Source organism: Columba livia, chromosome 12 (assembly GCF_036013475.1).
Source record: "Columba livia isolate bColLiv1 breed racing homer chromosome 12, bColLiv1.pat.W.v2, whole genome shotgun sequence".
Lineage (NCBI taxonomy): Eukaryota > Metazoa > Chordata > Aves > Columbiformes > Columbidae > Columba > Columba livia.
In genome coordinates this window covers 17,171,397-17,459,754 of record NC_088613.1, presented here as the reverse complement: position 1 = coordinate 17,459,754, position 288,358 = coordinate 17,171,397, and the positions used below count along the sequence as shown (strand labels likewise).

Genomic DNA, 288,358 nt, shown 5'->3' with positions numbered 1-288,358 from the left:
TTAGCTTACTGTATTTTGAGTGAGACATTGGGAGCCCCCAGGTTTAAGTAGGTTGCAGATATCACCAAAGATGACATGATACAAAGTTTCAATGAATCCAATACAAAATTCTCTGCCTATTTTAGGAAGAGAATTTAATGATGTGGCAGCATGTATTCACTTATTTAGACTTAAAGCAACTAATTACTAAAGTTAAGTCTTTAGAAGTCTTGATGACAAGTGTCAACAATCATTCTGAATATAAATATCTTTACAATTTGAACTTCTCTCATCTAAGACTATTTTATATTGTTTTTCTAACTGCGTTACAGTTCACTGAGTCCTGTGAGCACTATCCCATAGTGCTCTAATTGCATGGCTTCTGCAGATACTGTATCAGCCCATCAGTATTAATGCAGCAGAAAGCAAGTACCCTTGTGTCTCTATAAAGCCAATTTTAAATATTTCTAGAATATACTTTTGAATTACTTACTTCATCTTATTTTAGATAACACTTCCATTTAAATAAAACTGCCTGTGGGGCATTGTAGATTGGTCAAAAAGTGCTGTATTGTTCTATTAGTTAAAATTCTTGGTGCTGCAATAAATTGTTTTCTGCCTCCATTTGCATTTTTCAAACTCTTGGTTTAGTTACAGCATGGGATTGTCTCAACTAGAGGAAGAAAAGCTGTGAGCTAAAGTGTGGAGGAGCAACCTTTATTGAAAAGGTACATATAGCAGGAAGGATTTGGGCTGAAATATGGAAAAAGAAGCTTTTTAGAAACAAAGCAAAGGATTTCAGTTTTCTTCTAGTCTATATGAATTGACAGAAAGGTAAAGTGGGGGCTGGAGTCTGGGCAAGAAGGAAGATCACAGGCCGCACAGTGTATCAGGCGCATGTTTATTAGTAAGAATTTGACCTGTAATACTGGGATGAAAGCACCCGTTTCTCTGTGTGAGTAACTTCAGATCAATGTTAATCTTTAGCCCATGCCCTTGAAAGGACTCACAGGGAAGCTTTCTTCCGGGGTTTTACTGCTTTTCATGTAGCTTTGTCTTTGAAATTAGGTACAAAATTTTTCTTTGGTTGTAATTATAGAAAGGAGTTGACTGCTTTTCTTCAGTAAAACAGAAGAATGATATTCTTTAAATAGGTACATTTATTGAAGAACTAATATATTAAGAAATCTGAAGATTTACCTCTTCTGCCCTCTGATAGATAGGTAGATCTGTAGAAATTTACAATCCTGTAATTATGGCTTCTCATTTTTGGTATGCAAATTGTTGGCATTTGGTTTCATGTTGTTCTTTTGTGCTGAAATGTGAATCCTGGGATGTTGTCTTCCTGTGTGCATACAGCGCGGTTTGATTTCTGGGCATCTTTACTCCTCGTCTGACCTGTCGTGTCTATAAAATTATAGAACAACTGAAAATTTTTTCCTTAAGAAATGGATGAAAGATTTCTTAATTTGGGCCTGTTAATTTTTTTTCAACACATTTTTTTGAAGATTTTTTTTTTATAAAAGCAACCCAGAGTTATTCCTGGGAAGATGTTTTCTGGATGTAGCTTCTAATCAGTTACACACAGATGTATCGTCATAAATCTGGATCAACTTGCAGATAGTTGTCTGATTGGACTTGTGAATTGCTGCCAAAATCTAACCTAGAATTCAAGGAAACCAGACACCAAAAGAAACCTGATGAGAGCCTAATGTTTCTTTTCTTGTGAAGGCCCCAAAAACATTCAGTAGATGTCATGCAGCATAGTGTCCAGATGAAACAGTAGAAACAGGTATGAAGTTTGTGGAATCTACTTGGCAGACTAATATTTAAACACATATTATTCATTAGTTGGCTAATTATTAGTTGGCTAGTTGTATTATTCATTATTTGGCTTCATTAGCAGGAAGCCAAAGGTCTTCTTTAATTGATGTTTAAGCAAATAAAGATTTTAATGGGGTTGGGAGGCAGAAGGCACTATTTACAGATCAGAGTTGCAGTGCTCTGGCAATAGCATGAAGCTTCTAGCTACCGAATTTAATGTTGTGAACTATCAAAAGCCTTCAGTTTTGATGAGAATGACAAACCCAGCACCTGCTGCCAAATTCATGTCAATGCAAGACTTCAGAATGTAAGCAGACAAGGACTAATTTTAGCCATGGAAGGACTGATGTGCAGAAAGCAATTGTACCAATTATTATTAGATTTTTATACTAGAAAAAACTGACCCATTGCATGAATGGAAAAGAATTCATAATTTTATTATATAGTTTGGCAATGTATAGCTCGCAGCCTATAATTTCAAAAGGGCCTGCTGTCTTTGTGTGATGGTTCATAGGTTTTGGCTATGAAATGTGAGATCCCAGAGGTCTAGATTTTTTAAAGCATGTGAAACAGCCATAATTAAATTGCTGGTAGCTGTATTGCTTAGATCTGCTGGAAAATAAAAATGTATCTCATATTGAAGTGTTCTAAAGTGGACATAGTTCATTAATTCTACCATTCCCCACAAATGTAATATCTAAATTTTAGATATTTTCAGTGCCCAAACTAATGGGGAGCTAAAAAATGCAGATTCAATTTTAGAAAATGATGAGAAATGTGTATTTTGCTACATGTCATAGGTCAATTTAGATAGTTTTAGTTCTTAGTTGAGACATATTGATTTTCATGCTTTTCCCATTAGTTAGAATGGCATATACAGGATACCAAATGTGAATAGTAGCCGAGGTTCATATATCACAGTCCCAATGCCAGCAAAGACCTTTTTAACTCTCAGAAATAATGGAAACAAAATGCAATAAAGGCCAATATTCAAATACCAGTGTAATTGAGAAGAACAATTTCTGTAATTTTTAATATTTCTATATTGAAGATGTGCCTTGAGTACAATTGCTTCCATAGTTTGAGTAGCTTGGATCCATTACAATTCTGTTGTCTGTAAATCATGTATAAGGCACAGTAATTTTGTCTTTTTCCTTTGGGCGCTGCAAACAAATCATCTTAGACTTATTCTGTTTTAAGGGAATTCTTCTGCAGCTGATCACGCAGATGGAAGTTTGTCCAATGAGTCTGATGAGCCTCTCTTGCCTTTTAACTCAACCTATCTCAGCAAGAAATTGCTTCGGACTTTGGATAAGAGAGGGCGCAAGATTGGGTTGTTTTGGATGAGCTTTTCAACACAACTGGAAAAATCTAGGAAATACCATTTTTTTTAGGCCAAGATATACCTGAGGGGCCAGTATGGATAAGAGGAACTGCTGTTATTCAGCAGCTTCCTTTGTTAACGTATATGCTTTGATTTTGCTTAAAAAATACATGGGAAAAAAGGCACATATTTAAGGGCAAATGCAAAATTTTCACAACAGATCCATTGAAATATAGGCTGTATTCCATTATTTTATTTACTAATTTTTGGGGGGGGACATTTATATGTATATATGTATGAAAAATACACACAGACATACATATGATTCTGTGTATGGTTCTGCTTTTTAAAACTCTTGCTGATTATCTCTCACTCATCTGTTTGCTTTTCTGTATCTTGTTATTCAACACTGTGACTCCAAGAGGTGTGAGAACAAACCATTTGAGAGATTGGCCACGACAGGAATGTGCAATGTGGAGCAGCCAGCTCACCGCAGCTTTAAAAGAGTGAGAATTCTTTTACTCTTGGCAAAACAAAGGCAGTGAAACCCCTATAGTTCCAAGAGGGCATTGTTCTGACCACACCGGTTTCAAAGGACAGACAAAGAAATGCGGAGGCTGCTTGTAGGGATGAGAAGGAGCAGACAGTGGCTCTGTGTGGCGGTCCTGCCGGCGCTGGTGTGAAGGAGCGGGCGGGCAGGTGCTGTGTGGGCGCTGTGATTTACAGGAACAAAGCCGCGGTCCCTGGTGAGACCACATCAGAGATCTGCGAGCCTGGTCCCTCTTTTCTTGGTGTCTGTAGTTGTTAATAGCCTTTGGATCACATACTCGGTCATTTTATTTTATTTTTTAGAAGGTAAGAGTTTTCTGAAGATGGCAGCCTCTTGCTTATATAAGTATGCTATGCCGAATCCTGACCCTAAAGTAAAAGCTGCAAATGCAGACTGCTGGCAGAAGGCTGCGTTTTCATCGGGCTTTTGTTCCTTCCTGTATCTGCAGTCGTACCCTGAAGGGTGAGGATTACTTGAAGTCAGGTCACGGTTAGGAAAAGGAGCTGCCGAGCTTGACTGCCTGCAAACGTCCGCATGTTTCAGAGCAGGATGCTGAAGGCCAGCAGCATTGGACGTGAGGATGAGTTGAGTTGGGGCCCTTTGCGAAGGGTTTGCTGTGATTGAGGGCCAGGGTCAGTGCTGGGAAAGGCAAAGGCAGAGCCTGCCGAGGCTGGTGGCCCATGGGAGCCCCTGCCTTCCGGAGACATGTGCTGCGGTTTGGCACCGAGCCTCCCATCCCTCACTTCTGACTGACGTGTACCAGTGGGGCCCTGAGCACGTGTATGGGTTCCTTTAGCAACATGGGTGTAGGCGTCAAGGCTGGGGATAATTTGGAGCGAGACTCCACTTTTACCAACATCTGCAACACTTTGCCATTTCCAGAAGGTGTGCTAATGTGGTGTAGCATTGGCTGTGCTGCATCGCTCCTCTATCTGCGTCGCACACATTTTCTGCACTCATGTATGATTTACCTGGAGGTCTGAGATACAGTTATACTTCGAGTTTATTACAATTGCAAACTGAATATCTTGGTACTTGCTGGAGCTTTCTCAACTGAGAGAAGTTAATAGCTGCTTCTTTCTACTCTTGTTTTTTACCTAGGTTACTTTAATTTGCCTGTTTACTAGCTTACATTTTGAAAGTTGTGGGCTTTCCTCTACAACAGTCTTATTTTATTTATCTTTTTTTAAAAATTTTTACATTTGTCTGGAGGTTTATTTTTTCAACAGGGATGGAAGGGTCTCAGTCTCGGGACCTGCTGCCATCTTCCTTCTTGCTAGAGGCAGCGGAAGCAGAGTGTTAGCACATTATACTCTTGTTATTCCAAACTTTAATATGTTATTGCATTGCTGTGGCTATTTATCTTATGTTCTGGGTTTGTTAGGTTTAATGTTTGGAAAAGTACAGCACTTGTGATCTGAACTTTTAGAATGGGAAGATGATGTCTGCTTTTGGATTCTCATTCATCTGTAGTTTTCATAAAAAGGCAACAAGCCCGGGAAATTTTCTACTTGCTTTGGGAGTAGAAGAGACAGTGAAATGCCCTGAGTGGGCTGTTTGTTGGGAATTACATGCTCTGGAATAAAGCGGACTGAGAAGACACGAGCAATTCATAAGAAAAATTGATCTGTCCAGCCAGAGAAAATTGACACTAAAATTTCAAACTTAACCCAAACAAATCCATCCATTTTTCTTTATTTTTCCTCTGGAATTTCAGTGCTTGTGGAGATTAGAAAATGCTGGGTATCGATTGATTGGGTGGCTCCATGTTGTACAGGGAGTTTTTTCTTACAGTGTTCCTATCTGAGATGCAGTAATGCCTTTTAAGAACATAGACTAGCAAAAGCATAAGCTAGTGCTAAGAAAAACTGAACCTAGCCATAACTCCTTAAAAACAGGGGTGCTTGTCCAGAATTGGCAAATTGATGCAGGCAGGTATGCGGTAACAAATCAATCCCAACATACAAATGCTCCTTAAGGAAGCTGTAAAACACAGCATTTATGTTTCAGGGGGAAATTTAAAAAAAACACAATAATAATTTTAAAACTAATTTTAAAATCTATTTAACAAAGCTTAAATACCTTTTATATTTTAAAAAAGGTTAAGTATTTATTTGTAAAATTGTGATCAATTCTAAAGATCTATTGGAAAAAATAAAAGACTCAGTTTACATGAAGAAATGGCCTGGAAGAACCTGTCCAGAAATGTATCATTTTTTCTTTTAAAAGAAGCAGCCATTTCTCTCTTTTCAGAGAGCAGACTCCAATTATAGACTTTGTACATGTTATACTCAATATGCAGAAATGCCATCAGATCAAATGCCTACTCACAGGGCACACTACTTCAGAATTACTTTGGAACAACAGCTTGCAATCTTTATGTAAATTCAAATGTGTCTCTCTATCTTGTTCTTCCAGTGTTTGGTGTAGCATGAAAAACCACATACATCATCTTTTTTGAAAGGAAATGACACATACAATTTTAATAAAGGTTGCTAAGAGTGTGGTGAATCAGTTTCTATGAAGTAGCAAGGGCTAGATTGCAAAGAATTCTATCCTGCAACACTGCAAATTCTTCTGGCAGAGGAGGAAAATCCCACCTGCAGAATGGAACCTCTCTTCGGAAGGCATTAAAATGCTTGTGATTCAAAATTTTAAGATGTTTGTTCTCATTAATTTTGAATACCAAGTGAAAGAAAATACTTTAAAACATATCTGTTACGTTTTGAAGGCTGTGATTGAAACCTGCACCTTCCTTTTGGTCCCTCTGGCCTGAACATTGCACAGGGCTCGTGGGGATGCAGGGAAAATGTGCTGGTCTGAACAGGGGCATTCAGTTTGCCTCGGAGGGGCTGAGGGTTCGGGAAGGTCTGCCATGAAATCACCCAGGGGTATGTCCCTGTCCCACAGTCAGATCAGATTAATGTAAAGGCAAAACTCCACTGAATTACATGTACTCTAATTTTCAGTTACTACAAAAAGAGAAGAATGGTCCAACATGCCTATAAAAGCCCAGGAGAACATGGAAATGATAGAAAGAAACACTAATAATGGAACAGAAGGGAATAAAAAAGTAAAGCTGATGGACTGCAATGTTTCTTTCATTAACTTGCTATGTTTTGGTGATGCTATAAAACTGTTAATTTTACAGCTTCCAGAATGGTTGTGCTATACTGAATGGGCTCAGTCAAAAGTATTTATTCCATGCTAGGGGTGCAGTGCAATGCACAGCCCGTGCACCATGGAGCTGAAGGTACAGTTGCCAGTGAAGCAAAAAGTTGCTGTGAGACAGGGGAGGATCATCTGTGTGACCTGGGGAGCAGTAAAATAAATTGCTTTGAAATTTGTTTTCACTCTAGAAATTCAGCAGGAAGGAGAAGAAATATTAGATGGGTTTTTTACCTCCTTGGGATTTAGAACAGTACTCAGAGGCCCTACGTTTGAGAGGGCGGTTTTATTGATACCACAGATATATTCCACAAAAACCAATATGACATTTCCTATTGTGATCAATGAGATTTGCGTATCTTGCGGGCAGTGCATTTTCAGAACTTGCATTGACCAGGCTGCAAAACGTGGCCCGTCTCTAGCAGAAGGCTGGGAGCTGCTGGGCTGGCAGCACCGCACTGCTGGGAAAGCCATAGCAGGGTCAGGCAAATGCCATCGCACTCCCTCTGCAGCCTCACCTGCCTGGTGAGTTTGTGACTATACCAAGTATCTTCACATTCAACTGCAGGTCTCTCTGTGACTGTCACAATGGTACCCACAACCCTGATGAAAATAAGGTTCCAGTCGTACAGAGTAGAAATAGGATTGTTGGCATCCTTCCAGGTTACTGACCAATTTAGAGGGAGAAGTTTGCGATTCATTATTTAAATCCTAAATTGCAAAGGGCCTAAATTGCAACAAACTTGATTCTTTGATGCGACATGTTTTTATCCAACTGTATAGATCACAGTATCACAGTATGTTTGGGATTGGAACAGACTTCAAAAGATCATCTAGTCCAATCCCCCTGCTGGAGCAGGAACGCCCAGGTGAGGTCGCACAGGAACATGTCCAGGTGGGTTTGAATGTCTCCAGAGAAGGAGACTCCACAACCCCCCTGGGCAGCCTGGGCCAGGCTCTGTCACCCTCACTGAGAAGAAGTTTTTTCTCAAATTTAAGTGGAACCTCTTGTGTTCCAGCTTGATCCCATTACCCCTGGCTCCATCCTCGTGGCACTCACCCTTTATATATATATAAACATTAATATATATAAATTATATATATATGAACACTAATATATTATAAACACTAATAACCCCTCAGTCTCCTCCAAGCTAAAGAGACCCAGCTCCCTCAGCCTTTGTTCATAAGGGAGATGCTCCACTCCCTTAATCATCTTTGTTGCCCTACGCTGGACCCTCTCCAGCAGTTTCCTGTCCTTCTGGAACTGAGGGGCCCAGAACTGGATACAATATTTTAGATGGGGTCTCACCAGGGTGGAGTAGAGGGGCAGGAGGACCTCTCTCGATCTACTAACCACCCCCCTTCTAATACACCCCAGGATGCCATTGGCCTTCCTGGCCACAAGCGAACAGTGCTGGCTCATGCTCATCCTGCTGTCCACCAGGACCCCAAGGTCCCTTTCCCCTACACTGCTCTCTAATATGTAATTTCCCAACCTATACTGGAACCTGGGGTTGTTCCTGCCCAGATGCAGGACTCTACACTTTCCCTTGTTAAATTTCATTAGGTTATTCCCCACCCAACTCTCCAGCCTGTCCAGGTCTCTGGATGGCAGCACAGCCTTCTGGCATGTCAGCCACTCCTCCCAGCTTGGTGTCATCAGCAAACTTGCTGATAGTACACTCTATTCCCTCGTCTAAATCGTTAATGAATATATTGAATAATATTGGCCCCAGTACTGACCCCTGAGGCACTCCACTAGATACTGGCCTCCAACTAGACTCCGCACCACTGACTACCACTCTCTGGCTTCTCTCCTTAAGCCAGTTTGCAATCCACCTCACTACTCAATTGTCCAGACCACACCTCCTCAACTTAGCTGTGAGGATGCTGTGGGAGACTGTGTCAAAGGCTTTACTGAAGTCAAGGCAGACCACATCCACTGCTCTGCCATCATCCATCCACCTTGTTACATTCTCATAAAAGGCTATGAGGTTGGTCAAGCATGACTTACCCTTGGTGAAGCCATGCTGACTGCCCCTAATAACCCTCTTATCTTTGATATGCCTTGAGATGGCACCAAGGATAAGCTGTTCCATTACTTTCCCAGGGACAGAGGTGAGGTTGACCGGTCTATAATTACCCGGGTCCTCCTTCTTGCCCTTTTTGAAGACTGGAGTGACATTTGCTTTCCTCCAATCCTTGGGCACCTCTCCCTTTTCCCAAGATTTGGCAAAGATGATGGAGAGCGGTCCAGCAATGACTTCAGCCAGCTCCCTCAGCACCCACGGATGCATCGCATCTGGACCCATGGATTTATGGATGTCCAGACTATTTCATTGCTCCCTAACCCAGTCCTCATCGACTAAAGCAAACTCCTCCATTGACCTGGCTTCATCCATGGTCTCAGGGGTACAGGGCTCCCCAGGACAGCCTCCGGCAGAGTAGACAAAGACAGAGACAAAGAAGGCATTCAGTAATTCTGTCTTCTCTGTATCTTCTGCCACCAGGGCACCCACCCCATTCATCAGTGAGCCTACATTGCCTCTGGTGTTAGTTTTATCTGCTATGTATTTGAAAAAGTTCTTTTTGCTGCCCTTGACCCCTCTCGCCAGCTCTAATTCTAAGGCCTTGGCTATCCTAGCTGCCTTTCTACATCCTCTAACAGCAGCCTTATATTCTTCCCAAGTGGCCAGCCCCTGCTTCCATGACCTGTAAACTCTCCTCTTCTGCTTGAGCATACCCAACAGATCCCTATTCAACCACGCAGGCCTCCTGGCTCCCTTCCTTGACTTCCTGCGTGTGGGGATGCTCTGATCCTGAGCATGGAAGAAGCAATCTCTGAATGCAATCCAGCTATCTTGGGCCCCTTTTCCTTCAAGCAGTCTTGCCCATGGGATTTCCCCCAGCAATTGCTTGAAAAGGCCAAAGTTAGCCCTGCTAAAGTCCAGGGTTGCAATTCTACTTGCTATTCTGTTCCTGCCACACAAGATGCTGAACTCCATCATCTCGTGGTCACTGCAACCCAGGCAGCCCTCAACCTTTACTGCTTCGACCAGACCCTCCTTGTTAGTGAGGATGAGATCCAGCAGTGCGCCTCTCCTAGTCGGCTCCTCCACCATCTGCATGAGGAAGTTATCATCAATGCGCTGGAGGAACCTCCTGGACTGTGGCTGGCTGGCTGAATGGTCCTTCCAGCAAACATCAGGGAAGTTAAAATCACCCACAACAACCAGGGCCTGTGACTGTGAGGCCATTCTCAACTGCCCATAGAAGGCCTCATCAACTTCCTCAGCCTGATCTGGTGGCCTGTAATAGACACCTACAACAGTATCATCCCTGCCAGCCTGCCCCTTAGTTCTGATCCATATACTCTCAACTCGCTCCTCATCCACTCCTGGGCAGAATTTAGTACATTGTAGTTGCTCTCTCACATAGAGAGCAACTCCACCACCACACCTGGCTGGCCTGTCTTTCTTGAAAAGGGCATAGCCATCCATGACCACATTCCAGTCATGTGAACTGTCCCACCGTGTTTCCGTAATTGCCACCAGATCATAATCTCCCGACCGAACGTAGGATTCTAACTCCTCCTGCTTATTCCCCATGCTGCGCGCATTGGTGTACAGGCATTTCAGGGAGCGAGCAGAGCACACCAGTTTCTCCCTAGGGGCACAGGAGGCCACCCAGTCCTCATCAGTTTTAGAATGCTGCCCCACCGGGACAAGCCCAGCTACAACCCCATCCCCCTTCGAGCCTAGTTTAAAGCTCTCCAAATGAGCCCAGCCTATTCCTGCCCCAGTATCCTTTTCCACTTGCAAGATAAACCTTTCCTGCGTAACACTGTCCAGACTGGAGTCTTATAAAACCAACCATTATCAAAAAATCCAAAGCCCTGCCTGTAGCACCAGTCTTGGGGTCAACCATTTAGAGACTGAATTTTCCTATTCCATCCCACATCATCACTTGAAGATGGAAGGAGTGAAGAGAAGATCACTTGAGCCCCTGAGCCCCTTGAGCCACCATCCTTCCCAAGACCTTGAAATCATTCTTCATTCCCCTCAGACTGCGGGAAGCAGCTTCCTCCCCATCTGTCTGGAAGACCAGCAGCAGGTAGTAGTTTGTCGGGCGCACCAGTTTGGGGAGCTCTCTAGCAATATCCTTGATCCGGGCTCCAGGTAGACTGCAAACTTCCCTAAGATGAGGGTCAGCTCTGCATATTGGGTCCTCTGTTCCTTTCAGAAGGGAATTTCCTATTACAGTCACCCTTCTTTCTTTCTTATCAGAGGCAGTCTTAAGTTGTGAAGTCAACCGCCTCCTCCTATGTGATCTTGTAGGCAGGCTTGGCACCACCTCCTCACCTACCTCTTCTTCAAGATCCAGGGCCTCAAACCTATTATGGAGGGGCACCTGGGGAGGCAAAGCAGGCAAGGAGGGGGGCTGCCCATGACGCCGAACTGGAATACACTTCCAACCCTCATCGTCTTTTAGGTCCCCTACCTCTGCCCGACAGCGACAAGGGTGGGGCTGTCTCAGGACTTCCGCCTCTGTCCGAGAGGGCAGGAGGTCCATCTCCTTTTCGGGGGTACCTCCCTGGGACCTTTCCGACTGGCACGTCAGGGTGTTACTCCACCAGTCGATCTCCCTTTCGCACTCCCTGATGGTCCTCAGCGTCTCAACCTCCTCTTTAAGTTTCACAACCATGTTGAGCAGGTCTTGCACCTGCTCACACCTCACACAGGTGGAGTGCTGGCCTCCCTCCCCCGGCAGCAGCAGGCTCTGGCACTCCCTGCAGCCGGAGACCTGAACAGCCACCGTTCGGGACAGAACCTCAGTCTGCGTTGCCACAGTCATTTTGAGACAAGCTCTCCTCCTGGAGGTGACCATGGTCATCAGCAGTCTGGGATGCTGGCAATAAATTAGAGGGACTGACAAGCAACAAGTGCTCTCTGCACCCTGCTGCACAAGCTACCATACCCGCTGCTGCAGCACAGTGCGGGTGGGACTCACCCGCTACACAAGCTGGTTGCTCCTCCATGCACCTGGTGGGCAGCGACTAGTCCCAAAGGCTTTTTCAAGGCAAGAGGAGGGGGTGTGGTCGTCGTCACTGTGGGAACACCCCCCCGCCACGTCAGCCGCTCTCTCGCGATGGCTGCCGGGGCTTTGGGGATCGGGACACGCCGGGAATCATGCTGTCCCTGTACGTTTCCCTCTGAGCTTCCTAATCTCTACTGAACCTCGTCGTTGGCTGAACCCCGCTGGCTCCGGCTCTCGCTGGGCTGGCTCCGATCAGCTGACTGAAATAGATACCTGGGACAAATGTAGAGGTCTTAATTAGTGTAATACATTGTATACTTTTAGTCATTAGATTTATAATCTCCTATATTGTCTTGCATTCTCTGGTCTTTAGTAGGTTTGTAAGGAGGCTTTGCATTTCTTTCAATTGTAGTTGTGTTCTCAATCCACTGTAAACTGTATATTGCTTGAAATATGCTCCTCTCCTGCTTTGTCTCTGAATCATCAACTTATGTTTTCATTTTAATGTGGTTTTGACCATTGATGCAGTGCTTCAGTAATTCAGAACTGGAGCTGAGAAAACATACACTTGCCATGTAAGGGTGAAACAAATCAGTGTTGCTACTTCAGGCTTTTTGTTCCTCCTGAAGGCTCTGATTCCTGTGCCGTGATGCTGCTGATAGGAGTGGGAAGTGGCATAATCGATGAGAAATCAGGTCTCTGAAGCAGTCAGGTAGGAATGAGTCACAAACAATAGCTATCATTGCAGCAACCTGCTGTGTAGAGCTTCAGAGGTACCCAACAAAGAAAAGAAAACCTGATGTGTAGCTCTTAAGTGTTGACCCTTTCCTTGTTTGCAGGTAATTCTAGCCAATGTGTTGGTGACCAACTATCCTGATGCTTCTGGACTTGAAGCATCCTTTGCCAGCCTCTTCATTATCATCTCTGGGGCTGTCAGAAAGCCAAACATTGTCTAAAGCATTAATTACTTTTCCTCTTTCTCTCTCTTCCCTTTTACTTGTTTTTTGCCTGCATTGTCGAGAGAGATTCTCCTTCCCCTCTACTCCGCCCTGGTGAGACCACATCTGGAATATTGTGTCCAGTTCTGGGCCCCTCAGTTCCAGAAGGACGGGGAACTGCTGGAGAGGGTCCAGCGTAGGGCAACCAAGATGATTAAGGGAGTGGAGCATCTCCCTTATGAACAAAGGCTGAGGGAGCTGGGGCTCTTTAGTTTGGAGAAGAGGAGACTAAGGGGGGACCTCATTAATGTTTATAAATATATAAAGGGTGAGTGCCATGAGGATGGAGCCAGGCTCTTCTCGGTGGCCAACAATGATAGGACAAGGGGTAATGGGATCAAGCTGGAACACAAGAGGTTCCGCTTAAATTTGAGAAAAAACTTCTTCTCAGTGAGGGTAACAGAGCACTGGAACAGGCTGCCCAGGGAGGTTGTGGAGTCTCCTTCTCTGGAGACATTCAAAACCCATCTGGACATGTTCCTGTGCGACCTCACCTAGGCGTTCCTGCTCCAGCAGGGGGATTGGACTAGATGATCTTTTGAGGTCCCTTCCAATCCCAAACATACTGTGATACTGTGATACTGTGATTGTTTGCAAATGAAGAAAAAGTAGCAATGTATTTGCTTCTGCAAACACTATTGCAGACAGCAGGGCAAACAGGAGCTGGCTGGTAAATGATAAACCTTCATGAGGAGCTATTTCGGTACAAGCATGCTTCATAAATATCTTGTGTTCTTTATGCTACAGAAGCATTTGTGTATTCTTCTTCGTTTCCCATTGCAAAGCTGCGTAATGTTCGCGCTAATAGCCGGTCTGGTGCTGGGCACGGCTGAGCTGTGAGAGAAGCGGCGTGAGCAGTCTCAGTGGCAGCAGGAATTCTCAGCATAAGTGAACTGCTTGCAGTGTAAATTGCACTCAGCTGCAAAAACTTCTCTTTGGAAAGATAATAAAAATCAATAATGGGCCTACTAATGCAGGAAGGACAGCAAGAGGCAGACATTTAATTTAGTTAAAAAGTAATCAGAAAGGAAAGAGCCGGACTAAATAAACTGTGTAATTAAAGAGTTTAGAGGAAGTTACAACTGGATTGTGCAGCTTTTATGTGTGTGGGAAGTAGAGAAAAAAAATGTATATATACTGAGCTAAATTTAAAGTTTTTCTGGCAGTGCCACCGCCTTCATCAAAGGAGCTTCTGCTTTTGATGGTGATGTGACTATGAAAACAATTTAAAGATTAATATATAATATAGAAAAATCAGTGACTCCCTTAAATGGCTTAAAGACTCAAAGGAAAAGAAAAGCTCGTACATAGGAAAGACAGGGAATAGGTGGTGAATAAGACGTTTGCTGCTAATTGATAGACAGAGGAAGAGGAAAAACTGGCAAACAGATTGTGACTTTCTCAAATGTCATTTTGCTTAAACACGCTTCCCATTCTTCTAAATAGCTCACTGTGAAGCAGTTTTGGACTTGTATGCACCCATGCTTGCAAATAGGAATGAGTAAGAGTCTGGCTCACATCCCCTCCCACGGCAGCCTCACCACGAGTCCGGGTTCTTAGGAATCCGCGCAGCATTCACCAGTTTGCACAGTTCTCCCGGTGCATGGGGGACGCTGGCCCTCCAGCCCCTGCGCTGGGCCTGGGACCTGCGGCTGAGTGGGCACCCAGCTTTGGTTGTACCTTTCCAGTTTAGAAAGGTTGGGTTGGATGGCCAGAGGAATTTTGCATTTTTCCTAGCCGCTGTTCATTTGCAGCACTTTGATTAAACTTGTTAAAGGACTGTTCATTCAGAACTCTGCAAAATTTTCTTGCTGTGGGCTCAGCTGTGGCTCCTGAACCTGCAGCAGGGGCCTCACAACCTGCACCCAAGAGTTCAGTGAGTTGTTTCCTGACAGAGCCAGCATTTTTGCTAGAATCACAGAATCCCAGAATGTCAGGGGTTGAAGGGCCCTGGAAAGCTCATCCAGTGCAATCCCCCCATGGAGCAGGAACACCCAGATGAGGTTACACAGGAAGGTGTCCAGGCGGGTTGGAATGTCTGCACAGAAGGAGACTCCACAACCTCCCTGGGCAGCCTGGGCCAGGCTCTGCCACCCTCACCAGGAACAAGTTTCTTCTCATATTTAAGTGGAACCTCCTGTGTTCCAGTTTGTACCCATTGCCCCTTGTCCTGTCACTGGTTGTCACCGAGAAGAGCCTGGCTCCATCCTCCTGACACTCCCCCTTGATTAACTTTGAAAGTGGGGGAGGCTAGAAAAACCTTTCCCAGGAAGATCTTTTAATTTTTCTGTAGTTTCAGCTTTCATCATTAGCACGTAAAACCGGTTTAAAAAAAAACAAAAGTCTGTCTCATACACGAAGCAGAAAGATGAAGAAATCTTGAAGGAAGCACCAAATTATAAAGTGCAAAAACATCAGAATGCAAAACTTGGCTGCTGCTCAGTGCTTTGGTGACTTGATGGGAATGGGAGATTTCTCATAAATATGACTATTTTAATTAACATTTTGCAAGATTTTTCTAGTTTCTTCAAGGAGCAGAGCAGTATTTGTGTTAGAGGATCTCTCACAGCAGCAGCATTCTATTAAAATATTGGTCTTATATTTAATAAATCAAAATCAAGACTGAGTGCAAGGTTCTGATCATCCCAGGATCATTCCCATGATCCCTCTGATCACTGATGAGCCAGATGAAGTTGAGGAATCGCAACAGTTTCTCCCAGCTTGTCATATTTTTTGTCAGTTTCTCAGGTACTTTTTTTGAGCCATTTACAGTGTTTTCTCACTCAATCTGTTCTCACTCAATCTTCATGTTCTTTCTGGAATAATTACAAGCTGTTTATGACAAATTACAGTGCAAAGTAACAATTTTTCGATGTTTACCACCACCAGTTAGCTCACTGCAATGACTGTTTGGTGTTTGGAGGGGAAAAAGAAAAGTTGAATGAGTGTAGACAATACCAAACCTGGCTTTGCAGTGACAGCAGATGCTACTGATGCCTTTCTGTTTGCCTTATGACCTGTAAGCTGAACCGCTGATTTGCAGAGTCTCCCTCCATCTGCAAGGGTGAAGACAAAATATATGTTTATGGTGCAGACTGGTGAGCTGGGGAATGGGCAGGTGTTCAGTTTGAGCTGGGAGAAGGAATAGAACTACTTGCATTGAGGGGACTGGGAAAATCCAGAAAATCTGCAGCGTTGGGTAATCAGTGAGAGCTGCTGCAGCAGGGACTGGAGCTGATTTGCTCAGTGAATTAGAAGAGAGCTGGGAGAAATGCAGTCAGGAAAGTCAGGGGGAGAAGTGGAGAGGGAAAGTATGGAACAGATGCATCTCTTTTCCATAGGAAAAGATGGTGTAGGTGGGGAATGAAGCTGCCTGAAACTGGCTTGGTGATTCTTGTGTTTTGTTGCCAGTTTAATAATTTTAGAAAGAAACAGGAGTTGGAGGAGAAATTTGACTTATAGGGTTCTTCTAGGTTTGGGTATTTCTTTTGTTTTGTTTATACACTGGGTTTGGTAAACTTGGTGAAGTTCAACAAAGGCAAGTGCAGGGTCCTGCAGCTGGAGAGGAATGGCCCCAGGCACTGGCAGGGGTTGACCTGCTGAAAGCAGCTCTGCAGAGAAGGACCTGGGAGTCCTGGAGGACAACAAGGTGACCACGAGCCAGCAATGTGACCTCATGGCCAAGAAGGCCAGTGGCACCTGGAGTGCATTAGGAAGAATGTGACCAGCAGGTCAAGCCAGGTTGTCCTCCCCTTCTGCTCTGCCCTGGTGAGGCCACATGTGGAGTTCTGTGTCCAGTTTTGGGCTTCCCAGCTCAAGAAAGACAAAGAACTACTGGAGCGAGTCCAGCAGAGGCTACAAAGATGATTTGGGGTCTGGAACATCTTTCTGATGAGGAAAGGCTGAGGGAGCTGGGTCTTTTCAGCCTGGAGAAGTGAAGGCTCAGAGGGGATCTTATCAATGTTTATAAATATCTCAAGGGCAGGTGTCAAGAGGATGGGACCAGATTCCTTTCAGTGGTGCTCAGCGACAGGACGAGGGGCAATGGGCACAGACTGAAACACGGGAGGTTCCATTTGAATCTGAGGAAGAACAGCTTTTCTTTGAGGTGCCAGAGCCTGGCCCAGGCTGCCCAGGGAGGTTGTGGAGTCTCCTTCTCTGCAGACATTCCAACCCGCCTGGACACCTTCCTGTGTGATCTGCTCTGGTGACCCTGCTTCAGCAGCAGGTGGGACTGGATGATCTCCAGGGGTCCCTCCCAGCCCCAACCATCCTGTGATTCTGTGAATCGTTGCTGCAGTTCTGGAAACTAGACCTATCATTAATGTTTTTAAAAAGAGCTCCTGTAATTTCTGTCATTACTTTGGTAGATAACTGGTACTTGGATTGTTAGTTCTAAAAGATGCTCTCTAAAATGCAGATCTGTTATTAGCTGTCATTCCAGTGCATGGATCTAAGCCAGCAAGTAATAAAGTTTGTATACACTTGAGGACTTCAGAGTGAGTTACAACTTTATGCAGACAGCTGTCGTGACTGAGATGACTCAGATATGAAAGAATAGTGGTATCAAAAATAGATTGGTTTTTGTACAAATAATATTTTGATATGGTTTAGGCTGATAGCTATTTTATAACAAAGTTAAAATAAATGCAGAGTTACCTAAATGTGAATTGGGTTCTTAAAACTTACCTTAAGGCAGAGAGAAAGAAAGTACATTTTTAGCAGTAATTTACATATTGTGTATTTTTATTATATTATAAAGTGAAATTATGTAAAAACACCTGCAACCTTGGACTTCATTGACTTCTTATGAACTGCACTAAATAGGCAGAATATTTTTATTGGAAATACTTCCTTTAAAAGGGACCTAAAGGTGAGAGTGGAAGCTGGATATCTTCATTTTAATGGTAGCATCTCATTTCTAAGGAAGATTTTGCTCCCTTTATGCTCACAGCAAGCAATTAATTTCTCAGAGTCAATAGTCCTGGGATAATGCAGTGTGCACAAAGGGGGCAGAAAATAATTCTTAGCATATCTTGGCAAAGGCTCATTCTTTTTTTTTTAATCTTTAATTTTAAAGCAGCCATTTTTTAAAAACAATGGGAAATAATCCATATTGTGGGGGCTGCAGCATATTTATAAATGTAACTGCTTTTGTTACCAGGGAACCTGTCTGAGTCAGCTAAACTTAGCATTTCAGCAGCTTGTTCTTTCCTCACATTCCTGTTGTTCTCCATCTGATTTTAGGCACCTAATGACCTAATGTACTTTGTCAAAACAGGAATAGTTTCTCACAGTTTTCTTTAGTTTTGATAGCTGTACTAAATCTCTGCATCTCATGTATACTCCAGGGTGGCAAAAGGAGGCACTTTGTTCTTTACTAAAATGAGCATTACCCAGCAGCAGTATCTGGCCACACATCAAGGGTATAATCAAACATGTTAGGAGAATAGATGGGGCAAACAGGACCTTTGCAGAACTTGGCACATTCGGAATATGTTTAATTTTAGATACCACCATCTTTATTGCATCTTATCACCAGTCTAAATCAGAGATACCACTCTGGGTTTTTTTGACTCAATTTGCCATGAGCCATTGTTCAGTGCTGATCATCATCACCAGTGTTCTTTTCCAAAACACAAATATCCAGTAGCTGAACAGAAAAATACTATCTGCTGCTTAGAATAATACAGCCAGTGTCAATTTTCTGCTTCTTTCCCTAGCAAATATGCTTTGCGTGTGTCTTTGTTGACCAAACGGCAGAGCCTGGCTGCAGGTCCATCAGTTCTGCTGCTCTCCATTCCAATTCTGCGTTCTTCAGGCGGTGGTGTCCATGCTGAACTGCAGGACATGGCTGCATGGTTCTTTAAGGATGTCTTCCCTTTCAGATCTCTCCTATAGCTTTCATCCCGGCTTTCTCCAAAACGTAATGGAATTGGTCTCATATTCCTTTCAGTTTTGCCCGTCTCTGGCACATTCCTACAGCTTCTTCAACTTAAGCTATACAATTAACCCACTACAGTAAAGCTCCAGTTCAACAGCACTGTAAGTGTGGAGGAGATTTTCAGAAATTTCTAGTAAGACCTTTACCTCTAAACTTTATAACCTTGTCAAAAAAATTGTCCTGCTGCTGTGTTTCTAGGCCCAACACTTTGCTTGGCAATACTGAGCTTTTAGCAGGGGTTCCTATAACCGAGGAGCCATTGCTGTTGATACAACCAGTAAAGCCTTTGCAGAGCTGTCTTCCTCTCGTATTGTTTCTTTACTGAGCTAGCAAGTACAAAAGCAGTGATTTGGGTTAATTTCAGGTTTTGGAAGTCAAAGCCCACTTGCTTGATTATTTTAGGTATGCAATTCAATGCAGTCTTTAACAATGCAACAATAGAGGCTTTTTGAATTTACTACTTTTTGAACTTTTCTGTTGCTTCAAAAGACTGGGTTACTTCAAGCTGAATTCTATACTGAAAATAGCAAAGTTTAATGAACACTTGTACTGCTTTTTGTTGCTCTGCACAAGTTTGATTGATTGACTCAACCTCTTGCAACAAAAAGAGAGGAAAGAATGGTGGTCACCTGAAGGAGCAAATGAAGTGAATGAGCATCGTCCCTTCATCAGCTGTTTGCTCAAGAGAGATGCAGGAGGGAAGGAGCTAGAAAATGTGCATGTGTGAGGACTGCCCTGAGGGGTGGGCTGAGAAACGGCTTCAGCTCTGGCCCTGATATTCAGCAGATTCTCTGGGCTGAGGCTGAATGTTTCTGGGGCCAGTATAGAGGACTTTTAACAATGGCAAAGATAATGTCTGAATTCAGCTTTGGGGTCTAGAAGTGCAATGGGACTGCAGTGTGCCCGTTTAGCACTACTTCTTGCTCTAGTCCCACCACTAGTGCATCTGGACCGAATTGTTGGTCCTTCCTTAATTCACTTGTGTGAATCTGGTTTCTGCAGAGTGCTGCTTGTCATAGTCCCAGCATCACGCAGTTTCTCGGATGAAGCATGGTGTTAAATTCACTCATCAGAATTTCTGTAGTTAAAACCAGCAGCACACATGTAGCACTTGCCAAGAGACCTCTAGGAAGGCCTTGTTGGTACTACCCAAGTTAAGCCACACTAAACCTGAAAGCAATAATAGTGACTTGGTGCTGTGCTGAAATGGCACAGGCTGAAGAAATGCTTTGGTACATTTGCCCCTTATTTCATATGGGAAACAAATATTGCAGTGTTTAAAACCTTGAAACTTTGCGTGGGATTATATTAAATTATTAAGATGATTCTGAAGTTTAAAGCATGGAGATACAGGAAATAAGTTGGATGTGCTGTCAGCATGGATCTGAACATTGCTGTCAGTCGTGGGCAATTCTTTAATTTAATGTAGAAATTTCAGCTCATAAACAGTATAACCTGCAGTAATGGCTTTGCTATTGGAAGATGTTTTTCTGAAATTGGAGGTTAGCCTTCAAAATTATAGTTTCGCAGAATGACATTTTTCCACTGACGTTCACTATATTGCACCCTGTTGGCATTGGCGGCTCACGTCAATCTTCCCAGCAATTGTCACATTAAGTAGGGCACGATGCACAGGAAGACATGTTAAAAATGAAATAATGAATGCTGTTGTCTTCAAGTTATGATTCCTTTACCAGAGGCTGGTGAGGAATGTGAGGTTCCTGTAGCCCACAAACTCCACAAGCCATTAGCAATTAGCAGGGTGAGGTCCAAACTAGTGGTAAAAATTACTTTACTGGTAAAAATTTATACCAAATATGGTAAAAATGAATGAGACTGGAACATCTTGGTGAGATTTATATGCAACTGGTCTATATGAGGTAAAAGGTGTTCATTCTTTACCGCATGCATATTTGTAAAATATTATGTGTAGTAATGAAACTAAAAGCTCAGGTGCCTTCCCCTTGCCTTGCACTGCATTGAAGCTCATCGAAATCCGTCACCTTCTTGTATGGGGAGGGAGACATCTTAGTTACTGGAAGTTGATTTAAATCCCCATGTAACCCCAGAAAGGGAGAAATAATTTTGAAGGATCAAGTATGCACATCCTGAACTATGAAGCTGCTGACAGGTTGTACTGTATGAAGTTACCAGTTTTGGCTACTCTTTTTCCTTTAATTTTCTATACTTACAAACTTGACTTTTAAAAGACAAATTCATTAGAATAATTTACCTACCATGTTCGTCATTTTCAGTTGACAGAAGCATCACTGCAATTTATCTTCAGTACGTGTTTCCTCACCAGAGTTGTTCTAATACTGATAGGGAAAATTAAGTTGTATCCAAACTCTTTTTAAACTGTTCACTCATTATCAAACCTTTACATATAATTAATAGTCATTGTACCGTAAGAAACCTTCAAAACTCAGCTTGTGAGTCATGGACTGTAGCCGTGCTTAGGAATGCTGAAAAGTAAATAACTCCAATAAACGTTTAATTTAGATTTAGTAATTGATACAGAAATGTTTAGGGATGTTAAACTGTACACTGCAGGAAGGAAAAGCTATTAACTGAAGAAATGCAGTTAGGTTAGCAGAAATTAAGGACCTGATAATGTGAATATTAATTGAAGTTCTGATTTCCAAATCCATGCTAAACTAATTAGGTTGCTATTTAAGAAATAATTCTACCAAGTTATACAATTTAAGTTTTGAAAATTTGTGGAATAAATGTAGTTTTTAAAGAAAGAAATTTACTATAATAAAGTGCTGGTTTGCTAATACGTAAGAGGCTGGTGTGTGCAGTAAAATTCCTTTCTATATATTCTGTTGATTTCTCAAATCCAGAAATAGAGCTGATTGTATCTTGGGGCATGAACTCCACCTTCAGTAAGAAAATACCTGAGCCAAGGTTTGCATTTTCAAAGGAACCTAAGAGTTTGGGATTCTTTACAATTTCAGCTACACAGCACTATTTGTCTGAGACAACAGAGGAGAGAAATTTTCCTGTTTCAGGACCAGTTGATAAAGTGAAATAAAGAGTTATGGAATGAGTTTTTCAGGTAGCAGGATGCTAAGAGATACAGTAAACAAGTGAAATGTTCATCATCCCGCGCCATAGGAAAATGGAGAAGCAAGAAGCTCAGTAGATATTATCCAAGTTGCTTCTGATTTTCTACCATCTTCACTGAGTGGAAAGTCAGGTGAGAGATCAGGGGAATAGTTGAGGGGGTGTAAATTTTAAGGTCTTTTAAAGCAAGAAGGCAAATTCAGAATGGGATCCCGACCCAGATTTCAGACCATGAAATGTGTTTGTGGTTGCTGAGACTCTTTCTGCTAATGCATCTCCCCCAGCTAATGCTGCTCACTTAAACAGCCTCTGTGCTCATGCAAGATGGAGTTGACGGACACAGAAATTAATAACAAGCAACTTACTTTTCTCCTCTCAGGAAGCGAAATACTAACGTCTTGCTCACTCGTCTGATCACCTGTGCTGTACTCCAGATCTACCCCCTCCTTTTTTATTGGATCCAGGCTTGCAGTTCTGCAAACCCATAACACACAATTTCATTTAGTCATGAGCTGTTCATTCAGAGAACTCCTGTTGATTCCTTGATTTCTGAGCACAAAGACGTGCTACTTTTTAGCTCTAGCCACATTTGGGAATAAAAATAAAAATACTTGCCCTGAAATGTAAAAAATTAAAGGGGGTTGTGGGGAGCTGCACAAAACCAGACCTATAGAAAGGCATTTTCTTTTAGACTGAAGCAATGTTAAGCCAAGGGCTTCTCCAGTAGTTGGTGGAGGATCTACACGGATTTACTCAAGCTGAGTCTGTCCATGCATATTTGCTTCTAGAGGTGTGTCAGTTTTGGGGAGGTCTTACAACTCTTGGTACTTAAAACTGAAATTAATAAATGATACTATAGTTCTCAACCATTATTCTAACAACAGAGTGTTAAAAGTTGCAGATAAATGAGAAACTACTATTCCTTTTAGTTGTTTGCATCTTGTAGAGTTAGTATCCTGCAGAACACTAGAAACTATTTTTAATTTCTAGACATTCAGAAAGGCATTAAAAACTACTTCTTCTAGAATTTACACGGATGGGCAGCATTCCAGTCCTACTATCAGTCAAATACTAACGATTCCTGATGTTAATACACCAGAACTGGAGGAACTGCATTGATTTCAGTGGAGTAGTTTAGCTAAAGATGACCTATGTACACTAAAATAACAGAAAATTCCACAGTAGATCTTTTTCCTTTCCTTGCCTGCAGCTGCTTTGTTCCTGCAAGGCAGTTCATGCCACAGAACTGCGATCCAGACCCTCAACAGCTCATCGCTCAGTGGTCTTCTGAATCTTGACTCTTACTTCAAGCTATTTAAAATGCACCTGGTGAAATCTAGTTCCCAACTGAAGTTTGCATTTCAAACATCTGCAGAGTTTGCATGCATGTTTTAATGTCTTTTAATAAATTAATATCAGTGCCTTTATACATCATGCACTAATGCCAACAAAGAGCAGCTGTTGATATTCCTTAACAATGCTCAGAAAACATGAAGGGGGGTGACTCGCAGTTTGTACGTAGATATTTAAATGGACCAAGAGCTCTATGTGAATAACAGAGTGCTGGAGGGGAAGAAAAGAATTTGGAGCTGGAAACAGCATCTTTTCTCTTTTGCTCTTCTGTTGCTACCATTTATAAGTGCATGTATTATATTTGCAGATAGATTAAGAACTAGTGTAAAAGTGTTAGTTCAGGAGACTATATGAATTTCTGCATTTGCAGATCTTGAATTATCTTCTTCACCCCAGGGTATGTGTGCCTGGATGTGTAAAGAGAAAAGAGGATTTGGTACAGATATGCAGTGGAGATAGTTGTGAATCGGTCTCCATATTTGGATCTTTTTATTTTTATGTAAAATATTCAGATGTGCGTTGATCTAGTTTCTACAGGGACAAAGGGTTTCCCTGTTGTGCGAGCTGTTCAGACAAGGCACGCATTGCTGGCTCTCAGACCAGGCTGGCAGAAATGGCCAAGCTCCTGCCACCCAATCCTTTCAGCCCCCTCTTTTCCAAACAGCTGGGAATCTTAGCTAACCCAAATAATAATATATTGATGGTGCCCAGTGAAAGCTTTTCACTGTCTCGTTGGGCCATTCTTGCATATGTTTCACTCTTCTAGCTCTTCTCTACCTCTTCATATGGATTCCCTTAGTGTATGCTAAGGTGTAAAAGCACTGAAAGAACACTGATGAGAGGAGCCTGCTTATTTAAATTTAGTTTTATTATATTTGTGCAAAGCAGTAACCGCAAGAATGTAAGAAGGGCCTTCTGAAAAGGTGGGTAAACCACACTGCAGTGTTAGTTGATGCAAACAGTGAGCAGTTTGAGAATATGTTAAGTAAAACACTTCTGGCCTGAAATACACGTGTTCGCCTGTTGGCAGGACTGGAAGCAGGTGTCTGCAGCAGATCTCATTGCCTTCTTGAGCTAGGTGCTGGGCCCAGGTTCTAGGTGAAAGTGCAGATTTTGGCAGTTACAGTATCCATACCCAGTGAAAACAGAGCAAGTGGTTCTCTACCAGAGGGTGGAATGATTTCCTGACTCAACCTTTCTAGATGAAAAGAATGTTTCCTGGAAAATGTCAAATACTGTTTTAAATTGTGTTTTGTATGAAGGACACATCATTTTCTCAGGGAACAATAAACTGTTTCACTAAGCAGTTGGAAGATCAGGAGCAACGATATGCTGTATTTAATGGTGCATCTGCCTTAATGTAAAGAACCTGAATGTGCACATTTTATGCAGGATAAATCCTGTGCTGGTTCATCGACCAGAACACGCTCTTTTTCTGTGAAGCAAAGGTTGTTTTAAGGCATTTTTAGTGCAGTATTCCTCAAGGCAAGCTATTGTAGGTCTAGGACTGCTAATAGGAATGTATTCCTGCATCACCCAAATACCCTTCTGCTTGAGTTAATCTGCTTCCTACACTCTGAGGGAATTCAAAGCAATTTTAAATCCTCTCTGTACTCCTGGAGCAGCCCAAAGGGGACCTGATTAGGTTTCTAACATCTGCTGAAATATAACTCCTGCAGCTGTGTCTTACCAGCCTGTTGAGTCGTTGCTTCTGGCCGGTGTGCTGCCAGGTGCCCTGTCTGCTCACCTGGCCCGTGAGTGTTCCAGTGAGGGTCACTGGTACCAGCGTGGGGTCTGCAGCTCCTCGTCATACCGGGGCACTGGTCACTGCCTCGGTCTTCTGAGAACTGAGGATTTCCTCTTCCTGCTGTCTGTGGAAATGTGTATTCTGCCCACGGACACCCCAGACCTCTAAATTGCCATTTGAAATTTCCCATGGACTCTTCCTGCAGCAGTAATCTCCAAACTTTATAGCTGCTGCACAGTAGATAATTTCCCAAGCTGTGAGGCTTGTAGGTCTTGTACTGGGAGGCAGAAACATATAGCTAATCCCCTCCTTTTCTAAACACGATAGACCTAGTTATTAATTCTTTTCTTGATGTATGGGGTAGTGATGGACATAAATCCCATTAGCATTAATAGAAGTTAAATGTCTAAATCCCCTCTATGCCAGTGGGAGCATTGATTTCTCAGTTTCTCTAGCCTTTCTGGTTCACTAAAATCCCAAAGTTCCTGTTCAGGTTACCTGCAGCTATACTGCAGCATTTCTGTGATGTCCTTTCTTGAGATGTGATTACTACTGTGAATTATTCTTCTTTCCTTTTGCAGACCCTTGTATTCTCAGACTTTCATATTGTTCAAACAAACTTTAACTTTTACTTTCTACCTCCTTTTTTTACTTACGTAGGCATCATTTGTGCAACTTTATGATTCAATGACACAGTGAAGACACCATCTGTCTGCTCAGACATGGGTAGTCCCATTCTGAGCCATCACTCAGTGGTGCCCCTGCTGCATCTGCTATTCAGGGCTCTGTCATCTGGGCTTAATCCCTGTCTCTTACTTGCTGTAGTTCCTCATGTTTTCTGTCAGCCACATGTAGGTTTGTTTTTCACAAGTCTGCTCCCTAGCTTCCTTATCAACCTATCACTTCATACTTCTAGGTTACTGATGTTTCAGTGAATAAAACCTGTCCTCGGGCTAGTGAGAGCTGGGTGAAATACCTATTTTCCCATCAGACTATGATATGTATCACAATTTTTTGCTTTGAAAACTTTTATTGTTACTCTCATCTGTAGAAATATCCATGGTATGGGGTCTGTGACTACCTAATTGCTAGTGGCTGGTAGCAAGCTATGGGAGACGTGCCGCTCCACTCCAAAGGACAGGCTCAATCACTTCAGAAGGAACCATCTTTATTTCCTCACTACTCATCTTCATGTCCTTCTACTTCACCACTACTTACCTTTGCTACTTTGAGTGAGAAAGAAGTCTCACTTTTTGGTCTTACTGTCTTAATTGTCACAGAAATGTCTGAAGTTTCTTGCTTCATAACCCCCAGCACATAATAAGCCAGGTTATGCATTAAGTATCAGCAAAAATGCCACAATGTAAAAACTTAATCATCCTTCCTCTTCTTGAATCAACCGTACAGTTCCAGTGTATCTTGTTGCATGACTGTTTAGACAGCCATCAGTAGCTGAGAAAAAAGTATCACTAATGAATAGGTTTTTGAGTTGGAAAGCATCATATACAACTGTCCTTGTTAACAGTGATTATTATTGTCATTTTAGGTGCTAAACTGAGTTCAAGCGGTTCAGTATCTCAAATTGCTTGAACTCTAAGGATTTCACTTCTAGTCATGGACTGTTTCACATTCACATTTGCTTAAGTTCTGTGTTTGCTAGAGGAGCTGGCTGCCAATTTGCTAGTCATGGTAGTCTTAAAATCGTATTTGCACTATTTGCAGTACTTTGAAAGGATGAGCTATCTAAAAGTTGTAATTTTTCCTTTTTTTTCACAAATAGGGTGTCCAAGACATTAAGAGTTGAAAGACAGACTGAATAAAATTGTGGTACAGGAAGCCATGGCCAAAAAGTATTGCAAGTAACAACTGTGGAAATGAGGAGGAAGAAGCACTTTAAGTTATTATAAGTCAGTGAGGGCTGGTGCCCCTATGTAGTGTGGGCTTGGAAAATCTGGATCACGCTGACGTCTGGATTTGTGGAGGCTAAAAACACCAATGGAAATATTGCACAGGTGCCCTTTGGTCCTAAGAAAGAAGTTTCTGAACCAGGGGTCCATTTCAATGCAAGGGCAGAGGACAACCTGGCTGGATTTAGCCTTCATGCCTAGATAAAGGAAAGTTCTGAGAAAAGTAGGGAAAAGCAGCTTCAGCATTTGGATTTTTAGGTTGAGTATATTGCTGTTAATGGCCATTATGATATAAATGACATAAATATTTAAATGGCCATTGCTTAGCTCACCAAGTCCTTTAGACAATGGGAAAAATGATAGTAATATAAAACCATTTTTAGTTTTCCTGGTGTTTATTTTTTGGAAGAAGAGAAACAAAAGTTCTGTTTTCGTTTAGTCTGCAATGCAGTCTCATTCTACAAGAAGGAACAGTATTTATGGTGCTGTGTTATGATGATACAGCTTCACATGGTTGCTTCTCTGGAAAACCATCAAAAAAAATGTGAAAAATCAAGTTAACCTTCCAATATGATATGTCCAAAGGAAGTCTTCAAAAAATCTTCAGAGCCACATTTTGCATATTTTAATGCCTTGTATCTCTGAATTTCTGTTATATTTACATTTTATACAATGCCTCTTAATTTGCTTTCACCTTATCATAATGTTCTTACACGCAGTTACTCCATGGTTAGATGAAAGGCTGGAACAAATTTCCCATTGCTGTTTCTCATCAGTGTCTGTAGTTTGGAGTCAGCAAAACCTTCCTCATTCCAGCAGCGTTGACAGATGCAATTTCCATGCCTCTTTTTTCCATGTCTGAACTGTATCACCACTGTGCAGAAGGTCAGCTCACTAAAGCAAAGAATATTAACAGTGAGTTTCAATTCTTTATCTGCATTTTGCATCCAAATGGCAAAATTGCTGTTGATGCATCACTTTACAGTCACATCAAATGTTTTTTTTCTGAATTATATCTAACCTGAAGGCAACTCTGTTAGCAAGTATTAATCAGTGATAGCTTGGTCTGCTCACCTTTCCTTCTCCAACTGAAAGTTCATGTTAAAAGCATCCTTATTAAAATCTCCACATAAAAACCTACATGAGTACCTCAACAGCATTTCTTGCTGATTACTGACTGATACTCACATCAAGTTTGTGAACAAGAGGCAACAAATCCAAATGGAACCTCTGTGCCATGCAGAAACCACTCATGTTTGAAGAAGGAAACTTCTCTTAATGGAAGCCATGGATTGTCAGAGAGCAGAGAGAGCGCTTAACACTTTTCTGTGAGCCGAGCAGCAGCCCTTCTCTTGAAAAAGAGAACTCAGAGTGGTGCAGTGCAGTTGAGATGCTGTGAACAAGTTCCAATGGAGAGTTTTCAGTGGCATTCTACAGCTCTTTGTAAATCAATTAGAAGAAAAGTAGAAAGCAGTCTGATCTGTCCCTTCTGAAATATCTTGAAATAGTTTTGCCACATCTTTTCCCTGACTGTTCTATAGAAAACTGGATACGAAGGTACCACACTAACCAAAAATAGTGCCCACGAGTTTCCTCTGGGGTATTTCAAAGAGCTAATCCTAATATCAGATCCAAAAAGCTCTGCTCTACAATTTTAATGTTTTGAAATGTAAATTGAGTCATTGAATCATTTAACTGTATCTGATTATTATTAATATTATAATAAGGGATTTAAGAAAATTGAGAATTAAACTTCTTTATACCTCTCTTTCAGAATAGCTGTTACTCTCTTAGAATAACTATGTATTCATTTAAATATCATTAATTATCAACAGTAAAAAGTGGACTTCCCTGAGCAATACAGACTTCCTTAATTTAAGTTGTGAAATAAATGGCAGCTATTGGATTGTTTTGCAGTGAAAAAGCCGTTTGTATTTGTATTGCAAGTAGTTAATTTAAAGAGAAAACACTTGTATTACCAGAATTCCTGTTATTTTGTCTTTTGTCTCTATAGATTTTTTTATCTCTCCAGCCCTTTCAATTTACTTCTTTAGCAAAAATACATGTCCCAGTGGCTTAGAACGTATTTTTTGTTCTTCACTTCCTGCATTGTAGCTTCTGTCCTTTCATTTTTATTATTTCATTTTTCTTGTATCTCACATATTATTTTACACTGAAAAAGAACAGATATTTGTAATGAGTTATATCTTCTTTCACTAGCAACTAATGTCACCCTGTGCTCACTCCAGCCTCCACATCTAAAGACAATGAATCTGCTTCACTTTTGTTCTATAAATAGAAACGCTAAATCTTAATTATCCTTTCAAGTTGCTCTGTCTGTATCTAGCCATGCATATGAATGCTACTGATCAGCACATATGTACTATTGAATTTATTTTAATTCCAAATGGCATCATTCAGGATACGCAACAGTGTCTGAAATAGTTAACTTGTATTTAGATGGACACATGTCAAATGCGGAGACCTGTTTTACTGCCCTTGGTTTTCTTCGTTCCAGAGTTTCTGAAATACAATACCACACTGGAGCTAGGCAAGCTTATATTTTCCTTTTATGCCTGTCCTGTTCAGGCTGGATTCCCAAAGATAACATGCAAGTGTCAGGCATGACATTTTACAATCCTGCTGTATTCCTTTCTTCATGAATTTGTAGCATGCTATGAAAGCTGAGCTGCTTAAAAGGATTTTATATTTTAGCCAAGCTTTTGCCTCCTAAATGTGTAAGCCTCTACAAATATGTCTTTAAATTTTTAGTTGAAACACTTTATAATAAGAAAGTGAGCTGTGTTCTTTTACTCCACAGCAACACTACTACTTCCTTTAAGAAAAAGAAATCCTTTGAGGAATTTTGGAAAACAAAGCCTAGAAGAAATGGTGCTACATCAAGAGGAATGAATCAGTCTAAAGATACCTAAATCAGTCTGATACTACGTTAGAGGTTCTGGTTTAACTCTAAACAAGAACAGCTAGTGTTTCAACAAAAAGAAATCTTCCAGAATGCCTCTGCAGCAAAGAGAATACATACTCAAAAGATCCTTTGAAGTTTTGATTGATATGGCAAAGAGGGATGTTGGGTCAGGCAAATTCACCTGAATGCAGCATGGTGTTATCCTGGGTAGCAGCGTTATCTGTATGTAGGAGCTGATATACCCTGTTAAGAAAGGGGCTTTGGAGAACCAGTAGCTGATTTTAGATCTTTCTAGCCAGTGGAATTTGTGCAAACAGCCACAGTCAAAACATATTAATTTGACTAGTCAAGAAAATACATCAGCAACATTTCTCTGAAGAATAAAGGGTGTTGTTGGGCCTTTTCCCCCACATTTCAAAACGCTGTTGTTGTTTCTGAAGTGGGCCAAGTCCCGCCGTGCCATTGGGCTCGTGTAGTAGAGCGCACACTGTGCCCCCCGGGAGCCACCTCCGTGCCCTCGGTGCTGCAAAGGGACACGTGTTGCACAGAGGATGAGGAAACCTCCGGCTGCTGCCTCAGCTGCAGACACAGGCTTAGGCCCAGAGGTTTAAAATGTCACGCTTTGGTGAACTTCATTTGTACTGTGGTTTTTACTTTTACAGATTTAATGATATGCCTGTTTATATTAGCTATAGATGAGAACTTTCCTGTAGAAATTCTGATCTTCCCTACTTAATCCTTCACCAGCTTCTGATTTCAAGGCTTTTTTTATTTTTCTCCTGGAAAAGAAGTACTTGCTACTTCATACTTCCCATTCTGTCCAGTAAACATTCTTTTTTCGGTCTTCCCTGCAGTAGTTTCCTTGCCAATGAGTACTGCACACCCACCTTTGCCTGAACTGGCGCTCCGTTTTTATCCTGCTGGCACCAGCTTCTGCAGAACTTGAGGACAGATGGTATATTTTATCTGGTGTTTTTGGGTGTTCTCAGAAACATTTATGGGACTCTGTCAAGTTAGCAAAATGGTGATTATTAATATTACATCATTTTTGCCTCCTGTCCAGACAGAATACTGCAAAAGCTGCCTTTCTTGTTTTGGTGCCATTGCAATTATGGGATTACAGAAAAATCAAAATGGTTTTTTGAAAGTTATTTAGGTTTTCACCTTTCTTATCATTTCCTTCATTTCTTGGCTTTTGTCCCTCCTCCAGGCAGATTTCTCATTTTAATCGGATTGCTCTACCCATCCCAATTATGGGGTTTGTATTTTGCATTGTGTCTATTGACAGCACCTCGTTCCAGGAGGGGAGAACTGGGAACCAGATTTCTGAAAATGAAAAAGCTGAACAATAAGCACCTAATGCGTTTGGCCTGGGGGCTTCCCACAAGCTCCAGGGAAACTGGCTGCTGAACGTGTCCAGCACAAGTGGAACAGATCATTTTATGTCCCAGGATAGAGTCCCCAGGAAAGCTCAAGTCATTCTTGGAACATGTATGCCTTTTATCTTGCGAGAGAGGGGATTATTTTTGCACACACCTCTTTCGACTTGTGTGGAAGGAGGGAAAACTGCCTACTGTGGTCAGAACACTATTCTGCTACTTAATAGAAGACAAGCAATTTACTTTTTCTCGCATTATTACCTTTCCCTTTGAGGAACTGGCATTTTATAGAGACAGCAGTGATCAGGGGAGCTGTGCTGCCCTCCAGTTTGCTACCAGTAACAAAATCAAGGGCAGAGATGGTTCAGAGCCCCTGGACAGGCAGCTCTTCACTCTTGGAGGCCAGATGAATTGTGAAAGCAAAGTCTAGGTTGGTCTCCACAGAGAGGGATGGTAAATTGTGTTCTTCCTGCACAGCATATGTTTAGGGATTATTGTTTCCATTTTCTGTCAGGCTTTTTCCTTCTGTCTGTGACCTCAAGTGGGCTGCTCCTTTGTCTCAAACCACCTTTTGGCTACATTCTGGCTCTCTGTCCTTCTACACACCCGCTTTGATCTCCCGCAGTGGAGCGCCAGCAGCGCTGACGAAGGCAGAGCTTTACCTTTTCATCTGCTCGCTAGATTGTTTGTCAGAGCAGCTGAGAAACATTGTGCAACCTGTCAATGCAATTTAAAAAGCCGTATTCTAAACTGCCACCGAGGGTTTGTTCACGGGAGCCGAAATTCTCCAAGAACCAGCTCTCTGGGGCTGTTCCTCTATGTCAGAGCAAGATACTGCTAAGGCTTCCCCAACAAATGTTGCCGAGTTTGAAATTAGCTTGCTGATCTTAGGAGAGCAGCTCAAAATAAAGCAGTTCCTGCCAGCTTGATGAAGTTCCACTCCATTTAACTTATCATAAAAATATCAGGGCTTGTATTTGACCATCTTTGTTTGTAAGGAGATTTGACATACTGTTGGTCACCTCGTGCTCTTGCAGTCCACGCTCCTTTGGGCATCTCCTGCCAAAGCAAACAGGGCAGTGAGTCAGCCACCCCTGCCTGTTAATATTTTCTAACATAACATCTGCCCCTCTTGGTTTGCAGTCTGTGATCAAATTCCCTCAATTCTGAGTAAAAGTTGAGTAAGGACCTTGGGGTATAGCCCGTGGGTGCTCGGAGACTCTGCCGGCATCAGGCGCGGAATGAGTTGCTCTAAGATTAGCTCGTTCCCTGGTATTCCCTCCTGTCAGAGCCACAGATGTGCTTCATTCCATTAGGTGCAGCTGTGGGCATACTGCCATCCAGCTCTGCTGCTGACTTTATCCCGCTGCTGCTGAAGGCCAAATAATCATCATAATTTCAAGTTGGTAGCACAGTATATTTCCCCAGGGAATGCTATTCAAATTAAATCAGTCATACCAACAATGATTTTATAATTATATAAAGGGAGCCCTCTACTCCAGTTATTTTTTTTTTAAATTATGCATTCTATCAAACAGTTATTTCTCTTTCCAAAGTATTTGCTTCCCACAAATCTTGATACTCTTCGCCTTCTTTTATGGGGGGAAAAAAGAAAAAAATCGTTATTCTGATAATTAGCACGCTTAAGTGCAATCAGTGTCAAAATAAAAACAAATGTAAATTTCAGTATTGCTGCCATAAGATGATTTTCTGTTGGCGATGGCAATAACTCAGAGCATCGACCAGCCTAATTTTGAACGCACTGTGCATTTCTGAAGGCTGGATTAGTTATTCCAGTCATACTCAATAGAGAATGAAATTCTCCTGTGAAACTACGAGGATTAATGTTTATTGGTCAGCCTCCAACTCTCCAGGTCCAAGCTGCCTGGGAGGCCCTGAGGAACCTCCTGGCATTACCTGGGTGCTCCAATAAAGCAGGAGGAGGAGTCAGCACAGCCGATCTCTCTGCAAGTGGGTTATTCCACCATAATGCAGCTCCTGCCTTTTTCCGTCGACATTCCCATTTTCCACGGCAGAGCAATAATTCAAGTAACAAAAACCCCACTTATTTCTCTCAGTGGAAACAAATTGCTGAACGCTTGTGATGTGCTGACTTAGATAAGGAGAGCCAGCTTAGGAGCAGGATGAGGCCTCTTTTTTAGGCTAGATCAAATTGATTGCAAAAGAACTAGAGCTAAAATTGCTCCACCTTTTTAAAATGGGATGATTTATATCTCCTTTATGAACAGGAGATAAAATGTTCTGCTTCTTACACTCTCCACAGAAATAAAACAGAACTAAAAATACGTCCTAATGCAGACAAGTTTAAAATAGAGCTCAGAGCAGACAAGTATTCATGAGCAAATGAGTTAATGATTTCTGACTAGTTGGGCATATACCGAAATATTAAACATAACCTTTCTTAAGTGTGTGTGGTTTTACTCCATTGCTAGGCAATGAGTAGCACTGAGTGGCAGGAATTGTGAAATCTTTCCCTGGATGAGGTTGAATCATTGTTTGAGGTAGCAGGTGAACTTTGTGAATATGTCCCCTCGTCACTCATTTTCCTGTGCTCTCAACTACTTAAATGTATGATACCACTACCAATTCCTTCAAGGTGGTCATAAAAGCTTTCCCAAGGCCATGATGGTTAAGAGAAGGGAACTCTAAGTGGTTAAAATGTAGGTCCGAATCTGATTTTCGATCAGATGAGACTTATGAATTTTATGCTTCTGTTAGTTTATGTCAAGTGTTCCCTTTCTTCTGTCACATTATCATCAAGGACTAGTGAAAAGATCAAGTTCAGGAAATTTCTGGTGTGTAGGAAAATAATGACATTTTTGTTCTAACTGTGACTGTAGCTTTTGCTATTGTAGTTGTTTTTCATCTGTCTTTAGAAAATCATTTAAATCTCAAATGAACACTTGTCCTGTCAGAGACAGAAAAAACTGATTTAAAGTTTTTAGCATGATAATATCCTGTTCTCAGTTTTGCAGTTCCTGAGAAACAAAGGACAGGATTATATTGCAGTCAGTCATTGATTTATAGAATGTTTTTGGGGACAAAGTCTTGCAATCAAAATTCCAGAACTGAATTTGCCTGTTTCAGCTGATCTTCTGGCAAGAGATGCTTCAGCTCATTTCAACTTTGCTGGTCAGTAATGTACATCCTTTGCTCTTAACCAAAGGAGAAAAAGGTCTTTGTTTTTCCACTATTAATCTCCAGATCCTCTCAAAATTAAATAAAATTGCTCCGACGCTGAAATTCCCAGCAACTGATTCCTCAAAGTGCACATCGCTACTTCTCATCTGTTAGTCTGCTTCCGTCATATTACCATCAAATAAACCATATTAATGTAGCATATTGATGTAATTAGTCTTTTAACACTTACAGCAACCTATGTAACGCCCTGTGCCTCATCAGTGTAACAAAGGTTAGCGGAGAGTTGTTTCAGAAGACAATGCTTGTGCCGTGTATACGTGATCTTGTATTCCACTTTGCGTGCTACAGGTTGGCCCTTGAATTTACATCTGGCCGCAGCCCGTTGCTACCCGTTAGCAGTCCCGCATGGCTAGAGGGAAGGGCACTGCTTGACTTGCATTTTGTTCTGAGTTTTGGATAACATATTTTGCATATAACCTGTTGCATATATTGCAGTGTGATCTTGCTCCACAACAGGGTTGCTGAGGTGCCGCTGACCGACAAATAATGTTGGGAGAGAAGCTATTGCCCACCTAAGTTGTTTCTATGGGCTTTTCCCCATGTAGCATGTGGCCACCCTCATGTGAGGAGTTATCTTTTGCCTTAGGCTGTCATTGCAAACATGCCTTCTTATTCATGAAATGCACTAATTAAACATTCACTTAATTATAGTGATTACAGTTTCCTCAGCTTAGTGATTTTCCTATGATTCAACTGACTGTGGCATCACTTCATTGCTTTCTTCTTACAAAGCATTTTAAATACTTTCTTTTAAATTTCAAATGTCAGTCTAGAAATCTGGGTTTCACAGTGTCTCCTCTCTCCAGGACAATACTTTAACCTCTGCGTTGAGGCTAGGAGCCTTTGTTGTCGTCATAGAGATATTGTTTCCTTTTCTGACCACGTCTGACCAACTTCTGATTGACCAAAACTTCAGAGTCACTAGAAATAGTGACCTCACTCAGTCATGATTCTCTTGCACTCCAGTCTTCCCTCGGAGGAAACTCATCGCTTCTTTCTCCCCAGGGCACACTACCATCATTTGTTGTGCCTCCCTTTGTCCTTTGCTAAACCGATTTATATTTACTACCATAACTTATTCCTTTTCATTCTCTTTTCAACTCCTCGTTGGCCCACCTCTACATGGTGAAGTATTTTTTTTTTCCTTTATTTCTACTTATTTTGTCTTATTTTTATCATACAAATGATGGGAACTAAGGAAGTCAAGCAATAGTGCTTCTACTGATTAAATTAGAACTACAGTTTCTACTGCTTAGGGCAACCTTTAACAGCTTGATAATGTGATAACTGGAAACAGACAGACCAGTAAAACTTCTTTCTTTGCATGAATTCTGTTTTCCATATACATTATACATGTACTACATCATTAATATCCTCTATGCTGGCAGCTGGTGGGCTGGGCTGCTCTCAGCAGTGACCTGCTAGAGCACCAAGACTTGGTCCTACCATCACCTCCTCAAAAAACTAGAATCAGTCAAAGGTTATTCCTGTGAGTAGGAAGGAGAGTAAGTTTATGAGTCAATAACTTTGTTGAGGAGAATATTACTGTGCAGTTTGGAATATTATTATTTGGTCAGACTCTCACTGGCTCTGCTGAAGTTGTGGAAGGTCTTTGGCTCATGCTGGTCAGTAACAGGGACTGTTCTTCGCAGCCGTTGAAACCTTCACTATATTTTGTGATAAATGTGTTGTTATTATCGTAGCACTATTCTTTATTTGAATGGGCAGAGTAATTAATTTAATACAAATAGGGAAATAAATATATGGCTGAATTTAGCACATTGTGTACTGATCCACTTGTGTTTCACTGATCAGTGACAGATGAATAAGAAGCTTCCTTACTTTTTCTTCCTTCACTGTATTTCCTGTACTCCCTGAGCAAAGTAAAACAAACTTTAAACCTAAAAACCAATTTGTTTAGCTGGGCACACTGTATCCATGTTAAAAGAAACTCAATTAATGCTGATGCAGCCCCAAAATGTGCTTATGAGCAATAAAATACAAAAGCTTGAGATCTGTCAGTGTGTTAAAACAACAGTAAGTCACACTGATGCAGGAATCCGTGCCATAACGTCAGAAGACCGCGACCTTTACATGTATAATAAAACAGCCCTGTGTGCCGTGCGGTAGCACAGCCCAAGTCCCATGTTGGTTCAGTGCTAGACGATGCTTCAGTCATGGAGATGTCACTTTATATAAAAATCATAGTGCATTTTCACTATTAGTTATCCTAATATTTTAATAATAAAAGTATGTCTTCCATTCTTCTATCTCAAAATATTTGTGAAGTGCTGTAGATGGGTATTGGGAGAGTGATTTGCAGAGTTTTGCATGCCTACTACTTTTATTTTATTTGCTCAGCTTCAGACATCAGTCTGCATCTTTATAATAAGAGTGATAAAAATGTATTGTGTATTTCATCTCCGTACCTGTAAATCCAACTGATATGAATGAGAAGTGGAGTTGCACAGTTACTCTGAAAATAAGGCTGCTTAGGTGACTAAATGTCAGTTTGGTCTTGTGACATCAGGGGGACATTTTACATATTTAATTCTAGCATATTGACATCGTGTCATTAACAACTATTATGATTCCTTTTAAAATCACCGAAGCTACAATATTTTCAAGCATATGTATCCTTATTCCCCCACCCACCCATATTTCACTTTCCCCCCTGCAATCTTAGCATTAGCTTTCTGATTTTTCTGGTGTGCTTCCTAAAGGAGCTGGATAAGTCTCAAGACCAAACAGTTCTTGTTTAGTTCCTCTGTGGAGCCTGGACCAGATGGCACAAAAGAACACGCATCCCCAAGGAGTTGCATAAAAAGTCTTTGGAGTCCTGGTACACAGAGGAGCTAAACTGCCTGCAGTGTTTGCATAAATCTCCCTGTAGTTTGACTAAACCTTGTCTTTGGCTGGGAGGAAATACTAGTATTGAGATGCTTCTAGTTGGTGGTTTCTGTCAACCAGGGCCAATCTAGAAATGAAAGCTGATGAACTTCTTCTAGAAAGAATGTTGTTCAACTCAAATAATTTACGTAACATCTTTTAGTTCCAGAGAAAATTGATTTGTCCCTTATTGAAAATAAAAATTAGTCCATTAGTGTTGAATCTATTATTTTAAGTTTATTAGAATTACAGTACTTATAGGACTATAAAGTTCTGCCAAATTGTAAGCACGTTTAATGTGTTTAAATTAACAAAGCCTTGCAACACCTGCCCAGAGACCCAGTCATTTTAAACTTGCTCAAAATTATCTACAAAGTCAGCAGCTGAGTTAGAAATAGACCCCAAGAGTCCTGATTAACTAGACAACGCTTAAGATAAATGAGTCACCTGAACACCTTCCTAGTTACCTGTGGCTTGTTTGATTCAGTAGCAGAAATATTCTTTAGAGAAGGAGTTGATTTTCCCATGATCTAAGAATAATGACCTCAATTGTAAAGTTTCACGTCAAATAATACTAGATGTGTTTGGAAGGGTGAGTAAAGGCGAGTAGAGAAAGGCCTGAAGAAAGAAGGTTTTGGAATATAAAGTCATATGGATTGGCCTTGGGAGAAAACTCTTAATTTCCCTCTTAGCAAGACTGCAGAAGACAGATGTCTTATTCCTATAATTGTGGAATTCTTTTATGAATCATCAGGTGCTGTTTGTCCAGTGTTGTGTGACAGGTAGGCTAATTGCAGGCTTGTCTTAGGAAAGACTGAGACTTGTTACCTTTAATTTCATCAGTTTTCCTCTCTAAGTAGAAAACACAGAGGTGATGTTGACTAATAAGTAAGAGTATCCTTAAGGAGTGTTTTCTAACTTCTCTTGAAAAGACATCAAAGTATTTGGGGAATTTGTTTAGATACAAAACTGAGATAAAGTTCTGTGAGAATTCAGCCCATCTTTCACAACCACAAGGAACCAAATCTTTTTCTTACAAAAGCTGAAATTCTCTGATATAGCCAGAATTTCTGGGACCTTAAAAGTGTCCTGTGTTTTTGGTGGTTTGTTTTTGCTTTGTGTGTTTGGTCTTATTTTTTGCTCTGACACAGGAACAAGTGAAAACAATATGTGTGGAAAATATTATGTAGAACCTCCGAACCCTCAGTTAAAGGTCTGGTTTGATTTAATTAGGTTTAGGATGGAGGTAATCAGTCAAAGCAAATGCATTTGTCTGGCGTGCAACCTGCTTCCACTTCCCATTAGCTCCTGCTAGATAGACCTGCCTGTCAAGCATCATTTTGGAGTATTTTTTAGAAACAAGAACTCCCCCAAACAGATTTTACTGTAGTTGCCACCCCAATGATTTCAGCACAGGTAAAGGACTGTGAATCACTTGCCTATTCAGCACTTTTCCATTTCTCGTTTCCAGGAGTACTAACAACGATAACACAACATTAGCTCTTTGTCCCAACTCCAGGTTTATCTACCAGGAGTTACTATTGCTCTGTCTATTAAAGCTTTCTGAGTTATAAAAAGAAAATCGATATTCATTTGACGTTTGCAACTGGAACCTCCACTGGGTAGAAATGTAAAGATTTTGCTGTTGTCAGCACAAAACCGGAACGGAGCTGACAAACAGAAATTTAGAGGAATGGCAGAAAAAACTTGTTAGTATTCCTCTTGTTAACCCAAGGAAGAAGTGGGCATTCGAACATTATCAGAAATGGTTTTTGATCACAAGCTTTGGTTACACAGCTCTTCATTCAAGTGCATTTTTAAAAAGTAGGGTTTATATATTAAATAATTTATTAAATGTAATAGTTGTAAGGAGGACCTTAAACATGCAGAATAATGCTTTCAACCATTTTTTTTTTTCCTGTTTTCTTCATTAAAGTATTACCACTTTTCTTCCTAAAGGTAGAGAACCAGGGACTCCTCTGGGTTCTGTCTTTGATCAAGACTTCTTGTTCTCCTTCTGAAAGGACAATTCTGGGCCCCCAAGGCAAAATTTTTCAGGCTTTGTTGTCTTTTAAATAGGAATATTTCTAACTGAGGAGTCCTTTTTCAAAAAAAGCTTAATACTCTTTGGAAGAAGGTTTTAGCCCATTTTTAGGTGGGGTTTGGTCTCTTCTCAGGTTGAAAAAATTTTACTTCCCTATAAAACAGGAACAGTGTTTCTGTGTTTAATATAAGCACCGAGTCATGATAAATTAATTCATTGATAATAAGGAAACAGTTAAAAGTCATTGGACAGAAGCTCTTATAAGTTGCATGGGAGAGACTGACTGTAACTCCATTATTAGTGTCCAGAGCCGAACTACTGGTTCATTTTGCTACCAAAACTGGATTGCTTGGGCAGTTATTCTGGCTCTAACACTTATCTGTTCTTTATATATTGAAGACTGCATGAAACAGAGGTAGCACAGATAAAAATATAGTTAAAATAAATATACAATGTTGAAAATAATAGTGACAAGAATGGAAATCCTTCCAGGTAAAGCGACGCACTTGGTCCTGGAAAGATGCTGTGCTGTGTGTGAACTGGGCAGCAGTGGCGCTACCTGCCTGCTAGAGACCAAACTACAGCTCTCATAGCAAAGACAAAATTTACTTTGTGTTGTTTTTAATTCTCTAGTTTTAATGTTGTTCAGATCAATGCTTACAATATATTTAGAAAAAAAATGTTCTTACAGATGTTTAAAAATATGAATGTTCTTCAAACAAACCTTATGCAAAGTTGTCAGAAACTCACGCTACTGGTTAAATTGTCAGGTAACTTTATTTCCTGTGAGGAGAGAGGCACATATAGATTGTAGTTGTAAGGAGTTTCATATGTTTCTTGCTCATTTCCCAACTAATTCCCTCCTACAGAAAATACAAGACACAGTATTTCCTACAGATATCTGTGCAAGTCAGTCTCACACACATTTTTTCCTGTAGACAGATAGGTGAATAATCCAGATATCTACAAATTAAAATAGTTTGACAAGGAATGAAGTTCATAGTATTTTAATCGATCCAGTAAATCTTTTATATTTCTACTCAGTTAAACCAAAAAACTCAAACAACATCCTTGAGATGGTTTTATTCACATATTCAAAAACAGATAGCGTTGTGCCACATTTTGAGGATTAGTATCTGTCAATCTCTGAAGTGTAAGCAGAATGTCTTTTTCTTTCAAGGGAGTGTAAGTATTTTTCAAATACCAGAGAGCGCTGGATTGATTTTCAATGATTAGAAATGCTGTTCCTATAGCCTGCTTTTCAGCAATGTACTGGAGTGGTATCTGTTGTGTAAACGCTGCATACTGAGCACAGAGCGTCCGTTTCTGTTCCATTCAGATGATCCCATTAAGTAAAATTCTCATGCAGGATTTAGACTTTGCTACACTACACATAAATATTTTCTCAATCTAAGAATTAACGAGTAGACTCTTCTTTATGTATGGAAAAGAAGGGAGAATTAGAAAAAGAGATCTTGGTTCTTTTTATCATAGAAACACAGGTTTTCAATGCTTATGTCATTTAGTAGTGTGCCCATCAAAATACGAAGTATAACAATTTTGTAAAAACAAGCCCCAAAATAATATTTCAATATTCATTAATGAAATGCAGTGACACTGAGGTGCATTTATCCTATAAATTGGCCTGCACTGAAATTGGGAATAATGTAATATAATGATAAAAAGCTCTTCCAAAGGATAAAGTGAGTCAGCTGACAAACTGGCAATAACTCCTACAGACTTTTCAAGTCTGTCTTTAAATAAAACATTTGTTAAAACATTCTGCTATGTGCCGTGTGTCACCTGCACCAAGATAAATGCTGCATTATATTCTATCAGTTACTTTCAATTAACGTATTTCAAAGCATGTTGATGTAGCTGGAAATGCACAGGTTTTAGATTTTTGGAAGGCTGAGATTTCCTTTTTGGTGATGACTAGCGAGAACTAATGAAATGGATGCATTAGTTATTTCAATGGCTACGGATTTTTATTCATTCATAAGACATCTATATTCTATTTATACTTCATAATCACCATTGATCATAATGACTATTATTACAGAGTCAAATAAAGCCAGATTGGATTGCCTTTGCTTGCACAGTTGTTTTCTGCCCTGTGTACTGGTTCTATATTTACAGCAGTTGAGTAGTAGATCTACAACATTGTAATTCTTTGCAGTTTTCAGAACACAGGCTTCAGGATAACAAGGCATCATGGCCAATTAATATTACCAGAAGACATTAATCCAGTTAGTTTAGCCTAATTTGTTAGGCAGCACACAATCCAGTAATCTGTCCATGTGTTAAATATTTTGGCGTTACAGAAATCACGTTTTCAAAGCTGAGCACAACTTGCAAAGCAGGGTTTGTTGGGAGAAGGCCATGTATGTAACTTCGCTGACTGTTATAGTTAGAAATAAGGCTTGCACAAGGCTTCTTGGAATCAGTGTCTCTGAATGAGAGACCTAAAGGACACTTTATGTACCTGAAAGCTTATTGTTTTTTTTCCTCAGTTGTATCACCTGGGCTAATAACAGTAATTGCCTCTCGCTTTGAACCTTGCCTTGTGTGTGTCTTAGGCAGATGTAGCTACATCAGGAATATTGCTAAACCCGTGTGTGCATCCAGGTTGTATATCAACGTCCCATGGAAACGTAAGGTTTGTCACGGTATCGATAGCAAACACCTCATCATCTGCTAAAATCAATGGATTGCATGCTGCTAAATCATTATGGTCTTTTAAAATCTGGCTGTGAATGCCTTGCTCACCAAGCACAGTCTCCTAGAAACTGGCCAAAATTATATCTGAATTTGAAAGCTTTTATAGTAAGAAAAATGCATCTTAGTCACCATGAAAGAAATCGATATGGATTTCTAACCTCTCCAAGGAAATCTGGGCACAATCCTGTGAGCAACAGCTGGATTTTTTCGTGTATTTTGAATCTTAAGACACTATGAGTGGAAAGTCATTCTTAGGATTCAACAGCTTCTGCCACTATTTATTGTGACACGCGCTGTTTTTCAACGTATATGTGATATAAGTCCCACTGAACTCAGTTCTCATGTTTGCCTTTGTGTGTGTAGAGCTACATCAAAATCAAAGCTCTTTGCTTGTGCTCTTGCTAATAGTTTTACTTCGTGCTCACCTCAGCTGCAGAATGGGGAGCCAGTTGCAAACCAGGGCTGTCTGTGGTGGGGGCAGGAGGAGGGGGCGCAGGGACTGTCATTCTCACTCCCACCTGCCAGTACAACCCCAAACCCGTAATGAAAAGGTCACAATTTCTGCTTTCTAACTGCAACTTTCTCAATAGACTTCAATGGGAGAATCTCTTATTTTGATTGCTTGATTACTCCCCTAACAAGGAATCAGCATATTCAACACTTGAGACAAAGTGAAAACTGTAGCAAACCTCAGCTTGTGGAATTGCTGAGGAAGCAGCAGCTGAATAGTCTGGGCTTCCTCGAGCCCAAGAAACCAATCTCTTGTTTTTAGAGGTCCAAAAGATACGGGTAATGGAGTGGGTTTTATATAGTTGTGGCCACTTACAAAAAAGCTGAATGATTAGAGAAACAAAACTAGGGCTGCAGAGAAGTAATTCTCTCTGAAATCTTCTGGATATTTATTTTTTATATAAAACCACATGCTAGTACTCAGCAAAGATGGGATAAGATGGTGACATTAGAGACTGTGTCTTCTCCTAGTGTTTTACAGATGTTGTCAGACATCTAAATTACCTGTTCAGAACTTTTGAATTTCAACTTTCTTCATGGTTATTAATTTACAACCACTTTAGATCACCTACATGAGGTAATTTAGTATTCTTGGAATTTTTAATGTCATTTTATGATTGATATTTTTTATGTGTTTTTAACATTATATTTGAATGCCATTAAGCAGTGTGGTAAGAAAATAATGTAGTATTTCTACTATGGCATGTTCAATAATGTATATGATTGTTTCTCTGAGGAAGAAAGAAACCTTGGGTGTTCATGAGAGTCTCTGAGCAACAGGCTGTGCTGACAGAAGGGCATTTGGGATGGCAGGGTTCCTGGAAAGCCCTCCAGAACAACTCCAGAATTGATTTGTACCAAGTTCACTATAAATTAAGTTAGTAATTGCTTCAGGATAGCATGACTCTCATCCAAAAAAAGAGAAAAATTCCCAAGAACAGTACACAGAAACTCATGAGCAAAATTAATTGATTTGGGAGCTGAGGTGGAAAAGAAAACCCAAGCCTTCAAAGGTGATATGTATTCAAATTAAGTCTTAAGAAAACACCTTGTTTATATACATGAAACTGCTCTCCCTTCCCTCCTACCTCCCTTCTTTCTGTCTTTTTTTGCTGCTGACTCGAATGCTTACACATACATTGTATTATGTATGGGACTCTGTATAGGTAGTAATAAATACAAATATCTCCAACTGATGTTCCTAGAAATGACAGCTTCTGAAATACAGTCAGTCATCTGACATATAAATCTTCCTTCTGAGTCTTAGCAAATTCTACTTCTTTTCTAGGTTTGTCAGCTGCCTTTCAGATTCATGATCTCTGTGCTTTGGTTGCTACATCTTTGAAACAGCATGGGATAATCAAAGCTGTTCTTGTAGGATCCCATTAACATCTTTTTAAGGAGCCCCAGAGGCCTTTACAAGGCAACAGACTGTGTGTCCCCAGAGCTCGGTGCTCTTGGGTTTCTCACAACTCTTGCCCTGGTTTCGATAAGTGACTCTGCAGTTCTCTCACAGAGGGACCACTGCTAATCCACATGAAAATCCTGCATACAATGTGGCCAGAGTTTAAATAAAATATTATATAAATAATACTGACCCTTGCAACAAATTTTTCATAGTTTCTTGTTGTTGTTAAATTATTGTGACAGATTTGAGTGGTTGTTCATTTTATACTACTGGTTGCTAATTTAAAGCATATTGCTCCAATAGCCCGCCTAGGATACTGTCTTATCTAAAATATTAAGGACGCTAAAAAAAATAAAGTTGAAGTAGGTAAGTCCAACATGTGAATGTTTGTCCATTTTTCCTTGTATAGGAGTTCAGGATTGTTCAGTGGTGCTGATGTGGGATTCTGAGGTTCCGAGACAGGACAACCAAGCACAGAGGCACCTGGCATTCGTATGCTGTTCTCTTAATCCCAGACAAAATATCCTTCGAGGCTTCCAGGCAATCATTAACATTAAATAGAACAATCAGGCTAAATTCTGATAGTTTATCAGTCAGATGACTCAGAAGATTTTTATGAGACTTAGAGAATACACTTTTCATTTTGTAGCAGGAACTAGATCTTCATTTACGGTACGTCAGCATACTTGCATCTGCTGAGGCTCTTGTTCTACATCCCTAGTGAATTCAAGAGTTCATAATTTGCTGGATACAGACTCACACAAAAGTGAATGGTCTTCTGTGCTTTTCTGCAACAGGGAAGATGTGCTCTGGTGTTTGGATGATCAGAAAACATTCCATTTGATCTCATTGTTTTGGTGAGGGCGGGGCTTTGGAAAATAAGCTGCTTTGGCATTGTGAGAAATGGTTTCCCAGGTCATGCTGTAGGCTGATGTACAGGTAGCATAAAGATTCTTTCACCTTATTGATCTTAATCAGAAACCCTCCTTATTAAAAAAAAAAAAATATATATATATATATATATATACATACACACACATATATGCCATAGTGATACAAATAGTGTTCTCCTCTGGTTCCTTATCTTTGGTTCCTTATCTTCGGTCTCTTATCTGAACATGCATTTGGTTTTCCCCTCTGAAATGCCCAGTAATTTTAAAGATGAAATCAAATCATTCCAACTAAAAAGTTTTAGCCCCAGTAAATGCAGAATTATAGAGTGAAATACTAAGGAATGCCAGTGAAAAATACATGAAGCTTTGGAGTGTTGGTTCTCAAGGCAAAATATACAAGAGTGTCAAAGATGCAAGGTGGAGGGACAGCATTCAGAAAAACCTTTGTCACCTGCTGTGGCTCTTGGAGAATTTTGGAATGGTTTTGTGTACTTTTATTGCCAAAGGGACAAGGGACCATGTCTTGTTGCAGTTCTTTGGATATACTGTTTTGTTTCAGAGTTTTATTAATGTGATTTCAAATAATCTGGGAGGAACAAAAGGGCAGCCTGTTCACAGGAAAAGGGCTTGTGCAGCAATGGTCATAGGGTGGCACCAGCACACAGGGTGGACAGTGTGGGGACAAGTGTAACCTCTAGACATTTTAAAGAAAATATCAGGCCACATGAATTAAATTTGAAAGGGAAATGACACCAAACCTGCAAATAACATACTCAAACACTGTGGGAAATAACTTATTAAGACTTTTCTGGGAAAACCTGCTTCTGCTAGAATGGGACAAAGGCAGAAGAGCCAGGATGGAGGCTCCTGAGTGGTATTCTGAATCATGTGCTATAAAAGATGGGATTGCTCTATGTGATTCTCACTGTTCATAATGGACTGAGCAGGCATTAAATTAAGAAATCTGTGGGCTTGTAGCACATCAAGCTGAAAGGTTATGTATGTATCCTGCAATAACCAGGTAAGAATACAGTTACTCATAGATGTATTATAAATACATGCTAATTGCTATCAGTGGTTGTGTTCTGAAGATCATGCATTCTTTATGCACGGCAAGCTGCTGAAATATCCTTACTACTTATTTCTGCATCATCGCATCCTCATTGAAAAATTGTTAGCAGAAAGGTCTTCCATTTTGGTATTTTCACCGAGATGTTGAAAACTCCCAGTGAAGGTGCAAGAGGGATGTGACAGACACTGCATTAACATACAGCTCAGAATATTTATCTGCTGCTGCTTCCCAGGGAAGCAGTCACTCAGCTTCCTGTAAAGGCAAAAAGCATAAAGAGGCTGGGATCTGTTATCAGCCCTTTTGGGCAGGACTGCAATACAGAGTGCTCTGCTTAATATTGCTTATCGCTAATTTTGTGCATGATAACTGAAGCATGAACAACATCCGAGTGGGAAGCAAACTAGATCTATAGCTGCATAGTCAAGCCTATCAAGATATATTGCCGAGCTCCCGTAGCCAAGCGGTTCTGCAGAATATCAGCGGAAACAGGACGTTCCAGCTCGCTGGGCCTCCACTCACCATATGCTTGTGCAGCCTCCCCTGTAATAGCAAATAGTTATGCTGAAGGGTAGGGTGCATTAAAAATTAGGAAGGGTTGCTGGAGTGAACCTGCAGGATATTGAAAATTGATGAGTTTTGTTACTTGCTATGTCTTACTGAGTTGTCAGGCAATGACAATGAAGTGAGCCTAGCTGAAATCACATGAGTGAGGAGCGTATATTGCTCTTAAAAATGTGTATATGCAAAGTGGAGATTACCCCAAAGAAAATACACTCTTGTCTGACTATTTTCTGTTAGAGAAAGAAAGAAAAAGAAAGAGAAAGAAAGAGAAAGAAAGGTGGTGTTACTATACGGCTTGCCTGTTTAAACAAGAAACGTTCTGCCTTCTAAGCTCATCCTATGCAGGAGGAATCATCTGTGTATTTTGAGGGTGACCCAACTATGGGCAAATATTGTTTCTGAGGGTGTAGGATGCAGGGTGGGATTTCATGCCAGTTCCTGCATCGTTCATGCATCTGTGTTAGCTGTAGGTTATGAACCTTACACTGGTGAAGAGTTTGAGGATGCTCTCTGGTTTTAATGCAGACCATCAGGATCATCCTGAATTTTGTTTGTTTCCTAATGGAAAGAAACACCAATCAAAATGAGCAAAATGTCAAAAGGAAAATATTAATGTCTTGTTTTATAATAATGTGTCCACATTTAACTGCAAATTCTTTTTCTGGTAATTAAAGCAAAAACACTACAATTGAACTATTGTGGGGAGAAATATATGGAGTTTACATTTTCCTGTTCTTTTAACAGCCAAAAAAAACCCATTTGCACTAAGACCACACTTAGAAGAAGTAACTTTAAAAGTTTAGCTAGATCAAATTTCAATTAATGTAATATTTTTCCTATTTATAATGCCAAGAAATCTTCAAAAGGTTTGAAGGCATCAGGAGTGCAGCACAGACAAGCCCAGCACCACTTGAGGGTTTTAACATTTCAAGTAGGACTTTTTCTTGGGAAAGGGAGGATGTTCCGTTTTAATTCAAACAGAAAAGCTTAAAGCAAAGAGAATATTGCTGAGTGTTTGCCTCACTTTCCTTTTTGCTTGCTCCTGTTACTGCAATTGTATCTGAGCAGATGGCCCCAGGCGCTTCATCAAAGCCTTGGTGAGTTAGTGGAGCCTCTTCCAAGCAAGGTCAGAACTGGGCTACCATTTAAGCGTTAAGAATTAAAAGCACAAACTTCCAAGGTGAAGGGATGAGAGTTGTCGTTCTTTGGTGTCTGCTCCAGCTGGTGCACTGTAGTGTCCGAATGCCTTGCTGTGAGTTAAACATCATCTTGCTGCTGATAGATAATCGCTACAAAAGACACTTCCCTGCTGGCCGGCGCCTTGGGAACCCAGCTGTGGAGAGAGCCGGGGCAGGATTATCGTGAGCTCCCCATGGAATCCAGTGTTGATTTGGATAAACATGAGCTCAGGCTGTTCAAACGTAGTGTTAGATAATGCATTTTCCGCCAAAAATGTTTTTCTCTGTTTATTCTAAAAATCAATGTTCTTATGATTAATTTTGATCCTAATGACATCTTTTTGCTTTTTAAATGTGACCTCCTGGTAACAATGAGGGCAATAATAAGCTGGAGCCAAGTGCAAATCAAATAAATGGGCAATTTCTAAGGGAAAATATTAGGAACTGCGATAAGATAATATGCCATTAAGTGTTTTATTTTAACCATAAATGGCAGTAATTATTCTTTCATGAATATTTCAGAAGACCAGGACAGGTTATTGGGATAGGATGAGATAGGAAATTGTTCCATTTAACTGTACTTTATTCACATTAGAAACTCCGGCGATGCTGTTTTCCATTTTAAAGCTCAACTTGTCATTTCTGTCCAGATAATTAATTTGAGAACTATGTGTATGCTCCTGTGATACCAGTTACAAGTTTATCTTTCTAAAAAGTGTCTGTATAAAGCAGTCCAAATGCATGAAAATAAACATGTAGAGTAAGTTGTGGTGCAAAAAAGCATCCAAAGTAAGTTTCTAACAGAGCTCTGTAGGCCATGGCACCAATTTCATGGTTGATGAAAATCCTGTGTTCCTTAAACCATCTTGATAACAAGAATGAAATGATGAATTTGTTCATATTAATTAAACATATTACCTAAATGATGCATTATGAATGCTATTATATCTTTACTGGTTTTAATTTCTGTGTTATAAAAAGGCTTGGAGAACAAGAGATGTGTTGTGAAGGGGAAAGCATTTGAAAATACTTTGAAGATTTAAAATAAAACATTCTGTATAGTTCATTTTTCCTTAGAGCACAGTTACAACACACTTAAGAGAAAGTGAAATGTCAATCAAAATAACAAAAACAATATTATTAGTGACCTCTAAAGAACTCACAAAGAGGCAGGTTAATCAAGTCTTTTCTTTTTTCAGTACACCTAACTGAACTTCAGCGCAAAGTAATTAATTTCAGGTTCCAGTACAGAAATGCATCAAATATTATCTTTGGATGTGTGCTTTTCATAACATACTAATTAGTCCTTTTTACACTGTGACTTTGTTAAAATGCGGGGGGTGGTAGCACAATGCTGACATTTAAAAGGTCTAGCCTTACATTGTCTGATAATCCACTATAGTCATAAAACCTGCTTTTCTTAATTAGCAGACAAAAGCAACATGTTTTCCAAGCTGCTTTGCTGTGTAGATGTCTAAGTAAGCCCTGGGTTATTTAACTGGTGTGTGTTTCGTCTCTGAGCAGCTTGGGGATTGTCCCCCGTTCCGTCCCCAAGGGCTGCGCAGGTCCCAGGTGAAGTCACCCCTGAATTCGGCCTCTATCCGGTACCCCCTTGCTCTCCTGCTCTGCTGCACTGTGGGTGGGTTCAGCCCAGTCCCTCCAGGATTACAACCTGAATTAACACAGTCTGGAGACTGCCAGCTCCCAGTCCCCGCCTTCTCTGGCTCCACCTGTGCCGTTGCACGTGAAGATTTTCACTGAAAAAAATGAGCAATTTAACATTTGAAGTGGAGAAGTTGCTATTAAAAGGAATGAAAGAGAATGTGTAATTTCCTTCTTTTGAGTGCCTCCACTCCTGAATGCTAAAGAACATATGTTAACTGTGGAAATCTGTCTGAGAGCACTTTATCAAAAAGTAGGATTCAGACAACAGATAAGTCTGTTTCCCTATACAGTGTTTCCATAGGCAGTGTTTTTATTTTTCGTATAATTTTCTGAAGATGCTGGGACCTGTGTTTCACAACTTCAATGAGCTCCTATCTACCTGGAGTTACAGGTGTCTTCTAGGAAGGACAGGACTTCTATGAGAGTTTAGTTGATGATAAGGTTTTATCTACACAGGATGTGAAAATTCACCTGTGTCAGATCTGATGGTGCAGCTAGAGCTGTGTACATTGGGTAAATACAGGACATAGCTAAGCATGTTTTCACTACTAAAATAAAAATTTTAAAAAGTGAAACAGCAATCCAAAAGTGATATGAAATCTATGATGCCATTATGTGTGTACAACTGTATATTAGGTTTATTGTTAAAGTATAAAGGTTACTTTGCTTTTATGAGAGGTCTGTACCTGCTAGATATATAGACAGCTTTGAGAAATCCCTTATAAAATAGCTTTTGTTATGGCCTGAAGGTGCAGCTTATCACAGGTAAGTAGAATATTGCATTGATCTCTGCTGTAGATAATGAGCTTGCCTGGGAGCAGCAGTCTTGTCACACGAAACAAATTGCTGGTCATGAGTCAAACATGCTGGGGAGTTGTGTGTTTATTTTGAACTGAACTGTAATGAAAAGGGCAGAACCCTGTGTTAGCAAGTACACAGGCAAGAGGAACCTGCTGGGGGGAGAGGAGGAAGTCTGGAAACAGTGGTTGGGGGCTGAGCAGACATCACAATCAGGTATTAAATGAGGAGGGAAAGCGCCTGCTGCATTGATAACCCACCAAAGGTTCTGGCCTTTCGTTCCTCAGCGTGTACCACAATGGCAGAGAAGGTTTTTTGGCTTCTGCCGCCCACCCCTCAGCGGTGCTGGTGCAGTGAGCGGGGTGCTGTGCGCAGCGCTGAGCAGGTAGCACTGCTCTGCCTGCCGAGGATGCTTGTTGCTAGGAATGCTATTTAAACAGTATCTAGGGACTGAGTGAGTACACTTGTCTTATTGTATTAGGTGAAGGGCTATTACCAAAAATAAAGTACGTTGGCACATTGCAAAATGGTAGCACTTAAAAGATGAGCAGGTTTTTTGTTCTAGAGAGCACCTCATCAGGTACAAGTGCATGCACGTGGCATGCCCGAGTGGCTGCTTGGTTATTCAGGAGGAAAGTGGATGAGACGGAGTTATCGATAGCGAACAAAGCCAACACCCAGCCTGTGTTTTTGCTGGGAGGGGCTGCAGCCCTTGGAGAGACCCCAGTCCTGCCTGGCAGGATGGTTGGCATCACACATTCCCAGCACCCACGGAGTAACTGGGTTGGGGGACAGTGTACACCCTATGCCTGGGAGCAGACAGAGCAAATTATTAAAGATGAATCAGTGTGTTCTGTGATTTCATTTGTGTTTGAACTCTGCGGTACCCGTAGTATAATATATCCTGAAAACTTCCTTCTTCTTTCTCTGTTCATTTTTTCCTCTCAGCAAGCTGTTCCTCCCCTAGCACTCTCTGCCATTTAATTAAGGTGTAAGGTATCCTCTGCATGCTTCTTGGTACTCTTGTTGGTTTGCCTGTAAAATACATCCGTATGAATAGATAAATGGTACGTAAGACCTTGGCCAACAGCAAAATGTGACATGTGATTTTTCATTTAAAACTTCCAACTCCTGTGTGTTCCCAGCCCTGCTGTTGTGGTACTTTCATCATCACTGTGTGTGAGCCAAAATAAGGAGACTGTTATGCAAATTTTCACTGTTGAAGTGAATGGATGACTTGTTGTGCTTATTTACATAAACTTGTTTCAGTAAATCTTGTCTGTGCAATGCAAGCTTCAGGGCGAACAGCCGGGCTCTGATCCCGCTGTGTGTGAGAAGTTCATGTCTGCAATAGCGACGTGAGCCCAAATCACAGGTGAGCTCTGTGCCGGGCTCCGCTGGAGCAAAGCGTCCTGTAAAGCTGCCTCTGGTCAGCAAACCACGCCGCCGGAAGAATGTATTAAAAAAGCTTTGGTTTTTTAAATCCCTCTGCATTTTGTTTGGCATCTGAAGATGCTGGGCAAGAGAGAAATTTAGTCTGAGCAAATGTGGCCAGTTTTGAGGGAGAGCGCAGCCTTAAGAATGTGTGTGTGGTTTTACATGACTGATCTGTGCTTTGGAATTAAAACTAGACGTGTGGAAATGCAGCATTGTCAACATGTCAGCGCAGCCGACACCTTTCAGCTGGCAATGAATACTGATTACCTTCTCCACAGCAGATAATTCTTCTGTCTAATAAAATTTCATTAAAACACAGCTGAAATGAAAGTCTGTTTGGTTCTAATTTAAAAGGAATTTCTTGGGTAGATCAGGACAGAAATATGCGTGTTCCTTTAAAAAAAAAAAAAAGTGAGAAAATAATAGAAGAAAATATTTCATTTGAATATTAATGTTTTTCACAAACTAAAGCAAGTCTTGGAAAGGAATTATTTCCTGGCCGAAGATGGTGTTTGCTATGCCAGCTTTTTCGGGCAACACCTGTCGGGTGTTACCTCTCCTGTATGTTTTCTGCTTTTACGTTGTGTTGCTCTAATCTGCTATCTTTTTGATGCTAGTACTTTTATAGTAATAGGGATTTCCTGATAGTTTAAATGTAAGAGACCTGAGTTGTTACGCTGGCACAGCTCAGTTCACGTGAAAATTTCCATTTCATTGGAAGGTCGAGCACTTTGAAATGTTTGATCTGGAATCATAACTGTTATCCTTTTTCAATGTTTTCATGATCAAAGCAGAGTAGCCAGCTCCCTGGCCCCCGGGGCCTCCTCGCAGGACCTGAGTTATTGCCTGCCCAGCCAGCTGTGTGGCAGCTGGAACTGAGGTTTTTATTCTGGGAAGGTCTGTGTGCATGGGCTGTCCCCAGCAGTTGGCCTCCAAAGGCCACTTTTGCCAAAGGGCATCAAGTAAGCTGCCAGGGAACTGGTGGGTTTCTGATGGAAAACTTTGGCAGAAGTTTGCTAAAGCTGAACTGTTTCTATAAAACACCTGTTCTCGGGGAACTAGCGGAGAATTTTTTCTTGCCTCCCTGAAATTTTCTAGCACTGTCTCCCTGAAGTTCTGTGTGTTTCTGGTAGACAAGATGTAAGAAAGTCTGGTGTTTCTGAGAGCTGCCTTTAGACACCTACTTATGTCATCTCATGAATTAAGACATTTAAAACCATTTTTTGTCTTTGGAGAGAGGAGTCTTTTTACCATTCTATGAAATGCATCTCCTAATTGTCCTTTTCTGTAGGAACTTTGTCTAAAGTAAGAGTCAGAGTTTGAGCCTTTGGTCCTTAGCATAACTTAATAAAAGCCAGCCAGTTGTTCATTGGCTCCCTTGTCAGAGAGGTGATGGACACCTCATATATTTCTACCTGCCAGTTTGATCTAACCTCATGCTTGTATCTGAAAAACAGGCTGCATCCGATGTGATCTAGAGGACCACCTGTAGAGGACCACCGTCATGATAATGGTATGGGAATCAGCTTACTTAACCATATTGCTCTTTTGAGGGGGATTATTAGTGTATACACCATATGGAGGAGCAGGTTCTTATTCTGCAACCCTATTTCCAGGTCAAAAAGCATGGGTAGGCAGCAGCAATGTTCTCTGAGTTGTTATCTCTGAAATACTTGGAAGAAGAAGCAGCATTAAAACTTCCTTTCTCAACATCCTGGATATCAGATAAGATTCCAAACTCACATGAGGAATGTATAATTGATCAAGCATTTGTTGGGATTTCTTAAAATCATTTTGTTAGTCTCAATAACATGTGGGGAGACACACTTCACATGTTTATTGTTATAATCCGGTAACCCTTCAAGACACGACCTGCCCCCAGGAGCCCCTTTGTACTAGGTGCTGTACAAATGTGGGTGAAGCACTATTTCCATATAACAGATCTTATAATCCTTATAACATAAGGTAACCATAGGGTAAAAGAAAGTAGATATGGCTCTTTTCACTCAGGAAGAGAAGTGGAGGTCAAAATTGGAACTGGGTTAAGGTCATGTGGGTGACAGTAGGAGAATAAGAAATGATCTTTAATTTTCTTTATTGTAGCATGGACACAGCAGTCTTCCTCCTAGAAATTATTAAAGAATGCCCAGCAGTGTCAGAGCTAATGCAGTGTTTGTTACTCTGACCCTTCAGTGAAGGCATCACCCAGGAAGGCTTCCAGACTGACAGATCTAGAACAAGCCACATCCTGGCGAACAGGCAGCTTCAATACACATGCCCTATGCTGCACATCTAGGAAGCTTTTCTAAGCTCATGCTGTCTTTTCAGGGCTCCAGGGTGGACGGCAATCCCGCTGTGCTTTACTGGCAGTTCCTTTCATTGCAAAGGAAATGGTGGCTCACGGGAGTCACAACGCCCCGCTTCTTTCATATCTCACATAATACAGGGCTCACATACATGTATTTGGAAGAGGCAAGGAGACCATGATCACTATCTTCTAGAAGGGGCTGCAAAGCCATAATTCTGTATACAAGGTACTTTTCTTAGCACAGACTGAGTAGTTTCATTACCTTGGAGTTCACAGCTTTCCAGAACCTGACATTGTAGGGAACAGAGCATAGAGATGACAAATAGCTTGTAAGCTCTTAACAAGACAAGTAATCTTTTATATCAGAATTGCTGTAGTATCTACTCAAAATGTACCTTTCCAGTAAATCGCTCTTATCGCCCATTTTAAACAGAACTGAATTCAGCCCTCCTTCTCTAGGGGACTTCAGATCTAGATTCCGCAGCTTGTTTAAAGTATTGAGGTTCAATCCCGTAAGATGCTGCCCCCCCTCAAATCCCAGCGTAAAGTCATCGTCACCAGGCAGTTCTCAGTGTGTCCCACAGCCTGGCACCTGTCACACCGCAGTGGTCTCAAACGTCTTTCTGCAATTTCCAATGTGAACACGATCTCTCGGATTTCCCCGTCCCCTCTCTGATGTTCCTGCTTCTCCAGGTTCCCTTTTGATGTAATCACATCAGAAAGGGTGTAACCCAGGGACACACTTAGCATGATGCTTGCAAGCCAAGACCTGCTTCTATGAACTGCTGCCCTCCTCTGCCAAATAAATCATTGTAATACCAAATGCCAAGGCACATCCTTCTCCCGGTCATCCGTAGGCGGTATCAATCTTTGGTTGCTGAGAAATTTTTCTGCAGAGGCAGCAGGCAGGTTAGGGGCATATTTCTCTCTTTATTCCTGAAGAACCATCCTGTTTGGGAGCTGCCGAGTAAAATTTCAAATCCAAGCTTTTAAATTCATTAGTTCTTACATATTTTAGATTTTCGTGTGCAGAAGACTGTATTGGAAAGGGAGAAAAGAAAGCCAGCCTGAGACATTTCTCAAGATTTTTTTTTCCCTTTTTTCTTTTTTAATATCTCTTTTTATTGTGGAGGTGTGGGGTGCAGGGAGAAATTCTCCAGGTCCATCTAAATGATACAAGGTCACCTAGACTGACATGAAGATACATTCTCTCTGGCCACTGTGGGAGATGTAATCTGTTCATTTTAATGGGCGGTGAGCAAGGGCCGCCAGGGCTGCCTCAGTGCTTCTGTGGCTGCTGTTCTGCTCCAGCACGTGCCCTGGGGCGTGGGTCACACTTCCAAGCAATGAAAAAATGTTAATGTTTTAAGCAAGACTAAATGGTGAAAGCTTTCATAACTGTAAAACTCAGTAAATGTTACAAGAAAAATAGTCACCAATTTTTCTCTTTGCATGAGCAGATGCAAATGACATTGTAAACTACATAACTGGGCTACCGAAATCTTGATGTAATTCCTGACACGGCTGGAAGCTTTTCATGTGATTTTGGGGCCTCTGGCTTCATATGCCCTGTGCCTCTGCTCCTACTTTGAAATGGGATAATGATATTCCCTTTCTCTACACTTTGACCACTACAATTATGGGGTTGCAGGCCAGTGGCACATTAAGTGTTTCTACAGCACTTAACAGATCCTTGGTGCTGCATAAAATATCAAGCTACTTTAAATCAGTAGTTTACATAGAAGATGAGGGAGCAAGCCATCATGTGTTTTTGGAATATCTGGTAGAAAATATGTGAAATTAATTTGAAATGCTTTTAGAAGCGTAGTTTCTAAACTTCACTTCTAATGACAAATGAGATTTTTATAGAATGTCATTTCTGTGAAGTGTTTGTATGGGATTTAAAAAAAAAAATCTGTTTATGGTAATGGAAGTACTTTAATCCATGTCACAACCTCATAAAACACATCATCTGAAGTTGCTCTATTAACTGAGTTTTTGCATTGCAATCTTTTTCTTTAAGAAAACACTTTACATCGTGTTGTCATGACAACAGAATATGCTCTTAGGTTGTAATGCTGACATTTCTCCCAGGGTTCATAATGCACCCTCTGCTCACCCCTCCCTTTTGGGCCAGTTCTGAGGGTCTCGGCACATTAGTGTAAATCTACAGCAGAGAGATGAATTTGAGGGCTAGAAAAGGCTGACTTCCATATTTTTCTTTGTCTGTGTAGGTGGGTAATCATTTTAAAGCTTGGGGATACTTTTGTGCCAACATCTGTAACGTAATTCAAAGGTGCACATATACAAGGGCATTTTCTGTATCACCAAAACACATCTAAATTGCCTCTCAACCAAATGCGTGTACCAGAACTCACGTTCAAGCAGTCGTGGGTCTGTTCCGGGTGATGTAAAAAAAAATAATAATAAAATAATCCTGTACAGGCTGTAAAAATAAGTAAATTCTATTTTGCCTTATTATCCTCTGGAGATCTTCATAAAATTGAACATATGAATATATGAGTCCTACAGTCCTCAGGGTATTCAGATATAATCCACATATTTCCTCCCTCCCCAAAGAGAGTTGGTGATGTTGCATTATAATTGTAACAATTCCTAGAGAATTATTTCACATCCACAGTGAGTGGAGGCCATAGAAAGTGAAACATGGAATGACCATAAACAGTAACATTTATGAAAATACATGTTTCATGCAGCTTCCCCAATGCACCCAGAAGAGTAAGACCCGAGGACGGCCCGTTAGTCCAAGATCACAGGCATTGCTTCTCCGTAATAATGAAAGCAATCACACCAGTTTGTCTTTACCTTGCTTTACTCAATAACACAGCAACTTCAATTTTGGTTAATCTCTTACTGTTGCTAAAGGTTTGTGTAGGGTTAAACAGAACATTTTGAAGCTTCTTAAACCTGTTTTGGTACTTGCATATTCTTCTGAGTACCTGGAAAGATGTTTGTGGACAAAGTAAGGTCCTGAGGTAGGCATTAGAAATGGCTGGAGGAAAGGGAAAGAACAGAAAGACATACAGGATATGACTGGTGAGGCTGCATATGAATAAGTGCTGATGCTGGAAATATGCCTCTTTCTTTCAAGCTCTGGGAATATAGATGAACTTTGTGGACTGGATATAGTTCTGCATATGAGTTAGGCAGAGCAGCTTGTCTCACGTCTGCTTCCTGTAGGGTCTTTTATAATCTTCTGAAACATCTGGTAACAGCAACTGTTAGGATATTGGATGATAACATACTGTGAATATGGTCCACCTTGGCAGCTTCTGGTTACTCTGCAGAATATTGTAAATAGATGAGCCCAACAAGGACAGCACAAGCAGAACATAATTGCTGTGGCGTGGGGAAGAAGCTGAATTGTGAAGTAGAAGAGTAAACAAGGGACTGGTACAATCCATGGATGCAGCAGCTTGTGAAGTGGTTAATTGGTATCGATCGTGTTGTTAGTTAAACTAGAATACTTGTTTTCATATGCAGGACACAGAAGAGGTTAGAACTTCCTTGCTAAACTTTATGGCCTACTCAAACATTGAAACATCACTTAAAATCCGTGAGCAGGAGATGTCAGAAAAGAATAATAGTAAGAATTTTATCTACTCTCTCATGTAGTCCTCCATAAAAATATAACTGTGGGAGAAAATGGAGAGAGAGCTCAGAAAAAGATTCTAGCTCCATGGAAAAAATCAGAGATTTGAAATTTGTGCGCTAGCACTGAATGAAATCTGGACTATCTAATGACAAGATCACTTGAGCAGCTTCATGGTGAGGCACTTGTGATGCTGGTGTTTCTGGCTTCAGAGCAGTTCTTATAATGACATGCAGCGTGTTCAGTACCTCCTCTCTTCTAGATGAGGTTTGACCTCGTAAGTTTGATTTGTATTAGCTAGTGATTATTCTCTACTTTTGACCAGAGAAAAATTCAGATTAAAATTTTATTAAACAGGATGTAAGTCTCTGAAAACTTTCAATCCCAACTAATTGACTTTTTTTGATAGGAAAAACTTAATTAAAAAAGTCCCCAATGAGCTGCAGTTATAAGCCCTTTTATTTCATTACATATGTGAGTCTTTGCTTCTCTGCATGAAAGTTCCCACGCCAACACCACATTGGAATGAAGACTGGTGTGTGTGTGCTTAGAAGTGAAGATAGATTAGCTAAACTAATGAGTAGATGGGCTTAATTAAAATTAATAGTGAATTTAGAAATGAGAAAATAATTATAGCATTGAGTAAAACAGCGAGATGAAGAAAGCAACTGTAACAGATTATAAATCTGCTGTGGGAAGCTGCCAGAAGACCATTTATTTGCCTTTGGCTTGCTAAATGGAATAATCAAAGCAACCACCTAGCCCATCTCTGACATCAACCATAAAAGAGTTTGGCCACTTAAGATCTAGTGTTAGTGAGAGTGAATGAAATCCCAGAGCATTACCGTCTCTTCTACCCTCTTGTTTAGCCAGAAGCAAAGTGGTACTAACGTCAGGGCTCCTACCTTGCAGTCATTTCAGTTGGCGTTTTTATGTTAGGTCTGAATCTAATCATAGCGGTCTGGTCATAGTAACCCCAACACAAAGTGTGAAACAGTAAGTTTTCTCATTGAAATGCTTTCCACAATAAAACTAAAGGAACTCCCAGGAAGCCAGCTTGGGAGATATCCCAATGGAAAGCTTCAGACTGCTGCCTTGGTGTGCTCAGATTCCCACTTCAGTTAGGACAACATTCAGAGCTCCCACATATTTCAGTCTTTGGCTGATAATATACCAACAGCATGTCAATGAAGAGCACTTCTCTAAAAGCAAGTTTTATCTTCCTTTCTCTCCAATTCTGGTCATTAGTCTTGTTATGACAGGTCACTCCTTTGAAGCATCGTGAGCGACAAGCATTTAGCGTGAGGTGCTTGTGTCAAGCTTCAAGCTGTTAAAAGTCACTGTCAATCACCGAAAGGTGAGTCTTGCTCCTTCTGCTTATCTCTCTTTACAATTGATTTCTTCAGGATCATCATTCTGTCCCCATAGTTTGTTCCACCGCATTCTTCCTGAATGAGGATGTTTGTGCGTGTGACTGTGTGAAGCATTTTCAAAGCTTCAGCTAAGGCATTTTAAGACAGCAGAGCTATTTCAAATTGTCTCTGTTCTGGTTTTTGGTTCAGAGAATCCTCCTTGATAATTTGTAAATGAAATCAAAATTCTTCAGAAAGCTGAGGCATGCCAGGCTGATGGGGCTGGAAGAAGCCCTTGTGTCCTGCAGCATGTGCGCAGCCCGGGAATCTGCGAATTCGCTGTAATCTTTTCAATAACCTTTCTTCTCTAAACTCTGAGAAGGTTGGGGTTTTTCTTGTCCCATGAAATTATCTAACAGAAGGGCTGTAGCATTTCCTGAAAGAAAGCGGAATGAAAAGCTTTTAATTCTCTGCCACGCGTTCCTGGTTTGTTCACCCCGAGGGGATTTATGTGGGCTGTTTCAGTGTGTCTCCATTCCTGATAGTTAAGAGTAACCTTAATGGTATTTCTAGTGAGCCAACTTGCTCTCATGCTCACCTTCTCTGTCAGTCAGCTCATTTATTTTAATTCCCATCTTTTGAACAAAACCAAGGTCTGAATTAAGTGAGCCCATATATCTAACTAATGCCTTATTGGAATACAATACGCAGTGGCTGCAGATCTTTCTTTGCAGAAAATTATGTAGTAGCAGAGTGTGGAGTGTGTCTGCCCCTTCCAGAAATGGTATCTGGGGAGTTGATACTGGTGATCTGACATTGCACTAAAGCTGAAAATTAAGTTATGAAAACAAAAAGGGAATTCCTTTTGCATAGGACCAATTGTAAGTGATGGACAAGCCCCCAGCCCATTTAAAATGACCACCTCAGGTAACATCAGACAAACCACAGTTCTTCACCAGAGGCATCACAGAAGTAATTAATTTTATGCTATAGCCTTCTTCTCATTTTAATTTGATATTTAATTTCATTATCCAGTAGTTTAGATGAGCACTTTATTATGTTTTCATTGGTGGCTAGCTGTAGGTATCTGGCTCAATTTCAGCTTGTTTAAAGGGGCATTTGGAAACTTGATAAGATCTTCATACACACACCACTACAAAGCTGGAGCTTATTTCATTCCTTTTAAGATTTCACAGTGGTACAGATTTCCTGATTACAATATTTATTCCTCATTGAAAGATGGCGATGTTGATGATCTCCTGCTGGGCTATGGCATTCTTAATCAGGTAGCGTAGGAGTCACTCTGTAGATCAAAAAACCCTACATTTTCACCTGTTTCGGTACTACAGCCAAGCGAGCAGAATGAGGAGAGTGAAAAGAAAACCCTCAGTCACTACAGCCTCACTTAGAGAAGTGTGTATCAAAATCAGAAATGGGAAGCCGAGTTTTCTGTAGCATCCTGCAGTGACCACATCGTACCCTCTGTGTGCTGGTTCGTATCCTCAGCGGCGAAACTCCACAGGCTTCTGCAGCCCTTACGCTGGCACCACGGGGCAGGGACACGGCCACAGGGGTTGTGCTCCTGCAGTTAGCCAAGCTTTGGGAAAATCTGCTCTAACGCAATGGAGAACATCACTTCTGCAGCAGTGCTCAGCAGCAGATAGATCAGCATCCAAACCAAGCTCAAACTCCAAAGCTTTTGAAGTTTGCCCGTTGTAATTTTTAGTTGAGCTCCCCACTACTTGGGAATAAAAGGTAATACTGACTAACAGAAAATTGCTGAAATGTAAATTGCTTGTACACCCACAGAAATGCAGTGGGCTTGGAGTTTGACTGATGCAGAGAAGGAAAGAATTCGCAGCACTTTCAAATAAACATTTTAAATGCCTAAGTTAACTCATAGTTTGTGATAAGGAATGAATTTAATATTTTGTGACCCAGGCAGGAGATGATAGGAAATTTTGCTATTTGCTAAGAGGCATATTTATCTAAAGAGAAGCATAAATAAGGACTCTGAGAGCAGATTTAAAGAACCTCAAGAAAGAAACCTGGCATCTGAATCGAGTCAGGATTTTACAAAAAATGGTACATTTTGTTGATCAGAACACATTTGTAAAACTTGCTCTGGGCTTAAAAGAAAATGGAGGCCAATGCAGAAAGCACAAAAATATGTGTTACTAGTCTGGGGTAATGAACAATTTGAAGATGCTAATTTTCATTTCCATTCACTTTGCTGCTGATTGATCTTTTTTGTTAATTACAAGCAAAATTTTAACATACCAGAATTATTCTGATTTCAGTTCATTGCATACATTTTAAAAAGCTGAAATACTGTTTGGGTTTTGTGTTTGTGCACGTGCTTTTAAACAAAATTTATTTAACTGAAAAGAGAATTTTGTCTTTCCAGAAATTAAAATACGATGAGATTAGAAATCTTGCACCCAGACTCCCCCTTCTTCAAGTCCTATTTGAGCCTTTGTGTAAACAGACATTTTCTTTGAAATAACAGATGTGTATGATGCATGGCGAGCAAAACAGCAAAATAACATGATTGCTATTTAATCAAAGCATGAGGGTGTGAAGCTGCCGTCCCATTGTTAGCCAGTGCTGCTGCGTCTCTTGTGAAATTGAGGACAGTTGCAACAACTGGTAAAGTGTTTGTGTATCAGATCCAACAGTATCATTACAAGAAATGTGATTCTGTATTCCATCTATTGAAAACAAATATTTATGACCAGGACTAGACAAGAACCCAAATTATCTGTACGAGATCATAATCATAAGTAAATTTGGTCCTGGAACTCTCTTTTGCCTTTGAAGCAAGTGCTGCACAGTGGTTAATGTGCTTCTCCCTATGGTTCACTGAGGAACAGGCTTCCGACAAGTGTGTGGTTTTCCTGCCAAGTTTCTTCTTATAATCCAAATCTTAACTTCTATTAATGCAGCATCTTTCACAGACCCATAAGCGAGTGACAATTTGAACACTTATTCCTATTGTATTGTGGCTTTCTAGTTCTGAAGGGCCTGGGAGGTACAGCCCGTTTTTTGGGTTTTGCTTTGGTGTACACATCATCATTAAGAACATCTGATAGGTTAGATGAGTGAAGCTGAATTGTTTTTCTGCTTATTTTTAGCAATGGCTTTTTTTAATAGCACTTAGAGTCCCTTTTCATGAATGTCACTTGTGTAGAACAGGAATCTGGTGATATTATCGCTGGTTTTCTCACCTTTACTTCCCTGTGCTACATCTACTAATAAGCTTTAATGCTGTCCTGCGCAACTTTTTCCTAAAAAGTATGTCTAGATCATGGATGTTTTCAACTGATTGACTAGCTGGCAAAACAAGTTGTTGGTAATGTGCTCCATCTGCTTTATGTTCTCCAGGATCCAGCAGCAGTTGGTAGCGAGACTACCAAGGCGGCAGTCCAGATTTGCATTGTGTCTCGTGTGTAGGCTTTAAAGGAAAGAAACGGAGGGAGGAGTGTTAGATTTCCTCTCAGCCTTTCTACAAGCAAGTAGGGCACCCTAAAAGAACAGTAAAAAGCATTTCACTTTTGTGTGACTGAAAATAGATGAGAGATATTTTTCTAGAAAATTGTTCAAGTGGTCCTCTATTGTGTATCTCCAGTATTAAAAAACTAAATAAGTCTCATGCAGTTTATCTCTCTAGCAAAATTATCTGAACAGCAAATGAAAATGCATTTCAGTCATTCCCACAGCAATATCTCCATCTTTTAAAGACACTGGTATGTTCCAGCTACCTGAGCTGTGCTACCTGTAAGCCTGGCTTTAGGCCAGACGGCATAGCGGGGAATTGTAACCTGAACAAACTAATCTAGGAAAATTCCCAAATTTAGGAATAAATTAGAATAAGTTTCAGACCTTATTTCTCTTCTGTAATTTGTTAACTTCAGCCTTTCTCCATTTAGCAAACACAGTGTATGCTTTTCTTTAGTTTTTAATTCGGTGGTCGTGAAGCATAACTGGAAGGTCTGGAGACTGAAATCTTGATACTTACAGGCATTAACAGCAAAACAAACTTCTCAAGTCCCAACCTTGTTGTTGTAAAAGGAGCGAGAAAACGCCGCCTCCCCAGTCAGGTTTTCAGACCTTCTGCTGAGCCTTCTATCTCAGGTATTTGCATGGTGGGGATGTCTCCTGGCTAGGTACTGACTCTTGAAGATGAACTGAAACTGTGAAACCATTTTACATAAACTGTTATTAGTATAATCTTTTAATTACCCCTAGCTTGGGCAAAATTTGAACTGATATCTCCTCCAAATGTAAAAGGCTCCATGTGTTACTGCCACTCCTCTGACTTATCCAGGTGTTAAAATACTAAAAATCCAACTGTTTCCATAGTGACTGTTCTTATTTAATAGTTTCCTTCTCCTGTCCTCTATCTGCCTTTAGAATTGTTATCATTCTATTGTTTATTTTCTTCCAGCAATTGCACTATATGACTGACGGTTAAAATAGCAAACTCTGGAGACCAATTCTCCTCTCAGTATATGCCCATGGCTGCTTTAATGTTAATAGAAATTACAGTTGTGGAGAAGCTTCATCCGTTTGTGATTTACCCCCTTCATGCTAGAAATCAGAATCTAGTTTATTAGCATTATAAACATAGCCTTTGGCTAACCGCAGTCCTGCCCAGCCCTCAGAGTTGCTTGCCTCAAAGCCTCACACTTTTCCTAGGGCTTGACTTAACTGTTACAAAAACAGGTCCTAAGACAACATAAATTTAACCCCATACTTTCTGTGGCTGTTTGTACAGATACTACCCCAAGAGCACCCACCTTGTGTACTGTCAGCTTTGCTTACCTGGGGTCTGGGGAGAAACTCTGGGCTTCTGCAAAAAGTTATTAGGATTTGCTGATTTACCCCTGCTTAGTAGGGTGCATGCAGGAAAGCACCACCAATTTGATACAATTAACTATGTGATTAATTTCCACCCCCTATCTTGGATAATGTGTTCAGTACACAATTCAGAGTACTGCCATTAGAATAGATAAAAATCTTGACATTACACTGCTTTAAATTGTTAAAAAGGGCAGCTCCCTTTGCTTGCTTGCAATAGAACTCTCTTAAAAGGAGACTTACAGCAAGACCCAGAAAAGTGTGAGGCTTAAAAGAACAGAGGAGAACTTTTCTTCACTGTATGATATTGATGGAGCCTGAGCCATCCGTCGTCCTTGGGAAGTGGCACTTTTCAGACTGGAGCCAAATGCTTGCTTGGAACTTTTCTCCTGTGTAGTACTGAAAAGAATTGATTTGCTTAAATTAGGGCATCTGAAGCAGAAGTTAATCATCAAACAAAAAAACAAACAAATGAGAAAAACCCAAACTCTCTTAAATTAAGGTACAGTCCTTGGGGTTTTGGTAAAAATAGTTTACTATTTTTAGGCTGTTCGGGACTTGAATTCGGCTTGAATTCTGTAGGACAAATGTGCCACCTTCAAGGTACAGCTCAGCTACACTGAAAGAAGAGGCCAAAATCTGCTCATTTAAGCCCAGCAGAGACACAGGTGATCACAGAAAACAGGTCTGTCACATTGATCCCTTAGTCAGATATAACCTTAGAAGATCAGTTGAAACCAAAGATTCTCCTACCAGCACTATTTATGCCGTACCCTTAGTAGTATGCCCATAGTATTCTTTGGCAGCAAGTCCTGTGGCTTTAATAGAGAGAAGGAAGGACAGATGAGGATCCCAGTCCAGGTACAAATTTCTAAGCATAAATAATGCCAGCAAATAAAGGTTTTGACTAAGGCATCCCATAGCACAGCAGTACCAAAAGCTCCCTCTCCTTCCTCATGGCCTTTTGTTTGACAGATACATGTGTACTGCCCTGTGTGAATATACACTTCTCCCTCTCAATCTGTTCCATCAGCCCTCTCTTTCATACATACCCACTTGTATGAGGCGTGAATTGATATATTTTTAACTTTGCATCTGTGTGGGTGCATGTGACTGGCAGGTTGCCAGCGTCTGTTGTTTCTGAAGTCTTGTTTTCAATCATTTTGGAAGTAAGCCTTGTATGGAGATGCTAAGCAGGGATGAAAAAGGATTTCAGCCTACCTGCTATGTGTGGTAGTAACTAATCACTTAAAAGCAAAAATGTAGAGATAAAGTTCAGCACAAAATGAAATAGAGCAGAAAAATTCTATTCATTCTTTTAAATCTCAGTTGTAAAGCCCTTCAAATAAATGTTTCTGTAGTCAAAAACTAAAAACTATAGCCAGATGTTCTACATGGTCAGATGATATCCTGGCACCCCTCTGGCTCCCTTTCTGTCCCCTAGAAAGAGTGCAGAAACAAAGCAGCTAATCTCTCTGTGTCAAATGACAGCTCTACTTGGCGAGTGAGTTACGTTTAAGTCATGTTGTGCTTTTTTGGTGTGGTTATTTAGCCCAGGTGGGGCAAATTATTACCTAATCCCCTGAACTTGCTTCCTACCTAGTAAGGTGTTCTGTGCCCCTTTGTGAAGCAGGACTCTGTTTACAGAATATACAGAATATAGAGTGAGAACAGTCGATTCACAAGTCACTGAAGGATGTATTCTAGTCCCAGGCGGGTTTGTTATCTAATGGAAATACGATATGAAACAAACAGACAATCCAATGAAAGGCATTATGGTATGATATCTACCACGTAGGTGGAAAGGAAAGTGTTCTCTTGTTGCTGAAGATTTAAGTAAATTGAAATGTACTCTAACATGAAGGGGATACTCAACAGAAATCTCTACCTAGCAAACCTTTCTTCCCATAGGGACACTTCATCATAGTAGTTGCAAACACCACATCCAGTAGACTTGCTGTAGGATCTGTGGCCTAGCTTAGAGAACATGCGAGCTTCCTCTGTTTATATATGTTTAAATGAACTTTCAATGGTCACTGTTGATGCAGTGATCTTTTTGTCCCTCTTCCTGCATCTGGAATAACAGTAATACCTTGCTATTTCATACAACATGAATCTAAAAGCTCTTAAAAGACAATAGTGAGGTATTTCACCTGTTCAACCATGCAGAATGTCCAGTAGACACAGAATGGTCACTTTTGTCTCGGTTGAAATAATAGCACAGGGCTGTTGGAAGGGTTAATAGTGTGTGTACAACATTCTGAAGCTATAATCTGCTAATTTTTCAAGGCTGTGTAGAGTTTCTTTGTAGTATTTCACTTCAAATGCTTAATTATGTCCTATTTTTGTCTTGAATGTGTTTTAAGTTATTCTATACGGAGAGGAATTTAGCAGTTCTTTTGTATTTTTTCTGTGCTAAGCTTTCTATGCTGAGCATACTTCTATGCTGCGCTCTAATGCTCTCCTTTATCTTCAGGGTATTAGGCATATTTGTAGTAAAACCAAATAGCATCTTGTAGAATAAAGTTTCTCTTCCTTTTAAACCATGGAAAAAATGTATTGAATGTAATATTTGGTTTTGCAAACCTCTTATCTTCAGTATGTGTTGCCTTTTGCAATCAAGTCACAGATGCATTATGCTGTATTTAAAAATCAAGACCACTGTGTATCACAATATAGCTTTGCTTACTTTTAATACCAGAGACATTTTGTTTCACATCACTTAGTTAAATGTTTTTGCTGTTTAGCTTAGTTCCGCTTCCCTGTGTGATACAAGTAACTGAATATTTTCAACCTGTGGAGGCTATTGGGTACTTCTCTAAAATAGTAAAACCAATCTTCATAATTAGAATGGAAAAACAACAGAGAATTTATTTTGCTAGTTTACTGTAACAGAATGCCGATATAGATGCCGAAAGCTCTTCCTCATGCTAAACGCCATGTGTGGCCAGTGGACTGGCCTCATAAGTCAGCTGAAATCATTTCACTGAATTTGGATTAGGCTCAACGTTATTTGTCTATCTCAAGACTGCAAGATTTAGTGTAATAGTGGTTTTTGTGCTGAATCAGCAGGTAGTGTCCAATTTATTACACTGGGAATGTGAAGTCTTTGAGCACAGATTATTTGTCCACTCCCACCACTGCCTGTCTTAGCGTTGATAAGGAGTCCGTACATTGTTACAGTTCTTCTAAACACGCTCTAAAGATGGGAAAGTTTGAGGAAAGTGGACAGTGCAGTAAGGAGATGAGCTTTTTAATAACCTGTTGAAATTGAAGCAAGATGAATGCAGAATTTTACACTATATAAAGCAAATCCAAGTATATTATTTTGTGCATGTAGCCTTTTAATTTAGGTACGTAGAAGAGTCGTGCACCAGATGGAAGTGTCTATGGGAAGCCTGAGGGGAGGGCAGTGACCTGTGCGGCCACCACGTGCCCGTGCCGGGAGCAGCTCTTGTTCTGGACACCCTGCTGCACTAGAGGCTTTTCCCCACCATGTGCTCTGCCCTGTCCTATATCCTGGGGTTCTCACACAAAGCACTGTTGGCTGTGAAAACTGTAATGTAATGTAGCACAGCCGACTTCATGGGGAAAATTTGTAAAAAGGGTCACCCAAGACAAGTTCCATTAAACACATAGACCTTGAAAGACAAATAAAATAAAATAGATTAGTATAGTGCAAAACAACATGCCAGAACCCGAACATTGTTTCAGTTCATTGAGGTTTTATATATTAGTTGTTGAATTGGTCACTGGGATGACAGAAAGTAGATTGAAAAATACAGAGAAAATAAAGGGTCAAAGGAAGAAGCACTGAGCTTTGTCCTTGTAAAGTAGCAAGCTGCTAGTCCTACTGCCAGCTGTCACTTCTTGATTCAGGAGTCCATGCCAATACAGATGTTTAAGGCAAGTCTTTCTTACCTTTCAAGAACCACGTTTCCCTTGAAAGGATGCTAAATTCCTTCTGGAAACACATGTTAAGTTTACCAGTGAGTTGTTCCCTTCATTGACAGAGTCTAGTGTCAGGAAATATTTAAGAAAGAACAGTTAAATCCAAGATCATAAAAAGTAATTCTCTAGTATTTTTTCTACTTAGCCTAATTTAGAGTAGTTCAGAAGACCTTCTTTAATCATCTGATATCATAACACAGAAATGTGTTTAGCCTTAGAAAAAAAAAATCTCAGAGATGAATCATTGAAATAATTGATCTATTTAAGTTCTGCTTGAGACACATTTCAAGGGCATATGTTATTTCTACATGTCATTAAAAAGACTTGGTGCATTGCTACAATTAATTATTTCAGTAATATGAAAGTGGGATGAGATTTTTAGCCTCTCAACTCAATTGTATGTGGGTTTTCTTAATGTATCATTCAATTCTGTGAGGAGTTTTTAGCTATATCTGTTATCTGATAGTTTGAAACTGAATCCAGAACCCCTGGCTATGAATGTATTGGAATTTGGGGAGATTATTTGGAACTGAAGTTTTTGAGTGGATAAAAAGGGAATTGAAAGAGCATACAAAAGTACAAACCACATGGCTTGCAAGTTAAAACACTTGTTTTCCTTAGGTACGCAGGGATTGCCATACTCAGGGACATGAGTAATTTTCAACCATAAAACATTTTTGGAAGTGGTCAGGACCATATCCTGTCTTGGAAGATACAACACCACCTCCCACATTTCACAAGGAAATCTCAGGGCACCTTTTTGCAGAGATCAGTATTTTTGCCTGTAGTTGTAGATGGGAAAAACACAGGAGAGGGAGTTGAAGTGACATTTGGGACATCAGCCAGCAGCCAAGAGCACTAAACAGAGAATCCAGACCTTTGGAGGCATGTCAGTGCTGGTAGGACACCTCACAAGGCTTTCTAGCACGTGCTCACTGAAGGATTCGCTGTAAGGGAAGTTTCTTCCTGGCCTGAAGCAGTTTGTGGCAGCAATGAGAGAGACACTTCACTCTTAATTAAACTTATACCTGTTCAGGCACATTTCTAACTAGCTTTGGAGCCTGGCATCTCCAAATCAGGAAGCCGTGTGTTACCTCTGTTTCTCCCTCAGTTGCCGAGTTCACCTTAGATGGAGAAGAGAACTGGGCCACGTTTATCTAATCTTTTTGTGCATACTAAGTGCTGGGTCTCAGTGACTTATTGTGGTTATGACTTGAGAGGTTAATTATAAAGGATGTGGGGGGAAAAAAACATTAGCTTTAAACTTCATTGCATTAAACCTTACTTGCTTTTTCCCTTTTTCTTGTTTTAGTAAAAGGTAGTTAGGAACCCCACATTTATCTTACTGTTTTCTACTACCATGTCCACTCTTCATGAATAGAGTTCTGCACATTTTATATTTCTCCTCTCTTACACAACGAAATATTTTGAATTCTTGTTAGGGGAAGAAAAGGCCTTGCTCTCATTAGACAGATGGCATTTGAAAGGGCCAAGACTATGTTTCAACATTGTCAATCTGCAACTGCAGAAATGCTCAAATTCTCTGTCTTTCCATGATTATACCGCTGAGGCAAAGGCTGAGTAGGAAGCAGTCGTGTCTGTAGAGAAAACAAATGACACTTTGTCCTATCATTCGCAGCCTGTGAAATCTCTTTAGTCCAAACTGAGAACAAAATGCTATCCTGAGAGCAAGAAACCCAGTGAGACAACCATTTAAAATCGCTTATAAACCAGCCGTGCATCTGCCCTCTCGGTTACAGTATTCAAATTATGTTTCCCCTTGCCACAGCAGCAGAGTTGCCATCCCTTCTAATTGCTTTGCCGCAGAGATCACTGAGCTGTGGCTGCGCAGAGCCGTGCCTGGGAACCAGGCTCAGCCTCCTATCCATAAGCTGGATCCAGCCCAGGCTGCATTGGGGAGTCGAGGACAAGGTGGCCTTTTGTCACCAAGTGTGAGCGATTTGCCTGAAGAGCAGGCGCAAAGCTCCGCAGCGCTCAGGAAGGTGAGGTGTCTGCTGCAGGGCTGGGGCTCTCAGCTGCCTATCGGATAGGCCTGACCTGTTCTTTCTGGAGGGTTTAATGGTCTTCATCTCCTTTGGCACTGGCACTTCCAACATTTTCATCAGTGCTTTAATGTCCTATTTCACCCACGCTATTGCAGCACGAATTTCTGCCTCTGTTTCTCTGCTGTTTCTCTCTTTCACCAACGGTGCCTCCAGCTTTGTTGGTCCAGCCCTTGCCACTTAGTCCCCCTCAGGTATGGTTAGTACTTACATTTGCTCAAATGCCTTCTGAATTCCACCGGCAATGAGCATTTACGCTTATGGTATATTACATCCCCTTATTTCTCTATTCAGCAAGGAACACTAAGTCAGCTTGTGAAAGGCAATGCTGCATGTTTCATGCTGCTGTGAGAGAAGCTGTATTTGTTACAATTCATGAAGTACCAAAAAGCTGTCTCAGATTCTCCTGAGTCAGATAACCTGCTAGAGAATCAGTTGTATGTAGCATTTGCAGGTGCAGCAGATCCTTTATTGTGATTAACAGTGTCTCCTTAAAAAGTAATATATTCATCAGTACTAATAGAACACATCCAGTGGAATGTGATATTTTCCCTGTCATCCTTCATGAAAATGCTCATGTGTGGAATATTTAAGCTTAATAAAACTGCATCCTCTGGCATTAATAAATAAATTTCCTAGATCATATCATAGCTCAGATCAGTTTGGTATTTTTTCTGCCACAGAATTTCATAAACCCAGCACGTACGAAGTAACATCTAGATGCATTTGAATAAACTAGCTGTAGTCTCTCACAGGCGGACATTGCTGTTCTTTGACCTCTGTCATGAAGCCAAAGCTGGGAGAAATTCTGCAAAAAGGAGGAAGAGAGAGAGAAGGATGGAAAAAGATGGCATTATTCAGAGTGCAAGGGAAAAGTGGGACAGGTACCTGTCAGCTGAGTCTGCCGGGTTCTAGAGTTCATGCGATTGCTGGTAGCTGTGATGCAGCATTGCACATTGCTTTGTATTTCTGGGTACCACAGAACTCCAGACTAATCTTCTGGACACTTTGAAATTTCCTTTCATTTGAAATAGCCCTTAATCACGAGCAATGATCTTTTGAAGAATAAAATGTATTTTCCATTTACTCTTATCCTCATTTCCCAATCCTTAATCATTGTCTCTGTTATATCAGAAAACATTTTTACTTTCTTCTAAAAAATACCAATTTTGACTATACTGTTACAGTTTTATAACTTGCCATTATTTTATTGGTTATTTGTGCTGTATTGAAAATTTTCTTGAAAAATGGGATGCTGCTTGTAGGACACGATGGTTTTGCCTCTAACAGCTGTTGTTTCAATAGTGAATTATTCCTCAAAGTCTTAATTCACAACTCTTCGCATTTTGTGAAATAGCAAATCCCTGAATCTACTTGTACTTCCTATATTTCTCTGATGTCTCGTGTTCTCCTGCTGCAGGTGTAGAGAGCCTTCCCACTCAGAAAACAAACTAACAGTAATAAATACAGTGCAAATCACATAGGTTCTTTTCTGCTAGGATGAACAAGAAAATATGGGTACAAACCCAGTTTTTCCTTGTAGGTCACCTTTGGGGAACAAAATTATATATATTGGGTGCATGAAATGACAGGCTTGTCTGACATAAGACTCAGCAGCTGTCAAGATTGTTCTAAAGGCCTGGAGGGTATGGCCTGACATATGGGGTTTCCAAAGCTCTGGCTGTACCTATTTCACTGTAGCAGCAACAATAAATAAAATGCTGATGGGAAGAGTCAATACTAATAACTCGAGTTCTGAACTTCACTCCGTTATAGCCAAAAGTTTACTTTCCATTTCCAGTAAACACTCATCATTCAATGAACTTTCCTAAAGTTTTTCAGATAAAACAAGCCTTTATTGTGTTTAAATGTGACATGGGGGGAAACCTGGAACCTAAAGGTCCCACCCACATGTGTGTGGAAAATGTCCAAGCAAGGAGGTTGACGGCATTAACGGCAGTCGGTCCATGGGGTTTGATTTCAGTACAGATGGTGTGTGCCCCCCTCCCAAATCAATGGGGTTTTTTGGGGATCTCTCTTGCCTCTCTGGAACGCATCAGCGCTGAGGTTAAAATCCTGACTTATAGACTTAGTTGGAGGAAAAAAACGACCTATTTCAGCAGGGCAACATTTCATTGAAATGTCTTATTAATATAGTAGCTGGTGTTTCTTACAGAGGACCCTTGCTAAGTGACAGGTCCATATCTGGTATTCATGGCGCTGGTCGTGCCTTTTGACCTGAGCATGCACTGGTAACTTGTAGTCAGGATCAGAACATGACAGGAGGGGAACTTTTTAGCCTTCGTCTGTTCTGGACTCGATGGCACCAAGAGCAATGGTGTGTGGAGAAGGACAGGAAAAATGTTTTCTCTGGAGCTGCTTGTCTGAGAGACCCAGCACTGGACTCGATCCAAAGGAAAGAGAGTTGGAAAGGCAGTTTTACATTTACCAAAAGTAAAATTCCTCTCCCTCCTTCCCTTCTTCCAGTTTCTCTGAGTAGTTTGATGTCCTGGGACTGGATATTTATTTCTTATTTATTAGAGAATTAATAAACACTGTGGAAGAGCTACAGAAAATAAAAGCAAAGTGATGTATCTTATTTTGTGTTGAATGAAATGGCTCTGGTGGTCCAGGAAAAAGCAAAACAGAACAAATCTTGTTTGCATATTCCAGATTAACTTGAAGCCCTTTCTTTCTTGACAAGGCAGAGATTAAACTCCACTGCGCTGATCATGGCGTCCCAAAGGTTCAGTTCAGCTCCTACCTCATTTTTTTTCTGCTCTCCTCTACATTTCCCCCCTGGTCTGCTCCCGTGTTGGCTCTTGTGCTGCCTCCATCCCATTTTGCTTTTGAAGTAAATTTAGAGGGACAGTGGAGACATCAGTAATGACAAATGCGGAGAGAGGACACTGACCTAACTCATTTTAACACGCAGGCTCAGATCTCTATCATATTGAGTGATTTCTGAAGGACGGCAAAATCTGACACTGCATGTGCCCAGATTGCGCTATTTTAATGTGATATAAAAGAAAAATCCGTTCCGTGTTCAAGTAGAAAGTCATGCTTGTCTTAAAAAAAAAAAAAAAATCCTAATCAGAAATCCATCTTGATAGCTCAATTTCATTTCATCCAGCTTGAGAGAAGCAATTGTGTCCTTTCCTTGTTTACAATGCAGTGGAAGGAAACCAATCACCCGCAATGATGGGAGCTGCAATTAACAGATCAATAGCAACTTCCCCGTAAGAGAAGCCACAAGTCTGTGCCGGGCTGATGTTCTGTTCCTTTACTGCAGTCAGCACAAGGGCTCTGTCTGTGATCGCTGCGTGTGTGTCGCTGGGTCCGCACTGGTGCGGCAGCGGGGGGTGTGAGTCAGCCCAGCCCTTCTGCACCGCTGGGCCAGCGCTCACCACGTTCCGCTTCACCGCCGTCTGTGTATTCCTAATGATTTACCGTATGAATAAATAAGTGGAACAAATCTCCAGTGACACAAGATGCAAAATGTATGTTTTAATCAGTACAATATTTAGATATCTCCTTGGTGTATGTTTATGAGAAAGTTCTTTATTTCTAATGACTGAGAGGTGCCCTAGTGGAACTAATTGTGATAGATTATTTTCTTGGCTCTGAAAATTTATCTGATGAACTTAGCCTGCATTTTTTTCTCTGTAAATTGTCGAAAGCACTTGGACTTTTCTAAATACACATATTATTCGTAATTGTTCGCCAAATTGCATTACCAATGGTTCTTGGGTTTTAGACCATTTGCAAGCTGTTTGCAGCTAGTGCTTGCTCATGAATATGAGAGCTGTGTAATTTTATTTGGATTAGTCACATGGGTCTTTAACTGGATGAGCAGGGCTCCTGATGTCATCTTCAGCCCTTATGAATTCAAGTTTTACTTCCTATGGCACCTTATTGATTCACTTGTGTTTCATGGCTGCTTCCTTTTCCTGACAATATCACTGATACATTTATTTATGGAAAGTGAACATAAAGTGGACATGAACACACAAAGCTTATTCTGGGCTTGAGGGTTTTTTTAGTGAAATAAAAAACAGTTTGGAGATAATTAAAACTAAATGCTAGACAAATACTTGTGCTCCAAGAATACTTCACTCCCACTGAAATACACACACTGTAGATACAGGTCCCTCTCTACGTAAGGGGGCACTGTCCCTGGTGGTCTTACATTCAGGCTTCTCATTGACTTCAACTGTCTGGAAAATGGCTGAAGGTTAAGTGTATAGATAAAAGGTCACCAGTAGCCGTAAAGTAAGTCATAACTATTATGATTTTTCATTTAACAACTTGAGAAGCATTAAAGTAATGAATTCTTTATTATCCTTTCCTAGTAAATGCATTCTTGCATGATAAGAGCATCAAGCAATAGTCAAATGTATGAATATAACCCAGATAAGAAAAATAGCTGACACCTGGGCACTGGAAAATGAAAAGCTAACTTTTTCTGTAATGCAATTAATTCTTGAAACAGTTAAGGTTTAATTGAATGGGAAAGCATCATAAGATAACTTTATTCTTGTCATTGGGTCATTTTTACCTTTGTATGAGAGGTGCCATGCTTGATAGAAACCAATTAGAACTGAATTTAATTTTGCAAATTATTCATTTAATCTTTAGTTGACATTTATCAGTCTAGAAAATAAGGTAATTGAAATACATAGTGAAAGTGAATCAAGTAAAATAAGTTGTAAGAACATTTTAAATTAGTTTAACAACTTTACATCTTCTGTGACATCAGGCAGTAACTCCAAAGACACTGACAACTGTCATATTCTCAGATATATACATTTCAAAACCCTGTTTATTCGGAAATTAACTGAACCACAAACCTAGGTCTTTGCACTGATTTTCAAACCTTCACACACGACACTTTCCTTGCTGTTACAGAACGTGTTAATGGTGGCATGGCCATGATGCTCTGGAGTGTAAGAGAAGTCTAGCTGAATGTCAGTGGGTACCTGTTAAGAGTTTAGAACATTGTCAAGGCACAATGATGCAGTGTTGCAGGCTCGTGCCTCCCTGCACGCATCGGTGTTTGGAACGTCTGCTTCCCAGGGGTACAACACACAGGCCAGTGTGTGCGAGCTCCCTGCTCCCCTCTGCTTGGACAAAGCTCAGAGTCTGGGCAGAAGACCTGCACAAAGGCCATGGTGGGCAGCCTGTGTTCCAGACAACTCCAGATGGGTAGTGACTAAAGAGCCTTCAAATGTTGAGCCTGTGTCTAATGTGTGGCAATCCAGCCAATTCCTTCTTTCTTAACAATTAAACTACATGACACTGTTAAAACTGGGTGTTAATGCTCAGGAACCCTCAGCTGAGTTATTCCGGGCTCCAGCTCCCTCTGCTCTTTGCTCTGCAAGGTCCATTCAGTTTCATCAGTGAGAAACTTGAGCCCTTCTCCCCGCCTTTCCAACGGTTACCAAAAGTATCTCTCTAGTTCACAGCTAAGTGTTTGCATGTTCTTCCCAACGGACAAGTGAGGCTGAAGCCAGACCAGACAGGCAGGATTTTAATGGTCCATAAGCTTCAGGCATGTCATATTCCTTCAGATTTCCCTATTGTATTGGTGTGATATATCACAGTCAGTTTTCTTCTCAGTATTCACTGGAGCCCTTCATTCCGGCTGTTATCATCTCTAAATAGGAGCTGAGCTCCCACATGAATGGGGCATTCTGTCCTGCACCACATGGGTGAACACAGGGCTGGAGTTGGTGTATTTATTTGTGACATGGTGGTTTTCCACTCAGGAATACCCTCTAAGAAATACCTTGCTATTTCTAGGAAGCCCCAACCAGTGTTAAATTATAGCTCTATTTAGATGGCAATGGCACCTGGTGGTTACTGGAAGCAAAGTTTATGCTCTTCTTAACATATAATGACACCACCAATATATTACCTGGGTGGGGTGCTAATATATCAATAGCCAAACTTCCCTTTGAGCCAGGCAACAATAGGAGCTATGAGCTTGGTTGATTTTGTATGTCAAGCTCTGTACACCTTTTAAAATGCAAAGCTGGAGCAGTTTTGGCATCCTGTAAAGCTGTATTGGTTACAGCAGAGTAGCCCAAATCATTCAGCTTCTTGGAATTTTGAAATGAAACGTGTTGCTTTTGCATTTTATTATATGTGTATTTATTTCTCATAGTGCTTTTTAAAATTTTGGTTTTATGTGGTGGAATATCAGAATTCATTTTCTGATCACTCAGATGTTTTCTGTAATACAAGTCATGGAGTCACATGGACAAACAAAACCCATCTTTCCTCTCATTTGTATCCAGCTCATGTAAGTTTATAGTAGAATGGTAAAAATAGGTTTGAGAGATTCATGTATAGTGTTCATAAGATCTTAATGAATGTGTGAAGTGATTCCATCATAAATGTGTACTTAAAAGCTCTGCACAAGGTCAGTCTTTGTCAGTATTGATTTGGAACAGAATTAAAATGCCAGAAGTTGTCCAGTTTATCATCAAGCTGCTGAAGCCATCTTCTCTTTGATATTTCAACAAAGGAGCCCCGGGCAATCACACTAATTATTCCGAAAAGCAAATCTCAACTACTTTTAAATGCAAAATTCTCTGTCCTAGTCAAATGATTGTTAGCAAGGGATTACAGCATTATAGAGGATACTTTGCCCTTCCTTGTGGGTGAATCAATCTTGTTTACATCTGGCTAAGCAGCAAAGACAAAAATTCAGTCAACAGATTCTAGAGATCAGGCTTTGATGCACAGCAAATGATGTCAATAAATATGAAATACGACAAGAGCGTTCAATAATACCTAGTTTTTAGCTGAGATCTGAATATGAAGCATCTTCTGAGATAAATCAATACACTTCAATAAGACCAAAGTGTATTCTATGATAACCTTCATGTTATTGGTCTTTTCATTTAAAACAAAAAATTACCTCAGCTGGAATAATCTATAACCTGGTAAGAGATATTTTTTTTCTTTCAAACTCATAGGTTTGAAAGCACATAAGCAAACAAGTTAAATATGGGACTCTCACTTCTTTCACAGTTAACTGAAGAGTAGCGGAGATAAAAATAAATAACTAAATAAATATCGAATGTCAGAGCAAGGAAAAAACACCTTGCCCGTAGCCTGCTCTTGCTGGGAAACAAGGCAAAGAGGAGCTAACTGCCTGGCAGCGGGGCAGTTCTGGAGGGCCAGGCTCATGGCAAGCAACAGTGAGCAGCTCTTAATCCTGCCCAGTTTTTGAAAGGACATCTTACCTGTTTGTCTTCAAAGAAGGACTTTAGGACAGGGATCTTACTGGCAATGAAATACTAAAGCTGTACTGAGGAACAGGTTATACAGATCCGAGACACATGGCTTGTCCTCAGCCCAGGCTGTGTTCCCTGTTTGTCGACATGCGGTGACTCTTGCATGCTCTTGTAGGTCGTGTTCAGGCTAAATCGAGGTCTGGGGGAGTTGTGCACTGCAGCACCCGAGTCCTCTACGCCAAGGACAGCCTGCTCTGGAGTTTTCTCTTTCTAATGAGGCCAGATCTTCTACCTGATAGCACTCTACATCACTCAAGTGACTAGTTCATTTAGGTTTAAATGGCCCTTCTGCCTGGAGAGAAGTCTTGGCTGCAGGCTTCATCTGTCATGGGCATCTGCTCTCTTCTTTTTTTCCTTCTCAGCATGACTAAAGTAACTTACAGATGAGAGCAGATTGTGAGATGCACATTAACCTCTTTAGAGACCATAAATGATCCCCAAGGAGCATAGAGTTTACTCTTTAACTCTGATTCCTCTTTCCTTCCAAATACACATGCTATCTTATGCCACTATTCCCACAGCCGAGTGTTTCAGGCATCTCAAAATAACTGTCTCTCTCATTTCCTCTCCGGGGCACGTTCCGCCTTTAGGTTTTACAGACTTCCCATTGAAGTCAATGAAAGCTGTGTGCAAATATTAAGGGCAACATATGTCCCAAAGTCAACACTTCATTTTTTCTCGTGTCTTTTCTCCCATAGTGGAAAATCACCTCTAATCAAATGTATATTATAAAAAAATAATAACATGCTATGACTTTTTGAGTTATCCCATTGCATTCAATGAATAAACAAAGACATACCCAAGATAGTAATCTCATGTACATAACAACACGCACCCTTCCTTTAAACAGGTGAAGTGAAGAGTGCTGAATAAGACCCACAGTTAACATTTTACCATCGTTTTCACTTTGCTATCTAAGGTTCTACTTTTACATCACAGGGGAAGTCCAATATTCTTCAGAATGTGACCAATATTTTGTCACGTGCCCACAAATCAACATCATACAGAAGCAACCAGAGCCTTCTCTGTTTGCCTATGAAGCAGCTTCCAGACTGAGGGCAGGTTAATAGCCCTGTTCAAAGCTGAACAAATTTTGTCAATGTGTGTCTGTTTTAGTAGAGGATTTATGTATTCTGCAGATTTTGTGCTCTTTGTTCAGAAACGTAATGCCTCTGCCACTGATAAAACCTAGGAATAATTATTCTTCCTTTAAAAGTCGTCCTGTAAGAATTTAATAAAATAAGAATGACAGAAAGATGCTAGTGTGGGCTTGGGGAGCAAATAGTTCTGTTTGCAGAATCACAACCAGCATGAATATGTCGCTTCCTGAGCTTGCTGGTTTATTCTGACTAAAGCACTCGACTTCTTTGTGTTGTGGCATCCCCAGCTGAACAATGAGAATAATACTTGTCACTTGGTGTAACTCAGCATCACCTTTGCTTCTCTACCCACATCTCCAGAGAGCAGGAGCGTGAGTCCCTGAGCTGGTTCGGTGAGTGTTCAGGGTGTGTTCAGGACAGCTAGTGTTAAGCGTGGTTTGTAAAGACTTTAGAAACCTTGTGATTAAATTCCTGACTGCTTTCCTCCTCCCAAAGGCTCAGAGGCCTTGCAGCCAATACAAGCAGCACCAACACCTGCGGTTTCACAGATTAAGCCTCTACCTGGAGAGATTTGTCTTCTGTTCTTGCCCTTTCTTGTGAGGTTCTCCACAGCCCACATGACTTGTCGGTGTTCTTTTCATTACTCCGCCACCGGCTGTAGAGCTAATACTACTACTAATACTAGATTACTTTAAATATTGTTTAAATATTAATGGAGAAACAAAAGATTCTGCATGACATAGTTGAAAAAGCACAGGGGAGCAAAACCATGGATCAGTAAAGAGATCCGACTATACCTGTCTCTGTCTTAGCTTCAGTACTGCAGCCCAAGGTACAAAGATACCGATTCCTGGTAGCCATGAGGAAGAAAGAAATGATCAGGGGCTTCAGGTAATAACAGCAAGAAGAGGCTCTGCCTCCCATACAGGGTCTCAAACCCACTGCCCTCTATTGCCCAGCAAACAGGAGTTACTGGGATTTTTGTGTGTGTGGCCCACGCATCAGAGAAAAGAAGAAATCTAAAGTGTCTGACGTTCAGGTGAAGGCACCAGCCAGGTTAGTAACCTAGCACTGAAGGGAAAACAGCTTCAATCAGAAACGTGTTAAAACCTTTCTCGTAGGCACAGGATAATATATCTCTGTGAAATCTCATCTTGGTCTCTAGTATTTGCATATCAGTTTAATCCCTAAAGCATGAGATTTTTACATTCCTTTCAAGGTTTGCTTGTATTAACTATCCTAGTGCCAGAAATTCTTGGCACCCTCCACGTTGTGATTCGGCCCTGGATTCTGGTAAATTTGTGAAAACAAATGTACCTTCATCCCTTACTCCATCTGCCAGTCCCTGCTCTTCTCTTCGTGTCCAAGGCTGTGGAGTTTGTGCTGAGAGCTGTGCTGACCTATTGGCATCTCTCACAGAACAGATTCTACCTGTAACTGCAGCTCCCACGTTCACAGTTATTCATGGTTTTTAAAATGCTGTACTACAGCCTTGTAAATAATGTAAGGAGTTTGGATGAAAATACTTTTTCCATCAGCTGTACATGATTAAATTAAAATGTTTGTTTATATGCTTTTAAATACTTCTTCCGTCCCAGTAATTTATGAATCAATACCTCTGGCATGCAATTTTGTTTAACAATGTAGACCAACACTTAATTAGTGCCTCATAATAACATGAAAATCCTGTTAACACAGTAACATAATATGTGTCCTGGATGTTTTGTGGCTCTAATCCTGGCCTGATGAAAAGGAAGCCATAATAAATGTATTTTTTAATTAATACCCAAATGTAAAGAGATCGAGCTTGGAACCTATCTTCTAGATATAGCTTTTGCGGAAACAGTAAATGATAGTTATGTAAGTTTTCTAGGTCGTCAAAATACAGTCATCCCTAAGGATGTACTAGAGTATGTATGTACAAGGTCAGGATTAAAACATCCTTACTGAGCCTCTCTTCAGCTCTATTACGTGCAGCTGTGTCTTGAAAACACTTTGGGCCAGACGCTGTGTTTTTCCATTTGTTTTTGAGAGCCTGTAGGAGCACTGCAAGCTGAATGGTAACTACGCCAGATGATTGTCCTGCTTTTAGACAAATCTTGTTGGATTTTCCTACCACGCCGTGACAATAATGCTGCCCTATTTATTTCCTGATTTGGGGAGATCTTCCTTTTGGAAATGGCTGGCAGACCACCTAAGCCAAACTTCAAATAGCACCATTGTGTAAGCTGCATTATAGGAAGTCCTGAGCTCACATGCTCTCCGTACACACATAGCACAGCAGAGCTGACAAAATCCAGTCCGGTTTCACAGAATCACAGAATATTAGTGATTGTTGTTGGCCTCAGTGTCATGCACCTTAGAGATCGTGTCATGCACAGGCAACAAGTCATTTTTTATGCGGGATCAACTCTATTTTTATGGTAGTTACTGAAGAAATCCTGGTAAAAGTAGAGCAGGTCTAAAAGAAAATGTATACTCATATTGCTTTAGAAAATCTTTGTTTTTCAATTTGGTATTCAGTTTCATTGCCATAGATGATGCAACACCATCAAATTACTCCTGGTCTTAATACAGTAGCCCATACTCCTCCCCTATAGGTGTGCAGCTTTGCTGGAAACTCATTGACCCTCTGGCTCTTATTTCAGCTGCATTGTTCTGGAGAATCCCGATGCTGCTCTGACAGACCCTATACAGTTAACCCCTCCAGAAATATCTCTTAGAAAAACTAGTTAACAAGTAATTCCGCAGGGACTACCAAACATCTCAAAGTTTGTAAGGCAGAATTTAAATCTGCTGATTTAGGTGACACCACAGCCTACTGAGAACCACCCATAAGCCTTCTTGCTTTAGATAAATTCGGGGGAAAGATTAAGTAGTGGTTCCATTAAGCCATATACATATTCATGCAAGATTTGTTATTTGTATACTCATTATTTTTTTCTGTCATAAGTATTTAAAAAGCAACACCTTTTGTATGCAAATTTCTGCTTAATAATACTTGCCAGCTTTCAAATTAATGAATTGCAAGCATAATTTTGTTCATGACTTTGAATCACAGAACAAATTAAGATTCAGTCACAAAGATGCCATTTATCTTCAGTTTTGCAGTTGATGATTCTTAGTGCCCTGTGCATCAGCACGTAAATATTTAGGCTGGACATGCACAGGCTCGTACAAAGTAGTGAAAACTTAACATACAGATAGGGCTTATTTTCTTGTGTTCTTACATGCTTTCAGTAACTGCCAAGTGCACTGAGTACTTTCAACAGATGAGTGTGTATATATATACTGCATTGACAGAGTATCGTGTTAATGCTATGAACAGTATGTAAAATTCCTCCTTCTCACAGATATATAAGGGTTATATAAAGATTTGTGTGATTAGCTGTACCCACAAATATCGTCCAAATCAAAACAAAAGGTAAAACTTACACATTCTAATACTATAGGCAAAACATGAAAGTTCATGACAAAATTCCCAGTAACTGTGGAAGACTTTTTCTCGAATGTCGCAATTTTCCATAGTCCCCTCTAGCCGAGCTTGGGGCTTGGTGGGTCATCTCTTTAGAATTACATAGAACCTGGTTCTTATTGTCTAATTGCCAGTTAATGCATCCATCAAATAACCTTGGGGCTTGCGGCTAATATAATTGAAGTCAGAGGAGTAAGGGAGAGAGAGGGCAAGGAATCCTTGATGCTGTAAGAGCAATGCATGCCAGTCAGGTGTAGCAGCTCAGTGTTTTGGTTGAACGAGTGGTCCCTCAAGCAGGAGAAATGACGTTTAAAACATGTAATGAAGTAGACGCATATTACTGAAAGTTACACGTTCCTAAGTGAAGCAATGTCGGTATCGAGGGCAGCTCATTTCGTACTTGAGGACAGGTTCCAAGCAGGTCATTATTTCAGTTCCATCAGCTTTAGTTACTGCTTGGTTGGTAAAGAGGAAAAAAAATTAATCAAGCCGCACTACAATTAATCTGTGATATGATATGGCATGAGCAGTTATTACTCATAGTGAAAAGCAATTTACCAATTAATCCAAAAATAGCATCGGAACAATCTTATCTATAAAAATCATCATCTTGTGCATTATTTCCATTTATGCATTAGCTCACTACAGCTACTTCTTATTAACTCTGGGAAGTGTTAAGTGTTTCCCTAACGTGCATATCTCTGTAGGATTTTTCACCTTTTGTGTTTCCAGTTGGTATAATGGCATTTCTGAGGAAAGGGTTCTTGCTTGTGTCCCCTTGCATTTTCCTGCTTTTTCAAACATATTCCAAATAATTGAGATCCTCTTAAGTTTTTGGTGTGGATCTTATTTTAAAATACTTGTATTTTCAGGAAAGGTCCTCAAATCAGAACCATGGAGACAAAGATTTCAGAATGTTTGTTCCTTAACCTGCAGGAGATTTAAGAATTCGGTCTTATCCTCATTTCTCAGAGCTACTTGCTAGGTATAGGCAGTACCTTGTGATATTTTCCTACAAACAAGGGCTTTTATTGCACTAATGTAGTGTTCCTGTCGCAGTAATAAGTTCCAGTAATCTTTCTGTCACTATTTAAATAGGGAATGGCAGCACCACTGAGTGACCCCCATGTCAGACTAGTGCTGACTGAGATTGCTACCAAACCTGTACTGAAGGGCATGGCTGTGAGCAACTTCTTTCCTAATAGAGCTGTGAGGTTGAAGGAACATCCTGGTGGAGAGTTTAGCAGAAAAACACTTTGTTTTTGCCTATTTGCTGTTGTGCTTGGCACATAACTGCAGTGGGCATGGTCTGCTTTCTGTCCAGTTAGGCTGTGTTTGGTGTCAGATAAAGTATCGTGGTGCTCAGTCTGTTCCAGAGCAGCCGGTAGAACACACAAGGTGCTGGTCGAGTCCCGTGTGTTTCCTGGCACAGGCAGGAGCTTCGCATCCCTTCTTGCTCTAGTTGTTTGCCTTTTTTTCATTTGTGCGAAGGTCAGAAAGATCTACTTAAGGTTAATGAGCCAATTGTTGTTGTAAAAGACACCAGTCACGATGACTGTTTTCCTGCTTATTATGTACATAAATTGATACTGGAGATGGAGAAGGATTGTGGTGCTGCGGTATTGTTCTGTATACAAGCAGACAAAAATTGCTTGCTGGAGATAATTACCCACTCATGTACAATTCAGAAAAACAAATGGCTCTTTCATTAAGTTTGTGATTCAATACACACATTTTCTTGCACTTGGCTCTTAACCATAGCACACAGAAGATGTATTTTTAAGTTTTGTATCAAATTTAGAGTAAATTGTAGTAATGTGAATTCTGTTACATTCCCCAGAACTCGCTGATCTGTCCACTTAGTCATATAGACGTGAGAACTTGAGTCCCTGGATGTAGCCTACATGCCAAGGCACAGAAAGTTGTGGTAGGAAATTACCCTTTTAGATGATGTAGTTGTACAGTGAATACTGGTTTTCTTCAGACTGTTTTCTTGCCTATAACCAGTAAATCTACAATGAATTTTTTACTTAAGTTTCTAAATAACAACTTTATTGTTGCCTGGGCTACAGAGGTGAAAGCTCTTCTGAAAACATTTTCTATTTTGGTTGGTAAGTCTCCCATCCATAGCTGAAGAGAGCAGAGACTCCATCCTAACACCTCTATTTCCATGTTTAGCCCCTACTGAGATACTTTCAGTTGCCTATAGACAGAGTCTGCCACAGACTAAGCTTGAGGGGGTTTTGGTGTTCTTTGTGTGTTTGGTTTTGTGTGGGGTTTTTTTGTTGTTTTGTTTTCCCCTGAAATGTTTCCTTTAGTAGACAACAAACTATCCTGGGGTCATCTTTAGACTGCCTTTTTTGTGATTCTGAACATCACTTTTATTAAGTTACTCTTTTCACCAATTCAACAGCATTGCTACTTTTCTTTGTTTACATTTTTATTTATTTTGGCTTGGCCTCATGAGTTACATCATCTGTGGTACCAGCTCTCCATCTCTTAGCTATAACATGCATCAGCAAATGGACTTAAGCTGGCCCATGGCTGAAGAAGCTGATTGATGATGAGCTGCTACTAATAAAAATGACCTTACAGGGTGATTTGACTTAGTGCAAGCACCTACATAGCAGCTGCAAAGAAGTAGGGAAAGGAGCAATATATATCATAGAAACAAGCTGAAATGGAGAAGGTGATAGTGCTGCTACCTGCAGCTCACCTTCTTTGGAACTTCAAATACTCATTGCAGGGAGAAACAAATCCCATTGAAACAGAAAGAATGAAAAGGATCATCTGCTCAGATAAGTTAACTTGTGTTTAGCATTTCCCTGTTCTCACACTTGGGCTTTGACTCAAAATTCTATTTCAGTTCACTTCTCCCTGGTTTCCGGTTAATCCAAACCCATATTGCACTCACTTGCCAGTTTGTCGAAGATGTGTTCTGACCAGTTTGGGGAAAATATTGTGTATTGTAGAATTTTATCCCATAAGGATGATTCTGGGAGCTGTCCATACATATCCAAAGTTGTCACTTTTCAGCACACCTGCTGCGCTGCTTCATTCTCCAAAAATGTTTACCTTTTTATGATCAGCTGATCAAATTTTCACTAGCATTGATACAGCTGTTCTATTTTGTAATATCCTCGAAGCTTTAGTCATCTGCTTTGCCGTCTGTAGTAATAATTTGCTAAGTTCATAGCAGTTTTCTCTTGCTTATAATAAAATTATTTAAATGTGATAAAAATAAGGAAGCTGACACTAATGAGGGGGATTTTTATAGCATTGAGAAAGCTGGGATTGCCACTTGTGATTGATGTATACAGAGTTTCACACCACACAGTTCTGCTTTCTTCAATCACCATGCCAGTCATTATATTATACTAAAATGTTAATGATACAGTCAGCGAGTCATATCGAGTTGCTGATTTATCAAGTTAGTGGAAAAAATGCAGGTAATTCAAAAAGAAGACAGTTTTGGAAAGTTAATTTATCATTGCCTGTTGAGAAATAACAGTGAAATCACTTGGAGATGTGGAAATTGGTTAATTTTGTATAGCTACAGATGTTCATTACAATTTATATCATGAGAATTTTGCTCGAACTCTGTTAGTATCACAGCTAAAATATCATTATAAGAACATTGTAAAAAATATTCTATTTTCTATTCTCTTTTAATCTTTGCAGCAGTTATGAGTCATCATAGAATTTCAGGCTTCAGTATCTTGCCAGTTTCACGATCATGTCAAAATGCATAACATAAAGAGAAACTCTGCAAGTTGAATCCGGTTTTGTGAGAGTTTTAAAGGGAATAGATGATCTGCTGATGATGAATTGTGTTTCTAAGGCTCCTCCTGATGCAATATTTTCTAATCATAGCTATAAAATAGATTGTCACAGAATACCAGACAGAAGATGTGTGAAATAGCATTAAGAGTTTATAATGTGTGTAATAAGTCATATCATCCATTACATGCATGCTTGTTGTAGTATCATGATGGATAAATTACCACGTTATTCGTGGTACCTGAAATCACACATATAGCTTTAATAATAATGTTGTTCCTGGCCTATAAGGTGTAAAATGACACAAATAATCAACATCACACACTTCTGTCGGGCACAGAGGAGCTGGTGATGTGTGAAGAATCTGTGTAAACCTCAGATGAACTATCCTGGAGGCATCAAACTACCCATTGGAAGAAAAGAGGCTGGTCTTATTCCAGATTGCCAGTTGAATTCCTGATCTCTCTTGACCGAAGTGTGTGTGGCTACATGTGAGATAAAGCTGGCCTCGACAGGACAAATCACATCTGGTCACTAGTACAGTCATGCAGTTGGCGAGTCAAGGTGTCCATTTCCCTACCAGAGCAATGATGATTTATTTTTACTCTGGCTAAATCACATTGACCTCAAAGTGGTGACATTCAATATTCCTAATTGTATTTGTCTTTTAGAGGATGGGCTAATGGAAAGCGTTCCTATGATAAATATGTTCAGTCCAATTTGCCATTATCAGATGATGCGGTGACTGTCAGCTTTGCAAAGGAAGCGTAAAATGATGCCCACTGAGAGCAGCATGTGAACTCATTTTCCACCAGTTTAGGTGGTAACTCAAGATGCAAGGCAAATGTGAGTCGGGATCAGGATGCTCCTACTAACGTGCATCTTACTTGTTTCTATTGTTTCTCATGTTTTATATTTTGCATAGCACAGAATCTGTTATTTAACTTAATAAATCATAAGAACGCTACAAGTTTAAAAGATCGTGCAGATTTTTCAGTTCTGTAGAGAACCAATTTTGTCCTTGATTTTAATACTTAATTTAAAAGGAAAACAGGCTCTTAGAGGTGTTTTAGCATTAACCTTTGTTTTAAATGTTCTCTAAATGAGGCTTAGTCATTCTCATTTGAGAATCCCCTCTAAATTTTGGTACCATGAAAAACCACTTTTCTTGGGTGGCTTTTGCAAGCCACAGAAGCAAGAGTGAGAAATGCTGTGCAGTTTGGCTTAGGAAGCACAGGAGCATCTGGATCTAAACTTCTCTCACATTAACTTTTATTGAGGCTTGCAATCAGTGGCAAATCTGAATCTTTCTTTTGATACCATCTTCAGTACAGATTCAGTTGGGAAACTACTTCCTAGACATGTAAGAGCACTCAGAATTTCCCACAGCAGTGTTCTTCATTCTTGAGATCAGGAAATATAGGCCAAGGAATTTTAGGAAATTTAGCCCCTACATGAAAACCTTGCCAGCTCATTCTGTACCATCCAGAAATACTGCTTGCTATATTCTGTAGTTGAAGACTCCTTGTTTTACCAGTGAAAGTTGCATTAACGACCATATGTTTAAGGGGCTCATTCAGTCCACATCAAATGCCATCTTCTTCTCAGTCATTATAGTGTGTGCTGTTCTGTCACTAAGAGCTTTCCTATAACCATTTCTATATGGGCTGTTGGTGACACTTGCCTGCTTTTTATAATGACATACTGAGGCCTTCAGGTGCAGTAGTAAATCTTCTCTACTATTTTATTAAATTCCTTTGTGTTCTAGATGCTAACTACTATCTGTGAAATATTTTTTATCTTCATGTTAGAAGGTGAAAGCATATTGGGAATTGCAGCACAGGAACCCACGGTATTTTTTTCAGCATTGCATTTACCCTGCTCATCATTTCCATCACATAAATACTTTCACGCTTCCCTGAGTCATTACAGCCTAAATTAAAGGCAAAAATCCACATTCCATCACCACTAATAAGAACAGCCACAATTTTCTGGTGGTACCCAAAGACTCAGCCGAAGATTGGGGCCTGATATAGCCAGATATACAAGAAGACACAGACCTTACTTCACCATGCAGATTCTGCTACTGTTACTCAAACTGAAAAATCAGGAAATTACCTGCAGAGAAGAGTATTTCACAGTACAAATGAAACTGTAAAAGTATCCTCTCTTCTGTCCTTTAAAATTTCAAAAAAGGACACCCCAAGTGATACTGTATCATACTATCAGGGCTGATTATTTCAGAGTAGTATAAGCTAATGCGTGAAAAGAACTGCAGCTTTCATATTGTTAGTTTAAGTGTTAATGGATACCTTTATTTAATTTCCTTGATGATAGAAAGAAATCCAGTCTCATAAAAAATGTAAGGGAAAATTTACTACCCATATTAACATGAATTTAAGGCCATTGCTAACAGCTCCTGTGGAGTATAGAAAGAAAAGAGATGTTTTATTCAGTGCTGGCACAGCTTATCAACAGCGTGTGTCTGCACTAGCAAGGGGAGCCTGCTGCACTCCATCAAAGCCTGGGACAGTCTATGAAAACATTGAAGGGACAGGGAGAAGCAGCAGACTCTGTTCCAGCTAAGAGAGACAGCAGCTGTGTGCCAGGATATTGTACTTTCTGCTATAGGAAGTAACAATAATGAGCATAAATTAGGGAGGTGGAATGGGAAGCAATGGAAAAAGAGTAACTGAACAACTTGGAGAGAGTAATTTACCAATTGTTGAACTGTTTGGCATACCTTGGTGCCAGCAGGGCTGGATCCAGCCTTGAATACCCCTTCCTTGGTGTTGCTCTACTGCAGCTTTGGATGGGGACAAGGTGACTGACAAATAGTACTGGGAAGCTGAGCCTGTGTAAAAATGGACACAGAAAAGACACCTCATGCAGGACACTGCTCGTTTGAAGAACTGTTAGCCATTTCTGGACAGCCCTATCTTCCCTTGAGCCGTGGACTTGGACCAAATATTCATTTCACACAGGTCAGCTGGGAGCCAGCAGATAGAGGTGACCTTCAGGTACTCTCAGTTTGGTTTGTCCCTGTGGGCTGGAACTGAACAGCCTTGTGTCATGCTGCCAGTTCTCTGACTCACACAGCTCTCTGTTGGCCTTTTTTTGTTATAAAGACCTTGAGCTTTGGTTCTGGAAAATCTCTGCAATGGTGTCTGGAAAAAAAAAAAATCAGCTTCAAGCCCATTTTTTTTTTTAGATATATGTATTCGGCAAAGTTTGGAAGGGGAGCAATCCTTCCTTAAAGTATCTGTACCTCCCAGCCAGCAATGAGGCCTCTGAGGGACAACTGCATCTCGAACACTGGGCAGTGATGCGGAGAAGGAACCGTAGTCACAGGATGTCACCACACAGATTTACAGGTCCCTCGTAAGGTTCACTCTCCCAGGGTACTCCAGAGCTTCTATTGAAAGTTACTCTGCCTAACGTGATTATACCCACCTAGAAGAAAACAGGACAAACAGCAGCTGCCCTCTGCGGAGAGAAATCCCCTTTCCAGATGTGTGGGGAATTCTTCCTTTCTGAACTTGCCAAGTTCCAGTAAAAATTTCTCTCATTGTGTTGAGGAACCAAGAAGGCTTATCACTTAAGACCCAGCTATGGGCTTCTCCTGTTAACTTCCAATGCCACAGAGCTCAGAGTCTCACTCCCACGGGATCTGTGTTCCCAAGTGTCAGCTTTTGTTTCCAGAATCACTTCTGTTTTGCCAGGAGACATTTCAGCTCTTTTAATTCCCTCCTCTTGTCTTCACAGCATTTTTGTGGCTACCTACAGATACATTCATCCAGGCATTACCTTTTCAGAACAGCAATCTATCAGCATCATAGAGAATATTTTGATGTATTTGGCCTCCTACAGTTGTACAAAATTCCCTAGCAAATCCCCTACTCTTTTTAGAAGAAGGTATAATTGCACTGTGTCTTTTTTTTTTTTCTTTTTCCAAAGCTGAGTGGGATTTACAATAATACGAGCAGATCATCAAAGTGAAATAAAATCTATTTGTCAGTTTTTAGCTTGCAAAAGAGACGCACCAGCCCACCTTATCCATGTGGGTGTTCTTGGCCTGTTCCAATAAGGTGCATGCTTTAAAATAAGACTGGGACAATAAAGCTCTGGAATCATTCAGCTGAAATCACCAGCCTGCATACACTTGGCAGATTAAAACTCCGAAAAATTTCAGGCTGACATTTAGAATGGAGCAAAATTGTTTAAAGTACATTTAACAGTAACTTTTCCATAGCCCTCGTCTCTTCATCTTCCTAGCACGAAGCCAATGGGCAATTCACTTGGCAGTCTGCAATACGTCTGGCTCAGACGGTGCCAGTCTGTAGCAACAATATACACTGCATACATACCATGGTGATTCAGTGGGCTGCATTAAGACGCCTGAGAGAAACTTTGTGGAGGTGAGGATGTTTAACCTTTTCAAACCACATCTGGGAAGTATTTTGCAGTATCCAGTGCTCACTGCTGGAAAATCACTGAAGATGCCTACGTGACCGACCACTGTGTTAACCCTTAGCTGTGTTAGACCCTAGTTGTGTTGACACCTATATCTGTGTTAGATCCTAGTTGTGTTAGCCCCTAGCTGTGTTAATCCTTACCCTAACATAACGATGCTGCGCTGAAAACTGGGCAGCTATGCTGTGCTCAGTGTAAAGTTTGACAAAGACTAGGACACAAGTATTCAGTCATTACTAGAACTACAGATTGTCTCTTCAGGTTTGCAGAGTAGATGTATTAAAGTTGTTGGGTTTGGCATGGGACTGTAAAGCAGCCACAAATGCTAAGAACTTGTTTTCCATTATTCTACAGTACTTGGTGTCTTAGCAGCTATTTGCCAAGCTCTAACTAAATTTTGTTTCTTTCCCTCTTTTATGCTTATGTCCAGACTCTATTGTTTCAATAACATATGCTGTTTGGAAAGTGGTGATATAAGGTTCCTTTAGTCATCTCGGCAATAGGTTTCAATCCCTGTCTTGAACTGTTGCTTCTATTTTTGAAAGGTACTTGCTTAATTTCCTAACACAAGGGTGCTTACTCTTTTGGGTTATGTTGATATCTTGTGGGTTTGCTTAAGAAAGTTATTTTTCAAAATTATATAGTAGTAGAATGTCTTCATAGACCATAGAAATGATGAAAATAAAGCTGAAAGAGACCTCTGGAGATTAATAATTCCAAACTCCTACTCAAAGCAGGGTTAATTTCAAAATTAGGTCAGGTTACTTAGTGCTTTGTCTATTCAAGTTTTGAAAATCTTCAAGGATGGAGATACATATAATATGATATTATGTCCTCCTTCCCTATTTCTTTAAAGATAGAGAGTTAGGGAGTATATTCCTTTAGGCAAAGCAAGCTACAAGAACTGCTGATTCTTGCGTACATTTGGGGAAGGATATGGAAACTCATTTCACCAGTGAAACAAATTTTCATTCAGTTGCTACAGATTTTATTTTTTTAACAGATGGAAACTTTGTGTCTCATTTCTCTCTTAAAGAAGCCAACCACGATTTTCATGACTCATATGGAAGAATAGCACCTTATAACAAGTGGCTCTGTAATCCCTACTCCAGACCACCTAAGAATTGTCCATTTCCTATTATTTTTCTTTAACTCTGTTCACCTCATGAACTAAATAGACTCGATTCCACTAAATGGAATGAAGTGAAATCTCAGCTATTAATTGTAATGAGCTGGAGTTTATTTTTGGGGGCTTAGAGTACTGAGTGTAAGGAAGCTCTGTTGTTCTAGCAACCGCATGTGTACCTGTCCTCAGCAGTAAATCATTGTATTCAAACCTCTTCAAGTATCGATAATTCACTTTATTTCCCACTATCAAAATATGCCTAAAATAGTACTTACATACTTTTGGTAATACAACTACATAATCCTTCATTCACTCGTTGTTCTTAGTAGGCAGAATTTGGTGTATATCTGTAACTACAGGCATTTTTGCAGCTCAGAGAAAATGTCAGATAAATAAGGCCATAGCCAACACTGCACTAAGCCTGTGGAAAAGCTCCTATTGACATCAGTAGGAATTCTACACAGGTTTAAATGTTTCATCCTCTTTTACTCCCTTTTCCTTGTACTGTTATCTGTAATCTCCTCTATTAAATACAGTTCACCTTGTACATCCCCAAATAAGGGTGAGAAGAATCTACTAATGGATAGAAACTAGTTGATGATAGGAGCCTGTTATAGTTTCATGGGATTATGGTGGCATAAAAATCAGTAGATACTCCCCAGAAAGGAGAATTTTGCAAGTAGATTTTCTTTTACTTCAGACCAGAATACTGTATTCCTTAAAGACAGGAGAAACATTAGGAAACCTCCTGGGCATTTCCTCTTTTGGGGACTTCATCAGGAACAAGGTAAGTGAATTTGTTTCTTGAAAAGCTTACTGGGTTGGTGGTTTGGGTTTTTTTGGGGTGTGTTTGGTTTGTTTTTTTTCTCTTTTATGCTTTCATTAAAATTACACAGGGAGATACTCAGAGGATCTTTAGAATCTTTGTTTACATGAGATATATGAAAGCATCACGCTAGGTATGAGCTGGAATGTGTGCATGAAAAAGATATAATATTAATTTTAAAACATAGTTTGATTTTAAGACATTTTCAGATAGGTAAGAGCTGCCTCTTTCCTAGCAGACTGTGTGTAGCAAAAGTAGAAAACCTTCAACATTTCTTATCTTTAGAAACAGGAATCTGGTCCTTTCCTTCGATTATCTCCAGCTTCTCTTATTTTTCTCTCTAGCCATCTGCAGCCCCAAGCAGGTCTTTACCTTCCACAGCCTGGTAAATTCACATTTGATACAAAAGCATGTAGGCCGAGCACCAAAACTGCAGTACTGCCTTTTTTATGCTTTCTCTGGCACCAAAGCTACATTAAATAATTCTTACGCTATCTTGTCCCTTTTTCCATTCTGCTTCCTCCTTTTCCACCTGCTTTGTGTTAGTGTCCTTACCAGATGTGACGATTCATTTGTTTGTTGGGCCTTGCCTGTAGGACTTAAAAATGAGGATTAAGAAGAAAATAATGCAGGATTGATTGATTGATTGATTGATTGATTGATTGATTTTCATAGTCTGGGTCAGTGATCTAGTTTGTAGCTTGTTCCCTGGAAGCTAAAACAGTCCTGCTTAGAGCTTAACCCCACTAGTAGTTGCATCAGCACAGCGAAGAGGAGCAGTAAAGGACAGTGGTGACCAGCAGTGGCTGAAAGGAGCCAAACACTTCCAGCACTGGCCTTTGGTACCAGGGAAATCCCAATGTTGTGGTGCCACAATTAAGAGCATGGGTCCAAAGACAATTAAATTACCAGCCGAGTTAGGTGTGACCTTGCAGGCCGTGAGCTGTCCCACAGGATCCACTGAAGGTACACCCTGTGCTACGGCCAATACAAGCGGGGTTACCCCCTCTCCTGAGGAGGGATGTCACCCTGCAGGGCTCACTGCTCACTCCTAGGTAAGGGGAGGTGTACCTCACCATGGGGTAACTTGTATGCTGGAAACCACAAGTTGTGCTGTCCTGTTTATCTACCATATCCTAAATTCTGTTTAAATGAGTGCAAAACCTGATAAGGATCCAGCCATTCCTTTTTTAACTTAATTTATTTTTGTCTTTTAAATTAAGTTTTTCACTGTCCTATTTAAAATCCTCCACGCGCTTTCTCCAGCTCTCCACACGGTACAGACTTATCTGCTGCACACATCCTCCAGTGACTGAAAATGCTTTGCTCTCACTCCCAGGGCAGCCAAGTCAAGCTGATAAACATGCTTCCCCTTCTCCTGCGTGTCAGTTCGCACTGTGCTGAACTTACATTTTCATTAACTTGACTTTAACAAAACTTTTCCCGGTCCTCCAGGGACAACTGCTCCCTGGTGTAACTGCTCAGACCTCCACCAATGTCAACTTCAGACAATTTCTACCAGCTGAGGTCCGGCCTGAGAATGTTGGGTTTGTGTCTGACACCTTAATTCCTCATGAAGCAAGATTTATTCTAGACTCCTGTCCTTTCAGCGGGCAGCTTTCTGCATGAGGAGGATTACATTTTTTTTGCCAAATAGAGCTAGATAAGAGCGTTTCTCAGCAGAAGTTTCTGCAGCTCTATCTGTAGAAAGTTCTTTGAAAGTGGTTTTCATTGAGAGGGGAAAGGGAAAGACAACCTCGTTGTTTTGAAATGTAATTTTCTTGCTGCATTATTTATTGCCCCTTCTGCTTCTGTTGCCTCAGGTGTTCTTTCAGGTGAAATGCCCTTAAAGCTGATCACATCAGTGCCTCTCTGTCTCTTCCCTCTCTCTTTTCCGTAGTACTATGTTTCCTTTATTCTCGCATCTGTTGAGAGAGCTGTGGCAAATCAATCGCACCGCCTGCAGCTCCACAAAGATGCCATGCTAGACAGCTTTAAGTTTCATTCATGTGTCAAAGGTCTTTTCCTTCGTTTTTGTCCTTTTGCAGCACAGAATACTAGCAAAGATGCTGTGGTTGTTTTTCCTTTTAGTTACATTACACAATTCCGATTATCAGATAAATTTATAATCTCATTACGCCCCCTGCCCCTATCTCTTTCAATTTGGTGAATGTCATGTTGTTTGACCCATGACTTATCAGCCCGCTTGCACATTATAATTAAAAGTTGAGCTCAGAAAGCACCACTCTACTTTATACTAAATATTTAACTCATGTCCTTGACAGGAAGACAAAACTCTAACCATAGATTTAAAAAAGACCTTCAAAATCAGAAATCATTATCTACAAAAAAAGGTTTATTCTCAGTTCAGCCATCTATAATTACTGTACAATATCTAGCATCTGTCTATCCTATTTATATTGCCAAGATGAAATTATAACCATGGTTTTGTTCTCTTTATTTTTATACTGAAAACTAGCATAATCCACATTCTTTACAAAAATAGTCACCCTCAGCCATTTCATTTTCACTGAGGCTTCAAAATCACTCTCCATATTAAATTTATTAGCAGTTCTCAAATGAAAGTATGTTTTTAAGTACAATTTTCTGTTGTACTTGCTTTGTAAATGTAGCAGCAAGAGCAGTACTACTTGATTGCCATCATTGCATTAACACTAGATTTAAATATTGAAAAGGAAAGGAATAAAGCTCCTGGTAACAAATATCTTTACCAGGGCCCTGTTGAACAGCAAGGGTTGTAGTGCTTAACTCAGCCAGCAACCAGAAACCTCTTCCCAGCGTGCTAGCTCAGGCTCCAGAACTAAGCATGTATTCCTCATATGAATAATTCCATTGCTATCAGTGAGATAGTTTTTATAAATAGAATTCACACATAGCTGTATGTTTTCAGCCTCTTACTGTGTAAAATCATGTAAGCTTGTCTGCAAAAATGGGAGGAAATTCTAGCTGCTGGCCATAGACTAACTCTGTCACTTTTTCCAAAATCTCTGGGTCCATTCTTACATTTTATTTTGATTAGTTTGACCTTTGATCCAAGTCTTCCATCCATCTCGTGTGTATTTAATTTCTGAGGCTCAGCCTTGCCCCACTCCAACCCCCCGGGTCCAAGAAGCAGCAAACTGGAAGTAGCTCTTTGACACCACCTTCATTTGTTGGTGCCGTGAAAAGACACAAAAGCTGCCTGGAATCTTCTCAACTGCCTTTCCCAGAAAACTCCTTTCTCAAGTAGTGAGAACCTGGGTGAGCAGGAATCTCATAGATTTTGTCATTTGTAAGTAACCTTGCTGAGAGTGGGTGGGGTCACAGCGGGCTGTTTCAGAATTAGGGTGGGTTTTTCCCTCTCAGCATGTAGAAAGACACAAGACTTCTTCCCAACATTAAAAAGAAACACCAGCAATTGTAGTATTTCTAATAAGTTGGATTTAAAATTTTTCCTTCAGTGCTCTGAGCTGCTTTTGGGGGATATTGAAATCCAAACCATATCTGTAGCTTATATGTACAACAGCAGCAGAGACTGGTGGCAGAAACTTATTGAGTGTTGGTATCAGGATTCTCCATGTGAAATCCAACCAAGGCACTGTAGTATATTCCTTTCTGAATACAAGCAGTCTCAGTGCATTATTTGCTTGTGCCAAGTGGCTCTTTGTGGTAGGATTTCAGACAACATAAAACGTATGATATACAGAAGAAGCTAAATCACACTGAGATCTGCATAGATCTCCTTGTAGGACAAGGCTTAAAGACTTGGGGTTTCTTTTGGGGGGTTTTTTCTTTTTGGCGATTGAAAGTGAGGAATCAAATCCATTATTCAAACAAATCATTGAGAAGTCCAAGTTTGGAACAAGAACTAATTTTTGGTTTAATGCTTGGACTTGAAAAACCATGATTTTTAAAATAACACAAATACATTGTTTCTGCTCCTCTGCTGACATTTATGGGAATCTTTTCAGCATAGAGTAGCTAATTTTAGACAGGAAAAAAATGACAGTGGATATATGCAAAATTCAGCTAAAAATCTTGATAAATTGTTGACAGTGAGTTGTTTAGTCTCCACAGTTACAGCTTTCTCAGTACTGGAAACTACTAAAAGTAGCAGATTTTTACTGTGTTTTTGTTAAGGTACAGTCCTTTTAACCACGCTAGCACAACGTCTTTGCTGATATGTACAGGCTTCTAAGATTTGGGAGGGAGAGAAAGGTTATTTAGCAGCTCATTTTCTTTGGTTAATTTTAGGTTTATGCTCTTCTCGAGCATTAGGAGAGAGCAGATGGTATTGATATTTTGCCCGCTTTTATCACTGCTAACCGTTCCGTTTGGAATGTATTTATGTAGCCTCATTGTCATGGAAATGTGCAGACAGGAAACTTTAAATCAGCTCAGCCATATATGTGGTTTTGTAAAACTCTGTTTTCCTTATTTAGCTATGAAATGAGCCTGTTTGTTTGGTTTTTTAATGAACATTCAGATTTTTAATATTTGATGCTTAAGAAAACCTGGGGAGCAAGTACTGGCTGTATCAAATTAACTGTGGAGTGCAAAATTAAACTTACAGGGGCATAGAGGCTTCAATACTGTATCTATACACATTAGCAAAGGCCAAAGTTTTCCTCACATTTTCTCTTCCTTGCTGGGGGGAATTAATAAAAAACAAAACCAAAACCCAACCAACCAACCAAGAAAACCTAACCAAAAAAAGCCCTGTTACTTTGAAGACAGAATGCCTTCATTTGGGACAATTATTCTGAACCTGTTGGGGACATGAGGCAGTCTGCTTTAAATCTCAGCTTTTCTGTTCTTGAATGTCTGTATTAGTTCTGCCTCCTGAATGATGTTTATGAATCATCAACCTAAAAAATGCAGAGGAAAATATCATCCCTAATAAACGGGGTAGCAGTGAGGAACTGGAAGATACTAATGCTGAGAGAGACCTGCTGGAGAAGGCAAACAGCAAATTAGATTTGCATTTGTAATTGATATGGCAGCATGAAAGATAAATGCAATTTGGGGCAGGATATGGAAAGACATCATGTGACAGCAGGATGAAATTTAATATCGTGTTTAATTCTGGACACCAAACAAGCAGAAAGGTCAGTTAGGAGTTAATTAGGCTGCAGTGTATTGGTTCTTAGAACCACATTCCCCTGGGGATTCTTCTAACGTTAATACATTTAGCACCAAAGCATTTTCTGCTTCTTCAGTTTTCTAGTCATCCCACAGCTTTTGCTTCATTAAAGTCTTTTTCACAACTGAAATGTCCATCCTGATTCTGTCTTTGCACTTCTTCCTGCATTTCGGTCTCTTCCAGGAAAGCAGGTGGATGGTGACCGCCTCACTGTCCTTTTAGATTAGACCTCTGTTTGTTCTTTAGGCACCAAAGATGCACATTCCCAAGTCCTCTAAAGTTTTTCAGTCTTTCTCATAAAGCATTTGCTGTGTTATCTGGATCAGTGTTTGAATCACAGCAGTAAAGAAAGTAGAGGCTCAGAAGAGGCAGTAGCTTAAAGATGATGATGCCGATTTTGTTCAGTCTCTCTCTTATCACAGTGCCAAATCTGCAGTCTGAATAGCCATAAACCACACTTTTAGTGGAAATCACGTTTTCAAAGTTAAAATACTTGAAAAAGCATGCTGATGCTAACTGACACACCTTTATACTTTTCTACCAGATGGTAACTGTCACCTGGAAATTAGCAAGGGGACAGATTATTTGAAGGTACAGATTGAGTGATTTATGGGCTTTCCCTTTTCATTTCAGTGCTATTACAAGCTCACTTGAGATCACTGCTGTAATCCAGATGAATGTTACAAGGGTATTTCACAAAGCAGAGTATGAACTTTAATTACATTTTACCAACACTTCCTCAAGAAAGTGTTATTTTGATGAAACTTTAAACCAACACTATTGGCTGTGAAATTATAAAGGGCTCACCTATAAGGAAGCTGAATAATACAAGGTTCTCTTTGTTCTTTTATTTATTGTCTCATAGCAAAATCTCTAGAATAAATATCAGTTTACTTAATGAAATATGGTAGCCTGGGGTAGTGTGTGGGGTGTTAGAATACAGATGCAATGGGTGTGTGTATCCATGACCCCACAGCCCAAGCTTGCTTCAGTCTATTACCAAGTGTACTGTGATGTTCTAGCCTGATTAGATTTTTACAATTTCTGTGTATCTAGTTTGGCTATCTAATTTTGCTTGATTTATTTTTTAAATGTATGCTCTTCTTATTGAAGCCAGAAATACTAGTTTACTTTGTACCCATGGAATTAGTTTCAGTTTTCTCTTCTAGTTCTGTGTATCTGCTTTGTAAATTGAAAAAAAAAAATATATATATATATGTATATATATATAGGTTTATTTGTAAACATACTGCACTTAAAAATTCCTTTTAGACTCTTGGGATAGGATTTAAACAGGAGCTGATAAACTTATTGGAAATCACTTGGGCATGAATTCATGCACACACTAGTTAGTCCTCTTAAGATCCTCTCAGGTCTTGGCTGAAATTTCAGGCACTTTACTGTAGGTTCAGAGAAATTATCTCTCCTTTTCAGAAATCTCCAATTACTGTGAATGAGCACCAGGATTGTAACATTGTGTAACCTCTGTGCTTTTTGACTGGCCTTTCTTAAAAGCTGAATACCTAAGGAAACAGAACATTTCTGCAAAATGATCAAATATCCTCCTCAACTATAAAAAGTACTGTTGGAAAGGTACTTTTGAAAAATGATTTTGAACCAATACATCATTTTAGTAGTTAGAACTTCCTGCTATTTAGTAGTCTAACAAGGAGAGAATGAAAATAGGTCAACAGCTGAACCTCGATCAGCTTCATGACAATGGAAATTTCTGCTCTTTTTTTCTTCAATTAGAAGACCGATTCTTAGATCTATGGAGTTTAATTCTTTCATTATTGCAGTTTCAGTATGATTACATGCTTTACATATCTGTGAAGTCATCATGTTTCTAGTTTTAAAAGTTCTTTTATACCAACCCATCAATTAAGAAATGTCTCCTCTGCCCTGTGTTCTCTTCCTCTTCTTCCAAACCTACATGCTTTCAGGTTTAATTTGGAAGACCTCTCCACCTTTCTGCTCCTCTGCAAGAAACTGAGAGTGGGAACAAATCTGTCAAAACTCCCATCAGATGAAACAATAATTTTGCTCGTTTTCTTTTTGGTACCTGTGCTCAGAATATATAGAGCAGAGAATATGTTGCATAATTTCTCCTCCACTGGAGACAGGCCGTTGTAATTATATTAGAAATACTATTCCATTATAGTTGATCTCATGCATACAAATAAAAAAATAATCTAAGTAATTTTTGCATTAAAGTAAGAACTTTTTTTTTAAAGAGGCTTTAGAATACAACCCTCTAAATGAGTTTTTCTCAAATATAAATGTAAAGCTCTCTTGTCTGTATTGAGCCTTAGTCTTCCAAGGCTGCATTATCTGATGATCAGTTGACACTTAGAAAATACAGCAAGCATTGTTGTTTTGAAATGGTTGTACAGTCATTGTTGGATTAATATGCAGATCTTCCTCAAAAAAGTGAGAGACTTTGTGTGATCCCTGGGTTTTCCTTCCTTCCTTCCTTCCTTCCTTCCTTCCTTCCTCCTTTCCTTCCTTCCTCCCTCCCTCCCTCCCTCCCTCCCTCTCTTCCTTCCTCCCTTCTTCCCTTCCTTCCTCCTTTTTCCCATGCACATCTAGTGCAGAGCCTGGAGTGGAGAGAAGCAAACAGGGCTTGTGAGAAAGATCGCAGATGTCTTTTGCTCAAGAGGAGAGGGGGTGCCAGGCATCAGCTGGTGTGTATGCTGAGACCATCTGGGATGTGATCAGGGCTCTGGTTTGATCCCTGCATCCCTGAGATGAGGATGAAGAGGGAAGGTCAGTCACTATCAGCTTAAGGAAGCTGTGACAGGGAAGGAACCAGGGGACAAAGTGTTTCCAGCACAGACACTGCCTTGTGCCCCAAAAAATTCATCAGGTTTGAGGGCAAACTCACTAAACATAGAGACTTTGAAACACCTGGAGAAACAGCCTGAAGACAGGAGGAATTTTCAGCTTTCACTATAGCACAGTTATCTTGTCATATGTCTAAGTCATATGCATAAGTGCTGGTGCACCAGGGAAATAATTTCCTTTATACAGATTAACAAAAATGCAAGCACCCCCATCTGAGTACCATATTTGTCATGGTTGGAGATCAACCAACAGCTGCCTAAAGAGCTGGAAACTTAGACAAGTGCAGAGATGATTGAGATCCGCTTTGGCTGCCTGCCTGTGCAGAAGAGGTTACCTGGCTGCTGCTGAACTGCTGCTGGTTCTGCTCGGGTCCCTTTCCCAAAGCCCATGGGATGGGAGCGGCTCGGGCAGGGTTTGTCTGGGGACAAGGGGGTGTCACAGGGGCTCACCAGCTAGTGCAGCTCACTGTGTGTTCATGTGGCAAACGGCGAACTGAAACATGTCGTTCGCTTCTTTCCACACTTTTGCAAACACCATCAGGACAGCGCACAGTAACAGCACAGAGGAAAATGTGATGGTAACAACTAGTTATTCTCTTTTTTCAATGAAAACAGGAATATGTATTATCCTGTTGTTGGCTATGTAAACATTGTGTATTTGTGTTAGGTAGAAAACATACGTGCAAAGTAGAAAATATCTGTTTCAGTCATCATGAGGGTCGCCTATGTTGCCATTGTGTTTTTAAATCAGATGTTGCTTTACCTGCTATATATCAAATTGTTGGCTGATGTAGCTGGTCACTTACCAAACAAATAAATGTTAAATGATTCCTAATGTAATGATGGTCTCTGTTTACACCACAAATATTTGGCATAAAATTCACAGGAGGACTTATTGTCCTGTTTTGTCAGTTTTTCGCTGATAAAGAACACTAGGAATATGAACAGCAAGGAAGTTTCAGAGTGCATTTGCATTAGAGTGAAAGAGTATCAGCAAACTTTCATCCTGGATAGCTAAGCCCATAGAAAAACACCTATATCACAGACATAAGGTTTTACACAGTTGTGGGTATCCCACATTAAGTGACATTTCTAAGGATAACTTTTTTCCTGCTGTAAACAAAGCGTTAGAAATGACCATTACTGGTGTGTGGTGTAATTATCAAACTGTAAGTCATTTCTCTTAAAAAATGATGTTTTGGCTGAACTACAAAATTTGCCCTAAGTACTTGCAGTGAGGAGAACCTAGTGATGAACTGGGATGCAGTTTTACTCAGCTTTCTGATTTCAGGAGGAGCCAGGACTCAAAATCAATGAAATCAGTAAGAGCCCTTCCTTTGACTGCGCAGTTCTTCACTGTGGAACATCAGTGATGTTTGAAGTTAATCTGCATTATTGAGATGTATTTTTATTTGCTGTGCACATTTACTAGCCAAGCAATCTCCTCATTAGCCTAAATAAGCTTTTAATGCTCCTCTGAAAGACAGAAAAAGGAAGAAGAAAGAAAGAAAGATCAAAGGCCAGGAAATTTGCAGCTGTACTGTTAAATGGGATAAGCAATAAAGTACACAATGATATGTGAACTTCTACCATGATAATGGAAATACTTTATTTGCAATTAGAGAAGCGACTTACTTATTTTTGCTATAATTCCAAATAGGTTAGTAATGAACCAAAACAAATCACAGCTGTGCCAAACAGGCAATGTTCAGTGGTATCACTGAAGAAAACAAACAGTAGCTTAAGAGCATTATTGCCCTTAGTAGTATAGAGTGCATTATTACCTGTAATAGTTCTGTAGCTATTGAATTAATATTTAATAGTGCAAACAAACAAAAAAGCGCAACGGCCAGAGAGGTCCTCCCAGTACACAAAGTAGCATGCAAAATACACCTGTTTTAATGCTACTGCCAGTCATTTCAACAACTAAGGCACTTTTCAGTAAGATGCATCTCCTTCCACCACATCCTTATCTTACCATTGATATATATCCAGCACAATAAAACCTGGGCTGTGAACCCTTAATTTTAGACACATAGAAGTACTGTTTTGATGATGGTGCATTGTATTGATTTTCCCTCCTAGTTATCTCAATGTTTAATAATAATAACAAAAAGAAACACAGAATTATTACATCTACCATGATATTAAAGCCACTTCACACTCTGTTCTGTTAGTCTCAGAACGTCTATTATTTTCTTTAGAATGACCCCAGTTCATTACGTGGGAGCCAGGGCAGGAGGGAGCTTTTGTTAAGCTTTCTATTTGAAACTACTCATTTTGATTTAAGAGCCTGCTTTGTAACAGAAATTAATTGGGATTTTTCTGTGTTCTGGGGCAGGTACAGGCATCTGAAGAATAAGTGTTGCTGCAATACTGCTATTCCATGTGCTAACTCTGTATGTGCAAACGGAGTCAAACATAGTGAAAAAGGAAAATTACCTGAAACTATCTGTAGGTTAGTCAGACGGAATCTGGAAATTGATCTCCTCATTTGAACATGCCACAGCCCAACCTGAGACAGCAAAGGTGGTGTGTATATCAGTGTGGTTGTAACTAAGCTGAAGAACATTTTCTGCAGAGACTGCAGCTGGGTGGATCAGGACTTTTCAAATGTCATGGCTGGTGGAAGGTGTCCCTCACCTTCACCTCATTGTTCAGAAGCAATGCAAAGGTAGGAACGCAAAGAGTGCTCTGAACCTGATTCAGCAGCACTTGCTTCTTTGAGTGGTAAATAGAAGATAAACCCTCTGTTTGTATAAGTGCACATAAGAGATCTAAGCATTGCAGCCCAAACTGCTCCCCTCCCCAGAGACACCTGAGTACTGATGTGCCATCTGCTTGATAAGGTCACAGACTACGAGGCCGAGAGAAACCGCTGTGCTATTATTATCTAACTGACTTAAACATCTGTAAACGTATTCTTGTTTGAACTGGAGTTCTAAGAAAAACATCTACTTTTGATTTTCAAATTGCCATTGATAGACTTCTTCACAACCTTGATTAAATTGTTTCAAGATCTAATAACTCCTGCTGTTAAAGCTGTGAATCCTAATTTTAGCATGAATATATCTGGCATCCCTTTCTAACCACCAAGCGTTTGTTAAAGCTTGGTTCGTAGACTGAGGATACCACTATCAGAGTTACGTTCTCCACATTGGTCCTTACATACAGTTGTCCTCTTTCCCCTTCATCTTCTCATTGGTAAACTAAACAGAATAAGTTCCTGGTGCCTATACATTTTCTAGTCTTCTAAGCATCCTTACAGCTCTCCACACCATTTAGCAAAAGCCTTTAGAATTGTAGTTTTCCAGTACAGGTCTCACTAGTATCAAAAAGAGACATACTATTTCCTCCTAATCAGTACTTTTCTATTTATGTATTCAAAGATCTCATGAATGCAGTTGGCCCCAGCATCACGCTGTGATGGTTACCTACCAGGATCAGCCAGCTTTTCACAGTCAGTGCTTCCATGTTGCTCTTTTGTCTTGTAACTGTGTTTGTCTGTATATGTAGGACCTGACTTTGTTTGTGTTATATATTTTGTGTATTTTTGGACATCCTAGGATGTTACCCAGCACACTCAGATAAGTAATCTATTTACACTGTATATTAGTAATTTATCCCCACTTCACTTTAATCACCATTACAGTGTGTTCATTTTTTATTAGGCCTGAACTGTCCAAAGATATGGTCCTAGTCCCTGAAGACACTTGCTAAGGAGTCACAGTTTTCTGAGTTAACGATTAAAGGGCAAGCCTTATAACATAATTGATTTAAAGTGTGCAACATTTACTTGGTATTTTCTTAATCAAGAAGCAGGATTGTATGTATTGTAGATATGCTGTGGCCCAATAAAGGGTCTTTCTGCCCGGTTTCTCACAAGTTTTTTTCCTTGTTTTCTAAAGCCAGTATAGTGTTCTAAAGCCAGTAGAGTGTTTTTGTGTCCTGTGCTGCACCCTCTGACTGGTAGTTCCAGTTGTGTGGAAAAAAACCCATCTCTGAATATAATTACTTACTTCCTGCTAGCATGAAATCATAAGAAAATAGAAGACGGTATGTTTGTAAAGTTCATCACTGGCCATTAGTGCCTGTGCAGTCCTGGGTCTCAAATATTTGGGCTAAAGGAATAACCTCTCTACTTGCTCTGTCACTGCCACTCTTGATTAGCTATCACAAGAAGGGAGAAGAGAAAGCCATGAGGAGACTGCCCTGATATTCACAGAAAGTTTCATTATCTATATTAAATAGATCATGTTATCCGTATCTTAAAAAGCTGGCAGTGTCAGATTCTCTCTCAGCTGTCTCTCCTGTTTCAGGAGGGAACCTCAAACCACGTGCTCTACAGGAAAGTCTTTCAGCACCTTTAATTGCCAAACTCTGCAATCTCTAAATGATCAGCCAAGGCTCGGGGCTGAATGCATGTTTTCAACTGTACTTAAAAGCTTTTTAGTGTATAAAATTAAGTGATCTATGCTTTGTGATTGTGTTGTTGTTGGGGATATTTTTCATTTCCTGAAACAATACACCATGTGTAGTGATCACCCATATCAGCGTGCATCTCATTAGTCCACTATGTAACGAAGACTGAAGAAAATACTTTGTCTTTATTTTAGCTACTAGAGTTTAGCACTTTGTAATCCATAACAGCTCTCTTGACACATCTTCTATTCTTCCCTTTCATGTTAATGTGCTTCCAAGGTATTCTCCTGTAAAGGTTGCTTTCTGGCAACTCCTTTTCATGTAGACTTTTAAACTTGTGGCTGAAAGTCATTCCTAGGCAAATAGCTGATTTCAAGGATTCAGGTCTTTGCCAATTTTTCATTAGAACTGTGCAAATGTCATAACACTATTGAGGATAACCTGATGAGGAGCCCACTGGCTATAGGAGAAAAAAAAAAAGAGAGACGAATAAAAATTTTCTGTTGTATTTGTCAATTTTAAATATTTTCTGGCCGCAAATGTTCTTGTCTGTCAACATTTCATGAAGTCAGTTGCCAGAATAGAAAGTCAGCTGTGGCGAGAGCATAGCGAGAAACCAGGGAATCAAAGCAGGATAGAAGATGAGGTTTCCCCATTACACTGGTCCTTCACAGAGTCCTGTTCAGTCTCTTCTGCTGCTTGGTTGGCTTTACAAGCCCCACTCAGCACAAAACAGTTAAATAACCTTTGTGTTTAACAGAGATCTATGTATTTGGGGGGTGGGAGCAAGCTTTTTTATGGCAGCATGTGATTTAGGGATTATTAAAGCAACAGTGACAGAGAAGCGTAAATCATAGCAGAGCCTTGTGTTAAATTACATAGCACTGAGTTCTGTGCTTCTGGGTAGTTTTTCTTAATTGTGCTTGTTAAAATGTACTTTAGAGTTACATGTCTTGCACAGTGATTTATGGGTATAGATCCTGCTTCTCCTCATAAATAAGAAACCTCACACCCTCCCTACAGCTGCCTGGCCCACTAAATGCCTGCACAGGGACACTGTCCCAGTGAAGCCTTTAGCTCATTCCTGGTGTTCTCTCAGTCTCTCTGTTTTAGGGATTTTGTCTGACCTGTTGCCCTAGTACCACCCTGATTATCCACTGAATTGAACCTACATGAGGAGGTCTCTAGTACTTTTCCTTTAGTATGTTACTGCAGTTAAAGTCTCCAGTGGTTTCTTTTTTACGTGATGTGGAATGAATCCTGCCTGCCCAGTGATTTTTCTTAAATACTAAGCACTCCCAACTGGAGTTTGATAGCAGTATTTTAACAAAAATAGTATTAATAATATGTGCTCAGTAGGGCATTTGGTGAATCACTATACATGTTTTTAATTACATATTCTACAGATGCAAGTTTTATAAGCAACATTTGCCTTGTAAATGTTGTCTTTTTACCAGTATAGGAGGAGAATTACATGTCTAATTGTCCCTTCCTAAGCCTCTGCTTCTCAGATGTTAAATTAAGCAAAGAAGCTGCTGCCACCTGCTACTTGTTTGCTTTAGAAGGACATTTCTTGTCTCTGAGCTGTTTACATGCTATAGTATTTCACTGCTCCTGCCCATGCACACACACATTCACAGCAGAGCACTTTGAAGTGCTGTTTTTTCCAATTTAGATGCAGAGAGCTAAGCACACAAATAAAAAAGACAACGTTAAGTTGTGGACGAATGCAGAGATAGTGGAGGTGGCTCCAAGGAAGCTGCTGGATGCACAGGGGATGCGAGCAGAGGGACCAATTTGGCACCATCCAATCTAGGTATGCTGGGTATGATTTCTCTAAGGTTACACAGAAACAAATCCATGTCTCCTGTGATAACCATCCTGTTATTCCTCTCTCCAGGGTGTGCAGATCTCTCTGCAGAAAGGGAGGACTGAGCATTTCAGACCAAATGTTCTGAAAGCTTCACAAGCTCATAGCTGGCGGGAAAATAGAGATAGACAATGCTATACAACAGCAAGTGGAAGAAGAGATACCACTTACCCAACACTGCTGTAATCACCAGACCACACTGTTTCAAAAATACATTATTATTATTGGGTTTGTGTCTATTTATAGTTTTTAAATTAGCTCTTCTTAGCTACAGAAAATGTAAATTCTTGCCTCTTATTTTCAAAGATCCATACTCTTCAGTTCTCCTAAATGTCTTGAAGTATGTAACTTCAATGAAAACTTGCATATAAATATTCAATGAGTTCTGCTGACCAGAATAGATGTGCTCATTTATCCTTCAGGCAGGCATTTTGGAGAGTTGGGAACAGTGATGCTTACTTGGGCTTTGGTCCAGAAAGTACCTACCTCTGCCAGTATCGAGCTTTCCTGTTGCTTTGAGGCCCAGTATCCACTCAGCCCACCTAATGTTGATGCAAAGTCTTATATATTAATTCTGTTATATAAACTCATTCTTTTTTCACCCCATTCACTGTTCTGAAGAGCTTATTTCAATTCCCTCTCATGTTTCCGAACTTGGTTTCATGTCTCCCTCCCACAGGCTCTGGTACTTTCTCTTTGCTCACAGGCTGTTTTCTAGGCTTGTTTTAGCATCTCTTCTCTGGGACTGGCCAAGGACTGTAGGGAAGCTGCAGAATTCCTCATTCCCCACTCACTGTGTATCAGACTATTGCTGGGACACTGAGCAAATCATTTATACCATGGTGGGTGTAATAATACTTAATAATGCAGGTATTTAATGATATATATTATCAATGAACATTGACATTTGCGAGGATCATGAGCATGGAAGTGCAAAATATTATTTGATACAGGATTCAGCACAGCTGTAGCAAACAAGGACTGGAGATTTGGGAAGCTGGTTTACCTTGTTTTTAAAGAAAGAGACTTGGGAATCTGAAAAATAACTGTTAATAGCATATGTAATGCCAGAAAAGAAATAATTAAAAGGGGCCAAGTTAGTTGTGTCTTTGACCAAATGTGAAAACTAGTACTGGATGGTAGATCTTTACAGAATACAACATAAAATGAAATAAACCAAGTTACAGTCATTTCTGTATTCAGGTCCTATTGCTGCAATCATGGTTTAGCTCCAACGTTTTTCCTGGATATCTACATAAATAGTGTTATCCTAGATAAAATCTGTTTTAATCAGGATTAGCTTCATTACTAACATGATTTCTGCTCCCTGTATTTTGTCTCACTTCATACAGCATGGTATTTCAAGCATATCAATGCCTAGGCCAGCAAAATTGCCCCCAAGATGATCAGGGTTTGCAAGTATTTCTTCTGAGTATATCCAGTACTTCTTCAGAGGAAATATCTTCCATGTTGTTGGAAAGACCTTACATATTTGTGATCAATTCAGCTTTTACAAGAGCTCACTAAATTCAGTATTTGCACAGTTAGCCTGAAATTGCTAACTGTAATGAGCAATGAATACCAATTAAGTAATTACTAATGAAAACCTAATCTAGCCTAAGCACAATTAATTTCTGTTGAAATCCACCCCCTCAAAATATAAGTAAATTGACTGGGTTCTGTTTTCATGAGAAGACTTTTTAATATGTATTTAAATATTTTAACAAGCCATGTCAATTTTATAAAACAGGGTGACCAGTTGCAAAAGCTTCCTCTTTCATTTGCACATGCATATGTCTTGGAAAGTTAACACACAACATGTAATGAGAACTCTCTGTGAAGTGATTTAAAAGCATAGAGAACTATTTGTACCCAAAGGCCCCATCTTAAAAGATGTGAACGAACACACTGATCATAATGTCCAACGTATATTCTGTAAGTCAAAAGGCCTGCTCCTTCAAGTTTGTGAAGAATTATGTCATCTGATTTCCTTACCAAGATCCCTTTACGGGAAGGGAACACTTTCTCTAGGGGATTACAAAGACCACTGCCAAGAGAGAAGACCAGGAACAGAGAACCACCTGATGTGGTGCCTGTGGAGCTGAGATATTAGTGCTATAAATCCCTCTTGAGCTATGAACGAGGATTGGAACTGCTCTTCCTCCTCCTTAGCCTGAGCTGTCTGCATGGTCCTCTAGAGTTCAAAATATGTGAACTATGTGACATGGAATAGGCTTGTCCATTTATCTCAACTGCATCTCACTCGACTTGAGTGAATTGTATTTCGGTAGGGCTGTTGTACCAAAATATCTGGGGAGACTTGAGGCGAGGTCAGAAGTGAATTTCAAAATGTACATGCCACACCAAGCTCAGTGGAAAAGTTTGCCCAAGAAAGTTTCATTTCCTATCAAGTCATTATGAGACAGGCAAAGGAAATGAGACATTATTGGTGTTACCAATCACTTCTTGTTTCTTATATTTGATACTTCATCAGTTCCAGCATTTCAGCTGACTATGGAAGACCTGATTCAAATCCCTTGGAAGGGGCTTGGCCCCACAGTCTGAATGAATATCCTAATCTTCCAGGTCTGCAGAGTCTCATCTTCAACTGTTCAGGTCAGTGAGCAGTGGGCAGAGCTGCTCCTCCAGAGGGGAGGCTGAGGGTGCTGCTTAGGCCCAGCAAGCAGCCCAGTTTAGGACAGACCAGGACAGACTAAGACAGCAGCCAGGCAGCAACACCCTCTGGGCTCCCATATCCCCAGTGCCTTGTGCTAACCACTGTACTATTGACTGGAAGCTACCAAGTTGTGAATCCACCATTTTCATCTTCTTCCAACTTCAGACAATTTGTTGCGCACGAATTACATTTGCAAATTTTGATCAGCAGCAGTGGCCAGAATTTCAGGAATGAACAGCAATTCAGTGGTACCTGTTTCAGCGTGTTCATTCATTTTATGCTTGAATTTAACCGATCACTTCACTTTGAAAGGAGCTCTGAAAATCAATGCAATAAATGAATACCAGTATTAAGCTCTATACTTGTTTCTGTGAAATCCATTGTTTTAAATGAAAATTTCAATACTCACACATACTACAAAGTAGGATCATTGTAAATTTTAACCCAACATTCACATACTGCAGGGTATACCCATAAAATTTGTAGACGTTATTATATGTTTTTACTTGTAGGTTTCTTTATTATTGATTTAAAAGCTGTTAGCCAGAAGGCTCACCGACATCAGGCTTTTTTTCTAATACAGCGAGGAAAGCCAGTCAGGACTCTAAGTCTTCAGACACTGGTAATATGCATAATTTTATGTGCAGCCTTTTAATAATACAGCAAAAGGATATGCAAATCTGCCAATTTCATTTACAGAGTTGAAATCTGCTTCAGTAATTCTTCTGAGATAAGAAGAGATAAACTATATGTATTCACTTGCATCAAAAGCCCATGGACAGCCAGCTTTTAAGAATAGCTCTGGTGCTTTCTTTGTTCTAAAGCACAAGTTGGAATTTTTATTTTCTAATAGAAAAAGAACATGGAAGTGAAAATGGGCCATGGTATACTGGATACTTCCCATACCAGGCAGTCTGCACTGGTGTTTAGCTACATGTCTATCCTGCATCCTCTTCAAGCCTGGAGAAAATACTTTCACCACCAGCCATTATCTCTGTCATCCTTCTCCCACATCTGTCAGCCAGTTTGGAAGTAACAATCAAAGCTAAATGTTGGCCATCATAACCTCTGTATTTAAAACAAGCAAATTAACTGAGTTTTACTCATGAGATTGGTCCCAAGAAGCAACTGAGGTGCAATGAATGCCGAGGTGGGCTGCCACAATATAGTGAGGCAGTCCTTCAAACATCCTTGACTCCTTCAAGATGATCCCCTCGAAAGTACAAACTTGTGAAACAGAGCTAGTATATAAATTTTAAGAAACTGCGACAACGATGTCTAACACAAAATGGCCTACAAACAACTCTCCGGTACCCAAGTTACTATTAGCATTCAAAAGGCTTTTAGCAGTTAAAAGAATGGAGTATAAATCCTGTCCTTATCAGCTTGAGGTTGTTCTGGGACACTAAGGGGTTTTTTGCCACAGGGAAATTATTCAGCTTATACATTACAGAGGAAAATTTGGAAGTGCCTTAGCTTTGCTGGTCTAGAGATTACGTTTCCCTGAATCAATCTAGTTATTCTCTAGAGTGTAAGCATACCGCTGTTCTCATGAGTAACGCTGCCAGCTCTGCAAGCCAGCTGAGACAGCACTTTTATCACTAGTCCCTTCGCCATGGTCCTGGGAGGCCAGCGCAGCAGTGGCTCAGAGGGACAAGGGACACCTACCAAGTCCTCCAGACCATCTCCGCGGGTGACGGCTGTGAGTCCAGGGTCTCCACTCGCTGGAGGATCGAAGGCCAGGCAGCACTTGCTTAGTTTATCAGCTCTGGTACCACCAAATGCAATGTGCACATGTTCTCTAAGACAGACAAATCTCTCTGGGCAATAAGAAGGCTTGATTTAGTCTTGCACTTTTTTCTTATTACGAGGAAAAGAGAATGTTCTTCATTAACTCTGAGCTGTTCGTTTTGAAAGCAAAAAAATTTTCTACTGTTGTAGAACCGCTAGAGACTGCTTGTACATATTCATGTCAGAGAATTAACAGAAGCTGGGATGCCACGTTGTTCCTTTATTCCACATTACTTCAGTTTCTTTAGAAGTTATAATGGTACAATTTGCTTGAAATAGGTAGGCAGTCATAGAATCCCTTATGTTCTTGGTGTTTATCATCCAAACACGCAACTGGGCATTCACTGTGCACTGCAAACAGCTCTGGCTGTGCTCTTTGTCTGGGCAAGGATCCTGAAAATGGCATTTGCTAGATGTTTCCCGCCTAAGTAAGAGAAATGGTGGGGGAGGAGAAGAAAAGCAATAGATTTCAATACCTTTGTGTAGATTGTGATTTTCATTCTTGAATAAAGGCATACCAAGGACAAGACTGACTGGAAAATTTAAGGAGAAGCCAAGAAGTTTAGCAGATTCTGGCTAGGCTTACTGCTGAAGTCACATAAAATATTTAAAGTACTGTAAGAGGCCTAGAGTAAAGTACTTCTAATAGTGCTGTTTAAATCTGAATTTATGGAGAATTAACACCTGGCAAAATTGTTTAAAAAAAATCAAATATTAATAACGTCTGGGTCTTGGCAAATAGAAACATTGGATTTTTCCTTGACCTGCTTCTGATTGAAACCTTTAATTCCCATTCCATCAAAGCAAGACAATAGAACAACATGAGCATTGAGAAGAAATATCTAAGTAAAAACTGACAGTGAGTTACCTGGGCTAGATCCTGTAGTTCATATAAAATGAGGAAGATGTTCAAATTAGTGCCTCAACTTTCGGTATTCAGCTTGAGACAAATGCGAGTGAATAAGATAGTATTTGCTCAAACTCCTGACTGACGTTCATAGCACGTTATTTGATTAACTAACTTCCTTTCTCATAGCAAGGATCTTGACTTTGAAGACTTGAAAACTCAGGTGCGCTCTGAATAACGAGAGAACTCTGACACGTGTTGCTGTAGCAGTTAAAATCGCTGTTCCGTTTTATTGTGCCGTCACTACAAGTTACCACTTCCTTTAGAAAAACATGGAGGGAGCATCTGCCAGGGCCTTGGCCTTGCCAGTGCACAACCAAGCGTCTCAGATTAACGCTAACACAAATGGAAATGGACCAAGACGGCCAGACCTGAACTGGAGCCGTTGAAACATGTCCTTGGCCGACCACTATGAGGGTATTGTCTGTCAGCAAAATACCATGACTGAACTGCTGAGAAAAATAGTTTCTTAAACAGATTCAAAAAAATCACCAGAGCTCATGTCATTGTCTGGCTTTAATACTTAATATTTGTCCCAGGCTTACCTAACCCTAAATGTTTGATTATCATGTTAGCATCTCAGTCTGTAGAAAGCAGCAACCATCTCCAGACTCCATCAAACAATAAGGTTTCTGGGAAAACTCCTCGATGGATCAGCATGTGTTTTTCTTTTCACTATTCTGCCACCCTATATTGGCAATACATACAAGATCCTTCAACTGATCTCACAGGGATAGTATTCACATAAATATATCTGCTATTCTATATATAAAACTATTATATGCACATTTTAAAGGAATATTGCCTGCAGGTGTTATCCAAGAATTGAAAATGCACCAATTTTGGCTGTATTTAAGCAATAATGACTGATGATAGAGAGGTTGTTTCTTTTCAGCTGTGTGCCAAGACTTAGCTTATCTGGTAATTAACTGTTGGAAAAGTCCTCGCTGTCAATTATCACTGCTTAAATAAGTATTAGACGAAGGGGAGGGGAGAAGGCTTGTCATTCATCACGAGGAAATGTCAGGCAGCTGCTGTTTTGCTGTTACGGTACATGCAAGTGTTAAGAAAAAATGCCAACGGTTACCTTTCAAGGTATTATATGTTGGCCTGCAAGTTGTCTTAGATATGGATCATTTACATATAGCATTTAGAGATCAGCATAATAACTGACAGGACTATACAAAATCTGTAATTTTCAGTACAGTCCCTGTTGCACTTGGTTGCTTTCAAATGCAAAAAACAACAGTGTTTGCTAGGGCCAGGCATGCGTCAGCGTTCAGAGACTGGGCAGAACTGAAGCCATCAGCCACAGACGCAGGCAGCAAGGACGCTGCTCTGAGCATGATGCAGGATGTTCATTGCGTATTTCTGTCTGGTATTGTGCTTTGTTGCAATCTGTAAGAAGGATAATAAATAAATAAGAAATATAGCAGTAATTATAAATGACTAACAAAAGAAATAGAATTTCATATTTAAATATCTTTCTTAAATGTATTTAAATAAAAAAATAAATTAAAATTATATAGATGAATGTCACTTATATAAACAAAACATGACAAAATGTCTTGTATTTCCACATAGGCAAAGGAAGGTCAATTCTTGGCTGTCTGGCGATCCTTTAGCTTCAGTTTGCACAGAACCAGTTGCATAGACTCCCTTTCTTGTCTACACCAAATGCTCTCATACTGTGCTATTAACACGAAACTTGCCTTCTCCAGCCTTAAGCTGCTCTGTAGAGGCACCCCTAAGCACACAGTGTGCCAAGATCCACATGTAGTCCTGACTCAATTATTTTGGTTCTCCTGTGAAACCAATGTGAGCCATTGGCAGCTGCTCTCAAGTTACAGCAGCCCCAAAACTCTTGTACACCCAGTCAAGTGTTTGCTCACCTGAGATTAAAGCAGACACTGGCTCCTTCTGTCGCTCTGTGTATATTTGTCTGTCTCAGGAAGGGATAAAACCGAACCCTGTATTTCCACCAGACAGCACACACAGTTCACTGCTATGCCCGGGGTAGGGAGGGGGGTCTTAGTTTCTTCTGGGCACATATCAGAGAATTGCAGGCAGGTTCTAATGCTTCCACATTAGGAACCAAGTCACACAAAGGCTTTTTTCCACCTGGCCAAGAGGGTGATTCATGCCACTTTCCCCTTTCTAGCAGTGATATCCAGTACTAAGAACCTTCAAAGCAACATATTCCACGATGAATAATCAGCTGGTATAGTTTACCATGGGTGTTATAAATACTACCAGCTTTACATCCTGGTGCACATATGGACTGAAATCCAAACCTCATTGAAAGGGGTGGGAGCTTTGCCAGACCCTATCCTGTGATCAGGACTTCACGCACTGTACCTTAAAATGTATTTTAAAATTGTAAATATCACATATGTGATGGTACAGAATCCTGCCTGTCTGCTGTACCTCGGGCAGTTATTCTATATAAAAATGTTAAGATCATTTCTACCTGAATTACTTTCTTGAATCCAGGTAATTACAATGGAGTTATATGTATTGGTGATACCTAGATGAGAGCAGCTACTTCTAGATATATTACCAAATATTTCTAGTTTAAATCCTAAGATTTCAGAACATGAGATCTAATAAGGCTTATCAGAGAATATAATAGTATGGCAGGCTGCCCTGGGGCAAGTAAGAACTAGCAAAGCCACAGTATTAATATTTTAGCCCAGACACAGAGCAGACTTCATAATTTGATGCAGACGTATTCCCCTCTGCAGCAGGGTTGATAAACTTGCGTATTATCCAGCATTTGCACATAGCATGTTACACAGCTCTGTCCTGAGCAGACCAGCCAGGTTGTGTGCGCACGGTGTGACACGCAGGTGAGATGGTCCCCAGCTGGGAGACCCCCCAGCAAGGAGGCAGAACGGGAGAATATTTAGTAGAAAGCCCATATCAGGTAACGGAGAAGATGGGATCAGTGATTCAGAACTTTGTTTTCCAACACTAAAGACTGGTCCTACATCAAGTAGGACAAAAGAGTACATTTGGTCAGGGTACACATCCATTAGAAGGCGTCATTCTCTTTTTGGTAACCACAAATTGCAGGGTTCAAAGAAAGAGAGCAAAAGGGGCATTTTCATAGAGAAGGTTCATATATTAGTCAATATTTAGTTGCAAATGTATGGTTCTTTGACGAAGTTTAAATCTTTTCAGACTTAGGTATATTAATTACAATTTATTACAGAAATGCTTTTAGGACTAACAGATTAGGATTCAGGCAGGCGAGCTTCCAGCTCTGTCCTGACACCTCTCTCTGTGATTTTGGGCAAGTCCATTTTTCAGTCTCAGCTTTTCACCCATAAAATAGGAGTAGCAGTGATTGTACCTTTGCTTTTCTCAGCTGTTCATATCTCTCACATATGCACAGCCTTCTGACTGTTTTTAAAGCCCAGTGTATGTTATAAACAGTAAGATATGAGCCTGGCTACCTTCTCTGGTGAAGTATTTGTTTTCTTTCTGGATGTACTACAGATCCATTTTCCTTGATCTCATATTACTATACTGCTATTATATAGATGTTAAATAATGCTGTTGATAATTCATAGAATCACTGAATACCAGGTTAGAAGGGTTACCTGGCCCAGCCTTTCTTGGCAAAAGCACAGGGTATAGAGTCAGTGTGCAAGTGAGACTTTAATAACGATGTCCAAAAAAGGAAAGTTTTTTACTGACGGCAAGTTAAAGATGAAACAAATAAACTAAGTCAGGCTTATGTTTCAGCAATGCAGAAAAAAAAGATGTCTAAAATACATGTATGTATATGTCTAGAAGTTATGCATTTGTCTGGTGTCTGGTTTACCTGTTTATTACCTTGCCTTGAAAACTTCTGTTTGTTTTCAATCTTGTTAAGTTCTAATTTGAACTAGGACTTAATTTGAAGTTATAGCAGGTGTTTCTCCATGCCACAGTTGTTTAGTCTTAGCTTTTCCTCATTAAAAAGCTCTTATTTTTTCCTGCTATGTTAGTAGTATATTACGGATGGTTGCTCCTGATTTTCCAAAAGAAGTAAAGAAAAGGATATGCTGCAGTTATTTGTATACTTCTCATGTTAGAGCTCTTTATTAAAAGGAAATTGGAACTGAAATGGCTGGTTCAAAGCAGAATGGTTACATGAAAAGATCTGAGTTTGGTTTCAGATATCCTCAAGATATAGTTGTATCATTTATCATTTTATCAATACCATAAGCATTGTGAAAGAGGTACAGAGAAAGTACCACCGTAAATTTTTGTTACTTGTTTACTGGCTTTTTAAACGAAAAGCCTTTCAAGTACTAAAATTCTTTCTGATTGTTGTTGGGTTTTTTCCATGTTTTGTTGCTGTGGGGTTTTTTTTTGTTGTTGTTGGTTGGGTTTTTTGGGGTTTGGTTTGTTTTTTTTCCATTTACAAAAGCCCTTCAGAGACTACAAGTACTTGTGGTTGGTTTTTTTATCAGGCAAATGCTTAGAACTCAGTTTAGGAAGGAGCAGGTTTGTTCTGCAGCTGAGCAAGACCCGAGTCCTGCGGATGGTCCCAGGAAGCTCTATCCACAGTGCAGCGCCACCAGCAGCGGCAAACTCCATGTATGTAATTTGCCTGTTATTCCTAAAGCAGCTTCAAATTGCCTGAGAATGTCACAATAAGCAAATGAAAGACAAATGAACTCAATTAAAGATAAAGGGGAAAGGAGGAGCTGAATTTTCAAAACTGCTTATGTGATTTAGAGCCATAACTCCTGTCAGAACTCCCAGTTCACTGGCAATTGACTAAATCTTTCAAGCTCCTTTGAAACTACCACCCAATAATTTTTCCCTGGGCAGATATCACTAGCTTTTGCTTTTCCCCAGTGAGATAAGTGTATCATAAATAACATTCAGCAAAATAACTCCATAATATGCACTTTTTATACACATTCACAAGGGTAAAATAGTGTCTGTATAAAAAGTTAAGGTGGTTTAGTTCTGCTAGGGATTAATACATATTTAAACTGTAAAATATTGATTCCTTGCCAAATTTCATCTGGGGTAGTACTTTCCAAGTCTGTCTTCTATTTCACTTTGGTTTAAAGGATCAAAGAAGTTCTATTACCCAATAAGCCCGATAAATCAGGGAGACTGAAATCTCAGATTCAAAATGAAGTGTATATAAAGCCTAAAAAAAATTGTATTATGGTAGAGGTGGGTAAATACTGTAAAAATGCATCCATATCACTGACATGAAATCCACACTCCACGTCTGTGGCCTACAAAGTTTATTTTTCTGTGCTGCATATTTCTATAAAATATTGTGTTGGCTTATGATCGTTTTATCAGATGACTCACTGTAACAGCAGCCTCTCCTTACTGCCAGCTTTAGGGTTAACAAAAATACTGGAGTTTGTTGGAACCCAAACCAGTCTTTAAGTGCCACCAATAGAAGCAAGAAAGCTGAGATACCCTCAGTAACAACTATATTCTGTGATTTATCAGTGGGACAGGAATCCGTCTAAGCTGTCCTGGTTTATGTTGCTGATATAAGCATTTTAAAATCAAAATTTGATGTAGCACTAAGTAAAATGCCTTGAAGAATTCAGGACCCCTCCTCAAGAGAGTTGCCCTTATCAACCAGGTACACACTCCTGCCAAAATAACAAGACCTGCCTTTTAGGGATGCTGACAGGTTTTTGTTATGTTTTTAGGTTCGGATGCTTTGCTGACACAGTCCTGAATTAACTATTGTTTATTTCAGCCAGTATTAATATCAGACTAACCAATCTGCTACTCTCTACATCATTCTTCTAATACATTGGGATCACATTGGCAATCACCAGCTGCTTGATATTTTCTCAGATTCCCAAAGTGTGTTCAAGTTATTATTGGTAGAAAGAGCTCATGGACTTTAAGACTCATGGGGTGGAGTTGCCTGTGTATGTTGGTCTGAAAACATTTCTGGTTTGAAGATTTAGCAGATGTGGTTTCACATTTTGGTTTGTTTCATTTGACAAACTTTTCTGAATGTTTCTGCTTTTTAAGCATATTGCGTGAGGTATTGCTGTCTTACTTGATACTAGCGGATTATTTTGCGTCCTTCCTTAAGAAATCCTCTAGTTTTGCACATTGTTTGTCTTTCTCATTGGAGTAATTCCATTTAAGTGAAATGGGAGCATAAATATGACAAGTCTTTGATCAAGACTACGGGTTGCATTTCCCCAACGAATAGTACTCAGAAAAGCTGCATGTGGTTTATTTGTGAGGTATCTCTAATTTATAGATGCATATACAGAGGGCTTTGATCTGATATTGTACTGATACAGGTGGGTTATACTATTCATTTTAGTATCTGATCTTCCTTGGATCTGAATATACTTGGGCAAGGCCAAGTGTTTGTGCCGATAACAAAGACTGGTGCTCTGTTCTTATCTGGTGTGTAGGTAAAATTATATATGAGTGTATATACATATACATATATATATATAAATATATATACTTCAGAAACTAAAGCAACAAAGAGAGGAAGATAGAAGCGTTGGCCAAAATAAATGTGGAATTCAGAGGATGATCAGAAATTTCAGAAAGAGAAATGGAAAATTAATCAAAGTTCCATCCCTTATCAGGACGTATCTGCAGAATAAATAGCCCAATGACTCTGCCCATAAGGCAAACCAGGTGTTTGGAGGAAGCAGGAATGTCGTGTTCTCAGAGTGGATGCAGATTTCTTATGTATCATCCTTCTTGCTCCTCAGCCTTAGCACAAGGTGATATTTTAAGGAAGGAAGCAGAGAGATCAGAAATAAGAGCATTCCAGCTTGAACATAACAGTTGCCAAGTGATATTGTAAGATTTACCTGTGTACATTAACAAACCAAATAGATCCACTCAATCATGAGAAAAGAATATTAGAAGGGTTGATATATTGTTGTTATTACAAAACACAGAGTGAAAATACATCTGAAAGTAATTTTTTCCCATTTCATTATAGTTTACAATATGCACACTCAATACTGGCCATTACCTCTGTAAACTATGATATAATGGCTTCCTACCTAATCCTAAGCAGTGCCATTATAAGCAAGTTTAGCATATTTTATTGGGTTAGTGAAAATTTTATTATCTGAAACATTGCAAAAGAATGAATTGCTTTCTCAAAGATACAGCACAGTACCATGTGCAGTTTGGAGGGCTAATCCACAGCCAGGGACATTCTCTGGCTTTAATAAACCAGCCGAGCTCCAAAGCCAAGCGGTTCTCTGTGTGCGGGTGGCTCTCTGTACACGGTAGCCAGGGAATGCCATCTCTGGTAGCGCTGTCAGGCCTGTTGCCCAAGTTCGTGGTCTCTAGGAGCCTTAAGACACATAAGTTCTTCTGAAATTGAGTATTTTTCAAGCAGTTTGACTTGGTAGCTGCTGCTAGGTAAACTGCATTTTGCTGACAGGCGTTTCCCTGTCTGGTACCTCCATGGAAGAAGGAGGAAGGCAAGCATTAAGGAGGGCTTAAGTCCTTTCCATTTGAAGACTCAAGATGTTGGAGCAGTTTTATCTTCCTAGGTGTAAATCCTAAATAACAAGGAGAAGGGAGACAGGGCATTGATGGCAGATGGAGGGGCTGTGGTGTGAGTTTGCTGCTCTGAAACCTGGGATATCATGGTGTGGCCAGCCCGGAGGTGGAGCACATTGCTGGGGCTTCTCTACTCCACGCTGGACCACTTGGAATGGAGACAGGCTGTGGTGAGCCTGGTGTACGAGCCTACGAAGCCGTAGCTTCGTAGCTTCTCGGGGTGTTATAAATTACAGGCTTGATTGTGGCAACCCATATACAATGGTTTTCAGGCTTTTTCAGTATAGAGGCCCTAAACACTTTCCAAAGGAAGCAGAGATTTCTGTGAGGTGAAGCTAAGCCTTTTTTTTCCCCTCAGTTACCTTTCTTGGATCCCTTATAGACCACTACCCTCTGGGGCTGACAAACTGTAGGCTGAAAACGGCTGCTGTAAACACACACACAAATCACGCAGAGGCACTAATGTTGTTTGTAGGCTGTCATTCACTCCGCATTTGTCTCTCTGGACTGCGAGCTTTTCAGGTCAGGAGCTGCCATTTTCTCTGTATAATGCTCAACACAGCAAAGACTTGATTTCAGGTGACAATACTGGAACCCCAACAATGAATAACTACGATGAATGAACACAGTGATTGTCATCTAGTGTCAGAAAAGATTCCTCCACAGAAACCTAGCAAGTCAGATACCTGATTACAATGAGGCAGAGAAGGAGGTGAATGAAGCTTTGCCTCCCACTTCTGACTGAGTCATTTACTTATTTTTGCAACGATTTTATTGGTACATTAGGACAAAGATGTTGGGTGCATTTCTTCCTATAGCTATTTTACTTGCAAAAAAAGTGCAGCATGAAGTGTTGCAACCATGTCTGCTCTCTTACATGTGGCTGTCTAAATACTGACACAAATATTGTACCCATGCTGTTCATTCCAGAAATCTGACATTTCTCCAGATGAGGCCAAATGTGTTTACAGATAGATTTCTGAGTTCATTCAAGCTGAAAGGTAGTTCTCATCTTTTGAAATGTCAGACTGCTGCTCCAAGAAAAATGAGTACAAGAGATAGGGCCACTGTTGCTCAGCTCCACTTTTAAATGAGCAATATCTGACTGAAGATCCCAGCATTCATACAGCTCAGTGTTTTGCTATGATATATTGGCTGCACTGGCAGAGTGTAGTGACTTGAGCCCACTGATTATTTGCTTCAATTGAATGCCCACAGCAGACCCAAAATTCTAGTCTCCTTTACAACCCTTATATCTGTTTCAACATCTGCAATATCACCTGAGGGGCTGTACTTTTTAAATGAGTGATTTAATAAACTGGAGGGTGCAGGTTTGCTATAGAGCTGCTCTGCAGACAGGTAAAGAGAGGCACAAGGAGAGCACAATTTAGTTAAGAGTCTCAGTGCGAATCTGCAGTGAGAAATCTGTGCATTTCAAGAGCACGTTGGGAACTCCAGGACTGAGAATGTCAGAAAAATTATGATATAACATCTCCTGCTTCAGCTCCCAGGACTTATAGCTTTCATACAACTTCTTTGTATCTCCTCAGTACTTCAGAGTTCTCTGTAAAATCCATGTGTAATATCTAAGCTCTCATACCATTCCATTAATGTACCTTCCATATATATGCTGGCTGGATATGTTTTTAAACAGAAAGCATCTGTTGAGAGTATGGAATGTGCCATTTTATTTTCATCCTAGATGAACTCAATAATTAGTTTTGACTATTTGCATCAAAATGGTTTGGATTTGGAGAATGCACCATACCAGAAAATCAAGCAGAAGAGCAGGACATTAAAAATAGATAATAAATCACTTGACTGTTACAAAAACCCATTTTGGTTCCTCTGGTAGTACTAGAATTATGAGCCTGCTGCAAGATAGTAATGTGGATTTGCTGTTGCTGTTGAAGCCTCAATTGAACCTCTGTACTAGGGCACAAATTGCCTAGTCTACACTTAGCAGTGGAACCACTTTGACCCAGCTCTCTGCTAGAGCAAGTTGACTTTTGTTTAGCTTAATATTATTCAGTACAAAATTAAAGGTTAGGTTATCTGTAAAAGCTGCAAAGTTTAAGTGTGGTAAAAGCACTGTGAAGGATTGGGTCACCTAGTTTCCTTTAAAATAAATAAAAAGTGAAGCAGCTTGGAGAATCTTCCTGTGTTGTTTTTTTTTTTTTATGTTTATCTTTTAGGTTTCCTTTCCATTAGTGAAGGTGTTTGATGTCGGCACATCACTTATTACAAACCTCAGTGCTTGACATAAGCTGTTTTATTTTCACTTGTCTCTTCAGCCTATTTCATCATAGTCTCTCTTCTTTTTTTCCCATATGGCACCCTCCTGTGAGAACAAAATACCAACATTAGATATTTTCTGCTTGTATGGAGGAAAGAGGTATAATGATACCTAAATTACTTTAAAATAAAGCCAGTACTGCTGCTTCAGAAAAAGCAAGGGTACATGGCATTTATCCTAAAGAATCTATTCTGTGGAGAAGTTTATGAGATAAGGTTTCTTTAAACAGGCTGTAAATAATACCTAGCTGTAAATAATACCTAGCTGTAAATAATAACAGTCTCTAAATAGCATTTATACAGAGCACTGTAAGGAAAAATTACAAGATCAGGCCAAATCAGGGAGAGGGAGGTCCATAAGAAATCTTTGGATGTCCCCAGTAGGCATGGGAGAAGAAACACAACTCGCAGTCACTCTTGTGGTGGCACATCTGTGTGTAGGCTTGAGTTCTTCTGGCAACTTCTATGTATCTGACTTCAAATGTCTTCCTTCTGGAGACACCCATGGAACTTGCTGGAAAGTTGAGCTATGTGTAACACACTGGTTTAAACAGACACCAGAGACAGCGAAGACATATTTGAAATCCGTAGCAAATACAGATTTGAATTAAGGATAGTGTAGGAGAAAAGGGTTTAAACTGTGGAGTTCTCAATGCAGTATTGATGGCTAGTGATATTTTCCTAGTGCATTTTTTGTTAATAAAAACTAAGTTAGTTTCATATAAAATGGAATAAATTTACTAAATACATTAAGTCTGATATCAGATAGGATTTGGACGCACATTCCCCTACACAGAACCTCTCAGAGGACCTCAGTGTCTCACATTTATGAAGCTGTGTGTGGTAGACTGAGTCTATATTTGCTGCTGCAGCAAACAAACATTTACACCTAATGATGACAAGTGTATCCTCTTTATGCCATAAACAATTGATTTTCAAGCAAAGATAAGAGAATTATATATTATGTATTCCATCTGTAAAACTAATTAATTCCTTTGATTTAGCTGAGAAAGGTGATGTTTTCTGAAGCTCAGCTTTACTGAAAATTGACCTTTCCATCTACAAACATACCATTTAATTTACAAAAGAAACAAAACCTTCGGAATTGTATTTACTCAGTAACTTTAATAAAGGTCAGCCCTTTTCAGAAACAATTGTAAATGTGGCATTTAGCCTTTCATATTTTGGAAAGTGTTACTTGAATCTCTACATCCAAATAGAACATTGCCTTTGAATTAAAAACAACTACATAAATAAGAACAAAGAAATTTTACAAAATTGTCTAGATGTAAGGTGTTATAATTAACCATTAGCTTTTATATTTCCCAAGGACTATTTTCTTGAGTCTCCTGTGACTAAGGTCTGCTAATGTTCAATACCTGTGGTACATATACTAAGAATGAATATAATGTGTTGTAAAAGGTCCGCCAAGTTCAGCAGGAAATAGAAGAGGCTTTTTCTTTGACCTTTAGGAAGGAGACTTGGCAAATTCGTTGAAGAAAAGCTTATTTGTCTGAGACGTGGAGGCCCCAGTTCAGCAAAGCACTTTAGTATATGATTGGCTTGGTATGAGTAGCCCCATTGCAGCCGATGGGTCTGCTCCTGCGCTCCAAGGTGAGCAGCACCCGGGTTCCGTGGGTTCTGCTCGAGCCATGAGCTGTAATGAACTGAAACCAACCAACAAACAAACAAGCAAACAATGGACTATGCTAAAAAGTTGACCATTTCAGTGTTGTGGGTTTGGGTTGGTTTGTTTGTTTTCATTAAGACGTTTCTGAGACCAAAGAATCTAATTGCTCTGGTCTCTAGGTATGGAAAGTGGCATCCAGACAGAACTTCCTTCTTCCGTCTCTCGTGCTCACCCATATAGCTGGAAGGACTGAGCTCTTATCTGCCAATTCTCACAGAGAAACTACAACAAGTGAAAGCCATTTGGATGAGGACCCCTTGAAGTTTGTACAGTCTAAAGAGGAAATACCCAAATGAGAGAGCTAAGACAAGCAGGGATTTAAACCTGTTCTTTCCACTCCTGATTTCTCTCTGAAAGCACATTCTTTCTTAAGAGTGGGCAGGGCTAAAGATGGTGCTCAAGTGCCATCTCACTTGATGCTGTAATAGGAAAAAGGGTTGGAAGTGTGCAGCAGATCCGAAACAGTTGTTCTAAAGCTTGGACTTTCTGAAGAAAAGTCAGTCTCTTACCAGGTATTTGCAATGCTTTCCAGTGTGTGGATCCTATAAGCAACTGAGGAACCCTTCCAACAGCTTCAGTGAACAAAGGATTTACATAAATCCAATAAAAAAGCTTACATTTGTAATCATATGATAACATTTCAAACTAGCATGTGGAAAATTCTGCCTAATAGAATTAACCAGAGAATTGGATGGCTCAGGACATTTCAGTCAGATTAATACTAATCTTACAACGATTTACAGTGTGAGGAAACTTTCTCTACAGCATAAACACACTAGAGTCAGTTGAAACATGTTGTAAGTGTTGACTTCAGTGCTCGTACACCAGGGATGTATTAAAATTGTCCTCCCAAGAGCCTTTTTCTACGGTTTTTAACCAATATTAAGTCCTATTGCCTTTAAGAGCCTAAAGTAATTGTGAATGAATCCCAAATTATTGTTTTTTTAATCTTCTTCAGGGTTATGTGCTAGTTCTGTGTTTTGTGGACTGAGCCCTGTAGGCTAAAATTTAAGTTTAGGAGCTGGTGGAGCATACAACAAGAGGTTTTATCTTACAGATTACTGTCATGTTAATTATGGTAGGACCAACTAGATATAAGGCCCTGTTTTGTTACCCTCTTGAAAACACAGAGACGGGCATGCGAGTAGACAAGGCAAATTGAAAAATAGTAAAGGCATAATACATAAAGTGAACAGTCAATGCAAAACCAGGCAGGTTATGAGTATCATTTTGTTTGGCTTTGGTCTGGGGAAAAGGGACAGGATATGGAAAAAGGAAAGGAGGGAATACATAAAACTAAGTATTAAATAATAACTAAATGACCAAAGGTCCTTCACATCGGCTGCTCTATATTTGCTTTATTTAGTTGAAGTTTCCAGAGAATGCTCTCTCATGGTTTTTGACAAAAGCTACATACAAATAAGGGGTATTTGCTACATCTTATCCAATCCTATCTCTGTACAGTTTCACATACAGAGGATTTTAGACTCTTGGTTTGAATTAAAATGTTGCAACTCTTACTATACTAAGAGAGTAGCAATAGTATTCTCTCAATACTACTAGAAACTGTTATCACTTAAGCTGTGAAAGGTGTTTGATTCAGTATAAATTAATGGCTACAATATCAAAAAGGATGAGTTGATGTACTCAACATACTTTTCCCATATTAGAGACCAATAATGTTTTGGCTATACAAATTATTTATCTCATTACCAAAAGAGCCTAAATTTTCTCACAGTGAAATGGTTCTAAAAATATGGGTGGATGACACAAGTTCAGCTGTTCTTTCCCACACTCACACCACGCATGCTTCACCTCCTCAAACTGACTGTATTCTTTGAAATCTTTCAGAGTCCTTTGCAGCGTTGCCACTACAAATGCAATCTCACTCAACATAGAAATAAATCTCAAAGCCAGCTAGACAACTCTTTGTAATGTATTTTAAGGGACACTTCCGTCTTGTCATGTGTCATCCGGACAATAATAAAATGACAACGGTTGGCATGAAGCTAGAAGAATCAGACTGTATGTATGGGATTGGGAAACATATACAGCTTTGTTATAGAAAAAAATCATGCATTTTTAGCTGGAAAACAAACAAACAAACTTATTTTCTGGAAATTTATAATAATAAGGCAGACAAATCAGTCTATGCCTGTCAAATTCTAAAAGTTCTTTAGTATACCCTTTCCCTTTTCCAGAACAAATTATGTCACAGGCTCAAATTGTGAAATCATGTTTGAAAGCCTCATTGCTTTGGAGATGAAGTTCAGTGTAGTTAAAACATCAGAGGCAACTATAAAAAAATGTGTGAGGGTGTAATGTGGGTTAAAAAAAATGTAAATATTAAGTTAATACATTCAGCTGTCTAAAAGAAACACTAATAAATACATTGTTACATTTTTAAAACAAATATTTATAGCTTTCACTGCTGACAGTTAAGACTTGGTGGAACTTACTATGTCATATTTAGTAATAAGCACTGTCTTTGACCAAGTAGTAAAGGCAATCTGAGAATGAATACTAAAAAGGCTCTTTTGCTAATGAAGGAATCTTCTGAACACAAAATTCCACAAGACAAATACATCCACTGTCAAGCTTCAGCTGTGCTTGGGTTTTCATGTTTATCTTACAGAGACTGTGGGTACTAAAATGTGCCCTTCACCCTTCCAGACTGGGCATGAATATTTCAGTAAAGAGAATTCTGAACATACTTCATTCCATTTTTTGAAAGAAGAGTGATAAAAATCCTGTGTGTGTTTGTGTGAACACGCTCAAATATTGCAGCAGTATTTGTTATTGGCAATGGTATTTCTGAATGGGGCTTGTCTTTGAAAACTCACTCCTGAGGGACTGCAGATATCGCAGATGTAACACTCCGGCTGCAGCTCCAGCATCCCAGCAGCGTCCCAGGGAGCGAAGGTGCCCGGCGTCGCCTCGCTCTGCTCACACCCACTCACCTTCTCCTCCTCCCGCTCTTCCTCGCCGCTTGACATAACTTCCCACTAGCAGTTTAGAAACAGAAGAGAAAAAAATAACAAGTGCCCCAGCATTCCTCAAATATTCGGAAGTCCCACGGATAGCAGTGGGAAGTTTGCATGTGAAAGGGTGACAAGGCTGGGTTGTAACCAAAATGGCAAAAGCTTATGCTCTAAATTTTAGAGATCATTAGAATGAAGCAACCCCATGTTTCTATTCAGTTGCTATTCTAATGCAGGCAGCTGGAGAGCACAAAGATATACAAAACAGACCAAAAATCTCCTATTAAAACCCCAGCCTTCCTTAACAGGTATTTCTTCGTTCTTTCTTTTTGTATCAGTTCAGAAGAAATAAGCAATAAAGAAAGCATCCTACCTACGAGAAGGATGCAAAGGGCAAGAAAATATGAAGCTAATCATTGCTATCCTGGTGATGTCATTTTTCAATTCCCCAGCATTTTATACCCTGTTTGTGGCTTCTAAGCTGCTTCGAGCTCCGTGCTAACATTTGATTAAGACATCACATGGTGTCTTGAAGGTGATTTGGCAGCTGCCCCCAGGCAATTTGAAACAAAAAATAGAGGTGTGAGTGTGCCCACACACATATGGGCTGTATTGACTTGCACAGAACCGGTCTTCTGAGACTGGTGACAGATAGCCAGAGTTAAGGTCTTCGGCTGTGCACTGAAAAACACTGTTCTGACTGTAGATTTTGCTGACTTGTTTGGAGCAGTGTATTAACTCTCGCATAAACTGCCCGTGCACATTTCTCTATTTTAAATGCCGTTCATTCTTTCATGGTTTTGTGAGCCTCTGTTTGATGACAAAGTAGCTCCTCGCTTGTCAAAGGCTGAATGCCACTTCTGTACGGCGCTGGAGCTTTTTGTGCCTAGCTATCAGTGCATGCCAGTGTTCAACAGCAAAGTGATGAATTCATAACATGTACTAGCTGCTTAGCATTAAAAATTCTGCACCGCTAGGATGTGATAATCGTACGGACTTTTGAGAAAATGTTTTGGGGTTTGGTGTTACAAAAGGTCTCTGTGTCTGGGAGCCGATGCTCTAACCCCTACTGGTATGAGGAGACTCGTGCAGCACTCCCCCCCTCTGTAAATAGTGTCCTTGCTGGTATGCCCAGCTTTTGTCTGGAAGCACAAGTGCTTCCTTTCCCCTCACACGTGCTGGTGACAGAACAGATTTTCTTTCCCCAAAGACTGGTTTTGGTAAGTAAGGTATCACGAGGATATGAGCCAATAAGCATTCTTGCTGGAAGTAATCACAAAGCTGTTTTGAAAGAGCTGATGTGTTTGCAAGTCATCCAGATATGGATCAGAAGCAATGATGTGTGCCTGAGGTGACCAGTAACACTTACAGAACTGAGAGAGCCAATACTTCATTCATTCAATATGTAAGGAAGATGAATAGCGCTATTGCCTTTAATTCCTCTGGAGGGTTTTTCACATGAATATGTATATGCAGGCCCTGCTGTTCCATTTGTAAATTAAGTTTTGGAAAACTGAAAGAGTTTCTTCTTAATGCTGAAGCTAGAAGGGGGAAGTGTAGCCATATGTGGTTACAACATACGTATTTTATTGAATGTAGTCATTAACTTGCTTACATCTCTGAATATAGTGGTAAACCATTGACCTTAGCAAAGTTTCTCATGTTTATGTGACCAGGTCATTTAAGAGATGGACTCCTGGAGACAGATGAAGGAGTATGCAGTAGTCAAAATGCTCTAATCTAGACCTGTTTATATGTAGGCTCCTGCACCTATATTTCACCACAAAGTAACCAGGCTTCTCAGAGTTATAGAGCTTCTGCTGCTTTCACTGATTTATATTGTTTTCAGGTATGTAAATTAGAGACTTGATTTCAGAAGATATTATTCAGTTTAAATGTACTGCAAAATGCAGCTACTCAGTGCAGTTATTCTGTCTGCTTTTAAACTGCATTCAGACGCGGAGTCAGTTGCCTAACTAAGGAACTGGAGTTTGTTTTTCACCTCTCTATTTCAGTTTCTTATTATATCAGTCAGTCATCCCTGGTTCTGCAAACACAAAACTACTAAACCCTTCTTAAAAAAAAATGTGTATCACATAATGTGTTCTTTGAGGGTTTCAGCCTGTGCCCATTGAGGTCAATGACAAAGCTTCTATTGACTTCAGCGATGCAGAATCAGGCCCCGAGGCTCACAGAATTGGTGTGTTGTTAATCCCTTGGTGCTAGCAGGCAAAAGGGGCTTGTAAATGCACATCCCGCTGCTAATAAATGGATGTCAAGCAGTTAGTATTTCTTGCACCCCAAGCATATGTGCTTCATATCCATATAGGTTTTTAGAAGTCGAAATGAAGTACAGTCCCTCCCCAGGCTCCCAGAGCTAACTTTTCTACCTTTGGATTAAAGCATCATTAGCAACCCAAATTTTGCTGAATTAATCAGACCAAACACAATCCCAGCATATTTATGTATGAAGCAGAGGTATAGTCTACTAGTTTTATTATCTCCTCTGTCATCGATCACATACAGTACATTTTACAGAGTAAAGTTTTGAAATGATTAACTGCCCTGTTCCCCCCTAGTACTTCGCACATTTGATCGATTTCTAGTCATTTCATTCAGCCCTGACCTTGCTGTGTAACAGTCATTTCTATAGCTCCAAATCCAGTTAATCTGTGCTTAGTGTCTGAATTTATAGCTGAACAACCAAAATATTTAAAAATTAACTAACCTTTGCTTGTGTCTGCATTCTCTTTGGCTTCCTAAATTGTTATGGTATTATTTCAGTACTCTACATCCAAACTGTAGGGCCAGACTCCGAGGTCTGTAATCCTTTCTTGGGCAGAAAAATCTACTGAAGATGGAAGTACACTCCCCAAATTAGTGAAGTTATTTGGCTCAATCTCCTTTATTTTAGAAAAGAGTCTATTTAGAGAATACCTATCAATGTCTTTGAAAACACTGAAAAACATTAGGCAAGAGGGCTGAGAGCTGGGGTGAATATAGAAAGTTTTCTGATAATCTGAATCCAGAGGTAGGGAACATCATGATGTTGACAGGAACCAGCTTTCTTTTTCATGCTGCTCAGGAACAAGAGACCTGCTTTTGTGATCAAACTACCCTTCATCTCCAAATCATCTTTTGGGCTAGAGTACAAATCATGTGCTCTACTGAAGGAGAAGCCATAGAGCTGAAATACATGCTAACCCCTACCTGAGCAGTTTTGCCCGAAGTGGGGAATGTGTTTATTGCCCATTCACACTCAGCAGTCCTGCTCACATTTTGAAGAATTGGTTATGCTGCTTTCATGCCAAAAATAGGCGTTCACTGCTCTCATGCTTCTGGTTTCCAGAAAGAGCCAACACAGCTTGCACATGCAAGCTGGATTCTTAGGACCAGCTTCAACAGGATGGGTAGTTTTGGAAGTTTCAGTGCGTTACACTTGATAAACCACACTGTGGGGCTTCAGGCTGCAAGGACATCGCTGGCGGTGCAATGAGAAGGCAGTGGGATCACACAGAACCCACTGAGGGCCTTGGTTAGTCTTTCAAGACTTGGACTTGGTTGTGAGGTTGGGAAGAGACTATACCTTGGCTCTCAGAGCCCCAAGTAGGTTTGCATAAATGAGGGCTTCAAAGTGCATTTTTAATCTTAAAAGGCATAAAGACATATGTTTGGTACAAGTAATCAAGAGATATATAGGACTCCACAATGCTGTTTTTACAAAGCTGCTTCAAAGTATTTTATTTCTGGGTCAGTTGGAAGCATTTGACCTTCTGCATCAGAAATATATCCCCTGCTATGGGGAATGTATGCATATATGTACTGACTATTTTTAAGATGTGACAATCATGGCCTAATCAAAATAAAATTAGAAAAGCGATTCCTCCTTCTTGCATTTGTGATCCAACAACTTGGAGTCCAGTCTGATGTCCACTGATGTCGGTGAGGCTTTCCTGTTCACTGTGCACGGGACCAGAATTTATCTCAAGGTTACATCTTTATATTTCCAGGCTTAATGGTCTGATGACCTTGAGGCAGTCTGTGAACTTTGAAAAATGCTGTTGCTACTAAGAGATGCTGTTCAGTTTCCCTTTGGCTGGAGCAGCCTAAGTGGTCTCGTATGTTCCAAAACCTCACTAATTCAGCAAAAGCCTTTTGATGAACACTGACTAAACTGAGAGCGTAGATCTTCCCTGATGAACCAATTTCGGAAATTTTAGTTATGTTTAGTTTATGTTTTGTCATCAAAAATGAACGTTGCTGACGGATGTAAGAAGTGCTGTCAGCTGATCTTTGCATTTTTAGCTTACAGCTACAGTTCTGAGAAAATTATTTTCATATATCTATTTTAGAAGATCACTATCAGCTTATTTGAAATGTGTCATAATCAAGGCGTATGTGAGTGCGAAGTTATCAGGACTCTGCTATTTGACCAAATACCTCTTTTAAAATATGAGAACTACAGGAATTATCTCTTATGGAAAAAAAAATATACATATATTCCATACTGAAAATATGCAGAAATTAGTTCACTTTCAGTTAATTATTGTGCAAAGTATGGAAAATGCATTCGCTGAGAACAAGTAAAACAGCTGGATTTTAGTCTTGTTATAAATACAAATCTCAGCAGTTATGAAGTTCCCAATGTCATCTCCAATGTGAAATAGCTGGTTTAGCTTGAGCAAAGCTCTTGCTAGGTTCGAGGAGGCTGCGGGCTGAGCTAAACCAGCAGGATGGCTCTGGAGTACATGACCAGACTCACATAGCTCTGTGCCTATGTGGACTTGTGTCCATCACGGTCTGACATTTACTTGGGCCTGACAGGAGCTCTGCAGGGGTATTTCTCAGGCCGCTAACTGTCACTGACTTGAGTTTCTTCATATATTGACTCCTGAAGTGTTCTAGAACAATTTCTGCCTTTTCTGAATTAGTTTTATCCTCTGAATTACAGTGTCATCCCCAAGCCTCTTTTTCCTAGTCAGGCAAGGTCCTCTCCCCAAAAATCGTATACGAACTGACCTGTTAGAGCAACATCACTGGGCTGGTAATGATCATTTGTCTGTACATAGATTTGCTGTTGGAGCTGAGAGGGCTCCTGCCACTCTAAGCCATATTTTATAGCTAGCTGCTGCTGCATTTACAGCCGGGCAGCCCGCTGAGGTGACATCTTCCCACGTTCTTCTGCAAGAAGGGACAGAGCATGTGGGATGAAGGGCCAAATGCTGAGCAGAGGTGTATAAACTGGTGTAAGAGTTGGTCTACTGGCAGGTAGCTTCTACAAGAGCCATGTGGGAGACAAATCATTCCGAAACTAAAGGGTCCAGAAGATGCAAATCTTGAAAAACTATAATCATTATGGTCCATTTCATACAGAATTAAAATAATGCCCTATCTCCTTGCTTACTACAGATACTTTATTTGCTTTTCATGCTCTCACTACATTAGTAAGTCCTAAAAGAGATATTTATCCTCTGAGGATGCCTTCCTGTGTAACCTCATCTGGGTGTTCTGCTCCAGCGGGGGGATTGGACTGGATGAGCTTTTGAGGTCCCTTCCAACCCCTGACATTCTGCGATTCCATGAAACTGAATCCATAATCCAATGAGACCTATATAACAAACACATGACTTTATGTGTGCCTTAAAGCACTCACTGAAAACTTCATGAGTGCTGATCTACTTAAAAATTGAATTCAGCTTTAATGGCAAAGCCAGGTTCAAAGTTTGTGTACGTCTAGGCATGAGGGATTGTGTGGTGCTGGGTGGAATGGGGTGGCCTTTGTGCTATGAATAGGCTTGCAGTAAAAACATCCCCTTTGGTGCTGCTGTCATTGGATTTCACCTCTGACAGCAGAATGTTTCCCTAAAGAATAATAGAAATAAGTGCTTTCCAAAAGATTTCCAGCATGTCGCTTTTCATATGTACTTAAAACTTCAAAGCCTTACAGCAGCACTCCAGAAATTTACAGCACCAAGAAGCCCTATTTAGCAACGCCTTTCCATTAATCTACTTTTTTTAAAAAAAAAAAAGTTTCAACACCATAATTATGTTAGAAATACAGAAAGCAACTGGGTATCCATTGTCCAGTTTAATAGGCCTCAATACTTTGCTAAAGCACGGCAGTGGATCAGTTGGAGTTAATTATTATACAAGATTACATTGCAAATAACAACAGTACATCAAAGTAATGTGTAAGGTCTGCCTTGCAAGAGAAAAGCAAGATATTTCGAAGTTAAGTCTAAAATTATGTGTTCACATTTCTGCCTTAACTCACTACATCACACTTAAAGCATTACAGCCCCAAAGAAGCCTTGTGTAATACTGGCCACTTAGCTAATCCTTCAATAACTGCGTGCAGTTGATTAACAAGAAGGTGTTAAGAACAATTCAGAATTGTCTTACTTTTAGAGATTGAATTAACTGGTTAATCACCATGAAAGTAATTGTGGAGTTGGATGCTGCTTGGTCAGTGTCATAACCTAAGTACAGGATGCAGAGCTTGTGTTTCTGAAAAAGACTGATTTTTATGTAAACAGGTTTCAAGGTAGAGCCAACAAGGTGTCCTCACTGCCACCTTCTTTTGCTTAAAAAAAAAAAAAACAAAAAAATCCATGCTTTTTATTTTATACTTTCTGGTGTATGAAGAACAGATAGCTTATGAGATATTTTAAATAAAATAATTCTAGTCCTGCCTTTCCTGTTGTTCCCTAGCCTCCCTTGCACCTCAACACCATGGAGATGTAGGAACAAAATAAGCTTTATTCAAAGACCGTTGAAGTCAATAGAATGACGCTTGATGAATGTAATGGTTTTTAGATTAAACTCTGGGCTACAGCAACACAAGTGCCAAGGAAATATCGTGTGATTCATGGAAAGGAAGGATTTGACCTGATCTGCATTTATTGTTTTGCATTTGTTAAAATACACAAACTATTCTCCGAGACTGAGCATTCAGTTGTGGTTTGATGTTTTAATCAGTTCTCAGTAGTACCAGAGGGGCCTCTGGTAGAAAGGGGAACAATCATATTTGGTGTCCCTAATATTCAGAAAGCAATATAAAAGATAAGATAATTTAAAAATAAAATACCTTTCAAGATTTCTTTACATAATTTGAAGCAAGAAAAATCACAGTGCTTCTTTTTTCAGTTAATTTTGCATTCTTGCAACGTGATTCCTCAGGAGGTACATATGCAGCTAAGCTAAAGAGTAGGAATAAATTTTAAATTCAAGATCATAGAATCATTTCTAAATTAAAGAAAATTTCTGCCTCAACTTCGATTTTAAGGGACGTCGAGAAAGATTGTCGGTCTGCTACCTAGTTCCTCAACAACACACATGGAAGGGTAAAAAGTGAAATCAAATATATAGGTCATTCACTGATGTGCAGGCCTTGATCTTTGTGCCATGCAAAATATGATAACTGCATTTACATTGCAGAAAAGTCAAATAGAGTCCATTTGTCCTACTCCGTGGTAGAATTTCTGCCATTGATTTAAGGTGCTTTACACTGGATGGGGATTTGGTCCAGTATGTTTTGAAAAACAACACTAAGAACTGCAGAACACCAGAGACACGGGTGCCTCTTGACTTTGGCTGAGTCCATCACGCTGTGAAGTTTACTTTCAAACTCACTGAAAGTAATGGTTATATATACATTACAGAGTTTGCTCATCCAAAGTAGGATGCTCTAGCAACGTCATGGATTAGAGGAAGCTCCCAAAAATAGACGGTCTGTGATAGCAGTGATCTTGCCTTCATGTTTGTGCTTGAGTACTTAATTATTATTGAGTGCTTATGTGGACACAACCGAACTCAAAATAGGATTCTAGCAGTTTCGAGACAAGCCGATACTAAACCAACATGCAACAGATGATAATAAATATCTCTTTTCCTGCAAATCAGGTCTGTGGATTCTTTGGGACTCATGGGCTACTTCTGAAGACTCTGCAAAAGGTAATTAAGAAGAGTAAATTGACTTCAATTAGCTGTATAAGGACCACTGCAGATCTATTGGAAAATGCTTGACTCTTCAAATTGATATAAAGTGAGAATTGCTATTAGAAAGCCCTTCTGCAATTGTGGTTTTTTTTCACTTCTGATGCCTTCTGTTGTGCTGACAGTGCAATCAAATAGTCAGTTTTACACTGTAATTATCAAGATCCAGCACAATTGCCACAAGGCATGACTTACAAAGCCAAACAACTTTTAATTAGGAATGGAAGTTTCATAAAGCATGAGAACACTTCTGTTAACATCGGCGGTATTGTTAATATCAGATCTTTTCAAATAAGCCACTGGTTTCTCAAGGATTTGCCTGTCTCCCGAACACTGCAGATTAGCAGAACAACACTGTGTTATTCACATTGGTGTAAGTGTACAACTGTAGTCATCTATGTACTCTCAGTTAATCCCACTGCAATCAATAAAACAAATCACGTTAGGTGAAATTCATCTCTGTGCAGATGGACAATGCAAGTCCTTCACAATACGACAAAATATGATTTAAAGACAGTGTATTGGATCTTCTAGTATACAGGGATCAAAATCTCGGGCCTGTGGTTAGACTACAATGTTGCAATAGGAAATCTCTCCCTTCCTATGATTTTTCTCTGTTGTGTTCTCAGATTCTGAACTGTTTTGCAAATTCCCTATACTGACAGTCTGCTGGCATCCTTGGTGTTTTTCTTCCATTTATTGTCTTGTGAGACCTTGAGATGCTGTTGGTATTGGATGGTAGGTTAGGTAGGTCTCTAAGTGAGAGGGGAAAAAAAAGGTCTTAAAGTACCAGACATGCTTATTCTTACCATGTATGATATATGTACCTCCTTCTTCTAAGGAAAGGCTTTATTTTCATGGACATTGCATAGGGGAATCTTTTTGCATTCAAGGTGACATTTCTTGGGCAGTAACAAAGCAAGGGTGAGACCAACACCCCACAGACAAGCTATTCCCCAGGACGAAGGGAGACACAGCTTAAAGTTACTTTTCTCTCTAATTTCCTTCCCACATTAAGTAATACCTTATTTTTACAAATTGAATGAACTCTAAAAAAAAGAGATTGAGTTGGTTCCATATTCGAGTGCTGCAAAGACTCACAACAGAAGTAAAATGAGTTCTCTCAAGTTAGCAGAGAACTGAATGTCAGTTTTCTGCATAACTCTTAAAACTTCTTAACTACTGGGCTGCTCGCTATGGGGAGGGTGGGAATCTCTGTCTGATCAAGTGGAACAGAACAAATCTGAAATTCTTAAACCTTCAGTGAAAAATGTAAACTATTTTTGTCAAAACATCCATTTGTAAGAATCCATATGCTGTTTTTCAAATACATTTTCATTAGAAGACACTACTGCAGATTTGAGCTGAGACGAGTTATGATAATATACAAACAAACACTGGGAGAAAAGTAGACTTCTGATTCACAAACAAACATCTGAAGTGATTATTCATACTTTGGGCTAAAAGTGATTGTTGTTAAGAAGAATATATTTCAGTAATTATATACAGAAATTAAATATTCAGTGGTCAGATCTTGCACATTGAAGTGCGTATTAACTGGATATAACTCCCAAGATTGCTTGAAAACTGTGTTTATAGGTATAAAACAAAAAGAGGGAAAGGATTCACTTTATTAACAGTATATAGGGGATACCATTACTTTTTTATTTGATTTAGTGTTTCCTTATGTAATAAATATAGGTAAGAACAGCAAAAATACAAGTTTAAATAAGAATTGCAGGGCTGTGTTATGCCAGCAGTGCCTAGTGTACAGTTAATCAGAAAGCAGAAGGTAATATAAATTGTTTCTGACGTTATGGGACTATAATAACACTACATTTCCACCAGCCCCGTGACTCTTAGAAGTATGTATCCCAAAGATACCACAAACTCAAGAAAAATGAAGACGTTTGTACATGCTGACTGTTTCCACATTTGTGTCTTAGTTGTACAATTGTAACATATAGAGGTTATTACTGTAACAGTCCATGTTCAGTTCTGATAAAAGTTGCTGCATGAATTTGAATTACACTCCAGGAATGAAGTAATGGCTTTTATTTATCAACAAATTTCCTCTTTGACCCTGTTCCTATACAAATCTTGATCATCATTCCCCATACTAGAACATATTCCCATCTGCCAGATCATATTATTCTGCCAGGATGCATTGGGTTAAATCCTAGTTCTGATGATAGGGGTAATAAACCTACCACACGAGTCTGTGGTTTCAGGATGTCACCTGTTGACTGTTCTCAGAAAAATGAAAGCAGATCAATGACTCAGGTAGCCTCCTATCCCGTCTCTAATGCTGACCAGGACAAAAACATTCAGAGAATGTTACACCTACGGTGAACTCTCACCGTGCATGAGCAAAACTGGTCTGTCTTGACACGTCCAGGAGCTACTTTTTGCCTTGAATTCTGAATATTAATCCAAACAGCTTTTTACTAGTTAGCCTAATGCATTTACTCTGCTAATCACATAAAATTGAAACTTTTAAAAACAATTATTTTTGCCGAAAATACTGTGTAGAAGACAGCTCTATGAATTAGCTATAAACTGCGTAGCAGAATATTTCTGTTAAACTGTCTCTCGTCTGCTGCCTTTTAATTTCGTTTTATGTCTCTGTTATTGCATGGTAATGAAAGGTAAACAGGAGAACTTCAATAGTTTGTTCTGTGCCCACTCATAATCAAATCTTAACTAGATGTCCTTTTGACCCATTTTCCAAAATGTGTGAAGCTGCAATGTCTATATTAGTTTTCCATCTTTTTACACTGTACTTTCCCCTTGACTCCTTCTATCTGTAGTTTCATCTTCCTGAATCCCTTTTCATTCTTTGCTTCTGTCTCTCCCCACTATCACTCTGTTAACTGTCTATTGTAGAATTAAAATTAGCTAATCAAAATGCTGACATTAACATCAAGTTCAGTTAAATGCATCTCCTTTGTTTTTATAAAGAAATAACCAGTTTAAAACAAAAAACAAAAAGGCTGTAAGACACAATTGATAATACCCTTTAATGGAAATTATAACCTGATTTGGTTGGTATTGGGAGAAGCACAATGATTTCTAGAAACTTGCTGCCTGGGCTTCTCTCTTGCAATTAGAAATAGGAATGACAAAAGTGATAAAGTCAGCTTAGTGTGGTTAGGGTGAAGCTTGAGCCACAGAATCCTGCTGTAGATTTTGCCATGACTTGATGCTAACGCTATGGGTTTAGCCTAGTAACATCAAAAAGCTCAGTGAGAACATTGTGTCCCAAATCCCATATCATTTTTCTAATACACTATTAGACATTACAGTGAGAAAACATTAGCTAATTATAAATCATTACCTCCTCCTGCTCAGGTGGATAGTACTCAGAATCCCCCAGCGTCCCAAAACACTATAAATCATCTAAACGCAAAGCTCTGATTATCCTGGAAAATCTTGGTTGTGTTTAGTTAGGGAAGGTTTGGGAAATAATCTGGTATGACCTTGGTTACCATGGAACTCATTAACTCGAGTCACTGAGCATCCCTAGCGAAGTATATAAACTGAGCATCCCTAGCAAAGTATATAAACGATCTACATGGCATTAGTATCCACATAAAGCCAACTAGTCTCCTACCATTTTGTCTGAGGACACACTGGGTTCAGTGTAAGAAAGATAAACTGAGATGGGGTCTCTGGGTTTCTCCAAAATCCGTGTGGGATGGCTGCTGTACCATTTGTATCTGCAAATAATCGCCTACGCAAAAAACAAAGTACATCTTGAAAATGCCAATAATAATAAAAATAACATGTATATTAGAGGCTTGAGGAAGAAAAATGTGGGAGATAATGAAAGTTTATTTGTCTCAACACCAATATATTTTGGATTATAACCACACTCTCCCTTTTGAGATGAGGCTGTGAAGCACCATTTTATTTGAGATGAGATACCCGCCCTACCAGCTGTGTATAAAAATGAGATTCTGACACATGCCACCTTCATTCATGGCTATTTTCTCTCTTCTCTTGTCCTAATATCTATAATGTTAAGCATAATTTCTTTCACAATTTTTTCAGTACATCATCAGCTGTCACTGTAGGAGGTGGCAGTCAGCCTGGAGTACACAGCAGGGACAGCGAGAGGAACTTTGTGAGACCAAGTGAACAGGAACAAAGTAGGGTCACTAGGAAGGGACACAGAAAAGGTGACAGCAGGACTTTGTGGAGAATGCCTTAGAAATGGGTTGCAGGCAGATAAAATGGGGATAAGTAGTTTGCAACCAGAAATTATTTGCCTATAGGAACATGCTTTTCACAACTATCTTGAACGTCTAAACCTGTCTGTCCTTTTCAGATCTGCTGTGCACACCAAAAGGACATTTAAGAGAAAAGTGCTCTGCAGTGAAGCCAGGCTGCCGCTCATTATCCTAATCCTGGCTCTGAAACTTCCTGCCTAGGTGAGCTGGGCCAGTTGCTTTCCTTAAGTTTTTACATCCGTAAGAGAATGCAATCAAGCTTCATGGAGGTGTTTACAGGAATTCATAGGTAATATTTGTGGAGTGCTTTGAGCTTAAAGAGTGCTATAAAGATGGACTTTATGCCCCACCTATCACTACAGACAACCAGACAACTGCCATCTCAATCTAAACTGTTCACATTACCAGGCATCCTGTAGCCTGATCCCTACACCTGCCTGAACTGGAATAGACTCCATCTTCTGGGCATGAATCTCATAAAGGAACACACAACATGTAGCAACCAATCCATGCACCTAGAAGTAAGCAGGAGTCGTACATATGCTGCTAAGGGCATATGTTATGCTTCTGTGTCATGAAAGCGATGTCCTGTTCTTCAGCTGTGCCTTTGGCTTACTTCAAGAGTAGTGCTTTGAATATCTGCTGTTATTCATTAGCACATGTGCAGTAATCTGCCACCATCTTACAGCTCAAGTGCTTACATGAACCTAGGGCCTGTGGAACTGGTTGATTATTTTGCAAATGCAAAACCAACTGCTTTTGATATTATCTCTAACTCAACTGAACACAGACCCAAAGAACACCAGGGTCTTGGATTAAGAAAGAGGAAAAAAAGGCAAGCAGAGGAGGACTAAGTGACCTGCTGAAATCAGAGCAAAAGGAAACATTAAGTGAAGAACAGTCTTCTCTGGGCTTATGAGATGGACTAGGTGACCTAGTATCTCTTTTCTGTCTCCATTTTGTGCAGTTTCATGTGCCTCAAAGCAGCAAAAAAAGAGAAAAGAGCTGCAGGATCCATCCAGCAAGGTGTCAAGGAGACAAGAGCAAGATCAGCTCCTCAGAGAACCAAGCTTCAACAGGAGCACAGTAGCTCCCTACAGATGTGCAGCATATCAAGCCAGTTGCTCAGCCCAGAGGTGGGTACCAGAGCAGTGCACGGGATGTCCCACACCCACCCGCTCCCCATCGCCATCGCGTAGGCCATGCCTGGTGCTTAGTGCTGGGAACACGCGCATCTGAGATGTTCCTGCACAAGGAATGAAACAGGGAGACTTTGTTGGATTTCCTCCCTTTAGAAGAGGCTGGACAGGACCTAGTGTGTTCCCTTGTGTGGGATAAACTCGTCCTTGTCTTTTCTCCACTTCATGCACCATGGGCGGATGGATGCGGGAGGCTCCCCCTTCCGCCAGTATCACCGGAGGGGAGGGATGGGGAGAACTCGGGGGCAGGGCAGGCAGCCCCCCCGGGGAAGTGCATCGTGCCGGCTGCCCTGGGGCCGTTCCCAGCCCCCTCGCCCCCAGCCGCCCCCGCACCTCGGGCGCTGTCCTCCGCCCGCCGAGGGCCAGGCCCCAGCCCTCATGGAGCCTCTCGCCCGCAGCCCCGAGGCGCCCCTGCCGCCTTTCGGCCCCCGCGCCGCCCGCCTTCCCCGCCGCCCGGAGCGGGCAGGACCCCGGCCGCATCCCCCGCACCCCGCCCGCTCTCCCTCCCTCCTCTCCCGGCTCGGCTCGGCTCCCCGCCCCTCCCCCGGCCGCAGCCCGGCGCACGCACCGCACTCGCACCGCACTCGCACACACGCCGAGGCGATGCGGCTTTAAAGGGGCCAGCTGCAGCCCCGGGCCGGCCCACGCCAGGCCGCCGAGCTGCCTCCCACCGCAGCCCCGAGCGCTGCCGCCGCCGCCGGGAGACGCCAGCGCCGGGGCTGGGCGGGCGGGCCGAGCCGAGCGGTTGCCAGCCCGCCTCACGCCAAGTTTGATCGATAACCCCCTCCCGGCCCGGGCGGAGCAGCCTCGCCGGCTCCGCTACCCACCATCTTTGGGGGAAGTCCCTGCGCTGGGGGGGGGCTGCTGGAGACGGGGGGAGAGAGGCAAGCTCGCAGCCAGTGAGCCCTCCCAGGCTGGGGTGAAGACAAGAGGAGAGGGATTTGGGGAAGAAAAAAGAAAAAAAAAAAAAGGAAGAAAGGAGGGGAACCATCCCTGCCACTACCTCCGCCAGCATCGCCACCACCATTGACACTACTCCGAGTCTCCAGTTGCGCCCATGCCTGTGCCGCCAGTTTCGTTTTAGGGGCTGAACTGCAGGGGCTGAAGAAAATGGGGCAGAACGCACCCCGGACCCTCCTGCTGCTGCTGGCGGGGCTGCTGGGGGAGGCTCTGGCGGGGTTCCCCAACACCATCAGTATAGGTAAGTCCCCGCCGCGACACCGCGACCCGCTCCTGCCCCCCGCCAGCCCGGGGGAAGTTGTGTAGACGGAGAGCGGGGGGGCCCGGCAGCTTTCGGGGCGAGACCCTCTCCGGCTTCTTCCCGTGGTTGCGAGCGACAGGCAGAAGCGGTGCTCGGGCTGCTGGGGCGGCTGCGAACCGTGCCCGGGCTGCCGCGCTGTCCGTGCGCCGGGGGAGCGGTGGGGGATTCGGTCCGTGCCCCTGCGGAATCGCACCCCGAAGCAGCGCATCCCATGTAGCGAATAACGTGAGAGAGTAACGGCGTGAATCTGTAGCGACGTGCCCGAAACCTGGGGCCGAACGAGCCGCAAGGCTGAGGGCAGGCGAGTGGAACTTGGGTTTTTTTCGCCTGCCTTCCCCTTGGAGCAGCGCTCAGCCGTGCGTGTGCTCCAGCAGACCGTCTAAAACCGCACGTTTGCCACGCCGCACACATCCGTGTTCTTAGCACATAACTCCACGCAGACCTTATCTGGGTAGTCTGGAGATGGTTTAGGAGCCACAGCTCCCCACGTTAGGCTCTGTGTGGGCATCCATGGAGCAGTGGCCTGCAGCTCCCAGTGACTCCCAGTAGCTCAGGGGGCACCTGGATGGGATGTGTGGCTTTAAAACCCTAACTTTGGACTTGGAGTATGTATTTCATGTGCGAGTTCTGTCAGGATTATGTGCTCAGGCTCAGCATGCTCCTGTTCATTCTGAGATGTGCAGCATGCAAATGTAACTTATTGCCACTGTTTCTCCTCAAAATTCATTCTGAAATACCTTTTCCTTTTTTCCTTTTTTTTTTTCCATCCTAGGTGGACTTTTCATGAGGAACACTGTTCAGGAGCACAGTGCATTTCGATTTGCTGTGCAGTTATACAACACAAACCAAAATACCACAGAAAAGCCCTTCCATTTGAACTATCACGTAGATCACTTGGACTCTTCCAACAGTTTTTCAGTGACAAATGCTTGTAAGTAAATACATACTTTTTTTTAAAAAAAAAAATATATATATTTATATGTTATCTATCTTTACATTCAATTTTTTCATGGTAGCCTTGAGTTCTTGTTCATACGATATAGTGCAACAAATGTGTGTACTGATATGAGGTTTAGTAGATCTGCAGCATTATATGGTTGAATAATACCTTAGGGAAAGTTCTCTCACTACTTGTTTTCACCCCTTTAGTTTTGTTTTCCAGAAAAACAACCATGTTATTTATATAGCAGTGCTGTGTAGCTGTGATCAGTGAGTTGCCGCTGAAGTAGCATCCCTCTTCTGTGGAGGCTACAAGCTCGCCCATGAAACAGCATCATTTGCAAATACCATGTAGGAATGAAACAAAACCAGCAGTTTACAAGTGACCTTGAGGGAGCAAAGCTAGGGGGGCTTACTGGGTTATTTTCTTACAGTGAAAGTCCTGTTAAGAGCTGAGGAGACTGAACTGACAAACACCGTTAGAGCTGAGGGGAGAGAAAATGGAATCAGAACGCTCAGCGTTATGAGAAATAGCTCTGCACAAGCAGTGTGCTTGTACAATTTGAGTCTTTCTTAACAGAAGCAGCAAAATAGAACTTTGAATAGTGTTAATGTGGTGCTAAAAAGCGAAATCTCATTCTGAAAGACTCGTGCGTGTTCTGCATTTAAAAACGCAGTCCTTTACCAACAGTGGTGCCTGAATATGTGTTTTACTGATGTGTCCAAATTCAGTTTTATACAGTTTTTATTGTAAACCTTTAAAAATGAATGGAGTTTTCTTGCGAGGTAGTTGCATGCCCATTGCAGTATACAGAAATACGTCTGTACGTGATCTAAAGGACCTCTGAATGGAATATGCTAACTTTGTTAGGAGCAGGATTCCTGTTTGCTCGTATGCTTATAGTATAACATATTCAAAGAGGAAGCATAGTACTAAAATAATGAAGTATTAGAGTACAGAAAAACTAGTATCTCTTGCTGTAAAACAGTTTTTTGTTTTGAATATCTTATTCCTTTAATTTTTTATTTGTTAGGGATAGGGTAGTTCTTATAATCCTCTCCCACGCTGTATAACCGGAAGGCTGGACAAGTAGGTATTTTATTCTTCTAAGATTTCATGTATTTTCTGAGAAAGCTGATGGTTAGAAAACATAGAATAGGGAAATATTTGGACACATTTTGGATTGATATTCTAACATATCCCCCATGTGACTGCTTCTTGCTAGTGCAGCATTACACTTTTTAAAAGGCTTTGAATTAGGATCTTTAAAACTTTTGCAGGGGGTTAATTATGTACTATCCAATAAAAATATTAGGTAAAGTGGAAAAAATGGTAAATAAAAGCGTCTGTACTTTGCATCTTATTTTACTAATCCTATCCAGCCTCAAGAGCTCTTACAACAAACATCAGACTATTAATCCCTAATCAGTGTAATCCCTTCAAGAGGCTGTATCTCAGACATAGTTTCCTAAATATCAATTATATGGATTTAAACTAAATACATTAAACTGCTTGGGTGATTAATTATTAATTGTTTTTGAAAAGTTCTACCAGACTTCTTTACAGATCCCAGAAAGCCAAGTGAACCTTATGCAGAGGCAGTCAATGGATTTTTTTTTAGTCACCGTGCTTCTCATCTTCTGACATCTAAGGATTTTTGTCATTGCTTAGTGAAAGCTGTGGCGATTTTAGTAAGATGAGATGGTTTTCTGTAGCATAGGGCTGCGTGTTCTGACACACATATTACCAGTGTAGTAAAACTGGGAAAACTTAAATCTCTGGAGAAACTGTAGACCAGAGAATACCAACCTACAGTAACCTATTTAAAAATAGAAGATGTGAAGAAAGAAACAGAAGAAAGAAAATGAAAAGGTGACCTTGTCCATAGCTATGTCAACCATCTGGTAATACTGTTGTTGGGAAAAGAATACGGCGAGTCCAAGTCACAGGTCATATAGGTCTCAGTTGTTCAAAATGAAAAAAAAAAATAAGAACAGTTTCTCTTTTTGGATCTGGAAGCAATTATCTTTGAAAGTCAGAATGTTCATACGTACCAATGCATTAGGATGGACTAATAGCTCCTCACGCTACCTGGTAACATGTAAGACATTCTGCCCTAAGTACCCTTAATCACATCCTCGCTTCCCACGGGGGTGACAGGTAATCGCAGGGTGCTGCTGGACCCATGCAGGAGTTCTTTCCATAACGTTTTTACTTCTCTTGGAGATAAGCATAAATTGTCTCCAGTGCTGTCACACAGCCGTTCGATCGATATTTGCAATTGGCAGGGATCCACAGCAGAGAAACCTGCAGTGACTCTGATGCCGTCACTGGAGAGGGAGCCTGGGGCTGACTTTGTGGTGGGATGGGGAAAGGAACCGAGGGGAAATCGGAGAAAGTAGCATGTGTAGCTTGAGCCTAGTGCCTGTGCTAGTCAGGATCCAAAATGTGGTACTTTTCTTTCTCCTTTGCGTTAATTTCTCTGATAGTGGCAGTAGTGAGTGTTCATGTGTGCAGGGATTGAGGGGGGCTCTGCTCAGGGGAGACTTATGTTCTTACTGTACAGCTGCACATCTTGCTTGGTGCAATCTGCTGCATTCCAGAGGCAGGAGGAAAAAAGCTCTTCTGAAGTATCCTCATGAGCCAGAGATAAAGAGCCCACCTCTGGTAGGACTGATTTGGCAATACCCTAACATGGGAACAAACTTGTTTAGAAGCAAAAGAAAATTCCTACCCTAAGCCCCTCCCTCTGATTCCTTTTTCAGTTAAATGGTGCATAATCTGATTCATGTACATGTATTCCCTGCTTCACTGCTAGCACTGAGCCCCTCTCTGTGTATTTAATTTACATGCATGCATACAGTATTAATCCACTCTGTATTTATCTGCCTGTTTATTTAATAGAGAGAAAAATGCAAACACAGATGAAAATTCCCGTGTATTTAAAGGCAAATTGAAGTTTATCAGTTGGCTCCGGGGGGGTTTGTTGCATCTTTTAAAATATGCAGCTTTTTGCCATCAGAAAAAGCAAAGGAAGAAAGTAAACTTGACCTGTGAATGAATAAAATCAAGTAAAATGTAGATGTTATATTTTCTTCCAAAATGCTCATGTAGGGAGTGAGCTGGCTTTTTCAGAGTAATACAACAACTCAAATGTATAAATTCATCACTGAAGTGTCTTTCAGGCTTTTCTTATAACCTCTGATGAAGGATGTTAGCATTAATGTTGAATTATGCGTACGGTTCTGTAGATCATATTCCCTGGAAATAACCCGCGTATGTCTTTCTGCTCTGCACTTGTAGTGCACTATACTAACACTGCTCCAGCCTCTGCAGTGTCAGCTCATTAGCACACAGATCTCATATTCCCTCTCTGCACTGTCATTGCAAAAAATTGCTGTTGTACACCTTTACAGCCAACAAACGTGCACTTGCATTACGTACAGTTTTCAAGAAATATTTACTAAAGTAAACTCAACCTTATAAATAGTCTCCATGGAATTTCTCAAAAGCAAGCATTAGCTTTCATTAAAATCTGTTGATCCTGTAATGATGGTGATGGGATGCATACGGGTGAAAAGGGGCTGTGATTGCAGAATCTAATTAATCTACGGGCACATTCCCTCTCCCAGCTAAACCTAACCTATCAGCTGCAAATTCTTGTCCCATTAATTTTTCTGAGTGATTTCTCATATGTCTTCTGAATGCAGAAGGCTTTTTATATTTTACCAAATGTTGATGTGTAGTGTTTTTTCCACAGCCACTCATTCTTTAAGGGACTAAGAAAAGAGGGAAGATACAATGACATGCTTACCTTAAGTTGCTAAAATCCTGGAAGTGATCAGACACTTTGTTGAGGGGGTCTGATTTCAGAAAATATTCTTGAACATCCTTGCAGCGCATGTGTTTAATCTTTGAAATTCAGCTTGGAAGACTTTAATGGGAAAAGTGCCTGTTTCTTACTGTGAGAACATTGCAGCAAATGATACCACAGGGGTAGTAGCAGACAATGTTTCCAGTTAAACTGCATTCCTCCCTTTCCTAAGCACAGGTGCATGTACATATATGTATATGTATACTCACATACATAGTCACTTGCACACGTGCACGCATGCACACTTTTTCCTTAGGTGCTGCTCAGCATTTCTTCTTGCCAGTGGGCAGATAATTTGCTTCCCTTGCATCTGCGTACTCTTTGGCCAGCTGGCAAAGGACGCTGACGCTGGAAGTGGTCATCTCCCTTCTGCTGGAAGCATCAGCATGTCTCACTGACAATCCTGCCAAGTGTGAGCTCTGTGCAGGTGGTTTTGTGTGAGTAGAGACCACAGGGCAGATGTCTCACTCTCCCGATAAGGAACGCAGTGTGGTTTCTCCCAGCATTCTGTGGTAAAGCACCTGGAAATGCGCTTTCTACACAACTCTCTTCATTATAGATCCCTGAAAGTGCTGCGGAGCATGCTCGAGTGTTGTGTGTTACTGCTGCGTGACGATGAGCTGGCTTTAGTTGAGGGGTCAAAGCTTTGGCAGTGTTGGGGTGGGTTGAAAGGTGAAGGGTATTCTCCAGCTGAAGTTTGTTTCCACTTTGTGGCAGAGGAGATGGTTTGTCATGAAGCTGGATGTGATCTCCCTGTTAGCAGAAGGAACCATGTTGCTTTCAAGTATAGTTTGTTATTTTAAAAATTAATGTTAAAATAAGCTGACTCTCCTTTCTCTCCTCCTCTGCTACATACATAGCATTTCCATATTTAATTGTTAGGGTTCCATTTAACTCACACAGTAGAGATGGGTAAAAAAATCTCACATGAACGGACACATTTTTGAGAAACTCTGAATTCGCCAAATGAGCAAAGAGTAAAGCATGATGAAGAGCGCCATTTACTTGTTCAGTTTCTGAAAGGTTTTGTGCAAATGCAGGGTGAAATTGTTCACTTTGCCTGTATAGCACTGGGCCTGGAGACCCATGAGACTATTGGCATGGCTTGGAGAGTGGCTGATTAACTGCACATTCCAGTGAAATGTGCAGCAGCTGTACTGTGTCTCTAGGAGGAAATGGAGATGCCATGGTGGGAAACAAGAGTGTGACTGTGGCTGCTAACAGCAACAGAAATGCACAAGTTTGCTGAAGGCTGGCTCGGGAGCTTGCCCAAGAACCACAGAAAACAGTGGGCTTGTTTCCTCCGGGTTCGTGGTGTTCAGCGTCAGGAGGTGGGAGGCCGCCCTGCTGCCAGCGTGGGACTGTTATGCAAGAAGGTGTGAAATGACGGAGCTGTGTCCTTAATGATTCTTTATTGTCACCATCCAGCGATCTGACATTTTTCCATTTAAGGTACATGCTTTGTCATTACTGATTTTGGAATGCTAATTTTTATTTAGTTAGAATACGTTAATTTTTCAAGCAGCAACAGTTTGATTTCATAGTTCGGTTTCAAACCAAGCCAGACCATATAATTGAAAACTCCTATTCATTTGTTGTGAAAAAGATACTTATGTTGAATTCGTATTTGGCCTCTAAGTTGCAACCTGAGATGAGTTCTTTCCATGGTGCTGTGAAGTGCAGATTGCTGGGAGGCCATGGCCTCCTTTCTAAGGGAGCTCATAAGGCAGCCTGAAAGCTCTACCTGTTGTCGCCAGGTTTGCTATACAGGGGCTTGTACGTCCACTGGAACAATTGTGGCAATCTAAAAATAGAAATATAAAAATGATTGATCTAGATCAAACCAGCTTCTGTGAAACTGTGTGATGATCACTGCAGCGAAGCAATTTCCAGATTTCATTCATAGGGATTCTTTTTCTTCTAAATGTGTATGTGTTATGTTTCCCGGCAGAGGTGTGCTTCCCTCCGTTGTATCATCTGCTTTGTATCAGTGTTGATTTTCAGAATATCAGATACTCTAGAAACCTCAAACTTGGAATCAACATGGAGTGATCTGATGGGGACTCAGAAGCAGGCACTCGTGTTTGGCTGGTTGTAGTCGCTGCAGCATGGACACTAATAACTATCATCACAGTGATGCCCACAGGATGTGCTCTGGCCTGACTGTATCAGGGAGTTTGGAGATACTTCTGTAGCACCAGAAATGCAGAGTTCATTTATCAGTGCATAGCTATATGTGAAACATTCAAAGGCAGCGTGTACCTTTTTAGTTGATCTCACCAAGATGTAATTATTAGAGGTAAAACTATCATATGTACACAGAGCAAGAGAGAAGCTGCTGATAAGGTTTCTGTGTGAAGAGGAAGAGTGAATGTAGGAAGGAGTTAATGTCAGTGAGTCCACCTAGCATATTCCTGCATATCCTTCTGGTGTCTGAGGCACCGGGGCTGTGTTATCATCCTAACCACTTCTAAAATAGCGAGTGACCGTGTGCAGCCCTCGCACACACCTGCACAGGAGGCTCAGGAGCTCTCGTGCACAGGGATCAACCTGCAGGGACTCCGCACTGCCAATAACCTGCCCAGGCGCTTGTAGAAGGCGTGAATTGCTCTCCCAGAACTGGAAACAGCCCAGCTGAGCACTCTTCTGCGGGAATGGAGCGACCTGTCTGGTCACTTGCGTGTAATTATTTTGCTAGACTATTTGGACATTTCAGATATACTGGAAGTTTCTTGTTTGGTTTTTTTTTTCAAATGCAATTTGCAACATGTTCACTTTCAGATCACTTGCAAGCTAAGTGATTGCCTTTGGATGCTTGGTTCTGCCCTTTTGTTGGGCTTGTATTTGTTGGAGTTTATTCAAATGTGATGTTTGAAATTCTGATCAAGGATTTAAAAAAACAAATCAGGGCTGCACGGTGACTTCACTGTCTGGAGTCCTTTTTAATACAAGAACCATCTTTAAAATGATAGGCAGATATCTGGGAAAGGTATATCCACTCTTTGATGGTGTATAGTCCATGCATACTTACTTCGTTCCACGTATATGTTGTTATTTTCACACCTCTTTTTCCTGGACTGATGTGTATAATGGTGCCTGTTGATTTCTTCATCCGTGGTTTTGTCATCAAGCATTTGGGCCCAGCCCATGTGGTAAAGGGACAGAACTTGGGAAACTGTGGAGTCTTCTGATGGTTCTTAGCATGCTTTGGAGTAAGTCAGTTTGTACTTTCGATAGCACAGTTTTGCTATGTTTTATACAAGGGTAATACAATTTACCTGTATCAGGCAGGTGTTGCAGGGCTGTTTGCAGTGAAAAACATGGAGACCTTTGGCTAACAGTGCCTTTTTAATTTTATTAGTCAATTTCCCCTTCCTTAAAAAAAAAAAATACACCGGAATACAGCCTACTCTTCATACTTCTGAAAAAGAAATTGGAATTAGCACTTGGTAATTTGCTGTCCTTGCCTGAAGACGACGTACATTCCCACTGATGGACCTAGGAGAACATGTGTCACAGCTGTACAGCAAACCAATCTATCACTTGACAAAGGAGAAATTTTCAGCTTTTTTACCTGAAATAAGCAAAGCTGTTGAAAAGAAAGCAAGTTTAGTATTGGAAGTTCCTACACAGCCTGGATCTTTTTTGTAAGTATGGTCCTCACTTTGACAGCACAGCTTGTGCCCCGTTCTCACCTACCTGACCCGCACCCAAGCTGCTTGTGCGACGGCTGGGAGAAGAACCATTGTTACCGGAAGCAGTGCTGCCTGTTGCTTTCTCCTGGTGAGGTCTTTAGAACATGCTGGAATAAGGACCTCACCTCACAGCTTTTTCATGAATTGGTGCCTTCCTGATTTCTTTGATTTGTGTTTCAGAGGTCTTAGTCCCAGACAGGTGTTGTAGCCCACCCTGTGAATGTGGGTCAGGTCTTGCAAATCGCAGATTTGCTGCATCATGACGCACACCTTTAGTGGTCTTTGTACCCTGCTGTGTGTGCTGAACTCTTTAAAACTTTTCAGTGGTTGTCACTGTTGTCGTTACTTGTGTTTTAATTCTGAGGGAGAGATGGGTTGTGTAGAAATGGTAATTAATAAGTGTTTTCAGGTAATGAACTTTCCATAGCCTCTCTACAGGAGAAAATGGTAAGATGATGTTTTTTACTGATTACAGGAGTTTTGTCTTCTCAGGCTTTACCACTTGTGTCACCAAGTTTGGATTCTAATGAAGTGTGATAGTCAGAAAACTCAAGTTCATGTGCATTCTTTTTTTTTCCAGTAGTTAGATGAGAGCTAATTAGCGTCCATTGATTTGCAAAGGACTGACCCAGTGTCTAACCCTGCATTGAATTGGAAGTGTTGGGGGGATTCTAAATTGTCTAGCAAGTTTAATGTACTTGGCCATCTTTCTCCAAAGTGTCTGTGCAGCGGTCAGGTGGCATCTCCAGAGCGAGTTTGTGGCTATCGTGGTGAATTTCAAAAGGCGTTGGACCTACAGAAAGGCTGAATGTGTGAGAAGTCAGCATAGTATCTGCTGTCCTACTTCGAATTTCCATTTCAAAACATTGCTTTTTGTGACTTCTTGATGAACATAAAATAATATTAAAGAGAAAAAATATACGTGATCATCCTATGCCAGCTAATCCCATTTCTCTCCTATTTCAGCCACGTCAGCAGAGTGATTCTTGTGACTAATGGTAGTTTTCATATATTTATATCGAATGCTTCGGCCAGCTCAGGCTGAGTTCCTGCATAGAACCATTATCTCATTGCTGTTCTGTGCATCCCAGAAATGGATTGTGTACCCCAGAACACCATGCTGCATGGCTTCAAAAACGCATGATTGGAAATGATGGGAGCTGTGTGACTTGCTAATCATTCCTTTCAGATGTGGTTCCAAAGAGGTTTTAAAGGTTAGATGGGGATCAACCAGAAAACCAGAGAATTAAAAATAAAAGCCTTTTAAATAATGTCGGACTTGTTTTCAGTTGAAGCCAGTTTTTTAGTTTTGGAAATGATGATTTCTGGGTTTTGCACTTTTTTTTTTGGTCTTAACTGAAACACTTCATTGAAGCCTGAGTTAGCCAGATGTTTCTGCAGACATGAATCTGCCTTTTTCAATGTAAAAGCACCTGTTCTGCCCAATTTTTATAATGACTTATAGATGATGAGTGTGAAAAAGGAAGTGTGTATTTTGGAAGAAGCTCTCTGCATTTTTCAGGGTGTACAGTTCAAGCCGCTTGTGATGGATTTTATGGATTGACAGTTTTTGTCAGTTAAAGTATGTATTGCATGTCTTTCCACACTGAGACAACTTACTTTATTACTATTATTATTATTAGAGGCAGTGAGATAAGCCCATAATTGATCAAAATGAGACCAGTTAACCCTTCTCAAGTTTGCTACTACTGCAGTTTGGTGCTTGAGGTGCAGAAGTTGCCTTGTTTAAAGCATGAAGCCGTATAGCTTAACTACATACAGAAGGTAGTAAATGCAGTGATGGTTTCCACAACTACAGTGTCCTGTTGCAAAGGTGTGCATTCATATGTATCAGATGTGCTTCACTGCCAGTTGTTTTGTGCTAAATAACACAAAGAGAAACTGCAAGCAGTAATACGTAGTTGTGCATATCTGCAATGACCACTGGGACCTAAATGTTTTAGTGCTTCATTGTTCTACCCTAACAGAAAGAAAAGAAAAATCAAACTTCTTTGTATCTCATTAGGTAAATATGGGCAGTCAAGATATATAATGGAGTCTTCCTCTGATCTGATTTACACCAGGGTAAATTTGAAGTGAGTCTGTAGGAGTTTGAAGGAGTAAAGCGTAAAACCGGAGTGGTCCCTCGTGGGGTGTTCTTGGCTTTAAGCCTCTGGATAAGTGGGGGATGAGGGTCCAGCAGCGCTCATCTCCTCCAGGACTACCCAGGTTGTCCAGGCTCATGAGTTCAGCAGCTAACTGAATATTCCCTTGTGTAGCATCACACATATTTCCTCTTGGAACTTTGGGAAATTTAACAAAACGTTCACGTTCAGCAGTAATAAGTGTCCCTTTATAAATGATGCTGGGTATCTCAGAAGTATCTGTAATAGACTGTGTAGAGCAGAATCTGCCAAGGAAAGATTTTGTTTTTCAATTGAAATAAAATAGTGTAAATCAAATAGTCTCCAGTGGAAAGTGCTGACCTTGCTTTTAGCAGGAGTCACTTATACAATCTCTACTTTCAGATTTTCATTTTTCTTTTTTCCTTTCCCCCCATATATGTATTTTTGTAGCTGCGAACCTTTCACTACTTTTCTCTGTTTCTCTCTGCATCATTGTATAGATTTTGTAATTCTTGTGTGAATAAAGGCTGTGCAACATAAAAAACCGTAGGCTCTTCTGCGAAATTTAACTCATTGTATCTCTTACCTGCTTGCGTGAAGAGTGATAGTCCAGGTTGAAAAACATGGCACCTCTTTCTTAGTCACTCCAGAGGGCAGTTCAGGAACAGATCTGTGGCAAAACAGGGTCTTTTGGCTGAAGCATAAAGCTAACATTTTAACATATCTTCATCTGTAAAAACACCCTGTTATTTTTCATGAATAGTGAACCTATTGTGGGTAGCGATGCTGCTAACTCCTGCGTCCTGGTCAGGTTCCAGCTTGGATCGTTATCAACATAAATCAGTTATTCTCCTGGAAGCTTTATTCAGATAAATTATCTGCACTTCCTGTCTTTAATTCTTATTGTGTTGCTCTGCAGTGCTAGCCCCTGTTTCACATAGGATGCATTTGAGATTTGAGTTGAGGCAATCGCTGTATGCGCTGGAGGATACAATTTGGTATTAAAGTATAGTTTCCTTGCAGGCTTTCCTGAAAAGATTTTATGCTTCCTTGATAATGTCTGGAGATTCTCTGTGTTAATAAGAATTGTTTTGTTAATTGGTTGCAGAATCTGCTGCTGTGGAGTAGTTTGCTTTAATCAGGATCTTCACATGAATTTAAAACTGCATCTTTCTGGACAAAATTGCAAGTAGCATTAATATGATTCCTCCTTTCTACTACATGGTCTCTAAAAATGCTTATATCAGCCCTGTGTATTTCTTGTGTATGCAGGGTTGGATTCAATCTGTTGCAACATTATCTCTAAGGGGATTAAAATCTTCTTGGAAATAATCAAAATCAATTATTAATTTATTTTCAAGAAGCCTCGGTGAAGCTGTGTGTGAAATATGAATCTATCATTTCAGTTTCTCAGAAATTCAGCTGTGTAATACTGTGCATGTGGAGTATACTTGCAAAAAGTGTCAGAAAGCTCCAAAGACAGGAGACCGTGTTGTGTGAAGTGGGTGTGGGAAGGGCAGTAGTAGTTTAAGATTCTCCCCTGCTATCCTGCCTGCCTCATTCTTGGATGAAAGATGCTGTAGAAGTGTAGAGCATTAAGATCAAACCTCCTGGATGACCAGGACTGTGACTTTGTTCTGCATGCCGGAGAAGGGCCCGCGGTTTAGAGGCTGCTCGCTGCCTCCTGCGCTGCGCCCACCAGTAAAGGGTCAATTAGTGCCCACAGCAGGAGCGCAGCTCCGGCCTCCACCTACAGCTGCTCACCAACGCTCTCTCCTTATGGACTTCAGCTTATTAGCAGCGCACGCCATTACTTCCTCATTTATCTGAATCCAAGAAAGTTTATTTTACCTCTTTAGCCATCCTAACTAATTTGTTTGGGGTGTTTATTTGTGACTGAGTCCAACTTCAGATCTCTAAGAGAAGTGTACCACGTTGTGCTCTGATAATTACAGTTCAAGTGTGAGGAGACCTATTGCCAATATAGAACAAAAAATAGTAGCTTCAAAATATTGACAATCAAAGCAATAAAGATGTGCAGCTTGATAAATTCACCCATTCTTAAAAGCTGGCTTTTCTCAATGAACGTTCTGCAAATGATTTTACTTTAACAATATAATCATAGAATCATGGAATAATCAAGGCTTTCATTTTAAAACAGCCACTGGCTTTCTGTTTGCAAAGGCAACTTCCACAGTACAGCCTGTCCCATTTCACAGAGGTGTGGAGGCACCAGCTGGGTTGAGAGCATCCTGTTTGTCCACTGGAAAGCGAGTGTTCTTCTGAAGAACTCGGTACCATTAATAGTTTTGCTGTTGGTGATTATGCTAAAACATCCCACTGAAATGCTTTCTTGGTGCGGATGGCTGTGCAGATTGTCTTTCGTATTATAATAGCAGTAAACTTGTAAACTGATGCTAGGACATAAATTTCCTGAGCAACAGGCTTTGAGACTGAAAAATTATTGTTTATGCCTATAGATGGAACAACATGACTTTTTAAACCTGGTTCATGTATTGGGTTTGCATGGCATTGATTTGGTAGCAAGGGGGCTATGGAGGTTGCTTGTGAGAAGCTGCCAGAAGCTTCCCCCCTGTCTGACAGAGCCAGTGCCAACCGACTCCAAGATGGACCTGCCGCTGGGCAAGGCCAAGCCCGTCATGGTGGTAGCACCTCTGGGATAATGTAGTTAAAAAAGGAGAAAAACAGCTGCACAACAGCAGTTGCAGCTGGAGAGAGGAGTGAGAACATGTGAGAGGAAGAACTCTGCAGACACCAAGGTCAGCGCAGGAGGGCAGGAGCTGCGCCGGGTGCTGGAGCAGAGGTTCCCCTCAGCCTGGGGTGCAGCCCGTGGTGAGGAGCACGTTGGAGCAGGGGAAGAGTCTGAGGAGGAGGGAGCAGCAGAGACAACGTGTGATTAACTGACCACAATCCCCATTGCCCGTCCTCTGTACTGCTTGTGGGGGGAGGTAGAGAAATCGAGAGTGAAGTTGAGCCCGGGAAGAAGGGAGGGGTGGGGGGAAGGTGTTTTAAAATTTGGGTTTATTTCTCATCATGCTACTCTGATTTGATTGGCAATACATTGAATTAATTTCCCCAAGTTGAGGCTGTTTTGCCCGTGATGATAATTGCCAAGTGATCTCTCCCTGCCCTTCTCTCAACCCAACAACTTTCTCTCCCCTGTCCAGCTGAGGAGGTGAGTGATAAAGTGGCTTTGGGCACCTGGTGTGTAGCCAAGGTCAACCACCGCAGTCCAGCAGCATTTTGGTGACCTGAATGTGAGCACATAAGCTGTTGATTCCTGCTCGGTAGTCTAGCAGGCATTTCTGTAGAAATCTCATCTGATGGAGTTTCTTTGGAACATTACACTCCATGTGAAGGAGCTGAGGTGATGACTTTGGCTCCCATTCCTGGTATCCACAAGGAAGAAGTTGCAGCAGCCCGGTGGTGTAGTGAGCTCTCTGCAGCGATGTCTCGCGGCAGCACGAATCCCGCCTGGAAGCAATAGAGTGCCAGCCTCTGGGTGCTTGGGAGAGCTGAGCGTTCCTGTGTTTTCCCTGGAGCACACACTAGGCATCTTGTGACTTGTAACTGGTTAAATACGGTAGAAAACCTGATAATAATTGCTAGTGGTTGGGAGATGTTCCTGCAGGAGCAGGAGCTGTGTTCAGAGCCTCAGGGCCGGTGACCGCCAGGCTGCAGGTGGGACGGCCGAGGTTTGCTGTGCGCACCCGCATCCCAGCCGGGCTGCCAGGGACAGTCACTTCACAGAAATTGCATCTTTTTCTCACTCCAGTGCTTTGGAAGTTCTCTTTGCAATCTGTACTATGCAGAGATATGGTGTTTTTCCCTTTAGTCAGCTATCTACTCCTTTTCCTCTGTTCTTGCCTTGCTTTGATAGATAGGAGCAGATAGACCATATTTTTTTTAAAAAAAAAAAGCGCTACTTCACTTCCCAGATAGAGCGAACAGGCCTGTGTGAATGGCACCTTCTGTTCCTTGTCTGCCTGGGTTCACCTCGCACCCACCCGCCTCAGTGTCAGTCTCATTACCGCTGCGTTTGCTTCACTCTCAAAAACTCTTGAGAGTGGGCAGGTTTCACACGGAAGTAGTTAAAAATCCCTGACTCGCTCACATTTCCCCAGAAGTGGCATTAGTTATTCCCAGAGTAGGTTTACTCAGATCACTGGAGCTTCCCGTGAGTCCAGTTTGGCTTGTGTGATGGTTACAAATCCCTGCGATGGTGCGAGTTTCCCGCAGAGCTGGGACTGCTGGAGGATCCTGGTGCTCTGCGTGGAGCCTGTATGTAAACACAGCAACAGCGTGAATGAAAAGCCAACAGTATAATTCTTCAGCATTTCTTCAGTGCCTTTTGCACTGACACGAGATTTCTGCAGCTCCCAGTGATGAACCCCCTAAAACAAATGGCTGAGATTAGTATTATTTATAGATAATCGCAGAGATAATTCATTCCTCTCAAGCTGTTTATTTTTGGGCAGCCCAGTGAAACTGATGAAACTGCCAGTTGTCTGAAATGCTACTGCCAGTTGTTTGAATGAACGGTATTGATTATAGTTACAGGACTATTCATCTCGTACTGGCACACGTACAATACATGTATTATAAAAATGTTGCCTCTGTTGACAGCTGGGTTATGAAATGATACACTGAATTATATGTCCTTATAGGCGGTGCATACATAGGCTTTTCTTAATCCTAATTCAGAAGTATTAAAACTTACTCGCAGGAACACAGAATAGGGTGTCAGACTCTGAAGAGTGTTATAGTACCTTCATTAGAAACAGCCAGTTAACAAATTTATGTTGAAATGAGTTGACACAATGAAACCCCAACGGGTACTAACTGGTTCAAACAATCTTCTGCTGTGGAGGTGGAGAAAATTTTATTTTATTAAATGAGTAAAGGATTTCCTAGAAGATGCAGATACCAAAGAGACCATTTAAATCTCTTCTATTACCACACTTTCATTTTAAAATCAAATAAAACCTTGAGGCAAGCCCTGTTTGCAGTGCATACGGCAGTAGTCTTCTGGCTTCACAGCAAATACCTTCGTCTTTCTGATTTTTTTATTTAAAAAAATGGCAGTCATGCAGTGATTGTATTAGTCTACACTTTCCCTCCAAAGTTTTCCATCCTTCATTCTGTCGCTTACTTAATGGTGCGGATCCCTCTTGCCTGGGTTGCTCCATCACATCGGCTTTTGCTGTGGGATTCACTGGAGGGAAGCTCAGCAGATGGTCCTTTGGCGGCAGCTTCTGTCCCGTCATTGGAACAGTCTGTTGTTCTAACTCAAAATGAGTTAGAACAAACCGCAGAAGTTGAAATTAATGAAACATAGTTATAGCTATGTTTTTATTGTGTTCCACTGCAATTGCATCAGGGATTAAATGCACATCTCCTGTTTGTGCAGCAACTTCTGCTTATATCAACGACAACAATTTTAAAATTATATGTACAGCAGCATCATTGTGTAATATTACTGTAGTCAGTGATGTTTCTTGATAAGCTACACAACAGTATGATTGCTTGATTCCTGAGGAGAGTCTCACAAAGGTGAGTTAGGTTTTACAAGGCGAGATGAATTTCTCACTTGCTTCCCCTGTTCTCCCAAAACTGATATTAAGAGATAGACCTTTTAGGGGAAGAATTTAATGATCTCACGTTTCCCACATCATTGGCTCTAACTAACTGACTGTGCTTCGGATCCTCTTCCTCATTTGGGAAGTCTGGGTGGACTCTGTAGATACAATGTTTTTAGAAAGAAACTTCAGAATGCGACTGCAGCTCTGTATGGCGTGATTAGTTTCATTTATCGGCTTGACCCAGCAAATTTATTCTGCTGAGCTGAAGTCATGAAAATCCTAGATATTGTACTTATTTACATTTGTTTGAACTGTCCTTTTGGTAAAAGAAAATATTTTTATTGTGACCATTTGATGGTTTCTCTTTATTCCCTAGTAATATAATCCATGTTCTGTTTTTATTCAAAGTTAATGGTGTCATAGCAGGGTGTTTTTTTTCTTTGAGAGTGGATTGGGGGGCTGGAATTGGGGAAGGAAAGGACCAAGTAAGTGACAGGAAACCTCAGCTTAGCAAAGATCCAGAGGCAAGAGAGTTAAATTGTGCTTCTTTCTAAGATGTGAAATTGCTTGAAAGTACTCTCTTCTAAGGCACAACCTTGGTGCGTTTGCTGGTGCTGTTCTGAAAGATCTTCAGTTACTGTATCATGGGTAGATTTTATGGAAGGGAGGTTTTCTTTCTGAAGAACAGAGATTAAATCACACTTGCTTCTTTTGGAAGTAGTGTGTAGTGTATATCCATATATTCACGGCTACAAAGTTACCCTGCTTCTGTCAATCTCTTTCTGTTCCCATAGTCCCTCAACCAAGCAAGAGGACAAACTCAGAGCGTTTAATTCCTCCAGAGTAAAGAGGAGGCTCCTATCCACTGGCCACCATCTCAATCTGTGTAAAACCTGAGAATTTTGATGGGATAAAAGATTTTTATTGAACATAGATTAAACCAGAAAACAATTCCAAAGGTTCTGTGCTTAACGAGACACTGTGAATTCATGGGTTACATCTACTCTGTGTGAAATTGTCTTTCCTGCTGTCTTTGCTCATAGCACCAACATGACTGTCATTGGGATAAACCAGAGGGAAAAAAACATTTCTTCTTTTTTTCTCGTTTATTTTTACAAGGAGCAGCAGTTTCTGACTTGTTGCAGGATTGCATCGCTATGGTTATTATTCCTAGCACTTTCTGTCTTCATTTTTTATACAGTAACAAGAAAAAGAGAAAGGACTGCATATAGAAGTATGCTGTTAAATCCATAAAAAATTTTGAGAGTGCTGGGCTGAGTGCGGGGCCTTGAAAATGATCTGTAAAAACTGACTTTGTATCCAGCTGAGGATGGAACAGATACATTGAAGAGGATGAGAAAAAGAAGCTGGGATAATATCAATTTACTACTTGAATAAAGGAAAATTAACTGTTCCAATACAGCTGCTCAAATCCTGGTTGCTTTCCTTAATAGGTCGTCTTCAATAGGATTTGATTTAGGAGTAGTTGCAATAAGCTATGGAAAATTGGAGAGCCAGGAAGGGGCGGATTTTGTTTGGTTTTAAGTTATTTTGTTGGGTACAAAATAATCTGGGAATTTTCAGTTCACGGAGTTTGTGATTTGGTGAATTTGATGTGGTTTCTGTAGGTCTCAAGATTTCTTGAAATACTGGACTGACAGTACTTAACTAAAGCTGGGGACAGCCTGCCTGCCTTTGCTTTTCTGGCATATTTTTGCAGACTTTTCTTGGTTTAGTGGGAAACTATAAAGGTCGGTACCTTGCTATATATCCACACAGTGACTTCAGGGTTCACATGCTCCTAACCAGAAAGGGTGTTATAAGTGTATTACTGTAATGAGAAAGATGAGAAACAAATTGGAATATTTTTAAATGTTTCACATTTCCTTACTGCAGATTCAACAGTGAGTTTAGCCCCAGAGGCAAAGAATGGCATAATGGAGGGACTTGAACGACTGGGGTTTTTTTATAGGTGTTCTCTGTAGCACAGGAGGTGAGAAATATTGCCTGGGCTGCTTTGGGAAGCTTGGAAGAGCTGATGAATTCATCAGTCCTTTTTGTGCAGCTCTACTGGAGGATTTAAATCTTCGTGTCTTCGATTTATTAAATTATTATGAGAAAGTCTTTCTATTGTTATCGAATTCATTTTTCTTATGCAAGTTTCTATGCTATTTTTGTTATAGAAAGGTATTGTCTCACTGATAACATTGCCAGTGGGAAGGAGGGCTTGGACTGGCTCATGTAAGTGGAAAATGTACAGAGAAAATCAGAGTACAAGGAAGTCTTCTGTGCCTATAACTGACATTTCTTGGAAAATGATGTCTCTTATGCCTTCTCTTATAGTCTGGAGAGACACTTCACTTAGTCCATTAATCTATCTGAAAAGCTTTACTACCTGAGTTCACCAAATAAATCTGTTCCAAGACCTACAGAATTTTCAAGTCCAAAAGGATCTGTTGATGGGCTGCTTTGAAAAGTTCGACACTGTCAGGAAGTCTGTTCAAAAATCAGATTAGGAACATTCAGTAACAGTAGCCCAGCATTAGCTCCGTATGATGTATTAATTTAAACAAATAGACACATTATCATAATTGCTTCTGTTGTCTGCTATTTTGATAGGCAGTATAGAATTACATAAGATCTATGTGTGTGTGTGTGTGTGTAGACAGATTTCCTGGTTTTGAACCTAAATTTGTGATGAGCTGATTTTTGCTGAGTGACGTGAATGCTTCTCTTGGTGAGTGTTACACTTGTTTTAACAAAAGTTAAAATTCAGCGTCATTAATCTATAAAACCAGCAAGATATTGTGAATTGATTTATAAGAAATGAGTGAAGCAGAAATTTTGTTTATGTTTGGTAGGACACAAATATGTTGACTTTAAGGCGTTATTTACAGTCTCTAATTGGAGTCACATATCAGTTTCTATTCTGATGTACACTGCGAGCTGCTTTTTTTTAAAGCCTATTTAAAAGGGAGCTGAAAAATTAATCATGTTCATCACGTTTATGAAGCAGTTCCTCCCGTGGTCACATCTGTGGAGAAGGGCTTCCCGGCCTGCAGAGCCTGGTGGTGTCACCCAGGAGTGTCTCCGCGTTTCTCCCCAGTTTGCAGTCTCTTGGTAAGACCCTTCCTGTCCTCAGTGCAGTTTTGTTGACCTCCCAGCACAGGTGATGCTGCACATGAGGGATAACCAGCAATGGGGACAGGCCTGCAGGGTGATGGTAGATTTCTGGAAAGCACTTGTTCTGCAGAGCTGTGGCAGTGGTGCCGCTGGGTGGAAGCCTTCACTGACGCCATAAACTGCATTGCCACCTCTCGCCCCAAATGCTCCAATTCAGCTGTCTGGTGCTGGCGGATTGGCTATAGTGACTACTGCCACAGAGATACGCGCTGCCATTTGGAGGCTGTATCCCCCACCTTTGTACTGATCTGGGTATTGTGCAGTTGTGTTTGAGACACTGGTCAGACTCTTCTGCTTGTTCCTTGGCTGAACGATAACCCCCAAGCCCCTTGCTAAGAGGTTTTTGGTTTAAACTGCATAGTGTGTATTTGATGTCTTCCCTTCAACTCTGAAAGGCATTCTCCCATGTGAGCAGCTTGTGGGGCTGGTGGGATTAGGATGGTGGTGGTCTGTTAACAGTAGGAGGTTGTGGATTGCCAGGCTGGCTTTAAAAATAGAAAATTTGGCTATAATTTGTGGTTCCTGATCTGAGAGCTTGAACTGGTAATTCCTGTGGCATGGCAAGGACTGACTGAGAGCTGTGGAAGGGTCACTGAAGTGATGCTTACTAAGGGCAGGATCCACAGCACATTGCTCTTTAGAAATTCATGGTTATTTTCTGCCATAAGGACTAGAGTTTTTGTTCCCATGACCAGAAAAGACTTGGATAGCATTGAGGTTCCTTTGTTGTTTTGGACTTCCCTCTGCCTCAGTTTTCCTTTCCTTCCTAAGTGTACACAGTGTTTTAGTGTCAGAGAAGCAATTTTGGGTGTGTAGAAGCAGCTTGACCAAGCCGTGGTTCTTCAGCTGTGTGCAGTTCTAGAGAAACTCAAGTGCTGCCCCACACTGCCACTGCCTCGTGACACTCTGGGTTTCTGATGAGGACTTCTAGGACCTCTTGAGTAGAAGGACTGCTGGTCTGGCTTTGATATGAAGCATTTAGCTCTTCTCTGTCAAGAGAAGGTGTGGGAAGAGTTCCACTTCTCAGTCGCCATCACAGCCTCATGCTGTTGCTGATGATTAGTGAGATTGTTCTCTGTGTATTAATGTAGCAGGGTCTCATGGAGCACAGAAAGCAATGGATTTGCACCAGGTGAACATTTTGCTATACTACTAGCTGAGAGCAGACTGTCCAAACCCTCTGAGATGAACAAACAATTTCAACCTAGGCCTGTCCCACTTGACCGCCCTCTTCTCCTCGGAAAGGGCAGCAGTCAGTGAAGAATTAACATGTAGCAATGTGACTTTTCTCTCACAATCAGGCTTTTGCTGTACCATTTCCATCAATTTTGGCTTCCACATTATTCAGCTGTGCACCAGACAGCTCTTTTGTTATGTGCCAATTAACCCAGCTTGATAAATAGTGATTATGCATAATTTATACAGAATAATATTCTTCTTGTTCCCTGTAAATAATGCACTGGCTTAGCTGAGGGTACTGGTCTGTGAATTACTGTTAGATGCGCTTCTGAAGGTCCAAGAGGCTGGTAGCAAGAAGGATGCTTTGGACTGTAAGGCAGATAGAAATTATACCAAGAATAAAACCAGATGGGGGTGCTTTTGTTTTTGTAAGGGAAGATGGGATTTCAGTTTTGCAGTTCTGTAGTTTGCTCTTTCAATGTACTGAATGGCCCTCTCGGCTCTAGTCCAGCTCTCAGTGAAGTCTGTGGAAGCTTCTCTGATGATGCTGGTGGGTACTCGATTGAACCCCTAAGGAGCATCTTCAGATGATATCCCTGGCTGCTGAAGCCAGGTTTTCACAGCCATTCTCTTTCCTCTTCTGCGTTAACTCCTCTGAAGTCTCTCAGACTGATAAGGTGACAGCAGTGGGACACAAGGAGGGGTCAGAATTGCACAGCCCCCCATGGACCTAGAGTAAACAGGGGGAGGAGATATGGAAATGTGAAATCTAGTTCACTGGTCCAAGATGTGCTGGCAGTGACAGCGCTTGCTGGAATACTATTGCAGAGCCTCCAGGAAAGTGTTCGGGACTGATGCTTCGGGTAAACTGGGCTGTCTGTCAGCCAGCACCATGCTCTGCATGCACAGAGCCAACTGGAAACCCTCCGGAGCAGGAGGCTGCTTGCACAGCTGCTGTTCTGGCAATAGCATCCCCTTTCTCCTTGGACAGCCTTCATCCTGGCCTTCAGCTCATGGTGAATTTTACCCAGTTCAGTGGTTCCAGGTGTGTTTGCCGTTTTGCCTCTCCTATCTCATCCTCTGTAATATATCCCCACAGGCCTACAAATGGCAGACTCAGCTCATCTTTCATCACACTGCCAGAGCCTTGTTTTGATTTATTGCCTTTCACGACAGTGGCCCAGAATGAAGTCAACTTCTGAAATCGCTTAGGGAAGGATCTGCTGAACAAGCATACATTTAATAATGTGCCTTCACCTTTCTACTTCCTCTGTATTGGGGTGTTCCAGTGAAATAAGAAATCCCTTGGGAGTATCGCAGCGCTGGAGATGGCTGCTGCTCATTCGCAGCCCTGCGGTGCCATTGCCTCGGACAGCTGCGCTCGGTTCAGCCCGTGTTCTGCCTGCCGTCCTCAGCTGCAAAATGCTGCCGTGTTCTGATGGGTGTGACTCGGTTTCTCTTCATACCAAAAGCACTTGCTTTTCTCTTAGCCTCTTGTTTGAAGTATCAATCAAATATGTGAGATAGATTGTCTCAGAAGATGGTAGCAGCAGCTACTGGGATACTCTTTGGTCTACCACATCTTGTCAAATTAACATTAAAAATGATTTTTTAACCTGTCTTTTTGTCCCAAGGCAGAGTGCTTAATGGCTTGTGGAACTCTTGTTACTTTGAGTAAAATTATAGGAACATCCATGATTTTATGTTAAACTATAAATGTTACAATGTGTTTATTAAAATATGCATATTACCAGAGTGTAGCGGCTGCCTGTGAGTGAATGGCTGCTAAATTGTGCTAAATCCTTGTGTTTTATAACTTAATAACCTTTGAAAGAATAGGGTTTCTCATATTTTTCCTCTGGCTGAGATTTTTAGAAAAATTCCTTCAGAAAACAGGAGATACAGTTACAATCCAAAGTGATCACAACATGCTGGCATAACATACTAGGTTAAAATGAAAAGCGTTTCAAGTGGGGCAATAGATGGAAGCAAGTTATTTAACTTGAGTGTGTTACATATTTGTGTTGCACGCACACTGTCCGTGTTTCTGCAGAGATTAGTCATGAAACACGAGTTGGAGTCTTGGATGTGAAGAACACAAATGGTCGTTGTTTGCTATGAATATATTTAAGCTCCCCTTGGGAAAACTTTGCCGGGTCTTCTGTGTCCCTCACACGGGTGTTAGCTCACCTTCCATGCTTCAGGGAGAAAGGAGTGTGTGATTATGTCTGTAGGACAGACCAAGTCTTTTCTCCAAGGGCAGAAGCTCGGGGAGCTGCTTTACATCCACACATTAAGTTGCTAAACTTGAGGCTGGTGCCTGAACTCCTGAGCGTCCAGGGTGGTGGAGCTGCCCATCAGGAGCAGAGTGCTGGTGTTGCACATGCTGCTGTTGCTGGCAAGGCATTGATTGTCCTGGAGAAACTGAGCAGACACATCTCTTCATCAAAGCACGAAAGGCAGATACTGATGCCTTCCCATGCCCCCCAGCCATGCGTTTAACTCGCTGCCAAGAGAAGCCTCTTGCTGCTCCTCCTACTATCTCCTCTGGTGTCAGGACCAGCATCAGCAGTAAGTGGAAGGAGCTCACAAATAGCACAAATATACAGCATTTAGACCCAAGTTCTGCAATGGTGTTACAACTGTTCTTTCTAAGAGGTTTTTGTTTTAAACTGCATAGTATGTATTTGATGTCTTCCCTTCAACTCTGAAAGGAATTCTCCCTTGTGAGCGGCTTGTGGGGCTGGTGGGATTAGGATGGAAAGTGGTCTGTTAACAGTAGGAGGTTGTGGATTGCCAGGATGGCTTTAAAAATAGAAAATTTGGCTATAATTTGTGGTGCCTGGTCTGAGAGCTTGAACGCCATCTTGTAAAGAAACAAGCAAGATAATGCAGTGTTCTGATAGCACATACTTAAGCATAGTCCTCAAATACCTAACATATTTTTAAAATCATCTTCCAAAAAAATCAGTTGATTTGTATGGCATGTACCTATCTCCTCTCGCCTTTAGTCCATTTTTTGCTTTAAACCCCTGTTTTGTTTCCCTCAAGCTCCAATAGATTATACTTCAAATTGAGCCATGATAATCTGATTCAGAGCCTTTCAGAAGGAGTGTTCTCATAGAACTCCAAATCCACGGTGTTTTAAAAAAAAACATGTATAATAGTGATTCCAGTTAAACAAAATCTTTTTATAATTTGGACCTACTGATAAGGGGCTGATACTTTTCCTTGAAACAGGGTGGATTGACTCCTGTGTTTCTTCCGCCATCAGAAATGTGTTATAAATACAGAGATGTTTGGGTTTTTTGATGGAAAGTGAAACATACATTTTAATTTGGCAGGTGCTCATTTGATAGGTACTTGCTTTGTGCTTGAATTTCATAAGGTTCTTCATGTTTTCTCTTGTTTTTTTAGCTTTGTGCCCAGTGACCTGCAAACAGGGGTGGCTCAGGCTCCACATAATCTTAGCTTTGGGAGCAGCTTGGGAACGAGACAGTAAGCAAGTGGGTAACAGCGGCACAAGTAGCATAGCACATTCCGAGCCACTCAGGCCACCTGCAGTACGTTCTCTGCCCGGATGAAGAACGCTTTTCGGAGAGCTCAGCACAGCTTGCTTAGGACAATCTGGGCCGTGTCCCGCCTGACTTTCTGTCTGTCTTATAGTTTGTAGCTCAAGGATGTCCTTGTTATTGACATTTAAAATATATTAGCTAGTTATTTTAAATACCAAAGCTTTATTTGCATATACATCTCACTGACAGTTTGGGAGCACAGGTTTTGGTCCTGGTTTACCTTTTATCTGAGTGAAGTCACGCTACTGGACAAAGTAAATCAGATCCGAAGGTACCTCTCTCTGAGTGCTTTCTGAAACTGTCTTTCATCAGCCTTTCTGTCTGGAAGGATCAGACCTCAGATGTGCATTGGTCCTGAGCAGCCGTCGCAGGTCTCAGCAGCACCTCTTGGCATCAGGGTGTGCACGAGGCTCTGTGCTGCTGGTGTTGCTGCTGGTGTTGCTGCTGGCACTGGGGCAGCCTGAGTGGCCTATTTTTATTGTTGCAAGCTGGCATTTTTCATAGGCTCATAAAATGCACACAAATGTTCCAGTGTGAATGGAAGATCCAGCACGCAGCAAATTCATGTGCATTGTTAGGCTTTTATTTGACTCTAGTAGTATATATATAGGCCAAAATGTGTAAAGTTTAATGAGTCGAGTCATGTATGTCATAAATAATTGGGCATACTGAAGGAAACCAGGGTTGCGGTCGTGCATTTGTACAGCACCCAGCCCCCAGGAGCTGTACTTGCGATCAGGGTTCTGAAATCATCCTGAAAAGTGGATAAGAAATAAAGACTCATTTAATAACGTGTGATAGAGTCATGACAGGGTGACAAAAGTCATCTGGAACAGGATCTTGACCAGAGAATGTTTGGGGATGCTTAGATCTAGACATTTGTTTTGGATTGCTTTCCAGTAAATGGTTTGTAAAATATAATATGAATGGATTAATCTTTATGCCTTTCATTTGTAATCTAATAATGCTTCCCTCCCAGTGCCTGAACATACTGGCTTTATTTTATTTGCTCTTCTAAAAAGAAATGCAAACTGAAGGAAGTGTCTATGTTTGAAGAAGGCAAATAGAATGAAGCAAGCTGAGTAGTTCTTTATAAAAAGAACTAAATAAACACACTGCAGTTGTATCACCGAGAAAACTGTTGCCGTAAATGAAGTAATGAGAGTAAATCATGCTTTTGTTTTGATCTCTGCTGTGAGGTTTTGGGTTGATTTTTTTGTGTGCGTTGGTGTGGTTTTTGTTGTTGCTGTTGTTTGATTTCTTGTTTTCTGTATTTTGGGTTTTTTCGGTTTTGTTTGTGTGTTTTGGAGGATGTTTTTGTGTTTGTAAGGGCACATCCTTTGTTAGATAGGATGAGAAGTGATGCTCTAGCAAATATCTCAGGAGGAGTTATATCCCATTCCAAGTTGTAATTTCTTGGTTCCCTCCCACCACCGAGAATATTCACTATTAACTATTTCAGAAATTGATGTTTCCAGAAATGCTTCTTTTCTCAGCTGAATTTTAAACAGCTCCATGGAATATTTTCTTCTTGACAGAATTTGGTGTCTTAACAAGTTAAATGTAAAAGCTAGCTTTATTTGCCTTAGGTAAATGCAGTTGATTTCATTTTTAATTTTTAGTGTGATGAATTTATCTTTAAAGGAAGCTCTCAAGCCTAATTGCCTGGAGACCCACCCAAAGTAGCTCCTTCTGCATTCAGGGGGAGTTGCTGTGCTGATCTGAGGGCTCAGGGCAGAGTGTCCCTTTTCATTCAGTGTTTTGAAGCGAAAGGGAAAGAAAGCAAGAGAGGCACTGTCGGTCTCTCCGAGAACCTGTATGCTTTCTGTATGAAGTGATGTTCATGATAAACCATGCATTGTTACAGCAAGGAAGTCATAGGATGGAGCCTTGCATAGAGTATAGCAACTGCTATGAGATACACTGTGTATTATTCCATTACAAAGTAGTGCCGTTAGTCTCTTGGCAGAGGCTGGCAGTGAGAATTGTCTGGAATCCAAGACAACCAGCAGAAGAAAGTGGAGGGAATAAAATGATTTCACAGCTGAGGGAAACACAGAACACAAAACCAGGGCACCGGCACGAGCAACGTGCAGCAGCGTAAGTTGTGGTTGCGCTGGTCCCACAGCGCTGCATGATTCTCGGTGACCTGGCCTCGCGGTGCGCCCAGGACAACACGGGACGGGTTTGTCAGACCTGCTTCATACGGACAAAGGGGAAATTACTTGTCCGCACAAACGGTAGTGAAGGAGTGGTGTCCAGGGACTGTACCTCCAGCCCCTGACTCCAGAACCGCCTGGCTCTTACGATGGGGAAGATCCTCCCAACTTCTGCAAGTCAGTCCTTAATGACTAGTGGAAATGGTGCATTAAGAGCCATCCATTAACATATTTTCTTTTGTTGGCTTTATACATCTTTTCTTTAAACAAGCAAAATTGAAACCTACCTTTAAATCTTCCTAGTAATGCTTCAGTTGTTTGTAGTAAGATCTGAAAGTGAAAAAAAAATAAAGGTGTTGGAGAAGTTTTGAGTGTAGCTTCTGGGCAATAGACAGTAGAAATGTCAGAGCACATACAGCCTTGCTGTGTCAGGAATACTCACAGTCACTAAAAGGCAGAAGAACTAAATACTGTTAGAAGGCAAAAGCATTAATTTTAAAAATACACAAAATGTCTAATAACTTGTGTGAAATGGGGCATCTTTGGAGACTTTGGCCTGGAGCCTTCCTGCGATCCAACTGGAAAAAAAAATCACAGTTGGTTAATCTTACCACGTTTCTGTGGTGGGGCTGGTTGACTGGAGGCAGGATGGAGCTGCTGGTAAGACAGCAGGCTCTGGGGTTCATTGAGTCACACTGATGGGTACAGTGGCTCAGCTGCTATTCGGTACAGAAACGAAGATTTTTATTTGAGTTCTTGTTTGCTTTTGTTATTTGATGGTTGGTTTGTTTGGGGGGGCTGCCATTTGTGGTTTTGTTTGTTTGGTTTTGTGGTTTGTTTTGGTTTGAGAGTTTTTTTTAAATCAAATTCCGCTTACCGCTGTGATCACTCTGGCTGCGAGTGTTTTCCTTCCTTGGCAGGAAACACTGGGCTGTGACACAGAATCCCAGAATGTCAGGGGTTGGAAGGGACCTGGAAAGCTCATCCAGTGCAATCCCCCCATGGAGCAGGAACACCCAGATGAGGTTACACAGGAAGGTGTCCAGGCGGGTTGGAATGTCTGCACAGAAGGAGACTCCACAACCTCCCTGGGCAGCCTGGGCCAGTGTTCTGTCACCCTCACTGAGAAGAAGTTTCTTCTCAAATTTAAGTGGAACCTTTTGTGTTCCAGTTTGTACCCATTACCCCTTGTCCTGTCACTGGTTGTCACCGAGAAGAGCCTGGCTCCATCCTCCTGACACTTCCCCTTTCCATATTGATCCCCATGAATGAGTCACCCCTCAGTCTCCTCTTCTCCAGCTCCAGAGCCCCAGCTCCCTCAGCCTTTCCTCACACGGGAGATGCTCCACTCCCTTCAGCATCTTTGTTGCCCTGCACTGGACTCTCTCCAGCAGTTCCCTGTCCTTCTGGAACTGAGGGCCCAGAACTGCACGACCTGCAAGTTCCTCATCTTCCCTCCACACACTTGAGAATTCACAGGCTTCTGTCACGCCACCCCTTCCTCTCCTGCACATGAGGGCACGTGGCAGCTGCCTGGCTCTGGGAACAGGCCCAGGCTGAGTCTCCGTTAATGAATGCTCACCTTGCACCTAATGCCAAAGTAATGGGTTATTATGATCTCCTGTTGGGTAACTGTGCTCAGGACCTTTGTTCCTTGTTTGTGCTGGTTGCAACTTTTACAGATCAGATTATAAAGTGACTTGGAAATGGATGCAGTTCTGCAGTATTAATGACTATAATTAAGAGCAATTTCATAAAGGCATAGCTCAGCAAAAAACAAAAAACACATCTTTTTTTTGAGGAATGGGCTTGCATCAGGATTTGTTTAAATCACTTCTTTAACAGCCAAAGTATGTGTTTAACCATCTGCATTTTTCAGAAAGGGAAAAACAAACATCAATCAACTGTGATTAATTAAGGAAAAATACCAAAGTTCTTACTGGAGCATGAGGATTGTTCTGATTGTCAATAGAAAGTAGCTTGTAAAAAGAGCTTGAAGTTAAGGTTTAGTTAGCCTTTTTAAAAATTTGTGTATGGATCAGTGATGTTAGAATAGTATTGTAATTAAAATGAACGTAACCAAATGTTTGGGTTTTGGAAAACAAGTAACAATATGGCTGTGGGTTCATGGATGTTCAGTAGGTTCGTCTGATCACATAGGAGATTAGGCACAAACTAAACAAAAGACCTAATGCTACAAAATTGTAGCAAAATGGTGAGTTCAGAAATGCAAATGAACATTGAGGTCCAAGATATCTGTCCTTTTAGCTTCTTCTTATAGAAACAAAAGTTTATTTGCCTTTTAAATGGGCCAGTAAAATTGAATTGGCACTCTACAGTGCATGCAGAATAGATGGTCAAGAAGCGTAAACGATAAGAAATAAGCAGAGGAGCTTAAGAGATGAAGATTTTTCGAAACTAATAGAATACAGATAGACTGTAAAAGTGTTAAGTCCCGAAGATCTGCAGTGAATACAAACCTGAATCAGGGGAAATAAGACTGGGCAGAAAGGTGCAATTGTTAGAAGATATTTTTAGGAAGAAAAAGTTATTGGGAACACAAATTGCAACTATCTGAAAGGCCAAGCCAGGAGCTCCCACCTGTGCTGGGATGCTCAGTGCGGGTAGCAGCTCTGTGCTGGCTATTGGGTGCTGTTTAAAGAGGTCCTGCTTACGGTCAGGTTGTCCACAGGCTCTAATTTTTTTCTGAGATTATTCACAAATGGATAATGGGCTCTTTGCATAAATGATCTCAACCTTCTATGAAAATCGATACGCCTTAATTCAGTGTTTTAAAATAGCCATGAGAGTCAGTATTTTGTCCAAAGGACAAAGACGAACCATTTTCAAACTGCTGACTGTGGTGCCTGGGTGCATAAGAACAAGAGCAAGCACAAACTAGACCGATTCTCAGGTGGTTCCCAGCACAATGCAGAGGAACTGGTCCATACTGGAGCTGTCGCTTACCTTCAGCAGTGCACCTGTTCTCTCTGCTGAGCCCCTGTGACTCTTTTTCAGATACTCTGTCCCTCTAAATCTGAGAAATCTCACTCGAGTCGCAGTTCAGAAGTATTCCTGAGCCTTATACTTTACACCTGATAGGAAATTACAGGTGAACCCAAGATCATTCGAAATACTGTGGGAGTTTAGGGTCAGGAGATGTTTGAGAATATGTTTTGTTTCTATTGCAGGAAAGGATGTTTCCTGAAATACTTGCTCCTCTCTGCTTTCTCCACAGGAGAGAATCTACAGAAAAAAAATCTAGTAAACTAGGCCATTAATAAATATGTAAAAGAAGCCTGATCTGTGCAGTACTGGCCGGGTGTATGTGAGGACGCCCAGCTCTGCTGGCCCCACTTCAGTGACTATTCCCATGGAGTCAGAGGGCTTACACGCCATTAAAATGATTTGAAGACTGCCACACTTTCTACTGTAGTCTTTATTTTTCCTTTTTTTCACCTGATAGTACCTTTTATTTGTTACTTTAGCAGATCATTTTTATGGTAGCTTTTCTACTTTATATCCTGCTGGTATATAGTTTAACAAAATGCCTTCTGAAACAGTGTATTTAATTCCTCAGTCATGCCTCTGGGAATAAATTATTGCTGTATTATAACTTCTTTTATATCTTTTCTTTAATGTGGTTGAGAACTTCTGCAAACTTTTATTTCAGAAATCACTACTTCTTATTCCCTCTCTGTGCCTCATGTGCATCTCTCTTCTGTCTGCGCCAGCGGTTGGTACCCACGACTGGTCGTCCTGTTGCAGCAGCTTAAACACTTAAAGAAATTCCTTAATAGCATTTATATTTTTGCATCTGGATCTCCAGGAAGAAAATTGAATTTTCACGCCCGGCTACCTGTTTGAGGTGCTATCCATGATGCTGTGATGAGCTGATACTGTGGAGAATCCTTTTTAAAATTACTTTAACAGGCATTAGTGATTCTGAATGGTAGCACTTATGGTGGAAAATGTTTCATGATGTTACTTTTAGAAGTAACGATGCTGTATATTTCCATGTAGAAATCATGTCGTCTTTACCGGTGATTATTTCCCCTTGCTTTTTGCAAAGTTAAATATGAAACGTTTTGGCAAAAGTGGTTAATGGTGCTAGTTGAAAATTGATGTTAAATGCAGTTATTGACAAGTTAAATTGTTAATGTTGAATGAACATTTTTCTGGGAAACTTATTTTCATTACTAATGGGATTTGCTCATCTCAGTCCAGAAATGTTTTGATGTAGAAGGGCTGCTATGCTGTAATGTGTTTCGGTTGCACAATCTTTATCGTGGAGCAGAGCCCCAGCATCTCACATATCAAGCTCCCATGCTCTCTCTGATGCAGTCTCTTTCCATGGAATTTTACAGATAAACAATGTAATTCCGTGTTTATTTTTAAAGAATATGGAGAGATTAGTGGACTATAAAAATATAGCAGGATAAATCGCAATCAAAAATGTGCTCGGGCCAGTTTAATTGTGACAAAGTTGGTACAACTTGCAGCTACACTGAGATGAATGTATATTATCTCATTAATTCATTCCATCTTCTGCATCATACAAAATAATTTCAGGATTGGTTAGAAGACTTATTTGAAATATACTTTGAAATTTTGTCTGTGTTCGTTGTATGTTAAATCCTAACACTCCCATCTGTCTCTTTCAGTCTGTTCACAGTTTTCCAGAGGAGTTTATGCCATCTTTGGATTCTATGACCAGATGTCAATGAACACGCTGACGTCATTTTGTGGAGCCCTTCACACATCCTTCGTCACACCCAGCTTCCCAACAGATGCCGATGTGCAGTTTGTCATCCAGATGCGGCCAGCATTAAAAGGAGCCATCTTGAGTCTCTTGGCTCATTATAAGTGGGAAAAGTTTGTGTACCTCTATGACACTGAACGGGGTAAGCACCATCATTTGAAGTGATTTTTCTATTTCATAACTTGCTGTAAGTACCACCAGAATCTGTATGTGCAGCCCATCCCAGTTTTCTTTTGGATGCAGGTAGCACATTGTCATGGTACTAGGAAACAAGTTTGTTCTGAAGAAACTAAAACAAATGGATGAATGAAACAAAGGCATCTTTGTATTACTGATTGTGTTGTCTGGAGGTTGGTGTTAGCAGTGCAAGCATTCAATTTGGAATACCGGGTTTCCATGGAACCACATACTCAATGCTTGCCAGGGTTTTTGAGTTCTTGCAAAATACAAAATTTGCCACTATGAAGTAGGTTTTTAAGCAAGACCTTCCACTGTATGTGACATTGCAAATCCCACACCACTTTACATAAATGCACATTTCTCCTGTCACTGGACAAAGACAATCCGTGCTAAGATACACTCTGGAGATGTCTAGGCATCAATAACAGTCTAAAAATAAAATGCATAAGTTGCATTAGGGCTCTGCTGGAGAAAAGATGCTCTAGATATGTCACATAGATATCCAGAGGTGAATTTAGATACACGACAAGAATGACCAGAGATATGTTTTACTAAATGAAAACCTACTAAAACCAGTGTTCCTATGCTTAAGACAATTGTTAACCACTAAGCAGCACCAAAGGCAGCAATCCTGTCAAAAAGAGATCTAAGCATCAGAAACCATTTTCTGTGAGGAATCTTGCATATTCCTGTGGAGCAGCCATTGCCAGCTGCTCTGAGCATCTGGGTTTTACTTGGTTACAGATTTCACCTGGGTAGCACTTTTTGCATCAGATAGTTGTGGCATTGCCCTTCTCACCAGCTTTGTAGTTAACTCCTCCAAGACCTTCAGCTCAGAGGGGTCTGAATGGAGCCAGAGAAACTCAGATTCCATTCCCAGCCCCCATGACCAAGTTCTGATACCCTGGGCTACCGCATATTGATAAAGATCAAGTCTTCAGTGGCTGTGCTTTTCACACTGAAGATTAATAGCATCACCCAACTAAAGACATACTGTATGTTGAAAGACAGTAAATTTTAGTCTGGTTTAGGTGAATGCCAAGAGTTCAGAATTTTCTGAGTAAATTGGAGATGTTAAGTATTTCTAGCATTGAAAAATACTGACTATGAGATCGAGTAAGGACGAGTATGGAAATGTTAAGAATGCCATTAGTTTTTAAATCTTTTAAAACCACTACTCCAAACATCCATATTTCTGGTGTAGTCTGCTTTTAAATGAATGCTTCTGTGAATATGATATTTGTCTGAGCAATGAAGGTTTGATGTGGCCAAATGCAATAAACTTACAGCATGAGTTAAAGTAAACTGTAATGTATTCCAGGACTGATGAAACTTACCGTGATTAAGGTTGATAAAGTTTGCCTTGGAAAGAGATGCATCAGATCATATCTAATAAGAAATTTGGCACTTCAGACTGGAATAATCATCCAAAACAGTGGAAGCTTCTCTAGAACTTGTCTGGATGGTATGACTGTCAGACCCACTGAGATAGTAACAAAGTCTTGAGGGAAGACTCACAGACTCAAACTTGCATTTTTCTACAGTTCTCAGTGTGGACAATCTTTAGGTAGACACAGTCTCATCATGAGCTTATGATGAATAATTCCTTTCGGGCAGTTTAGGTTGTGCCTAGGCTTCATTTTGCCTTGTTCATACTAAGATTTTAATCACAGGTTAAAACACAGCTCTTGCTGGCGAAATTGAGCCCAGGAATCTGACTTTAGCTCTGAAGTTTGAATTAGATGACAGTGCAGGTGACTGTAGGGTTGTGAAATGTAGCTCAGGGCTAGAGGATGAAGGACAGCTGTGTCTTTAGGATGGAAAAGGCATCAATGCATATACGTAGCTTGGTGATGGGCTTTGAGTTTTTTGAGATAACCTAGCATATCTTATCTCTCCTTTGTATGTTGTTTGATAACATATTCACCATCTACTGAAACAGGAACAAAAATGGACAGTTGATTGTCTTCAGCTACTGCTGGTTTAGTTAGGTTCAAACAAACTTGGTAGCAGTCTTATCAGAGTTATAATTACTGTATTCTTCCAGCATTAAAATAAATTAAGATTCATATAGGCAGGGCAATTAGATACTGAGAAATACGTTAGATTCCTTTGTTTGATGAGCAGTAATCATGGATGACAGCACCTGAAATATTTGGCAATTCCAGTAGGCTGCCTAGCTCTTTGTGGTAGGCCTTCATGTCTTAAACCCAAACAGTAATAATGGTGAATGACTCCTTGTGTCAGGTAATGAATAGGCTGTGCATGTTCCTGTCCTGAGATACCATTGGAAATGAGACTGCTAGAGCTGTCACAATTTTTAATAATTCCTGTCTTAGATATTTAACTGCTTTGGGGCACAAACACTGTAGAGAAGGTGTTAAGCAGTTGACTTTCAGTTCCTGAAATAATCGTTTAATCGTTACTGCCTTTTCTGTGGAGATTATTATCTCACTGGTTCTGAGAAACTGCAAAACATTAGTCTGCTCTTTCTTACGTTGAATATCAGTTATGGGCTAAATTGTTCTTGCCAGTAGTTTTACAGTGTTCTGCTGAAGCAAAACACTGCCATGTCTTAAAAATTGCATTTACTCTTAAATACTGCAGCATATTACAGATGACATACAAAACTGAATAAGCCTTCTTATGGTTTTATACTGCTTATTGAACTGTTTCAGTTTAACCTTAAAAGAATGGAGAATCAGCTTTATAAAATTGCTTTCCTTAGCAGTGGCTTTTTTCTTCTTTGCCATTAAGTCATGTATTCAGATGGTTTCCCCCTTGGTGACACTAGGCACAATACTGTGATGTTTGGCTCTTGCAATTAAGACAAAAGATACATCTCAAACAATAGAATAAAGTTAATATCTACAATTATATAGATAGGTGGTGAAGCTTTTAATCCTGTGAGTTAGTGTGTATGTTGCATATGTTTATATTTGTAAGTACATTATTTTCTGTTGCTATGAGATGACTCAGTGTTGCAGCAGTGCTCAGAAATGTATATTTATGTGCAGGTGCAAAATTCAATTTCTTAAAAGCTGCTAAAGCACACAGAAAGAAAAACAAAATCTGAGATTTATGAATTGAAGCGGCAAGAATTATGTCTTATCATTGCTTATTTCAGCTTCTGGACTTATTCTTTTGTGAAGAAACAGAAATTTAGGAGAAATACCAAATTGCATGTTCTTTCCCTAATACCAGCATAAAAAAAATAACTCATACTTTGCAGAGAGTAATGATAAATTCAGCAGTGGCTGCTAAGGGAATAAAGGACATTAAACGGTATGTAGAACATGTAGTCATACGCTCATTCCATGCCACATGCTTTTAGTTCATGTGAAGGGGAAAGGCAGGGCTGATTTCTGTTTGTATTAACTCACATCAGTTACTTGACACTGTTGGTTGCTGTGATGCATGCAAACGTCTGATTAATTATATGGTGCTAACTGCCTCAGTAGGCTTCTCTGCAGTAGAACTAAGACTAATTAAGATTATGTCAGGATGAAATGAGATGGGGTTACATACAGAAAGCTATTAGGAATTTGGGTAGCACTTGTCAGGAAAGTCACCTTTTGCTGAGGATTATGTTTCACCAAACACCTCAGGTTTATTTCCAGTCTTCAGGTCTGTTTCTCCTCTTGTTTTATGTTACCGTGGATCAGATGTTGTTCCACTGAAGTCAGTGGACCAGAGTGACACTGGTGTGGATGTGTGGAGAGGTAAACTTGTGGTTTTCATAGTCATCTTGGTGCTGCGTGAAAGTGTGAAGCACTTCTCATTTAATTATAAAAATGGTATGGTAGATTTTAATACTGAAGTTGTTTATTTAGATTTCCATAATGTTTCTTAAGTAACGTTTCCGTTTATTTTTGCCTGAGAAACACTGTTTTGTACAGGTTGTTCACTTCCCATCTGTCAGTACAACACAGGCATTTTGTCCTAAGTTACTTTGATTTGTCATACCTGCTGTGCACAAAGACATTGATTTCTGTCATGTAGATCATTTAAACAAAATCGCACCAACTGGATTCTGCGATGTGATCAAGTCTTCTTCCTCTTCCTTCAGATCACAGGAGTCATCACAGGACATGGAATTGACTTTGTGTGATACCTCCCTGCACAATGGGAGCTCAGTCTAGAGAGAGGTACAGCTACATCACAGTCTCTGACTTTGTTGTCAACTACTTCTCTAAAGCTGAAAATCTTCTGTCATTTGGTTTTGATTCAGTCTGTATTGCAGGTATCCAGCAATACCTAAAATCAAGAAAAACAAAACAAAACAGCTTTGGTAAATAGGGTTATCGTTGGCTAATATTTGTTTTGATTGGTTGACACTGGCTAGATGAAGGCTGAGTCACAGGAGTGCTTGTCTAAAGCCTTGGGTTACGCAGCTAAGAAGAGTTGAAAATATCTGCTTTAAAAGCAATTACATCTCTAATCCTTACTGCCACAGACATGCAAACATTTGACCTGAACATAATGGATGGGTAAGGATGCGGAAGGCCTGAAAACATGGCTTCAGAAAACACGACCTGTCCTATTTCTCTTAATATAAAACCTTCTGGTCCCCTGTTGCGTAAAGAAATGCCAGGTGAAGAGCCAAAGTACAACAGTAAGCTTCCAAGTCATTATGTGTAAGGTATCAAATTGCCTTAAATTAGGTTCAGTACAAGGCAATGAGGTCTGATTCACTGCTTCTGCCGAAGACAAAGAATAACTTTTATGTTTAGTTCTGCTTTTACAAAATGGGGTTAGTTATCTATTACTATCAAACGACAAGACACTTCTGTACTGCTTTCCCTGGAGAATGAGAGATTGGAGCTGATAAAAGAAGCGGTATGTAGAACCAGGCTCATTATTTCTACCACAAAATTCAATTGATGGATTTATTTTTCTTTTTGATGAAATAAGAGTTGCACTGAAATGTACTGATATGTAGAACATAATATTTTTTGCGAAACATCTGGGGTAAGGTTGATTTTTCTGGCGTCTAAAAAGACTCTGGTTTAGTCCCTAGGGATTTTGGAATGTTGTGTTCTGGTGAACTGAGTCTTGGCTGAAAATAGCGATGAAAAATGTAATCCAACACAGAATGACCAGCTCCTGTTGGTAAGAGCCTTCCATCAGCAGTCAGGTGCAAAAGAACTCCTCCTTCCACACAGGTCATTTGTTAAACCCTGTGTTGTCTTTCTGTGTGTCGGGAACTTATATCTTCACTTACTATATAAAGATCATTCTTCAGTAAAGAGGGAAAATGAAACTGCTGGTAGAAGCTACACCAGCCTTAGTAAACCCTGAATTCAGCACCTGCTGAACAGTCAAATGTCAGAAGAATCAACAGCGGAGCTGTTCATTAACGTGTTTATTCTCCAGAGCAGGAGAGTTATTCCGCTAGCTGCAGAACTGGTCTGAAGCTCTTGCGTGAAGGAAAAAGGGTTTAAGGCTGGCTCAAGTTTTCTCAGAATTAAACAATTCAATTTTTAAATTAAAAATTTTCTTTGCTAGTATGTTTATACCAGTTTAATTCTTCTCAGTTGCACCTGTAAGGTTGAAGTGATGTATTTTGCTTACGCTTTCGAAAGTATGAAAGGATTTAAAATCTTGACATTTTCTATAAATATCAGTCTGTGGCGGAGAATAATGGAACATACAAAGCATGTTGGAAGCCTATAAAACACCAAAGGTGATAAAACAAGGAAGAGTTACTGCAAACCTTGGTTCTGCTGAGTTCCTTGGCTCTTTTACAAGAGCGTTTTGGACAGCAGCCCGGGATCGCGGGGATGACATGTAGGCAACATCAGTTGCTAGCATTTAGATAGCTATGTAGATGAGCTGCCTCATTCTCCTTTTCCACTTCTTTATATGCTGGGAGATGCACAGCAGGGAATGAAGTCTTGGCGAGACCTGAGCTGAGGCTCGGCCTCTGTGTCACAGAACAGCAAAGCTCTGTGTTTGACGAATTGTGTGCCCCAGTAACTGCCATCCAGAAATTTTCGCCTAAGTCATGATCTCGGCAAAAAGGCAACTTGTGGCACCACAACAAAATGTTGCAGCTTTTGCGTGGCTTTGCTTGAAACGATGTGATGTAGGTTCAAGTTTTCAAGCTCTGGTACAGTACAGAGCACACACAGTGTAAAGACCATTATGGTAGAAAATGCATTATTTAGATTTAAAGAACCATGTAGTTATGTGCAATAAGAAAATGTTCTGTTTCTTTCACTGTCAGCCTTTTGGGAATGAGTGATTTTACCATCTTATAATGCCTTAGAATTTGTATTTATGTAGAATGGAAAGTCATAGATACTGCTTAGCAAAGTTTGTATGAAATATAAGTAATTTACCCTGACAAAGAGGCAAATCTCGACATTCTTATTTATGGTGCATTGCTTTGTTGTTTTCAGCAGGATAATGGATGAACTAAGGCTCCATTCAGGAAACATGCCAGAACCTTACCTGAAAGATTCCAGGATTGTTTTACTGTTTGACTTTACTGTGTTCAGGAACAATCTGAGCCTGAACAGTTAAATCTAGCTTTTGATAATCCCTCGACATTTATTTCCTCAGAAATCTCTGAAGTCTCATACAGACTCCTTTTATCTTGGTCTCGGTGGTACACAGATACAGAAGAAAGCCCTTTTACTGATCCTTCCCCAAACAAACACTGAGACCCCGTGTGGGAGAATGGATGTTGGCTGGTTTTTGGGTAGACTGAGAGCCTTAAGCATTTTTCTCCTGATCTTTCCCATTAGCTGCTATTTGTTTAGCTTACCCCTGCTAATCACTGAAGCAATTTTTCTAGCTTATGAACAAGCGGAGTGAGTCAACTCTGAAAGTCACCCAGCACGAGATGTATCGTGCTGGCAAGACTAAGGTGCGGCTGAAGACCAACAGCACAGAGTTCATGGCTGAAGCTGAAGCTTTGTGCCTCTTTACAAGCTCTGTGTGTACACAGTGGGCTCAGCTGGGTGTTGGGATGCCCAGATGTGATGCCTGAACATCCTTTGAAGCTGTTGGAACACACACTTCTGTCAGCAGTGTTTTCCAACAAGTGGAGTAACTGCACATGTGCTACAAATGTGTGTCTTGTTTCATGGAGCCCCTGAGAATAGGGAAGCATGTCAGCCCGTTCGTGAAGAGAAGCAGAAACAGCAGAGCAAGAACCTGGTGTGACAGCGTGGTGACTGTGTGGCACCATCCATTCTTCCATCCACACATCATGGTGTTGTGATGGGGTGTTGTGGTAGCCTCACTCATGCTGAATGTGAATCCAGTTGTTGCTGAGAGAGCATCAGAATCTGCCCTCACTTGATGTGAAATCAGCCTGTAAAACGTTCAGGGTACAGAGTACTAACGGGGAAGTCCTGCATAAGGGATTTCTGGAAACCTAAAGCAGGATGTGTGCAACCCTCGTGGTCCTAATGAAAACAGCTGGAACTCTTAGGAATATGAGCTGAGGCCCTGAATGTCTTACGTAGTGAACAGAACTAGCAGCATTGCCACTCACCCATGCCTTAGAGATGAAGTCTGCAAACAATCACATTTATAAACAGACTTGTGTAAATGCATGCATTTAAATATTTATCTTCTCATAAATATGTATGTTTTATCAGCTTTTGGTATGGTGATAACTTTTTTGTTATAAGTAATGTATGTGGCTGAAGCTTTTGTTTTCAGTTGATTTTATGTGTGTATCAGCAAGGCTGAAATGGTTAGAATCTGACACTTCCAGATTTCTTGGAACAAAGCTAAAGTTCAGGACCGTTTCCAAGTGCAGGTGGAGGGGGGAAGGGCTAAAAAGATATATACGTGGGGTTGTTGGTTCTTTTGCTCTGAGGCAAGGGCAAAGACTTGGCACAAAGCTCAGCCTTAAAGGGGATGGAAAGGCTTTGCTTGGAGCCAGAGGAGACAAGGTGGAATTTGTTGATCTCGGGGAGGGAGATGGGACTTCTTAGACTGGGAAGGAAGGCTGTAGAAAAAACCTGTATGCGAAGGGCTACGAGTAAATTTTTATCACACCTATTTATTTACACCGTCTCACCAAAACAATCTAGGAGTTTATTTAAAGTTACTTTGTGTGAGTTTACATTTTTGCATCTGTATAAGCAGCATGGCTTTAAAGACTGGAAGCCTTTGATGTCTTTGGCATCTGGATGCCCAGAGCAAGGGGGGGCAGCCTCACCTGGGGAGCTGTGTTGGTTCTGTTCGTGTGTGAGAACTGTCTTGCTGACTTAAAGTCAGTGTATGGGGGTTGGTACTTGGAGTGGGACTGTAGAAAGTGTCACTATTTAGTAATGGAATCAAGATGAAGTAATTTTTAGGTATGTATCAAAAAGAGAAATGTGTAACATCGCATTAGTATGTGAACTTTACTACATATTTCAGTGTAGTAGCATGTTCTGGTTATCACGTGTTTTCTGAAGGAAAAACATTTTGACATCCTGTACCTTAATGCAGTTAATTTATCATATTAGTGTTCTTCCAAGTTTGCACATTTTATCTCCCTTCACTGGATCTTCACTGTATGTTGACTCTTCCCATGCATCTTTCATCACCTAGAAAAAGTTCACTTTTAAACTGAATGATAGCTGTTTTTTGTGACCCATGGTATTTTGTGGAACAGTGGTTCTTTCTTATTCACAATGAGGGAACAGATTCCTTACATACGCTACGAGAGACCTCATACTTCTGTGAGCGTGATGTGATACTGAGAAGATCTTCAGCCCAGGCAAATGAACCATTCACCAGGTGAAGAACTTTCGTGGAATGAGCACAGGCTGTTGTGGCTTAATGGAATGGCTATAATAGCTGCAAGTGGTAGAAAACACCAAATACAAAGATTTCTCCAATGCTTGAGGAATATATGAGAAAAATGGAATATCTGAAGAAGTTAGTAAATCAGAGCTTCTCTTTTCATAGAGTGGTTTCAGATACTCCAGAGCTAAGCAATGACACGTTCTTTTCTCTCTGCCAAAAAACAGGCTTCGTATGCAGTTTGAATTTCTTTTGATACAGGACTATATAGCACGCTGGGTGAATGGTGTGTAAGAACTTAGCTTTTTAAGGGCTTTGTGCTTTTGAAGTTATTTTCATTTGATAGTCTCAAACAACAATGAATGAAGATCAGCAATATCTGTACGGGGCATGCAAGGCTTTTCAGTTCTGTTTTTCAGATTGAAGATTTGGTGTACTGATCAGCAGGCTAATAACCTGATCTTCTTCTACTTATGTATGTGGAAATCATAGAATCATAGAATGGCTTGGGTTGGAAGGGACCTTAAAGATCATCTGGTTCCAATACCCCTGTAAGGGACAGGGACACCTCCCGCCAGACCAGGTCTCTCAGAGCCCCATCCAGCCTGGTCTGGAACACTTCCAGGATGGGGCATCCACAGCTTCTCTGGGCAGCCTGTGCCAGGGCCTCAACACCCCCCTGGGGAAGAATTTCTTCCTTATATCTAATCTAAATCTCTCCTCTTTCAGTTTAAAGCCCTTACCCCGTGTCCAGTCACTGTGTGCCCTTGTAAAAAGTCCCTCTCCAGCTTTCTTGTAGGTCCCTTTAGGTACTGGCAGATCTCCCCGTAGCCTTCTCTTCTGCAGGCTGAACAACCCCAACTCTCTCAGCCAGTGTTCACAGCAGAGCTGTTCCAGCCTCAGAACATCTTTGTGGCCTCCTCTGGACTTGCTGCAACAGGTCCATGTCCTTCTTATGTTGGAGACCCTGGAGCTGAACACAATACTGCAGGTGTGGTCTCATGAGAGCAGAGTAGAAGGTCAGAATCACCTTCCGCGTCCTGCTGGTCATGCTTCTGATGCAGCCCAGAATACAGTTGGCTTTCTGAGTGCACATTGCCGGGTCATGTTGAGCTTCTCATCGACCAACACCGCAAGTGCTTCTCCTCAGGGCTGCCCTTAATCTCTTCTCCACCCAGCCTGTATTTGTACTTGGGATTGCCCCAGCCCATATACAGGACCTTATACTTGGCCTTGTTGAACTTCATGAGGTTCACATTCTCCTATCTCTCAAGCCTGTCCGGGTCCCTCTGGACAACATCCCTTCCCTCCAGCATGTTGACCGACCACACAGCTTAGTGTCATCAGCAAACTTGCTGACGGTGCACTTAGTCCCACTGTCCATGTTGCCAACAAAGGTGTTAAACAGTGCTGGTCCCAATACTGACCCCTGAGGAACTCTACTTGTCACTGGTCTCCACTTGGATATCAAAACTGACCACAACTCTTTGAGCGAGACCATCTAGCAAATTCCTTATCTACTGAGTGGTCCATCCATGAAATCCATTTCTCTCCAATTTAGAGATAGTATCAAATGCTTTGCACAAGTCCAGAAATACTTTGAGTTGAAAGCACAGCGAGCTTTGATTTAAGAGATGATGCAGAATGTCATACTGGCAGTCAATGGCTATGGCTACTAATGAAGAACAGTGTTTCATACTCCTACACAAGAATTCCCTTAAATTTTGCCATTAATTTCCCTTCTCACCTAGAAAAAAACTTGAGACTTTGAGGAAATTCATAATGGCTTGCTAAAAAGCTTTGCATTTAAGGTAGTTAATTAAATGTTTGTCATGGAGTACATATGAAGGAATCCACTGGTTATAGCTTCAATACCTTCTTTCATTTGTGACACTTGGCCCTTTTAGATGTAGTTTCTTTTTTCAGGCTTCAGAGAATTTACCAAACTAGTTTAACCACATACCTTTTTCTTTCCAGAAAACATCAGTTGTCTCAGTAAGCATAAAGAAGACTTGAATGCTTTGTAGAAGACAAGCAAATGTGAATGCATTTATGACAAACCCACTCAGCTGGCATGTAAAGTGACCTCGTATTTAGGTTAAGGAGTTCTTAAAGGATTTTTCTCTTACAGAGATGGATTTTTCTCTGGTTTCTCATGGGACATTTAAAATCACACCTTTTTCTTCTTTTTCTCTTTTAGCTCTCCTTCTTGCAATTGACAGTAGGACAGCACTGTGAGTGAGCATTTCAGAAGACAGTGTATTACTGTAGTACAGTGGAGTGAAAAACACCTCCATAAAGTGATTAAGTATTAATCTCTAAAGAAAAAAAAGTGAAAAGTTCCTGGCATGAATTTTATACCTAGTAACAAGTAATAATGCATTTCTTGAGCTCTAGATGCATCGCTTTTCCTGGCCGCCTCTTTTGCTCTGATTCATGATGCAAAGAATCACCAGGAGAGAAAGGTGACCTAAGGTTTTATTCCTCATGATCCTGAGCTCATGCTGTTCACAGCCTGTTGCTTTGCACTTAAAAGTGTTTTTTACTTACCTTGGTTGTCAGCTGCTCAAAGAAACAAATCAGCAGTCAGTGATTTACGCTTCATAGCAGCATTTAGTCAGGGCCCCTCTTCAGTTCCTTAAAGTGATTAAGCATGGAGTTGTCATCTCTTACAACCGCAAAGTATCCCCTTTGATGCTGCAGCGTTTCTCCTTCAGTTTTTAGGGCCAGGCTCCTTGGTCACTGCTCCGTGCAGCAGCTGTGCCACGGGTCTGGGTCTGCACGTGGGGTATCGATGCCTCTGTGCTCCCCCAGCTGCACGGCTGGAGCCCGAGGTGCTTTTGCCAAGGGAGCAGCAGTTCAGTGAGCGGTGGGGGCTCACGCGTCGTGTCTGAAGCTGAAGAATTTCATAAGCCAGAACTGGAAACACAACTGCAGTTCTGTTCTCTGGCCCCGCTCAGTGACCTGTGCTGGAGCCGTGGCTGCTTGGTAAGCTGTGAGCATCACTGTTCCATGCCAACATGATAAAACTGCATCAGTCTGGAACAGTAGCAGATACCAAGCACTGGTTGTTAAGGTTTCTTAGGAGCTCCTGAGGTGGTGGTTGCTTTGGGGATATTTTTGTCAATGCTGAGAACTACAACATGCAGTAAATTGCTAGGACTGTGCACACAGCAGATGTAAGAGGACTCCTGTTATTTGCATAAAGTGCTAATATTTTTATAGCATTTCCTCTGCTGGTTATGAAGTTATTTCTCTGCTCTCTATTCATGTTCAGGAGAGCAGTAATTCATTTTTGATAACTCAGGTTTTTATAATCTGCCCAACCATACTTGTGAGCAGGTTTATAAAGGAGCGTCCCTGTCCGTATGATGAACAGCACTGCCCAAGGCCAAAGACAGACCCAAGTTGCTTTGTTTGCTTTTGGTGGTGTTTGTTTTTATTTTTTTAATCAGCACTTATGTGTTAGCATTAAACAGAGGCTCCTTTCCCCTTTTAAAGTAAAAGCCACTTCTGGCTATTCTGATTTAGCTTCATGGCCACTGATCACTGAAAAGCCTTTTGATTCCTTTCCTGGTGCCCCCATGGCAGGTGTACAAAGCTGCCTCAAAGACAAGGGCTCTGAACTGTTCTTAACCTGTCTAGACCTCAGTCTCATGGTTAAGCAGGTTTTTCTAGAGAGGAAAATGCATGACAGTGGTCATTAAAAGTTTTCTCAGGATACCTTAGAATATTTTAAAAGCTCTGAAGCCATCAGATAAATATGACAAATAATGCAGATGCTTTCAGGTGACTCTTTTAGTGAGGTGGTTCATGCTGATCACTCTAAGGACATTAGTATTGTCATTTTTGTAGCAAAAGCTATATATGGCCTGTAAATTTATACTGTGATCCCCTTGTGAATATAAAAATAATTATGTAGTCTCAGAATTAACATGGGAAAGCATTTATTAAAACTCCTGGGTGCGTTCAGTTGTGTATGAGTGGTGTAGTTAATACTCAAGTATGGGTAGTTCTAATGGATGACTATATCAAATAAACTATAAATGTTGGATAAAGTCATTATATAAACAATTTATTTCCTCTATTGCACGTAATTTCCAGTTGCCATCATGTCCTGCTGAGCCATCTAAAATATATGAAGGAATCCGTAATAGTCACTCATCTTTATGAAATGTCAAAGTCATATACTACATCGACCTCAATCTATGTGCATTAATTCATGAAGAATTTAATTTAATGAGTTTAAGTCAGAACTGCAGTATAAAATCCTTTCAGTGCAGTTTAATTATTTTGCCAGCATTATACACCTGTCACACCATCACAGTCTAGACTGCATTGTGTCATGATCTGCTCCTAAGACTAAAGATATTGTAAATGTGCTTCTAGATCAAAGAGTGCTATTTGCTGCAATCTTATTTCTTACTGGCTTTTTTCCCCCTGCTTACAAAAGGAGAAATTTTGATTTTGGAAGCAAATATTAGTCTTCAGTTTCTGTACTTTAGCACATCTTTTATTAGCAAGATAAGGATTTATTCTTTAAGGGGAAAAGAAAGGGCGGGAAGTGGGAGGACAAAAAAGAGGGAAATGAAAAATCAAGAGGCCAGTCTTCTGCCACTGTGTGGCTGAGCAGCAAACCTTCCAGCTGCCTACTCCGTGGTCAGTAATTGCTCCGCAGACAGAATTGCCCTTTGCTTAGTAGTACTAGAATTATCGATCAGTTGTTTTTGTCCATGAACTGGCAATAACCTCACATTAGATCAAGTGTTTGTTAAAGAAATAAAATCAAATTATGCCTGCCTGTAGACAAATAATAATGAGTTACATGGACACATAATTATTGCAATAACTTTTTTTGAGAGAGAGATTTCTTGAGAATAAACCCCCAAACCATCCTGTTCGGCTGTGGGTTTGTGGCTTGTTGTTTGTGGGGGTTTTGTTTGTTTATTTTCTCTTGTCCTGTCATTTGTGTTCTCTCCCTCTTTCACCCACACATGTCACGGGCAGGCCTGCGTATTTGCTATGAGATTATCGGGGTGCCACGAAAGGCGGGGAGATCTGAGCTTTCCTTTGAAAGGCGGGATGTGAGGGGCTGAATACAAGGATGCACAAGTTACAGCAGCCTGGGGGCAGCAGTAATTTATGCACTGACAGGTTGAGTTTCATGCTCTGCTATTTTAAAACAGCCTTACAGAGTAACTGCCTCTGTTACATTAGTGTATGTGTTGGTTTTGGAGATATTCCAGATGATGGAGACAGTTTAAACACAAACGTTTGAAACACATTCATCACAGGGTAGCAGTTGTCCTGCTTCTGTAGGAAAAAAACTAGCAATATAAAAACCATAGTTATTTTCCACATTTTAACATGAATTTGGGTGCCCTGGAGGATTTTTCAGGCTTGTTTCATTGCTTATTTGTCAGGGTTTAGGTATGTTGATGAAAGAGAAAATTGTGGCTTTAGATGGTGCGTGTGTGTGGTGATAGTGTAGTTATTATTGTAGTTGTCCTCTCTGGAACCATTTTGCTACACTTCTCAGAGAAAGCAACAAAATGGATGTGAATGGCATACATTTGAATAATGACCATTTTGGTTTGCGTGTTTTCCTTATGCTACAGATCAGAGAAAAGCCTGCCTGCACACGGCATCCATAACGTATAAGGAGCAATCAATGCTTCTCTTTCAACATGAACCCTATAATAATATTTATGCATTAAAACAGCATTTCCTTACAAGGAAGCATTCAGCTTGGCTGTTTGATTATGAATTCCCATTCATACAGGAGTAATTTCCATTAGTGTAACAATTATTGTGAAAATAGACATCTGAGAGCATGAGTAAGAACAGTGGCCTCAAAAGTTTGAAGTGTTTAGAATTACACTGAATTTTCATTAATGATATATAAGAAGTCAAACATATTAAATGCAAGCAGCTGTAGACCATTACAATTGAGATTTAATTTGAGTAATCTCTGGATTGACCTTCTTCAAAACTGGCCACAGTAGGCAATATAAACACATCATCGTCTGTCTTATAGTGAATTTGTGATGCCAGCTGCATCCTCATAACACTTTATTTGGTCTCAAATGAAAATAACGGATAAAAAGATAATGGGAGCAATGATGTTATTTGTTCTTAAATTTTAAGTGCTATTCATTTTGCATAGATATGGTCTTGGTTTATGGGATATTCATTTGCATTTTTCTGCTGATAGTGTTTTTGTGACTTTAGTGACCTCCCTCTAACTATAAAGCTGGATTTTGTCAAAGTGTTTTTAACATTACAACTTGTACTGCAGGGAATTCAGACTGCTCCTGAATGCAAGCAAGTCAGCTCAGTTGTGTAAAAAGCAGAATATGCCTTAGAGCATAGCAAAAGCCATTCATTGCATTTCTTTGAAGTAAGCAATGCAGATTGCAATACGCAGGTGAAGATTTGACCTTATGTCTTTAAAAATGACTTATTGACAGGTCCATTTGAAACAGCAAAATTGCAACACAGCGATTAAATCTTTTATATTATTATTGTAAAAAAAAGATGAAAAAATCTGATATTCAAATGTGTTCGTTTTTTCCCAAATCTCAGATAGGTAATTTTTAGGACTTCACAGGAATAATCAGTGCTGTTTACCATGTTAACTTAAGAACAATGAGTTCATTGTATCAATAATAAGTTGTTTTATTGTGGGCCACTTTGTAATATTTCAGTTGTCATGTTTTATACCAGTCTTGGGGTCAGATGGTAGAAATCCACTTAATTGTTGTATTTAACCTGCAGTTATTACTGAAGGTGGGGAGGGAATCCATTTTTGCTTTCTGTTTCTGCAGCATCTACCACAATGGGGGTTCTTGAGAACTACTTTAAACCAATAATTGCTCATTATTACACTAGAATGAAGGGAAATGGAGAGGCTTCAGTGGACATTTTGTGAGAAAATTGAGAATTAGCTTCAGTTTTATTACTTGAGCTGTATTTATATGAGTTGCAGTATGAAGAATAGCAACCTCAATTATCATACAGAGACCAGAGTCTAGAAGCAATAAAATCAGAAATCGCTGCATCACAAGGGAAACTAGTTTTCTGTAAACTAATAAAACTGACGTTCTAATGATTTCTGTATGTTCCTTCAGGGATTTTTGGAGACATATTTGTTAAAGAAAAGCTGAAAGCTGTTGTATTTCCCTAGTTTTGGTCTTTTTTAATGACTGTCCTTTACAGAATATTCCTTGGTGCCATGCTGCCTTCTCACAGTCTTTTCTCATTTCCTTTCCAGGGTTTTCTACTTTCTTCTGTGATAATATAGCACTAGATTCTTCAACATAAGTAGCAAATGTATGTTTTGTCTTCTGCCTGACAGAATTATAGCTAAGAAAGAAAATTTTGTTCTAGTTCATGTCAAGTGGGACCTGAGAAGGAATGGGAAATGTTGAGTGAAACAGAAATCACAACATTCATTTTGGACCAAGCTGAAAAATGTTAGTTTATCTGCAAAAAATCTGGGCCATGTTATTTCAAGACTAACCTTTAGTTTAAACTTTGTTCACGTTTTGAAAGTAAAAGTCATTAACTTTCATTTTGAAAAATATTTTCCTTCATTTTTTTTCAGCCAGAATTATAAATTCAGCTTGGCCTAAGTTCATAGTTCTGTGTTCATAGAACCATAGAATGGTTTGGGTTGGAAGGGACCTTAAAGATCATCTAGTTCCAACTCCCCAGCCACGGGGACACCTTCTGCTAGACCAGGTTTCTCAAAGCCCCGTCCAGCCTGGCCTGGAACACTCGCACTTGTGGCTGTGGTCCCCTCCTCTCGTAGAGCTCTCTTCTTCCACAAAATGTAATGTTCACTGAGAAAGATTCACCGGCTCTGTTCCTGAATTGGTAGAGCTGCAGTTGCTAATGGGACACTTCCCTAAACAGTACGTCAAGTTATTTGCCCATGTGTGACTCATGCAGGGCATCAGATACATTTTGAATTTATTTGGGAGTGGCGAGTGGCCACGCTTTACAAAAGAAAACACCAATAAACACGCTGCTTTTTGCCAAACACAAATGTATCTCAGTTAAATATTGTATCATATTATTCTGTACAAGGATATAATTTTACTGAGACTAGAATTATTTGCATACCTGCCATCAGTTGTTAGCATCCACACTTTGTTTTATTAATAACTTGAAAAAATAATAAATCACAGTTAAGACACTGTAAACATATTGTAAATATGTTCCAATGTTAAATTGAGTCAAAAGCAAAACAGGTATTTAGTGATGATTTTTAAATCATTGAATTACAAAATTGTTGCCCTGCTGCATTATATAAAATCATTTGGCATTCAATGATCGCTTATAGACATTTATGAGCATATCCTAAATAAAAAGCATAAAGTTATCATTAACACATTTTGCTAAGGCAATTATAATAGGTTTTTATTGAAATTGTTCTGGTGGAGAGCAAACTTTTTCATGTTTGTTTTATTTTCTGCTCAGTGTAGACTTGTCCCTGGGACTTCTGTGTACTTTTGTGTAGTGTTCATGCGTTATGTTTGTAGACTTCTTAAACATTGTTTACTTCAGCAACAAGTTAGCAAAGTGCATAATATACTATTTTATTGATGTAAATGAGAGATGCTTTCCCTCTGCCCCAGGTGTTAGTTTGTGTTTGCGCTAGGAATGATGATCAGAAACAGGTGTCTGCACCTATTGTAAGGAGCTATTTAAGAGCAAAGGCTGTTGAGAATGGATTTTACCCAAACACAAGAACCCCCAGACCAGAAGCAGTCGGGTTTGCTTGCTGTCATATTTCTTGCACGATGCTTTCCAGACAGTTAGCCTAATCTATGTTATTTTTGCCTGGTCTCATATAGAAGATGAATGGAGCTGTGGCACCGCAGGAGTCAAATGACGCCATGGTACATAGTTGCTTCTTGTAGTGGTGAGAGTGTTCTTGTGCATGGAGTGTGTGAACCTGGACAAAATCTCATGTTGAGACTGTCGTATCTCTTTGCCATGATGGCATATATTGTTCATTCACACCCTGGTCCTTACAAATACCGTGATAAAAGTCCCGTTACAGCTAATCAGAGCTTTTCCTTTGTCCTGTTCAGTATCCAAAGCAAAAATCCTAAGCAACAGGATAAAGGCTTCCAAATCCATTTAGCTAAGCAACAGTACGTTACCCTGCCAGGAAAGCAAGTGTTTTTGTGCTCCTTGGAGGTGGTTTCTCTTCCATTAGCTGAGGCCCTGATCATAAAGGACCACTGCGTTCTGTTGTATCCTACCAACCAGCTCTGCCACAGTGTCACAACGAGAAGTGGCCCCTTCCAGACCTCTGGTCCTTTTAGACAGAAGGTCAAATTACAAGGTAATGCCAACTTTTTTTTCTTCTGCAGTTAATAGAAACGTGCAGTTTAAAAGGCAAGCCTTTAAACATTGAATTCTTGTTTTCTAATGGTTCCTGGAGGTGACTTTATACATGAACTGTGCTTGTTTCACTAATTGGATTGTTGTGTTCAGTTGCTTTGACAGCACCCAGTGGAGCCTCTGCCGTCTGTGGGCGAGGGTGCAGTCATGGCGCGTCAGCCTCTCTGCAGCAGTAGCTCTGTTAAAACCATCACCTTTGCTGACCAGTCAATGAAAGTCATTCAGTTTGTGACAGAACAAGCCAGCCAGAGAAGAAGTACATAGCAATATTTTGGTTTTTATGATCTCTCCCTTTTTCTCCTTGGGATTCTTTCCAAATAAATGAAGTGTATAATCCATGTGACTTTTGGGAGAAAGAATGTTTGAAACAGCCTTTTAGCGATACATGACTAAGGTCGGTATGTGTATGTCAGATACAGGTGATGCAGTTTTATTTATGTTGCAGCATAGGGAGATCCAGCAAAGTAGGGAAAAGCTGGTTTCCACCACGTTCTATCTGAGTGTGGAACTGCTGCTTTGACACAGTGTGAGTGCTGCCACAACAGAGGCTTCATCTGCCACCTTCCGTTGTGGTATTATGGAACACCTGGGAGAGAAGCCCCAATTCTAGTCTTCAGATGCCAAGAAGAAAATTTAAGTCATTCTTTGAAAGACAACTGCTGGTGCAGAAGTTCACTGAGTATTGCAAGGCAATTCCGTGGCACCAGAGTGTTCAAGGTGGATCCAGCGTGTGTCTGAAGATTGTGCTCAGTGTTGTTGCTCTGAGGAACTATGTGAAGGGTACAGGAACTGAAGCTTCAGTACGGAGTGAAACCTTTCTCACATTGTCAATAACTAATGCTTATTTAAGAGAAAAATCAAGCAAGGAAATACTAATGTCTGTTAGCAAGGAAGAGCTTTCCTGTGCCACACCAGATGTTCGACTCCATGTAAAGTTCCTAGAGAATTCAATGGGAGGTATGTTTAGTTCATTAGAGTTTTCCATAGTGCTTAAATCTCGTGCTTGTTGGCCATGAATTGATCTCTGTGACTTTCTAAAATATAATAATTTGGATTCAGTTTTATCCTTTTTTCTCTTCTTTGGTTGGTATAAAGTCAACTGAGTTACTCTGCATATGCTGTGAGATCTACATGCTCGTTTCTTGGCAACAGACCTGAGTTTCCACTTTGGTAAGCACCACTGATGAGAATTAGGGTCCTGGTGGTTGAAGTTATCCATCAGAAGGAAGTTTGGAAAAATAAATTGAAGTATGTAACGCTGGTGCAGGGTCTGGAGCACAAGTGTGATGGGAGCAGCTGAGGGACCTGGGGGGTTCAGCCTGGAGAACAGGAGCTGAGGGGAGACCTGATCTCTGAACTGCCTGAAAGGAGGTTGGAGCCAGGGGGGTCAGGCTCTGCTCCCCAGGAACAAGTGATAGAACAAGACGAAATGGCCTCAAGTTGCACCAGGGGAGGTTTAGATTGGATATTAGGAGAAATTTCTTCACTGAAAGAGTTGTGAAACATTGGAACAGGCTGCCCAGGGGAGCGGTGGAGTCACCATCCCTGGAGGTGTTTAAAAGATGTATAGACACGTTTCTCAGGGACGCGGTTTAGTGGTAGACGTGGCAGTGTTAGGTTAACAGTTGGACTCAATGATCTTAAAGGTCTTTTCCAACCTAAACAATGACATCATTCTATGAATCTATATTATTGTGTTCAGTCAGAAATATTCACCTACCAGCACAGTGGAAAAACTACGGTGCATGCAGTGCAAAAATCACAGAATCGCCTTCCTGATGTGTGCTTAACCATGTCGGCAGTCTGATGTAGCACCTGATGCTCTTCCCTCCACAATGAATGGCAGAACTCCCTGGAAGGCCGTGGTGTTGGAGCAGCATTCAGTGATTTGGATTAGGTGAATTACTTTGTGATTACTTTGCCTCAACAGAAGTATTTGCAGGTTTAGATGGTAAACAAGACTTCTTATAGCTTTTGATAGGCTCTGTGGCCATGGCCTTATCTCTGAGCCAAATAATTATATGAAAAATACTGCAAATTGTTGTCTTTTAAGTTCTGGATGGCTTGGGGTCTTTCCTGTCATTCAGGTGTATTATGCTTAGGTCTGAAGTTAGTCTCTTTGTGAATTCTTTTAGGAATAGCACATACTAATATCTTTAGGAAGATGACTGGATTAGTCATAAGTGATCTCTGCATTTCCACAAAAACTCCATGTGGCTTTAGCTGAAGCAGTTTTAGGCTAGTGTTGACTGCTAGTGCTTTGAAACTCTTTTCAGAGAGTGGAAAAGAGCTGATCTAGAATATACACAGCTAATTTAGCTCTCTTCCTGCTTCGCTGCCAAGGTGTAACAGTTCCAAAGTGTAAGAGGGAGAATAAAATATTGCCATATCTGGAAAATGAGGTGGTAGTGATACGTGGAAGACTGAGGAATTGGAAAATCAAGTTGTTTGTCTTCTATTAAAGATAGATAATGGCATAAATCCACTCCTCTCTGGAGTCCTGAGTATAGAGGACATTTGAGAGGGTGCTTGAGTAGGGCTGAAGATCTGAAGTGGCTTATCCTGGAGTACCTGAACCACTAGCACACCACATAATCTGTGCGGGTATGAATGAGACCTACTTAGCTGTATGGTAGCAGGACCGTGGTCTCAGCCCAATGCCTTTCAGCCAGCATGCTCTTATTTTTAATCCTCCCTCAGTACCACATCATCCAAGGTGATAGAGGTGAATCTCAGTGGGGGAGATAAATGAGTAGAAGCCATGAAGTGTAGCAGGGGAGACAGCAGTGCTATTTCTGAAAGACAGGAATGAAGACACCAAGACTTTCATTGCAGGCAGAGACAAAAGAGCTACCTGAAGAATGAGGACAGAGATGCACAGTGTAGACCTTTTAAAACAGGGATGAAAATTTCACTGTATAAAAGAAATCAGTGAAGTGATGGGACACGCTCCAAACAGTGAGAAAGAAAATCTGGCATTGAGAGTGAAGACCTCAGTGAGAGCTGTTAAGTGTAGCAGTACAGTTAGAATCTGATTCTTGACCTCTTGATACGCTGTGGTATATAGCACAGACATAATAATCCAGCGTTTAAAGAATATGCTTTTAAAATGTTTGCACTTTTTGCTGTAAAAAAAAAAAAGAAAAATATTGGCTTGACATTTCACTGCGGGGGGAGGGTTGGTTAGTACTGAGTACAATCAGAGGGGACCAGCTCCCTGGAGTGAGCACAGGCAATATATTTTGAGGCTAGAACATCTGTACATTAATAATTAGTAAGATTATATGGAAATTTTTTATTGAAGTCAACTCCAGTTGCTCACAGGCGCGACTGACCTGGTTTTTCTTTGCTTTTCTTACCTGCACAGAGATAAATACAGTGGCATAAGGTGTTAAATAAAGAAATCTTATTTAGTTTACTTGGGAGGGGGGGAATAAGACTAAACAAGAAGTCCAACCCTAATGAAGGAGGGCAGTGATGAAATGAAAACCTTGTGGTTTAAAGTATTGATTTGCACAGAAGACTTCAGCCTTTCCACTTCATATACCAGGACCTCCCTTGTTTGGTGAAATCTTTCTCTGCTTAAATGACTACAGTAAAGGTAAACCGAGTGATCAGAACTAGCAGTGCTTGTGCTTCTACCTGTGTATCAGATTATATACTGAAATTTTGCATATTTTATCATTATAGACTGCTAACCATGCAATCAGGTTTGTGAGGCTTTGGAGTCATGGAAGACTACTCATGCATCAGTATAATATTAAAACAAATGGAATAGAAGAGTTCTTTTGTTGGACTGAATATTGGATTGAATATTCAAATAGCATATAAGCATTTTAAATAACAGTAAACACTTGGCAGTGTAATTGGGTGCAAAGCCCAACGTAATTGGAGTACTGAGGTTGACTGGTCCCAAGGATATGTTTGTTACAACTTCCTGATTTTACAAAACAACTCTGAGAAAACATTGAGAGCAATTCAGCTTGAAACTATGAAAATGGGGCGTTTGCAGTTTACATGCAACCCCTTCCTTTTGTGATAGATACCACTCTGCAACCTTGGAGGGGAATTTCCTAATGCCCTTTTCTTCAAGCTAATAATTCATGGTCTGTCTCGGCTATGTGTACATCCCATTTCAGCAGACAGTCTCTATCTGTGCACTTGTTGAACATGTTGCAATGAAATAACTAATTAACAGTGTATTCTGTAGAGGATTCTGTGCCACTTTTTAAGCAGGCCACAGAGTACATATTCTGAGAAGCACATATCCTATTTTCATAAGCGATTTCCAAAGACACACGGAAAGGGTCTTCCAGAGGTGTTGAGGGTTTTAACATATACAGTCACATTGTGAAAAGCACCTCAATGAGATCTGTGCCTGCCTGCCAGTTAAGTCAGCAGAGGGCAGATGCCCCGCTGCTGAGATCCTTCGGCGTCTGCATCTGAATTGCCTCTGGAAAGCTGCTCCTAGCATCCTACCCAAGCCGCTTTTGAAAGCCAAAGACAGGTACCTGTGAAAATTTGATTATACAGCACCATGAAGTGAGCCCATTTCCGAGAGGATCATAGGCAAAAGTATTAGTTGGTTCAAATACTCTGGTTACTACCATTTTTAGATCATTTCACAGGATCTTTACCATGTGCACATGCAAGAATAAGATTATTTTTTAATGTTTATTGATGATATAAAACTAGGAGACATAGTTGTGCATGTTCAGTGATTTTGCTGTATAGTTGTGGATGTATATGAGTATATAGTCCAGCAGTAGTTAATGAAGATGTAATGGTCATTAGTTCTTAAAGGATGCGTAACCTTTTATTGATACCATTGCACGTTCGTGGTGATCTAGCAATGTACACTTCCATTATGCTAATTTTGGGACATATTTTGAGGGTATATTCCTGTCTATCAGCAGGCCCTTTATATGCAGGGCTAGTTTTTTTCCAAGTTGGTCATCTATGCTTACGTTGAGCCTCTGCTGAAATTGCCTTTGAAATCAAATAGGTTATTCCCTGAGCCCATTTCCTCTATGAAACCCGTCACACTTGTATTTCTAAACCATCAATTTTCAGAGCAGTAAATTAGACAAACTCTGTTCATGCTGAGGTAATGTTACTTTTTTGTTATTGTTAGATCAAAATTATGTCTTCCTATGCAAATTCCATTTGTGGAGCATAAAAATGAATGGCATGGCACCACAGGGCAGGGTGGGAAATCCAATCCATGGGAAAAATGTCCTGGAAGGGTGAGTGCTGTAGACACAGACTGTCTTGGATGCTGTCAAAATGTCTGAAGGCCAGCCCTCACTGTTGTGTGGAGCCAGCTCCCAGAATGTTCTCTCTGTCCTTCCTTTGCAGCTGAGCATGTCACCACTTGGAGAAATGAAGCCAGAGCTAAACTTGTGAATCGCATTCCTGTCTATTTAGCAAATATTTATGCTGAAATGTTTGTACATTTCTGTATAATCCAGCCTAATATTTCATCTGAGCTGCCTTCCTGAGCTAAATAAGGAATAGTGTATCCAGTAACTGACCACAGATGCTTAAATCTGGGGTTTTTTCACCCACCTAAGGTTACTGGCTACAACCCCTGTATTTAGAAGTTGCAAAATACAAAACAGCAGCCAAAAAAATACTTTGTGTGTTAGCAAAGGTGGGGTAGCTGATGCTAGAATTATTAATGATTTTTGCTACAATGAAAGAGACCTCTAATATTCAGATGGGATTATAAGGTTGAAAAATAAAAGCAAGTTGTTGTTTCCCCGTTAGTTTCTTCCTTCAGTAGCAGGTAAAGACCCAGGAATTCCCTGATTGGTAGCAGGTAGTCTCTGCTCTGTAGGTTACCTGAGCCTGTTGTGTGTCACCACCCTGCAGAATAAACCAGGTTTGTTGATACGCAGAACGTCATGCTGCAAGAAGTAATGGTGTTAGGTCACTGGTACAGAGCCCTGAACCACCGTGTCCTCATTCTGCCACCTCATCTCTGCGAAATGTTTGGAAGGTAACCTGTTACCCCCGGGCGTTGTGCTGGCCGGGTGGTGTCTGTTGATGTCATGCTGATTCTCTGCTAACTTTGTAAATTGTCATCCTGTGGCCTCACGACAGGAAGAATCAGTAGCAAGCAGGTGAGATGATCTATTCTGTGCAATGCGGTAGAACTACACTTGTGTGCCTAAGCCCAATTCAGACCAAATCTGTATTGCCAAGTGGTCGAGGAGGTATACAGACCTGTTTTGAATTAACATGAGACCTTGTAATTAATGAATACATCAGTGCTATGAAGAGAAATGTTTGTACTGAAAAAATATAGGTAATAATGCTATATTAAACTCCTCGTTACTTCCCATTGGCAAAATGGCACAGATAACCGAATGACTAAAAAGAAACACACATGCAGGCTGTGAGTATGGATCCATAAATTATCATTTATATTACCATAAAAACTCATTTAAATTTCAGAATATTTTTAAAATCAGTACTCACCCTTTGATTGCTATATTTTTTTTTTAGTGTTCAGAATAAATAAAAGGAAATTAACTTACGGGTTGAGACATGAGACACATTCCAGCTGCAAGGGCAATTAAAATGCTGGATACCAAAGGGTGAGATGTTGATGAAGACAGACTTTGAAAGGCTGATAGCATCTGTTAATGAAAATTCTCAGAGGCAAAAGATTTGTTTGCTTAGGTAGCTTGAGATACAGAAAGTGGAGATAAAGGTTAGGGAGAGGAATAAATATTTTTCTAACATGATTGACTGAAGGTCAAATAGAATAATTTTACTATGTTTGAGGACAATTCAACTAGAATAATTTCTTTTCCAAGACATTTATCTGAGGTGAACCCAGTGCTTTTTTGGTGATTAATATGTATTTCAATTCATAGTTTGATTACCATAATCTCCTGTGATTGTTTCTTCAAAGGAATAATATTTATCATTTCTTAGACTCAGCAGTTCCAGACATGTATTTAAGAGAAGGCAGTCAGCAATAGCTTTGCATGCCCATGCTAAAAAACCCTGTGCATATCACAGCAAAGAATTAACTTGTGTTATCAATAATTTTAAGTTTGCAGCATATAGCAAAATTACATTTTTAGCTGTTTAGATGAATGCAGTGAAACATGAGGCCAAGTTCTAGCTATTTTCAAAATCCTCTGCTGTTGATTTATCAGGTGGCTTTTCGCTTTCTGTTTTCTCCAAGTCGTGCAACAGGCTGACTAGCTCCTCAAAGTCAGTATTGTCAACAAAAGATGAGCTGAATTCACCACATCTTGCAATATCTGCGCATACTGTGATTTCACTTTGCAGACTGGCTTCATGAGGAATGTGCTACAGTTGTTTTGCAGACAAGTTAGGCTTTTCCAGCCTGATAATTGCCAACTCTGTGATTCCTAATTAGAATTTTTTCGCTGAGATAAATATGTAAACACAATTAGATATGTATTTTTAACGTGCAGTAATTAGCCTCATCAGTTGAGTGCTAGTCAACACGTTGGGATTTTTGTTCTTTTTTAGTTTCTCAATTGCAGGTAAGAGTTGTGAGTGATACCTACATGATAATGCCTTACACAACTTCATGTCTGTATTTTCTTCCGTTGATTTCCGTGCATGTTGCAAACGCAGAAAGATTACATGGCATCCATCTGATGACTATAAAGAGAACCTAAGAGACTGTCGTCCAAATGTACCTGAAGTTAAGGACAGACTAAGGCCAAAGCATCTCACTTAGGCTTCACTGTGGTCAACTTCATGGCGTCTGACATCAAGAGGATTGTGGCTGAGATATTTTTTTATCCGTGGTGGTTTCTTCAGTGACCAATGCACAGGGTAATGAAAAAACCCAGCTTTGGTGGTCTGAAATAAGTGGTTGGTAGTATCTGCGTATCTTGGTTTCTTCTTTTTTACCCAAAGAAACTTCTACTCTCATTATGTCATTCCTTTCAGCTGAAGGCTGGTTTGCTGCAAGCAGCAGAGCTTGGTGAGAACTCATTCAAGCTTGCACTGTACAAGAGCAGTACGTGAGGCTGCAAAATGTGTGGTCGTGGGAAAGGGGTGCCCAGGGGTGAAGAGAAGGGAGAGAAGCCACTACAGAAGGGCTGTGGTGGGGCACTGAGGTTATGTCGTTAGCTTCCCTATACCAGTGGCCAGCAGGACTGTACTCAGCAAATGCTTTATTGTGAATTTGCTAACATCGCTTGGAGAGTGTCCTTATTAGAGAATTCAGGGCACTCGGGGAAATGGATGTTGGGCAGGAATATCATTGGAATTGAATTCCCTCTGTATGTGTGACAGGGCTGTACTGACTGCATAGTTTTAGGGTTTTGGCTCTGCTGGACAGAGGCAAAGCCCTGGACTCAGTGTAGAGATCAACAGATGAAATCTCTCTGTACTTAAGTGGTTTAATTATTTTTTTATTCAGAACACCTAAAGCTTGGAAGTTATTTATTTTTAATACTAGTGTAGTTTTACCATTTTTCCATTTGCATGGAAAAAAATGTTTTCCTTTTTGGAGGGCTTTTCATTACCCCCAGGGCCCATGTCTTCCAGATCTCAGCATCCTCTGGTGACAGACTGCCCTCACCACTGCCTCTGTCAGCTTTCTGATAACGTCAGAATCAAGAGTTCTTGGTAATAAGTACACGGAGGATACCCTACAGCCCATGCCCACTGGACAACACTATGCTCTTCACCTTCTGTCGCTTCTCAAAATACATTATTCCTTTCTCTGATTTTCTGTGCTAGTTCTTCCATCTTCTCTGCACAAGTGTTTACCTGTTACATTTTCCTCAAGCTGAACATACTCTGACTTCAAAATGTTCCCATCTCATCTGTTTTCTGTTACCCTTCTGCATCCAGAAACTATAATTGCTCGATTATTATTCCCTTGGACATATTTAAGTAAAGATTTGCATAGCAAAGCTAAAACTACAACACAGCTCTTTTGATAGACTTTGGATCATATTGGTGTATTGGGGTCTGTTATACACCAGGAGATTTGCCCACATCATTGTGAAAGTCATATGTAAAAGTCCCCTTACAGAGGTGACAGCATTGCTTACAGCATCTTTTTGTCTGCCCTTGGTTATTGTACTGTTCAGTCCCTTACTACATTACTCTCATTTTACACTGGCACAGCTTCATTCAAAAACACTGGAGTTGCAATGACCTAAAGCTTGAGTAAAATGAGTAAGTCAGACGCAAGGTTGTTAGGAAAGAACAGATGAAGATAAAATGCATTCAGAAAGAGCTATTAAAAAAAATGTCTTGCATTCAGCAGATCTGAATTCCTGCATGTTTAGTTGTATCCCATCCCAAACAAATAGCAAATGTGAACCAGATGCTTCCTGTAAATTCTCCTTTAGAGCTCGGCCAGTTCACATTCACATAACTAAGCTGACATATATATTTATGTAGATTTATTTGTTTATGTATGGCAGGTTGCAATAATGCAACTAGAAGTTTACTGAATAGAAAAAGCAGAAGAAAAAAACTTCAGACTGTGTTTGTTACTTGATCTAGAAGGTTGTTTGCTATCAGAATAGCGGAGTGTAACACTTTGCCTATGTTACCAAATAGAAGTGATCAGGTCAAAAACAGGTGGAATGCAGGTATTCTACTTCTATTTAATAATCTGAACTCATATGTGTTGAACCGAAAGAGCACTCCAGTGTAGTAGTCATTTGCCACATCTCTTACTTGTGACTACTTTAGTAGCTTATTCCTTGCTTCATCCCCTACTCTAAAATTGTTAAGCAGCCGTAGGTTGTGCAAAGCATAGTTGCCTAACTGACACATTTGGATTTCGAATGATGAGTGTTTTGTGTTGACTAGTTGTTTTTACTCACACCTAACATGTTGATCTGTTTGCTTTTAAATCAGTGCTAGGCTCAGTGCCAAACACACAGAATATTCAAGTATATCTCAACTTACAGACCTCTAGTACACTTGAAATGTAAGCTGGCATCATACAATTTGTATCTGTCTTGGGGAAGCACTTGCCTTGATGGCCTCCTTTCTGGTGAGTTCATCGTGCCCTTGTCAAACGCAACTCCAGACCTAAATCCTTGAAGTTCATTCGGGAGCCAGAATCTTAGTTCTTTGTATCATGTGCCAGGTACATAGTTCAAAACACAAGTATTCAGATCAGCACTAATGTTCATTCAGCTGACACAAACATGCTCCATGCCGGGAAAATATACCCCTCAAAGAACTGTGGTACTCAGCAAGGCAAAAGAAAGAGGGACTGCAAGCAAATGCACTTTCATTTCAAATAGGAGACTAAGGTCCAAGATCTTATCAGGAACATACTGGAAAAAAATTACCTGCTTCCATAAATCACTTTTTTCCTGAAAGTACTTTGGTGCAAATTGTGAGGGCTCACGTGATGCTGCAGATGTTGCTGTGTGGTCTTTTACTCCTGACACATTAATGATCGCTCTTATTCAAGTGAGTTAAGTTCAGTGATATAGTGCGTAGAATTTCATCTGGCTGAGCAAACTACTCAGATGAATTTTGCTTATGTGAATGTGAGGAAAGTTTCATGAGCTTTCATAGATGCAAAAGAGTGAAATGTCCGCTTCACCTGTGTTAGCAGGGTCAGTGAGAGATGCTTGTATCAAAGGGATGATTTGAACTGCTGAGATACAGGCTTCACTTCCCTGGCAGAACTGTGAAAATACTGGGAGAATTTGTGCCTTAGTTCAGCTGCAGGGAACTGCCTGGAATGTAATCGAGTCTGGGTTGCTTAAAGTACAGAGATAGCATTGCAACAAGTAATATTTTTCCTACTTTGAGAGAAATTTATGTAATAATTTCCCTCTTTGCAACCTTCGGTCAGCAAAACTCAAAATATTTGCTTCAGCTCACTGACTAGTAAGCTGGGCACATGTTATTTTCTAGTTTTATTGCCATAGATTGCTCCAGCCCAATCATTTTGCAGACTCTTTAGATGAGGTTTGGCTCTTTGAAATCATCAATATTTTAAAAGACAATGACACATTTGAATATGAAGGCAAAGATTGTCTAAACTCTTAATAGGTGCAGATCAGCTCGACTTCTGTGCTTGATTCAAAGATCACAGGAGCAACGCCTCCCTAGTACCAAAATATAATACAGGTTTGCTACGTGACCTGGCAAGTGTGGACATGACCATGGTGTGACCAGACATATCTGTGACCCAGTAGTGCCCGCCTGTTAATGACATTGTGCAGTGCAGAGGAGACAGCCCCAGCAGCAGCGCTTCCAGAGGAGCGTGTGCCTTCCATCCTGCTGCTTTTGCACATCCAGGGTATTACTAAGAAAAAAAGAGGATGAAAGATCAGAGTGGGGCCTGGATGATTTTTTTTCCTGTTGTCTGTATTTGTGTTAATGACTGTAGAATGAACCACCTCTGAATTTTAGCAATGGTGTTACGAACCTGATGCGAGTTCATCTCATAGCCGTAGTCTTCTAAGAGGGTATTGTTTTTCTTATCTAATATTTTTTGGCTTTATCAGTTGAAGCAGTATAAACTGGCAACGGTATTAATGAAAGCCTTTTGTTGTGGTTTAGTCCCAGCCGACAGCAGCGATTCCCCAAGCAGCCAGCCCCTTCCCCAGCCAGCTCCCCCAGTTTTGTATTGAGGACAACATCCTATGTGTGGAATATGCCTGTGACCAGTTTAGCTGTCCCGGCTGTGTCCCCTCCCAGCTTCCTGTGAAAATTAACTCCATCCCAGCCAAACCAGCGCATTTGTCCTGCATGGCTTCTTCACAGACCTGGGGTGACTTATCAGTCCTTCAGTCTTTCAGGACAGATCTGATGCAGAACATAAGAAGCTACCAAACAGAGGTGGTTACCATGGCTGGCTGGTTTCCTTTGGGGTGAGTCAGATGGGGGTTCAGCACCTTGGGGTGCTCAGGGGAAACATCTCTTGTGAAGCATTCACATGGTGTCCATACTGGAGGGTAGAGAATAGGAAAACTCACTGTATGGGTCTGGTGACTGATGTGCACAAAATAAGGAAAATGCTTTCCCCATTCATTAACCGGGCTGCACACCCAAACTGTCACAGCTTGCATTATTATGCTAAGAAGAAAGAAAAGTTCACATTTAAAGATAAAATGGTCCTTTTATTTACACAGTCACACTGCTTATGTAACAACTCTCTTCATAGTAAAGTACAGCTGGAACCTGGAACATGTTGTTTACAGAAATATCACATAATGGGTAACAATGCAAAATGTCATAAATGGTGCTGAAGGCAATAGAGAGCGAGCTTGGGGGTTGGGAACAGTGAACATGCGTTTGCAAGGATGCGGGAGTTCAGCCTCCCTGAAGGCAGGGGGTTGGAACCGTGCTTTTGTAAAGTGAGGGGAATGGGCTCTGTGAAGCTTGTCAGAGGACCAGCCTAACGAGCCAGGAAGGACAAACAGTTCTTGTCAGTGAGGACAGGAGAAGGGGGTGGCCTTGCACAGCCTGAGCCATGGGGAGGGTTTCAAGAACTGAGAAGGGCAGAGGGGACTGTGACTGTAAAGGCTTGGTGTGATGAGGAGAAAGAGGAGGTAGAGATGACAGAGGTTAGGAAGCTCTCTGTAGCTTTTTCACACTCAGATTACCATATTTTCATGCATTGGAGAAAGGCTGCTGAGTAACCTTACTCTTCTTTTTCTTGGAATGGTAGCCACTGACTAATACACAAACATGCAAAACACACTCACACCCACATAAACATGCAATTGCACAAAATGAGGAAAATTGCCCAGCTTTCTTCTGAGATGTTAAAGGTTTGACAAGGCAAGCTCTGACTCAAACAGTATTAACTGAACTTGGCTGCATGAGAGTCAACCAGTGGCATCTGTTCTCCAACATGTTCGTGTTCTTACTTCTTTGAGACAATTTGTAAGTTTTGTATATGTTATTAGCAAAAAATAGAGCTATAGTGTTGGCTTTTTTTTTTTTAATGTGACAAATTTTTCATAATTTGTTGAACAATTTTGTTTGATTTGGAGTCAAAAAAATAGATTTACAGACTCATAGATCCATACTTAGACATGAATGATGAAACAAAGTTGTAAATATTCATTACTTAGTAGAATCATATTTTTTAAAAAGCACATCTTTGTACACAAAGCATTTGTAAATCCCCATTAGTGGTATTTATGTTCCCACATCAAAATTCCTCGTCTGCAGCCAACCAAATATCTGAGGCTTAGATCTTCCTCCTACATGCAATGAAATCACAATGCTGTCACAGACATCACAGCCATTTTTGTAAAATATGATGTTAAGGAAGACTGATTTCATTGTACTATACATATGTAAATTCCTCCCTTTCAATAGTCCCAGGGGAAAGAAGATGCCAGAAAGAGTTCCCAACCAGTGTACATATTAATTGTTACCACCTTTCATGGGATAGTAAGTGCATTCACACAAGGAAAAGCATTAAGCATCAAGGGGAAGTGAGGGCACTTGAGTGAGACTTAAGGAAGTCACATGGTTAATTATAATAACCTAACTGCAATCTAGAAAATCACACTCTCCCCTCGTTTGTGTCTGTAATGAGATAACGATGCAGCTCCTCAGGCTTCAGCCAGGTTTGCAGCAGACTACAGAACGTCAGGCTGCAGCGCAAGCTCCTTGTTACCGGTTTGCCCCTAGAATGATATCTGAGTTCAGAACAGCTATTGGCTTAATTCAAAGCAGTGAACATGTTGTTCCTCTGCAGCTCCAGCTCATTTCAGAATTGTAGGGGACTGGCTGTCACGGAGCACAATTAATTGATTGTTGATCCTGTATGGTTATGTGTTTGTGTATGTGAAGACATTCTGAGCTTCTGAAATCTGGCTGTGGATAAAAAATCCACAGTATGACTAAATGATTGGACTGAATGTTTTGCAAATAAATTGTCTGGACAGGAACACAGCTCACATGAATGCTTCTGTAGAAAGAAACTGTGCTGGAAACCACTGTGTGTGCTTGAAGTAGATAACCTCTCTCTGTGACTGGCATCTGCCCAGATCTGAAACAATTAGAACCATGCAAAACAAGTAATTCACCAAATTCCCAGTTGCATACTGCAATAAAGGGATGCAGATCAATTTCTGATGACTCCTACATAGCGTGACTTGAAGGAGATCACCCTTCCCAGTTTCGCCACCTTTTGCTTGGACACTGGAGTCTTCTCTGTTGCCCAGGCATGGCTGTCCACAAGAGGTGAAATGCTGTTTGCTTCTATAATTTCCCACTGTGCAATCTTTGGTCATTCTGTACCACTTCTTTCCTCTCTTGAGGCTGCTAATGAGTTGATACTGCCTTAATGAAAGCATTGAAGGTATGGTTAATACTGCTAGACTCCATATTTAAAAATATTTTTTGAAATCAAAGTGAGTATCAGTAAAATATTCCCCTGTGGTTCGTGGCTCCAATAACCAGTACAATGACTTAATTGGAATTCTTGTGCAGTGCCTGGATCTTTGCCAGGTAATGACCCATTGCTGCAGTCTGCGCAGGCAAATTGCCCCTTCTGTCCGGCTCTTCAAGCTGATGGACTTCTGCCCAAGTAATGGCTGCAGGCTCCTGTTCTCAGCTGGCACGGACCCCAGCACCACCATAAACATCCCTGGGAGGATCATAATATGATATATTGGACAGACCCTGATACGCCTCACAGTAATATACCGCTGAGCAATTCTGCTGAAGTCAGTGGCTTTGGCAGTGGCACGGCTGAGAGGAGAAACTGGTTCCTGCACGGTTGCTTTCTCAAGTAATCAAGCATTTGCAGGCTATTGGCCAATATGTGTCCCTTTAGATGATGCAAATTTTTGTGAACCCTTTGTCAGCCATTCAAAATAGTTTTTATTTTCTTTCTGTTCTTAAACGCTTGCATTGTCTCTTCCCCCTACAGGATTTTCCATTCTTCAGGCAATTATGGAAGCAGCAGTACAGAACAACTGGCAAGTGACAGCCAGATCTGTAGGAAGCATAAAGGATGTTCAAGAGTTCAGAAGAATTATAGAGGAGATGGACAGGCGGCAAGAAAAAAGATACTTAATTGACTGTGAAGTAGAGAGAATCAACACCATTTTGGAACAGGTATACACTTTTCAGAAATTGTGGTCTAGCTGTGACAGACATCGTTAATGTTTCCAGAACTTTCTGTTGCTAGAAATTAATTAAATATCTATTGAGATATGAGTCTCAACAACTGGCTGGTTATCTACTAAAGCTGAAATGCCTCAGTGATGCTCATAGTTGGTGGCAGCGCTTACATGTGATCTACAAGGAAATGTCTCTGTGATATTTTTTCCCAAATGTTAATAATGAATTATTTTTAAGTAGGTTAAGAACCTAAAACCTTAGATGCCAGAGAAACATTACTGACATCAGGGCTACTTGTAGAGATTGCAAGAAAGCTGCAGTTTGTTCAGTGGAACATGTAACAAGAAATAAAAAGCCAGTGAAGTAGTTTTGAGTTGTATTAAAAAATTCCTGAATGGAAATATTGCTAATGAAACATTCAGTTGGTAGTCCAAACAGCTCATTAGCACTTTTTGGTATATAAAGCCCTTCCCTCTGCACAGCCAGTGACAGGTTTAAATTGTGGGTGATAGTCTAAACACCTTTATTGGGGAAGATGCACTTTTTGGTGACTGTTTTGCTGTCGCATGGTCTTCCCAGGGTTTGCTCTGTCTCGGAGGAGCGGCTGTCCCCCCGGCTGTCCCCAGCAGCTGCCCTGGACGCCTGTGCCGCTGGCTGCGCTATGTAGCGTGCTTGGAGAGGCACAGGGACAGACAGACATCACAAGGGGCAGAGGCAGGACAGGCCCTTGCCGCCTGCACTCACAGCAGAGCTGGCGTTGGTGTGGAACTAAGTCCATGCTGCTTCTGTATTCACAGGCATGTGGGAATTCACTTGCATTAAGACTGAAAAAAACCCCTATTATTGCCACTTCATAAATTTAACCGTGAATTTATAGTATGGAATAGATGAAAAGTAACGTTTCAATTTCATGAAGCATTAGCATATCTGTTAGAAATGTAAACTAGTAGCAAGCTGACCTCACTGCCATAAACCCTGGGGAATGCAACAGCTATATTCCCTGGGTTCCTTCACCAAAGACTGGGGTGCTGCCAAGCCTTGAGGAGTGTCCTGGGGCCAGTCTGCGGGGACGGGGTGGTGTTCACGGCCGGGCCCCACAGCTGCGGGTCGCATAGGACAGCAGGAAGGACAAAGATGCCCAACAGGACACAGCACAGGCCAGTGCTGCTCCGCGACTCTGACAGCCAGTGTGGCTGTCACACCCATACATAGCGTTGCGTTTTGCACTGTGTTTGTAGTCAATATGGTGAGTACTCTTTTTAGGGAAATTCGTACAGCAAAGTGCGAGAAACTATGGTTTTTTTGTTCCATTTGCTCGTGTTCTCACAGAAGATGCGAAACACCATACCACAGCCCACTCTCCTGAAAATGATGCAGGAGACCACGCCTGAGCCGAGCTTAAATAACCGTTTGGGCCCACTCTCAGCTGGGGAACAGGCCTTTTGTTTGATCTTTCTCACTCCGTTTACATTTCGTTCTCTCTTTTTCTTACATTGTACAAGTGAGAGAAAAAAATAATCAAACCATTCCAGTGCCTAAAATGAAAGCTATATACCAAGCAAACTGTATAGCAAAAAAACAGTGGTCTCTTTTCTTCTCCAAGCATTCTAAATTCAAACCTGCTGAAGTTGTCATTTTATTAAACGTTTGATTCAGCTTTCTATCAATGTGATTAGCATCTGTGTAACTAAAGATTTGGTACTGGGGCCTCTGAGTTTCCCCAAACTCTACAGTACTCATTTTTATTGTCATTACTGTACATAGCTCATCTCTGTACTGTTAAATTACTTTTTCTGTATTATGCCCACTGTCCCTCTTTTGAACTTTATTTACACAAAACTGTGATATTTCTGTGAAATCTTTATCCTAAATTATCTCAAAGATTTCTAAAAGATCTTAAAATTTTCTTGCAGTTGGATTTTAGGACGGTGTCAACCAGTGTTACCCATCAGTTGAACACTGTCAGTCCATTGTTTTGCTACCAAACCCTGCAGACATTTTCACCCATAAATACTATGTCATATATAGCATAGTATAATCGTGTCTGTTTAGCAGTCTAACAAAAGCAGTCTGATTATGCAGCACTTTTTTATGCATATTCTATTTATTTTACTGGGACCATTCACTTGACAAAGAATTGCCCCAGCAGATCCCAGGCTGGTGCCCCTGATGCTAAAAATATCTTCTAGCAACATTTTCTAGAGTTCTTTTAATCTGATACTGAAAACCAATGGCTTAGGTTTCTGCAAAGAAAATCAGTAGCGTTTGACCCCTGACAATTATTGGGTTTTGGCTTTTCTTCCATCTCTTCTGCTTACCTTGTTATCTTCTCATAAAGTAGTTTAAAAATCTAACAAATACATGTACTACGTAAATCCATCCAGCCAGTTTGCTCAAGGGAGTGGAGAGTTGTCTTCTGTATAGCCAACTGTGTTTGCTGATAGCATCCCATTGAGGGGAAGGATAACTCTGGATTTGCATATTTCAAATCTAGCGTTTTATTGCAGTTTAAAAAGTCAAACTGGCGCTTTGTTTGGAGTCTAGGAGGTCTGCTCAGCTCTGAGGCGGTGACATCTGAGCACACTAGCAGCACACAGACTGCACAACTGCAGGTGGCTTTGAAGAGCTTTCTTCCCAAGCAAAGGAAAGCCAAGGCTCTGCCTGTTATGGCAGAGCACTGCTGGACAAACTCTGTCCCACCAAGGGCTGCTCTAGGCTGCCCCAGCCCAGCTGCCTTTCCATCCCTCTCCCTTTTTGGCCTCCTCAGGGGCACATCTTCAAAGGTCAGTCCTCCCATTACCTTCTGGAAGTGATGCCTCCCTCCAGAGAGGGGCTTTACTCTGGTCACTGGGGGGATGTCATTTTCTCAGGGAAAACAGGAGTGTTTGCCAGTGACCCTGGCTTTCAGAAGCTTAAATAGGACTTATTCAAGAGCAAAAGTCATAGCAGAAATAAACAGACTGTAAACCACTAAACAGTCTACACACGTGCTGAGTTTGCTATCAGACTTTTGGGCTCTTGGCCAGGCCATTCGACAAGCTTGTCAGTTCTCTGCTCCAGAAACCACATATCATGGCTTCGTGTCAGTGCTAGGATTAAATAAGAGTGACCTCTTCTCCTGTGTCAGTCTGGTCAGTGTGTGCAGTTCTCTTTCTTTGGTGCTTTTTTCAACCAGTTCAAACCAGGATATACGTCTCTTCCGAAGGTGTAGGCTTCCTTAAAGACAATTGGGCATCTGAGGATTTTCTTCAGAGACTTCAGGTCCTGCTGGAATATTCTGTACCTTCCTCCAGTGATGTTAAGACATGTGAGTCAGTGACCTTGAGTATTCCATATGGCTTCAACATCTGGCACATCTGAATGTCTCTGTATTTCCAAGATCTGAAACCTGTCATGTGGAGTACTTCTCTTCTCAGGGCTGGCTGACACCCAAGGAGGGATCTCTCCCAGCTGTCTCCCCCTGGTGTGTAAATGTAGGGTAGGGAAAAGAGTTCACCTCAGCTCCTGCTCTGCCTGGGTAACCTGTTTTGTGCCAGGTTTCATTCTGCAGCGCATCTGGTTTCATTCCCCTTCCAAAGAATCTTGTGATAGGGCCCATATTGTGTCCTAGAGGTGGATACCCTGCCCAAATCACCTCTGGCTCTTCAGCTGCAGCATAAGGGGAAGCAGATTAATAGTCATTCTGTACATTAGCATCTGTTTGTTCCCTTGTCCTGTAGTTCTATAACCATTGAGCATGTGGATCCATATCCCTTCTTCTACAAAAAAACTATATGCAATTTAATCATCTAGTGGCCTCTCAAGCATACAGATAGCAACACTTACATCATGCAAAATTCATAAGCTCCCCACACTTCTTGTCCCTTGACGCTAAAATATTCCAGTATTCCTTCACAGATAGATATAAAATGTTGTTCTCATAAACAGAAGAACATTTTCTTCTGAGAACTAACAGTAAGCTTTAGCTTGTTCAACTGTGTATTTAGAGACATGATTTTGAGTCAAGAAATATGTTTTTCTTATTCCCAAGATAACAAGCTGTATTTCAGACTAGACTGGCTTTGTGTCCATTTAGAAGAAAACCTCCTGAGGGAAAATAAGGAGGAAGAAACTCCATTCAGGATCAAAATGGTGAAACTTTACAAAAGACCTGTTTATTCCAGAGACTGCATGCTTTTATCAAAAGGACACTATCTCCAAACGTAGTCATAAAGGTTAGGCTGAAAGGCAATCTCTGTACTGAGGGGAGGCATCTCACAAAGCAGAAGCAATATTACAGCAGAGAATGCAGTCTTCAGAATTTTACAATGACAGTCAAACTGTCAAAGAAGACTTGAATTAAAGTGTCTGCAGGATTAAGAAGGGTAATCTGATCGACTGAACTCTGTCCAGTGCAAGCACTGACTATGACTTGACCTTTAAGTCTGAAATTTTGAGATTAGGAAGATGTTCCGTGGGTTTTCAGGACGGCCACAGCTGCATCCCTCTGAAGAGCTGCTCTTGTCTCACAGTGTGCTCACGGCACAACAGCTTTCACATTTGGAATGTCATAATAACAAATATGAAACTGCAGTGTTTGGTTTACCAATAGTCATTAAAAACAACAGCAGAAAGGAAGAATGTAAGTGAAAAAATCAATGCCGCTTTCATGGAAGCTTGCTGGTTTATGTGTTACATTATAAACACTCTGGTGTGGGTTTGTCCGTGTTCTTTGTAGCAATTAAAAATATAATAACCGCCTGTAAACACAGTGGGACACTTGAAGGAGGAGCAGAGTTACGGTAGCTTCAGCTTCTGCCTTGCTTGTGAAGCCCAGAGATGCCGTGTCCTCCCAGCCTCGGTGCCGCGGCCGTGTCACCGCGCGGCGTTGTCCCCGGCGCAGAGCTGTGCAGAGCGGAGCAGCCGTGGCCCCAGGAGAGTATCGGACATATGCAGCGCTGTGTAACGTCACTGAGAGACTGATAGAGTCCGGTTTTATGTTTCCAGTGAACTAGAAACTTAAGGACATTTCTTCATTAGGTGCCTGTGAGTGTTGTTGAAAGCAGGATCTAAGGCAGTGTGAAAGATCACTTCTTTCCCTTCACATGCAGGGAGTCTGGGCAGCTCGTGGGTTCGTATGGGTGTGTGGGGAGGACAAGGGAATTACTTGGGTCCATCACCCTCAGGACTGCAGCTAACGGAAGGTTAGTAAAAATGGGTATATGTCAAAAGCAACAGCTGTATCTGCCTTAAAGGGCCTGCTCCTATCAGCTCTGAAACGAATTAAGGGCCAAAGATAGATTGCAAAGCAGAAACAAATAACATGTTGGGTTAATCTGCCCCACATACAGCACATTTCGCAGAGACCTGAGGAGAGAATTTCTAGCATGTAAATAGTAGTGCCTCTCCCAAGCCATCATCCAGACTCCATAAAGAAAGGCAGGTTCCAAATGACGGGAATTTAACAGAGTATTAGTCATCCTGCAGAATGGCTGAGGTAATGGCACACAAAGCTTAAAAGTGTTCAAAAGACATTAAAGCCGAGTTTTAAATGTATCTGATCAGTAATAGTAATAATTAATACAGAATGCCTCACCGTAAATGTGCAAGCTGCTGTATGGAGAAGACCGGTGCCAAGCAGCTCTGGTTTCTTATGCCAGAGGCATATGAACCTGAAGTCACCATTAGAGTTTTTATTTTTCCACGATAGTAGCAATTACTCGTTTTATGCTAATTCATGGGATATGAATGCACACACCAATGCACACACATGCATCTGCTTCAGATATTTTGCATATTTTTACCACAGCATTTGTAGTATGCTTTTATGCAGTTACAGGCATATTTATGTGGCAACCTCTGCATTGCCATTAAATGTACAGAGAACCAAAATGTGTTCTCAGTTATGCTGCTACAAGGAGTCAACCATTACCCTCAGCATTATCCTGGAGACAATATTTAAATTGATACCACTGTGCTCATAGAGAGACCGTATTTGCTTTCAACCTCGGTTAATAGGTAGTTGTAAAAGCACAATTTGCCGCATAGTTTGCTTTTGCAGCTTTTCAGTGCACAGAATTTGTGGATGTGTGTTTGCCCTTAGAAAGCCCTCTGGGGGTCCCACTCATTATTTAGCCTGTATCCACATAGCGTGGGCTGCTTCCGCAGCTGGCACTGATTGCTGCCCTTGTTGACAGTCGAAAAGTTGAGCCTGAGCCTGAGGCCCGTTGGCGATAACCTCTTGCTCCTGCATGTGATGTACTTTGGAAGCAAATGCACACGCTGATGCTTCTCATGCTGTACCTGGACTGTGGGGAGAGGATTTGGTCTTTTGTTTGGTGTAGTGGTATTTCTCAAAAACAACACTCACAAGAAACCTTTTAAAGATACAGAGCATCTGGGGGAAAGGGAGAGCTGCCTGGGATTTGCTCAACATGTGATCTCCCGAGGCTTTTTTTGTCCATCTCCCCATCCCTCATAGCTCTGGGAATCTTTTTCACCTCTTCTAAGCCCCTGTATAGAAGTTGCTTTGTTACAGTCCTAGCATTTAATGTGGTTCTTTCTTCTCCATATAAAGGATAAACCCTTTCATCTTTGCAGACATTACCTTAATTTCTGCATCTGTCTCTCAAATAGTTTAATGCTTGAAATTCTGCTTCTAACCAAAGGCTTTCCTTAATTAGTTTCCAAGGCAACCATCTTGGCAACAATTCAGATGAGCCAACTGCGTGGAGAGGAAGGAAACACACTATCAAAATGAATAGTAATAGCACAATACCACTGTGCAAACAGGCGTTGTACATCACCAGAGACAGCGTGATAGTTCTGCTGGCTCATAAGTTCATTTACAAGGGAAGAAGTCCTAACTCAGTGAAAGAAAAGCCGCACAAGAGCATATGTCTTTTTTTCACAGCTGACTAAGCCAGGATTAATGGCTTCGGTGTGATATGAATCACATGTCCGGGGGTGGAAGAGAACCAGTGGTGCTTTTCAGGCCCCCTCATGCACCAGGATGTTCCCAAGTGCATTTGGTAGAGCACTGCTACAGTGCGGTTCAAATAGCAAGATTTTCCGAGTGGGGACCACCCCACTGGGCTTCTTTAGCCCAGATGCTGGTGATGTAGTATAGAAGATACAGCCTTGCAGAGGGAAGTCCCTAAATATGAGGTCCCCAGGTGTGGTCCAGAGCTAGGGTGCGTTTGCTCTGGGCTGCAGTTGGCTTGAATTTGGCCATAGTATGGCAAAGTACCACCCCTGTGCAAATCACTCACTGCGGGTGATTATACATTCATACGTGATTTCTTTCTCTTATTCCAGTGCAGTTCCACCAGCCTCTGTGGAGCAGATGAAAGCTACCAGGGGTAGCTGGGCTAAATTTATAAAGAATCATACCCCATAAGTCATCAACTAAACCTCAAACTCATCCCACAGTATTCAACCAGTATGGTGGAAAACAGCATAACAATTTGAGAGAAAGTTAGTGTTTCCAGTTTTAAAAAAGCCCGTGTTACTAAGTTCAATTTGTTTGTGTCACACCATGGGTGTGTGTGTATAGATATAATGGCGTATGTACTGCTGGAAGCTTGTTCTTCCAAAACGCATAATGAATAAAATTGTCAACAATATACATAGACCCTTAAACATACCCCAAGTATCTTCTGTCCTGGGAGAATGCATGTAAAGGACCAGAAAGGAAAAATATTGCTGCAACTTTATTACCTCATATGAGTAAAACGGCCTCCCTGCTGCATAGACTAAGTCTAGTAAAAATAAATTAACTGTTTGTAATCTCTTTTGGTTCATGGTTTGTGCACCAAGTTATATGGGGAATATTGCATACTGCTGTTTATAGTGAAGCAGAATAAACCTTTCAAACTCCTTCAAAGCACTGAGAACAGCAAATTGAACGCAGTTCTAGTCACAGTAAAATTCCGTTTGTAATAAAAAGCATAAGAAGATGTAACCTTGTTTTTCCTAAAGGAGGTTGCACTGGTTTTGGTTTTTTGTTTTTTGTTTTTTATTTCATATGGCGTTTGAAAAGGAAAGGAAATGTTCTAAAGAAGGAAAAAAAAGAAAAAGAATGCTACTATTCAGTGGGTTTGGGTCTGCTTGAAGGCAGCACTCTGCAGTGCTAAACCCCTTCCAAAACATTCTCATGTGAGCATTGGGACTGAATTACTGCGACACTTCTGGGTTATATCTAAATAACAGTTTGAAGTGATCCTGACATGCAGTAATGGTTTATATAAGCAGAATTCTGTTTCCAATTACTCTTGTTCAATTTCAGGGAATAATACTGGGATTTTACTCTGACATGGTGATGGGAGGTGTGGAGAAAATGGGAAACTTATGTATTTTCAAAATTAAAACTATGTGCCTCAGTTTACCTGATTTCTTCCTCCAATGAATAAACATCCTTTTATATTTTGGCAGCTAACTCTGAAGGAGTTTCATTTTCCCTGTGGGTCACGGGAAGAAGAAATGAGCATTGTTTATGTTGGTGTGTGATTGCAAGAGTGTACTCTGAAGAGCATTCAACATACAGTTTCACAGTATTGAAAGCCAGAAGGGACAGTTGGATATTATCTCCTGTGTCGCAGGGATGAGGCACACGATGCAAAGGTCACTGAGTAGCTGCTCATTAGTGATGCGGATATGCCTTCAAACTGTATGATAGTGCTGAAGCATTTGTAGTTCCAGCAGGTTTGGAGAAGGAAGAATAAATGGAAGACTACTATTATTAATAGTTTTTGTGAAAGTGACTTTAGGTGGTGTGGAACTTAGCAAAGGATGCTAGTGTGGAAGTCAGTTCTGATAATGCTGATTTTACTATACCAAGTGTGGACTTGTAGGTCTACAATGAGCATCCACAACTGCTGAGAAGCAAGGAGGTACCACGAGTAAAGATAGCACATGCCAAGTTGAAAATGGGGATGTTATTTATTGTTCTGGGGCCATGTTATCACAGAATCACAGAATCAACTGGGTTGGAAAAGACCTCAGAGATCATTGAGTTCCTGTGCACTCAAAACCACCTGCTTGAAGCATGTCCAACCCTCCTGGGCCCCCTTGTTTTTAAGCATTGTTTCCCAGGGTATGCTCTGAACTAGACTTCTGAATAGGCAAAAATCTGCCCTCCGGAAGTCCAGCATAGAGGTTTTGTTAATGGTTCTCCCTGCATCTCTGAGTATTGAAAATTCTATTATTTCATGGTCGCTATGCCCCAGGCGGCCTCCAACCACTACATCTCCCACCACCCCTTCTCTGTTTGTAAACAGTAGGTCTAGCGGGGTCTTGCCCCTGGTGGGCTCATTTACCAGCTGACAAAGGAAATTGTCCTCTATACACTCTAGGAACTTCCTAGACTGCCTCTTCTGTGCAGTATTGAGCTCCCAGCAGATATCCGGCAGGTTAAAGTCACCCACAAGAACAAGGGCCATCGATTTTGAGACATCTGCCAGCTGCTTGTAGAATAATTCATCTCCTTCATCGTCCTGGTTGGGCGGTCTATAACAGACACCCAGGAGGATGTCATCCTTGTTGGACCCTGATTCTGGTGCACAGGCACTCAACCTTGTCACTGCTGACCTCAAGTTTAACAGAGTCGAGTGACTCTCTAACATATAAAGCCACCCCTCCGCCTCTCCTACCCTGCCTATCTTTTCTGAAGAGCTTGTAGCCACACATAGCAGCACTCCAGTCATATGAGTCATCCCACCATGTTTCTGTGATGGCCACTATGTCATAGCTTTCCTGCTGCACGATGGCTTGCAGCTCCTCTTGTTTGTTGCGCATATTGCGTGCATTAGTGTACATGCACTTCAAGTGGGCTGCTGATTTCCCTCTTAATTCGGGCTTTCCATCCTTAGGCTGATCTTTGGAGAGCCCAGTTTCAATCCCTTCCCCCTTCAAACCTAGTTTAAAGCCCTCCTGATCAGCCCTGCCAACTTATGGGCTATAGTCCTGTTGCTCTCCCTAGAAGGATGAAGCCCATCTGATTTGAGGAGACTAAGTACCACAGAGCTTGCCCCATGGTCAAAAAACCCAAAATTTTGACAGTGACACCAATCATTAAGCCACCTGTTGATGAGATGGGCTTTTCTGCTCCTCTCTTTATTTAGCTCCTCATCCATCCCAGCTAGCACAGGAACTGAGGCAAATATCACTTGTGCTCCCATCCCATGAACTGACCGACCCAGTGCTTTAAAGTCTTTTTTAATTATCTTGGTACTTCTTCTGTTGATGTTCTCGCTGCCAGCTTGGACTATTAACAGGGGATAGTAGTCTGAGGGCTGAATCAGATCCAGAAGTCTTCTATTAATGTCCCTCACCCTGGCCCCAGGAAGGCAGCAGACCTCCCTGTGGGATGGGTCTGGGTGACATATAGGGCCCTCTGTTCCCCTCAGAAGGGAGTCGCCGACTACTTCCACTCTTCTTTTTTTTTTTCTTCTTACAGCTGCAGTTGTAATTCTTTTTGTTGATGAGGTCCATCCAGAGGGCTCTCCAGGTGGATCTTCTTGGCTGTCCTCTGCCTGATTTTCAGGGTCCAGGGCCTCATATCTATTTGTTACGGGCACCAAGGGTGGTGATGGGGTTCGAGAGAGGATTCTTTTACTTCTCTGATCAGGGACCTGTTTCCATTCCCCCCCGTCAATTAGATCTGCTGTATCCACCTTATGGCAGGAGGGACAAGGCTTTGCCATCTCCTGTTGCACACCCTTAGGAGTCAAAAGAGCCTGACCCCACCAGTCTATTTCTTCTTAACTCTCCCTAATGCTTCTTAGTCTCTCCACCTCTTCCTTAAGCTCCACCACTAGGCACAGTAAGTCATTGACCTGGTCACATCGTACACAGGTGCCTCCCATACCATTCTCTGGTACTAATGCCAGGCACAGACACTCTGCGCAACCAGAAGCCTGGGTGGCTGCATCCGTCTTGGCAGGTAGTGTCTGTGTAGACACACTCTTTGTATTAACGGCAGCAACAGCTTTCCTTTTTCTAGAAACCATTGCTACCCTTAGTTAAATTGGGGACAAGAAAACAAAATGAAACCCTGGACAAACTCACCTACAAGAGCTAGTTGTGTCCAGTCTACTTGCCCTGCCACACCCCAGTCTGTGTCACCAGCAACAAGTGAGAGGTCTAACAGCAAGGAGTGACAGAACCTGTGAGCCCTATGTAGGATAGGAGCTGGTTGCATTGTAGATTGAAGGAAATTTAACCATGAATGTTGCTAGGGAAGGGTGGTTGTGTGTCAGTGAAGAGCACGTGATGGTTACTGTGAAGCTCACCCGTCTGAGCTGGTCACATAAATTCCTGCTCTTTTGGGCTCTCTGGAGCAGCAGCGGTTCCTGTTTGTTCGCAGGTTAGCAAAGCCTCGTGCCTCTTCTCAGAGGTGGTGAAATGAGGCTTAAGCAGCAGAAGACAATTCTGGTGCTCAATATAGAAAGCTTATTGTGATTTGGAATTTCCTGTACACATGTGGGTTTTAGTTGATTTCTGTGAGATCTGAAGCCTCTCTGTAAAATTTCAGGTGAGCTTTGAACTTAAGATTTCACAGAGGCTTGAGGAAGTACTGGTACCTCTGTGACATTACCGTGGATGCAAAATCACTCCATTATGAATGTTTTTCAAGGGATATTTCTCAAAGCATTTACTACAACTGCATAGACAATTAAAATATAATCTCCTTCTTAAAATGACCTATGTATGGAAATCACTTGCTGCAGAGTAACGTTTAATTAAGTCATTTACTTCCGATAAATACAATTGCAAAAATTCCTCCAGAACACAACTGGATTTTTACTTTATTAGCCTCACTTAAGAAATCAAAAAATTCACTAACTAGAAATTTCTACAACACATCTCTTAAAGGAAGCTCTCTGGGAACAAGTATCTTCAGAATATCTTGGCAAAATTTAGGGGTGAAGGTCTCAGCCATTTTGGGTATCCCTTTCATATGCTACAAAGAGTTTTTGTTATGATTGTAACGACTGTCTGTATCTGATCTTGTTTGTAGTGAAATAACTTCCCAGGTTGAAGTTTTGATTCTTTTTAATGTGAAGGTCTTTGTATTGAAGGATGTGATTTGTGAAGGGAGATGTGGTCCTGAGAGATATAACACTGTTCTCATCTGTCTAAACAAAAAAGAGATTTTGCTACAAAGAAAAGTTTGTTTAATTAATTTTTTTCAGCTTAAAGAGTAAATAATTGTGATTATCAGTGTCTGCTACCAGGGATCATAAAACTCTTTGTCTCGATGTCCTCCAGGGTCTGACGTTTTGCAGTAGAATATGTCCTTTAACAATAACTGTGCCAACAGGTTCATTAATCTGACAATATTGCTAAGTCACACCAAGGAAAATGAATTTAGGAAAATTGTTCCAGGGCACAAAAAATTCACAGCAAACTTCACAGTGAAAGGAATTAGGAGAAAGTATCATGCCTTCAGAACCTCTCTTGCAGTTCGTAATTTTTTTTTTCCTAAGTAATTTCTGATGTAACCTTTTGTGCGCAAATTAAATGCATATTCCACTACACAATCAGAAAATGTCAGATTAGTTATGGAAAAATAAAGTTTAGCCATATGGAGGGAGAATGAAGTACAATTCAGCTTTGAGATGCTGCATTTAATTACCCTCTGAGGACTAACACGCACAACCGTCATCTATCTAAAGAGGGCAGGAAAGTGGAATTTCACTCTTGATGTGACCGTCATCCTGGAGAGAGGCAAGGGAGAGGAGGGCACAAGAAGGGGACCAGAGAGGGAAGAACCTTAATAAAATGCATCAGGGGCATCTCAGATCCCAGCTTCCACCGTGCATAGTTTCGTCCCCTTCTTCTAGGAGATTCCTGTTCTCTAGGAAATAATCTCCCATGAGAAATACATTGTAGAAGAGCCAAAAACTGTTTGAAGAATGTTTTATAAGCCAAAACAAATTGCCTTGATACTGTGCTATAGAGGAAAGTAGGAATTTGGTTATGAGGTGCAGTCACAACTGTACAAGGTGACAGTTGCATGGAAGTAAAATTCTTAGATCCATATACCTCGCAAAAATACAAAATCCAGCCAGTGGGACTGTGTATGGATTTGTGACATTCGCTAAAGGACATGAAGCCTCTGAAATGGTGGATGAATTCATCTCAACTGTATATGCAGTTATTTTTATCTGCAACAAGTAGTACGTGTGTAGAATCCTCATCTTAATATTTAATACATTCTTCATTTAATATTTAACTCAAATTTAATATAGTACTCATTCTTCATATAAATGAAATCATTGTTTACTGCATATTTTACAGCATCACAATCCCTGGTGGCCAGATTCCCATCCCGTTAATACTAAGCGAAGAAGTAAATTGGCTTCCCTGGGTTTGCAGTACAATTACAGTCGTGGGGGTTTGACCCTTTGTCTGAGAGAAGCCATTTGTACGGAGTGTGGAGGTGGCTTTGTTTCTGTGGAATTAAAGGCAGGACAAGTATCGCTGGCTTGGCTGTGACAGACCACCACCTGTTGTGATGTGTGCTTTGCCACCACAGAACTGCGGTTCCTTTGGAACCTCATACGTTGGTGCCAGTGGTGTTGGAGTGATGGAAAGAGACAAAAATCGTGACACCAAAAAAGCTTTTTTTCCTAAATTTACTCAGGGAAGATCAAGCTTTATATAGTGTTTATAATCCTCAAAAGGACCTCACTTTTTCTGCAGGAGCATGTGTGTGTATTGGAAAACGGGGGTGTTGACACTGCAAACATACATTATAATGGATCTACTGAGGTGAAAAGGGATCTTACTGTTACTCTGACATCTGGTAAGATGAGAAAAATCCTTTTCACATCTCAGGAGAGCTTTTATTTTCTATTCTCCTGCTATTTATCCTACACCTGTCTGGAAAATTTACATGACAAGGGTGAGCTGTGCAAAGTAAACATGGTGAGGGATGATTATGTATGGCTGTCAGATGCTGTTGCACCTTTGCCCACATGACGACACCGTATAAGGTGCCTGCACGGCTGTAAAGACCGCAGGGACCCTGAGAACTGAAGAGCAGGGGCTGCAAGGCCCATGGGTCTGCAGGGTCAGGGGCGGCTGGGGAGAGGACTCGGTTCTCCAGCCCAGGGGCTTCTTCAGTTCTTCCTTTCCTTGAGCAGTAGAAGCAGAGCCGAGATGCGATATTGCAGATGCCGCTGAAGTTAAGCTAAACATCCTTGCTGACATACTGACAGGAACTTTTTGAGCCTTGACTTTGGCTTTTATTGAACTAATTGGGCTGTCATCCTGATGCTCAGCTCCTCTCTTAAGTGTGTCCTGCAGACCAAATCGGGCAATGCCGTTCGTTCAATAGGGTCCTGCGTCACAGGGCACAACTTTTCAATCATTCAATCCAATTTCAGGTAGGAGCTGCTCAGATCTGAGGTAAGCTTTAAGTAATTCCATCCTCAGAACAGAAATGCCATCAATAGGGGTGGAAACTAGAAAACACCCGACATGATACCCAGGAGAGAAGACAGTGTGCTCCGCAATGATTTAGGCTTGCCAGACAATTGTTGCCATGCTTGAGACAGCAAGGGCTTGTTATCCAGGCTGTTCCCATTAAGTGCAATCAACAGTAATAGCTGATCCTGACGATGCTATTGACATTTTTTCAGACTTGGGTCCATTTATCGGTTTTGCTGGTTTGCTGCTGGAAGGAAAGAATCATGCCATCACACCTGCCATTTGCACACTGCTTTGAAGCCAAAGGTGTGATAACTATTTCTATAGCAAGCTATAAAGACACAATGCTGCCCAGCTGGAGGTAGCTAAGCTCTTCTGTCCTCAGAAACTTACACATGTATTTATAAATCAGTAGAAATGTTTAAAGTGAAATGAGGGCTTTTTGAAAAGTGGAGCCCAAATTAATGCATGAATAACCTCAACAAAGACAACAAAATCCTTTTTTACTCTGCGCTTATAGGAAATCTCATTTTTCTTGCTGTCTTTTTAAAACCTAGGAAAGATGAGTTCTTGAGTTAAACTACTTTATTGTTCCCAGATATGGCTGAAATGGAAAGACACATTGCAGCAGGTCAGATCTCTGCCTGTCATTCCATTCAAGTGGCATATTTCTGCCACTTGTCAGGTATGAAAAGCAAAGTGAAAAATCTTTAGACCTTCTTTGTGGCAATACTGACTGTCAGCATCAGTATTTTATGTTACGGAAAGATCTAATAGACTCATAAAATATTGGAGTTTTGAGCTGCAGATGAGGTAGTCTGGACTGTTGTGATCTAATATTTTTTCTTTCTTCTTTCATTTGTAAAAAAAGGATGATAAATAACTTTGATTAACCAGACTAAACTGACCAGGTGGTAATGGATTTAAATGAAGGGAAGATGAGCTCCAAATGGGTATTAATTGGACATGGTAGCTTTCTTTTCACTGCTGCCAAAATTGTGATAGCTACTTCTCTAGGTAAAAGTGCAAGCATTTCCTCTTAGCTTGTGTTTTTCAATGGTTTTTGAAAATCAAAGCCCACAAAGGCAGCAAGGTGGATTTGAAACTGACTGAACTGCTGGGCTTAGAGGGTTGTGATCAGCAACACAAAGGCCAGCTGGAGGCCAGTTGCTGCTTGGAGTACCCTAAGGGGGTTTAACCTCTCTGTTAATAATCCGAAGGTTATGGATGGAGTGCACTCTCAGCAATTTTACAGATGATACTGAATTAGCAGTGTTTGATGTGGTCGTGCTGCAACCGTTTGACAGGCTGGTTGACAGAGAGGAACCTCATGAAGTTCAGCGAAGGGCCATGCAAAGCCCTGCACCTGGAGAAGAACAACCCCGTGTGCCAGCACAGACTGGGCAGAGGCTTCCTGGCGGGGACGCAGCTCTGCAGAGAAACATCCCGGTGTCCTGGCACGGGAGTTGAGCACAAGCCAGCACTGCGCTCTCACAGCAAAGGAGACCAACAGCAGCCTGGACTGCAATGGCATTAGCGTGGTCAGCAGGTCAGCGGAGGTGATCCTTCCCCTCAGTGCTGGTGGGGCCGCACCTGAAGGGCCGTGTACAGTTCTGGGCTCACTAGTATGGGAAGGACATGGATATCCTGGAGCAAGGCCAGCGAAGGGTCTGGGTGACCATTAAGGGACTGGAGCATTTAACATACAAGGAAAGGCTGAGGGAAATTGGGTTGCATATCCTGGAGAGGAGGTAGCTCAAGAGGGATGTTATTAACATGTGCAATTACCTAATGGGAAGGGATGAAGAAGATGGAGCCAGACTCTTCTCGGAGAATCTCACTGAGTTTCAGAATCTCAACAGCGACAAGAGGCAAGGCCACAAACTGAAACTTGGAAAATGCTGTTTAAGCCTAAGAAAAATAATTTTACGGTGAGGATGGTCACCCATTGAAACAAGCTGCCCAAAGAGCTTGTGGAACCCCAAAACCTAACTGGACACAGCTCTGAGCAGCTCTGGCTGCCCCTACTGTGAGCAGGGGTGTTGGAATAGGCAATTCGTAGAGGCTCCTGCCAACCTCACCAGTTCTGCGATTTCTTCCATCCATAAAAGAAAAATTAGCTTTCCCTTTTACTAGTCAGACACAAACCATTGGTATTTTTAAAAGAAAGTATGAATTCTCAGTCCCACCTACCGAACTTGCACTGATATTCTGTTGCGTGATTTCTTTTGAGTCTGCAGTCTTGTCTTCGTTAACCCATTCTTTCCTTGCCTCTAGCCTGACACTGCTGTTTACCTCCACGCTCTGTTCTTACCATTCTAGTTCCTCATCAGGTCCTTGGAGAAATATTCCAGTGAAACGCTCAGGTCTGTCTCCATCACTACTGTTTAGAATGGCTTCCCTGCCTTGACTTTCATCCACCAGTTCACCAGTCCCCTCATAATGTTCCCTTCACCTTTAAGTCCAACATTCACTTTTCATAGCCAAAAGAGAGATCCCTGCTTTAGACCAGGAATGAGCTGCGGCTGTAATTTGAGTAGGGAGTAAGTCAAAAGGCGACAGAACAATTGCGAGGTTAGTGTTAAACTTATTTTGCTTCCTCTTCACTGTCCTTGCTCTTAGGTGGTGTGCATCCTTTGAACTACATCATGAGAGAATCATCATTATTGCCTTAGAAATATCACAATGCTCCATACTAATTTAGTATGAGCAAGTTAATCTCTCTAATACTATCTTCCAAAACTGCAACAAAATTGTAAAAGCTAAGGCAAAAATTTGTGGTTGCCTATTTATTATCGTGCTGACTGGTGCAGTGGAAGCCAAGTTGTCTTTATGCTTTCATTCAAAAATAACTTCCCCAGGCAAATGAAAAACTGAAATTGGCAATACTGACTTCATTTCTCAAATCTGGCATATAGGTCTATACTTCCAGTAAGCCTGGTGCTGGCCAGCAGATTTGACTTTTATTTTAAACCCAGATACATTTCAATTATGTTCCCTCTAGATTTTATCTTAATTAATTGGAAATATATGAAGAGTTAATTAAAAATACAAACTTCATTTGATTCTATATCAAACCTGACATTATGATCTTTTTCTCTACAAGACAGGAATTATATGGGATCAGAGGTCTGAATTATTCATGATAGTTTCCAGCCATTTTTTTTCCCTCTTCCTTTGTTCACTATAAAATCTTATAAGCTTGGTTCTCAGTCAAGGTGAAAGCAATATTAAGTCTTGAAAGTAAAACTGAGCAAATACATGTAGCTCTGTGAAATCCTTGTCCTGTAATCCCAGCTTTCTATTCACCACCACTATTCAATATCCCACTTTCTATATAAGCATCACAATATATAAGCAGTTGATGAGATTTATTTGTTATACTCCTGTTTTCCTTCTTCATAAAAAAGCTTTATCCATCCCTTCACTCCCCTGGGAACAATACTGGTGTCTGTGATAGTTCCTGCCGGGCTCACTAATCTAGCAGCTCCGTTCAAGACGCTGGACAGTTGGTAGAGGGTGGAAGGTAATGGAGAAGGAGAGTTGTGTGTGTTAAGACGTAGGACAGCATGTGTTCTGAATATTAAAAACATTGTTTATCAGGTTAAATAATTATGAACTAGCATGGTTGATTGTGTGAGTAGAAATGCTGGCAGGTCAGTTCTTAAAGATGCTTTCTGAACTAAAGGTTAACTGTAGTATGCTGGACCGCTTTAAGGGACTAAACAGAACGATTTCTGGTCATTTTGGAGACATGACAACCGACGAGACAGAAGTTGAGTCTGATCTATGCTAATGAGTCCTACATTTCCTGTTTGCAGTATTGCAGTATTGCTCCTGATGCCTGTAGCAGCTCCACGTATGTTTTTCTTACAGCCTCTGCCTTCATCTGTTGTGGTATTTTTCTCTTAAATAAATGCATTTCTGGATAGAAATGTAAAAGCTTCCTTATTTGTTATTAAGGTTAAAATGATAAAGAGTAGTGTTGTTGTTAAATAAGTTCTTTGTCTCCGAGCTTTTAAAAGTAAATCACTGCCTTTAAGGTGAAATTAAAACATACAGAGAATTCAGTATGCAAATAGCATGCACACCAGATGATCTGAAGGAAGCCTGCACATTTCCATAGAAAACAAATGTGAGTGTAGGAAAGCAGATGCTTTTTACCAGCAGAGTGTACATACAGTTCTCAAGAGGACCTGAACAGCAATTTATTTTCAGACTACGGAAAGTATGCAAATTCCAACAGAATTAAATGTGAATTTAAAAGAAATAGCCTCTATTAAGGACAAGACAACCCAAAGAGGCAATTGGGAACTTAGTAATTTAATCAAGAACTTTAACAGGCTCAGCAGTATATCTAAAGTCAATGACTCAAATGTCATCTGTTTTTAGCAAAGATGTAAGTGGTCATTTTGAAAAGATGTCTTTTAGAGTACAGCATTTCGAGCATTTATCTGTGACCAAGGAGAAGTACATTAGTATGGAGTGTATAGATTTGCAGATGATTCTCCATCCGAGTGCATCACCTGTTCACTCGAGCTGCTCATATATAGTCAGTGATACACTTGTGGGTCGCCAGCGTTATATTTGCTATTTTTAACTATTACTAATTTAACCAGGCAAGTCTGGATAAGTTTGATTCTGTCCTGCCACACATGTAAGCACCACAATTGTTCATTAAGTTCTTACTGCTGGACATTTTCCCACCTGATGGCTGTGGGACTGGATGGATGTTACTGAGATTATAACTGGAAGGCAAGGGAATAGTGCTAAGCACAGTGGCATCATCTTGCACAAGGGGTATTGCTGGTGAGCCAGCAGCCAGCTGCATAGATGTGAGAAGTGTGCCTTTGACTCCTTTCTGCAGAAGCAGTGTCACTGGCATGGGGACAAGCACACAGGGTGGCAGAATTTCGGCTTGCCAGGCAGTGCTGTCTCCGCTCTTCCCGTTACCCTGAATCCAGCTGCTCAGCTCCTCCTGCTGCTGTTTTGTCTCTTAGCGGTTACATCTAATGACTGCATTTGTACAGAGGGATACCCGAGTGGGGTCAGGGAAGGCAGGAGATGTTGGTTTGGTGGGATGCACAGCATCACATTTAGAATAACTTTTGACAAAACATGTAAGGTCAGATGTGTCCATTTAGATGCACTGGAAGCAACAAGTTTTCAGGCCTTTTGAAAGCTGTCAGTGAAGGTCTCTGCTTATGACTTTAGGAATTTAAGCATTCGTGTATGACACGACTTGGCCAGGGTTGTCATGGCAGGAAACAGCCTGGAGCCGAGCGAGCCCACTGTGCCTGTACAGCTGGATGAACGCAGCGAGGGGCTGCGCCGTGCCCGCCTCTCGAGCACTGCACAGCCCTGGAACCAAGGAAACAGGAGTTTGCCCAGTGGGTTGATAGGGTGTTACCTCATTTCAGAGCAGAAATACTTGAACTGATAACTAAAATTAACCTGGTCGGCAGGGGCAGCACTGTGATCTCAAGGGTGAGTTTGCCAGGTAAGGTCGCCTCTGCGAGCGGGGGCTGCTCAGCCGGGGCAGTTAGTCTTTGTTCTCTGCCCCTGCGCTTCAAAAACTCAAATGACTGCATTGTGTCTGCAAAACCACAGATCTGTAATGCTGGTGCTGCCCACGGATTGGGCATAGATGACTTCCAAAGTATTCTCTGGCTGTTTTCCACTGGTTAAGGGTCATCCTGTTACAACCGAATAATAGGTAATTTTTCTCTTCACAGGTTGTAATCCTCGGCAAACATTCTAGAGGCTATCATTACATGTTAGCTAACCTGGTAAGAGCTTTTCTTCGTTACAAGCATAGCTAAGTTTAAGAGGCTAATATATTCTGTTCAGGTTGTGGCAGCTTCAATCAGCAAAAGAGGGAATGCATGGGTGAGTTCTTGGATTTTGAGAAATTACTTCAGTAAATACCAGGAATTGTATCTTATAGTCATTTGTACTCAATTATGGTCTTTCTTTTGTCTAAGAATCTCATATCCTCTACTCATTTTAAAATAATCATTTAATTATCTGTTTTCCACTAATGTGTATCCTCATAAATAAGACACTTGATAACCATAATCTTCTATGTAACATATTTGAAATTAAAGTATTTTTTTTAATTGTTACATATTTGTTTATAAAATAAGTGATAAAAGTAAACCAGCCAGGCTGTTTAGCTGTTCTTTTGCATTTCAAACTGTAGAGTTGTGCCTGCTTATGTGTTCACCTACCAGGACAAGACTGTACATTTTTGTCTGTATCAGAGCCTTTTCTGGATTCTAGAATTGACTTTCAGAGATGCTTATGATGTCCTGTGTTTTTCTAAAACTCTGAAGTTAGAAATCTCAGTTAGTATAAGATTCTCTATATCGATGTTTTGGTGTGATTAAAGCAGAAACGACAAATTTTAAGATATCTTTATTTAGTGTAAGTACTGTATGACTTTAAGATGTGTCATCTTGCATTATAAGAACCAGTCATGGTATCTACTGATTAGCGTGTGCATAGAAATACAGGGGTTCTTATGCTGGGTTGCCTCTTAGCATGTGTAACCATTGACATTCAGATAAACATGACTGCAATCAAGTCATACTAATCAAAAAGACACCAATTTGCTGCCTCAGGTATAAATAACAACAGAGGGGGAGAGAATCATACCGTTAGGTAAAGTGAGTGAAATGCTAAGTGATGCTGTGATGGAGACCTGCCTGGCAAGTGGTGTGCGCTTCGCTTCCGCGGAACAATGTGGATGTAGAGCAGTTTTATGCTCCCAGCGTTGAACCTTCGTGTGCACTTTGCTGTACAGATGGGATTGAGGTCTTTGACCAGTTTTCACCATAATATGGAGAAAATAGGAAATGATACTTCAGCTTTCCCTGCTGTTTTCTTTCTGACCAGTGAATATGATATGCCATGTTGCCAAAACACAACAGGGCAGTTTTCTACCTCAGAGGTCTGAAAATAAGACATTTTAATCTCTGTTGTATGCCACTATCACAATCCCAATTGTGTTACTAATTGTCTCCTTGGTAGAATATTTTCAGCTATCAAGAGGGAAATTAGCAGTTTCTTTTGTGCTGTGCTTGTAGTAGGTAAATTGAGCCAAAGTAAAAGGACTTTGGATGGCAATGATTCTTGTGTTCTACGTGTGTCGTCCCAGGGGTTCACAGACATTGTTCTGGAGAGAGTAATGCATGGAGGTGCCAACATTACTGGATTCCAGATTGTTAATAATGAAAACCCAATGGTTCAACAGTTTCTGCAACGCTGGGTGAGGCTTGATGAAAGAGAATTCCCTGAAGCCAAAAACTCGCCATTAAAGGTATTTATTTTACCGTGACAGTGATGGAGTTGCTTTTAACAATTTTTTTTGTTGAGTTGTTTCATTTTTTTGGGTTTGATATTTTTTTTTTACCCCCCGATGTGTGTATGGTATTGATCTCTACTTAGAATATGTTGCAACATTCACTGCCCTTCCAGAAGAGAGGAGGAGGCAGAGGCTGTTAGTTGGACACACTGTCCCCGGTGGTGGGAGTTCCTCAGAGGCAGAGGCTTGGTCTTGCAAATCCTGTTATTGTGCAGTTGATATAAAACCTTTTAACTTGACCTTCGTGAGTTAGGTTTTAGATGCGAACCATGGGTTACTAGTCCATTTTAATGCTAATGGAGAATTTCATGTGCAAAATAAAGTAGCTCGGGATTCACTGAGGAGCCACTGCCACCTCCTAGTCACTGCTGACAGCTGCCCTCACAATCAAACCTGTGACTCTGCACCACTGTCCTGTCCTTAAACACTCTGGATATTATATCCGCAACCAATAAAATTTTCCAGATTTTTTTGAATGAAAATCCCAGGTTCACCAAAACTGTCGTAGATCAGGTGAGCTAAAGTTTACTGCTATTAGGAGACTCACAACCTGTTAACATCACCCCAGATTTTTTATTTCCCAGCATCTCTATAGTAGAGGAGAATGCTACTCACTGTCCAGTGATGGAAGTAATAAAACCTTATAGGACCACTGCATATTATTAATATTCCTATTACCTTCCTTCTTCCTCCTCTTCTTTTGGTGAGGCCTGTTCTTTTTCATCAGTGTGCACCAGTGAGTAAAACCTGGGACTGCTGGGGGGTGAGTGTGCCTTAAATTCTGTCACTCCCAGAGTCCAGTCCTCCACATCATGTATCCTGACCATCTCAGGGAAGCTAAACCTATCTAAAAACCACAGCCTTGATGACACAGTTCATGTCTTTCCTGCTTGGTTTGGAAGGGAACGTGCAAATTGATGAACAGACTTGGAATTCAAAATTACTCCAGTAAACTGGAGTAATGTCTTGATATTAGTAAGACAAAATTCAGGGGAGCATAAAATGGTAGCGGGGGAGAAAAGATCTGGTCCAGTCCAATGCAAGGGGGGCACAAGAGCAGGCGATAGTGCTGGGTTGGGCTGCAGACAGAATAGGAACCAGTTACGCGGTTCTGCTGCCAGAAGGCCAGTGCCTTTTGGAGGCATAACCTTCCAGCCCTGGGATTTCTGTGAGGAAGGAAAATTATCTTAATCCCAAGCTATCCCACAGCTTTGCTGGCATTTCAGAGGAAGCAAAGAAAAGCAAACAGAGGCCCATAAAACTTGGATTAGCGTATTGTTCCCTGTTGATTAGGACTTGGACCTGCTTTCTAAAGCTTCCTAGCAGTGATGCAGAAGCGCTGATAAGTATCGTCCTAATCTTAAAAGCTCTGAAATATATGAAGTTAACCTGGGAAGATTTTATTCCACTTGAAAGCAACTTACCTCGAGGGAAAAATTATTCTTCATCCTTAAAAAAATAATCTTAAGTATATGCTACAAACACAAAGATTGCATTACCTTTCCACAAATGTGCCACTCATTATAGAAATGTGCACAGTATTTGTCAATCAGACAAAAAGCATACTTAAAAATTGATGTACAATATTTTTGATTAGGAAATAAAATTGCCTAGAGATTAAAGCCCTGATGTTTAATTTATTCTGCATTTTATCAGCCTTTCCCTTCTCTCTCTCTCTTTTTTCTCTTTGCATGCTCATGCATTTATAAGTAGAATTCAAATAAAGTAGAAAATTAGGTAGCTCTCTTGGCATGACTTGGAAGGGACTGCATTAAGGTTACTGACAATGGATGCAGTCTGCTGAAAAAATTATCAACATGTAAGTTTTATGTAGTGCTAGATTGGACAGCTATTACAATATTTTAAATACGAGAACAAATAGCATAAAATTACTACCTGATTCTACAGTGTTGTGTGGAATGTGACGTATAACCTTTGTTAATTTACTAAAAGATGGGATGATCATTGCAAAGCATCACAGGAAGAGGTAAAGGTGTGCAGTATCAAAAGAGCGTCTGTACCTAGATACAGTCGGAGCAGGAACCACCCCCCCCACACCCTCTAGGAGTTTATGAACTGTCATTTAAAACTCAGCAAGAATGACTGATGCGTAACCTTCTTCACAATCCTGCCTTGCACTCTTTTTTATCAGATACGATTCTCTTGATCTGCACATGCAGACACACCTCATTTTGTGCAGATTTCCTAAGGCTTTATATCAAACTGAAGAGCTTGCAGTAAGATAATACACATTCCTGTGGAATACAGACCACCAGTTGTGCTATGCTGCCGTGCAGGATAGAATTGACTTCTTCTGAATTTAATAAGTCTTACCCACAAAGAGAGGAGCCAAACGTGCAGTTGAAACTTGGATTTCTGCCTTACTAATTTGCGCATGGGCAGATGTCTTCTGGCACTAACTCCAGCGTAAGGTTCTTCAGGAGCCAGGAGCTCCACAGCATCACACAGCCAGCCAAAAGAAGGGCAGGTGCACCAGTACATGTAGATACCCCTTACAAACATATAAATGTGGAAAAAAAAAGTGAAAAAAAAAAAACACCTTCATGGCATTTCATAGGTGATACATAATCTATAGCATTGGGGGCTGTCACCAGGTACATGTTACAAGGAATGGATGAAGTCAACAGCAACATGAACAAGTAGTTAAGGAGTCTGGGGGTTTTGTTGAAGAGTTGCTGCAACATAAAGCTCACCACCCTCCTCAGATTTACCATGGAGAAAGAAAAGGCAGGTGGGGAATTACCAAGGAGACATAATGCCTAGAGTGTCTTTTGTGATTACTTGTCTAGCTGTCTTCTAAGAAAAGTAATCTGATCTATTCCTTGCCACAGATGCCACCTGATCAGGCTTGTGGTCCTAACAAAAATGATTTATGTTAACTTCAATTCAAAACTGTCTTGGCAATCTTGTTAAAAAGAAAAAGAATACTCCAAGCAAAACCCAAATCTGGGCTCTTTGTTGTTATTGGTATGGGTCAGTATGGAATTGCAGAATTTGGTAGCGACCTCATTTAGATGAGCAAGCTTCCGATTTATTTTTAACTTTATGCAACTCTAAACTGTTTTTGTTATTTTGCTACTATGTGCTATACAAAATAAAAATTTATTTATTTGTTAATTGAAATAGATGGAATTGTTAAACTACATAAAGCATCTCTGCCAAGACAGAGAGCAAGCAAAAGAGCTTGCAAGCATGATTCTTCTAAGAGTATTTTACCAATAAACCCGGGGCAGTTCTAAGATTGCAGTTTGTCACCGTATTTTATTTGCATCAATTGTAGTATACGTCTGCACTGACCCATGATGCAGTCCTTGTCATAGCAGAGGCTTTCCGTTACCTCCGAAGACAACGTGTGGATGTCTCCAGGAGAGGCAGTGCTGGAGACTGCCTGGCTAACCCTGCAGTACCGTGGAGCCAAGGAATTGATATAGAAAGAGCTCTGAAAATGGTAAGGACTAACATACCAGCTAATTAATGTGTATATTCCACAACAGCAGCAATTCTGCTGGGACTGAATTGCATCCTGATCCATGTGCACAGGGTTTCTGTATTCACAAAAACAACTGCAGCTCCTCAAGAAAAAAACAAACCAAACTTAATTACAAACTCTAAAGGATGGCTAAAATATTTGATAGAGGGCAAGGCATAACAAATCAGCTCTCAAACTTTGGCCAAAATCACATCCCTGTGGCATGGGTGCCTGAGTGGCCACAGCGGAGCAGCTGCAGTCTGACTCCCCGTAGCACCCGAGCTGCCCATGAGAGTGAGCATGAGCCGTTTTGCAAATGAACATGTATGGAGGGTTTCTAGAGTCAGGCTGAGGCTGCAAGTCTGACTAACAGAACTAGACTGAGTCCTCAGCATGTGTGTGGTAAATCTTGGAGGGATATCTGTATATATGAACTTAAACGCATGTATGCAATTTTGATAATTTGCCAGTAAAAAGTCAGCTCAGGCTGGTTTAAAGCAGTGGAAAAAATGTTGTCAGTCATAGCAATACTCCTGGATTTCAGCACCAGCCTGAACCTTGACACAATTTAGCCTCAAACCAGTTATGATTCCTGGCATAACTTTGCACTCAGCCTGATTCCCTTCTGCATGGCCTATTTTTTATCCCTAACACTCGTTACTGCTGGATCCTATCTCACTTATGTCTCTAATTTTGTTGATTTTTAGCTCTATTTGGACTGCTGTGTGTATTATAGCAAGTGACAGCCAGAAAAATTGCATAACATTTTTGTAGATATAAGAGACAAGAATATGTCTGCTTTTGATCTGGCTCAAATAACTAAAACAAACCTGTTAGAATCAGTTGTATTAATGTAGGCATAGAACGGAGTGAGTGAGATCAGAATTAAGCCCATGTTAGGTATAAACAAATCCTCGGTCAGTCTTCATACACTTAATTACTGCTTTTTCTCAGTTACCAAATTGGAAGGATTATATCAGAAGGTTATAATGAGTTATAGAAGGTTATAATCAGATTGTATCACTCTTAAGATTGAGAGAGATGGTTCAGTCTCACATTGCTAGAGCTCTTTTTATGCCGTTATGTCACTTCCTAACAAGTGCTCTAACTGCACGTTCACTAATGTAGCATTACACGCTTTTGAAGAGGAGTTAATTAAATTCAGCCTTCACAGTAGTTAAAGAATTTGTGCTGTCCATTTGAATTTCATTACAAGCGAAACATAAAACTCCCATAAATGAGATATGAGGTATTCGTGTCAACAAAGAAAACCAACACTGCTCTGGGGCATAATTCATATGATATACAAAGCCAAAATCATGATTGGCAAAAAATGCAGAAGTTAGACTTTCAGCTGGTTTCCTTGTGTTGCTTTAGCAGTTCAGTCATCTAAGTGAGGTTTACATACACCTCCAACAAGCGGTACCCAAGGTCATCTCACACTGCCTTCCAGACCCCATCCTGTCCATCACACTCTCTCCCTCTATTCCGATGATGATCTTGAGTGTTTGCTTCAGGGAAAAAACTTTTGATTTAACAATGTTTCTTCTCCACGCTATAGCAACAGCTCGGATAGGAATATTTTTACAAGGCATCTTTGAAATATCCTGTGCCAGCAGAAGGTTCAGTGCCACGCTATCGTCATGCTGCTGGCACAAGGGAAATAGGCATTACCTGAGTCTTCTTCCCTCCAGCCTTGAAAACTGTGCATGTCTGTATTTCTAAAGCTGATCCTAAGACATCAGATCAGTGGCAGACAGTTCACCTGAGCAGATCTGGGCAGTTATAAATAGTCACTCCATTTGTGATTGCCCCCTCACGCTGCTACCTGAAGCATTTCGAGTCCTGGTGAGTCTTCCTGCCTCGGTGCAGCTGGAGTTTGAAAAGTGCAGAGTTTTCCCACCAAAGATAGAAACAAATTAAATTTTGAAGTCAAAAGGTGTCAAGTGCACAATGCTCACGTCTCAATACACATCAGGATGGAGCCGGCCTAACAAGCTCAGCTCAGACACACAGTCGCTGCTGTGCCGCGGTGGCCACACAGCTCCCAGCAAGGGCCACAAGCAGCACAGCAACTCACATCTGCCTGCAGGTCAGACGGCAGCTACCTTACATGTACATTTGCCCAGTCCACAGTTAATAAGACCTCTTAGGGGCAAATTTGGCTTGCAAAGTCCCATTCACCTCTCTAGCTTTCTGGAGACAGGAATAACTCCCACGTTCTTCCAGGCCCCTGAAATTATATAAATCTGCTTACTGTTTAAAAAAAAAAAAAAAAACAATCACACTACTTATATGTCAGTCTGAATTTGGCTCACTGGTTAATTTGGGGTCCAAGGAATTTTGGCTGTTTTATGTAGCTTTGTCCACGGTAATAAGTTTGATTGTACCATCTCAAAACCATAAATATTAGATCAGTCACCAGCCCTGAACCATTTCCTTTTGATTAGTCTTCCGTCACCTATTCCTGTAACTTCTACAGCATTTTGCTAAATATTAAAGCTGATTTACCAACACAGGTTCCTGAGATGACATCTTGTCAGTGTTGATAAGTGATAAATGGAAATATCTCACCCTTTCATACAGGGAAATAAGGAAGATTTTTTCTTTGAAACAAAGTACTTTATACTTCCCCTTAAGATGATTCATGTGAGTAGGTAATGGTGATGACTTACCGTCTGTACACCCATCCATCCAGATTGAGACCAAAACGCCAGAAGCAGTAGAGACAATTGTCTGTGCTCATTCAGAGAAGACATTCATTCCTTTCTCCTACACTGGGTCTGAGCTTAAAATAAAGCTCTTCCCAGAATGAGCAATGATACGGGATTCTGGTCCATATCGCAAATCACTCTGTACCATATTGTGAGGGGTTTAATGGCACTGAATTGTTGCATCTGCCTTGTTGATACTGCGTGCTGTTATCAGTGAACCCAGCGTGACTAAGTGTGGCAGAATCACTCTTACATTTAATATACGTGCAAGGCTAATTTCACATATACTTAAATACAGCTCACTCTGTGGTAGTGAGTCACCAGCTGAGTACTGACTAACGGAGAGTATCTACAGCTGAAACTGAGAGAATTTGGATTAGTTTTGTTACGAAGAATATAACTGGCTGTGTCAAAAGCGCTGCAAGTCTCTTACATAGATAAAAATTGTGCTAGAGCTAGTGGGTTCCTGCAAAATATAACCGAGGGAGAAATAAAGTGAATCTCTTATTAAAATGTTTTTTCTGTTTATTTCCTTAAGGTGCAAGTTCAAGGAATGACAGGGAACATCCAGTTCGACACCTACGGGCGGAGAACAAATTACACAATTGATGTGTATGAAATGAAAGCCGCTGGGTCACGGAAGGTGGGTTTCAAGATGCGCATCCAGATTTCACATCTTCACAAATATTTATTCCAACAAACTAACGAAACTCAGAAATACCACCCAGGCACTGTAACAACAGGGCCCTGAGGAAACCCCACCTCCTTGCTGGCGGTCCTATCCCAGGAGCCTTGTTCTATTCTGTTCCTGGCCCAAACCCCTCACCCTGCTTAATATCTTCATTGGTTCCCATGTCAACTCCAAACCCCACTTTTTCCATTAAAACCCTTCTGAAGCTTTTCCACTGCCAAACATTATACCTGCTGTCATGGTCCCATGCTCAGCCCTATCTCCTAAATTCCTCTCCATCTTTCCCTTCCTCTCCATAACAGGCCTCGGATACGTAGTGAAGTTGAAGCCAGTGTATTTTAGAAACCTTCTGAAATTAACAGAAAATATTTAATTAGGATTTGCTACTCATTCTCTTGTCTCCTAGATAAAATATAGATCCTAAGTGGGATAGTTGCCTAGATCCCGGTTATAAAAGAAATTTAGGGCAGATCTTCAAAAATAATTAGTTAGACAGGATCTCAGGAGTGTATAGAGAAAAATGTGTGTGGCTGAAGCATGTAAATCCCCCTGATTTCACCTGGCAATAGGTGCCTAACCTGCTCGGTCACCGTTGAAACTACTTAAACTCTTCTGCCCATACTCGATAACGAAATACCTCTAAACATGGCCCAGTCATTGGGCTGTTTACAGTGCAGACGAAAGTGTTACTTCTGTGTTGTGCAGAAATACAAACCCCAGTGTAATAGCACAGTAGCAATGTAACCACAGCAGCATGAAGGTCAGCACAAGCCAAGGAGCCCCTCGTGCTCACAGAGGGTTTGTGTCCCGTACTGCAGACAGCGCCCCGGCACCCGCCTGGCTGACGGTGTCTGTGCAGCTGGCTCAGGCACATCTGCACGGACTGCATTCACTGCCCCAGCTGCAGTTCATTTTCTTGTCTATAGTATATTCTTATGCTGTGGATACGTGGTAATCCATTCCACAGGCACCATGATGATATGAATTTAGATAGGAAGAATTTAAGATATATTTTCACTTAGATTTCACTTGTATTTATTTGCAGGTAGGCTTGAGAACATTGTTTCTTTAAGGAAATTATATTAAAGATAATGTAATCCTTTAATAGCAAAACTGTTACATGAGTGTTACAAAGTCATGTGTTTTGACAGTTCCTGTTAAATGTTCACGTACCAGAGTCCTTGTAAACGTATGTAATGAGATAATAATCTCAATTTTTACAGGCTGGTTATTGGAATGAGTATGAAAGATTTGTGCCAGCATTGGATCAGCTGCCCTCTAATGACACTTCATCTGTGGAGAACAGAACTATAGTAGTCACTACCATCTTGGTAAGTTTGATGTTCTTAGTGTGTCTGTGTTTAGGAAACAAGACCCGCGGCACCTGAGGTGTGTTAGACACCTTGCTGGGGGCAACCGTTGGACACTGTGTGGCTTCAAGTGACTGAAAAGCTCAGTATCTTCCAGAGATGTTCTGAGGGCTTGACCCTGCAGACCTCCATTTATATCAGTAACTTTCCTCACAAGAGGAGCTCACTGAGCTCGACATTGCGCTTCGCTGCTTCTCAGACACTTGAACTCACCTTGAAGTGAAGTTGTGATGCATGTATGTAAATGACTGCAGGATCTGGCCTTCCCGCTCTTGGGTCAGGTCTCACACTCTTCACTCAGGCGCAGCTCCTGTAAGCTCAGCCTCTGTGGGCTGAGTCAGGCTGGCACGGGGAGCCTGGAGAGAACTGGAACAGCTCTGGCTCTGGGTGAAAAGTGACCTGTACCCCTGGGACTCCAGAGGAATAAAGCTCTTCTGTGGCAGCCCCAATGCCTCGGGCAGATGTGCTCTGCACAGTATTGTTTGTGACTTTTATGCCTGTTGCAATTCTACTAAGCATGAGCCAATTTTGTGCTATCTCCTGAAGCATTTTATTTTATACTCCTCTGGATTTAGTGAGATATGATCAGCATTTCAGCTAGAATTTTCCAAGAAGACTAAGGGAATTTAGTGACAGAAATTCCTGTTGAGGATTTTAGCCTAGCTTCCCTTAGGCTGCTTTGAAAATATCTCCACCAGAGCCCCATTCTAGACCGCTGGGGCCTTAGGAAATGATTTTGATGGTGTAGGTGTTGGGTATGTCAGTTCTTTAAACACTAAAACCTGGATTATTGCTGCAGTGATGCTATTTGACTGTGTAATCAGGCCTAATCCTGTGAACAGAAGTGTAACTTTGTTACATTGGAATAGTCCTGTTGTCTTCAATGGGTCTGTACTAGCAATAAAATCCATAGTATGTGTGGCTGTTGGGTCAGTCAAAGATTTTAAACCTGCAAAAGTCTGTCTTTCTAATTTCTATGCCAAAGCAGGAGATATTGTAAATACATGCCAGTAATATAAAGGTTAATAGCAGCTCTCGTTTTGTATGTTTTAAAGCTGTGTTTTACATTCATAGACTTTTGATCTTTACTTTTGTTTCAAAGGAATCACCATATGTAATGTATAAGAAAAACCATGAACAACTAGAAGGGAATGAGAGATATGAAGGATATTGTGTAGACTTAGCTTCTGAAATAGCAAAACATGTTGGAATAAAATACAAACTGTCAATTGTTGGAGATGGGAAATATGGAGCTAGGGACCCTGAGACTAAGATATGGAATGGCATGGTGGGTGAACTGGTCTATGGGGTAAGTTTCTCTTAACCTTCATTTTCATGTTCTTTATAAAAAGTTATGCTCAAATTTAATAAACTGCAAAATAAAGATCGTCTGTTTGAATACGACCTTTAAAATTCTAGATATTTCTTTGTAGTGCCATTTTTATAGTCTACTTTTCTAATCATTTCCTTGCAGGAAAATGTCACTTTTTTTACTGCTGTTCTCTAAATCAGAGTCCACAAAATGTTGAGAAGTGGCACTGGGCAAATTTCAAATTATTGTCTTCAGCAGAATTCCCAGTTTGCTCTTCATAGGCTCTTTTTGCCTTTGCCATGTCTCCTTTTTCTCTATCAGTCTTGTAAGTGCTTGGGAGGGTTTCCCTCCCATTAGAGGTCTGATCCTATGGTGTTGGTCCTCCTTGGATCACTGATGTCAGTTTGTGTTTGACCAGACACCAAATACTGAGGTAGCCCCATGGTTGCTTCTCAGGGTAAGAAACAATGCAAGTGTGAAATCACCCGTGTGTGTTTTTTCTTTTAAACCTTGGGTTTGGCTTTGAAAATCAACTGTCAGACAAAAAAGAAAAAGTCTAATTCATTGCATTCCTCTTTATCTGTCTATATTGGGTTTACATTGCTTTGTTTAGTAAGAAAAAAATGAGTCTGGAATTACCATTTTAGAAATTTCTTTGAAAACGAGAATTTTGGAATATAGATAAAGCAGATGGAAGGGGGAGAAAATTGGCTTTGCAGAAAAGACTTTACAGGCTGATATTTCGTCTTTGCTTTTTTTTTTTTTTTCTCCCCCAAATGCTAATGAGATGATTTGTGATTCCGCCCAAATCTTCTTTACAGTTTATTTTTAACAAGCTTTCCTTTATTCAAAATATCTGAGTTGAAGCGAGTATTTCCATTGCCTCCTTTTGTGCCATGGCTGAGTGTAATTTCTAAAAGTCACCTCAAAACTTCCTTGGGGTGATGTATGATCATTCTTGCAAGATGTTTGGTGAGAAAATTCTTTTCAAATGAATCAGTCTTTTTAAAGTAATTGCTAGATTTGCAAAAGTTTTCTCATTCTGGAGCAGTCAGTCCTGATGCCTTATGGTATGCTTGGTACTCTATTTAACTTCAAAATATTTTATATGAGCAACAATGTTTTTGTAGTATTGTATTAAGGGGAGGAAAATCTGCTGATTAGAGAAAGTAAACAGGGGTCTGGAGCCCTGGGTTGTATCTTCATTTCCCTGTTGCATTGAGGTTTGACATTATGCAAATCTTCTGAACTCCCCACGCCTCAGTTACATGATTTGGGAAACCAGTGTTACCTCTCATAGAGAATACAAGTATATCAAGAACCTCTGAAGCAAAGGTTTCATTTAGCTCCAAGCATAATTACATTGCAGTGGAAACCTAAACCCTCAGTTTCCCTGTGTGTGGTTCAAGAAATATCAAGAGTATTAGCTGTAATTGGGTCCTTTTGATATATTTGTAAGTGGCAAGCAATGAAAGAGTTTATTCACTTAAAAAAAAATAATCATACCATATGCAAAAGGCATGGCAAAAGAGAACCTGAAATGACTGCTGAGAGCCAGGGCACAGGGACTGTCTGCACTATAGGAGGAAAGGTGCCTCTGGGACTTGGGCCACATGAGATCAGCCTGTGCAGCTGCTGTAGGATCCAAGATCCATCTCGATAAAGGGCCACAAAAATGATCAGAGGGCTGGAACACCTCTCCTCTGGGGATGGGCTGAGAGAGTTGGGGTTCTTCAGCCTTGAGAAAGCTCTGGGGAGACCTTATGGCTGCCTTTCAGTGCTTAAAGAGGGCTTATAGAAGAGATGAGGAGCAGCCTTTTAGTAGAGCCTGTTGCAATAGCACAAGGGTTAATGGCTTTAAACTGAAAGATGTATAGACTAGGTATAAGGAATAATTTTGTTATGATGAGGGTGGTGAGAGCCTGGCCCAGGTTGGCCAGAGAGGTGGTGGATGAACCATCCCTGGAGACATCCCAGGCCAGGCTGGACAGGGCTCTGAGCAACCTGAGCTGGTGAAGATGTCCCTGCTCATGGCAGGGGGGTTGGACTAGGTGGTCCTTAAAGGTCCCTTCCAACCCAAACTGTTCTGGGATTCTGTGATGAACGGATTGGCTGCAGCTGCATTTTCCACAGCCCCTTGGGACAATCCTAGCTCAGACCTCAGCATCAAACCCAGCCCCTGATGCTTCCTCTTGACCTGACTGTACTTGTGACCTTTCCACACCAGCAAAAAACAGCCTTGCAGACACGGCAGACCATTCCTTAAAACAACCCCAGAACCACCCTGCTGTTGTCATTTTCCCCTGCAAAAAAGATCTGTTCCTTTATATTCTGAAGCACAGTTTTCATCAATGTTTTCTCATTAATGAAAAATTGAGAAATGTTTCCCTCCCTGGTGCCCAACAGCTCCTCTGCTCGTGCTGCGAGCTCAGTACTGAAGCCTCTTCGCTGCGGTGCTCAATTATTCAAAGGTCAGCTGCATCCCTTGAGGTTGGACTGCAGACCCGGGTTAATGCCTCCAGCCCAGCGCTGCTGAGCTAGCTCCCCGTCCTGCTGAGCTGAACTTCTGAGCTGGCAAGCTGCTCAGAAATCCACCTGGCTTTCTGTAAGCTGGGAGAACAACTCCTGACCTCTGAGTACAAACCTCACCAGCCCTCCAGCCCCTTTCACAGCCCTGTTTGCACGCATCATGAAATACCCTTGGCCTCTTTCTCCATCCGCTGACAGGGGGCTGTGTAGCACGCTCACAAGGATGTGCGCAAAGCCCTTTGGAGATAAAAAGTACTCTAGAAGTGCTAATTATTTGGAGCAAGCGCCTCATTTACGTGCTGACTTTCCTTTATCTCTCAGGGGTTTAAAACTCTATTAGGGAACTAAAAGTGTCTTTGCCCCTAATGCCCCTGTGAGCCTTGTCTGCAAAATGACTGTCATATTTGGCTCCTCTAGATTCCATTTTGGGAAGACAAGAGGGAGATTAGATTTTAAATGCCTTTATTAGCATGTATGGAAGACAGACGGGGTGGGGAGTGGATAAAAGGGGCCTGATTGGGTTTGGTACCAGTTATCCAGCAGCTGAACTGAGCTGTGGCAGAAAAGACAATCTTTTAGATTGCATTTGTCTCCAGTGATAAACAGTGACTAGTCATTTGTCAAATCCAGCATATTCCTGCTCCAGCAAGCTTCCCACCACCCCATGGCACTGCTGGGAAGTCTTACCAGGCTTTTTGATTACAGTGCCCTTTTTTTGCATAGACCCATGCATACAACTCTTTTCCAAAATTGCTCTTAGGACAGTCATAGGAAGTGAATGGCTTGTCGTTTTAATGCCAAAACCCTAATTAACTGTAATGAATGTCTAGTTTGTGCCAGTTGGTTGTTACTGTTGCTCGTGCTTCCTGTGGGATGCAGCCCAGAGTCAGGAGAGAAGGTGCAGCCGGGTCCTGGCAGCCAGCAGAGCACGGGGTCGAGGGCTGGGCATGGCCAGGAGGGGAGGGATGGGGGGCTCGTGTGCCCTGAGCTTGCCCAAAGCAGCTGGGGGGCTGTGGCTCAGCACTGCGGGTCCCCAGGCTGGATGGGACAGCGCTGGCTGCGGTGTGAGGCTGGCCAGGGGTCTGCATTCACTGGGCGGACTGGAGCAGCCCCCAGAGTTACCCGTTACGTGGGGATGGACACGCTAAAGTACCTCCCATTAGAAATTCTCCCTCCCTTGCCTCATTTCACATCAGGGTTGCTTGGAGGGTGTAAAAGTCTGCCATGCCATGCCCCCCAGAGTCAAGCACGTTCTCAGCTGGCGCTTGTGGGACTTTCTTGGTGGCTTTGTGAAGGGCTGTCCAGGTGAGCCTGGTCACAGGAAGGGCTCGCTCTTTGGCAGCTGCGGGATGGCGGTCCTGGAGGCAGATATCCCCCAAGTCCTGCGCTTCAGACAGGAGAACCCAGAAGTCTTGTCAGAGAGGAGATAACAGGGCCTTGTGGTTTGTTAGCAATTTTCAAATTGTGGTGGTAGTAGTAGTAATAATAGTCAATAATGATGATAACATTTGACATAAAAATGAAATTTATAAATCAAAAAATGTCAGTTAAGGTTAAAGAAAACCTTAATTTTGCTCTTTCACTCTGATGGTGGCAAAATAAGACTTTTCTTCCTACCAGAAAAAGCCGCACCAAATCAAGCACTATTATTTTTTCAACTAAGAGAAGTTTCTAAAGCCTAGTGGAGACTTCTGACAGAAGAAAAATAGCAAATAGGTAAAACTTTCTTCTTGGACATTTTAGAAGAGGGAAGTAGCTAAATCACTCTCAGCCTGGGAGACTGAATTGCTGTTTAACCAGCAACGCAAACCAGCCAGGTCAGCGCTGCTGTGCCGCGATGCCCCGCTGACACCGTGCGCCCCGCTGGGGCTGACAAGCAGCAGCGGCTCCTGCTGGGCAGAGCCCGGGGCCAGCGCTCGGGGCTTTGTACCCACCAGCTGCTGAGCGCTAGACAGTCGTCTTTTCTCTTCTGTAGCGTAAGCCTCTTTCTGTAGGTTCTTATTTCTTCTTCCCCTTTTAAAGCAGGCTGCTCTTCCTTCTTTCCTGTTGAGCCAGGGAAAACCTGCCCTCCCCGGGCCTGATGCTTTTCACATCACTGAGGCTAATTGACAGTAGGTTTAACACAGATCTTGATTGTAAGTACAAATGCTTTGGGAATGGAAAGAGCAGCCAGACCTTCCAGCCTTTAAAACTCAGGTGAAAAAGGGTCTTTATAAAAACTTTTCAATGTGTAAAATAGCATAAAGGAATGAAGCAGGGATGTAAAGGGCAGACAGTCCCCCGAACACAGGCAGCCTCACAGTCTGTCAGCGTGGGACCACCTACTCATCTCCCTGCCTGTAACACACTAACCAGCCTCGCGTGACGCTGGCCTCACTGGCTCTCCCAGCAGCAGAAGAAAGACTACAGATGGCATATACAGCCTTTGAATCATAGCAGAGAGGAAGACTAATTCATTTCTGAATTCTCCTCAAAAACACCCATACACTCTTAGTTGGTGGCAGGGCCTGACGTGCTGTGAGCGGGAGAAGCTCGCCCTGCACCCCTCACCCAGGTTTCTGCAGGAGGACAGCCCAGGTGCAGGTGCCCAAAGGCGATGCCACTGCCCGGGGGCTCAGACAGACCCTGGTCCTGTGCGCACACAGGTCCCTTTGGGGGAACACTGAGCCGTGGTGGCACCGCGACATGCAGGGGGACAGGACCGCAGCCCCAGCACAGAGCCACAGTGACTTCGGCTGACCTGCGTCCCGGCACAGACAGGGCAAGCACACACGTATCTGCAGCTCAAAAAGCAGATGTACCCTTAATTTCTGCATCTGCGTACAGTAGTTGTGTCTCAGAAGGAACTGTGGGCATCCACATAAAACATGCATGGACTTAACATTGACAAAGGCAAGGCCAACTGCAGTTTTAACACCTTGTTACACTGCTCAGCTAATACACATCAAGACTTCAATGTGGCGTATTGCTAGTCAGATGTCAGCTGTTGTTTTTAAATGAGTGTGAGCTAATGTGTTAAAAACACATTGCCCCCATGACCTGGCCTCTCTACACACCCTGATATCCCTGGGTATACTAGACCCTCTTTAGAAAGTACCTTTTACCAGCAGTTACCACAGGTGATGTGTTGCTCTGTCTGACACCCTTTTCTTACACCTGGAAACCTCAGACTTTGCTAAGGAGGCCTACAGTGTGCTCAGAGTCAGTTGTCGTTCCAGTGCAGTCTCTTCCAACACCGCTGGGTACCTCATTCAGCACTTCTAGGGTGCCTGAAGGGTTGGGTCCCAATGGAAGTCAGGCAGCGTCCCTCTGCTTCGCTCTGCACGTAGTCTGAGTGTCCCGTCATGCAAAGTGACTGTAGTCCAGACCCACTTCTTGAAAAGTGACACTCTAGCAAAGAAGTTGTTCCATTCTTCAAGCAGGAATGACCAGAAGCACGCAGAGGCAGGAGCATGGCCAGTGTTTCTTGCTGTCTCTTGCGCATGGCTTTGAAGTTAGGAGGGCTCATCTTTGGGTCTGTCAGCAGAAGAATTTGATCCCTCATTTTGGATTACAGAGGTGGAACATCTTATCATTTTTCTTCTCCGTGTTGCAATTTGCTATTTTTTCTCCCTCACCTTAAGAGTCTTGAGGTTTGCAGCCGCTGTGCTCAGCTGTGAGCAGGGTGGGTAGTGCTTTTGCTGTGTGTCCTCTCTAAATCCCTCCCTCCCACACTCGCAGGGAAAGACAGAACAAGCCTCAGAGGAATCCGTGACATTTCTCGCCTGGCTCAAATGCAGTGAAGATGATGTTTGAAACGCCATTAGTCATGAGCGATTAGCAAGGCTTAGTTGTTGACTTTCTTAAGCCTCCTTCCAGTTCTGCATGGGGAACGGCATGTTTGTGGTTGTGGTTATGTTCTTTTTTATCAAGCTCAATTTTTATGGGTTCTGCTTATCTGCAGCCATAACAGGGAGGGAAATTCACAACTGTGCCGCAGTTATTAATGATCCTGTAGGGTGCTTAGAGCTCTCCATAAGCTCTCCATTTCAAATACTATAAACAAATAAGCAAAGATCAGTCTTTTTTTTAACCTCTCCAGTGTAACTAACAGTCAGGGAAGTGATGGGGAGCCAGGCTCCAGTGCTGGGTTGTAGCTGATCTGCTTTCAGTGCCCTAGTTGTCAATGGTTTCCTGAGACCCTGTGTCCAAACCCATGCTTGTTCCCTCCACAGAAAGCAATTGCTGCCATATTCATTTAAGGCATGAGGGTGTTGGCGTTTCCAACATCTTGATCACCTATCAAAGAATGGTAGGAAAGCAGGAAGACAGAAATGTATCAGAAAAAAACAATATTTTTATCCCTTGTAATACTGAAATGCAATTTTAAATAATTTACAAATAAATCCATGCTCTATGATTTGAATGAGGACATGATAACAATCAAGCCTTTAAAAACTAATTTGTCTGTGCTCCAGCACAGCACCAGCTTCCTCTCCACAAAGACCCCACAGGAATATCGTGCATGAACTGTGCTGCTCATGAAGGAGATACAGACTTTATTGCACGCTGCATCAGTGCTTAGGAAGAGCTCCACTGTGTCTACTTTAGCAATTAAATTATTACTTTGGGAGAATTAAACTTCTCCAAGTCCAAGGATGCACTACAGAAACTAAATGCTCTTATAGCTGAACCAGCCTTTTCCTACCTTGACGAGCTGTTCCAAGGCTGGTGGTCCATGTGCAGAAGTGTGGGCAGTAAGGCACCCACCTCCCACCTTCTCTTAGGTTCCTTTTAAAGATCTTGGACTAATCAGTTAGGCAAGAGAACTTGCTGAAAGAATGGAAAAGAGTCCATTAAAATACAAGAAACACATGATTTGCCCAAAACCTTCAAGACAGATGGACGGATACAAAGTATTACTAGAAACTGACATTGTTTTAGTTGACATCTGACTGCCCGGTTTGCATAGTGTTTATTCATCCATTTTAACTTAACAGAAATACAAATACATGTTGGTATGTATCTACCTCTGTTGAGAGGCCCTTGCGTAGATTTTATTGTAATTTTTCTTGTCAATAATTTTCTGTCAAAGTCCTTAACTTCAGTGACAGCAAAATAGGCTGCAAAGAAAATATTTACTACTCAGTCTTGTAATTTATCATCTGGTTCATTAGCCTAAGACTCTAGACTGTGATTATGTTGTAACTGTTTCGTAACTAACTTGGGTTTGTTTTCCCTTTTCAGAGAGCAGATATAGCTGTTGCTCCCCTCACCATAACATTGGTGCGAGAAGAAGTCATAGACTTTTCCAAACCCTTTATGAGCCTGGGCATCTCCATCATGATCAAGAAGCCTCAGAAATCTAAACCAGGCGTATTCTCTTTCCTGGATCCTTTGGCTTATGAAATTTGGATGTGTATAGTCTTTGCTTACATTGGCGTCAGCGTAGTTCTTTTCCTAGTCAGCAGATTCAGCCCTTACGAGTGGCATTTGGAAGACAGCACTGAAGAACCACGTGACCCTCAGAATCCTCCCGACCCTCCAAATGAGTTTGGAATATTTAACAGCCTTTGGTTTTCCCTGGGTGCCTTTATGCAGCAAGGATGCGATATTTCTCCAAGGTTTGTTCCATATCACTCCATCACCTTTTTGCATTTTATGGTCATTCTCTGATGCCATGGTGCATATATGTTACTTTTTCAAATTTATTTTAATTCCAAATTGTTTATTTTGACATTCCATTCAATGCTAAGCATCATCATCAAGCCACCATGTTTGCTAACATCCACCTCCAGAGTGAGTGGCATTGCCTTATAATGCCATTTATGCATTTCTGCCAAACTTATATACACCATGTTGAGGCTGTAAAATGCATAGGGTTTTCTGTTTTCAGCAATGCTTGGAGGGCTACCGTGTTTTTGCTGCATATCTCATTTTACGGTCATCTCCTTGGTGCATATGACATATTCTGCTTTGCAAAATAAGAATTATTGATTTCAAAAAGTCACATGCAACAGCACTTTAAAGCACCTCCACTCCCATCGTGACTCCTGCTAGTCTTTTTGCTTGCTTCTGTGCCTAATTTCTCTAGTTCTCTTCTTCTTGCACCATCCTTTAATCTATTGCTAATTTGCTTATTGCTGTATTTCATATGATCAGGTCTCCATATGTGCTTCTCTAACAGTCATTGCGTACTGTGTGTATCGTTATTTTAGTCCAGTCTAATCTGTTGTCTCTGTGTTCATAGTCAATATGGTCCAATAAGCATTGCCAGTTTCCATAAAGAATTTTCTTATTCTTAAAGACAGTCTTTCTGAATAAGGCTGTAGTAAAACATGTTTGATGTTAGTTCAGATTTAGCAGAGAGCACTGATATTAACTATTGTAGAATTATATTTCTTTTTTAAAGAAGCATTTTGAAAAACATCTGAGAACAGTGAAGTTCTGTCTAATTGAACAATGCATACCACATATGTTTTTTGAATAATATATATAATTTTTCTACGTTTACACTGGTAAAATACTTTGGTGATGTGCCTGTGATAAGCAGTAAAATTATCTAGTTTCTTAGTGATGGAACACCAGCTATATTTTGTATGGCAATATTTTAATAAGCAGTTTACAGCTATCTTAATTATTAAAAATACCTGCTTAGTACAAACAGGATGCAGTTTTCCCCTTTAACAAGGTTGCTAATTAAAGCAAGAGAGGCAGATCTTTTCTAACTAAGCACTTACATTCGAAATACACCTTGTTTATCTCCATATTTGTGTACCTTTTTCAATACCTGAATTATCTGAAAGTTTCCATGTTTTCCTGGTCCTCATAGTGGCAGGGACCTTGAGTGGCCTCACTGGAGTAAGTGACAAAGCTTCTATGAAGTTTCACGGAAAGGATCGTGATTTTACCTGTTACAATCCTGTAACGATCCCTTAATTCTGTAGTCGTGGCACATTCACATCTCCTAAGGATCGCAGCGAAATCCAGGGCTTTCAGAGATACTGGCCTATGCGTGTTGGTGTTTGATGCGAGTCATGCATATGTTTTAAAAGTCTCAATAGCAGCGGTTAGATTTCATACTTATCAACAGGTGCATATAGATCCTATATAAAACCCACACATGGCAGTGACCACACGTTAGTTTTTGCAGTTATCGGTGCCCGGGTGTGCTGCCCCCCTGTATAGTTGCAGCTGTTCTGTTCTACGCTGTCTTTCTGCTTTATGCCCAAATTCTGTGTTGAAACTTTGCCTCTCTGCTTGCTGTTAAAGGTGATGAGTAGTGATAACATTTAAATTGCTGTTGACCATGTGTGTGCCCAATACAAAGGACCGGGAAATAAGCACTGGGACATCACATGGAAAGCTGCAGGCATTGCACTGTTCCACTAGGGCTGTTTATTGACAGTTAAATAGATGTGCATAGGATTTTTGTTAAGCTCTCATGTGACTCTTTGACATGTTCAGCCATTTTCCTTATATAACAAGTGGAGCATATTCTGTTTTTTTCCAATACTACCATGATAAGTGCCTTGGAAATATCTAAAAAAAAATAAAAAAAAAAAACAGAAGAAAAAAAATAGTGGCAGCAGTAAACCTTTTTATTTTATCTGTCCGTCAGAAGCTATTATCTCAGTATTAATAGATGGCCCTCATTTGAAGACATTGTCCAGTTATTTTGTTATCTTTCATGATAACAGATTCCGGGCAGTTACATGCATTGTTATTGAAAAAAAAAGGAAAAAAAAAAAAAATTAATATCTTGGTTTAAATTCCAGAAACAGTAGTACTTTGACTGATATGTTGATTTAAGTTGATTAAATGTCAAATTTCTTTTCCATAGAAGGGACTATTCCCAAGTATTCTATTCTTAATCCGTATCTTTGTAAGGTTGTGCCATTCACAGTACATTAACTATATGAATGTTTCATATTATTTTATTGCCATTAAAAGGGGCTTCATTCTTCCATTGTGAGTTTTGTCTGAATAAATTTCTTATATGAGAGCGAGCGTACAGCACTTGTAGAGAGATGCCGACAAGCAGTCTGGAGAGATCACTTTTGTACTTGCTGATAAAGGCTCTTTGAGCTGCCTTTGTGTGGAACAGCTGTGACATCTAATGACTAGTTAGCTCTGTCCTCGGTGAGTATGCTGTGTGGATATTCCAGAGGATATATCCCTATACTCTCCTCTCTGTATTTAATAGGAGTCATCTAAACGGAATCAGATAGCAGCCAAAGGATGGGGGTTAGCGCATCCCTTGATGGAATCAACATTTGCTGCAGCAGTTTTTGTTCTGCTATCAAAGGCTGCTGTGTTTTCTGCATAGTGAGCTAAAGCATTGAAAATTCACTTTTGATGGATCAAAAGTAGATTATTAAACATGCTTTAATGTAAGATGTGTACAGCAAATTGAATCAGGAGAAAACACAGTCAAATTTGTAACACTGTTCTGAGCGAAAGTATCTTTGAAATCTCTATGAGAGCATGTATTTTCATTTTGCTCTTTATTCATGTGGAACAAAGCGGCTAGATTAATTAATTGATGATGGAAAAAGACAGAGGGTTCATTAAAAATTATCTCATGAGGTTGGTCATTTAAGAGGGTGTATTTCTAGATCCCTATTTTCACAGCAGAAGACTCAAGAGACTCCTATTAAAGGCCATGGGAATGACTTTGTGGGACTTTCAAAGAAGCAACGGGTAACTAGGTATTTCTGAAACTCCCACGGCCAGTTCCTGTGATGGAAGCATCTCAAGTCAGTGCTTTAGATGCTGTTGGTTGTTGTGTTCTGTCCCCGTAGCTGAGGTGAGGGCCACCTGCGCCGGCGGAGAGGCCAGGGCTGCTGGGTCGGTGAGCAGGGAATGGAACGCGTGGGTACCACATAACCTGTGCTCAGAAAATGAAGGCGTTCTAGTCAAGGAGAGTTTGCACCAAAGTTGTTCAGGGTTATTTGTCCATAAAACAGACATCCTGTAGCAATCAGAAGAGCCCAATTAAAAATTGAGTTGTGTGAGAATCTTATTATTTCTCTATGCTATAGGAAATCAAGTATGTTTTCTGGCCATAAGTAGAAACAAACAAAATCCAAGCTATTTTGATAAATAAATGAGGTTGTGTTTGAATGTGTTATTCTCCTGGAAACTGAATGTGAATTTGAATATTTATTTTGTTTTTCCCTTGTTACTAATTTGCTCTCATTTGACTCCATGCTTCCGTTCAAATTTCCTCTCAAGGTATGCACTCTTCCTGTTTACTTGCTTTTGAAAACACTGTCTGACCTTGTTTTGATAACTCAGTTATTATTCTGTTACTCCAGGTCTTAGTTACTCTTCTCATTTGTTAAAATGCTAATTCACTTTAAAATAATGTCATGCAAAGTATCTATTTATTGAGCTAATTTGGAAAACAACATGTTGGGATAAAGCATTAGTTGTTGGTTTTAAGTTACAACACCGCACTCTTGGACAGGTATGTCTTCATCAGAAAAAGTGGTGCTGGTATTAAAAGCTGTGATTGATTTTTCTCTAATTATTACCTGAGTAGTGGACAAACATTTCTGTGGTTCACAGTACAAACTATACTAGTATTCTCTTACTACCAGCTCAGTGTTGATGCATTAACCCTTTTTCTCCCGCATCCCTCTACACCAGCCCCTGCAGTGGGTATAAGGAGTCTTCACATCAGCAGATGGACTGGGGGAACTGGGGTCTTTTGGACAAGGAGGCTGCCAGGCCACGCTCGTCCTTGTTCTTGTTCTTTGCCTCTCTCTGTTTGTCTTTCCTTCAGTGTCAGCTTTGTGGTTTGTTTTGTTTTTCTTTTGCCCCATCCTGTGCTACCATGAGTTAAAGCCATGTCAACCCCAACTGCTTCATAGTAGCAGCTGTTAAATCACGCTAACCTTTTCATGTTCATTGGAAGATTCTGGGAGAAACAACTGTAGTGACATCCAATTTTCTTCTGAGAACAGCTTCTTCAGCTCTTCTGAGAACGGCTCTGGTCCTCATCTGGCAAGACCCCTCTCTTGCATGTAGGACCCTTAGGGAAGTTCCTTCTTTGTCGGGGGATCCAGCCGTGCCCACCTCCCCCTGCCTCTCAGCTCGTCTCTGTTTTTTGTCCTGTATCTGTCTGACTTGCTTCATGCAGGCTGCAAGATATCGGAGCCCAGACATTTTTACCTTTTGCTGTGTGTAATATGCTCATCCTTCTAACAAAAGGGGCACCTTCCAGTGCGATGAACACACGCTGTTTTGTTCCCAGTGGTTCCATTGAATTTATCTAAACACCTTGGCAAGTCTTTTTTTCATCTTCCTGTGTCAAGACCTACAGTAAAAGTAAAGCAGGAGGGCCACGGGAACATTGAGACCCCAGATGAAGCTGGTCTTGCTGTGTTTGAGTGAATGTTCTTCTGCTGTACCTGCTGGCCAAGCTGCTGCTCACTCTGGCTCTGAAACCGTCCAGCTCGCTGCAGGGAGGAAGAATTCAACCCCAGGTCTTCTCTGAAGATGGAAAGTATGTAGTGAAAGAATGAAAAAAGATAGATGAGTTTCACCCAACATAGTCATCCAAAAGCAAGAGGCTATGTTTTAGTCAGGCATCTTGTTTCCCCCCAAAGCCATGAGACAGATGGTCACCTTCAGGCTTATCCCACACCACAGCAAGTGAGATAAATCGCTTTCTGAGGGTGTCTGCCTCCTCTTGTTCTCTGCTGGCTCCAAAGGGAGCTTTACACCATGAGTTCAGCAGGCGTTGCTTTGTGGTTGGCGAAAATTACATCAGCCCTTGTAAGGGGGATTCCGTGTGCAGGGTATCGAGTTTTACAAAGTAGATAAAGCCAAGACCTTAACTGGCAAGGGAGCTGGCCAGGGGAGACTTTAGCCATTTGTAAAAGACACTCTATACCTATAAAGAGAGTGAGATAGAGAGATTCCCTGACTTAGTACATTTTTCTGGATTTATATTTCTGCATCTTACCTTTGCAGCTGCTCAGTAGCCTTCTGTTAGTGAGCACAGCTGCAGCACAGCCCAGCTTGAAATGTGGGAACCTCCTATCCTCTCGGGAGGCCCTCGGGACTGGCAGGGAATCTTCTCGGCTTGTTGGTGATCCAGCGGATCTGTGCCTGCAGTTCACACCTCGAAAGTCATTGCTGCCTGATGGACAAAGAGGCGACGTTTCACTCCTCAAGCTTCCCTAAGCTTTGTAACCACCTGAACCACCTCGCACATTGGTAAGGACCTGGTGCAGCAGTCCCTGGGTGCTGAGTGCGCTGGTGCGTGCTGTGATCATGGAACCAGCCACCATCTGCCCTCGGTGGGAGCTGCTGCTACAGCTTCTTGGACAGAGGAGAGTGGAGAATAGCAACGCTTCACCTCTCAGTTTGTTTCTCCACATTCTACTAACCTATTCCATAGTGCTCTCTGTTTTTATTGTGTTGGCGATTATTTTTCTTTGGTGTGTCCTTTAATGTTGGATGGATTGGTTTTTTTTTCTTTTTTTCTTAATAATTTAATGGGACTTTTTTAATGGCTCAGGCAATCTCAGGTTCTGGCCAAGACTAGACAGTTTACCAGCCAACCCCCCTGTGTGGGTGGTGGCCCATCACGAGACTCTTGCTTTTTTGCTGTCTCCGTCTGTTGGTAGGACAACTTGTACCCACTGTCTGGGGGTGGCACTGAGGGGCTTGAAGGAAACAAATGAACAGGTAAGAGTTTTGCTGCTTTCTATTTCTTCCCTTCACACAAAGTGAGGACTACAGCACCCAGGTCCCATGGACCTAATGTACCTGGGATTGATTCTTCCTCCACTGGTATCAGTAGAGTTAAGGGAAAATGTGTGAAATGGCTTTGCCTCAGCTCCTGCAATGACTCCTGGTCAACGTGCTGTGTTTGGAGAATGCGCACTGTGTATGGCAGTGAAATTCCCACCCAGCTGAGCCACAGCACTGGCATCCTTCAGCCCCAAACAAATATTTTGAGGCTGATGCTCAATAGCTATAAAGCATCAGGATCTGATGAGCTGACAGGATCTAGACCTCCTGACCACTAGGCATTTTGTAATGATATGTTTACAAATAGGCTTTTTTTTTAGTCTTTATGGCATCCTTTTAAATAATAAACAAACAACACGGCAGAAACAGAACACAGTTCATTTTCTGCATCGCTCTCTGTTGCTCTGGTGGTTATAAAGCAGGAATACACTTGACTTGGAACAGTGCAACATGAAAATTTTAATTAACATAAAACAAACCAGCCTCTCTTCTCACTTCAATATGCAGATTCAGTCTGTAATTCCTGCTAGGCTGTGAGGAGAAAAGGATACTGGGTAATTTTTTGTTTTTTCCTTTGAATGTTTACTCAGATCCCTTTTTGCAGTTTACTACCTCTTATGTTTTGAGGGTCGGTGCAGTAAAAGGTCCATTTTTGTCATCCAAACTGAGCAGCGGGCAAATCCAGCCCCAGGGAAAGGCTGGGCTAGCAGAGAAGGCAAAAGACTCCTCCAGCTAAGGGTCTGTGGAAGTCAGGAGAGCTTGTTCCTCTCCAAGCCTCCAATGGGGTTGGCTCAGATGACATTAATTGGCTGTCCTTGATTTCAATGAGAGACCAGAGAGAGTTTAACTAGGCAAGACGAGGTGCATGTGGAGTGTGGTCTACTGAAGAAGGCTGTCAGGAGCTGGCTCACAGTCACCTGTTCACAAGTACCTGGAGGATATGGACAAAAGGGTTGTCCATGTGAATTTCTCTTCATTAAAGAAAAAAAATTCAAGTTATGTATTCCAAGCAATTTGATAATGTGTGTTTTCCCATAGATCTCTCTCAGGGCGAATTGTTGGAGGAGTCTGGTGGTTCTTCACTCTCATCATTATCTCTTCCTACACTGCTAATCTTGCTGCCTTCCTAACGGTGGAGAGGATGGTTTCTCCCATAGAGAGCGCAGAGGACCTGGCTAAACAAACCGAAATAGCTTATGGCACTTTGGATTCAGGCTCAACCAAAGAATTCTTTAGAGTAAGTATGTTAAACCTCCATTCAAGCTTTACTAAGCTGTGAGTGCCTAATACACGGTTTTCAGTGCTTTGTTTCTACCTGACTGTAATAGCTCTTCTGGTGAAAGCTGCTTTGTGCAATCAGGACAGGCCTGAGTACAGATTTTAATATCAAAATGCATTTTATCAAAAACGGGTGGTTTTGTTCAACCTGCAACATCTCAAGATGGAAAACCAGACCTCTGTTATCATGGGAAGGGGTTTTTTTAACACCAGTTTCAGAACGTCAGCCTGATGAGCACTAATGCAAGCATGAGCACAATATTTAGCACAGAAAACTCTTGGAGGAGTGATGCTCTTGACCTACTTGCTCCGTTTGCCCAGCTGGCAGCCGTTCATGCCATCCCACATGGAGCTCATTTGCCAGAATGAGAAGGGGGTGGGAGGCACGTGTTGCCGTGCGGTTCTATATGGTGCATTGATTGCTGCAGTTGTTAGGAGTTCTTCACTGCCCAGCAGCATCTGGCTGTGGCTGTATCAAGCAGTCAGGGGTGAGACTTTGGTACCCCAGAACACTGGCATGTATTCACCTTGATTAGGGAAATGCTGCATTTGCAATATTTGGGGCTAGAGGGAGTATATGCTTTTATTTAAAGATGATCTTTTCTTTCTTCACTTGCCAAGCCACAAGCTGAGCTGCAGAGAGCTTGGTGAGGGTCATTAAAAACTCTAAATATGACCTCAGACCACTTTTATGTATCTAAAAATGTTGCAACCTGAAAAGCTCTCATATCTGGCCTTTCCAAGGGGGAACTGAAATGCTCAGCGCTTTCAGGGAGCTCTTGGTTCTCTCTCAGCAGTGCCAATCAGGTGCCATTCAAACTAGCATTTTTTGTGTGCGGAAGGGTGGTCAGTGCTGCAGGACTAATTATTGCCCGTCACAGGGGCAAGGGTGAGGGAGGAGGGGGACAACCCTCGCTCCTGTAGGCTGATGGAATACTTGAGGGCTCCTTGACTAAATACTGATGGCTTCTTGAATTTGCTTCAGATTTCCATACATGACCACACACGCGTATGTATAAATCTGGTGTAAAGCTGGAAATGAATGCAAAGGTATTTTATGAAGCTTTTGTACTCTGCCTTACTTATATGTAATGTCTTTATATATAAGATAGACACTCAGTAGTTCTGTGGTGACTGGTATGCTACAACAGCTTCTGTTTGTATTAAAATCCTGCAAGATAAACACTGACCTTGTAAGGGTGACATAAGTGTGTAGAAATTTGTATTGCATTTAATTACCAGTCTGAGGCAGTATTACCCGCACAGCAAAAATGAGTTGAATGGACCTGTCAGAAGAGGTAGCACAGCTTGATTAGAAATATCAGTGCTGTTTACAATAACTATACTGTTCTTAGGGGGGAAAAATAATCTTTTGAATATCTTGTTGCCGTTAATACAGAAAGAGGGATTGCGTGGGGGTGTTTCTTCATTTCCTAGTTTGACGTAACAAGGAAATCCCTTCTCACCGAGAGATCAAAGGAATGAGTGTTTTGTTTGAAAGGATACAAAGTCTAGTAAATGTATGAAGACTTTGTTGTGCTGTTGATAGTCTTGAGATGAGCTGTGACTCTCTCCTGGAGAAAGCAGGGCTGTAAGTGATCATGATCTGTCAGGAGCTGCCAGCTCCATCAGGCAGGGAGAGGAATGGGATGGGATGGGATGGGATGGGATGGGATGGGATGGGACAGGAGGGGAGCAGAGCCCTGGGGTTGGGGTGATGGGATGGGCCATGGGGGCAGGAGAGTGGGCCCTTGGTGGTGCTTCTCTTTCTTCAGCATTCTCAAGGCACACATTCCAGCTGTATTAACTTGTGCAGAGTAAATAGTTTGAATAGAGTGATGCACCCATGAAACTGTGGTAATTAGAGTTTTCTTCAGTTGATTTGAGAAGGACAAATGCTTTGTCTTAGATTAAATGCATATGTTCACATAAATACTTCATTGTACAGTGTTTGTTAGCTACTTAATAAGATGGCAATGATGGCTGAAACCTGAAATAACTGCTAGAGGACACTGGGTTTCTGAGCACTGCTGCTGCACAGGCTGTGTCTGCTCTCTGGTTTGGGATGCTTTTCTCCCTGTAAGCCCTTTTCTCCTTCTAGAGCATCAAAAGGAGTGAAAGTGCTGGGTCAGAAAAAGTAATGAGTTTTCCTGAGTACGGTGTGATGCTTTTTCCCTCTGTGACTGGAATATCCTTCTCTGCCCGTTCCCCACCAGATGTAACCAATTTCAGCAACAGCTGGCTGAGCCGGTCAGTATCACCTACCCTGTGAGAAAGGAGCTTCTAACTGAGGCGATGGCTGCGTGAGCAAGTTACTGCAACCCTCCCTCACAGTGGTTGTCTGTGTGTGTACACACACTCTGTCCATGGCATGTGAGAGGTAGTTAAATCTTCCCTAGAGATGAGAGAAAGTCAGTAACTTGGCTTTGTATAGCTGGACCATGACTTCACACAGGAGGTACAGGACAGTCTCTCCAAGATCCCATAAAGAATCTTGCATAGGTTTCTCTCTTCCTAGAGCTGTAAAGCTAAAGTGTTTCTCAAATATATTAGCCAGACATTGATCTTAATAGCTGCTGTGAAAGGTGCCAGACTGACAACAGCAAGGAAAAAGTGCCTCTTAATGCATCATAGAGGGACAGCACATAAATGAACTCCAGATACCCAGCACCTTGTCTGTGTGTGCTAGAGGAGCTCCTTTAGAGCCCTCAGTCCATGGCTCCTTTCTGCCAGCCCCGTTTCCAACTGGGAACACTTCTGGAGGTTTCTTTTAGGTGGATTCCTACCTGGTAGGAACTGGAACGAAACAAGCACCTCGTTTCAGATGAACAGATGGTAATGACTTTCAGCCACTTCAGACCTGGGCAGACTCCAGCTAGTGACCTATTTTATAGTGGTGGCTGTTTCCCTAAACATCGCAATGTCTCCCATTGCTGTCCCAGCTCTGTAGGTCGAAGGTAGACACACCGTTGCAGTTCCAGGCGCACACAGTGACAGGTGTTGGGCTGACGTTGGTGTCACAGTTACAGCAAGAGCCTGGTTTTTAACAGTTTCCCAGTAGGCACTATTCACACTCCTCACTTGTTGGTGACTCTCTGCATCAGGGCATTTCCACCCCTCAGTATATCTTAACAACAAAATGAGCCTTCCTGTATTTTCATGGTTATTGCTTGTTTATGCTCAGAAACATTTTATATTTTACATTATCTTGTGAAGGCATTTAAATGGTAATAAATAGATGACATCAATTTGCTTTTGTCTTTCAAAGGGCATTCATCCATATTGAAAACAAAGAACCTCTCCTTAGATATTTATTAACACAGTTTCAGATTAAGGACTCAAAAATACTTATTTCTCTTTCTTGAAGACTAGCAAAGGCCTGTACTAGAAAGCAATTTCAAATCACTAAGCTACTATATTTAAGGGTGTGTCTGTTAGAATTAACATCTTTGAATACATTCAGTTGAAGCTTCAGCATATCTGAGCAGCTCATCAAATCAATGTAACACCATTTAGTCCAAACTCAGCACTGAGCCTGAGTATAATTCCACAGTCTACTAGGTTTCAGACCTCCAATATGCATATATTCAAAAGGCATGACCTTATAACTAATTAGTAGTTCTTATGTAAACATGGATGTATTTAAACTTCAGTAGAAGCAGAACATGTTTCTAGACATTTAAAAATATAAATTGCTCTTGAATTTCTGGTTGTTTCTTTTAACTGATAGCAGATATCTGTGTTAAGAGGCTTCTGTAAAACAACTTGCAAAGTGTGTGTTTGATCATTGACAAATACAGTTGACCCTCTAGTACACTTTACTGAAAACCTGAAATTTAGGAGGTGTCCTCAGAATTGGTCTGATGTGGCAAGTCTTTACAGGCTGAAATATTGACACAGGTAACATTTCGCAAGATCTTGTGTTAGCTCCTTCTCCCTTTTGTGGGGAATCAAAGGCAGTTCGTGTCACACCATTACCGATGTAGTTAATCACTGTTAAACTAAGAGGACAAAGGATGCCTCAAAGGACTGATATTTTGTTGTAGAACTTTGTGTTTTTCCCAGCAATGGTTTCAAGGATGTCCCTGACAAAATGACTCTGCTATCCGATGGCTCCCTCGTGCCTCAGATGAAATGGCTTGCTGCTCGGAAGCCAGTTCCTAATTTTTCCTCCTGGAAATGGGACTAATTGCCAGGCTTGTTAAGAGTTTCAGTAGAAAGGCCAAAGATCTTTGGACATGATGGTTCCTGCTCTTGCAGTTGGGTACTCCTGCCTGGCATTGATGTTCATGAATATTGGATATAGAGTGTGACAGTGACATTGCTTCTGCTGTCGTTAAAGACTTTACACTCAGAAGTGAAACAGGCTGACAGCCTTAAGCTCAGCTTGGATACTTCAGATATTATTTTTATGAATTCTTTGCAACACGATATGAAATTCACAGCTCAGCCTGAAGTCTCCATTACTTGAGGACACACGGGAGCAATGGCTGAGTGAAGACACCGAGCAGACTGCACGTGCTCTCCTTCTGCCTCTATGTGAATGCTTCACTTCTCATTGCACTTGGATGGCCTGCCCAGACACTTTGATAGTATTTCATGCTTAATTAATGTTTTGTGAGAAGGCAGTACTGTTCTTTTATGCCCTCGTGGGCACTTTCAGCACCTGAAATTCCTCTTCATCAGTTTTTCTCAAAAAGTGGTTCTTTCCAAACCAGGGTCAGATGTGTTGCCTTTCTGGACTTCATATATGCATAAAATATGATATGAAACTACAATTTTTAGGACATGGGAAGTCATGTTAAGGTTGGCCCCTAAGGTGGTCCCCCTCTTTCTCTCTTCTTGGTTTCATCAAGTTTGAATAGTTCAGCGAGAGCAGATAGAAAAGCGCGAGATGTCCGGTGAGAGGCTTTGTGTTTCTGTCTGCAGCTCTGGTGGCCCATGCTGAGCAAACGTGCCTTAACATGGAAACAGGTACCAGAAAAAGCATGTAGATATGGTAAGGGGACTTGTGAGGTATGTTTTGAAAAGAACGTTAAGTACTACTTGTTTGACTGGTGAAACTAAAGCAAATATAGAAAATAATTTGTGCAAAAGAAAAGAAAAAAACACCAGACAGATTAGTGCCAAAGCAGAAAATAAACATTTATCTGAAAAAAACAATGAAATAGCAAATGAAAGGATTGACGCCAAATTCCTTGCAAATTAAATAAACATACCTTAAACCCATTAAAAGGATTTTGAAATACCTTCCTCTAAAAGCCCTTGGGGAGACTAAAACCTCCCTTTTGTTCAGACTGAGTTTTATAAGGGGCTGTATGGGGTGGGGCTGCGGTGACACCGGTGGGTCCCTTCTGGCTCCAAGGACCGAATTGCCACTGGACCCCCAGCCGGCAGAGGGGTGTCCCCGTTGTGGTCCCTGCCAGGGCCTGAGGAAGATCGGCTGTGGCGGGCGAGGTGGCAGCACAGCGTCATCCCAGACCCATTAGGGCGAGAGGGAGAAATACTGACCATAATGCCTTCTGAAGCACCAGCATGTTACACCCAGTTATAAGATAAAGAGCTCATTGCTTTCCTCTGATGATAAGCTTGTGTGAAGGCAAGAGGTAAGGAAAATAAGCAAGTAGTTTAGGTAAGGAAAAGCCTTGAATTATGAACCAGTAGCTGCCATGTGATTTTTATGCATTCTGTGCAATCAAACGATATTGAGATCATCATTAGAGGCTATTAAAAATACCACGGTGAACTCTGTGCACGCAGCGCTAAGGGTTTCATCTGTAGTTAAACACTTTGATTTTTAATTTCAAAATTTATTTTGCTAGTGAAGATGAAGGACTTGTTTCTAACACAGCATTCATACAAATGCTTTGCTTTTGCCTTTGGATAAAACTGTGATTAGCAGATTTAAGCTTTCTGCGTTCTTGGCATTGAGCAAAACAACACAGTCGTCGTAACAAATGCCTGACAAAAATAGTGAAGAGTGATTGTATTTACAGACTTTAAAAAATAGAACATCACAGAAAAATGATAGCTTCAAATACGAGCCGTATAGATCTTTGATAGGCAGCATGGTAGCAATTAATCGGAAAAATGACTGTGGTTTGACTGTTTTTCAACAGAGAAAGTGTGAAAAACTTACTCACCTGTATATTCTCTCTCCCTTCCCTGTTTGATATAGGTGGGAATGTGCGCAAATATTGAAAGGTGAATGTATGTGTGCAGAGAGATCACAGCCTCTTCATTGCATGAATGATAGATGGCCCGCTTGTAAGGCTTTTTTCTCTTAATCTGTTGAACCTCCTTTCTGCCACATGGCTAACAGGCGGTTTTACAGACAGCAGGGAATCAAATATGACATAATTGTAAAAGAAATAGTTTCCCATGAAGTGATCTAATGTCTTTAAGCCTATGGTTTGGAGAGGAAAATGTATCTTCACAGGAACTAAAATTAACAGCTCATCCATTGTCTACTCCCTGGAAAGGAAATGTTTGGATGGAACCAGGGTTAAGGTGGCTGAACCATTTTACTCATTTCAGCAGATAGGTCAGGATTCAACAAAGCTTTCAGCCAACACTTAATAGCAAATAATTGAATAAATCTCTCCTTTATCTTCCAGAACAGATGGCGTTTGTCCATCAGCTCTGCTGATGTTTGTGATTCAGGCCTTCCAGCTATCAGAAAGGGCCCCTGGCCGCACCGTGGGGGTGATCACAGCCCGGTGACGCCTGGCGCAGCAGCCAGCAGCGGGTTAAACCCGTCACTGTCTGCACCAGAGAGGAGAAGCAGAGAGCGCCTCAGGGAAAAATCACTTGTGTTTGAATGCTCTACTTTTTGGAGAGCAGCTCGATGATAATGATAATGACATTGCTCAAGACAGCGAGGACCCTGGTTTTTCAAGGCTCTCCTACTTTACCTAATGCTGCTGTGTCACATTAATACATGCTTGTTAGGGATTCATTTAAAATACATGGGTGCTGATAAATTACTCACAGTGCCGCTACTGTTACTTTTCCGTAATTAGGAAATACATGAAGGTTTAGAAATTCTAATGATGTGAATATGAAACATCGCCTCTTGCAGTCCACTGGGATTTCTCCATCATTGCCTGTATATTGGCCTATTCTGTCTGGAGCTGAAAACTCATTAGACCTGACAGTGTTCAGATCGTGTGCTGGAAGCGCCATTCTCTGTTAATTTATTACAAGCCAAATCCAGAGCAGGGCTGGTTTGCTGCTTGGTTGCCCAGACAAGTCTACTCTGCTAAATATGTCCCTGCCAGGATGATGTCCCTTAGCCTGAGGGCTGATGTAATCCCTCCCTCCAGCTCACTGAGTGCTGCCTCCTGCTCCCCAGGCAGACAGACAGACAGACAGACAGGCTGTCACAGCACATCTGTACTGATCCCCAGCAGTGCCACCCAGCCCGTTGTCCCTGCCAACCCCATGCAGTCGCTTCATCGGGGTGAGCGCTCACCCAGCGCTGGCCCTGGCCCTGATTCGCAGCAGGATTTACAAGGAAGAGATTGTCTCCTGGTAAAGACTTTCATTTTAATTTCCCCATCAGTATTGCAATGGGAGGAATGGATGGCGGCAATAAAGTGAGGAGATGAATATAGACGTAGTCTGAAGTTCAATATCATGCCAGGAAAGGATGTGTTAAAATCGTGATTTACATTCCGCTACTCTGACTGTTACCAACGTGTCAGCAACGTCTGGTTACGGCCAGACTGACTCTTTGCTTGGCTGTTTGTATGAGCGGAGCTCACCCCGGGAAAGATGTCTGTTAAAGCAGCTACAGCACGTTACCTGCCTGCTCACGCTTTCAACATGTCTCAAAACTCCTACAATATTCTTTTATTTTTATAACATAAAGTCATTAATTTAAACAACAAACCAACATGACAGTGTCTCCTGTCACAAACTTGGCTGTGAAATACTATTATTCACCAGTTCACCCTTTCTTTCACATGTATGTGTATGTTGTCAAAGATTTGTGTATTCCTACAAATATACAGACTAGTTTATGTACCATTGCTTGAACCTCGCTTATCTGTGACATCCCACAAATTCTTAAACTGGGGTAGAGTTTGGTAGATTTGGGGCTTGGCCCAGCTAAAAGAGAAATGCCCTTTGTGTGCTTGTGGCACCTGACCTACTTTCTTCTGCCGAGAATGTAATAAAAACAAGAGGTTTGTGTAATGATGGGATTGATTTTTCTGCCCATATAGGTAAGTAAATTGCTGGCATCACAAGTTATCTGTGGCTAAAAGCTGTGACATTGATCTGTCAGACCTTACCCTGTGACCTTCAGTAAATGACAGCTCTGCTTTCGTGTCCGCACTTGGAAGAAGGGACTAATGGTGCCCTCTGGCCTTTGTGAAACCTATTTTTATCTTCTCAGTAAAGATCTTGGAAATTTGAGGCAGAGGGCCCTTCCTAATGATATTTATCATGTTCTTGTTACTAATCTAGCATCGTCAGGCCAGCCTCCATGTGCTCCAGGGCTGGCATGGGGCTGGGGGCTCCCACCGCTGTCCCTCGCTCCTCCTGGGGGCAGCTGTGGTGGGGGCGACTCGAAGTCAGGCTGGAGAGGAGCAGAGAGGCGTCAAAGCCAAGCCTGATCCAAAAGCCCAGAGCAGTGGTAGCGACCCCATTGCAGTTTGCCATGTTGAAAGCAATTGCCTAAAACCGATGGATGTCAGAGCAATCCCCAAGCCAGGTGACAGCAGGGGTACCAAGGCAGTCTGCTGACATTTTTTCACTCCTGTTTAATAACTTGCTTATTAATGGTTCATAAGCTACTGGATTCATTAGTTGCTGTAGAATTGCACACGTGGAAGAAAAGCAGTGAGTGATGATAATGAAGCTAGGGTTCACACATAACTACCTAAGTTCATATCAGTGAGGCGTACATCTATATAAAGACACCATGTATTAATCAGATTAAATACCTGTGCCGTTCTTAGTACAGACCTTTGTGTTTTGTATCAGCAACATCTGTCTGGCTTAGGGCTATAAATTTCCCTTGTTAAAGAGCTATAAAGCGGTCACAGGGCTGGTGTAGCAGAGGAGTGTGTTAACTCTGCTGCTTTAGGCCCTTTATCGATGTCTCTGCCTTCCTCTGTGTGTGTGCCGTGGTCAGGTGCTCCCTCCACTTTGCACTGCTCTCACTTCCATTTATTGCACTTCCCTGTTGGATTTACTGCATTTCAATGCATACTGGCCTACTCCAAAGTATATTAAATTTATGTAGCCTGGACTCAGGTCTCTGAGACCAGGCATCTGTAACTGGCTCCCTTTTGGGTCTTTTCCCTCTCCAGAAAGCCCATTCTATTTCTTACACTGATATTGCCCAGCACAAAACATTCTTCTGTTCTTTCTCATAGCCCAGCTCCTGGATTACTGGAGGAACCTTATCTTGTTCTCTCCTCCCTCTGTTTTTTATATTAAGCTTGTTTATCACTCTTTGTTTTGAAGACAGAGGTAAAAATGTAACATCAGTATAGTCTAAAATTTTAAACATACAGAGTAAAAATAGAAAATATATGCATTAATATTGAACATAAAATTGATTTGGGTGAATTTGGCTCATGATTGGATGATCAACAATAATTACTATAAGAGAAGATTTCGAGCTTGACTACTGGGCAATAATTTCCTGGTGCCTGTCATAAGAAAAAAAGGACTATTGAAGTCTTTTTAATAAAATATCCCAACAGGCTGCATGAGGCAGGAATTTTGAGTAAGACCTGCAGGTTGTGGAGAATGTGGCAGAGAGGGAAAACGTTCTGAAATAGGCAGAGGGCATCCCTGTAACCTACTTTAGCTATATATATACTTTAACTATAGTGGAAAAATGCAGTTTCTTTCAAATATAATAGCTTCACCGCTACTCAGTAGTGAGGAGGTGACTCAATGTCACTTTTAGCAGAAGTGTGAGACAGATGTCTGCAGAGGGGGAAAGGTAATTCGGTCAATGGGAGAAGGCTTTGGTCATTAAGATCTTTTAGAGCTAAATTTAACCAATGTCAAGGGATCATCCAAGATGTACTGGGTTTGGCAATCTCTAGGTGGTTTGGGATGTGCAAAATGGAAGCCAAGGCATCTGGTCCCGCTCATCTGGAGCCACGTTTGCGGGTGCTGGGTTTTTGTTGCTGAATTGACTGAAGAAATAACCACATCTGAGAGGTAAAACCTGCTCCTTCCCGCAGCCGGTAATGTGTGCCCAGCCCCAGCCAGCTGTGCTGTCAGATGCTGTGGCACACTGTGGGTTTGTTTGATTTTTCATTTCAGTACTGGAGCCAACCACACGTCAATACTAGGAGGATTATAATGAAAGACGGTATTAAAATTGTGGACTGATTGAACTGGCACCTTCTTTTAAAATGAACGCGTTGCTACCCAGGAGCAATGTGTATTTAGGTGCGGGTTGGTGACGGACCAAGTGAGCAACTCCTCAGCACAAGGGCTGCTGGCTCTGCCAACACCAACGGGAGCTGCCCTGGGGCTGAGGTGTGTGTGGTTCATACTTCGGCATAAACATCTCCAAATAAAGAAAAAAGCCAGCACTATTGACAAAGCAAAGGCCAGCTCTATTTATATCTGCAGTAAGGCTGCTATAATGAAAAGGCTCTTTAATGTGTCCCAAGGCCTAGATGAAACACTGAAAATGTTGCTTTTAAGAAAAAAATGATAATAATATCCCCTTGAAATCCCGAGGAAATGTGTGTGACGGACTTCTTGAGAGCAATATCAAAGAAATGAAATAGGAGTTGCAGAGCATAGGGAGTTACTGCAGTTAAGGGCTTTGAATTGGTTTAAATCTTTGCTTTTAAGCTTTTTTTCCTAAATATCTCTTTAAAAGTAACACTTTAATGAGAGGGAGAATGTTTTACTGCTGCTGAACTCTAGCAGCAGTGCAGATCTGTCAGACCTTACCTTATTTTGGAGTGTAAATCCTTTCTTTACGGTTGCTCCTGCTGTCTGGCCCCTGTCACGGGTGTCAGACTCCTGGGGGGCACGCAGGTGCTGGCGGGGACGGCGTGAACTTCTGCAGGGAGGACAGATGGGTGAAAATGTTCTTTCAGCGCAGGATTTACAGTTTTATAGTTAGAAAGGAAAGAAAATATCCCTCTCTGAAAGTCTTTTAGGGGCTTCTGGGTTTTTTTTAAGGCAACTAGAGAATTGGGAAAAGGAAAATATTTGCTAAAAATATGATATTTCATTTCACCTTGTTGGGTCTTTGACCAGCTTTAGTTTCATTTTGTTGAGTGGGTGTAAAATATGTCTCCTGGGGCAGAAAATGCCCTTGTGCAATTCCGAGCAGAGCAGCAGGTTTCACAGCTCACTGGTGACACTGTCCCTTTCTTTAAGAAGCCTCATCGTAAATGGTTATTTTGGCCTCATTGTGGATTTAGGGGAACGGCTGCAAAGAGCAGCACTAACCGAGCGGGATGCAGTGACCGGAGCATCCTTGGGTCCTCACCCCGACCCCCCAACCAGGTGCTGGCCGCTCCAAAACCGTGTGCCCCATGCCTTTTATTTTACCGTTTCCCGGTCAATACCTGCTGTGTTCATTTCTAGCTTGCATTTTTGTCTATTTCTGCAGGATCAAACTGCATACTCATTTAGCTAATTTGATAATAACAAGATATTACAAAAATCCCACTTGGTAGAAGAAGAGGTGGGCAATGATCATATAGAAATGTACTGATTTTTATTAACAATATCATGCAAAAGAGTTAAGCGAAGGGAGCAAACTTTAAAGCTTAGGCTATTTGTTAAAGTTGAGATCCAATTTTGAGTCGTGGAATTTGTTTTTTTGAAGCACGAATGATGATGTTCACCATTTGCCCTTGTAGCATGGCACATGCTTTGTTTGGACTGTTTGCAGCCCTGAGCGTGCTGTTGGCACTCATCAGATAACTGTTATTATTAACAATGCACAGATGTATTGGCAATTGCTTTTAGGCAGTCAAGCCAGCTGGGAAGAGTGTGAAAGAACTTATTAAAGACAAATATTCCAGTGTGAGTTAAGATGAAAAGAAAAAGAAATTCTGGTTTATCTGTGTAATTAAAAGCACACTATGCAGAGGAAAACAAGGTAAAGCATACGTAGTGCATGCACAAGTTTTGAAGGCTAACCACATCAGCTTGCTGAGAGATAGAAGGAGTAAACCTGTATTTTACCTTCCTTTAGTCCCTTAGATGCCCATTTGCAAATATAAATGGGCAGGTGCGTTTGTATTATTTATCTCAGAAGCAGATGGAGGTTGTAAGGACAAGCACCTTGAAACTAGGACACGCCAGAACTGCCGATGCTCACGCGGTCTCGCCCGCCCCGCCCGCAGGGCACGGGGTGGTGGAAGCTGCAGTGCTGTGCCCTGGGCAGCTCCCAGCAGGGATGAAGGTGTGAAAGTGCCCACGTGCATCAGGGGCGCTGTTGGAAAAGCAGGAGACCCAGGTCAGTAGTCTCAGAGAAGGCATCTCAGGTACTGAGTGCTAATGCAGCCAGCAACGTGCTTTGGGTGCTGACCAAGAGCTCCGGCGAGACACCTCTCTCTCCTCAGGCAGGACCCACGGTCCCACCGTGGGCTGGGAGCTGCCCCTCTCCAAACCCAGCCATGCCAGGCTGGGGAGCAGCGGGCACAGGCTCCCGGCAGAGCTGGGCTGCCAGTTTTCTCCCACAGCTCTAGAGCTGTTGTCCACATCTCAGGCTATCCAGTGTTTGCTGTTGCAGGGGCAAGGCAGGCAAATGCCCTGGTTCCTTCTCTTACCTATGTGAGGACCGTTTCAGGCCCCATTTATATCCCCTCCACTACTGCTTCCCTCCCGGCGTGGGACAAACGCATCTGTACAGCCCATCTTTTGCCAAGAAATGATTGATTGAAATCCCTCTTGCTTGTTTTTCGCAGCCCACCACCCAGCCAGCTCCTGATGAAGCTGCCCTGTATTGTTGTCTCTCAGATTTCCTATTGTGGATTGGGCTGATTTTAATTGGTTTGCATTTTCAGTTGTTTTTCAGCTCATCAGGAAGGGTAATTAAAATAAAATCTTGCCCTCTGTGCTCCTCTCCATCAGTTGCAGCAACACTAGCTGAGCATGTTAATCTGAAGAACGGTGAAGGCAGGGCTTAGTCCCTGTGAAGTGTTTGGAGGCTGGTTGTTAAGCATTACATTATTCAAAACACATTAAATTGTCCTGAATGAGGAGGAAACATGTCTTGATCATCAAGCTGATGGACATTAACGGTCTCCTGCCACAAGTTTCTTAAATTTGAACTAGATTTAGCTACTGCCTGCCTCATTCCCATTCTGCAAGGAAAGCTGTGGACAGCAAAATGGCAAGGAGTAGGAGGCATAAATTCGAGATACCCACAGCTTGGACCAAAAGCCTTATATAAATCCTTTGGATTTCTAGACTTTAAAGAAATACAGTTGGCATTACTGCCTTCTGTCGACCAAGCAGGAAAGTTTAACCGGTAGTCCAGCATATGAATGCTTAAGAGTCTGGAGGTGGCTTACAGATCTGAGGGTGGTTTAAACGTTACTGGTAAGGAAGAGGGAGAAGGGGAAGTAACACATTTCTCAACATTTCCAGGTTTACAAAACCTGTGTGCTGAGCTAGAGGCTGTTAGGGTTGGCTCAGTCTCAAAATGAGGAAAATACCTGCATCACACACAAGCTAACTGCCAGCAATTTTTTCAGCTTGTGTTTGCTGTCTTTTGGGAAAATGTGAAACTGAATTTTGAAAGTTTGACTGTTGATTCATAAAGAATGTCGTAATTACTATTTGTACCCTCTTATGAGCATCACTGTTAGAAGCCACTAGGGCTGAGCTGGTCTCATAGGCCTGCCATCGCCGCTCTGAAAAGCAGGCTCCTGCCTTGCTGGGAACTTGCAATAAGTAAGTGTCAGTGTTTCTTAGCTGTGAGTCAGCACAAAAACCAAGGCTGAGGACGTGTGCAAAGAGGAGAGGCTTTTGTTGCATCCCTTAACCGTGATGGATGAGCTGGGGTTTAATATCTCCCTCTGGTTCAGCAGCAAAGCAGCATGCGGGGAGATAAACCCAGCGCAGAGCTAGAGCCGGGGCCGGGATGGGCTCACACCATCTCTCAATCTGACTGCCAGGCTGCCAATTATATGACAATTAGTAAAATAAATGTCTGCCATATGTTTCCCCCTCCCCAACCATTTTATGGTTTGGTCATTGTTCAAGAGGCAATGTGTCTCTCTCCAAACTACCTTGACTTTTTTATTTGTTAACATTAATCAGTTAGAGGGTCTTAATTGTACCTCTTATCTGGCTAAGCCCAAAGCTCTCAGCCTTGTGCCCTTCCCAACGTGGCTCTTCATTTCCCTCCTTTCTTCTCTCCCAGAGGTCAAAAATAGCCGTCTACGAGAAAATGTGGTCGTACATGAAGTCGGCCGAGCCCTCGGTGTTCACCAAAACGACGGCGGACGGGGTGGCACGGGTGCGGAAGTCGAAGGGCAAGTTCGCCTTCCTGCTGGAGTCGACGATGAACGAGTACATCGAGCAGCGCAAGCCCTGCGACACCATGAAAGTCGGCGGCAACCTGGATTCCAAGGGCTATGGTGTAGCAACCCCCAAAGGCTCAGCATTAAGGTGGGTGGAATAATATAACAATATCCATGTTGTTATAGTATTCCACCTACCCTGATGTATTGTGTTGTCATTTTCTTTCTTGTGGATTTTGAGGTAACTTTAAAGTTTAAAATCTTCAATATTCCATGGAGTTAAATAAGACGGTAAATTATGGTTTCGTTTATTTAATGCATCCATTTTTTTAGTGTTCTCTTCGTGTTGTCCTCTCTGATTGTTTGTTGCTGTTTTAATTTTACAGTTCAATGGCTTTTTCAATTTAAATGGTAAAAGCCGAGTTAACCTGCCATATGTGACGAATGTTAACTGCATGATGTGGTGTTCTTGTTACTTTTTTTCTCAAAGACGATTTCCCCATCCCGCACACTTCAGTTTTGAGCAAATGTTATCCTCCATGCCACCTTCCAATATTTAACCCTGTATTTACTGTACAGACATTTTGATAGCTCCACGTTCTGTGAAATTTTAGCCAATTTGTCCTCTTGTGCTCCTTTTTTTATACGTTACGATTTCCTAAGCATTTGTGCATTTTTTCTTACAAGTTATGTTTTATCGTTTCAAGAAATGCTGTTAACCTGGCAGTATTAAAACTGAATGAGCAAGGCCTCTTGGACAAATTGAAAAACAAATGGTGGTACGACAAAGGAGAGTGCGGCAGCGGGGGAGGTGACTCCAAGGTCAGCCTCAATGTCACCACAATCGGGTACCTTAGCAAAGAGTAATCGGCAAGGCTGTTATCTTACTTCTCAAGGAAAAAAAAACCCAAAACAAGACACCAAAAACCACACAGATTGAATAATTGTGGTGGGGGAAAATGAGCCATTTGCTTGCCCAGTAGCTCTTTCAAAGAAACAGTCTTATTTCGTATTGTTGGGGGCTTGGTCAAGTTTGGAAACCTTATTTAACTAACAGATAGTAAATCCAATGTTGGTAGGACCTACACAGAGCGAATCAGTGCTTGTGACTGTACAAGAAACCAGTGATCACATCTGGCAACTGTACTAACCTCTGAGGCTTTGGTCCTTCTCCATGATGTAGCTGTGATGCGGAGCGGTTCTTGAGAGGCGTTTTCGGCAGGATCATCTGTGCCAGCACAGACCTGGAGGCAAGAGTGCTGCCTTTTCCTCTGCTCTGTTGTGGAGGGGTCAAGCAAACCAGTATCAGCATGTGCTGCTTTGCTGGCCTGAGCTGGTGCCAGCAGGGCCCCTGGGAAGGCTGGGCTCTGGGGAAGAGCTGCCTGGGGGGTCTGTAGCTGAGGGAGAGAAAGGGGGGCTGCAACATGGGGTCATCTAATCATAGCGTGGGTCAAGAGACATGAGTTAAGCAACGTCACCCAAGAGAAAACGTTAGGCAGAGATGGTAGTCACCTGTTGATGGTAAAATAGTAGCAGTAACAGTGATGTATAAAGAGCTAGAGCTTGCAACAGGCCAAGCTGAAACAAGAGATAGGTTGTTTGCAACAGGGAAATGTGTTGATGCACTAAAATGGAAATGAATATGAAGGAAAGAGGTTTGGGGAGTTTTGCCTAGAATATTCCAGTGTCACCTTTTGTGCACCACTGAGCAGTCCCTGCAGGTGCCTGTGCAGCAGTATTATGTGTGTTTGCAGTGCTTTTGAAACAGATGTGGATTCAAATCCTTGCCGTGGTGACAGCAGCGGCAAAGCTGTCACTGCCTCCTGCTGGCCTGAGGCTTCCCCGGGTCTTTCAGGCAGCCTGGATGGTAGCGAGACTCTCAACGTGGGTTTAATGAGCTCGTGTATTGCAAAAGTTAACTAACGTGCTTTGATAATGCCAACCTTGCCCTGTAAAACTGGCCATTTCTGCAGCCTTTAGCCTGGTGAGAAAAGCTCTAGCTAGAGCAGGCTGGATACTACTGGTCACCTTGGGTACAGGAACTGCCCAGAAAATTAATTTAAAATACATTGTTATACCGAAAAGTACTGATATTAATTTTCAGAGTGACACTGTCCTACAGCTAGTAAAACTGGTTCCTTAAGGAACGATAACTCCTAATATCTCTTATAAAATGGTTGAGCTTTGGTCCAAAATCAATAATAACAGTATTTTCAGTAAACCACAGTTTTGGACTATTACTGCAAATTACTGCTGCATTCTATTAATAAGAATTACTTACAGTTGGTTACGTAGGAAATTACTCAGCTGTTCATCTCTGATGCTGGCAAAAGCCACTGTGTAATGATAAAGGAAGGAGAAGCTCTCGAATTCAGGCTTGTTCAGTAACTGGAGGTCTGCGGTGCTCGGCAGCAGCCTGGAGATGAACACGAGCTTTTTTATGCTTTCTAGCTCTGCTGCTCATCCTTCACACAACATTTTTTATAATGTGATACTCGCCAGTATATTAAATGTTTAATATTCTCCTGGGATCCAGCACCGCATTGTCTAATGCTGCCTCCATGAAAGAAAACTCTTTGTACAAACCAGCTTCAATGAGCTTCATTGCTTTGAGTTCATTGAATTAAACCCAGCCAACTAATGCTTACAGCCCTAAGGAAGCTAAAAAGGATTTTTTAAATGGTCATAATTAGGACGGGGCCATCCTTCTATTTTTGCTTGTGCTGAAAGACCTTTTACAAAGAGTGATAGCATCCATTAGCGAACCTTTGGCCCTGGTCAGTGAGTGCTGAGTGGTGTCAGGTGTGCCGTGATGCCATGGACAGGTACCCAGTGAAGAGGGGAGAGGAGCTAACGTGATGACGCATGTTTTGCTGGTTTAATCCATATATCACAAAGCACTGTCTTTCTGCAGTTTGCCATAACCTGCTGTGCTGAAGGACTGCTTGTTTGTTTGAGCTACGGACATTGGCTCTCAGGGGCACAGCTCAGCTGGCAGGAGTCCCTGGGGAGCAGAACATGGGTCAGTGACTTCCTCCTTGTGGGGAGAGAAAATCCCACAGAGACTAAGCTAGGGGAGGCTTATTTTTAAGTTGTTGTTTCTAGAGATGTGGTAAATCAAAGGGCTTTATTGTTACGAAATGGCTTTTCTTTGAGGTGGCGTGTTGCGCACTGGGTGCTGCAGGCTGCAGTGCTGCGGTGTTGCAGCAGACGGGCAGGTGCCCTCCAAGCGGCACAGACCCCATCATCGGCCACCGAGGTCAAGTTCAGGCTATGCCTCAGTTCCCAGAGCCCCCTGCCCTCACAGCAGAGATGAGCACTGGTGCTGCCCTCACTGCCTGCATCTCACTGGCCTCCCGCTCCTCCTCTCCATCCTCCCACCAGAAGCCTGAGTTGCCCTCATCATCTCATCCCATCTCTCCAGTTAATTGTTTATATGAGCAAGGCTTCATTTATAGAGCATTTCAGAGGAGTCGCTTGAAAACTGTTCTTTTTTTCCCTTAAAGGAAGTGGTAGCTGGGAGGAATGGGAGGACAGGGGTGGTGAAGGTGCCTCAGGGGGGGATGCAGACCTTGCACCCCATCACACCGGGTGGCACAGGGACCATTACTCTCTCAGGGCAGCTCTCTCTACTGGCTAAGCTGACAGACCACCTCTCTCGGCTTTGCCAGTAGAGACCCAGGCTTGGGAAATGGCTGCCCCGAGTTTGTAATCAGCCGCTTCCCACCTCCTGCCAACAAGTTGTGTGTAGCTGCGAGTTGTTGCAGATTGACGGTGCCGGTTTCTGAAGCTGAATCCCTGTGTGCAAACTGATGATCTAGCTTGCACTGAGAGCCAGAGGTAAGTGTGCAGCCCATTTGCTTGTGCCTGTGCCCATCATTGTATTGCAGAGGACCCGGTGACCCAGCAAGTGGCCTCCCATGCTCATCCTCCCCGCGGTGCGGTGTGCGGTTTGCCTGTGCCTGGAGATGAGTGATTCTGAGTTGTGAGTTCACCTCCCGTTACTGTATTTTCATCACCACTGGAAAACTAAACAGTGACTTCAGATTTTGCAAGGACTTTGAGTCTTGCAGCATGAGAAAGAAAAGGTATTCAATTGACTTTCTGCAAATGTTTTAATCTGTTTGCTTACACAGACTGTACAGTTAGTCCTGTGAGCATCCCAGGCTCCTGGAGTCCTCTTGTGATTTGAGACTAAAGAGATTGTGCTGTTTTAATGAGATTCTTTTAAAGGCCTCAGCTGACATATGTCTTGTTTTCAGTGCTACCAGTAGGTACCGGCGCTGGTGTGGAGCAGAGGGCCCCGTCTGCCCTGCCGTGTCTCAGCTGGCGGCACCGCCCTGGCCGAGGGAGTCCCATTTTGGTAGTGCTCCTTGTTTGAGATGTCTGAAGGGGAACGTGCTCCACCCATACGTAATTTGTCTATGATGCATGTCAATATATGTGGGCTGACTTGGCTGGTACAGACATTCTGGTACATGCATCAAAATTAGTTCACTTAGCTCTCCTAAACGAGCATGAATTTAGGTTCATCTGTTTGATTCATGGGAAAATTATACCATCTTCCAGTTCTCCTATACATGTGAGCTGAGTTCTCAATCATAAGAGAATTCAAAATAGCAGTTATAAAAAAACATATTCCAGGAAATATGTTACAGTGTATTATGAGTTTGGAAACTAATTATTTTGTTTATTATACAATCCTATCGTCTCAGAGCTGAGTGATGGCTGAATAGGAATTTAACAAGCAGTAGACAAAAGGGGATGCAGACGGCAGTAGCAGGCTGAGTGACTTAAGTGAAACTAATTATTCAGTTGCATAGGAACAATTTTCTGCTAAGATAAATTTCGGTAGTTCTGCTGTTGATATGTTTCTTGTGTTATACCTTCGTGGTAACACTTAATGACAACTAACACAGAAGGAGATTGTTTGAATGCAGCATCTTGCCAACTTCACACGCCAAGATTCCTTGCTAATTATTTGACTTGATTACTTTAATATATTCTCTTTTAGGCTAATATCTCTTTTGGAGTACATCTGTGAAATGACATGTGATGTAATACTACTCATTTTTTGGGTGTTTCTTTTTAATCGTAGGATTACTTTTCTGGCCCGCTGGTTGGGTTCTGCCCTCAGAACCACGCTCCATAAAGCATCGCATTCCCCAGCGCTTCTGAGCTGTGAGTGTGGCCATTAGCAGATGGGATTTTTTCCCCCATTTCTCTGTGCTATTTTGCTTTGATACATTTTCAGCACAGCCGTTAGCATTTGCAGCATATTTTTTTTTAAGTGGCATATTTTTAGAAGAAATCTGTTATGCATTATTTTAGATGATACCTGACATTTAAAGAGCATGATCGCCAAACGTGTTGTGCTTTAAAGAGAACGTTTGGGGAAATGGCTATCTTAAAAAGATGCAGCACAATTTATTTGAGCGATTTGTTTGAAATTACGTTCATCGGTATGAATTTCCTTGCCATCTATTCTATAGGCCTGGGTTATGAGCTGGAAAAAGATAAAACGGCTGGTCAGAGCCAGTGATAGAAGCACAGAGCTAATTCATGCTCAGAGTTAGGAAAGTAATATGAAATTATTGTATTGCGCAAATTAGTGACAAAGCAAAATAATACTTTAAAAGGAAGACATCAGAATGTTTAATTGACAACTATTATTTTATAGCATATTAAGAAATAATACTGTGTATGTTCTGTGTCAATAATGAAGTCTTAATGCTCTAGGAGTTCACTGGAGCATCTCACTTAGAGCATTGCCAAGAAGGGCAGAGAGCCTGCTCTGGTTTGCAGAAAAGTCTGAGCTGTTGTGCAGATTGTTTGAGGTGTTTTCTTGGGGATGTAACTAGGAGACTCAGAACGACCATTGAGATGAGCAGGTTGCCCAAGCTGGTGGAGTCAGGGCTGGCATCGAAGAACCGGGAGCCGTTTTGTTTTGCCTGTATCGCCTTTGTTTTGCCCGTCTGGTGGGCTTTGCTGCCTGGATGAAGCTGGACCTGAGTGTGCAAGGAGACGTGCTCGTGCGGTGTCACCCGCGGCGGAGCCGGCCCCGTGCAGCGACACGGCGTCCTGCCCTTATGGCCGCCAGAAATCTTAGAGACTTGTGACTCATGCACTCCTTTTGATAACACCTGTGGTGCTTAACAGTTAATTTCCGTAAATTGTTTGCCTGAGTCATTTATCCTGCATTGTAAGCATCAGTATGGGAAAAGCCAAACGCCTAAGGACTGGCAAAGGAAAAAGGAAAAGCAGCAGCTGGAAGTGGGGCTCCCAGCAGATGAGCAGGACCCTTCCTTTGAACATCTCCCAGGGGTCTGGGCTTGGCTGTTTCTTCTTTATTGGTAACTGCTGGCACTTCACACACAAAAGAAGTAAATGCCTTTCTTCTCCTTCAAAGAGATTCTAATGTTTCAGCAGTGAGCTGGGGTGGACGCAGGCACTCTTGCTGCTCCAGTGGATTGCTCTGCACTGGCCAGCACTGCAATGGGTCAGACACCTCTAGCTTTATAGAAGCAACGTAGTGGTTCTTTGAATGTCTTGTGTAGCCTTTGGACTAAGCAGTACTTACCTGCAGCCTGCTGGGGAGCCTGAGAGCAAGAGTTACAGAAGAAGCCATCCCAAGAAGAAAATAAATCAAAGAAGATGGGGGGAAAACTGGATGCGTCTAGACACAAGAGCAAGAGAAGGTGAGGTGATAGCCCGCACATGAGGTAAGTTGAGTTTCTTGCTCATATCCATCCAGGTTAGAAAGGATCCAGGCAATGACAGGAAGGATCTACGTTGCTGTTTCAGATGTTGCAGGTCTGAGTGTGACATTAAGCATCTGCCCTCCCTCATTCTGCCTCCCTGTTCAGGCAGCTCTTCCTCCCACCCTCTCGTCACAAACGTACCTCAAGTCTCAGGCATTGCCGTAAATGAACTATAGTCACTTGTTATGACTTGCATTTCCCGATCCAATGGGCGTGTGTTATTGCATTAGCACTTGGCACTTCTATTAAGTTATGACCCTGTTAGTACAGTTTAATTTATTTGAGCTACATTTATGAAACATATAAATATACTTTCCTAGACACAGTTGCTGCTGCCAAACACAGGCTGTAAACTCGCTGCAAACTTGCAGCTTCAGCTGGTAGCACATCTGGCTCCGTCCAGGTGTGTTCAGAGGGTGTGCAGGTGTTACAATGGCATCATGCATCTGTGTGTGTCTTCCACAAATACAGCATCAGTTAAAATACCTGAATTTAAAATGCATCATACCTGGTTACTGCAAGGAAAAAGCCCACAGATACCTCAAGGATACAGTGGTTGCTCCAACTTGCCTCTAAAAGAAAAAAATAAAGAAACCTTGGACTAAACAAAAGAATGTTATTTATGGAAAGAAACAGTAATGAAGACTAGAACTGGTAGGGAGAAATATTGCAGCTACTAAATACTCAGCAGTAACCAAAAACAACCATCCCGATAGACCTGTTCCTGGTGACGGAGATGAGGTTCTCAGGGACATGGGGCAGTGCCAGGGGTGGGTTATGGTTGGACTTGATGATCCTGAGGGTCTTTTCCAACCAAAATCATTCTAAGAATCTATGAAATCACAACACAAACACATTATTATAACTACTTTGTGTGCTGTTTCGTAGGAAAGATTTTTGTCGCCCTCTGACACTGTTCAGTACCCAAAGGCACTGAAGGGGAGTCGCAGCCCCACTGCTGGTGATGGCCATGGGGATTTATTGTTGTGCCCAACACCTCCGAGCTGTCCCAGCCATCAGCGTGCAGTGTATTTCTCAGGTGACTAGGGGGTATAAGGGGCTTGAGGTGCCAAGTTTTAATCTTCTAATTTTGAAAGCTCTTTTGTCTTTTCAAACTAGATGGCTTTTGCATTTATCCCTTCCTGTGCTCACCCATAAAGCATTTCAATCCCTCAAATGTTAAGTCTTGTAGATGTACAAGTTCTGGTAATACAGGGCAGGGAAAAAATGGTGCAGGTCTGAAATGGCAGCAAAGAACAATCAAGTGTTCTTTCCTTAAAGAAGAAATGCCTGGTGTTTATTCCATGAATATTAAATGTTCAGTGTGAAATACAGAAGGCCACTTTTTGAGACGGAAGGTAACAAATAGGAATAGTGAGTGACCATATGTTTTTATGTCCATATTTTCAGGGCTCTGTTCACTCCTGCTTGAAGTACCAGGTAACTCTAGTCTTGAAACAAACATTGTGGGTTTTAATAATGAGCCCATTTCTATCCGTAATCTTTGCCATCCCTCACACATGGGTGCATAGCAAAATATGAAGTTGTGGCATGGAGACATTGCTAAATTGGTAAATTATGACAGGCAGATAGATCTGATCTCGGAAAGAGCAGAGTGCTTGGACAATGCATTCACCCGCAGGTTTTGTATCTAGCCACAAGTTATTTCAGTAACAAGGTCTGACAAAAAGTCCATTCAATAGTTACAGATGAGGCTGGGATTTATAGACCTTGGGGGAATAAAGTGCCTTATTTGATTTAGATGTGTCTTTAACCTCAAGCAAGGCCCTCTAGAGAATTATGCTGTATTTGGTGTCTCTTCCTGGATTGTTTCTATCTTTATATTTTAATGATACTAAGATGGTTGTTAGTGAGATTTTTATGGTATCCTGTCAAATTAAGCAGAGAGCCCAGGCTGGATTTCTGCATTTGTCAGTGCCCTGTGCTGCACACGCCAGCGCGGGGATGTGTGGCTTTGGGGGTTTCTCTGCCTTGCTGCATGTGTGGGGCTGAAATCTTGGTGCAAAGCAATAGTGCAGTCGTTCGGGGTCGTTCTCCCTGTGCCCGTCAGATATTTACCTCTCAGAGCATGGTAAAGGTGACACTTCCCATATGCCTGCAACAAGCTTCGCACTCTGCTTCCCCTGAAATTAGTGGAGATTTGCCAGTGATACCAACAGGAACAAGTAATGCCGTATTCTCAGTAGTTTTGCTCCAGAGGATTTTAGGAAGCGTTTTGAATTAGGAACATGCTTGTTTCTTTGTGCTTTAGTCCACTTGCCTTTCCTCTGACACTACGAGGTGGATTTTAGAAACCCAAACATTTCATGTCTAAACTCTGATGTTACAACGTTGTTGACTGGGTTGTACTGACATCAGCAATCCCATGGATGCTACAGCCAACAAGGACAACTTCGGTCATAAGAAACAAGAGAAAAACTCCTGCTGCAGAAGTGAGAGCATTCTAAATAGGTCACATTACTAAATTAAAGGATTAGGTAAAAAAAACAGGGATTGAAAAGCAAACAAGTCAAAAAACACTTTAAAATGTACTAACCAAGACCTGGTACCACCATGGACATTTGCCTTCTTCATGTCGCTGGGGTTTGGATGGGAAGTGAAGAGCCCGTCACAGGGGACGCAGCCCGTGGACTGAGTGCAGCCCAACTTGGAGGGAGGACATCACCCTTCGTTCATCCTGCAGCCTTCACATGTGCCAGTGCCCTCCTGTGGCTTTTTGTTGCTCTGATGCCATAAATCAGCAATAGACCTGGCTTAGCCAGATATTAAACCAGATTTACAGTGGTCCTGCACCCTTGCAGTGTCACACAGCTGGATGCCTTTGGCGCTGGGATGTTGCCTTCCCCGAAGTACGTGCAGGGGCACGTCACAGCACAAACAGCTTTGCTGCAAGTACCGCGTCCCTCGTCATCTGTGCCTCCACTTCCACAGCGCTTCTCCAGCCAGAGTTATTTGACATCTGATGGTGAAAAAAAATGAGAAAAAAACACGTTAGCAACGACGTGGGATTTCACGTTGTGGCAGATGCAGTATTAAGCACATTGGGAACTCGTGTCTTTTGGCCTTTTAGCTGAACCTGCTTGCAATGGATGGGGCTCCTGTTGGCCATGTTTACCTTATGTTTGGAGCCAGCGTCCATCTGCCTTGTGAGGAGGATCCCCGTTGCCACTGGCCTTAAGTGTCTTGGCTTCATCACGGAGTGAGGCCTGTGTCCCCGGATGAGATGGCACACATCGCCCCCCGGTGCCATGGGGCTGCAGACGTCCTGCCTGCACAGCACGGGAGCAGCCACCGAGCCCTTCTGCCCTGGGGACCGCTCCTAAGAGCAGCGGAGCTGGGGGGGTTGGAGCGCTTGCCCCATGATTGGCATCTTCCCAAGACAGCCAGGCAGGCAGGCGTCCCCCCCAGGGCTGAGATGTTGGTCCACTCTTCTGCAGCTTGTTCTTGGCTATCCTGAGCCTCGGCCCTGGGCACGAATGGAGTTTGAAGACCAGAGAGGAGCTCTCGCTGCTGATGTTGTTCTTGCATTCCTTCAGGCTCATGGGTGATTTCTTCACTCTCTGTCCCCAAAAGAGCTAAATTTGGACTCTCAAGATGCTGCAAGCATCAGTGCTGGGATTCCTGAATTTGGAGGGAGAGTTAGCCAGGGTTTTTAAACTGAACCCAGAGCTTTGGGGACCTAGTTCAAGGGTGAGATTTTAAAGAGAGGCTGCACATCGTTTTTAAAAAATCATTTCACTCCATCAGCCTCGTCCTGTTACCTGAGCTAACAGCACCAAGGGGTGCAGCAGGACTTTTGGGCTGGTGTCCCCAGCCAAGTGAGGCTGAAATGCAGTGGGGAGGAGGCCCCAGAGCCACTAGGCAAAGGGCGGAGGTGGTTCCCTTTGAGATAGTACCACATTGCATATGGAAAAAGCCTGGCACTACTTGTTTTCTAGCAGTCACTGATGGCTGAAGAAGGGAAGGAAATGCTGCCAGCACCTGAGCGGAGTCTTCTAACAAACGAACCAATAAACCCAACTGCTGAAACAGCAATAAAACCCACCTGGGGTTTTAGGTCCTAGGTGTAAATAATGTTTGCAACTCTCTGACGAAGTGAAGCATGTGAGGATAGATTTGCATTGATCTTCTTAACGTCGTGCCCCTCTTAAATAAATCAACCATAGCAAATGGCTTGGTTAGCCATTGGGGGCAATAGTATTCAGTATGAGGCACCCGGGACTGTTTCTCTAGGATCACGTCTTCTCATCGTTTGTAGATGGCAGCAAAAAAACAATCTTCAATTTGGTAAAGCTGTCACACAGATCCAGCCTCACATGGATAAGCCTGTATCAGCCAAACCTACTACATCTGGATGAAAAGCACAAGCAAGCAAACAAAAAAATCCTTCTGTTCTGGTGACGAAGAAGAACACTGCAAGTTTCTGCCCAGGAATACCATCTGATGACATCCAGAACACTGACATGCCCATCCTGGTTGCCTCAGTTCGTTCTCTTGGGCATACAGAGTGCAACAAGAGAGCACAAGCTCTCAAACCTCGGAACATTTTTACTTTGATAAAAGCAACCAAACTACTAGAGAGCTGGGCTGGAAAACCACACAAGAGGAGATGAAAAAGAATCATGCCATAAATTAAAGGCAGAAGAAAAACAGCTGAAGCCACCCGGGAAAGGGCTGAGGACCTCATAGGATATCCTGTGCAGCCCAATAACAGCAACCTAATTAAAAAAGCAGCTGGAAACAAAATTATCCAAGGAAAAAAGATGAGGAAATTGAAGTCTTTTGAGATAGAGACTCAGAAACTGATCAAATGATGCTCTGAGCTGTTTTGGGGCAGCACAGCTGCCCGGGGAGGCAGGTGGGCAGCTGGGACACAGCCTTCCCATGCAACCCTGGCAAGTCATTTAGTCTCTCTGTTCTGCTGCCTCTAAGGCAATTAAAAAACAATACCCCCCTCAAACAAGCAGTGCCAGTGTGAGCTATGAAAAACCCCACACTCCCAGAAGAGCCCTACACTTCCCTCTGTAATAGCAAACAAAGCACTTTGCAACGTGCTAGCCTTCAACCTGCCGGGATGGGCAGGGCTGGTGCTGCCCAAGAGCCTTTGCTGGGACGGCTGAGCTGCAGTTGAGGCATGAGACAGAGGATTCGTGTTCCACGTGTGCTGCTGAGCGCTTGGCGAGAGAAACACCACGATGCAGATGTGTCCTTCTGCCCTTCCATCAGGGTCTCAGCCAAAGCCATGCCTGACTCTGCCTGTTAAATTGACCCAGAGATGAGCAATTGGAAAATGTACCAGCAGCCAGGCTCATTTTTCAATATATTTACTTAACTTTGGAATTTGAGAGCCGAGGAGCCCATCTTGCAGCAGCTCACATTGCATCCCCGCAGATGCAGCGCTGGACCGGGGGCTGCAGAGGCACTACCACACCTTCTCCCACCGTCAGCTCACTGAAATCCTACTGCACAGGGGAGCATCTCGTGCATTAAGAGGTCTTGGGATTAATTTCCTGGAAGCAGACAAAATTGTTCCTTAGGACTTTGTTCAAACAAGCTGCATTTCATGCGCCACAAATTAGTGCTTTTCGTAGCACATGGAGAGGGCTTCTTCACTCAGGTACGTGCTGTTCATCCCAGCAGATCAGCAGAGCCGAGGGAGGCTGGGACCTGGCTCAGGAAACCTCCAGATCTGTGTGCTGGGGGCACAGGACGGGCTAAGGCAGGGCAGGACAAGCACCGGCTGCTGCTTCGTGTTGGTCTTTCCTTCCCCAGTCCTCTCTTACATGACCAGCTCATCTTGTACCGCTATCCGCTGTCCCCATGTGGGGCGGGATGGTGGCAGCCCCCGGCACAGCCGCATCCCAGCACAGGGACGGCTCCGCCGGCAAAGTGTCGCTGGGCCCGATGCATCCAGCAGCTCCTCAGTGCTTGCCTGTCCATCCACTCTGCTCCTCCTGCCAGGACAGATGGACAGAGCAAACCACCTTTTTCCTACCCGGGCTGAGGTATTGCAGTACTTCAGCTGACAAACAGGGCCATGACAAACAAGTGAAAACCCCACTTTAGGCAAATTCCCATCTGTTTAGTTAAGATAATTTTAGTTTACTACTTTATATTTTTTTTTGGCAGTTACGTGTGCACAATTAGCTACAATCTTGGCTTTAAAAAAAATAAAGCACCCTAATTAGCATGTTAAGCCTCCTCATTTCCCAATACTGTATAATGTTGTGAAAGCTAATCTATAATGTATTGGATGTTATGCAAATTCTCTGTACTCCATATGGGGTTTATAAAGGCATGCAAATTAAAAATAGTGTTTGGAATAGGACTGGGGGGAGGGGAAATTTGCACAATAAAATATGTGGATAGGAGAAAAGGTGTTTATAACCTTCTCCCTATTGTTTGTGTATTCTCAGCTGCACAATGCTTTTCAAAGCAGAGAGATGTATTGCATAAAATCTCTCCAAATTGGATAGTTTTTAAATGAAATTTAAAATGAGAGCACTGTTCTCTAAGCAATAATCCATACCACTCTTTCTGCTGGGGGTTGTAACAGGCTGGTTAAAGACACTCAGCTTTCACTGACTTGCATTTCAATAGTCTGAATCATGCACAGCTTCTTGTAGTGTATTTGCCAGGGTGTCACCAAGGGCCTCGTCACAACACAGCTGCGCAGGAGGGTCCATGGGGGTGGCTTGGCCAGCACCTGGCCGGTCTCCATTGGCATAAACCAACAGGGCAGGTGCATTACCTGCTGCACCCGGGGTGCTTACAGTGTCCCTCTGGAGCAGCTTTCATCCTGTTTGTGTTTTATAGCCCTTCCTATATGTGGATGCAAATGTAGCTGGGATACAGCTGGCTTTTCACGATGCCACGGGATGGAGGGGCTCCATGCCTACTGCCACAGCCCAGCCAGCAAACACGTCCCGTCCCATGGGGCTTGTCACCACCACCTGTGTCCAGCTGAGTGCGTACAGTCTGCCCTGATTGATACTTAATTGGATTACAGCTGCTGCTTAAAAATAGCAATTTTGTAAAAATAAAACTTTGGCTTTTGTCAAAACGAGCCCTGTGCAGACCAGAAGGATGGTGCTGCCTTTGCCTGGCCAGCTGGGAAGCTGTGCCAGCATCACTGCTGCTGCGACCAGGGACCAGCAGTTCACCCATCTCCATGGCTTTTTTTGCTTTCTGTGCTGGCCTCGGTAATGCCATGCTGGGTCACGTTGGTGCAGCCCATGGGGCATCCGTGTGCAGCCCATGACCTGCCCGTGCTTGGCCAAGTGCAGCCTGTCCCCCGCCACGCCCTCTGGGGTGGCCCCTGACTGCCACTCTCCTTCCAAAGGGCACATAGCACCTCCAAGGGCAGCACTTTTCAACATCAGCCATCTCAGAGGCAGCTTTTTTTGGGCTTTTTTTCTCCAGCTGCTTTTTGCAGTATCTCCATGCTGCGGGCACGGCGGGGTTCAGCCACTCCTGCTGCTTGAGGGCTGTGAGCCCTCCCAAACTTTGGCCATGTAATTAAGCTTGTGCTTAAGGTGTTTTGTATAGGTTGCGCTGCTCCTGAGTCTCTTCTGCTTTGCAGAGCCGTGCACTTCGGGCAGGGTTGGGAGGGAGGCAGGGAGCAGGGAGAAGTGAGGCTGGGGCAGGACGTGGGCTGAGCTCCTGCCCGGAGGGACTCCAGCGTGGCATGTTACTGTTTGTGCTGCCGCAAGGAGCCCAGTGTTGGCCCATGCAAAGTGCCAAAGCGTTGGCAAGGATAAGGAGCCATCCCCTTCCTCCCCACCTCCTGCCCGGCACGGCCACGGGCATGAGCTTCAGGAAGGAGCAGGGATCAATGCTGTTCTCACAGGAGCAGGAACTGAAGCCGTCCTTAACAGAAGGAACCTGTCTCATGGAAACAGACAGGAAAAACACCGAGGCATCCCGGAAGGAGAAAATGGAAATTGCAAAACCCAACCGAGGGCTCCACTTGTGCCCCTTTTCCACAGAGAAGGGATGGGCGAGCCTGGGTGCCCCTGGGCTTGCGGGCTTTTAGTAGCACCAGAGTCAGCAGCTCCCTTCACCCTGCCAACATTTCCCACCCTGGGCACTTCCAGCCAGCATTTCCTCGTTCACTGATTTGTTTTATAAGGGTCTGCATTTGCTTATTTTCTGCTGCAGTTCCCTGGAGCGGCGGAGCTGGGGATGCAGCAGCTCCGGGGAAGAGCAGCCGCCGGCACCGGCAGGAGCTGGAGAACCAGGGAAAATGCTGTGAGGGCTGCGGAATCTGCTCTCTGACACCCACCCTGGGGTGTTTAGCTTTGCAGACGTGCAGACACACACACGCACCCCACGGCACGGGGTCGCCCGGGGGCCTGGAGCCACAGGTGCTGTTTTACCGTAAGAAGCCCCAGTTTCTGGTTTGCCAGACTTGCTGTCTGTTAGTGCAATTGGAGGGGTCCTGCTCGATCAAAGCCACCGCAATCCGTAAAGCTACTGTGGATGTCTGTGAATGCACCAAACTGGGAAATTGGACTTGCTTTGTTTCTAGAACCTTCATTTAACAGTGAGTGCCGATTACTCAAAGCGATATGGGCAGGACCTGGTAATATAGCGTTGCTCTAGAATTAACTTAAGGGGATGATCCAGTTGCCTGCAGTGTAAATACTTTGTGGCCAGGAACCCTGCTTTATCGCTTTGTATAGTTTTAAAGTAGTTTAAAGATTGAATAACATAAAATAACATAATATAATGTTATTTATGTTATTTCCCACGTGAAGAACTCCTGTAAACCTTGCAGTATTGAAACTCAGTGAACAAGGCATCTTAGACAAGCTGAAAAACAAATGGTGGTACGATAAGGGTGAATGTGGAGCCAAGGACTCCGGAAGTAAGGTCAGTCGCTGAAGGTCTTTTTGTACTGATTAGCAATCACATTTTGACCCACTGTTTGTTTATACAAGGAATGACTTTCAAAAGTTGATATTTACGTTTTGAAGGTTGAAAGAAAAGAATAGAAAAAAATAATTTAAGTCTCTGAACATGACAGCATTTTTCTTTTATGCAGTGACAGACTGTAGTTGTAAGTATGTTTTACTATTTGAGTATTTCGCTAGAAAAACATGGAAAGAGAAGCCCCCCAAAGCCTCGCAAGCTGGTATCTCATTTAAATGTGCAAGTTTCAGCACACTCGGTGTGTATTATTCAGGCCAGCATCTTTTCTTATTTTTAGTTTTATTGAAAAAAAACACATTTTTATTTCAAAATTGTGACTTAGATTCTCTACATGTCAGTTTGGGAAACAGCCACGTGCTTGCTAAGGGTGGACAATTTCAGGACAGACAGGAAAAAATGCCCTTCTTGCCCTGTTTTCCAATTCAGTTTGAAATCGGTTTGATTAGGAAAAAAAAACTAGAAATCCTATTGGTAACTCATTGCATCAGTATTGCAAACTCTTTTTCATTCTGCTTTGGACCTTTTTGCTGCTGTGCTGCCCTGTCCCACCCCAGCCCTGCTGCAGGGCCAGTGCAGACCCCAGGGGAGGTGCCACCCTGAGGTGACAGGTGCATCAGTGCCATAGCTGCACGCTCAAATTGCGGGAAATACTTATTTACACCATTCAGTTGAAGGAAAACACTGAGGTTTTTTTTTTTTAAATGCTTATAGAGCCCTTGAGGAGCAAAACACCATAAAAGTGCTGGGCTTGTTGGAGTGAAGGACATTTTCAAAGGCACCAAGAGGAGGAGAGATGATGCTCCAGCTGAAGTCAGTCGCAGTTCAGTGCCTGACTCCCCTGGTGCCTTTGGAACTGCTCTCTGTAATCATTCAAACAGAAAACTATAATTTGGAAGCACCCTCTCGGTGTTGGAGGATAATTTCAAGTTCCATTGAAGCCAACAGTAGAAATTCATTTTCGGCTGGGCTGGAAGTCTCATAGGGCATAACCCTGTATCTGTTGTATGAGATAAGTTTGGGCTCATGGGACATCTGAACGCACAGCAGCTGCAGAAGGAAACTGTAATTGAAAAGAGGTGTGTAAATGAGTAATAGCTTTAGTTTCAATGGCAGGCTGTTTGCTACGACTGCACCTGTCCAAACTGCCTGTGAAATGCACAGACACTGAAGAGGTAGAGCATTCCCGTTTCTGACTGTGAGCAGTTGTACTGTCCCTGGAAACACTTGGAAAGCAAGCTCCATGTCCCCCGGGCACAGCCCCGCGCTGCCTCCCGCTGCGGCCGCGCAGCAGCAAAAGGGTTGCAGCTCTATTTAACTGGATTACAGAATCCCGTTTTTAAAAATGCAAGCCTTCTCCCACATCTGACATGTACTGAAGGAAGGTAGACCCTGGCCAGCATTTTTTGTGTTGCAGTGACTGGCTGCATTCAGTAACTCACTCCCCTTTGCTCACTGAAGGCGTTAGTTCAGCTCAGAGCTCTGCTGCCTGACCTTAAAGTAACTGACCATCTTCCTAGGGTGTTTTTTTTTTTCCTAAGTGTTGAAAAAAAAGATAGATAGGTTTAGCAGCATCTCAATAATTTTATCTACATTCACCAAAACTAAGTGTGCAGTGGTTTGGGGTTTTTCTTTTTGTTTTATAATGGCCTTCCGTAAAACCTGCTGGTTTACACAGCCGCCGCTGTCCCCAACAGAGCTTTCCCAAGGTGCCTTTGCCACCGGAGGTGCTCGGCCATAGTCAGGTTTGCTCCAGGATGCTGAAGGCCTGGGGAGGTCAGTGGCCAAAACAAATCTCCTGTTGGCAGAATCAGCCGGGGTTTCACCCACCAAAGTGTGGGAGACGGAGCAGCCGCTGCTGCACAGCCCCGGCTGCCGGGGACGGGGGGACAGCCCCGAGCCAGGAGCGGGACACCAAGCGCCACCAGTGTAGTTATTCCAGCTAGGACTAAAGTAGCCTGTTGTCTGTCTGTCTGTCTGCTCCTCGCAGCAAAGCTAACGGCGTGGCTCGTTTCCCTTAGGACAAGACGAGCGCTCTGAGCCTCAGCAATGTTGCCGGGGTGTTCTACATCCTGGTCGGGGGCCTGGGCCTGGCCATGATGGTGGCGCTGATCGAGTTCTGCTACAAGTCTCGGGCCGAGTCCAAGCGCATGAAACTCACCAAGAACACGCAGAACTTCAAACCCGCTCCCGCCACCAACACCCAGAATTACGCGACGTACAGAGAAGGCTACAACGTGTACGGCACAGAAAGTGTGAAAATCTAGGGGTACGGCGACGGGCCGGGAACTAACAGCCGCTGGGGTTTCTTTCTTTTTCTGCTGTTTTTAAGCTGTGCGTGATATTTTGTTGACTGCTGCCAAAAGGGCTTTTCAAACGTCAGCTGGTGGCAGTTTCAGAAGATAAGGCATTGAAATTTCTTCCCTGAACAGAAGTAAGCCTGGTACCATCCCATATTACAATAGAACATGCAATAGCTGGCCTCATGGGGGAGTAACTCTCTCTCCAGCATTGTGCTAGTTCAGTATTGTGCTAATCGCTTTTAAAAATACTGTCATCAGAATTCGCATCTCTCTTGCTAGTGAACTCTTCCCCTTTGTTTTTTTAAGCTATAATCACGTCAGGTAAGTACTTTTAGAAAATCTCAAAAAAAAAAAATCTACAATAGAACAAAAAAGTCTCCACTCGAGATCGTGATTTCTAAAACATGAAAAGTAGAGTCGAATTGCTGAAAAACGGCTCTGGCAAAAGCCGGTTGGCCCATGGCCCACACGCTGTGCCTCTGCCCAGGCTGAGCTTCCCTGCCCCGCGGTGACAGAATCTTTCTGGTTTTATTGTAGATCCTCACCCTGACAGCACGCAAGAGGAGGAGCAGCAGAGAATGCGGCTACTTCACAGATTCGGACCACCTGAGCCAGTTGTACTCTCTCCGAGGTGTCAGGCATGACACGAGTTGATGATGGTGCAATGTACTTTTAATAGGAAAAACTGATATTTTTTTTCCTTCAGTGCCTTATGGAAGACTCTGAGACTCACAACAATGCAAACCATCACTGAAATATTCTTGCTTTGCCTGAAAGAAGAAAAAGAAGATAAAAGAAAAGAAAATAAAATAATAATAAAAAAAAAAGAAAATAAATAGAAAATAAGAGAAAGAAAATGGAAAGGAAAGGAAAGGAAAGGAAAGGAAAGGAAAGGAAAGGAAAGGAAAGGAAAGGAAAGGAAAGGAAAGGAAAGGAAAGGAAAGGAAAGGAAAGGAAGAAGGAAAGGAAAGGAAAGGAAAGGAAAAAGGAAAGAAAGAAAAGAGAAAAGTAAAGAAAGAAAAGAGAAAAGGAGAAGTAGTAGTACTGGTAATGACATATTAGTATGGGGGAAAAAAAGAATCTTGTAAAAACAAAAATCAGTGCAACAAAAGCCATTCTTTGATACCACTGCACAGTAAATGAACTTGTGTCCTGGAAGCAAACCGCAGCCGGTTTCATCAGCCACCCGATCGTATTGAATTACGAAACTCCTCCTGACACAAAGCCTCAGAATCTGCTGCGTGCGAACACAGACTGGCCTGTCACTGCTTGTCTGAGCTGATGTCAAGATGTTTCAGTATTTACTTACCAGTGGTGTGATTTATTTTTTTCTGAGCCATTTTAAACACTCCAGCTAACTTGAGCAGTTCTGTATAGCAGTAAAAGCTGTAACACCTGACGAAAAGAATCTGTGCGTTAAAACCAGCTAAGGTCAATGACTCTGAACCTGTAAATCCAACAGAAAGTAATTTGTGGAACTGCATGTCTTGCTTCCAGATCAGTAAATTAACATATTGGGAAGGTAGCTAAAGTGCGGGCAGAAAATATTGCATTCCATAGTTTTTTTTCTCCTATCATCAGGCATACCTACAGGTGCTTTGTTAAAATGGCAATGGGTGGCTTTATAAAAAAAAAATTAAAAAGCTACTTGCTGTTTAGGTTCAGACCATATATCTCTTTTCTTGCTGTGCATTTGCTTTCTAATTCACTGTTCAGTATCAAGCAACAAAGCAAGAGAAGCGCAGGTTAGTTTTTCCCAGGCCTGACTCCGCTTCGCCCCAGTCCCCTCCCAGCTAGCACTGTGCTCCGCTGATGCTTCTCGGCCGTTTTAAAACAGATGTGAGGAGAGAGGATAGTAACTCAAATTAGAGCTGCAGTTCCAGAGTAATATTAAGCGATCTAACGTGGCTCCTGCTAGTACTGTTCTATTATATCAGCTCTTGTTTCGCGGCTCCCGGGGAGAGGATGCTCCTGTGTGCCGCGGGCTGGAGTCGCCAGTACTCACATCCAGCCTCCCAGCAGCAGCCTCCAACCTCTGCCTGGAAACTACTTAACTTCATTTAAAAATAAAATTAAAATAAAAAATAAAAAAAAAACAAGTAAAAGACAAAATAAAACCGTCAAACATATTGTCAACCACAGGGGAAATGTTCAATGGAATATCTGCATACTAATTACCTCTAATCGACAATATGTATTTTCTGTAGTTTACTGTAGAGTTTTATTTCATCAGTAACATACAATGAGAAAGAAACTCATTTAAACCAGTCTGACCCTTAGGCGTTTAGTTTGCTGATGATAGATTTGAACTTTTAATAGGATTAAAAAAAAAAAAAAAAAAGGATTACACGAGGAAAGTCTTGTTAAAAATAAGTATTTCCAACAAAATGTAATATAAAATCATTTTAAAAGTTCATAGGAGAATAATTTATTGTTCGAGTTTTTAACAAGATATTGACAAGGTATTGTTTTCATTTTCTGTTCATGAAACTGTGATTTCTTTTCCAACTTCTGAACGCAGCCCCGTCCCCAGCGCGGGTGAGCGAGCGCCAGCTGGGCGCTTAGGAGTTGTATTTAAACAAACATTTTTCTTAAAAGCTGTACAAAAGATGTATGTTTATCAAATCCATTTTTAAGAGTGGAGGCTTCACACTAGTGAAGGGAGTTTGGTAAATGGTTCGATATTTTTTAAACTTGCATGTAAAGCTAAAACAAAACGTGTTGAGTGCTTACCAATTCTGGCTACCAACTTCAAGCTGTTGGAAGTTCGGCAGCAGTCTCACGATGATTTGTTTCGGTATACTCTTTTCATTTGTTTTGCTTTGGGGGATTTCAGGGTTCTTTCCTTTGTCTTTTATTTTTTTTCCTCTTTTTTTGTTTTTTGTTTTTGGTAATTTAAGTTCCTATTTTCAGTCGTTGAAACTGCACTTCAGTGAGCAGAAAAAAACGCCAAGCAAACTAATGGCTGTAAAAGCATAAACTGCATGTGTGGGCATCAATTACTGAGCCTCATTTTAATGAGGTGTTGTACAAAGAGTTTTAATACATTTTGTAAATAAAACTGTAAAGAAAAAAAAAGAGCCCTTTGATCTTTTCATCGGAGGAGATTCCCAACCTACTGATGTCCCTTGGGCCAGGCAGCCCTTGCTCTCTTTATGTGGGATGCTCCATGGGTGTTTCATTTGGGGATGGGTGATGCCACCGATGCTTTGTCCATAACACACAACCAAGGACATTGCTGGGAAATGCCTATTTCTGTTTCAGTATCCTGCAAACAAACTGGTTTCTCGACGAGTGAAGCTGGTTGATTTGGGGCAGGTCCAGGGGCACCCTGGTGGGGTGGGGGACGGGCAGGGGAGCCCCCCAGATGATGCTGTGCCCTGCCCTGGAGTGGGCAGCATGGGTAAATAAGTTATCCAAATGTTGACTATACAGGTGTATTTTCCTGCAGCTCTTGCATTTTCAGCAATGCTTTTTAAAAATATCTTGACCAACATTGCAGCCAATCCCGACTCTAATTTTTTGAGGGTACCTCATGCACAGTTTGGTTCGTCCAAGTCACCACAAACTGCAAACAATACAAAGTAATCCTGGTATTAACCAGCCAGTGTGCAAGCTCAGGAATAAGCAAGGGCTAAGTAAGAGCAATAAACAGCAATCATTTGACCCTAAACCTTCCTATAGGCTGAAGGGCTGGTGTTGTTTTTGGGGGTGGGCAGCACTGTGTGGTGCTGGCCCAACGAGG

The 288,358-nt window shown here is 41.5% G+C and overlaps 1 protein-coding gene across 6 annotated transcripts; it reads left to right on the top strand.

The window, feature by feature from the left end:
• The first annotated feature begins 140,048 nt into the window (after positions 1-140,048).
• Positions 140,049-287,691, top strand: GRIA3 (glutamate ionotropic receptor AMPA type subunit 3). 6 transcript variants are annotated; one of them, XR_010475727.1, is made up of 17 exons: positions 140,049-140,622; positions 141,455-141,613; positions 171,681-171,920; positions 205,014-205,201; positions 225,358-225,411; positions 226,782-226,943; positions 230,290-230,457; positions 233,731-233,835; positions 235,107-235,214; positions 236,356-236,562; positions 244,321-244,697; positions 251,881-252,079; positions 266,498-266,745; positions 267,305-267,419; positions 282,139-282,253; positions 284,332-284,579; positions 285,151-287,691. XR_010475727.1 is itself a non-coding variant. In XM_065077973.1 (16 exons), exons 1-15 carry the CDS (start codon positions 140,532-140,534, stop codon positions 284,575-284,577), a joined length of 2,667 nt encoding a protein of 888 aa, XP_064934045.1. In that variant the 5' UTR covers positions 140,049-140,531; the 3' UTR covers positions 284,578-284,579; positions 285,151-287,691. The 6 variants fall into 6 exon arrangements, 5 of the variants coding, with proteins under 5 accessions (XP_064934045.1, XP_064934046.1, XP_064934044.1 ...); XM_065077973.1 differs by lacking the exon at positions 267,305-267,419; XM_065077974.1 differs by lacking the exon at positions 282,139-282,253 and having other exon boundaries at positions 284,332-284,549.
• Positions 287,692-288,358: the final 667 nt, after the last annotated feature.

What these genes read in the sequence shown, in the direction of transcription:
- GRIA3 (XM_065077973.1), top strand. Translation starts at nt 140,532, where the DNA reads ATGGGGCAGAACGCACCCCGGACCCTCCTGCTGCTGCTGGCGGGGCTG. An exon ending in GGATGCGATATTTCTCCAAG is followed by an intron (nt 244,698 to 251,880) that starts GTTTGTTCCATA and finishes GTTTTCCCATAG; the next exon opens with ATCTCTCTCAGGGCGAATTG. An exon ending in CCAAGGACTCCGGAAGTAAG is followed by an intron (nt 282,254 to 284,331) that starts GTCAGTCGCTGA and finishes CGTTTCCCTTAG; the next exon opens with GACAAGACGAGCGCTCTGAG.